General features: G+C 42.8%; 1 protein-coding gene and 1 pseudogene across 1 annotated transcript; one reads left to right on the forward strand and one right to left on the reverse strand.

Moving 5' to 3' along the window:
- Positions 1–118,096: 118,096 nt before the first annotated feature.
- Positions 118,097–239,532, forward strand: LOC126355256 (uncharacterized). Its single transcript, XM_050005544.1, has 32 exons — positions 118,097–118,135; positions 155,366–155,511; positions 163,997–164,225; positions 167,915–168,010; positions 169,917–170,104; positions 170,193–170,421; positions 175,172–175,267; positions 177,174–177,361; positions 177,450–177,678; positions 182,441–182,536; positions 184,443–184,630; positions 184,719–184,947; positions 189,716–189,811; positions 191,716–191,903; positions 191,992–192,220; positions 192,593–192,688; positions 198,785–198,972; positions 199,062–199,290; positions 199,625–199,720; positions 204,708–204,895; positions 204,985–205,213; positions 205,548–205,643; positions 210,645–210,832; positions 210,922–211,150; positions 211,485–211,580; positions 216,568–216,755; positions 216,845–217,073; positions 217,408–217,503; positions 221,992–222,179; positions 222,269–222,497; positions 222,874–222,969; positions 239,078–239,532. Exons 2-32 carry the CDS (start codon positions 155,392–155,394, stop codon positions 239,308–239,310), a joined length of 5,295 nt encoding a protein of 1,764 aa, XP_049861501.1. The 5' UTR covers positions 118,097–118,135; positions 155,366–155,391; the 3' UTR covers positions 239,311–239,532.
- On the reverse strand, positions 130,600–130,717 carry LOC126289863 (5S ribosomal RNA; annotated as a pseudogene).
- Positions 239,533–288,358: the final 48,826 nt, after the last annotated feature.

Raw genomic sequence — 288,358 nt, forward strand, 5'->3', positions numbered from 1 at the left:
TAGCGACGAAGCGTCATTCACCAACAGCGGTAACGTAAACCGGAATAGTATGCACTATTGGGCAACGGAAAATCGACGATGGCTGCAACAAGTGGAACATCAGCGACCTTGGCGGGTTAATGTATGGCGCGGCATTATGGGAAGAATGTAAATGGCTCCCATTTTATGGATGGCAATCTAAATGGTAATGTTCTACCGATGTTACTACAAGATGTTTCACTGCTTGACAGAATGGCGATGTACTTCCAACATGATGGATGTCCTTAAGGCGAACTACTCGCTGTTGAGAGGAATGTCGTTACACGTATTGCCAAATGCGTTGAGGTTGCCGGACATCATTTTGAGCATTTATTGCATTAATGTGGTATTTACAGGTAATCACCCTGAAACAGCATGCGTTCAGAAATGTTAAGTTCACAAAGATACATGTATCACATTGGAACAACCGAAATAAAATGTTCAAATGTACCTACGTTCTGTATTTTAATTTAAAAAACCTACCTGTTACCAACTGTTCGTCAAAAATTTTGAGCCATGTGTTTGTGACTATTACAGCGCCATCTATCACAAAGCGAAAAAAGTGGTCCAACTAAAACATTCATATTTCTTTACGTACTGCACGAATATGTAATAACAAATGGGGGTTCCTATTTTAAAAAACGCAGTTGATATCCGTTTGATCTATGGCAGCGCCATATAGCGGGCCAACCATAGCGCTATCTGGTTTCCTCCTTCAATCTAGACAAGTTTCGGTAGTTTTTTGGTTTGACATTTAATTCGTGAGATATTTGGCCCGGTCACGATCAATGGACCACTCTGTATAACATCCGTGGCGCTATATCCCTTTTTTCGCGATACTACAAAAAAACGAGTTACCCTTCTTTGACATTTTTCTGTCTCCTCCGTCATTCCTATCTGATACGCATTCTACATCGCACAACAATACCCCAGAAGAGAGCGGATAAGTGTGGTGTCAGCAGTCTCTTTAGTGGACTTGTTTCTAAGTGTTCTGTCAATAAATCGCAGTCTTTGGTTTGCTGTCTATGTGATGGTTCCAGTTTAAGTTATTAGTTATTGTAATTCCTAAGTATCTAATTGAATTTAGTCTTTACGTTTGTGGGATTTGTCGGGTAGCTAAAATTTAGCAGATTATTTTCAGTGCTGATGTGCTCTTGAGGATGACTTCACATTTATTATTATTTAGAGTCAGTTGGCACTTTCAGCACCACACAGATACCTTGTCTAAATCATTTTGCCATTTATTTTGATCATTTGATGATTATTTCGTAAGACGGTAAATTGCATCATCATCTGGAAACATTGTAAAAGGACTACTCAAATTGTCTCCTAAATTGGTTATATAGAACAGGAACAGGAGCGGACGTAAAGCATTTCCTTGGGAAACGCCAAATATTACTTCTGTTTTACTCGGTGACTTTCCGTTAGTTATTTATGACAGGAAATCACGAGTACAGTCACACAACTGAGGCGATATTCCATAGCACACAATTTAAGTAGAAGTCACTTACGAGGAACGGTGTTGAAATACTTCTGTAAATCGTATGAATATAATATTTGACCTGCCCCCATGAACCATGGACCTTGCCGTTGGTGGGGAGGCTTGCGTGCCTCATCGATACAGATAGCCGTACTGTAGGTGCAACCACAACGGAGGGGTATCTGTTGAGAGGCCAGACAAACGTGTGTTTCCTGAAGAGGGGCAGCAGCCTTTTCAGTAGTTGCAGGGGCAACAGTCTGGATGATTGACTGATCTGGCCTTGTAACAATAACCAAAACGGCCTTGCTGTGCTGGTACTGCAAACGGCTGAAAGCAAGGGGAAACTACGGCCGTAATTTTTCCTGAGGGCATGCAGCTTTACTGTATGATTAAATGATGATGGCGTCCTCTTGGGTAAAATATTCCGGAGGTAAAATAGTCCCCCATTCGGATCTCCGGGCGGGGACTACTCAAGAGGACATCGTTATCAGGAGAAAGAAAACTGGCCTTCTACGGATCGGAACGTGGAATGTCAGATCCCTTAATCGGGCAGGTAGGCTAGAAAATTTAAAAAGGGAAATGGATAGGTTAAAGTTAGATATAGTGGGAATTAGTAAAGTTCGGTGGCAGGAGGAACAAGACTTCTGGTCAGGTGACTATAGGACTATAAACACAAAATCAAATAGGGGTAATGCAGGAGTAGGTTTAATAATGAATAGGAAAATAGGAATGCGGGTAAGCTACTACAAACAGCATAGTGAACGCATTATTGTGGCCAAGATAGATACGAAGCCCACGCCTACTACAGTAGTACAACTACCTCTGCAGATGACGAAGAAATTGAAGAAATGTATGATGAAATAAGAGAAATTATTCAGATAGTGAAGGGTGACGAAAATTTAATAGTCATGGGTGACTGGAATTCGGTAGTAGGAAAAGGGAGAGAAGGAAACGTAGTAGGTGAATATGGGGCTAAGAAATGAAAGAGGAAGCCGCCTGGTAGAATTTTGCACAGAGCACAACTTAATCATATCTAATACTTGGTTCAAGAATCATAAAAGAAGGCTGTATACATGGAAGAAGCCTGGTGATACTGACAGGTTTCAGATAGATTTTCTAATGGTAAGACAGAGATTTAGGAACCAGGTTTTAAATTGTAAGACAATTCCAGGGGCAGATGTGGACTCTGACCACAATCTATTGGTTATGACCTTTAGATTAAAACTGCAGAAACTGCAAAAAGGTGGGAATTTAAGGAGATGGGACATGGATAAACTGAAAGAACCAGAGGTTGTACAGAGTTTCAGGGAGAGCATAAGGGAACAATTGACAGGAATGGAGGAAAGAAATACAGTAGAAGAAGAATGGGTAGCTTTGAGGGATGAAGTAGTGAAGGCAGCAGAGGATCAAGTAGGTAAAAAGACGAGGGCTAGTAGAAATCCTTGGGTAACAGAAGAAATATTGAATTTAATTGATGAAAGGGGAAAATATAAAAATGCAGTAAATGAAGCAGGCAAAAAGGAATACAAACGTCTCAAAAATTAGATCGACAGGAAGTGCAAAATGGCTAAGCAGGGATGGCTAGAGGACAAATGTAAGGATGTAGAGGCTTATCTCACTAGGTATAAGATAGATACTGCCTACAGGAAAATTAAAGAGACCTTTGGAGATAAGAGAACCAGTTGCATGAACATCAAGAGCTCAGATGGAAACCCAGTTCTAAGCAAAGAAGGGAAATCAGAGAGGCGGAAAGAGTATATAGAAGAACTATACAAGAGCGATGTACTTGAGGACAATATTATGGAAATGGAACAGGATGTAGATGAAGATGAAGATGAAATGGGAGATACGATACTGCGTGAACAGTTTGACAGAGCACTGAAAGACCTGAGTCGAAACAAGGCCCCCGGAGTAGACAACATTTCATTGGAACTACTGACGGCCTTGGGAGAGCCAGTCCTGACAAAACTCTACCATCTGGTGAGCAAGATGTATGAAACAGGCGAAATACCCTCAGACTTCAAGAAGAATATAATAATTCCAATCCCAAAGAAAGCAGGTGTTGACAGATGTGAAAATTACCGAACTATCAGTTTAATAAGTCACAGCTTCAAAATACTAACGCGAATTGTTTGCAGAAGAATGGAGAAACTGGTAGAAGCCGACCTCGGGAAAAATCAATTTGGATTCCGTAGAAATGTTGGAACACGTGAGGCAATACTGACTCTACGACTCATCTTAGAAGCTAGATTAAGGAAGGGCAAACCTACGTTTCTAGCATTTGTAGACTTAGAGAACGTTTTTGACAATGTTGACTGGAATAATCTCTTTCAAATTCTGAAAGTGGCAGGGGTAAAATACAGGGAGCGAAAGGCTATTTACAATTTGTACAGAAACCAGACGGCTGTTATAAGAGTCGAGCCGCATGAAAGGGAAGCAGTGGTTGGGAAGGGAGTGAGACAGGGTTGTAGTCTCTCTCAGATGTTATTCAATCTGTATATTGAGCAAGCAGTGAAGGAAACAAAAGAAAAATTCGGAGTAGGTATTAAAGTCCATGGAGAAGAAATAAAAACTTTGAGGTTCGCCGATGACATCGTAATTCTGTCAGAGACAGCAAAGGACTTGGAAGAGTAGTTGAACGGAATGGATAGTGTCTTGAAAGGAGGATATAAGATGAACATCAACAAAAGGAAAACGAGGATAATGGAATGTAGTCGAATAAAGTCGGGTGATGCTGAGGGAATTAGATTAGGAAATGAGACACTTAAAGTAGTAAAGGAGTTTTGCTATTTGGGGAGCAAAATAACTCATGATGGTCGAAGTAGAGAGGATATAAAATGTAGACTGGCAATGACAAGGAAAGCGTTTCTGAAGAAGAGAAATTTGTTAACATCGAGTAAAGATTTAAGTGTCAGGAAGTCATTTCTGAAAGTATTTGTACGGAGTGTAGCCATGTATGGAAGTGAAACATGGACGATAAATAATTTGGACGAGAAGAGCATAGAAGCTTTCGATATGTGGTGCTACAGAAGAATGCTGAAGATTAGATGGGTAGATCACATAACTAATGAGGAGGTATTGAATAGGATTGGGGAGAAGAGAAGTTTGTGGCACAACTTGACTAGAAGAAGGGATCGATTGGTAGGACATGTTCTGAGGCATCAAGGGATCACCAATTTAATATAGGAGGGCAGCGTGGAGGGTAAAAATCGTAGAGGGAGACCAAGAGATGAATACACTAAGCAGATTCAGAAGAATGTAGGTTGCGGTAGGTACTGGGAGATGAAGAGGCTTGTATAGGATAGAGTAGCATGGAGAGCTGCATCAAACCAGTCTCAGGACTGAAGCCGGCCGCGGTGGTCTCGCAGTTCTAGGCGCTCAGTCCGGAACCGCGCGACTGCTACGGTCGCAGGTTCGAATCCTACCTCGGGCATGGATGTCCTTAGGTCAGTTAGGTTTAAGTAGTTCTAAGTTCTAGGGGACTGAGGACCACAGATGTTAAGTCGCATAGTGCTCAGAGCCATTTCAGGACTGAAGACCACAACAACAACAACCTTTGAAATAATGAAGAGTTTACTATCTTTTTCGATTTGTCTCGTTTTAATTTTACTGCCCCATATATGTTACCCAATGAAGAAAGTAGAAAGGATTTTAAGTGTTTTATAGGGTTCTCTTAGTCCATGATATAATATTGTAAGTACCGTTCTCTAATTTTTGTATATCAGTTGCAATTCAGTTTGCAGCTATATGGCCCAACTTTGAGTAGTTTAACGCTTTGACTTCCTGTAGCAAATTGCTCTGCATGTTACACGTAACAGTATAACAATTTCCGCATTCGTGAGCATACTGACAAGATTCTCTCATTACGAGGACCACGTGAAAAGATATTGCATTGGCAGCGTGAGTCTGTATTTTTAGCTGAAAAACGCACTCCATTATCTAAAGGCCGTAAATTAAACAAAATACATAGAAATTACAATACGAACAACTTAAACTGAAAAGAACACACAGATAATATTGTGAGAAAGGTGAACCGAAGACTGCGTTTTATTGGCAGAACAGTTAGAAGATGCAACCGATTTAGTAAAGATACTGCCCACACTACGCTTCTCCATTCTCCTTTGGAGTACTGATGCGCGGTGAGGTATCTTTATCAGATATGATTGACGGAATCTATCGAGAAAGTTCAAAGACGAGCAGCACGTTTTGCATTATCGAGAAATAGGGGCGAGACTGTCACTGACATGATACAAGAATTGGGGCGGACATCATTCAAACAAAGACGTTTTTCGTCGAGACAGAATCTTCTCATGAAATTTCAATCACCAACTTTCTCCTTTGAGTGCGAAAATATTTTGTTGACGCCGATCTACGTAGGGAGAAACGATCATCATAATAAAGTAAAGGAAATCACAGCTTGCACGGAAAGATATAGGCGTTCGTTTTTCGGTGCGCTGATCGAGACTGGAATAACAGAGAATTATTGTACAGGTGGTTCGATGAACCCTCTTTCGGGCACTTGAATGTCATCTGCAGAGTATACATGTAGATATAACTGCCTGATGTAGATCTAATCACCTCTGGAGTTAAATGACATCATTCACAGTCACTTACGAAAAAAACTGATGCTCCATCAGTTTCATATTGCTATTCGAACAGCCAAAGAAAAGAAGAGGAGACATTTTGAAAGCCATACGTGAAATGGAGTTCCACTAATGTTTGGGGCGCATCTGATAACTCATGATGGACGAAGGGAGAACAACATAAGAAGCAGACCTGTATTATCAAACATAGGCCTTAGTTTGAGAAAGAAATTGCTGGTAAGATACATCTGGAGAACAGCTTTGGACGGGTGTGAATTATGGATAGTGACAAGACCAGAAAATAAGAGAACCAAGCATTGGAGATTTGGTGTCACAAAAGGAAAATTAGACGTGCGGATAAGAAATACGGACTTTCGGCGTAGAATTGGCGAGGAAAGGACCATGTCGAAAACACAAACCATAGTATGGGAGAGGCCGAACTATGGCAATAAATCGGATGGGTACTAGAGGAAGCCACAGAGCGCAAATATACGTAGAAGGCGAAGTCAGGGATTAGAACACATCGATCAAATGATTGAGGACATTGTGTCTATTGCTCCGATACGAAGTGATTGGTTCAACGGGGGAATTCGTAGTGGACCCCGATAACCTCGTCAGAATACAGTTGGAAAAAAAACATCTGCAGAGATGTGATAAGTCTGATTTAGAGGAGACCGACCCAGAACTACTACTAAACTACACTGCTTCATCAAAAGTATGCGAAAACGCCAACGTAATCCAGAATTGGCCACTAAACGCGGCCGGGGAATATTGTAGAGCCAGTGGCAGCAGTGTGGGTCGGTCAGGAGGCTTCAGTGGTTTCGGACGTCAACTAGTTATTGGATATCACCTGAGTAACAGATCCATCAGTGACATGTCAGCCCTTCCAGAGCTGCATTAGTCGACTATTGGTGATGCAATACTGAATTGGAAACGCGAAGGAAGAATCACAACTAAGCCAAATTCAGATAGACAGTGACCTCCGAGTATTGCTGAGGGTGGCTGCAAAACATCGCATGGAATCAGCGGAAGGAAGCACTCGTAATTTCCGAAGGGCTGCCAGCAGTCTAGACAGCACAATGAATGTGCGTAGGGAAGTAAAAAGGATGGGGTACAGTGGTCGAGCAGCTCTGCATGAGCCACACGTTTCTGTAGGCTGTGCCAAGCGACGCTTGAGGTGGCGTAAATAGCGACGCCACAGGACAGTGGAACACTGGAAGCAAATAATTTCAAATGACGAATGACACTGTACTTCGCGGCAATCCGATGGAAGTGTTTCGCGAATGACTGGGGAAGCTACCTGCCATCAAATCTAGTGCCATCAATGACGTACGGAAGATGTGGTGTTTGTTGTGGAAGTGTTTTCCGTGGTTAGGACGTGGTCTCTTATTACGCTTAAGAAGACAGTATATACGTAAGGGTATGAACACATTTTCTATCATTGTGTATTGCGTACATAGAGGAACAGCTTGAAGGCGATGATTGTTTTTATCAGCATGACAGCATCTGTGAAGCAATAATTTGTAGACAATACCATTCCAGAAAGGTCTGGCCTCCAGTAGCATTCACACTCGAGCAACATTTCTGGAACACGAACTGTGAGAAAATAATGAAATTTAGAGATTATTACGTAGGTTTTTCCTGTCACCTTTCGTATGAGCAGGTTTAACAGTTGCGCCAGCGATGGACTACAAATACAGCAAAGGACATTATTTATTAGGTTAGAATTACTTTTCAGAATTCTGTTTGAAATTCCATCAACGCCATATGAGATTTTCTTTAGTTTTAAATTTTTTAAAATTCTGTTGACTTTAGTGAAGGGTGTTGGCGTTATCTTTTGGTTGCTTACAGTTCTGCAAAATGACATGTTCTGTATTTTACTTTTCTTCTCAAATGAACCATTTAATCCTATTTTTGCTGCTACATTTACAAAGTGATTGTTAACAGTACTCGCAACTTGTGAATTAATAGTCACAACATTATCATTTAGCTTAAATGTCACGTTAACTCGTACACTCACAAGGATGTGGTGAAATCTGACATCGAGCAGAGAGTATCGAATAGAGAGAAAAGCTTAAGGACCGTAATTGGTGACAATTCTCGTTTGTCGACCCATCGAGTAAGATGGAACGACGTAGGATACTGGTGCTCTTTGAAAAACCACATCAACAATTGGCAAGAAAGGGAGTCAGTAAACAGGGCAGAATATTCCAAATTTTGGGTGTGCAATGTACATATTGGCGAGAACGTGAACTGGAGGCATATTACTGAAATTCTCAGAAAATTAAATTCAGCTACTTTCACTCTTCCTGTATGTAATGGCCTTGGAAAAAAACGAATATTCTGCTTTCATATTTTGCATATTTCCATTCAATAATGGTTCAAATGGTTCAAACGGCTCTGAGTACTATGGGACTTAGAATTACTTAAACCTAACTAACCTAAGGACATCACACGCATCCATGCCCGAGGCAGGATTCGAACCTGCGACCGTAGCGGTTCCAGACTGAAGCGCTCACTCGATAATGTCTCACGGAATAATTTTGTACAGTAACTCATCACTTAGAAAGAAAGGCATTGATTGCACAAAAGTGAGCAGTAAGAATAATATGTGGCGCTCATCCACATCATTTCAAGGAACATAAGTTCACTTATGAAATTAGTCATAAATAATCCACTGGAATTTGAGAAGAATAATGATGTCTATACCTACAACACTAGAGGAAAGAATTGGCCTTTATTGTCCATTAATATAGCTGTCAGTGACTCGAAGAGGAGTTGAATATGCAGCAAAAAACATTTTTGATCATTTGGCCAGTAATATAAAATGTCTGACAGTAAGCAAAGCAAAGTTTTAAATCCAACCTAAAATCATTTTTCATGGGCAAGTCCTTCTACCCCACTGACGAATTTATATTTAAAAACTGGTAGCCCGTAAGGGAAAAAACTAAAGTGCAGTTGCATAAGCAGGACTAAAAATTAATCTGTTAATTAATGTTAACACTAATCGTGTATTATTCTGTAAGCTGACTCGTTCCACATGATTTCGATAGAAGAATCGTTTATATGATCTACGGAACACGTAACTAACTAACTAAGCAGCTCCTCAGTTGTTCTCCTGAGGCCAAGTGCAGCCTCTTCCAGGCTTGTCGAACTACTAGGAACGGGACAGAGATCATCCATATGGCAGCCGAACTGCTCATTACTTAGCTTACAGAAAATTGTGAGAACGGTCTTCTGCGACTCTGAAGAGGTTTTTGTTTGATGTCCTCCTTCACGGCGCAACGATCAACTCGGAAGTGTGCTGTGCTGCCCTCAGGAAATTGAAGAAACAGCTTCAGGGTGCTTGGCGCCACAAAAATACGAACTAAATTCTTCTTCTTCGTGACAACACAAGATCTGACACAAGTGTGACCACCCGAGAGGAGCTCAGGAAACTTAATTGGAATGTTCTTCCTCATCCACCCTGCAGCCCGGATCTCACACCTGCCACCTTCCAACTGTCTGGCCTAATGAACGACGCACTCCACAGGGAGCAATACCTGGATGATGGGGGCGGCTACAGATGGAGCAAGACATTGGCTCCGACGTCGTCCGGTAGAGTGGTACCATGCGGCCATATAGGCACTCCCAGTAATGTGGTGAACTCTGCTACCTAGGCAGTAAAATAATCAGTGATGGCTGGAGCAAGGAGGACATCAAAAGTAGACTAACAATGGAAAAAAGGGCATTCCTGGCCAAGAGAAGGCTACTAATATCAAATGCCGGCCTTAATTTGAGAAAGAAATTTCTGAGAATGTACGTCTGGAGTACAGCATTGTAGGGTAATGGAACATGGACTGCGGGAAAACCGAAACAGAAGAGAATCGAAGTATTTGAGATGTGGCACTGCAGACGAATGTTGAAAATTAGGTGGACTGGTATGGTAAGGAATGAGGAGGTTCTGCACAGAATCGGTGAGGAAAGGAATATGTGGAAAACACTGATAAGGAGAAGAGACAGGATGATAGGACATCTGTTAAGACATGACGGAATGACTTTCATGGAACTAGAGGGAGCTGTAGAGGGCAAAAATTGTGGAGGAAGAGAGAGATTGGAATACATCCAGCAAATAATTGAGGACGTAGGTTACCGCATCAAGCCAGTCACCAGCACCACTTAGAAGACTGATGAAAAAAAAAAGGTTTAACGAAAGCTTTTACAGTTTTGAGAGGATTGCATTTTTTGAAATTCTGAACTTATCACGGATAAACACGGAGCAAAAGAATGTTTACATTTTGTGCCGAAACCAGACCTGATTTATAAGAATCGAAGGACATGAGAAGGGTGCAGTAGCTGAGAAGGGACTGAGACAAAGTTGTAGCCTATTTACAACGTTATTCAATACAGACACTGAGCAAGGAGTAAAGAAAACAAAGGAGAAATTTTGAAAATGAGTCAAATTTTAGTGGAAGGAATGCAAAGATTAATTTTTGTACTCACGTTATAATGCTATGAGAGAAAACAAAGAGCCTGGAAGATCAGTTGAATAGTGTGGATAGAGGTTGTAAAATGATCGTCAACAAAACTAAAACAAATCAGATGAAGCTGAGGGACTTAGATGAGGAAATGATACACGAAAAGTAGTACAAGAGCTCTTCAGTTTGTGCAGAAAAATAGCTGACGATATTGAAAATAAAGAAAATATATTATTAAATCATTTAGTAAAAGTATTTGTTTGAAATGTTGCTGTATATAGATATAAAATACGCAAGGTAAAGAGTGCAGACAAGAAGCGAATAAGTCTTTGAAAGGTCATATTACAGAAGAAATCTGAATATTAGATCAATGGATTGATTAACTAATGAAGAGAGAATTGAGGAGAAACAAACTGTATTGCACAGCTTGACTGAAAAAGTGATAAGTTGATAGGACACATTCTGAGTCATCAAGAAATAGTGAATTTGGTAACGGAGAGTAGTTCTGGGGAAAAATAGTAGAGAGAGAGAGAGAAAAACCAAGGCTGGAATACAATAAACAAGTTCTAGAATATGAATGAAAAGAGTTGCACAGGATAGTCAAGCGTGGAGGCTGCATCAAACTTGTCTTCGGGTTCCTCAAATCAAGAATAAAAGCAAAAAAATTCTTTTGGTTAGTCATTAGGTACTACAGCAACACACATTCTTATGTATATGCTTAGTATTCAATTGGTGCACAAGTTCAGTGCCTTTTTCCATAAGTTTAATAAACACAACAGATACACATGACTGAGGCTTTAGCCATCAATAATATATTTTCCTGAACTATTTACTACAGCCTGCCAACGCCAGGGTAACTTTTCGATTCCGGGGCTATAGAAATCACGTTTTTTGAGGTTCAAGAATTAGTCGAGCCTTGTTCGGAGCTCATTGTCATCCGGAAAGGAACTTCCTTGAAGGTTGTTCAGTAGAGAGCGGAAAAGGTGAAGGCGTAAGATCAAGCAGTCAGTCCGCACCCATCTTATGGTGGGTGCGGAGTGATTGCCGAACCCAATTCCTGTATAGAGTTTTTTGTCGGTCTAGCAGACTGCGAGCGGACGTTATCGTGGAATAGTATCAATACACGTATTCATCCTGATCATCGCTTTTTCGGTCGCGTCCACAAGACGTCTCAGTCAGTAGATGTCAGCAGTGACGGTTACAGCCCGGGGAAGCAATTGGTGGTACACCACACCGTCACTGTCCCACCACATGGACAACTTTGTCTTCTGTGGATGTACGCAGGTCTTTGTACGAGAAGTTGCTGCTTCGTTTGGCCTCAGCTATTCCTTTCTTTCCTTTACGTTAGCATCAGCTCACCGTTCCTCGTCGTCATTACCGATACAGGATAGGACTGATCGGTGTTGTTCACGAGCCAGTTGATTGAGAGCAAGCAGAGATGCACAGAAGTGGCCAGCCGCTGAGCTTTGTAATTTTGGCTTAGACCTTGCGGTACCTATACAGCCGATTTCTGAACCTCCCCATTGCATGCAAATGACGCACGATGGTGGAATTATCACAGTTCATCACGTCTGCAAGTTATCGAGTACAATGACGTGGATCGTTGTGAAATAATGCGTTTAAACGATCATCATCAAACCCCGAAAGTTTCCTGACGTGGAAAGTCACTAATGTAGAAACAATCCTCCTGGAAACGAAAGAACCATTTTTGACGTGGAGAGTCACTAATGTAGAAACAATCCTCCTTGAAACGAAAGAACCATTTTTGACGTGGAGAGTCACTAATGTAGAAACAATCCTCCTTGAAATGAAAGAACCATTTTTGACGTGGAGAGTCACTAATGTAGAAACAATCCTCCTTGAAACGAAAGCACCATTTTTGACGTGGAGAGTCACTAATGTAGAAACAATCCTCCTTAAACCGAAAAAAGCAATTTATTGCCGTGCTCTGTATCCAATACACGGGGAAAAAGTTTCCGGCTGCCTCTGATGCTGTCACCCCTCTAGTGAACTCAAACAGAATGATCAGATTTCTCCGCTCGTCACTCCATTTTCTAGCGTTTACAGCCCCACTCTCTATCTCCAATTAACAAAATGACAATATATAAACTCAAATAGCTTTAGTGATTACAAATAAAAAATAACAATCGATAAATAACCCTTAGCAACCAGAATACCTCGTGCAAAACAAAAAAGCCACGAAATTTTGCGCCAACCTAACAAATGTCCTTATCTGTGATTGTGGCTTACTTTTGTTGTTAAATACAGTGGTTGTGAATTAAAAACCTTCGTCTTTTCATCAGTCTGTTCGTATCACCGTTACTGACCGAATGCAACAGCCACATTGCAGATTATTTAGCTGACAACACTCGGGTAATGTTCCATTACATCGCTTTAAGTGCACAACAGCCACATTGCAGATTATTTAGCTGACAACACTCGCTTAATGTCCCATTACCTCGCTTTAAGTGCAGCGGTAGACCTTGATCAGACTTTTGCTTGTAGCTGTTCAACACTGTCACTGGTTTCAGCCTCAGAAGTACATGCTTTATTGCACTTGGAAATTAGACCATCTTTTTCTTATCCTCAGCTCTTCACAGTTGAAGTAAGCTGTCAATAAGTTCCGATCACATGCACTCAGATTAAATGAAACGTTAATGTCATTCTACGTCGTGCATACTTGAGTTCAGCTGTACTGAATAAGATGAAAGCGCCGTAATCACTGTTTTACGGTATGCTGAACCGTTCGAATTATCGAAACGTGCCACCCATTTGCCACCAGTAGCTTTACTAGCTGGAAAATGCAGAATCAAGCCAAAATACTATGTGGCCCTGCCTGTTTGTTTCATTTAATGTATACAAACAATAAAATGTCGATGATGATGTGGGAATGCTAACGCATGGTACGAGCCGATGTTAACTCATAAACCAAGTTAGCACTCGGCGAGGTGGTTGACGTGAGCAACCAACCAGGAGATCAGTGTTTAACGTCCCGACGACAACGAAGTGCCGCGCGCGATTAGCCGAGCGGTCTCAGGCGCTGCAGTCATGGACTGTGCGACTGGTCCTGGCGCAGGTTCGAGTCTTCCCTCGGGCTTTTGTGTGTGTGTTTATCCTTAGGATAATTTGGGTTAAGTAGTGTGTAAGCTTAGGGACTGATGACATTAGCAGTTAAGTCCCGTAAGGTTTCATACACATTTGAAAATTTTGACAACTGAGTCATTAGAGACGGATCGCAAGCTCGGGATAGGGAAGAATGACGAAGAAATTCGAGCGTGCACTTTCAAAGCAACCATCCTGGCATTTGCCTTAAGCGATTTAGGGAAATCACGGAAAACCTAAACCAGGATGGCAGGACGTGGGTCTGAATACTAGTCCAGCGTGGTAACAAGTGCGCTACGTCGCTCGGAGGCAACCGAGGCGTTTCCTGTTTGCACTCGCTCCCATAAGCCATCACGCCAAGTGTCAATAGGGATAGGAAAACCGACCGGTTAAAACCGACGCAAGTATTTTTGTTCTGAATAACCTATGTTTTTCGGTATTTGTTTGGTCTCGGTTAAAACTGTTTTATGTTTATTTTTTACTAATAACTGAGTAAAAAAACCAAAATATCAATTAGGCATAGAGTAGTGCTAAAATTTTTCGTTTATAAATAAATCTTTTTTTAAAAAAGGAAGTAATTTTTATTCGTAAAATTCGCACGGGTTTGAATGTTGAGTTGTTATAGAAAATGGGAGAAGCGATCAGTGCTGTTTTAACAACAGGGCCAACATAAACGAGCAATAAACACATATCATAAGAATTGCTACAGCAGTGCTAAGACAATAATGGCTCTATTGTCGTGTGTCGTGGCGTAAGGTACACATGGACGTGCAGTGTGCAAGAGTTGCCTCCACCTGGTCTATACAGTGGTTTCTCACGGCCGTCGCCGCACATTCATTATATTGCAAGAATATCACAATGCCTAGTCTGGAAACATCCTTACGAAGAGACGTGGCAATGGAGTACAAAGATTCATTAGCTTTAAAAGATTAAGGATTTGTCTGCTGTGTCTATGAAATAACGACAGAGAAAGGAAACTTTGGCAAAACAGTAATAAATTAAAAGTTTAACAGTAAGTCATAATGTGCTGCTGTAAGCTGGCGCCAGTACACCATGCGGCATAGAGGTTGCAAAAGTACCGATAGAGGGCGACGACAGACTCGCAGGAAACGCGCTGCCAACGCCCTCTCGGCCGCTAGTGTATAGGTTCGCCACCGCGGACCAGAGGGCCACTCTTTTCGAGTCTGTTCAGAGTCTGTCGCAGTCTGTCGTAACGAGGAAGTTCGAGTGTCACCAGTCCCAGCCCAGTGGAAATCGCAGTAGCAGTTAGCTCCGCCGCGGCACATAGCAACCATAAAAGTGTACACAGCGGACTTCACCAGCAGTGAGACTAACGTGGACAATACCGAAGAGCTGGTACCACAATAAATATCTTGAGTTAAGTAAACTTCTCATTCTTACGAATAAAGAACTCAGTTTATCTATGCACGCAGTTTGTACTGTAGAAAGAGGATATTGGCCACCAAACAACATCATCTCCTTGCTTACCATGGTACAGCTCTACAGAGACAACGAGACGACATAAAACATGGTAGACAATAAAAATAGAAACGAGCTTATCTGCTGCCTTTGTCTACATAGTATACCTTTATCTGCTTGTAGGCCTTGAAAACGGACAAATTGACAGGAAACATCGACTTCTTCATCCTCAGTTTTGATCCTTTAGCTGCTGACTATTCGTAGTGTCCAAATTACCCGATTACTACGTTATTTCTGAGCAGAATTTCAAAAAAATTAGAATCAATAGGCAAATAGTGGTGATTTTTTCTAGTATTCAACAACTTATCACTTTTCAAGAAACGCAACAAACGGTGGATAGACTAAGTTTTTAGCGGCAGGTGTTTTTGACCGTCGAATAAATGACTCATACTCTATGTGATAAAGACAAACAGACCGTATCTATATATTTCGTCCGTGACTGCTAAACATAAACTGTTTTAAAATCACAGGGCAGTATGAGCTTATAATATTCCTGCTGGGATCGTATTCACTGCTGCTCTTTAGCAGCTAAGCAAATTTCTGTGGCGTTCTGTCCGCTTTGAGTGATTGGAACTTATTTAGATAAACTGGTACTGTCTCAGTAGTAATTTTGATTTGGTTCGTCGTAGTGCAGTGATTTAAACCACGAGAAAAAGTTATTTGGTATGCGAGTACTATCAGTAGGCAAGACTATTTCTTGCTAACCGCTTTGCCTGCTAGTTACTACTATCAGTAGAAAAAATATCTTCCGTTAGCCCCTTTGCCTGATAATTATTTCTTCATTTTCCGCTATAATCATTTCCTCTGCGTAACAGTTAATAGTATCTGACTACAAAATAAGAAGAGCTAAACTTCATAATTTTTCGACAGTTATTTTAACCATTGGCTTAGGTTATCACTCTTCTTTTCTTTTATCGTATGCGGCGCGATCCTGAATACAATTAAATGAGAATGTACTTTTCAGCTTCCTCCATTTCTTAAAAACATTAACTGAAAGGAAAACGCGATTGAAAAATCGGTTCAAACACTACCATTTCGCATTTCAGGAAGGTAAAAAGTGCTAAGTCTTACGCTGTAGGTCAGTGGGCTTCTCTGTCAGGTGACAAAAGTCATGGGTTAGTGATATGCACATATACAGATGGCGGTAGTATCGCGTACGCAAGGTATAAAAGGGCAGCGCCCTGGCGAAGCTGTCATTTGAACTCTGGTGATTTACGTGATTATGGTGGTTATGGTCGCACAACGGGGATTAACAGACTTAGAACGCGGAATGGTAGTTGGAGCGAGATGTATGGCGCATTCCGTTTCGGAAATCGTTAGAGAATCCGTTATACTGTGACTACCAAATTTCAGGCCTTACCTCTCGCCACGTACAATGCAGTGGCTGATGGCCTTCACTTAACCCACAACGGCGTTTGGAGGGTAGTTGTCTGTGTTGACAGACAAGCAACATCGCGTGAAATTACAGCAGAAATCAATGTGGGACGTACGACGAACGTATCCATTAGAACAGCGCGGGGAAATTTGGCGTTAATGGGCTATAGCAGTAGACGACCGACGCGAGTGCCTTTGTTAACAGCACGACATCGGCTGCAGCGCCTCTCCTCGGCTCGCGACCTTATCGGTTGGACCAGCGCGGGGAAATGTGGCGTTAATGGGCTGTAGCAGTAGGCGACCGACGCGAGTGCCTTTGTTAACAGCACGACATCGGCTGCAGCGCCTCTCCTCGGCTCGCGACCTTATCGGTTGGACCAGCGCGGGGAAATTTGGCGTTAATGGGCTGTAGCAGTAGGCGACCGACGCGAGTGCCTTTGTTAACAGCACGACATCGGCTGCAGCGCCTCTCCTCGGCTCGCGGCCTTACCGGTTGGACCGTAGACGACTGGAAAACCGTGACCTGGTCAGAGGAGTCCCTGTTTCGGTTGATACCAACTGAAGGTAGGCTTCGAGCGTGGAGCACACCGCACGAACCCATCGAATCAAGTTGTAAACAAGGCACTGAGCAAGCGGTAGTGGTTCCACAATGTAGTGTGATGTGATTACACGGAATGGACTGGGTCAGCTGGTCCAACTGAAACCATCATTGACTGGAAATGGTTATGTTAGGCTACTTGGAGACCATTTGCATCCATTCATGGGCTTCATGTTCCCAAACAACGATTGTATTTTTTGGATGACAATGCGCCATATCACCAGGCCGCAGCTGTTTGTGACTAGTTTGAGGAACAATTCGGACAGTTCGAGCAGATGACTTAGCCACCCAGGTCGCCCGATATGAATCCCAACGAACATTTATGGTACATAATCGAGGGGTGAGTTCTTGCACAAAGTCCTGCGCCGGCAACACTTTGGCAATTGTGGCCGGCTGTAGAGACAACATGGCCCGTATTTCTACAGGGGACTTCCAGTGGTGGATGTGGGGAGACAGATGGCGGAGTTTTGAGAGCGTATGATCTGGACGTTTGTCCATCAGAGACAGTAAATTTGTAAGACTGGATGTCATGAACTGACTTTGGAACATTATTAAGATATATACATAGTTTGTTCTCTATCAAAATCTTTCATTTGCTAACTATGCCTGTCAGTAGTTAGTGCCTTCAGTAGTTTGAATCCTTTATTTAGCTGCAGTATTGGCGCTGGTTGTATTGCAGTAGTTCGAGTAACGAAGATTTTTGTGAGGTAAGTGATTAATAAAAGGTATAGGTTATTGTTAGTCAGGGCCATTCTTTTGTAGGGATTTTTCAAAGTCAGATTGCGTTGGGCTAAAAATATTGTGTGTCAGTTTAAGCACAGTCATTTATAATTTTTCTAAGGGGACGTTTCAGTCTCTGTACTGTATGCCTTATGCAGCAAAAGCACTTGAAGTCCAAACTAGCCAACTGCTCTGTTGACTTCTACCAGCATATTTGAAACTTCCTTATAAACGAAAGACTTCTCATTTCTTGTGTTGGCAGTATCCAAACGAAGTCCCACATATTCGGAAACAATCAGTTGTTCTTTAAATCCAGTTCCAGCCCATCCTACACAAGGCAGCTTCCAAACCTCTAAATCGAGTGAATCTTTCGATCACGACGGAGAAAACACTTAGTCTCCATCCCAAGGGGAGCCCACGAACATGTAAATTATTATTAATTGACAATGGTGTATTGTTAGCAGTCTCCCTTTCTTTCTCATAAGGGGCCTGTTAGATCTCAACTTGCCGCGTACCGCTCTCATCTCTGTGTTGAATTTCGTACCCATGGCGATTTGCTGCGTAGCTCACAGATGCCTCATACCATTAAACGCAAATGCCAACGACGCTACAGGCGATCTTCTGTGGTTACCTCTATTTTTTTCTGCGGTCGTAATTAAGATTCTTTTAAGTGCATATATAAATATTAAAAAATATTCTCTACAAGCGGGAGTTTTTCGTTGCAAGGATATCCGTAAAACTACCGCCACTCTGCGGTAGGCCTTCAAACAACTCCATGACGCTAAAAACCAGAAAATATCATAAAAGATCACCACAGTATTGTGGGTGAAACATTTCTGGTGGAAACTTTTCTTTTCTCTTTTTTCGTCAGACTACGACCAGGTTGCTTACATGTACAAACACGTCGAGGAGCCAGTTGTCTCTCTCTCTCTCTCTCTCCTACCGCACAGGCCATGAAGGCCCAAAGGTAGCGACTGGCCGCCGTGTCACCCTCAGCCCACAGGCGTCACTGGATGCAGGTATGGAGGGGCATGTGGTCAGCACACCGCTCTCCCGGCAGTATGTCAGTTTCCGAGACCGGAGCCGCTCCTTCTCAATCAAGTAGCCCCTCAGTTTGCCTCACAAGGGCTGAGTGCACTCCGTTTGTCAAGAGCTCGGCAGCCCGGATGGTCACCCATCCAAGTGGCAGCCCAGCCCGACAGTGCTTAACTTCGGTCATCTAACGGGAACCGGTGTTACCACTGCGACAAGGCCTTTGGCGGAGCAAGATTTGTAGTGTAAATAAATTATTGATGATACTCGCTGCCTGTAATTACCGATCCAATGCGTACGTGTTACTTGTCCGCAGTGATAGCACCGGTTCCCGTCAGGTCAACGACATTAAGCGTTGTCGGGCTTGGTTAGCACTTCGATGGGTCAGCGTCCGGTTCCGCCGAGTGTTGTTGGCAAGCGGGGTACACTTAGTCCTTGTGTGGCCAATTGAGGAGTTATTTGACCGAGGAGTAGAGACACCGGTCGTGAAAACCGACAACGGCCTGGAGACCGGTGTGCTGACCACATCTCCCTCCGTATCGGCATCCGGCGACGCCTCAGGTTTGAGGATCACAAGGTGACTCGTCGGTACCGTTGGGCCTTCAATGCGTGTTCGGACGGTGTTTATTTACATGTATTAAAATATGTTTTCGTTATATGACTATAGAAATTTGACAGAAATTAATTTTATCTGAAAGAGGTATTACAGATTTTTATCTACGCCAGAGCCTGGAGAGGAGTTTCTGAGTCGTGCGACAAAAGATTACTGAAGTATTCGCTGAGAATTGTAAGAGCGAAAAATCTGGTTTACTATTATTGAACAGTGTACAATGATGAGCCAAAATATTATGGCCATGGCCCACCGCGAGGTTGAATGCGCCCTGGTAGTGTTCCGGGCACTTGAGGCAGTAAGGAAAGAATGTAAATGGAAGAGGGACGAATGGGCAGTCATTACAGTGAAGGCAGGGACCGTAGTTGCGAAAATCCACTGATATAAGAGGTTTCGAAAAAGGGCACATTGTTGTGGTGCTGCTTCGAGAAACGAGAATCACTGAAAGGGCGAAACTGGTCGCCTGTTCGCATACTACCGTCGTGAGCACCTATGATAAGTGGTTGGACTAATAACGCGTATCCCGTACGGCACTGGACGTCGATTCTCATCACGAAACATCAAGGTCAGAGGATTCCCCACTGTGTAGTCCAGGACTGTGTAATCCACGACAGGCTATATGGCGGATCTGACGACAGAGCACGAGTACAGTGCTGGTGGGGGCATAAGTGCTCCGGAGCACACCGTCCAAAGGCCATCGTTAAACAAGGAGCTCCACATCACTCGACCCCTCCGCGTTCCTGCGTTGACTCAACGACATGACGAGTTACGATTGCAGTGGACACAACATCTCTTTCAAAGTGGATCAATAGAAACGTGTCGCATGTCGAATGAATCGCAATTCTGGTTACAGCAGGTGGATGGTTGGGTTCTTACATGCCGTCATCCAGGCGAATGGCTTTTTGAAACGTGCACTGCGCCACAGATGCAGGCCGGTGAGAGCAGAGTTATTCTACAGAGTACTTTGAGTTGGGCTTCTGTGTGACCTATGGTAGTATTTGAAGATACCACGACAGCAGTGAACTACGTGAACTTCAGCATGGACCACCTGCATCTCATCATGGTTGAAGTCTTCTCTGATGGCGATGACATCTTCCAGCAGGACAATTTTGCGTGACAAAAGAACGGAATCGTGCTGCAGTCGTCTGATGAGCATGATAGTGAACTCACATTGTAGTCTTAGCTAGCAAATGCCCCTGATCTGTACCCATGGAACATACATCGTGCGCCCGATGCATGCCCACAAGCCACCGTCCCGTTATTTGCGGGACTTCAGTGACCTGTGACTAAGCATCAGGCGCCAAATACTTCTGGAAACCCATCAAGCACTTGTAGAATTTATGCCAAGCAGAATCGCTGCTGTACTGTGTTTGAAAAGTGGATCAACACGCTATAAACAGTTGATCATAATGTTTTGGCTCATCGGTGTATAAAAGTTATGTGCCGTTTAGGGGCGATTTACTGATCACTTTAGGCGACAGTGAGACTCGATATTTATCACACTCGTCGTCCCTGCTCTAATTATATTTCGACGACGACGATGCAACGCCATACGCCGAAGTTGGGAAATATAGGTAACATAAATATAATGAGTGAATATATGCGCTGATTCAGGCAATTAAAATGTTTTTATCAGTGAAAAAAATTTATTGCATATTGAATTTTGTCATACTTCATCTCCTTTGATGGCTTCTTTGAGTCTAAAGGGTCGCCGCAGCTACTGTGCATCACCAAATCATGGCCTACCCCTTGTAGGCATGCTGCACCAATCGATTTTTGAAGGCTGGCCCGCTGAGGGTGATGTCGCTCGCAGCAACAGAGTGGCTCTGAGCACTATGGGACTTAACTTCTAAGGCCATGAGTCCCCTAGAACTTCGAACTACTTAATCCTAACTAACCTAAGGACATCACACACATCCATGCCCGAGGCAGGATTCGAACCTGCGACCGTAGCGGTAGCGCGGTTCCAGACTGTAGCGCCTAGAACCGCTCGGCCAATCTCGGCCGGCACAGTAACAGAGTCAATTGGCTAATAATAGTACTAATAAAATATACATAGTTTTGTTTTGTCTATTTACGTTCTAGAGTAAAAAATGCGTAATCGTCGTTGTAGTTGCGCGACCAAATTTAAAGTTACTTGATTTGTCTACGTATTGCCTAAAAGCAGTAAAGCTACGTTCTGTTAAATAATGTTCTAGAATTTAAGGGTGTAGGCTGATAACGTTTCATGCAGAATTTCTTGTGAGTTACTAGAGATCAGATGTAGATGTATTTCTACATCTTCAGTACTGGGCCGGCCGCTCTGACCGAGCGGTTCTAGGCGCTTCACTCCGGAACCGCGCGCCTGCTACGGTCGATTCCTGCCTCGGCCATGGATGTGTGTGATGTCCTTTGGCTAGTTAGTTTTAAGTAGTCTTAGCGTATGGGACTGATGACCTCAGATGTTAAGTCCCATTGTGCTTAGAGCCATTCGAATTTCAATACTGCCGGGAACACAATTACCTAGCGCCAAATATCTAAACGTCTTTAGCAAAGTGAGAAGAACACACGACAATCAAGAAATGATAGCGAGTAAAATCATAGTCACGTTTGTCTGGTGCCGCTTCCTTATCGTCATCTTCTTCGCTATTCCAGCTGCACCTGAGAATGTACAGGCCTCTGCACTAATACAAACACGTCGTACCCTTGGCACGGCAGATACTTTTATCACAGGCATGTTCAGGCTTCTTAACAGTCAATGGGCATCCGTTTGGTTGAGCAATGAGATGGTGCGCCCAAGAGAAAAATCACAAGAAATCCATCAAACGGCGTTCCTCAACCCAATATTATAGATCACACACCGCTAGAAAGAGAAGCATCATGTTGCTGCTGGAAGAATGGCAGAAGAACGGGACTAACGATACTCTACAAGTACCGAGCGCTGGTTGGCGTTCTCTCCAGAACAACTAAAGAGTTGAAGCTCATCGTACTCCAGGCCTGGGGTGCGGGCAATGTCTCTTTGACAAATGCACTCCATGAGACAGCGCTCAGCAAATCTACGTCGTACTCGCGAACAGCCATTACTCGCCTGTAATCAGAAGCTGCTTTCTTCGCTGAAGACTACCGCGCGCCGTTCCATCTTCCAAGTGATTCGATGGCGGCACCTGTCGAGCTCTGCAAGTCGATGCTGTGGTGTGAGTGGAAGACGGGTTCGCAAGTCCTCTTTACTGTGCTGTGGTAGCTGAACGGTCTGCCACTGCTGCCATTACAATACGTCGATCCCGCGGGGGCGTCTGTGCTGCATTTACGTCCACAACCTAGTGTACCGGTGTGAGAATGATCACTTACCTCTGATACCGACATCGTCGCACAACTGACAAAGCACCTCCAATTTGTCTGGAAATTCTCCGAAAGGACCACTCGGAAGGCCACAATTTGACCCCTTTGAAACTCGCCAGTTGGCTGCAGGAATCACTAGTGCATCTCCGTGGTTGGTTGGTTGCTTGCTTCACATGTTGGCACCAAACTGAGTCTTCTGGCTGTGATCATTCCGTATTAGAAGGTAGACACAGACGGCACTCTGGTAGTTATGCCACTAAGCTATCTCTTGGCGGACGACGTTGAAATCATTATCGGTACATCTGCTACCCTCCAGATGACATATGCCGTCATCGGATCGAAATCATCGTCTTTCCAGATGTGCTAATTTATTTTTCGCTGCAGTTATATACTGCTGATATCTCTCTGGCACCAACGGTTAATTTATTACAGTGTTTAAACGTTATAGCCTTTTAACCAATAGTCATGTACCTCCAGTATATCTGCCGAATACTAGATAGCGCTACTAAATCTGATCAAAAGTATCCGAACTAATCTCTCTGTAACACGGAATTGACCACTAGTTAAGAGGAGGGGAGGACCCGCCAGCTTAAGGAGGTTGGGGGTACTGAGTTGTCAGTAAAGAAGCAGTGATAATAGAATGAGTCGGTGCGAAGAGCTCAGCGACTTCGAACTAAGACTAATCATTGGATGCCATCTGAGTAACAAATCCATCAGGGACATTTCAACCGTTCTACAGCTGCCCAAGTCTACTGGTGGGACTGTAAAGCGGCAACGAGAGCAAACTGCCACAGTTAAATTATGACCAGGCAGACTTCATGTACTGAAGGACAGGAACGTTCGAGCACTGCGGAGGATCGTTGCACAAATCGCATGAAATCAGCAGAAGGAATCTCTAGTGAGTTACAAAGCGCTACCAACAGCCCAGGGTGGGGCGCAATGGTCGAGCAGCTCTTCATAAGGCACACATTTGTGAAGTCAGTGCTAAGCGACGCTTGAGGTGGTGTTAAGAGCGACGACACTGGACTTTTGATGACTGTAAAGAAGTGATTTGGAGTGATGAATGTCTGGAGGACGTTAACTGCCATCGTGTGTATGTCCAACAGTGGATTACAGAGTAGGCTGTAGTACGGTATGGGGCTGTTTTCCTCCTTAATTAGCAGGCTTATACTTTGCTGTCTCGTTGGTTTCCGCACACCTACCCTTATAACTTGTTGCATCTCCGCACCACCTATTCTCATGCAGCGTGATACGTGTCAGTTCCTGTTTGGATGAGTTCATTATTTTAAAGCTAGATCGATAGTATGATATTTCCAGGCGAATAGTAATTCACATGACAACTGACATTTTTGAGGACTCCCCTTAGTGAAAGTGGATTTGATGTTCTCGTTTGTTCCACCCTAATATTTGCCCACCTATTAATTGATGCAATTGTTATATAAAATACGCTTTCTAAATATTTTATTATTCCTCGCATGTTCTTGCTTACCGTCATTCATTTAATATTTTGTCGGCTGTCGGATTTTGCTTGTTGTTGCGTTTTTGATGTTGGGACAAGTAATTCTGATATACACTGGCCAGCCAGTAAGTACTGCCCAATTTAAAGTGACGAGCGACTGGAAAAAAGCGCCGATGCCGCCTGTGTATAAGAAAGGTAGAAGGACGGATCCTCAAAGTTACAGACCAATATCCTTAACATCGGTTTGTTGCAGGATTCTCGAACATATTCTCAGTTCGAATATAATGAATTTCCTTGAGACAGAGAAGTCCATGCATCAGCACGGCTTTAGAAAGCATCGCTCCTGCGAAACGCAACTCTCCCTTTTTTCACAGGATATCTTGCGAACCATGGATGAAGGGTATCAGACGCATGCCATATTCCTTGACTTCTGGAAAGCGTTTGACTCGCTGCCCCACTGCAGACTCCTAACTAAGGTACGAGCATACGGGATTGGTTCCCAAATATATGAGTGGCTCGAAGACTTATTAAGTAACAGAACCCAGTACGTTGTCCTCGATGGTGAGTGTTCATCGGAGGTGAGGGTATCATCTGGAGTGCCCCAGGGAAGTGTGGTAGGTCCGCTGTTGTTTTATACCTACATAAATGATCTTTCGGATAGGGTGGATAGCAATGTGCGGCTGTTTTGCTGATGGTGCTGTGGTGTACGGGAAGGTATCGTCGTTGAGTGACTGTAGGAGAATACAAGATGACTTGGACAGGATTTGTGATTGGTGTAAAGATTGGCAGCTAACTCTGAATATAGATAAATGTAAATTAATGCAGATGAAGAGGAAAAAGAATCCCGTAATGCTTGAATACTCCAGTAGTAGTGTAACGCTTGACACATTCACGTTGATTAAATATTTGGGCGTAACACTGCAGAGCGATATGAAGTGGGACAAGCAGTTGTGGGGAAGGCGGATAGTCGCATCCGGTTCATTAGTAGAATTTTGGGAAGCTGTGGTTCATCCGTAAAGGAGACCGCTTATAAAACACTAATACGACCTAGTCTTGAGAACAGCTCGAGCGTTTCGGATCACTATCAGGGCGGATTGAGGGAGGACACAGAAGCAATTCAGAGACGGGCTGCTAGATTTGTTACTGGTAGGTTTGATCATCAGGCGAGTGTTACGGAAATGCTTCAGGAACTCGGGTGGGAGTCTCTGGAGGAAAGGAGGCGTTCTTTTCGTGAATCGCTACTGAGGAAATTTAGAGAACCAGCATTTGAGGCTGAGTGCAGTACAATTTTACTGCCGCCAACTTATATTTCGCGGAAAGACCACAAAGATAAGATAGGAGAGATCAGGGCTCGTACAGAGGCATATCGGCAGTCATTTTTCCCTCGTTCTGTTTGGGAGTGAAACAGGAAGAGAAGACGCTAGTTGTGGTACGAGGTACCCTCCGCCACGTACCGTATGGTGGATTGCGGCGTACGTATGTAGATGTAGATGTAGATTATGACCTAATATGATATAAATCCGTCCAGACGATAGCAGCGTCACCTGGCTAGGAATGATTGCTAGTCAGACACAGGCACGAGCGTGCTGTCCGTGTCTAGAATGGAGAAGGCGTGGGTTTTCTCTGAGGTTGATCGAGGGCAGATCATGATGGCTCGGAAACTCGGCACGAGGAGTTCGCAAACTGCACGACTTGTCGGGTGTTCGAGGAAGTGCTGCGGTGAGTGTCTTCCATGCGTGGTGAAAACCACGCCCAGGTACAGTGGGTCGGGCGGGTACCCCTCGTTACAGACCTTAAACAGTAACACAGTAGACCAACCACTACTGAAAAACATTTGAACATTGTAAAATTAGTAATGACATTCAACTCCTTGTTTTCCAATGAAACAATCATATAAACAAAACAAATGGGTCAAATGGCTCTGAGCACTATGGGACTTAACATCTATGGTCATCAGTCCCCTATAACTTAGAACTACTTAAACCTAACTAACCTAAGGACACCACACACATCCATGCCCGAGGCAGGATTCGAACCTGCGACCGCAGCAGTCGCGCGGCTCCAGATTGAGCGCCTAGAACCGCTAGACCACCGCGGCCGGCCCAAACAAAACAGTAACATACGATAAACAGTTACTTAATGACAAAATAACCATTGGAAAAGAGACGCTACCTAACATAATGAAAGAAAACACAAGACTGGGGGAAACATTTCGCTTACTTTCCCATTCTTCGTGCCCTCTCGCTCTAATAAACGACCGACGCACGCGACGAGGCTGCTAACGTTGACGTGCACGCAGACGAGATGTCGAGCGTCGCAAAGAGTCAGCGCCATCGACACACTGGACGAGCTGGTTAACGTTATTTTGCGCTCTCAGCGCTCTCCAGCCGAGATGTCGGCTTCATTTGACTCGCAAACAGTACTGTTTGTTCACGAAACTGAAAGCGCGTAAAATTACTACGTTATCTCTAATAAACGCACGTTTCCTCCATTGTCCATACGCTAGTCGTGTTGTTCTGCGTGTGGTATACATAAGTAAAAACTTCAGTATCCGTGAATATGTAATAAGACGAAAAGAGAAGCTACATGTCCGGGCCAGTAAGGCAGTAAGGACATCAGGTTACAAAAGTTCGCCGGCCGGGGTCGCTGAGCGGTTCTAGGCGCTTCAGTCCGGAACCGCGCGACTGCTACGGTCGCAGGTTCGAATCCTGCCTCGGGCATGGATGTGTGTGGTGTCCTTAGGTTAGTTAGGTTTAAGTAGTTCTAAGTTATAGGGGACTGATGACCTCAGATGGTAAGTCCCATAGTGCTCGGAGCCATTTGAACCATTTTTTTTTTTTACAGAAGTTCACCAGATCGAACAAACTCACTCATAACAGAGAATGCACTTATATGTACATTAAATTAAGTATTAGAGAAATTATATTTTTAATTTCGTAAGGAAATCCCACAAGCAAACCAAACGCGAAGATCAAGGGGAAAAGGGACTCGAAACCTATAACGACCTTATCTCTATACTGTAACATCATTCCCCTACACGCTACGCTAGACTGTAGTTTCGTTATAAGAGACTTTGGATACAATCTTAGTCTTCTGTAGGCTTTAATTGGTGATATGTTATTAATTTACATTTAATTATAACAAGTACTAACGAGAAAGACACGTTTTCCATGAAACTTTAACGTGACGTTGCCTTAAAAAGTCTTGTTCTAATACACGCGATAATAACTGAATACGAAAATTCTTCAATCAACAGTATGACGTTCCTCGTAGTTTTATTACAATAAATCGTACCAATAACGATTCATTCTCGAGACATTCAATGTGTTGGTGCTTAGAAACAGCATGGGGGCGTGTGGTATCGTCTAAAACCTACCGAATATGGACTTCTACTGAACAAGATAAGTACAATATGGCGTCTTGCTTTCTAACGTCCTCAAGCTTTCTCCTTGTGACGTATGGAGCGTTCTTGCTTACTATTGGTTCTAATTTAAATGACACGTCGCCAAAATATCGTAGAACTTATTTTGAGTTTCACCTGAAGAAATGGCTCCTCAACTTGAAAGAGCAGGAAGCGACGACACAAAGGTTGTAGAGCGCCACGTCGCGTTCGCTACCTCGTTCCGTGTGCCGGCGGCTTAACGTCGAGCCCCCCCCCCCCCCCCCCCCCCCCCTGCTTCTCACCACCTTTCACCTTTCGTTCCTAATCCTCTTCCTTACTTTGCACTCACTGTTTACACTTCTTTGCCTTTCCCCTCCTCATTCCCCAACTACTTGACATTTAGATTCTCAACTACACTACTCCTCCTTCACTTCTGTTACACATTAAATAAATAAATAGTAACATATTTAAACGGAATAACACACATATGACGAACAGTAGAAAAAAATCAATTTAAGAACAAAGAAAAACTAATGATAACATTAATAACGTTATACAAAACGCACGATACATATTTTTCCAGAAAGATACTGGCGTTACATTGTGTTCCGATTACCACAGAAGAATCCATAAATGTGCCAAATGATATGGGATTAAGTGAGAATCAACAGTGACAAATGAAGCAATAACCGAAAAACGGGCAAGCACACTGCTTTTGCTGATGTGATCGAGAAACGAGCCATGAAATATCTTAAATAAAAATCAAAATATTTTGTTACGAACTGATATTAGGTCTAGAGAGCAAGTCAAATGGTAAATACCTTTCACTACAGATCACTGATGGTTTCAGTATAATTTTAGTAAAACGAAGCGATGAAAAAAAACACTTTTTCTTTTAGGTACAGAGTCGAAATTAAAATACCCCCAATTATTAAGATGTTAATATTTGGGTTCTGGCTTTTTATCAGACTACGTAATGGAACCACATCTTACGTATGCAATTGACAGTTCACTTTTTCCACGGATATCCTAGCTCTTCCTAAGAATATTTATTTTTTACTATGTCATTTTTAAATGAAATTGAAGAATGCACTGATTAGTAATAATGACACAAACTCACAGATCTTGAGCAACACACAAAATATCTCCAGACTATAAATCTGAACAGTTAAACTGCTGTAACATATTTTAACCGTATTCTAAACTTTTTAATAGTGTACACTTCGGAATGCTCTCAGTACCACCTAGAACCAATGCCAAACAACCGTATTGTGACACCACAGCCAAGCGGCGAGCGGGCTGTACAGCTGCCAACACCAAACTAATTGTGTAGCTCGTAAAATGAGCGATTTTTGGACGGATGATGAAACGTGCAGAGACACACCGGCAAATGTGTCATTAACTTTATTGTCTCGAGAATACAGACCCGGCCATTCACTGATCCCGGTGATGGCGCCAGACGCATGCGCGCTTGAGGCAGCTCCAATGTAGAATCCGGAATCTGCTGCGTGGAAGTCCGGTCGTCGAACCTTGCAGACTTAGGTCTCCTACTCACACCGCGTCTAAGTGGCAGCCGCGTGTGTTGGCTGCGCCGGTACCCCGTACACTCTGACTGATCCCTCAAAAAATAAAAAAGATAAAAAATAAAAGAAAAAATGGCTCTGAGCACTATGGGACTTAACTTCTGAGGTCATCAGTACCCTAGAACGTAGAACTACTTAAACCTACCTAAGGACATCACACGCATCGATGCCCGAGGCAGGACTTGAGCCTGCGACCGTAGCGGTCGCGCGGTTTCAGACTGAAGCGCCTAGAACCATTCGGCCACCCCGGCCAGCCTGATCCCTGAAGCGCGACTCTTGGACTCCATGTAGAACGCCGAAGGGAAGCAGCCGACCGCCGTCATTGTAGTGAGCCTAGCGGCTCCGGCCGTCAACCCAGGCAGGCTCGGACACCGACCGCAGACAGCCCTGCACCCGGGAGGCCGCGATTTCGCGTCCCAGCAACGCTCCTAAGGTCGGCAGCTTGCAGCAGTCCGCCGGACGATGTCACCCAGAGAGAGGAGGTTAGCAGCACTATCGCTACTCCCGCCGGTGTAGCTCCAAGGTGTGGTCTGCCCCGCCATGACAATGACGCCTCCGTGCAGCGGAGGTTGGAGGTAGTTTCAGAGGGCCGGTTGCCCGCCAATATCCATCACCAGAGGTCGTCGTTGCTAGCCTGCAACTTAAACAATTGTCATTCTCTCCGGCTCTAGATACTGACAGAATTGCGACACGACTGAGTCATTTGAGCCTCCGGGATCGCTTATTTATACCTCTTTTCCCTACGCCTCTGGCATAGTTCCACTGGATGGGGCCAGCGGAGGGCTCTTCAATAATAACATGAGCTTACCTCAGCACGCTTCGGCCCTTACACACAGGTCACCAAGCGCTGTTGTAAGTGCAACACATGCTTTCTTCACAGCACGTGAGTGCCCTGTGCTGTCCCGATTACTTCGCATTTGTATACGGTGGACGTCGGGCCGTACCTTCTATCCTGCGAGCTGTGTCGTCAAGCAGCTTCGCCGAATCGTTTCCTAAATATCATCACCCGTGCCTACCATCCGATGTGACAATCGGTCCTTAACTACTACCTTTCAGCCATAGCTGTGCGAAATTTATAAGAATTCCCCAAATTCACCACTGAACTTACTCGTGGTGCATCAACATTTTATAACAGAAATTAATAAATAATAAACCCGAAATTATGACTTAATCCCGACGCTCAGCAACGTTTTTCAGCTCATTCTCCAATATTTATTATTCCTAAGAGAAGTAAAATTAACGTACTAACGGTCGTGTTAGGTAGACTGAAGGTGGAGAGTGCACAAGGGGAATGAAAGGAACCGGCAACTGATGTCATTTGCATCGAGACTTCATGCAGAATCAGTATTGATGAGTGAAAAAGTGTACTCGACCGCGACTCAGACCCGGGATCTCGTGCTTACTATTTTTTTTCTAGAATGAGTTTCACTCTGCAGCGGAGTGTGCGCTGATATGAAACTTCCTGGCAGATTAAAACTGTGTGCCCGACCGAGACTCGAACTGGGGACCTTTGCCTTTCGCGGGCAAGTGTTCTACCAACTGAGCTACCAAAGCACGACTCACGCCCAGTACTCACAGCTTTACTTCTGCCAGAATCCGTCTCCTACCTTCCAAACTTTACAGAAGCTCTTCTGCGAAACATGCAGAACTAGCACTCCTGAAAGAAAGGATACTGTGGAGACATGGCTCAACCACAGCCTGGGGGATGTTTCCAGAATGAGATTTTCACTCTGCAGCGGAGTGTGCGCTGATATGAAACTTCCTGGCAGATTAAAACTGGAAACATCTGGAAACATCCCCCAGGCTGTGGTTGAGCCATGTCTCCACAGTATCCTTTCTTTCAGGAATGCTAGTTCTGCATGTTTCGCAGAAAAGCTTCTGTAAAGTTTGGAAGGTAGGAGACGGATACTGGCAGAAATAAAGCTGTGAGTACTGGGCGTGAGTCGTGCTTCGGTAGCTCAGATGGTAGAGCACTTGCCCGCGAAAGGCAAAGGTCCCGAGTTCGAGTCTCGGTCTGGCACACAGTTTTAATCTGCCAGGAAGTTTCGTATCAGCGCACACTCCACTGCAGAGTAAAAATCTCATTCTGGAAACATCCCCCAGGCTGTGGCTAAGCCATGTCTCCACAGTATCCTTTCTTTCAGGAGTGCTAGTTCTGCATGTTTCGCAGAAGAGCTTCTGTAAAGTTTGGAAGGTAGGAGACGGATACTGCCAGAAATAAAGCTGTGAGTACCGGGCGTGAGTCGTGCTTCGGTAGCTCAGTTGGTAGAGCACTTGCCCGCGAAAGGCAAAAGTTCCGAGTTCGAGTCTCGGTCGGGCACACAGTTTTAATCTGCCAGGAAGTTTCTTTTTTTTTTTATTTTCATTGGAAAGTAAGCCTTATCTATATGAAGATGTCCGAACGAAAAGGTACCATTGGCGATTTGCAGATATCTAGAAATGAAATTAGAATGAAATCCTGACATTTAGCTGCCTACAGGCGTTGAAAAATATCAACGGGGACTGTTGAAAATGTGTGCGCCGACCGGGACACGAGTCCAGGATCTCCTGCTTACATGGCAAACGCTCTATCCAAACGAGCCATTTCATTTTTTTTTTTAGTTGCCCTAACCTACGCTCAAGTTACCTGTGAAAACATAATTAAAATTCGTCCAACAATTTTGGAGATTAACGTGTTTTTTTACGTTACCCTTTTTTGTGACAAATCATATAAAGTCTCTGGTGTTCTAAAGTACGAGGTGCACCCAAGTTCTAAGGCCTCCAATTTTTTTTCTCCTGACTGGAAAGAGATAGAAACATGCGCATTGTTTTAAAATGAGGCCGCGTTCATTGTCAATACGTCCCAGAGATGGCAGCACTGTACGTTAGATGGAATTTTACCGCCAGCGGCGAGAATGAGAACTGTTTTAAATACTGAAAATGGCGACGTTTTCCTTACTTGAACAGCGTGCAATCATTCGATTTCTGAATTTGCGTGCTGTGAAACCAATTGAAATTCATCGACAGTTGAAGGAGACATGTGGTGATGGAGTTATGGATGTGTCGAAAGTGCGTTCGTGGGTGAGACAGTTTAATGAAGGCAGAACATCGTGTGACAACAAACTGAAACAACCTCGGGCTCGCACAAGCCGGTCTGACGACATGATCGAGAAAGTGGAGAGAATTGTTTTGGGGGATCGCCGAATGACTGTTGAACAGATCGCCTCCAGAGTTGGCATTTCCGTGGGTTCTGTGCACACAATCCTGCATGATGACCTGAAAATGCGAAAAGTGTCATCCAGGTGGGTGCCACGAATGCTGACAGGCGACCACATGGGTGCCTGTGTGGCATGTTGCCAAGCAATGTTGACGCGCAACGACAGCATGAATGGGACTTTCTTTTCGTCGGTTGTGACAATGGATGAGACGTGGACGCCATTTTTCAATCCAGAAACAAATCGCCAGTCAGCTCAATGAAATCACACAGATTCACCGCCACCAAAAAAATTTCGGGTAACCGCCAGTGCTGAAAAAATGATGGTGTCCATGTTCTGGGACAGCGAGGGCGTAATCCTTACCCATTGCGTTCCATGGGCGCTACGGTAACAGGTGCATCATACGAAAATTTTTTGAAGAACAAATTCCTTCCTGCACTGCAACAAAAACGTCCGGGAAGGGCTGCGCGTGTGCTGTTTCACCAAGACAACGCACCCGCACATCGAGCTAACGTTACGCAACAGTTTCTTCGTGATAACAACTTTGAAGTGATTCCTCATGCTCCTTACTCTCCTGACCTGGCTCCTAGTGACTTTTGGCTTTTTCCAACAATGAAGGACACTCTCCGTGGCCGCACATTCACCAGCCGTGCTGTTATTGCCTCAGCGATTTTCCAGTGGTCAAAACAGACTCCTAAAGAAGCCTTCGCCGCTGCCATGGAATCATGGCGTCAGCCTTGTGAAAAATGTGTACGTCTGCAGGGCGATTTCGGGTGAGTAGTTAATTAGAAAAAAATCAGAGACCTTAGAACTTGAATGTACCTCGTAAATGACGGTCTTCTTCATAAAATAAAATAAAAAATATTTCTTGAAACCGTAAATAAGTATCCTTTTCAACATGTCTTTTTTCACTTCACGTATCATACCTGGCTATTTTTTATTCTTTTTATATTTGTTGAGATCACATAGTCGTTACTGCCATGTTCTGGTCCTCTTCTGCATAGAACTGTTTGTAGTGATCCACAAAGGCGTTCACGATGTCATTTTGCGACGCCAACAGACGACCATCTGGCATGGCGAGGGCGTTGACCAGCTTTCTCCGACACCGCTGCTTCTCTCGGGTAATATGATCTCTCGGATAATATGATGCATGGATGGAGGTTTCCTAGCACACTATCGTGATATCTTGCGCGTACTATTGAGCCTTCAAGATGATGACGCGTAAGAGAAATTATCTTCGCCTTAATCCGCTGAATTTCAACCAGTCGTTGAAATCCGTTGAATTTCAACCTGTCGTTGAACAGAGGGGGCATGGTTTCAGAGTTCCCGGAGAATTGTGAAATAGTGATCCATAGTATGTCGTTGCCACAGCGTTTTTTCGCGACCGTAGTTCATCATCGAACGACGTAAAATAGGCTTGGTGCAGTAGAGCCACCACCGGAGTGTTGAAGGGTACGCTGGAAGGCGTCTCGCACAGTTGTTCCACGTCGCCTCTACGACCTGCCTGCATTCCGGATCCTTGAGATGGGCGACACTCAGCTTCCACAGGCCTCGACCGCGCCACACCTGTCTGGGAGCGAAACAGTGCAAATGTAGGCGATATGGTCGGAGAAGGCAGACACGGTCAAGACGACTCGCTGAATGGCTGGTGACATACGTATATCCAGGTCAATCACCATGCACGCGGTCCCAACTATCGGTGAGGTTCATTTCATACACGAGCAGCTTGAGTTCCTGGCACGTGGTGAAATGGGGATGTTGGTCCTTCTGCGATAACACACAATTGAAGTCGCCGCCCAAATAAAATGATCGTAGCGGCCTACGAACGAGGGAGCAATTTGTTCTGAGTAGAATCGCGACCGTTGCCGTCGCTTGGCCGTGCCCGTGGGAGCGTAAACATCGATGATTCGGACACCCTGGAAAGTCGCAGCGCCGGCCGGTGTGACTGAGCGGTTCTAGGCGCTTCAGTCTGGAACCGCGCGACCGCTACTGTCGGAGGTTCGAATCCTGCCTCGGGCATGGATGTGTGTGATATCCTTAGGTTAGTTAGGTTTAAGTAGTTCTAAGTTCTTGGGGACTGATGACCTCAGCTGTTAAGTCCCATAGTGCTCAGAGCCGTTTGAACCAAAGTTGCAGCAAAACCCCTAGCCGATGGTAGGTAAATCACGTCGTCTACCTCAGTGCCTTCCTTTAAAAGAACAGCTGTCCCACTGCCACCGTCAGCACTCGGCGTGAGGTAGGAAACATAGTCATAGATATTAGGAAACTTCCCAAGCGAACTTCTTGCAGAAGGGCAACATCGAGGTCCGACGCCCTCAACATTTCGTGGAGCAGATGCCGATGGTGTCGACATTAATGAGAAGCTGTAAGATTGTCGCGGAATTGGGACTACTGGGATGCTTATGGAGGCATGAAGAGCAGTAGAGAACAGGAACGCTGTCACAGAAGGCTTCACATCCCCATCCAGTAACCCTGTCGATTAACGGTCGTGAGTTGGAGCGGAAGCATTCGCTGCTGTCACAACGGTGGGTGTTTCGTCGTCTACATCGCCAGATCACGTAAAGGTGTGTGGGTGTTGTGTGTGTCCCGTGGAGTAACTACGGAGTCCGAAGGCGGCGTCACGTCGGCGGTGGAAGAGTGGTGCTGGCTCAGTTGCTGTTCAACGTCCATAGGTACAGCGCCTGGTGCATGAGAAGATGATTGTACCTCCGACGGGGGTCAAACTGGCGCTTCCACTATGGAATCGCCCATCGGGGGAACATCTTGATAGTTTTGATCCTCATCGTCTTGAGACTGCGTCCTGCAGGTGTCAGACGGGGTGATCCGCCGTTTCCGACGTCTCTTCGGCGACCGTTGCTTGCGCGTGTGATCTTCAGCGTCCCAAAACTCCTGGGGATCCGTACGGTCAGGCACAAAAGCATCGGTAGGCACAATCATGGACTCAAAGGCCATCCCCTGCACTAGAGATTGCTCACCACTGCACATGACAGGAGGAGGAGGCAATGGCGTCGGTCCGTCCGCAACAGCCTGAGGCATTACCGGACACGACGATGTGTCAGTAGGAAGAGCCACTGGTGATCGCGGTCGGGGGTCGTTAATGGAGAACTTCGACAAACGTCAGCTGTCGTCGTCGGATCGGTCGTGGCCTGCAGGTCCCCAGGCGGTAACCGTGTGATTCTGCGTTGCAGGCAGCTGGAACAGAGGTGTCCTTCTTTGCCACATCCCGAGCATGTTTTCGGCTGGCCATCAAAAATTATAACTGCATGGCAGCCAACAATTTATAAGTAGAACGCCACATGTTTGGTTATCTCTTTGCGGATCTGTCGTACTCCAATGAGAACCGGGTATGTCGCGATCTGTACCCACTTTTCAGCTGTGTGACTAATTACCTTTCCATTTGGGCGGAATACAGATACCACTACCTTTGAAGGCACCTCGAACGAGAGTTCAAATACACGGATCGTCTGCAGTCCAAGTCCCACATTTACGTCACCGATGTGTCCATCAGAGTGACGGAACTTAAGACCACTTCGAGCTGCTCTTAGAATTTTGTTCAAATGGCTCTGAGCATGAGGGGACTTAACTTCTGAGGTCATCAGTCCCCTAGACTTAGAACTACTTAAACCTAGCTAACCTAAGGGCATCACACATATCCATGACCGAGGCAGGATTCGAACCTGCGGCCGTAGCAGCAGCGCTATTCCGTACTCAAGCGCCTAGAACCGTTCGGCCACCCCGGCCGGCTATAATTTTGTCACATATGTCTTCGTTAACCAATTTCACGTACATGACACTGAACACAATAGACAGGTGGATGCCAACAACATCGTTGCAATCATTCTTGGCTTTATCACTGATAAAATGATCGATTTCAAGTGCTTTTGGTCGGGCATCTTCCGGTGGAAAGTTAATCTTCAGAGTCGATTTTCTGTGGGCATAAGCCATTCCCTTACGAAGGAAATATAGCACGCTCAGACGGCAGAGTCACGTAAACAAATCCGCGAGTGAGCTGCGCGGTGAGGACGTAAACAAGACGTCCGTGCCGCTACCGTGCCGAAAGACGACTATCGTATTCTCTGTGTGTGATGTTGTAAACCAGCCTCGCCGAATCGTTTGCTAAATATCATCACCCGTGCCTACCATCCGATGTGACAATCGGTCCCATAACTACTACCTTCCAGCCATAGCTGTGCGAAATTTATAGGAATTCCCCAAATTCACCACTGTGCTTATTCGTGGGGCACCATCATTTTATAAAAGAAATTAATGAATAATAAATTATGGATTAATCCCGACGCTCAGCAACCTTTTTCAGCTCATTCTCCAATCTTTATTATTCCTAAGAGAAGTGAAATTAACGTACTAATGGTTGTTGTAGGTAGACTGAAGGTGGAGGGTGCACAAGGGAAATGAAAGGAAACGGACAACTGATGTCATTGGATCGCGAATTCATGCAGAATCAGCAGTGATGAGCGAAAAAGTATGCTGGACCGGGACTCGAACCCGGGATCTCCTGCTTACATGGCAGTTGCATCAACCACTGCACCACCTTCTTTTTTTCAGTATCATTTGTTGCGTTTGGTCTAGGCGGACGTCACAGGACATCCGTACAAGTTGATCGTAGTTTTTTTTTACTCAGTTTTTTTTTTTATTACAGAGAGATAGCGCCTCTCTGACCGAACACGCTGAGCTACCGTGCGGGCACCAGGATATAGTGTCCATGTCAGTTGCGCCGACTATCTCGGCACGAATCTCAGCTGACCCACACTCGCAACTAGCGCCACCTGTCCGCAGCCCCTATCTATGACTTCCATTCTCGCTACTCCGAAATTCCTGCAGGAAATCGGAAAGAAAGTCCGAAATGGCAGACACCATGAATTCATTGGTCGTCATAGATGAACAGTTACACCAGTGACAGCTAGGTCATCTGACATGTCCCCCCTTGGGTTTACGAAATACATCCTCTGACACCACGGCGATTGGTGTCACCTTCTGCTGTTAGGAAGCAATTTCTTGAGTATTTGTAAGGTGTCAGGCAAATCCAACACCTTCCATGAACACCCCGCCGTGATAAGCAAATCCAGTAGTATGTCACATAGCCCCGAATAAATCGTGATATTAAATTAACCAAAGTAATACGAGTAACGAGTGAGCAAATGGAATACCACAAACACAAGAATGCTTAAATGCATGTCATACCTTCCCACCGTGAGACAGACGCAGTTCCGAGGGGAGAAACGAGAACAGAAGCCGAGAGCAGAACCGTGTTAAGCTGAAGGCACTACGATAAGGGACGGACACCCACGTCTCCAGCTAACCGCTAGGTCCACCCCCAGCCCATGTTAAAAAATAGAGCCCTCCAGAAAAACAGTATAGATCTTACGATAAAGCTTAAAGGACCACACCAGCTGCAAGTTTCAGCGTGAGACTTTTTCGCGTCTCTGTTACGTTGCAAACTTTAAAAACATTGCCCCACCACGAAAAGTATAATGTTGCTTATTGGATGGACAGAATTTTTGTAGGCGTAGCCTAATGTTAACTTTGAGACCCTGATTGGTCAGATGAAAACACAGCCAGATAGTTTTTTTAAAACCAACTTCGGTAAATTGTAGTAAGGAGAAGTTAGAAGAGTTGCTTCCGTGATGGCGAGGTGAGCGGAGCTGTGCTGCCCGCCGCTGCCCTGACGCTGCCTAAACATCGACAAGGTAATGAACGCACGCGATGCCGCATTTTTGAGCGCATAAACCTTCACTCAGAACTGCAGAAGTCTCATCTGTTACACCTCCTTTTTTGCGTAATACTAGTGTCGATCGTAAATTAAAGTTCATGGTGTTCACATTTGCCACTTGAAGTAAAAATCTGAAACGCGATGATTTCTCTGTTATATAATTATTGAGAAGCCACCTCAGCCACTGTAATTTATGACAAGTTAGATAAGTTATTAAAGATAATTGAGGGTCACTGTAGACCATTTTGATAGTTTTTCTCTTTCGTGAAACTTAATTTAAACCTAGATTATAGATGTGATATGGCATAGGTCATCCTTCGATCCATTGTAGAACTTGGAAACTCATTCAGGGAATATTCGTTCAAATTTTTGTTGAACGCAGTTGGTTTTTACCATCCTGTATTAAAACATTTCCTTTTATCAATAGTGCAATTTATAAACAATGTTTTGTGAGTAGAATAAAATTTCCAATGGTAAACTTAACTGCTTTTTCGACGTTATTTTACCAGCTAACTAAAAATAGGAAAACCTTGAACCCCTTCCACTAAATTTAATTAGTATTAAGATTCTTTTACAGGGAATGCAGTGGAGCTGACGCTGAGATCATTTAGTATTTGGTTATATCATCGCTAGTCTCACTGAACTCTTCTGAATTCTACATGTCATGTGTGGTCTGGCGTCTCCTTACCAGCAACAGGTCCCAGGTTCAAACTAGTCAATTCCCTAAAAGACAAGCCCAGTGCGTCGTTGCGCGAAAGAGGTAAGGAGACACGATATAGAACAATCAGACACCACCATGAATGTTTAGAATAGAATCAAAATATTAAATTAAGTAAGCAATTAAAGAAAACTTAATCCGTCCAGGATTAGCTGCTTTTCTCGAAAAGTAATCGAAAAGCACCAGTATTCTCCTACTGATTCAAATTTTTTTAAACTCTGCTAAAAATCAAGTTGTATTCGGGGATCACACCGTTTTGAAGGGCTGTAAGCAGATAAAGGCGTGTTATGTAGACACAGTCAGGAGATCAGTCGCTTTCTATTTGCATTGTATAATGCATGTTTGTTGTGGCTCCTGTCGTTTTAAATGTACTGAAGCAAATAGAATACTGTACCTCATTGAAACCACACTTCCAGACAAGGAATGGTGCCATTCTGAAAACACAACTGATGTCTGATGGTGACCGTCAGAAACTACCATACACACTAGTTGGGGCAATTCTTTCTCACTGCATGCAGACGCGTACCATAATAGGTAGCAGGTGCAGTGTTGTACAGGCTATGCCGTAGCGGTTCTTGTGCAATGTGCTAGCTGCTCGTCTGTGTCGGCATTGTTATTCAAGTAGCTGAATCAGAAGTTGCCACTGGAGTGTACTTTGGTGCCGCCTCTCCTTCCCTGTTTCTCGCTTGTAAACAGCACAGTGTTGCTGCTCTGACCAGGTCTTTAGTTTGTATTGCCAGGTGACAACAAAGACAATGTTTACTATACAATAACATACCCAAAAAAATTACATGGGGTGTAGTTAGCAGATACAAAAAATGTGAGATGTACAGGATGTTCCTTTCAAACGTCCGACATTTCAAAGGTCAAGGAAAAATAAATTGTAGTAAAACTGCGCCACATGCTAGAGCATCCTAAATAATTTATAACCCCAGGTCAGATATACTAACTATTGTCGCCAGAGTCAAAATACACTCCTGGAAATGGAAAAAAGAACACATTGACACCGGTGTGTCAGACCCACCATACTTGCTCCGGACACTGCGAGAGGGCTGTACAAGCAATGATCACACGCACGGCACAGCGGACACACCAGGAACCGCGGTGTTGGCCGTCGAATGGCGCTAGCTGCGCACCATTTGTGCACCGCCGCCGTCAGTGTCAGCCAGTTTGCCGTGGCATACGGAGCTCCATCGCAGTCTTTAACACTGGTAGCATGCCGCGACAGCGTGGACGTGAACCGTATGTGCAGTTGACGGGCTTTGAGCGAGGGCGTATAGTGGGCATACGGGAGGCCGGGTGGACGTACCGCCGAATTGCTCAACACGTGGGGCGTGAGGTCTCCACAGTACATCGATGTTATCGCCAGTGGTCGGCGGAAGGTGCACGTGCCCGTCGACCTGGGACCGGACCTCAGCGACGCACGGATGCACGCCAAGACTGTAGGATCCTACGCAGTGCCGTAGGGGACCGCACCGCCACTTCCCAGCAAATTAGGGACACTGTTGCTCCTGGGGTATCGGCGAGGACCATTCGCAACCGTCTCCATGAAGCTGGGCTACGGTCCCGCACACCGTTAGGCCGTCTTCCGCTCACGCCCCAACATCGTGCAGCCCGCCTCCAGTGGTGTCGCGACAGGCGTGAATGGAGGGACGAATGGAGACGTGTCGTCTTCAGCGACGAGAGTCGCTTCTGCCTTGGTGCCAATGATGGTCGTATGCGTGTTTGGCGCCGTGCAGGACTGCATACGACCGAGGCACACAGGGCCAACACCCGGCATCATGGTGTGGGGAGCGATCTCCTACACTGGCCGTACACCTCTGGTGATCGTCGAGGGGACACTGAATAGTGCATGGTACATCCAAACCGTCATCGAACCCATCGTTCTACCATTCCTAGACCGGCAAGGGAACTTGCTGTTACAACTGGACAATGCACGTCCGCATGTATCCCGTGCCACCCAACGTGCTCTAGAAGATGTACGTCAACTACCCTGGCCAGCAAGATCTCCGGATCTGTCCCCCATTGAGCATGTTTGGGACTTGATGAAGCGTCGTCTCACGCGGTCTGCACGTCCAGCACGAACGCTGGTCCAGCTGAGGCGCCAGGTGGAAATGGCATGGCAAGCCGTTCCACAGGACTACATCCAGCATCTCTATGATCGTCTCCATGGGAGAATAGCAGCCTGCATTTCTGCGAAAGGTGGATATACACCGTACTAGTGCCGACATTGTGCATGCTCTGTTGCCTGTGTCTATGTGCCTGTGGTTCTGTCAGTGTGATCATGTGATGTATCTGACCCCAGGAATGTGTCAATAAAGTTTCCCCTTCCTGGGACAATGAATTCACGGTGTTCTTATTTCAATTTCCAGGAGTGTAGTATCTACAGAGCAGTATCGTCAAGAAGTAGTGTGATTTGCAGAAACAAAATCGCCGATGAATAAGCAAATAACTATCGTAGATTGTATGGATGTGATTCACCTGATATCAAAATAATTAAAGAATAGTATCGTAAGTTTCAGGCAACTGAAGTTTCCTAAACATTCTGGCAGTGAACGTCTTAGTGTTCCGGAACAGACAATGGAGTACATCAGACAAGCACTTCTCGGCAGCCTACGCATGTAAGTTAGGCTAGCGTCTAGGCAATTTTATGTACCCCAGGCAACTTTGCATTGTGTAATCGTCTTCGTTTGTATGCTCCCAATGTGCAAAATCTGCAACATCTGATGCTAAACTTCAAACGTTGTCCACAACAATTTGACACGGATATACTGCAGCATATTGACATGACTGCCAGTTTCCTGGAAAAGATGTTTGCTCAGAGATGAGGCAAACTTTCTTGTATCAAGAACAATAAATCCACATAATGTTCGGGCTTGGGTCTCGGAACATCCGCACGCTGTCTTTCAACGTGGTCGTGATAACCAAAAATGTGTGTGAATTTCTAAGGGACCGAACTGCAGACGTCATCGATCCGTAGACTTACACACTTCTTAAACTAACTTGTGCTAAGAGCAACACTCACACCCATGCCCGAGGGAGGACTCGAGGCTCCGGCGGGAGTGGCCGCACGTTCAGTGAGATGGCGCCTCAAACCGCACGGCCACTCCTAAACTGAATCTCTGACGTGGACTAATGCATGCCCGATAGTAGGACCGTTCTTTTTCTCTTGTTTTATTTTTGCAGAAAACACCATCAGTAGATATGTTGGAGCAGTTTGTATACTCACCGGTTCAAGAGTTGCAACCCAACTTCATTTTTCAACAACATGGAGCTGCGCTGCATTGGTCAACGGCTATTCGGAAGTTCCTGTATACGAAATTCCCCATTCGCTGCATCGGGGACGGAGGATCCACTGCCTGGTCACCTCGTCCCCCATATATTACCCTCTGGATTTCTTGTTTTGAGGATTCGTGAAGCACCGAATGTATGCGACCAAAGTGGACGATTTGCCATGTTAAGACGTCTAATCAGTGATGCGTCTGCAACAGGGCCTAAGTCTCATTAGGAACCCAACATTATGTTTCAACAAGATGGAACTGCACCTCATTCGTCACTGGCTGTTCACACGTTTTTGGATACGATATTTTCCAGTCCCTGGATCGGACGCGGAGGATCCATTCTCTGACTACCAAGTTCCTCCGCTGGATTTCTTGTTTTGATGATTCATGAAGGACTGCATGTATGGGACCAAAGTGAAAGATGTTGCTATTTTAAGGGCGGTAGGACGTCAAACGGGCCGTCTTGGAGCAGGAGAGGCATCAGAGCACATTTTAATTTCCACTGACTATACTTTTACAAATAAATTCATAAAACTGTCAGCATGGCCAGGAAGGATTCAGAATTCACCCCCATAGCAGTGGAAGTTAGAAAACATAACGAAATAATTTTTTTACATGTGAAATTTCATCATTTTTTTCGCTTACTAATGGCTGCATTTGTTCCTATAGGTACACTTTTTTTCGTAAGTAAGTAAGATTCTTCGATGAATTTTGCACAGCATACAACCCATACTTAAAGGTGTATGAAACTCCAGAATTTTACAAATCTATTAAAAACTGTGGTAAAAATTGAGGTAATTAACTATAAAATTTGTGTTTTTCCTAATCATCAAGTTTAAAATATAACAGTTCATTCGTTTTTTCATAAATTAAATAAATTCTAGAGCTTCATACACTTTGAGTAAGGTATGTATGCTGTGCAAAATTCATTGAAGAATCTCTCTAACTTATGAAGAAAAGTGTACCTATAGCAACAAAGGCAGCCATTAGTAAGTGAAAAAAATGATGAAATTTCGCACGTAAAAAATATTTTGTTATGTTTTCGAACTTTCACTGCAATGAGTGTGAATCCCGAATCCTTCCTGAAGATGCTGACAAAATTTTATGAATTTATTTGTGAAAGTATAGACACTGGAAGTTAAAATGTCCTATGATGCCTCTTCTGCTCCAAGTCGACCCGTTTAACGTCCTACCCCTCTTAAGGCGTCGTATCAATCATGCGATTGCAACAGACACATACTTGTTACGAACAATACTGGAGACATATGTGGTTCACATGTAAATCCGTACTGATGATTATTAAATGAATTCTTTCATATGCTCTAACATCTGGTGCACTTTCATTATCATATCTACTGCATTTTTTTTTTTTTTTTTAGCCTTTGAAATGTGGGACGTTTGTTGGAAGGATCATGCTGTCTATTTCTGTGTAGTGTTGTTACATTCGTTGGATAACAGCTTCACACTTAGATTAAAAAATAATGCTTCCTAGTAATTTACACGTTCTTAATTGGAATAAACTTTATAAAGTTATGACTTAGAGCTTTACGACGGTAGAGCATAATCACCATATCTCTTCTGACTGGATATTTCCGCGAAACATCGTCAGCCTGGCCGATTCTCGGGGTCAAGGCCAAGAGATGGGCAGATTCTCACGGTCGACGCGTCGGGCTCGGCTGCACACTGCAATTACGCAAATGAGGCGACGGCGGAAGTGAAGTATGTAAAAGGGCGGTGGGGCCGCGCGATTAATTGGAGTCGGGCGTCCACGCCGGCGCCAATAAGGCTGAGAGCCTCGCACGAGCCGTCGCCGCGGCTCCTGTTGACGTTAATGGCTCGCTGCGCTGACGTCCGAGCAGAACAGCGCCGCGGCCGGGCCGGCTGCAGGCGCCACTGTGCCACTGGTCCAAGTGGCTGGCCTGTTTGCCGCTGCCGCGCTTGGGCCGCCGACAGAACAGCCACAACGGAGCGCCGAGTGGAGGATTATACTTTCAGTTGTCACCTAGATGTGTCAATCAAAAATTGATTACACTAGAGCACTCTGCGGATAGTTCCTGCTTTCGGGAGACTGATCACTCATGCGGGCAGCGACGCATGCCTGAAATTAAAATAAATAAAAAAAGGAAACATCAAGGATGAACTAGACCCTTTTATAAACGAACCGTTCAGAAACTTTAAAGGAGCTTTCAAACAATGACTGCATGTCCCATTTCTGCTTTCGACGTCATTATAAACTATACAGGGTGGTCCATTGATCGTGACCGGGCCAAATATCTCACGAAATAAGCGTCAAACGAAAGAAAACTACAAAGAACGCAACTTGTCTAGCTTGAAGAGGGAAACCATATGGCGCTGTGGTTGGCCCACTAGCTGCCATAGGTCAAACAGATATCAACTGCGTTTTTTAAAATAGGAACCGCCATTTTTTATTACATTTTCGTGTAGTACGTAAAGGAATATGAATGTTTTAGTTGGATCACTGTTTTCGCTTTGTGATATATGGCGCTGTAATAGTCACAAACACATGGCTCACAATTTTAGACGAACAATTGGTAACAGGTAGGTCTTTTAAATTAAAATACAGAACATAGATACGTTTGAACATTTTATTTCGGTTGTTCCAATGTGATAAATGGTTCAAATGGCTCTGAGCACTATGGGACTCAACTGCTGTGGTCATTAGTCCCCTAGAACTTAGAACTACTTAAACCTAACTAACCGAAGGACATCACACACATCCATGCCCGAGGCAGGATTCGAACCTGCGACCGTAGCAGTCGCACGGTTCCGGACTGCGCGCCTAGAACCGTCCAATGTGATACATGTACCTCTGTGAACATATCATTTCTGAGATCGCATGCTATTACAGCGTGACTATCTGTAAATACCACATTAATGCAATAAATGCTCAAAATGATGTCCGTCAACCACAACGCATTTGGCAGTACGTGTAACGACATTCCTCCCAACAACGAGTAGTCCGCCTTCCGTAATGTTCGCACATGCATTGCCAATGCGCTGACGCATGTTGTCAGGCGTTGTCGTTGGATCACGATAGCAAATAACCTTCAACTTTCCCCACAGAAAGAAATCCACGGACGTCAGATCCGGTGAACATGCGGACGGCCAATCCACCTGTCATTAAATATGCTATTCAATACCGCTTCAACCGCACGCGAGGTATGTGCCGGACATCCATGGTGATGGGAGTACATCGCCATTCTGTCATGCAGTGGAACATCTTGTAGTAACATCGGTAGAACATTACGTAGGAAATCAGCATACATTCCACCATATAGACTGCCATCGATAAAATGGGGGTCAATTATCCTTCCTCCCATAATGCCGCACCATACATTAACGCGCCAACGTCGCTGATGTTCCACTTGTCGCAGCCATCGTGGATTTTCCGTTGCCCAATAGTGTATATTATGCCGGTTTACGTTACCGCTGTTAGTTAATGACACTTCGTCGCTAAATAGAACGCATGCAAAAAAATCTCTCATGTCACGTAATTTTTCTTGTGCCCAGTGGCAGAACTGTACACGACGTTCAAAGTCGTCGCCATGCAATTCCTGGTGCATAGAAATATGGTGCGTGTGCAATCGATGTTGATGTAGCATTCTCTACACCGACGTTTTTGAGATTCCCGATTCTCGCGCAATTTGTCTGCTACTGATGTGCGGATTAGCCGCGACAGCAGCTAAAACATCTACTTGGGCATCATAATTTGTTGCAGGTTCTGCTGACGTTTCACATGTGGCTTAACATTTTCTGTTTCCTTAAATAATGTAACTATCCGGTGAACGGTCCAGACACTTGGATGATGCCGTCCAGGATACCGAGCAGCATACATAGCACACGGCCGTTGGGCATTTTGATCACAATATCCTTACATCAACACGATGTCGACCTTTTCCGCAATTGGTAAAGGGACCATTTTAGCACGGGTAATGTATCACGAAGCAAATGCCGTCCACACTGGAGGAATGTTACGTGATACCACGTACTTATACGTTTGTGACTATTACTATGACAAAGCGAAAAAAGTGGTCCAACTAAAACATTCATATTTCTTTATGTTCTACATGAATATGTAACAAAAATGACGGTTCCTATTAAAAAAAACGCAGTTGATATCCGTTTGACCTATGGCAGCGCCATCTAGCGGGCCAACCATAGCGCCATCTGGCTTTCCCCTTCAAACTAGACGAGTTTAGTTCTTTGTAGTTTTTTCGTTTGATGCTGATTTCGTGAGATATTTGGCCCGGTCAGGATCAATGGACCACCCTGTACATGCCTATCAATGGAGATAGGTAGAAGATATTGGCTAACAGCGTACTTGAATCGTTTGATGCTCGACGTTGTAATGTGTTCAAGTCGGGGCTGTTTCTTTTTTTTAGCGTGTTTGTGTCACTTCTCATAGTCTGGGGACAGGATCACAAAACTGTTGCATGTCGGGGAGTTCTCAGTATGATCGTTGGTGCCGAACATTCAGGTCTTTAAGGAGCTCCCTGGCAGGTCAAAACTGTGTGCCAGATCGGAGCTCGCACCTGCGACCTTGGTCTTTTGTCAGCAAGTGCTGTATCTGCCGAGCCGTTCAAGTAACTCATGGGCCGCCCTCGCTACTCAACTTGTGACAGTACGTTTCACAGAGGTTCTCCCACATACCTCCCTCCTAGCACTCCTGGAAGATAGGATATTGCGGAGAAACGGCTTATCCAGAGCTTCGGGGCTCGTTTACGGAATGAATTTCCACACGTCAGTAGAGTGTACGCTTATTTGAAACTTCCTGGCCGATTAAAACTGTATTCTCGACTGGGATTCCAACCTGTGACCTTTGAGCTTCGCGGAAGTAAAGGTGTGGCGGCGAGTCGCGACTTCTGTCTGGACTGCCCAGTCGCTGGAGCATGTGCTGGGGAAAGGCAAATATCCCAGGCTCGAGTTCGTGTCCGGCATACGGTTTTAATCTGCCAGGAATTTCCATGATTATCTTTAGGCGTAAATAGTGTTTCTTGAATGTTGCACACTGTACGAACGTTTTCCAATAACAATAAACAGTAGGTTATAAATTGTTGCACAATTTCTGAATATGGCTCTGAGCACTATGGGACTTAACATCTGAGGTCATCAGGCCCATAGAACTTAGAACTACTTAAACCTAAGTAACATAAGGACATCACACACATTCATGCCCGAGGCAGGATTAGAACCTGCGACCGTAGGACTCGCGCGGTTCCAGACTGAAGCGCCTAGAACCGCTCGGCCACACTGGCCGGCGGATAGAAATCAGCACATTATTTTTGAACAGAGTAGTAAGCGTTACTAGCTTAAATTTGTTGCAGAACTCAATTAGTCTTTCTCCTCTCTCATTGCCACAACCAAGCCCGTATTTCCACGTAACCCTTTCTTCTACTTCTTACCCTACAACCGCATTCCAATGCTCCATGAGTATTAGATTTTCATCTCCGTACTGATTACCTGTTCATCATCCTTATAGAATTTCTCTATCTCCGTATCACTTCATCTTCTGCTTGCGACGTCGGCTTGTATACCTGAACTATTGTAGCCGGTGTTGGTTTGCTGTCGATTCTGACGAGAACGATAGTATCACTGTGAAAGTTTACCGTCTTACCTCCTTGCCTAGCGACACCAGATGAAAGTTGATGCGATCAAGCCCTGAATCAAAATTACGGAACGGATAACTGGGGAGAGGAGCTTGAGAGCGCTAATTAGAGAGCGTGTCCTTTCTGTACGATACTAGCCAAGGGGCTGGAGGGCTCACACGCTGATGTGCTTTTATTTTAAATAAATTCCTTTAACTTGACTTCTTTGTGATTTTGAAGGTATGTTAAAGATCGATGACAGTTGATTATCTATTTATTTTAAACATTATCACTTGACTTTACAGCGATTTCAGCAATTGTTTCAGTTTACAGATATAATAATTTTACAACTTATAGCTCGGGTATATTATATACTAATCTGCACGCACATTTCTACGGGCAAGACGGAATTGTGTTGGCCAAATGTATACCACAAAAGTCTCCCAATATTTTACATAGGACAATGTGAGGAGGATAACGGGCAAACTGGGGACCAGACGCAACACAGGGGGTCAAATTTCCGAAATTAAACGAGAACATTCATTTCCTTACACAATCCGAAGCTGTAAATAAAAGCATTAGTACAAATATTCAGATACCTCTCTTCCATGCTTGAACATTGAGACAGACGCATTGAGGGCACGTCCGCTCACTTACCCGTCTTCTGTAACACTCCCAGAATATGGCGGGCACCCGGAGATCTTCCTGGGCTCCGGTGGAGGGGGTGGTCGAACCACTTGGCCGTGACCAACCTCTCCACCCCAAATCTTGTGACACTGGAAAGTCTTTGACTTTTACCTGCCTGTGCTCTCTCTCTCTGATCCCCTAGCCAGGAGTAAGGTTGGGACTACTATACTACAGAACTACTACCCAACAAAGATTTGGCCACGCTTTATGGAAATGTGTGAGGAGGATTAGGAAAGTTCATGTGCAGATTCACATTCACGTACAAGAAATGCATGATACACGACACATATAAATACGTATTATGAAGCCTGACACATTTCTTCCTATCCGTCCACATGGGTTCTGTTGCACTCGCGGCCGGCCGCGTCGTGCAATAAAATTGGCTGCGGAGCCGCCTCTGTTTCTGTTTCCCGGTGCGAGCGAACAGCGAAACCTGCTGCTTATAGAGCGGAAACTACTGTACCGTTTCAACTGAACTATTCACAATAATTCACTGCCCTACCTTCCTATTCATAACGCGTCCTAATCTCGTTATGCCATGTTCTGTTGCTATTGACATTATCCTAGACTCATCTGACCAGAAATCGCTGTCTCCTTTCCAATCTACTTCACAGACCCCTATTCTATCTAGACTGAGCCTTAGCATTCCCCCTTTTCAGATTTTCTAGTTTCCCTAAGACGTTAAAACTTTTGACATTCCACGCTCCGACTCGTAGACCGTTACCTTTTCGGTGGTTATTCAGTATTTTCTCATGGTCCTCTTCCCCTTGGCAGCGCTCTCCCGCAGATCGAAACTGGGGACTATTCCGGAATCTTTTGCCAATGAAGATATCATCACGATTCTCTTTCAGATGTAGGCCACATGTCCTGTGGCTACACATTATGTGTCTTTAATGCAGTGGTTTCAAATGCCTTCAGCATACTCATGCCGTTGATCACTTCTGATTCTTCCACCTTTAGGGGCATTTTCTCACCCTAAGGGTAAGAGAATGCTCCGAGCCTCTGTCAGCTCCTCCGCATTCTTTGACAGACTTCTTATGCCAGTCGTCTGCGGCGTAAGCGGTGGTGGGGTTCGACCGCGAGACCGAGAACATTTTGATCACAAGTCACAGACTCTAACTCTTTTTTTTAATCTCTTTTTTTCGGTACTATTCGTTCTGTCTGTTCTGGGCGCACGTCCCATGACGATTGTTCAAGTTCATCAGTGACCCATTAACTCTTTTTTTATTTTACTTATTTATTTATTTTATTACAGAGAGCACCGAACCCTCTGACCGAACACGCTGAGCTACCGTGCCGGCAACTCGACGACGAGTGCCCCACGTCAACTATTAGCAGTTGAAATCGGAACTTATCTCACAAGGCCGTGGCTTTTTTTCAATCATCTATGGTCCAACTGGTAAGATCACGAAACCAGGAGAGCTGCTGGATACGACGCCGTTTTGTTAGCAAAGGCACTCGCGCCGGTCGTCTGCTGCCATAGCCCACTAACTCAAATTTCGCCGCATTGTCCTAACGCATACACTAGTCGTACGTTTCACATCGATGTCTGCGGTAGTCAGTAATAAAAGACGTCACTTCTAGATCGCGGGTGAAGGGCTGACTGTTTGATCTGAATGACAAGTTATTTTCAAAATAATAGATATTCTTATTTGTAGTACACTATCATACCTAAAGTATCCAGAGTTGACCCCTAGATTTCACGACAGCATTGCCTGAAGTGGAAACTCGAAGAATCGATCGCAGCTGAAGCAAGACCAGGCAGAGCTCATGTACTGACGAACTGGGACCTTCGAGCACGGCGAAGACTGACTGTAAGAAATAGCAGGAAATCAGCGGAAGGAGTCAATAGTCCGTTACAAAGTGCTGCCACCAGTCCAGGTAGCACAATGACTGTGCGTCGGGAATTAAGAAGAACGAGATACAACGGTCGAGCAGCTACTCGTAAGACATACATTTCTGCAGTCAGAGCTAAGCCACGCTTCAAGTTGCGTAAAGAGAGACGCTACTGTACAGTGGATGACTACATAGAAACGAGTAAATGGAGTGATGGATCATGCTACATCCAGTGACAATCCTATGAAAGGGTTTTTGGGTTGACGATTGCCTGGAGACCGTTACCTGCATCTTGTGTTTCGCCAACAGTGGAGTACAGAGTACGTGAACTATTACTTGGGATCTCCCAGCAGGGGGTGCGGGGTAGTGATGGGGAGCTCGTGAATGAGTCGTTCAAACGAACGCTTCACTGTAGTGAAGTGTGAACTAACCACTCAATTTCAATGAACTGGTACTTCAAACTCTTCACAGATAGCACACTCCACACTTTTTTTCTAGTTCACTCACTCTCTTCCCCTCTCCCTCTCCCACAACATCAGCGCTACGCAGTGATCTCTACGTATATAGATCACTGGCGCTACGTCACTCATCCTCCCCTCACTTCAGTCCTCCCTCTACTGCCAGTCGCCGAATCGCGCGGTGTTTGTGGGGAACGATAGGTGTACGAGGGTTTGGGGAGGCGAGGGGCGAGGGGAATGCAGCGTCAGCTGCTTCCTGCAGTGCTGACATCGTTAACCGTGACTATTTGTGCAGTTAAACTTCGCGTCTACGGGTAGCCTACTGTTGGCAGCGCTTGCAGACAAATGAATATTAAAGAAACAATCCAAGAGACTGGCTGTATGAGCACGAACAGCCAACATGAAAATAAAAGGTTTGTTAAGAACACTGAAAGAGGGATTTTACCCGAAATCGTACCAATAACTACAGGTGACAGTTTACGTTTTGAATCTGGAGGGCTATTATTTTCAACAAAAATAAAATCTACAGGAAAACTTCTGAATAATTACTTAACGTAGGTATATAGACTTTGTGACAGTGGTAAACATACTCATTCTATTTTGGATTAAATTGTAAAAGGAACATGAAATTGGACTGCATTTCGTTGGTAGCCATAGTTTTGAGTCTTGGCAGATAAAGGCTTTTTTCGGGCGCTTCATGAGAAAATGTCGAGTAAGATTAAATGTAATACCTTCTTTATATGTGACAGGCTTCTCTGTTTATCTTTCCTTTGTCCCCTTCGACCATGCTCTATTAAGTTAACTCAGACGCTGTAAGAGCGTAAAACGTTGCGTGCAAGTTACTGCATAGGTCGGCCATCTGTTGGTAAAATTATGAAGTATTACGAGGCTTTATTGTACGAGCGAGGGGAAGCGAGCGTAGCCGCGTCTGAGCGGCGAACTGGGCAACTTCGCCAGGCTTCCGTACTTCATGAATGAACTACTTCATTTGAGCGCTTCACGGCAAAGAGCGAAATGAATGAAGTAGCTCACGGGAATGAACGAGTTCGACCCATCTCTAGTGCGGGGGTCAGAGGGCGAGCATTGGGCTGCTGAGGCGAGAGGCGGGGTGAGGAGGGGAACAAGCTCCGCCTCCATGTACTACAAGCGTGCAGTGAAGGCTACACAAACGTGTTTCTTAAACTTCCACAAAATGTATGTAGTACAAAGTTAATCGTCAGTTAAATACTTCGTGCTATCCAAATTGAGATCATTGTTTGTACTGACATATTAAATAATGACATTAACAGTGATTTTTGTGTGTTTTTTCTTTCCATCATCGCAGCACTTCACTTCCTCATTTTACGAGAAGCGCTCCTTATAACCGGATTATTTTTCCAAACTAGTGTCGACAGTAACTCCGAGCTGGGCTAGCAACTGGATCATCATTCATTTTCGAAACAGCGAAACCGCAGCCACTACACACTGTCAGCAACAGCGCAGCTAAGCGACCGACGTAGCAGGCAACAAAGCAGACGACAAATGCAGCGTACGCCGCACAGTTGGCAACATGCACAAGTCGCCACGCCACGAAATCCTCCGACTGCTGCCGATAGTTTCCGATTGGGAACTAGAGCGCCCGCATGCCAAGTTATAGTTCCCATACAATAGGTGGTGATACAGTATGGGGGTGTTTTTCGTGGTTAGGATGTGGTGTCTTCATTGCACAGAAGAAAACGTTAAATGCCTACACTAACATTCGTAAAATGGAGTGGCGTACCCAGAATCCCGATTTGAACCCAACGGAACACCTTTGGTATGAATTACAACGTTCAGCACTCCAGATCGCACCGTCCAACATCACTACTTTCTCTGCTCTCGGCCCTTGAACAATAGTGGGCTCCTATTTTTGCATGGAGGTTCGGACACCTCATTGAAAGTTTTGTTAGCAGAAATAAAGACGTTATAAAGGCGAAAGCTGGACACTCCCCAAATGAATATCCACTAAAAGGCGTCCGGATACTTTCGATCAGATAGTGTAAGTGAATTATCTGGAGGAGAAGGCGTACAAGGAAACGCACTTGCTAAGAGTAATCATATTGTCAATAAAGATAATCTGCTCCTGTTATGAGTGGGAGTGTGTACAGCGTACAGAGAAACGACGCCCGAAGATTTATCGCATTGTCAACAAATATAAGTACTCTCCTCGAAGAAAAACAAACTGATAACGCGAGAACATCTGTTGTGCAGCCTAGTGTCTTAATGCCAGTAAATACCGATGTCCCACTTATTTCACAAGTCAAGCAGCAGCGAAAATAGTACCAGGAATTGACGAACTACGCACGACTTCCTTGCGCCTTTGATTATGCTGAGCAACAGTCATACAATAAAGTTGACATGGCTGCTTGGTTCAGTGGCCGTTTCTAAATTAAAATTGAAACAAATGAGCTGTCGGTCACTATTATTTTTTGTGTTATTGACTAGGCGTCAACACTTCTAAGACTGCTTTCATCAGAATTAAAACAATTACATTGGCCTATAACATAGTTACAAATTTATAGGAAACGACTTTTTTATATAAAAAGTGTAAGTACTGACTAACAATGAAAGACAGAGGCAGCACTTACATGTCACATATAAAGTAATTAACAGGCCAGAAGGGCTTTAGTCACAAAATATATAAAAAGAAATCCGTAAAAGCGAGCCACTTATTCTGCTCGCACCTGCTCGTACCTGTACAGCCACACGTTGCATCGTATTGCATCTGCAGCAGCAATATGAACAGCAGTTGGTACCACAGTGACACAACGAACTGTTACAAATCGGTTACTTCAAATATTGCTGTGGGCCAGACACCTTCTGGTGAGCATTCCACCGACATCAAACCATCGTCATCTCCTACTTCAGTGGTGTCAAGCGAGAGCCCATTGGAAAGCAGGGTGGACACCTGTTGTGGTTTCTGACGAAAGCTAGTTTTGTCTCGGTGCGAGTAATGGCGGTGTGTTGGTTAGAAGGAGGTCGGTCGAGGGCCTGCAACCAACCTGTCTGTGTACAAGACACCCTGGACGTACAGATGGAGCTATGGTCAGGGGCACGATTTCCTATGAGCAGGAGCACTCTCATGCTTATCCCATCGGTGACCATGCAGCTGGTTAGAATGAAATTACAATGGAATGAACACCCTTTGCTGCTTACAGGCCTTGACATTCGTCAACGGGGACAGATGAAAATTTGTGCCCCGACCGGGACTCGAACCCGGAATCTCCTGCTTACATGGCAGACGCTCTATCCATCTGAGCCACAGAGGAGAGTGCGACTGCAGGGATTTATCTCTGGCACGACTCCCGCGAAACACACATTCTCAACGTATTGTCCCGCACTACATTCGTAGTGTCGCCGCCCATTTATACTCATTACTGGTGGCGCGTTGCCGATTCCCGTAAGAGTTCTGGCACTGTTTGTGCATTCGCACAGAAGAAGATGATGGTCAAGTGGCCGGTCAGCCTTAACTATATATATACTAAGATGGTATCGGTTCTTTCGGACATGTCGGGGCACACATTTTCATCTGTCCCAGTTGACGTATGTCAACGCCTGTAAGCAGCTAAGGGTGTTCATTCCATTGTACTCTCATGCTTAGCCCACACACCCTGACTGCAAATTTGTGCGTCTATCTGGTAATTTGACCTGTTGTGTTGCCATACACGAACAGCACAAAAAATGGCTCTGAGCACTATGGAACTCAACTGCTGAGGTCGTCAGTCCCCTAGAACGTAGAACTACTTAAACCTAACTAACCTAAGGACATCACACACATCCATGCCCGAGGCAGGATTCGAACCTGCGACCGAAGCGATCGCGCGGTTCCAGACCGTAGCGCCTAAAACCGCTCTGCCACCTGCCCACGAACAGCACACCTGGTGGTGTTTTCCAACAGGATAACGCTCGACCATATACCGCTGCTATAACCGAACATGCTCTACAGAGTGTCGACATGTTGCCTTGGTCTGCCCGATCACCAGATCTGTCTCCACGCGAGCGCATATGGCACATCATCGGACAATAGTTCCAGCGTTATTCATAAACAGCATTAACCGTCCCTGTATTGAACGACCGAGTGCAACAGACAAGGAACTTCATTCAACAAACTCACGACCGACAACTGAACAGCACAATTCACGTGCGTTTGCACGATTGCATCGAACATGCTGGTGGTTACACTGATTATTAATGTACCAGCATGTCGTTTTTTCAATGGCATATCTCGCTCTTACGTTAACCTGTGGTCTTGCAATGTTAATCTCTCGAAGATGTTACCTAGACAAATGTAGTCCAGAGTTTTTTTGCTATACATTAATTATTTCTTGAGTTGCGATTTTTTCCTGTTGGCGTATTTCTGATATTGTCGGTTCTATGAGGTCTTAAGGAGCTGTGACGTCCATACGCTTAGACTGCAATGGCTGTGATGCTACATCGAATGTTTCTGCCGGCCGGGATGGCCGAGCGGTTCTAGGCGCTACAGTCTGAAGCCGCGCGACCGCTACGGTGGCAGGTTCTAATCCTGCCTCGGACATGGATGTATGTGATGTCCTTAGGTTAGTTAGGTTTAAGTAGTTCTAAGTTCTAGGGGAGTGATGACCTCAGATGTTAAAGTCCCATAGTACTCAGAGCCATCTGAGCCATTTTTTTTGGAAACATATACTTAACTGGAATAGAGTCCATGTTCTGTGGTACAAGCTCATCAGTGATAGTCCCTTTATAGTCACTGGTCTGGGCGCTATGTACTGTCGTAGCCTGTGCTGAACTAAATCCGCTCTGCGAGTATAGTGACAGATGCCAGGCTCGATAAGTGAGTCAGTGAGTGAGGCCCTCCAGCCAGCGGCGGCGGCCTACATACGTGCTGTCGAGAGGGCGTTGGCGGCGTGTTGCTTGAGGCAGTGTCTTCGGTCTTGATCCTGCGCCTACTTCTCGCCCTTCGCGCTTCATCTTTGCCAACCAATGTGCTGGCGACAGCTTACGGCACCACATCATCACTTGATGGAAGTCCAGGTGTGCAAAATCCAGCCTTTGTCGTTAATGAGAAGCAGTCAGCATGGGTGCATGGATCAAGAGCCTGTTGCATTCACTGAACGGTCGTGCAGGAGACGCTGTTGGTAAGCCGCTTGGTTCATTTGGGTGGTCAGTTGGTCAATAACTGCACGTCTGTTCTCTCGGACACATCTCCACAGTGGTCGTTAATTACTTTCACCTGTGGCCAATTATGCACTACAGTTGGGTCGACAATCGCAAATCACCGGTTGTGTTTGCCTTCTTGAACAACTAAACAGACAGATGCATCTTATCATGACCTCATACACCGAAACCGGAGATAAAATAAGGGAGAAAAACTTTTGCGATCAAAGTTTCATCGTTTGGTCGATGTGTACTTCAATGTGATTATCTCACACTTTACCATTGAGGTTCTAGTTGATTACGGGACTCAAAGCGTTGAGGAGCTGGGTTGTGTTTCTGAACCTGGTTTTCGAATGGATTTTACGCTGTGAATTTGTATCTTTAGGAACAGGGAAAATGTACCAGATAAAGGGTGCATCATTATTAACAGCGGAAACTGACACAAGTGAAAACGTACGATAACAAAAGCAAATACGTTTCAATAACCGTGGCTCCGCAAAAGAGCAGTTTCCTAGATAATTCGGTTTTTTTCGGTTAAGAGCTACTCCTAGGTAGTACAAACGTATTTGAAATGTAAACCTTTCGATTAAGTGCCCATGTAATTGGCTCATATTTCACTTACAGCCTAAGCTAGCTAGGGATACATTACTACTTCAGCACGTTACATGTTACAATTCACTGTACGCTTGTACCTGTCGAAGGACGTGTTCCACGTGTCGCCTTCGCATTTGGATACGATACTGCACTCGTATCTGCGGTGACTTACGAATTCTTTCAAACACGTCCGGATCATTTGGCTAATATAGACAAAGCTGTGTAGTTCATTGATCCAGTTTTTCAATTTTATCAACGGATATACCATATACTTCAATTTTGAGATGACCGGAGAAAAAATTCCAATAGACTGACGTCACAGGATTTTGGAGAGGTACAGACGTTCTTACAAGTGAACCGCGAATGCTCGTCGCCACCGATTTCTTCCAAAATTTGTGATACATGTAAGGCGTCGCCAGAAATGAAAGTCACACAAGAGGGGGCTCCAGAGGGAAGACGAATAAAAAAAAAACGTCTTTGGCGCGGGGTCAGCAACGCATGAACCATTTATACTGAGGTGACAAAAGTCATGAGATACCTCCTAATATAGTGTCGAATCTCCTTTTTCCCGGCGGTGCAGTAACTCGACATGACATGGACCCAACAACTCATTGGAAGTCCCCTGCAGAAAAATTGAGCCACGTTGCCTTATTGCCACCCATAATTGAGGAACTATTGCCGGTGCAGGATTTTGTGCACTAACTGACCTCTCGATTCTGTTCAATAAATATTCGATAGGATCCATGTCGGGTGATCTGGATGACCAAATCATTTGCCTGAATTTTCCGGAATGTTCTTCAAACCAATCGCAAACAATTGTGGCCCTGTGCCAGGGCGCATTGCTATCTATAAAAAATCCGTCGTTGTTTGAGAACATGAAGTCCATAAACGGCTGCGAATGGGCTCCAAGTAGTCGAACATAACCACTTCCAGTCAGTGACCCAGACCATTCCATGTAAACACGGCACACACGGTTATGGAGCCACCACTAGCTTTCACAGCGCCCTGTCGCCTGTAGGGCTCAATGGCTTCGTGGGGTATGCGCCACTGTCGAACCCTACCATAACCTGTTTTTATTTTTATTTTATTTTTCAGTCATCAGCCTTCTGACTGGTTTCATGTGGTTCTCAAGAATTCCTTTCCTGTGCCAACGTCTCCATCTCAGACTAGCATTTTAAACCTACATCCTCAATTATTTGCTGGATGTATTCCAGTCTCTGTCTTCCTTTTACCCTCTACATTTCCCTCTAGTGCTACAGATGTTAGTCCCTCATCCCTTAACAGGTGTCCTATCTTCCTGTTCCTTCTTGTTGTCAATGTTTTTCAGATATGCCTTTCCTCTCCGATTCTGTATAGAATTCCCTAATTGCTTACCTTATCACCACCTGATTCTGTAAAACCACATCTCAAATTCTTCGATTATCTTCTGTTCCGGGTTTCCCGCAACCCATGTTTCACTACCTTACAATGCTGTGCTCCAAACATACATTCTCAGAAATTTCTTCCTCACGTTAAGGACTCCTGTTGGGCAGGAATGCCCTTTTTGCAAGTCTTAGTCTTCTTTAGATGTTGTCCTTGCACCGTCCGTCATTGGTTATTTTGCTGCCTGGGTAGTAATATTCCTTAACTTCATCCACTTCGTGTCCATTAATTCTAATGTTAAGTTTCTCGCTATTCCTGTTTCTGATACTTCTCATTAGTTTCCTCTTTCTTCGGTTCACTCTGAATCCATATTCTGTACTCATTAGACTGTTTATTCCATTCAGTAGGTCATGTAATTCTTCTTTATTTTCACTGAGGATAGCAATGTTATCAGCGAATCATATCATTGATATCCTCTCAGCCTTGAATTTTAATTTCGCTCCTGAACCTTTATTATATTTCAATAATTGCTTCTTCGATGTACAGATTGAACAGTAGTGGCGAAAAACTACATCGCTGTCTTACACCCTTTTCAATCCGGGCACTTCGCCGTTGGTCTTCCACTCTCGTTATTCCCTCTTGGTTCTTGTACATGTTGTATATTACCCGTCTCTTCCTATACCTTACCCCAATTGTTCTCTGAATTTCGCACATATTTCACCATTTTAAGTTGTTTAACGCTTTTTCCAGGTCAACAAATCCTATGAAAGTGTCTTGATTTTTCTTAACTTTTGCTTCCATTATCAACCGCAACTTCAGAATTGCCTCTCAGGTGCCTTCACCTTTACTAGAGCCAAACTGATGGCCACCTGACAAATCTTCAATTTTCTTTTTCATACTTCTGTATATTATTCTTGTGATCAACTTGGATGTATGAGCTGTTAAGCTGATTGTGCGATAACTCTCGCACTTGTTGGCTCTTGCAGTCTTCGGAATTGTTTGGATGGTATTCTACACACCAACGTGAAAAGGCGTTTTATTGCCACTTCCCCCAATTATTTTAGAAATTCGGATGGAATGTTATCCATTCCTTCTGCCTTGTTTGGTTTTAACTCCTCCAAAGCTCTCTTATTTTCAAACTCTAATACTGGATCCTCTGTCTCTTATAAATCGATTCCTGTTTCTTCTTCTATCACATACGACAGTTCTTCCCACTTATAGAAACCTTCAATATACCCTTTCCGCTGTCTTTTCTGAACTCTTAATGTTACCACCTTGCTTTTAATTTCACCGAAGGTTATTTTGACTCTTCCATATGCGACAATTATTTCTTTTACGGTTTCTTCACATTTTTCCTGCAGCCATTTCGTCTTAGCCTGCCTGCACTTCCCATGTATTTCATTCCTCAGCTACTTGTATTCCTGTATTCCTGAATTCCGTGAATATTTTTGTACTTCCTTCTTTCATTGATCAATTGATGTGTTTCTTCCTATATCCATGGTTTCTTGGCAGTTAGCTTCTTTGTACCTGTGTCAGCTATTAGTAGCTGAAATTTATTATAGAAGTCAATTAATCTTTCTCCTATTCTATTCGTAGTACCAAGCTGATATTCTCCTGAAACCGTTTCTTCTACTTCTTCCCTTACAACCGCATTTCAGAACCACATGTCTATTAGATCATCATCTCACTTTATGTACTGAATTACCATTTCAATATTCTCGTATACTTTCTCTCTCTCTTTGTCTTCAGCTTGTGACGTCGGCGTGTATACCTGAACTGTTGTCGGTGTTCGTTTTCTGTCGATCTAATGAGAAAACATGTTCAAACATCTGACATTGCTCGCCCGACTCGTAAAACGTAATCCTTGTTCAATCTTTTTCTCGAGGCCACCTCCCCCCCCTCCCCCCCCCCCCCCCCCCGGCAGTCCCCTCCCGCAGAATCGAATGGGGGACTGTTTGCCAATGGAGAGATCATCATGATACGTTTTTAATTACAGGCCACACGTCCTGTGGATACACATTTTTAATGGAGTGGTTTACATTGCGTTCTACATCCTCATTCCGTTGAGTATTGCTGATTCTTCCTCACTTAGGTGCAGTTTCCCACCACAAGGGCAATAAAATAAAAGTGATGTTGTTATAAGTGGAAGAGTTGGAATTTCAGATTTCGTTTACTGTTTTATCAAACACAATTGGCGTAAGAATCATGGATTGATCATTGTCATAAGATATCGCATTATGAAATGTGAATAGTCTTTATTTGCAGTTTCACGTGGCTTGAGGCAGTCACAGCTAGCGTGCCATTGATTAAGAAATTGCATTATCGTCTTTCTAATTACTTCATGGTCGTAGATACGATCATACCCGTTTGTGAAGTTATTGTTATGACAAAACAGTTTCCTAAGGGACCAGAAAGTTCTTAAGGGTGTAAAAACAACTGTAACATCACACAAAAGGGGAATTCAATATTAAAGCTGATGCAAGAAGTAGATGAAACAATTTTCTTTTTGGCAATGCAACACGCGCATTGGACTGCTGATCTTGGTGTCTGTAATCTTAGCAAAATGCATAATTAAAACGAAAATAATGCTGAGGAGATGATAGGAATGAGCACTGCTAAATGATTCATTATTTCCAGAACAAATATTTACTATAACTAAAACGTATATCGTATCTTAGTACAACAACGACGGTAGATTTTTATGTCCGTTTCATGTCCATTGAGCGCTCTTTTACTTAGCCATTGTCCTCTTGAGTCGCTCATGCGCCGTCAGGATAAGTTATAATTGTTCTTCTTTTTTACACTGCACTCAAACTTAGCCGGAACACGTTTTTATACATTCAGTAAAAATGAGATAAGACCGCCACAGACCTGCGTCCGTATTAAGAAAAACAGTACAAGTGTTTAGCGCTCGAGGCTTCATTTGCTCTCCAGCGAACAAAATAGTGAAGGGTCGCATATCGATCCGTATTCTTCTCAGTTTATATTGCCGCTCAAAGACGACGAATTACATTATTTAGGAAATTCCACCGTCGCTATGCGACGCCTTATTATACATTAATCATTCTTTATAAACAAGTATTCGCCTTCAGGCCGAAAGGGTTTGCTGTTTTAATGAAGCCAAAAATAGCGAGTATCACAAACCCTAGACGACGGGTGCCTCATATTAGCTATTATCAACTGAAATCGGGGCTTATGTGACATGGTCATGGTTTTATATTCTTCTATAGTCCAACCGATAGTATCAGGAAACCAGGAGACTGCATACGGCATCGTGCTGTTAGTAAAGGCACTCGCGCCCGGCTTCTGCTCCATACCCCATTAATGGAAAATTTCGGCGCACCGTCCGCTTGTTTAACTGGGTGGTAACGTGCTCGCTTCCCATGCAACCTGTCCCGGGTTCGATTACCGGCCGGGTTGGAGACATTCTTCGCTCGGGGACTGGGTGTTGTGTTGTCCTCCTCATCATTTCATCATCATCACCGGCGCATAAGTCGCCCAATGTGGCGTCGACTGGAATAAGATTTGATCTTGGCGGCCGAACGTCCCCGTATGGGGCCTCTCAGCCAACGATGCCACACGTTCATTTCCACTTTTTTTTTCGCCGCGCATTCGTAACGCAGACATTCGTCGTACGTCCCACTTTGATTTCGGCGACTATTTCACGCAATGTTGCTTGTCTGCTACCACTGACAACTCTACGCAAACGTGGCTACTCTCGGATGTTGGCCGGCCGCGGTGGTCGTTCGGTTCTAGGTGCTGCAGTCCGGAACCGCGGGACTGCTACGGTCGCAGGTTCGAATCCTGCCTCGGGCATGGATTTTTACGATGTCCTTAGGTTAGTTAGGTTTAAGTAGTTCTAAGTTCTAGGGGACTGAAGACCTAAGATGTTAAGACCCATAGTGCCATTTGAACCATTTCTCGGATGTTGAGTGGAGGTTGTCAGCCATTGGATTGTTCGTGGTGAGAGGTAGTGGCTAAAATCTGCTACACTCTGTACACTCTAGACACTGTGTATCTCGGAATACTGAGTTTTCCTAACGATTTACGAAATGGAATGTCCCATGCGTTTAGCTCCAACTACCATTCCGTGATCAAAGTCTTAATCTTCTTTTCACGTGAATCTCCTGAGTACAAATGACATCTCCGGCATTGCACTGCCCTTTTATACCTTGTGCGATACTACCGCCATATGTATATGTGGATTCCGCTATCCAATGACTTTCATCATCTCATTGTATGTCAGCGTAGTTTCCAGCCAGCGGTTGGCGCAGTGGAAAGAGTACAGAACAGTAATCTGAGGTTATGGGTGTCGAGTTCCGATGCGGAAAATTTTTCCTACTTATTATTTTCAATTTTTAGATTACATGTACAGCAAATAAACCGAAATAATGTTCACTATATTGTATTTATTAAGATTTTCATAAAAGGCACGAACAGGAAAGGCAAACGAAAATCTGCAACTAAGTTTCCAGGCACAGATTGTAAGGCGTACAAGAGAACTAAATAAAATTACATTCTTAATTATTTTTCAGTTGATAACTTACACGTGTTCTGTTGGTATTCATTAAAAGCGTGATGAAGCTTGTATTTGTGTGAGAGGAGGATATTTCGAGCGTCTTTTTTAATAGGCCTAAGACAAAGCAAGAACTTTGTCAACTATTAATGTAATTATTAAACGAATTGGATGAGCAAATTAAAATGAATAACATGAAAAATATATTAATAGAGACTGGCATTCAAACGAAAGAGAAACTTCCCGTTCTGGAATTATTTATGTAACTCAAAAACTACGACAAATATAGAAAAATTGTATAAACATTTTTGTTGAAAGCAGGTTGTCCTTCATCTCCTCTGGGATTGATCTTACCTTTGGATGCAAGTTGTATACATTAGGGGCAACAGAGGGCCTGTAACACTTCCTTGGACAACGCCAGACGTGAGTTTTGTTTTACTCAATGAGTATCCGTCAGTTACTACGAACTGTGACCTTTCTGACAGGAAATCACGAATCCGGACGAACAACTGAGACAGTACTCTACAGGTACGCAATTTGATTAGAAGCCGATTGTGAGGAACGGCATCAAAATCCATCTGAAAAGCTAGAAATAGGGCATTAATTTGAGACCCCCTGTCTATAACCCTAATTACTTAATAGAAACAAAGAGTAAGTTGTGTTGCACAAGAACGATATTTTTTGAATCGTGCCGCTATCTTTTCATGTCCTTCGCCTATTATAACAGCTATCTGTTTTTTCTACTAGCTGTGAATAATCTTTCCCTGCCTGTATTTCGCCCTGATACCTTCAGAATTTTACATACTCATTCCAGGCAACATTGTGAAAAGGATTCTGTAAGTCTATGAATGATATAAATGTAATTTTGCTTTTTTCAGTCAGTCTTATGAGTCGTGGGGTCAGTATTACTCCGATATTCTTACAGTTCTCCGGAATCCAAACTTATCTTCAGTGGTTCAAATGGCTCTGAGCACTATGGGACTTAACTTCTGAGGTCATCAGTCCCCTAGAACTTAGAACTACTTAAACGTAACTAACCTAAGGACATAACACACATCCATGCCCGAGGCAGGATTGGAACCTGCAACCGTAGCGGTCACGCCGTTCCAAACTGAAGCGCTTAGAACCGCACGGCCACACCGGCCGGCAAACTTATCTTCCCTGAGGTCTGCTTGTACCAGTCTTAGATAATTCTTGTCAGTATTTTGCAAACATGGCCTGTTTACTGACGGGTAGTTAATATAATCACACCTACCTTGTTTGTGCCGCACGCACACCTTTATCAAATGGTTCAAATGGCTCTGAGCACTATGGGATTTAACTGCTTAGGTCATCAGTCCCCTAGAACTTAGAACTACTTGAACCTAACTAAGCTAAGGACATCACACACATCCATGCCCGAGGCAGGATTCGAACCTGCAACCGTAGCAGTTCCAGACTGACGTTATTACTTTCTTCTTGAAGTGCGAGGTGATTGCTCCTGTCTCATACAATTTGTATGGCAGATGGAGTGGTTCTTTCATAGTTTTCGGACGTTATGTTGACTCTTTTACTGTGGGCGTTAGGAAGCACCGAGCAAGGTGGCGCAGTTTTTGCACTGTGGACTCGCATTTGGAACGAGTGGGGTTCAAATCTTCGTCCGACTGTCCAGATTTACATATTCCACTGTTCCCGTAAATCTATTAATGTCAATGCTGGGACGGTTACTTTTAAAAGGACGCGGCCAGTTTCCTTCTCTATCTTTCCGCTATCCGACTATGCGTCTGCCTCTAACGACCTCAACACTGACAGGACGTTAACTGTGGTCATCTTCCCATCTTCGTATTAGGACACTGTAAGCGTGTGTCCACGAACAATTCACTTCTGGCCATCTGTCTTTGTGCCATTCTCTGTTCAGAGTTTTTCGTACTGATACTGAAGAGACAAAGTTGCTGCAAGTTTGAGAGAAACTTCCAGCAACTGGCAACTTCGGCAATTACTTGCAGCAGGATGCAAGAAACTGTTACTTCTGCAAGTTGACGGAAGTTGCAAGCGACTTGCTAAAGTCTACTTGCTAGTGGACACTCGCATTAAGGTCAGGTGGTGGGTGTGTGTTGCGCCAGTCTTCGCCGTGTGTGGCAACGATATCGGCCCAAGTGCAACCGCCTGATTCATCCAACTGCCTGCCGCATCCAACTTCAGTCGAGATATCCTATCGTATTTCGTTTATTACCCCTCGACCAGGTGTAATTATCAGTGTTTTTCGGAAAACTGGAAATGCGCAACCTGATTGTGGGCACGTAGGAGGGCTTTCATAATCTTGTATGACGGGCGAAGGGATATGTATTGCGAGCCATGTGTTCCAGGAATGGTGGTTTTTAAATACGAGTTGTACTAGGAAAAGAATTTCATCGAGTAGAAAGCGTAGAGCGCGATCAAAATTGTAGGGATATTTAAATTTCACTTTTTGTAGTATTGACCTGACTGGCCACGTTCGATGTTCAGTTCCACTCTCATTTTATATTTGTATAGTGTGCTTTCATGTTCTCTCCGTGTTATCACTCGCTTTCTCCGATTATGTTTTTCCAACTTCGTTGCTTTGCCTTACTTGTAATCCTAAGTATAATATATTTTTTTTCGTGAATGTGTTCCTTCCTAATATTTCAGACTGCCTGATGCGTGGTCGGCATGAAGCAGGTACTACACAAAGGAACTGCAGTTCATCTGCATAAACGGCTGCTAACGTAACAGCAGCACGATGATTGTCAGAATTGTTCCTTTCGGCACTGGACGCGTAGTCCATATCCAAATATTAAGTACCTATTTCCTTCCATAAATCTGGGGATATGTGCATATACAGATGGTATTGCAACTGTGGCAACATATGTAAACACCCTTAAAGAATTGCACAAAATCAGGGAAGTAGAAGGAGAAAACAATGGATTGATTCAAATGGCTCTGAGCACTATGAGACTTAAATTTTGAAGTCATCAGTCCCCTAGAACTTAGAACAACTTAAACCTAACTAACCTAATGACATCGGTCACATCAGTGCCCGAGGCAGGATTTGAAACTACGACCGTAGCGGTCGCGCCTAGAACCACTCGGCCACTCCGACCGGGGAAAACAGTGGACTTAATGGTAATGTTGAATTCTAAGGATATAAGAACACCACTTGAGGATAAATACTGTATTTTAAAGATGTTAGCTGCTTCCATTATCTAGGCGTTCTTTTCATATGCGCCGGGCGCGATTAGCCGAGCGGTTTAAGGCGCTGCAGTCAAGGACTGTGCGGCTGGTCCCGGTTGAGGTTCGAGTCCGCCCTCGGGCATGGGTATATGTGTTTGTCCTTAGGATAAGTTAAGTAGTGGGTAAGCTTAGGGACTAATGAGCTTAGCAGTTAAAGTCCAATAAGATTTCACAGACATTTGAACATTCTTCACAGGCGATACTTTAGAAAAAGTATACAAGCAGGAAATAGGGCCTGTTAGGCAGGCTTACAGATATTTAAGAAAACAAAAACAACAAATTTAAACGCATGTTATTCCTTCGTGCGATCAGTTGCAAGCGGTTCAGAAATGAGGACGATGACAGACGAAGGTATAAACAATCTAAGTGCATTTGAAAGAAAAAAAAAAGTGTGAAGAATTTGCGAACTTGTGACAGAGGCAGAGCGTAGGAGAGTAGGGTAGAACCATGAAACACAACAAATTATACCAAGGGGCTTGAGAAAGCGAGTTGCACATGTAGTCCTACGCTAAGAACATTGCGCAGCTAGAGTGATGCATTGTCAGAAGAGTTCATGTTCCATGTTCTGCCGCTGTACAGACAGCAGATGCATCATAGTGTGGGAGCGAAATGGCGCGGCAACTAGAAATATATATCAAGGCTGAAGTACGTGGGACAATACGATTCTTGTTGACAAAAGGTCTAAATCACACAGAAATTCACAGTGAAATTCTGGTTTTATACGGACCAAACGCAGTGTGACGTCCAGTCGTACTAAAATGGTGCCAGCAATTCGACCAAGTTCGCATAGACGTGGGTGATACTGATCGAGAAGTCCAGACCTCGCACCTTGCGACTTCTGTTTTTTGGGCAAAACTGAAAGAATGTCTGGGGGCGGGGGTGGGGGGTGGAGGGGGAAAGAGATTTTTTAATAATGAGGACGTTCACACATCGCTTCTTGAAAGGCTTCGTGGCTGTGGAGCGGATTTGTATCGTCGAGGAACTGAATGATTGGTAGAACGTTGCGACCCTTCTTCACAGAGACTTGGTGAATATGTTGAAAAGAGTGTCATATTTATATGTCATTTTCATGTGTAGTACAGCATTCAACAAAAGTTACTTGTCCTGCCTTAGCAATGTGTAACTCACTTTTTGAAGTCTCTTCGTGCAAGGGAAATACAGGGTAGAATTTATTAAATCTCAGAGAATCCGTTCGTTATACGTGGAGACGATAGCAAATGACAGGGTGCCCCAACTAACAATGACGACAGATTGTATTCCACCGCAAGGAAGGGCCTACCAAGAGCAAGAAGGCAGGAAAATGTCTTGCGGCCCATATCAAGATGGAGACACAAAGACGGAAGAAAAAGCCACATAGGACCGAAAACTGTCAGCTTTTGCTGCGATGTCCGTCGCAAAACCGGATAGGGTGCAAGATTTACCGGCAGCAGGTCTATCACCCAATTAGGTGATGACAGAAGGTTGCAGAGGGTGAGGTATTGGCTAACCGCTGGTCCTCTTGCACCGGCGTGTGTGCGGGCTCATCATACGGATGAGTGGGAAAAGGAGGAGGTAGGTTCCAAGTTCATGGGCTCTACGTCGTGGGCAGCAAGAGCGATCGCCGCCACAGCCCAATACGCAGGCGAAACGAGGACGGGACAGGCCACGTTTGGGCTGGCAACGGGTGTGCACAGTGGTGCAGTTCGAAGCCTCCTACCGGGAAAATGCAGTGACTGACCTCATCGCCAAGCTGTTGAAGAAATGGTGGCTTCTCGGGGCCAACGGGTTATACACTCCTGGAAATGGAAAAAAGAACACATTGACACCGGTGTGTCAGACCCACCATACTTGCTCCGGACACTGCGAGAGGGCTGTACAAGCAATGATCACACGCACGGCACAGCGGACACACCAGGAACCGCGGTGTTGGCCGTCGAATGGCGCTAGCTGCGCAGCATTTGTGCACCGCCGCCGTCAGTGTCAGCCAGTTTTCCGTGGCATACGGAGCTCCATCGCAGTCTTTAACACTGGTAGCATGCCGCGACAGCGTGGACGTGAACCGTATGTGCAGTTGACGGACTTTGAGCGAGGGCGTATAGTGGGCATGCGGGAGGCCGGGTGGACGTACCGCCGAATTGCGCAACACGTGGGGCGTGAGGTATCCACAGTACATCGATGTTGTCGCCAGTGGTCGGCGGAAGGTGCACGTGCCCGTCGACCTGGGACCGGACCGCAGCAACGCACGCCAAGACCGTAGGATCCTACGCAGTGCCGTAGGGAACCGCACCGCCACTTCCCAGCAAATTAGGGACACTGTTGCTCCTGGGGTATCGGCGAGGACCATTCGCAACCGTCTCCATGAAGCTGGGCTACGGTCCCGCACACCGTTAGGCCGTCTTCCGCTCACGCCCTAACGTCGTGCAGCCCGCCTCCAGTGGTGTCGCGACAGGCGTGAATGGAGGGACGAATGGAGACGTGTCGTCTTCAGCGATGAGAGTCGCTTCTGCCTTGGTGCCAATGATGGTCGTATGCGTGTTTGGCGCCTTGCAGGTGAGCGCCACAATCAGGACTGCATACGACCGAGGCACACAGGGCCAACACCCGGCATCATGGTGTGGGGAGCGATCTCCTACACTGGCCGTACACCTCTGGTGATCGTCGAGGGGACACTGAATAGTGCACGGTACATCCAAACCGTCATCGAACCCATCGTTCTACCATTCCTAGACCGGCAAGGGAACTTGCTGTTCCAACAGGACAATACACGTCCACATGTATCCCACGCCACCCAACGTGCTCTAGAAGGTGTAAGTCAACTACCCTGGCCAGCAAGATCTCCGGATCTGTCCCCCATTGAGCATGTTTGGGACTGGATGAAGCGTCGTCTCACGCGGTCTGCACGTCCAGCACGAACGCTGGTCCAACTGAGGCGCCAGGTGGGTATGGCATGGCAAGCCTTTCCACAGGACTACATCCAGCATCTCTACTATCGTCTCCATGAGAGAATAGCAGACTGCATTGCTGCGAAAGGTGGATATACACTGTACTAGTGCCGACATTGTGCATGCTCTGTTGCCTGTGTCTATGTGCCTGTGGTTCTGTCAGTGTGATCATGTGATGTATCTGCCCCCAGGAATGTGTCAATAAAGTTTCCCCTTCCTGGGACAATGAACTCACGGTGTTCTTATTTCAATTTCCAGGAGTGTAGACCCAAGTGATTGGAATGATGGGCCAACTGTCACAGACCGAGATCGCCCACAAACAAATGGCGAACTTTGTGCCCCACCACGACACTCGGACGTCATTCCTGGTGCCGGCCGAAAGACTGGTCGCATGTGGCAGCCCTACGAGGAAAAGGCGGTGAGCTACATCGTTCTGGGCTGTGTTACTTGGGTTATAACAAAACCGTGAGGCCCTGTAGCAGGCATACATGGACTGCACCTATTAATCAGCGTCACGCTATACATGGCTAGAAATTTTGACAGGGCAACTGGGACTAGACAGACAAGGAATTCATCTTTTGGACCTTCAAAGTTTACATGAAGCTCTGAATTAGAACCCGGATGACGTGTCGCAGTTGTCAGATGATAGATACCGCTGGGAAACAAAATTCTTCACACTCCCGCAGCAGAAATTGTCAACCGTTATTGAAATGAAGGTCCAGGGAAGCCCTCAATAGCAGAAGTGCTGTCCACGTCATGGAGGATATCTTAGCGATATACTGGAAGTTGGACAATCCATCCACAACCAACAACCACATTATTCACGAAAAAGGGCCTGAGAAATCGACGAGCCAAGAGGAAAAACTGACGCAGCATTACATTGATCACCAGTCAGTAGACGTGTCACAAATTCAAAGTCTTCATACGGGACATACCCTAGTACAGCGCATGGAGCTTTCAGACGGACGGCCACTCAAAAGCATTGTTCCGCAGTAGCTACCTTGAGAATGTCCTAAAGAATAATGAGATAACATCGTAGCAAGACGAATATACGTCCTGCCAAATTCGCTCGCAAAGGAGTGCTCTTGCTCTCAGGCCATTCCATCTGGCTGCTGAGATGATTTTCCAGAGAGTGGGTTAGAGGATGTGGCGACTGGACCTTCTGCACCATCAAAGGAAAAACCAGCAATGTCTGTCGCAAGTTATAGTCCGATGTGAAAATCAGAGCCTCCTGCAGATCGAACTCTGGATCAGGTTCCACTACCAACTGCGACATCTCCATTAGCGCTCTGTGCAGCAGACTGGTAACGAGTGTTGTAGTGATAATTACTTAGAAAGAGACCCGTCTCTGCAATCGGTGGACAGTCCTGCCTGGTAGCTCGGAATGAGGGCCGAATATTAACACCTATGGCTTGTGATGGATGATGAGAATGTGCTTTTCAGCATGAAAATATGAGAGTTTTTAATGCTAAAGATGATAGGTAGCGTCTTCGTTTCCATTTGTAAATAGATACTTTACGTCGATATGAAAGCAACGGGTTGTTTGATGACAACTGGGTTCTGATGCAACAGTGCCATATTGGGATGCATCACAAGCCAAGGTTAACAGCTTACCCAGCGTAAAAGGAGGGCGCACAGCACAAACACTGCTTGAGAGAATGAAAGTCCACTGACTGTCCACAGAACATACAAATCTGACATATTTTTGGTGAAGCTGGTTAAGAGGATGGCAGATGTGCGTGGTCTTTGGAATACACTTAGAATAATAAGAAATCTTGCACAAATAGGGCCGAAGATCCTTCAGGTTCTTGGGGACTGGGAAGTTGATAATTCCTTATCCGTAGGGAAGAGACCATCTTTGCTAAGCACATGTCTTAAAAATACATCCTTTGAACAAACAACAAGTGTACTATTTGCAACGAAGGCTATTCCCCAGAAGGATATCGAAATGGTTCTCTCGCATGGACTCTGCGACCCAGGTGTCATTGAAGTAGTTGACATAATCAAATACTCTTGTAAAAATCTTTGATAAATTCCTGCGGCAGACGAAATTCCTAAAGGCAAACAATTAAAGTAGTAAAGTCCAAAGGTGGTGTTGATTGCTAATGAATGCTGAGACGTGGTATCCAACGGCAACTGCAAGTATGCGCCATGCGAGTCTATGAGAGAAAAATACTGCTCCCTGACAATTTCGCCTGCAACGCCTCCAGACGCAGAATTGGATACGAGTCGATGACACGCCAAGCGTTGACTGCCTGTTTCAAATCGTCACAATGGCGCATAGTATCTTCTGGCTTCTGAATCACCACAGAAGTTTGGCCCATTGATAGGATGAAACAGAAAAAAATGTAACTCCATCTTGGGCTCGGAGCGCGGGACAGCGGCTGGTCGTTGTTGATGCTGTGGTCTTCAGGCCTGAGACTGGTTTGATGCAGCTCTCCATGCTACTCTGTCCTGTGCAAGCATCTTCATCTCCCAGTACCTACTGCAACCTACATCCTTCTGTATCTACTTGGTGTATTCATCTCTTTGTCTCCCTCTACGATTTTTACCCTCCACGCTGCCCTCCAATACTAAATTGGTGATCCCTTGATGCCTCAGAAGATGTCCAACCAACCGACCCCTTCTTCTAGTCAAGTTGTGCCACAAACTTCTCTTCTCCCCAATCCTATTCAGCACCTCCTCATTAGTTATGTGATCTACCCATCTAATCTTCAGCATTCTTCTGTAGCACCACATATCGAAAGCTTCTATGCTCTTCTTGTCTAAACTATTTATCGTCCATGTTTCACTTCCATACATGGCTACACTCCATACAAATACTTTCAAAAATGACTTCCTAACACTTAAATCAATACTTGATGTTAACAAATTTCTCTTCTTCAGAAACGCTTTCCTTCCCATTGCCAGTCTACATTTTGTATCCTCTCTACTTCGGCCATCATCAGTTATTTTGCTCCCCAAATAGCAAAACTCCTTTACTAATTTAAGTGTCTCAATTCCTAATCTAATTCCCTCAGCATCACCCGACTTAATTCGACTACATTCCATTATCCTAGTTTTGCTTTTGTTGATGTTCATCTTATATCCTCCCTTCAAGACACCATCCATTCCGTTCAACTGCTCTTCCAAGTCCTTTGCCGTCTCTGACAGAATTACCATGTCATCGGCGTACCTCAAATTTTTTATTTCTTCTCCACGGACTTTAATGCCTACTCCTAATTTTTCTTTTGTTTCCTTCACTGCTTGCTCAATATACAGATTGAATAACATCTGGGAGAGACTACAACCCTGTCTCAGTCCCTTCCCAACCACTGCTTCCCTTTCATACCCCTCAACTCTTATAACTGCCATTTGGTTTCTATACAAATTGTAAATAGCTTTTCGCGGCTGGTCGATGAAATGTAATAATACTGTATCAACAGCCGTTACTTTGACATTATTTTATTACGCCAGCAGTTTCAGCGTTTCAATTACGTATTTTCAGGCCTTTCGCGTTAATGTTTCGGCGTTTCAATCACGTCATCATCAGGCCTGTCACATTAATGACACCAAGTACTACGCGTGCATTTATATAGGTTACTGGTTTCGTAGATATCCGAACTTTATCAGCAATGCTGAGACACTACAACATTCAATAAGACAAACTTTCCCATCTTTTCCTAATTGATTCATTATTACATGACGAACCCTCTTCAAGTAGGGGCGTGACCGTGCGATTCGAAATTCACCTGACTTCAAACGTAGTCAGGACACCTGGCACTATCGAGCGAAACGTGCGCGTCTTGGATCCAAGGCTAACCATCTCTGAGTTGTGGGCTCAGCGGTAGGGCGGTCATGGATGAAGATATCTCCTCAATGCTTTCAGTATATCACATGCCCACGCCACGACCATTAACTGCAGCCATTTGGGCGAATGGCGGCACTAGATAAGTGTCTAATTTAACTGCTTTTGAACGGTTGCTTATAAGATTATTTACTTTATCATATAATATAGAGCTGAGCATTAAATTGCAACACCATCAAGACGACAGGCAACAAATGTCAGCACAGCCTTACAAAGTACATATGAATAACTCCTTCTACGTTCTCTAAACAGGGTGTCTCTAGCATTTTGGGTCAAACTGAAACAGGTGACAGGGAACCAATAGCCGGAAATGCCTATTTATTGTGTTGTGGACGTACACCGAATAACAACAATGTAGCTGGTAGTAACTCTCCGAAGCGACGACCACCAGCGTCCATGCATGTATTGCAACGGCGCATGCAGTTTTACCGCACTCTCGCTTAGACCCCCGGCGTCTGTTGTACACTGGATGATAAATAGCGTACATCCCTGACCACCAAACATATATACTGCACAAAACGTACCCCGCAGCACGTGTGTCATGTGACGACCGAATTCGTCGTACCGGCGCATTAACTTGTGCCGCACGCACACCATTATCAAATGGTTCAAATGGCTCTGAGCACTATTGGACTTAACGTCTGAGGTCATCAGTCCCATAGAACTTAGAACTACTTGAACCAAACTAACCTAAGGACATCACACACATCCATGCCCGAGGCAGGATTCGAACCTGCGGCCGTAGTCACCATTATCCATGGAGTCAGTTGTCCATTGCATCAGATAGCTTGTGATGTTGTAGCCATGGTGAGGTGCGTTACTGTGTGCAGTGCTTGCCGCATAGTCAAACATGGGACGTTACTCGTTGCGAGAGTTGGAAGTCATGCATTTCACCTACGGTGTGGCAGAATGTAGTGCACGTAAAGCAACACGGATGTACAGAGAACTCTTCCCAAGAGGCGTAATTCTAACTGGAAGAAGTTTATCTACGTGGATACCAACTTAACAGGAGACGGCGTCGTTCACACCATTGAGATTCACGCCAAGGTCCCCACCAAAGAAATGTCGGAACACCAGACTTTGAGGAGATGGTGTCGGATCGTGTAGCCGACCACCCAGCAATAAGCACCCTTCACCTTGCCTGTAGAACGCATTCTTCGAAAGATACAGTATGGAGATTATTGGTGGTAAGGGTTTTACACCCATGTCACAAAGAACGTGTGCAAGCATTGGGACCAACGGATTTTGAGCTCCGCTTTCAATTCTGTCAATAGGTTATCCAGGGCAGTGCTATATTGCCAAACTTCGTACAATTTGTTCACGGATGAGGTTTCATTCGTCTGTGATGGTGTTTTCAACAGCTGCAGCAGCCACGTCTGGAGTGAGGACGATCACAACGCTACGCACATCGGTGGCCACCAGGAACGATTCTCTGTCTACGTATGGGAGGGCAGTCTTCAAGATCACCTAACATTACCTTATTGGATGTCTTCAACTTTGACTGGTCCACGTTACCAGGTGTTCCTACGAGACGTGCTGCTACAGTTCTTGGAGACTGTATCCCTTGTTTGCCAAATGGTGTGGTTTCAACACGACGGTGCACCAAATCACTTCGATGTCAGTGTACGCGAGCACCTGAAAAACACGTACCCTCATCGTTGGATTGGATAGGGAAGGTCCTGTCACATGGCCAGCTCGCTCATAGGATCTCTCACCTATCTACGTTTTTTTCTGGGGTTACGTCAAGACGTTTGAAGCCCCTCTAGTAAAAGGATGAAGAACTGATTGATACGGTTCAAGCTGCCTGTCTCTTAGTACAACAGACAACAGGGAACTTTCAGAGAGTGTGGGAGAACATCATGCGCCGTTGCCGTGAGTGGATTCATACTGGCGTTCGTCACTTTGAACCATTATCCGTTGTTATTGTGCGATGTACAATGTGTGTGTCCATAGCAAATAAATATACATTCCCTGTCTCAATATAAGCAATTGTGGACCCACTATCGTCTTTTTCAATTTGACTCAAAAAGTCTGGGCAGTTCATCGAACAACCTTCAAGCTATTTCTCTACCGTTCCACTGTCGAACAGCGCGCGGGAAAAACGAACACTTAAATCTTTCCTCGAGAACTCTGATTTCTCTTATATAATTTTGATGATTTCTCCCTATGTAGATGGACGTCAACGAAATATTTTCACACTCTGAGGAGAAATCTGGTGACTGAACTTTCATGAGAAGGTCCCACCGGAGCGGAAATCGACTTTGTTTTAATGACCATCACCAATTCGTTTATCATATCCTAGGCACTCTTTCCCTTATTTCGGTATAATACAAAACGAGTGCCCTTCTTTGAAGTTTTGCGATGTCCTCCGTCAATCGCATCTGAGGCGGATACCATACGGCACACCAGTACTCAACAGAGGTCTGCAAGCTTAATGTAAGTAGTCTTTTTAGTAGACCTATTACATGTTCTATGTGTTTTGCCAATAAATCGCAGTCTTTGGTTTGCTTTCACCACAACATTATCTATGTGATCGTTCCAATTTAATTTATTTGTAATTGTGATCCATAAGCAATTATTGAATTTACAACATTTAGATTTGTGTGATTTATCGTGTAACTGAAATTTAATGAATTGCTTTTAGTACACTTGTCATTTTTAGGGTTAATTGCCACTATTTGCACATTATAGATACGTTGTATAGATCATTTGGAATTCGTTTAGATCATCTGATGACGTTAAAAGACGGTAAATAACAGCATTATCTACAGACAATCTAAGAGGGCTGCTCAGATTGTTTCCAGAATCGTTTGTGTAGATTAGGAACAACAGAGAGTCTATAGCACTTCCTCATGGAACGCCAGATATTACTTCTATTTTTCTCGATGGCTTTCCGTCAGCTATTACAAATGGAGACCTTTCTGACAGTAAATCACGACCCTAATCAAACAACTGAGACGATACTCCACAGCAACACAATTAAATTAAAGTTTAAAGTCGGTGGCAAGCATAAAACGTCGTCCTAAATCGTACAGAATGTCTTCTCAGAAAATTAGTTTGAACATCTAGTCCAGGAGCCACCTCGAAGTGAGTTTGTCAAAACATACTTGACCTCTTAACAACATCTGATTCTGACCAAATAAGCTAGATCATCAAAGATACAGGGATTAGTGACCGCAAGGCTGTTGTAGCTAGACTGAATACCGTAACATCCAAAACTAACAATAATAAAAGTAAACTACATCTCTTGAAGAAAGGATATAAAAATTCGCTTGACACCTTCCTAAGAGACACTCTTCACTCCTTCCCATCCGACTATGAAAGTCTAGACCAGATGTGGGTGAGTTTCAAGGAAATAGTATCAACGGCAATTGAGAGATTTATACCAATTAAATTAACAAGAGATTGTACTGATCCATCATGTTACACAAAACAGGTCAGAACACTATCTTTGAATCTCAGCCATATCTGGTCTACGCTTTCAGTCAGATTGGAAGGAGTGGAGACCTTCTCTTAGGAATGTGTCAAGCGTATTTTATCTGTTTTTTGAATAGATGTATTTTTCATTTATTTTTGGTGGGACTGGATGTTATGGTATTCAGTCTAGCTACAGCAACCATGTGGTAACTAATCTCTGTATATCACGTGGAAATCTGTTCAAGAAAGTGGTTATTCGAACCACTGCTTCTCAGTATTTTTAATCCTTAATGAAATTTGTTGCAAATAATATGTCCCTATTTCCAACCAATAGCCAATTCATAACGTCCATACTGGGAACAAAATCAGTTTACGTGAAGACCTAAAATCAGTTACCTTGGTGCAAAAAGGGGTCCAATATTCAGGAACACACGTTTTAAATAAATTGCAAGCAACCATTAAAAACTTGGTTTCAGATAAAGCACAGTTTAAACGGAGTTTGAAATACCTTTTGGTAGGCATCTCCTTATACTCTTTAGATGAATATCTTAACAGACTGTTAGACCAGCTTAAGTGAAAATGTCTGTTAGGTATCAGTTTTGAGAGCACTTAGTCACGACTGTTAAGATTAGGTATTTTGTGTATGATAAATTTATTAAAAATGCATAACTATGTGTCATTCTGACATTGTATTAACTCTGTAAATATTAGCAGTTCCAGTTTACTGTAATGTATCCACATATTTTGACGATCTTCTGGCAAATGATCAGGGAAGTGAATATTATAGTCAAGTGTTCTGTGTTTTTCTAGAATTCCAAAACAGCTTGTAAGTGAATCAAATCCCCGTAACAGGGAAACATGGTGCCGTAGCAGAAAAACCCGGCATATGGAACAACGGAAGGTCATTTGGTCGGATGTGTCTTGTTTCACACTGTTTCCAACTTCTGGCCGAGTGTACGTCCCAAGAATGAACATGGCGGGGGTCGGATTTTGACTTGCTTAGCCACATCGTGGCCTCATAGTTACTGTGAAATTATTGCAAATACTGCCAAGTGCTATATAACAATTTAGGCTCATCAGGTACATCCCATGGGAGAAAATTTGTTCTGCAATGATGACGCTGTGGTCCGACATGACAGGTCCCCCGTTCACACAGCTCGTATCGTCCAGGACTGGTTTTCTGAGAACGAGGATGAAATGCCGAATCTCCCCTGGCAATCAACGATACCAGATCTCAATATTTCTCAGCATTTATAGACTACATTGGACTGCATGGTCGCTTCCACCTTTATCATCGTTATTTTATAAGAAGACTAGTATAAGATTACACTGAAAATCGTACAGGATCTGGAATCTAGTTTGAACGCTAACGGTTTTCTTGCACCGTATTAGGCATGGTAAGGTGTTGTGTTTCTGCTATTCCCCTATTTTTATCCACTCCTATACATCATTGGCGGCCGAAGACTTCCGGCATAAGAAGTCAACTTCATTGTGCCAACGGCCTTGTCAAAGAGGGCGGAGGAGCGAATAGAGGTTCAGGGCACTCTCTTGTCCTAGGGGTGGGAAATTGCCCCTAAAGGCGGAAGAATCAGCAATGATCAACGACATGAGGATGTAGAAGGCAATGGAAACCACTGCATTAAAGACACGTAAAGTGTATCCACAGGACATGTGGCCTGTAGTTGAAGAAGTGTCATGATGATCTCTCCATTGGCAAAAGATTCCGGAATAGTCCCCCATTCGGAACTCCGGGAGGGGACTGCCAAGGGGGAGGTTACCATGAGAAGAAGATTGAATAATCAACGAAAGGATAATGTTCTACGAGTCGGGGCGTGGAATGTCAGAAGCTTGAACGTGGTAGGGAAACTAGAACATCTGAAAAGGGAAATGCAAAGGCTCAATATAGATATAGTAGGGGTCAGTGAAGTGAAGTGGAAGGAAAACAAGGATTTCTGGTCAGATGAGTATCGGGTAATATCAACAGCAGCAGAAAATGGTATAACAGGTGTAGGATTCGTTATGAATAGGTAGGTAGGGCAGAGGGTGTGTTACTGTGAACAGTTCAGTGACCGGGTTGTTCTAATCAGAATCGACAGCATACCAACACCGACAACGATAGTTCAGGTATACATGCCGACATAGCAAGCTGAAGATGAACACATAGAGAAAGTGTATGAGGATATTGAAAGGGTAATGCAGTATGTAAAGGGGGACGAAAATCTAATAGTCATGGGCGACTGGAATGCAGTTGTAGTTGAAGGAGTAGAAGAAAACTTTACAGGAGAATATGGGCTTGGGACAAGGAATGAAAGAGGAGAAAGACTAATTGAGTTCTGTAACAAGTTTCAGCTAGTAATAGCGAATACCCTGTTCAAGAATCACAAGAGGAGGAGGTATATTTGGAAAAGGCCGGGAGATACGGGAAGATTTCAATTAGATTACATCATGGTCAGACAGAGATTGTAAGGAGTACCCAGGAGCAGATATAGACTCAAATCACAATATAGTAGTGATGAAGAGTAGGCTGAAGGAAGAATCAATACGCTAATAAGTGGGATACGGAAGTTCTAAGGAATGACGAGATACGTTTGTAGTTCTCTAACGCTATAGATACAGCAATAAGGAATAGCGCAATAGGCAACACAGTTGAAGAGGAATGGACGTCTCTAAAAAGGGCCAGCACAGAAGTTGGGAAGGAAAACATAGGTACAAAGAAGGTAGCTGCGAAGAAACCAGGGGTAACAGAAGAAATACTTCAGTTGATTGATGAAAGGAGGAAGTACAAACATGTTCCGGGAAAATCAGGAATACAGAAATACAAGTCGCTGAGGAATGAAATAAATAGGAAGTGCAGGGAAGCTAAGACGAAATAGCTGCAGGAAAAATGTGAAGACATCGAAAAAGATATGATTGTCGGAAGGACAGACTCAGCATACAGGAAAGTCAAAACAACCTTTGGTGACATTAAAAGCAACGGTGGTAACATTAAGAGTGCAACGGGAATTCCACTGTTAAATGCAGAGGAGAGAGCAGATAGGTGGAAAGAATACATTGAAAGCCTCTATGTGGGTGAAGATTTGTTTGATGTGAGAGAAGAAGAAACAGGAGTCGATTTAGAAGAGATAGGGGATCCAGTATTAGAATCGGAATTTAAAAGAGCTTTGGAGGACTTACGGTCAAATAAGGCAGAAGGGATAGATAACATTCCATCAGAATTTCTAAAATCATTAGGGGAAGTGGCAACAAAACGACTATTCACGTTGGTGTGTAGAGTATATGAGTCTGGCGACATACCATCTGACTTTCGGAAAAGCATCATCCACACAATGCCGAAGACGGCAAGAGCTGACAAGTGCGAGAATTATCGCACACTCAGCTTAACGGCTCATGCATCGAAGCTGCTTACAAGAATAATATACAGAAGAATGGTAAAGAAAATTGAGAATGCGCTAGGTGACGATCAGTTTGGCTTTAGGAAAAGTAAAGGCACGAGAGAGGCAATTCTGACGTTACGGCTAACAATGGAAGCAACGCTAAAGAAAAATCAAGACACGTTTATAGGATTTGTCGACCTGGAAAAAGCGTTCGACAATGTAAAATGGGGCAAGCTCTTCAAGATTCTGAAAAAAGTAGGGGTAAGCTATAGGGGGAGACGGGTCATATACAATATGTACAACAACCAAGAGGGAATAATAAGAGTGGACGATCAAGAACGAAGTGCCCGTATTAAGAAGGGAGTAAGACAAGGCTGCAGCCTTTCGCCCCTACTCTTCAATCTGTACATCGAGGAAGCAATGATGGAAATAAAAGAAAGGTTCAGGAGTGGAATTAAAATACAAGGTGAAAGGATATCAATGATACGATTCGCTGATGACATTGCTATCCTGAGTGAAAGTGAAGAAGAATTAAATGATCTGCTGAACGGAATGAACAATCTAATGAGTGCACAGTATGGGTTGAGAGTAAATCGGAGAAAGACGAAGGTAATGAGAAGTAGTAGAAATGAGAACAGCGAGAAACTTAACATCACGATTGATGGTCACGAAGTCAATGAAGTTAAGTAATTCTGCTACCTAGGCAGTAAAATAACCAATGACGGACGGAGCAAGGAGGACATCTAAAGCAGACTTGCTATTGCAAAAAAGGCATTTCTGGCCAAGAGAAGTCTATTAATATCAAATACCGGCCTTAATTTCAGGAAGAAATTTCTGAGGTTGTACGTCTGGAGTACAGCATTGTATGGTAGTGAAACATGGACTGTGGGAAAACCGGAACAGAAGAGAATCGAAGCATTTGAGATGTGGTGCTATAGACGAATGTTGAAAATTAGGTGGACTGATAAGGTAAGGAATGAGGAAGTTCTACGCAGAAAAAAAAAATCATATATCCAAAGCCTGACGTATGTAATCAATATACCTTGAGCGTTTGGTAGTATTGCACTGTAAGAGAGCACACCAGAGATTACTTCAGTCTCTATCCAAGATAATAGCATACTTCATGACAGGTGGATTGGTCGTCGAAGCACCATACCATGGCCCGCACGTTCACCGGATCTAACGTCCCCGGATTTCTTTCTGTGGGGAAAGTTGAAGGTTATTTGCTACCGTGATCCAACGACAACGCCTGACAACATGCGTCAGCGCATTGTCAATGCATGTGCGAACATTACGGAAGGCGGAATAGTCGCTGTTGAGAGGAATGTTGTTACACGTACTGCCAAATGCAATGAGGTTGACGGACATCATTTTGAGCATTTATTGCATTAATGTGGTATTTACAGGTAGTCACGCTGTAACAGCATGCGATCTCAGAATTGATAAGTTCACAAAGGTGCATGTATCACATTGGAACAACCGAAATAAAATGTTCAAATTTACCTACGTTTTGTATTTTAATTTAAAGGATCTACCTGTTACCAACTGTTCGTCTAAAACTATGAGCCATATGTTTGTGACTATAACAGCGCCATATATCACAAAGCGAAAACAGTGGTCCAACTAAAACATTCATATTTCTTTTCGTACTACACGAATATGTAATAAAAAATGGGGGTTCCTATTTTAAAAAACGCAGTTGATATCCGTTTGACCTACGGCAGCGCCATATAGCGGGTCAACCATAACGCCATCTGGTTTTCCCCTTCAAGCTAGACAAGTTTCGTTCTTTGTAGTTTTTTCGTTCGACGCTTATTTTATTGTTCTCTGCTAATTTCGGTTGAAAAATGCAGAATTTCAGGTGGGACATCGTGGATATTCCCCTTCAGATCCTACAGTTTCATGAAGTTCCGATAGATGGAGGCGCTATACGTAGCCTTCAAAATGGTGTCTGTAAGGGAGGCGCATTTCAAGCAGGGAACTATTTTTGAGTTAATTATTGGCAGCAAATCAGAACATCGCAGATATTCGTAGATGCTAGCACAATGTTTACTGAGACATGGCAGTAAACAAAAGTACGATGAGTCGTTGGCGGGGTTTCTGTCATCATCGCAACAAGGTCGGACAAACCCTCGTGCCGATCGGTCGTATACAGCTATGACTCCTGCGATATTGCAACGTGTGGACACTCTCATTCTGGGTGATGGACGGATCGCAGTCAAACAGCTCGCTGCACAACTGGGCGCCTCTGTTGATGGTGCTCATAAAACTTCATTGGTCTGTTCCTCCTCATCCAGCCTACAGCTCGGATCTCGCACCTTCCGAGTTCCATCTGTGTGAGCCAATGAAAGAGCGCTCCGCAGGAAGCAGTCCGTGGATGATGGGGAGGTTATTGATGGAGCAAGAAACTGCCTCTGACGTCCACCAGTATTGTGACATCATGCTGGCATATATGTCCTCCCGGTATATTTAACGGAGATTACGCTGAATGAGAATGTTTTATAGCGAAAAGAGTGAGGCATAATTTGGTGTATTGGAATCCTGAATAAAACAACCTACTTTCAGAAAAAATGTGTTGAATTACTTTTTGAACGCCGTTCGTATTTTGGACCAGTGTCGTAATCGGATGTCGGATTCCTCTTATCACAATTGTGGTTTAAAGGAACATCGGAAGCTGCCACTTTGTTGTTCTTGCCATCTTAGAGAATGCAAGTGAGAAGACTACGCAGTTAAATTGAGTGTGTGTAAAGGCTGTTGATTCAATTTTTATATACATAACTTGTGTACTATTACAACTAATTATTGTATGAATGTGTGTTGTTTTTGTTTGTTTCGTGTGGAGACCAATGGGCACGCAATACGCAGATGGTAGAGTCTTTGCAGCTGTGGCCAGAGAAGCTTGAGGGGTTGCCCATCTTTGAACTCGTGAAAAATAGGTGTTCTCAGTGACTTTTTTCAAGTCGAATTGAAAGACAAGTCTAGTGGGACTGTCTAAAAGATTGAGAATGTTGGCATAATTTTAGTGTTCTAACAACATTCATTTTCCCAAAACAGATCTAAATTATGCTTAACAAGTTATTGATTGAATACCGTAAACAACTAACAGGTGATTTAAGAGTACACCGGACAAGGATTCTGGGTGGCAGAGACAGTTTAACTGGTGGACCTAAAAATGTGGATAACGCAATCTGAATTGGTCTGACGCAGAGCAGATTTTGATTGTTCAAATCTACTGAAGTTTCTCTACATAGGTACAGCTGAGAGAAAGTGGCGATTAAGATCTATATGCCCTGACAATGCCGGAGCGGCAGTACGTTATCCTGTTTGCTTCATGCGGCGATGTAACCTGCAGCTGACGAGATGTGTGCGGCGGAGCTCTGAAATCACGGTAGATTTCAGTGTGTGACACAGCCGTCCGCTGGTCGTACCAAGGACCAATGTGGTTCATTCACACGACGGAGCGCACAAGGACACCAAACGTCATAACTGGTAAACAATAAACGAATAAGTGTGCCCTCGGCAAAGGGTTAGTCCGAAACGTTTGAAGTCACTCAGTCGGTACAGTAAGAACTTCACCTCAGGCACCCCAGTCTAAGCTAAAAGTAGGTGAAGTCTGTCTCAGGACAGGTCCCAAGTACCAACCACACATGGCAGAGCTTCGAGCAGAAGTGCTTCCAGACTAAAGTCTTGCACCCTACTGTTTTGCTCCTCTCCAGAAAAAAAATTCCGTTTTCCAGCAAAGTACAGGAACGACACCGCCTTCACGCTATCTTGAACCAATCACAGGGCTCTAGAGGCGCTCAATCTGCCCTCCAACACGACAGCACAAACTCATGTCGAACCAGGGCAAGAATTAAGAAACCTGCATCTCTGAAGAAAAAGGAAATCGCCAAGTGCTTGCTTTTTTAAGTTTTCGCAGAGGCGGAAGGGATGATTTTTTTCTGAAGTCATATCTCTTCCCATGGCAACAAAAGAACAGATACAATCTCAAAGATTTTTATCTAAATCGCCTGTGCGTTGCGGCTTGTGAGTCCCACTTATGAGTTGTAATAAAGGTTCTATCTCCAAACGTTTCTTGTTGTTGTTGTGGTCTTCAGTCCTGAGACCGGTTTGATGCAGCTCTCCATGCTACTCTATCCTGTGCAGGCTTCTTCATCTCCCAGTACGTACTGCAGCCTACATCCTTCTGAATCTGTTTAGTGTATTCATCTCTTGGTCTTCCTCTACGATTTTTACCCTCCACGCTGCCCTCCAATACTAAATTGGTGATCCCTTGATGCCTCAGAACATGTCCTACCAACCGATCCCTTCTTCTTGTCAAGATGTGTATTTTTCTTATACAACCGAGGCGGCCAGGGGAAGTGGTTCACTGGCCAATTTGCACTATCAGCAAAAACGAAAACTTGTGAATTTTTATTACGCGTTGCTCTGCACACAATGCGCGATTTACGACTCCACTGCGTAGACACTTTCCTTTGGGCCCTCTCCCAAGACCAGGCTTCCTCTGGCGCCATGGCAGGTAGTGCAGCATTCTTCTGCTGGAGTCCTGTCTCGATGAGTCACTGCCCTGTCTGCCCTGTACGGCAAGATTTACTAACGGATGGGCTCGCCGCCAATTGCTTTCAGCTCCCAACAAGCCATGTCTACGACCTAAGAATCATAAAAGTACCTCATGCTGTTAGCGCCCTACCAAGCTCCATCAACGTATGCTGAGGCTGTTAACTTTCTAGAATCTTGCTCATGGTGTGTCAGGTTTAAATGAATTCTTTAATAATTTTCTATATGCGAAAAATAGGTGAGAGAGTAACTTGCCCTCTCTCTAAAAATAAAAAGTAGTGCTAAATATGATGATGTAGTTTCATTTCTTGCACAATTATCTTTAAGAAATCATTCTTTTTTCGATCGCACAGGACGATCCCTGTAATCGGTGCACCAGATGGAAGGACCCCTTGCGCCGGAACGCTGGGCATCGGCGGGAATGCTCGAAGTCCTCCACTTAGACTTCCAACAAAATAATTTTGCGTAAGTCATTTTCGGTGAATCAGCGTACACAGGATAATTGAAAAATGTTAAGTTCCAACAAATTGGTGATGTGTTGAAACAAATGTCATTTTCTTCGTGTACAAAATCGAGAGAAAAGCGCCACCAAAACCAGACTTTTGAAGATGTGCGGTAATGGCTTCTTACGATGACAGAGAATTCAATTTAGAATTCCGATTAAAATTGTGTGTACCTTTCTCAATTTATGTTTCCTACCAATTTGAAAAACACGTTAATTTTTTTTTTTACATTTTTTGTACCTAAATTAAACGTATCTTGTCAGCGATCGCAGGACCATGAAATAATCATTTCAGATAAAAAACGAGTTCCGCCTCCACCTTCTTCATGATCGATGGTGGTCCTGTGGGCCTCTGTGCCAGTCTCTCTCATCTGTTGCTCTGCTCGCTGGGTCAGTACACTTTTCGCCCGTTTCTGTGCAGAAGTTGTAACAGGCTGGTCCGATCTCCAGTTCGAGCACGTTCGTAATTTCGATAAGGCCTGATAGGCCGTTATTGATATCACATGGCGATCATTTTTGTCCCGCTGTGGATAGTGTTCGGCGACATTTTTCACAAATCGCCTTGCAACTCGATAACGGGTTTTCTGGCGAACTTGGGATGAACACTACAATAAAATAGACATCCCATAGACTATTTTAAGCTAAAAAATCGATTTTTTTGAAATTTTCAATAAGTACTACTCCCTTAAAAGTCCATCGTCACAACTGAGACGGCGAGGAGAGGCAGCAATAAGATCCTGCAAGCGACCGTTGTGACTCCTGCCTTTACAGTAGGCATCAATCGACGCTAATGTAATTAGAAGAAATCAATAAAATCCAAGTGTAACTGTAAAGAAGTTGTAACGATGTAGTAGCGAGTCTGCGGTTGTCTGCTATTTGTAACATACGTCTATAATTAGAAGGCAATAAACTTGTGCAGAGCTGGAAGTTATTTTTACGCCATACTTACTTATGAAGTGAAGACGTTAATTTGCTTAACAAGGAAATGTTAAACAATAGTTTATGCGCCGTTTGTATATTCAAGTAGCAGAATTTTTTCAGGTGTACAAATAGGCTGAGATTACCACCGCAGTCTGAGATAATTAAATTTTGCTACGAACCTAACCAATATATACCATCTTTGCTTCGTTATCGATTGAAATGTAGTTTACAGATAATATGCTAAGGTTTTTTTCCTATGAAGTCTCATTCTGATACAAAGGATGAGCATGTTTAACAAATAAATATTTCATCTTTCTACTTTAAGAGTTTGATGCGACTTACTCCCTGGTTACATGATATCCGAGAATGGACGAACTGATTAATTAATAATCAACCAGTCTAATCTCAATTCTTCGGGACAGAAGCGTAACGCTGCCCTATCGATTGTAATTTGAGGTCTGTGCAGTTTCGGGTTGGTTGCTCCAAACCTTTGCCCAGCTGTACTCTCGTCACTTCGTCTTTGAAGACCATAATGCGTGGTTAGACCGCTCGCACCTGATGAATACATTACTGCACGAGACTCGAGTCACGAATGAAGCGAATGGAACTGCTGACGTGACCCCGACTGGGCACTCCTGGGTAGTGTTTTATAAACCCTCGTCGCCAGTTTTGTGGAGGCCGAGTTGCCACTGTTCTTACGGTAGGCCGAGTTTGTGAGTTCGTGAAATGGCTTTTGGTGCAGTACACCTCTAAGACAATTTCTCTCTGCCACTGTTTCATAGCTATCCCCCAGGGTTAAGTGAAAAGACAGGAAAACGAAGGTTCTACAGCACTCCAACAAACTAGTCACAAACTCACACAAATGAGTTAGAAAGGTTTACTTATCTTCGTGACTTGTTTAATGATTAAGTAACAATGGAAAATTGTACTGAAATGCAGGAAGATCTGCAGCGAATTGACGCATGGTGCAGGGAATGGCAATTCAATCTCAATGTACACAAGTGTAATGTGCTGCGAATACATAGAAACATAGATCCCTTATCATTTAGCTACAATATAGCAGGTCAGCAAGTGGAAGCCGCTAATTCCATAAATTATCTGGGAGTACGCATTAGGAGTGATTTAAAATGGAATGATCATATAAAGTTGATCGTCGGTAAAGCAGATGCCAGACTGAAAGTCATTGGAAGAATCCTAAGGAAATGCAATCCGAAAACAAAGGAAGTAGGTTACAGTACGCTTGTTCGCCCATTGCTTGACTACTGCTCAGCAGTGTGGGATCCATACCACATAGGGTTGATAGAAGAGATATAGAAGATCCAACGGAGAGCAGCGCGCTTCGTTACAGGATCATTTAGTAATCGCGAAAGCGTTACAGAGATGATAGATTAACTCCAGTGGAAGACTCTGCAGGAGAGAGGCTCAGTAGCTTGGTACGGGCTTTTGTTGAAGTTTCGAGAACATACCTTCACCAAGGAGTCAAGCAGTATATTGCGCCCTCCTACGTATATCTCGCGAAGAGACCATGAGGATAAAATCAGAGAGACTAGAGCCCACACAGAGGCATACCGACAATCCTTCTTTCCACGAACAGTACGGGACTGGAATAGAAGGGAGAACCGATAGAGGTACTAAAGGTACCCTCCGTCACACACCGTCAGGTGGCTTGCGGAGTATGGATGTAGATGTAGGTGTGGATGTAGATGCAACACTGCTTGTAATATAACACAAAAGGCCCTCAATTTTTAAGTGCATATAATCGTGGATAAATTTCACAGTACATTGCAAATGCATTTTACAACTGTCTGTTCACTTGTAAGAGGTCACTAAACGACGTTCCGTGTCAGCCCTAGACGTTGATCTATAACCACGTGGGCGAAACCTGCTCTTCTGTCATCCGAGTAGGCTTCTGTCCGTTGCCGTCCGGTGATTGGCGGATTGTACTCGGCCGGCAACTGACCGAGGCGAAGTCGATATCTTCATCCTCAGCGCCGCCAGTGGCGCTGGTGGAACTCGCGCAAACTCGCGCAAGTGGCATGTGTCTATGGCATTGCCACCAGCTCGCATCTTTGCGCCCGTGGTGCTTTTGCCCTGCGTCGCTGTTGGAGCCTTCCTGTTACACTGGCTACTCTCACAAGAAATGCCAGCCAAGAATGGACCACTTTACTCGTATGGTGCCAAGGAGGAAAAACTGTCTTTGTTTTAAAAATTTTTGTTTCTTTTTGTATTTCAAACTAATGCTATTTTCTCAGTTGCATAGGAACATATTTCATCTTTACCTTCTTGAATTTGGCCAGAACTCATTCACTGATATGCACGTGGTGGAAAATTTATTTTGAACAATTTTGAGTACAACATCCCAGATTAACGATATAAGAGAAACCAGAGGTTTTTATTTCTTGTAATGTGAGAGTGACATCTTACGTAACTGTGGCAGTTCATAGAGTCGCTGATCAGATACTAATGGAAAAGTTTTCATGTCTCAAGATAAAAATTTACGTAACACAGACGTCGAAACAACAGCGTGATCCCAGTCTTCCTTCGATGTAAAACGTCAGTTGACGGATTAGTCAGTCATTTCGTGGTAGTTCCGAAGTACTCTTAACGTTTCACAACGCTGTAATCTTATCGCTGCCGGGTAGCGCCAGACTGAATTAAGAATCCAGGTTGTAGCTTTCAGGGTGACGGCGACGTACAGAATACTTAAGGCGAAACAGTATTTGACGAATAACTGTCTCTAAGATAGACTATAGTGATGTAGCAAATTCATGAAATACCAATCGCAACTAGCTTACTTCCAACAAAGGTGTCTCTTGGGCAGCTTACTCTCAGGATGGGAAAATGCTTTTCCAAGAGCAGGGAGTTTTTGTTGTGAAGATTCGAGGAAGATCCGAGAACCAACTGTACAATTCTCTCGCACGCTGCTTCAGTGAAAGTGGCGTAGTGTAGTACGTTACTGCGTTGGTTGCTATTCAGTTCCATGTTTCGTAAAACGAATTTGCTATAAACGAAATTTTGTGTAACGTGTCAATCCATAAAATATTTCAGAGACAGTGAGAAAAACCAATTAATCTCTTAGCTACGTTCTGGTCATTTACAGGTTTGTAGCTGGCTACTTATTTCTCTTCAAGGGTTCATTTATATTATAGTAATGGTAATTAATGAGAAAATTTCAAATTACATTGAAAACCTTTTCTGTTGTCTGTCAGGTATTTATTCCCAAGGGCAAAATTGTCAAAGACGTTTACAGCTGAAACTGCCTGGCAGATTAAAACTGTGTGCCCGACCGAGACTCGAACTCGGGACCTTTGCCTTTCGCGGGCAAGTGCTCTACCAACTTTTTTTTTTTTGTTGATCTCATTTTGTTCGCTTTTCTTCGTTGTATCTGCTCGGAGCGGACGTCGTAAGACATCCGATGAAGTTCGTTGATGATCGATTAACTCAGTTTTTTTTATTACAGAGGGTACGTAATCCTCTGACCGAACACGCTGAGCTACCGTGCCGGCGTACCATCTGAGCTACCGAAGCACGACTCACGCCCGGTACTCACAGCTTTACTTCTGCCAGTACCTCGTCTCCTACCTTCCAAACTTTACAGAAGCTCTCCTGCGAACCTTGCAGAACTAGCACTCCTGAAAGAAAGGATACTGCGGAGATATGGCTTAGCCACAGCCTGGGGGATGTTTCCAGAATGAGATTCACACTCCGCTGCAGAGTGAAAATCTCATTCGGGAGACGTTTACAGCTGTTTATTTGATTCCTTCCTGTGACAAAGTTGGATTCACTAGAGGGAATGTCAGATCATAAAAATTCTTCCGTATTATTTCGACATCTCTGTTACTTACGGATTGGAGCGGATTATTGACAACACACCTTTTCTCAGATCTTTCATTCCCTACCCATGAGCGTTGGTTGAACTGTTGTCGACCTTTATTCGTTTTGCCCACATAAGACAGTAGGTTGGGAGTGGGGCGAAAGGGGCCCCGATTGGGGACATTAGGAATGGTGCTTCCAGTTCCGGCAGTCGCCTGGTCATCAAAGAAAACATCATGGAAACCTTGATCGGAGCTAGCGGAATGTACTTAATGTCAGTTCATTTCTAGGACAATGATGTGTACTGTCTAAGAAAAGAGACAAAAATCAGTCTGTCTGTCTGTCTCTCTCTCTCTCTCTCTCTCTCTCTCTATCTCTCTCTCTCTATGTGTGTGTGTGTGTGTGTGTGTGTGTGTGTGTGTGTGTGTGTGTGTGAGATTTCCACATATGTAATTTTGATTACAGCTTCTTGTGCAGTTATTACTTTTCCCCCTAAGCGAGCAGTTATCCCAGAATATTATCCCGTAGGGCTTCAGTGAATGCAAATAAGCAAAATACCTCAATTTACTGACTTACACGTTGTTGAAGTTCGTAATTACTCTTATGGCAAAAGTAGGTAAGCCTAAACGTTTTACTAGGTGTTATACGTCAAGCAGCGAGAATATTTCGTTCATTAACATGCTCGGAATGAGCGCGGAGTACCACTGCACATGGCGCTGCGATAAACACCTAGTGTCAACCTAAATGGCAAGCAGAGAGTCCGAAATCATGGTTAGGTACAAACACGGAAGTAAGAGACATTGCAGAGAACTAACAGCACAAGCGCTTATAGACCAAGTGGACAGGGATGAGGCTAGCGCTAACGCAGTATTGACTCTGTACTCTGCGTCGAGCTTACTCCTTGTCTGCCAAGTCTGTCTGGCGGCGAAACCAAATCCCTCCTCCCCTTAAGAGGCACATAGGGTCGAAAATACTCAGGCCTTTGCCGAAGTAGCAGTCAAGCGACGTCATGCGTTGGGGATTTCTACCAGGTTCTCTACTGGGCGACGCTATGGGTAGTGATGGGCTGATACACCACCTGAAGCTGCTGGTCGAAGACATGAGGACTGGGGGAGGGAAGGGGGGGCAGGACCTGCTGAGTATTTCAATCAGATACTTTCTGGGCAGGCCGGAGTGGCCGTGCCGTTCTAGGCGCTACAGTCTGGAACCACGTGACCGCTACGGTCGCAGGTTCGAATCCTGCCTCGGGCTTGGATGTGTGTGATGTCCTTAGGTTAGTTAGGTTTAAGTAGTTCTAAGTTTTAGGGGACTGATGACCTCAGATGTTAAGTCCCATAGTGCTCAGAGCCATTTGAACCATACTCTCTGGCAAAGAGTTCTCCAGGTGTCGGGTTTCTCTAGGCAAAGGCGTAAACTGTACAGCCAGAACTTCCCTGGTGATGGGATAGTCTGTGCGTGTTACTTGGTGTGCAGTGCGAGAGCTGGTTGGTCCACCATGCCGAAGATAATATCGTCTATCTGTTTGGGTTGTGGCGTCTGTCGCTCAGTTTGATGTAGGTGTGGCTGGTTAGGACGATGTGTCAGGCGCTGCTGCCCAAGTGCAACAATATAAAGTTGTTGCCCCTTATTTCCCACCAAAATGTTTTGCATGCACCCTGATGTTCACTCAAATGTGCTCCCCCAAATCTTCGTAACCTTCATCAAGCCGTGGGACAGCCATCGGGCGAGGGTCATACAGTGCTGTGGGCCAGGGTCATGCAGTGCTAGACGCAATATGTCGAAAAGTCTGCAACGCTGGTAGTTGCCCAGCACCTCAGGCTGCGCCAGTTGATTGAAATAGCTCAGCGAGACGCCAAAAAACTGTACAGAACAGTTTCTCTAGGGACCTCCGACTATTTCCTTCAGTTCCAATTTGAACATCTTGGCCTACTGCTCGACCTCTGCATTTGATGCCTGATGGGATCGTGCAATCTGTCCCTGAAATGGTAATAAGAAAAATAGCAGATAAAGTCCGGACTGTAGCGTTCTACATAGTAGAGGACAACCTAGTAACATAGGGAAAATTAGACATGGGTCTAGCACTATGAGCCACGTACAGGCAGGCAAAATCCGCATTCACTCTGTCCCGTCGGAGTGAGCATGGAGACAATTGTTGTGGCTTGGCTATCTGGTTGTCAGCATATGCTGAACAGGAATGCACCGCTTACCTGATGTCAATTAATTGCTGGACAACAGATGTGTCGCCCAGCCAGTGCTTTCAATCGTGACTTTCCCCAGTGAGATGCACGTAATATCTGCAAAATACGTTGTCACAATGATGGTGGAATAACGAAGTAGCATTTCTGATATTCTGCAGCTAGCAGTTGGACACTATCAACAACGCTGAGCCTGTTTCAAAGTTTGAAAGAAGTCTGAAGTGGTGGGTCCGACACCTCAGGAAAATGCTCCTGTTATCCCTACTGGGCCAGCGAAATGACTCTGCGCAGAAGCAGATCCTCGCTCATAGCTACTGCCACTTCGCTAAGAATATCCTGAAGGTTCTAGTACAGGCAAAACAGATTGTCTCCTGTTTGTAAAAGTCGATGCCATTGTCGAGACTCAACAGTTACCTTGACAAACCATCCACATTCGCATGCTGGGAGATGGGGCGGAAGTCAATACCTTAAGAATAATTACTCAGAAACGAGGCACAGTGTTGTGAACCTTGGTGTTCTGTCTGGGAGCTTGCACTGTTGACAGGTACATGGGTGGCTTATGGTTTTAATGCCATAAAAGAACACATGAAAATTTTTATTGTCATGTATGATCGTGACTGCTTGCGTCTCAGTCCGGACATAGCTTCTCAGCGCTGTCAACAAAATCTTTGAGACAAACTAAATAGGCTACTCTGAGCCAATGTCGTATTGGGATGCATCAGTGGCCAGAGTCAAAAGCTTACTGGGTGTGAATGTGGCCTGTTGGAATGTCAACTGACTTATCCCTGGCCACTCAGACTTCTTATGAAGCTGATTCAATAGATGACAAAGGTGAGCAGCCTATGGAGTGAATTTTGCATATTAATTCAGCTCACCAAAGAAGAGTGCAACTCTTTTATACTTTTAGGAACTGGCAGTTTGTCGACTGCTACAACATGCTTTACTGATAGTACTACAGCTTCCTCATTAACAAATGTTCTAATTAATGCACCGTAGGATGAGAAAGGCTATGTTTGTAAAGCTTGCAGTGCAGCCCATTTTCTAACAATCACTGAAAAACTGTCTGCTAATTTTGCAATTGCTTTTCCCTCAAGGTACGAATAACCCAAATGTCGACCAAATAGTTGATATAGCACGGAATATCTTCGATAAGTTGCTCGAGAAATTGCTGGAATATTCCTGGAGCTGAAGCTACTCCAAATGGCAACCAAGAAACGGGTACATCCCAAAAGGGGTATTTAATACTAAAGCCGCCAAGATGCACCGTCTAACAGCAATTGACAGCAGTCGTCTGTGAGGTCAATTTTGGAGAAATGGTTAGTGGTGGCTAATTAGCCAACAGTTCATCAGAATGTGGTATGGGATAATCATCTATTTCACTTTGCGCAATGATTGTGCGCTTAACATTGTCACAAAGTCTAAAATCGCCATTAGGTTTCTGTGTCACGAACGACAATGGATGTGTCCCACGGGCTCGATGAACTTAGCGACACAACCCCCTAGACTCTCTCATCTGTTGAGGTGAAACTTCACTTTATCAGATGGCACATGGTGAGCTTGACAGAATTTAGGAATCGCCAACGGTTTCAGTGTAATGTGGGCCCCAAAACTGGTGGCACTACCCAGATCCTTACCAAAAAGTTGGTTGAACTACTGCAACAGTGCCTCCAAGTTCTGAAATCGCACTACCTGAAAGATCAGGCCAGCTTTATCGACCACTTCAAACTAAAAAATAGTGAAAGCATTAGGACCGAAATCATTTTCTGCCAACTGTGAATTTACATCCAAAAGCATGAACTTGTGTTGCATATTTTTCTATTTGGACACGACTAGTAGATGTCTCCACAAGGAATTCTACTGGCCACTAAATCATACTATGTGGCGCTAAGAGTGCTGTAAGGGGGTGCATCTTAGCCAGTGATAAGTAACCAAATTAATTAAACTGGCTGAGGTCCCTGTGACTAATTGAAACATAGTGCAGTATCCAGCTTTCTCGAAGTACACCAAAAACAGTGTGGCTGTACGGCTTCAGACAGGCTTGCAGACTCAGTTGCAAACATGGGGACGTAGTCCTGCAGGGCAGTTTGCCGAAGTTTCCTGCACACAACTGCTATGTATTATTGCATATGGCAGGCTCAACATGTTGCAAAGAAATAGGAGCATTGTCTTCGCTCGTGTCATGACCAGCAATCGGGACAAGACAGCCGTGCCAGGGTGGGAGGGGGGGGGGGGGGGGGGGGCGAACCCAGTGCTGTGCGGGTACAGCGATCTGCACCTGCTGTGAACTCAGTAGAAGACAGGCGGCAGAGACCGAGAGTGGTCCGGTGCAGCGCGCATCTTTGTAACAGACCTGCACGAGGATGCCAGAGTGCCCATCCTGGCGCTACACGCCTCTGGTCTCCTTGACAACGAATAATTTCCGATGGAGACCGGTACAATTGGTGTGCGTCGTCAAGTTTTGCCACCTGCCATAGTCTGAAAACACCTTTTGTGTTGCAGCAATCGACACTTGAAACTCTGCGGCATGTGCTACCTCGCCTAACGTTGGATTCTCATATGCCAACATTTGAATCTGTACAGCCCAGTCTGGCGCCCATCGCGCCACTGTATTGTGGACTAGGGAGTCCAAGTAGGACGTGGCACAATGTTTACACCCAAATTTACACCTGTGCGGTAACTCGCTATGTTGGTTATCCATGCTGCATATGACTACTCAGAATGTTCACGATGTTGAATAAACTGTGCGATTGCTGCTGGGTAGTTGATCTTCTAAACAGCGGTCCATATACGCAAACGAGTTGCATGTTTACCTGCAGTTACTAGTACTTCACGTACGTGCGCTATGCCTGGCGCTGCATACAATAGTTTGACGTAGTCATGGGGTCGAGATGCAAACGTCTGCTTTGATACCCTGCAGCTAATTCGCTGCTGACAATAATTGTAGCTGTGATCCTGCAGTCAAGAAGCCTATGCACTGGCTAGAACTGCGAGTTTACAAAATGTACAGATATACAAAATAAAGTTAAATGAATGATTTAATAAAAAGGCTTCTATTCTAATGTCTGTAATTCATGTGGGCGATGGAGGCTTACGTTGAATAATGTTTATTCAAGAAAGGACATTCCAAATAAACGAGAAGTGGTTCTACGATATTCAGTTAATATACAGATAGAAAATTCCCTTATCAAATGTAGTAAAGTTGCGTTGAGAACATTATGAGAATGATAGAAAAAGCCCCAGTTCAAAACCCCAGTCTCAACAGTCACCTAAGATGCGTGAAAAGTAAGTCCATTTCGTAATCACAGCACAAGGAATATTCACTAGCTCAAAACGGTTCACAGTTCAACATGATGATTTACAAATTAACAACACGTGATACGGAGAATAGTAACTCACACTCTGCTGTCCTCATTTCCGTAATTATTCAAACGGAAAACATTAAAATGCTACTCTGGTGTACTCAGATCTCTTAGGAGTTAGAGTTACTTCAAAAGTTAGGAATTGTAGTGGCTGTTCACTGCAACTTCAGGTAGGCCTGTCTTCTTAAAGAGCTCATGAAGTTTGCAGTATCGCTCCTTTGAGCTCTTCAGTCGAAAAGTCCCAGTCTCCAGTTGGCTGCCGTATTGTTCTGCTACTGTGTGCGTCTCCACTAAAAGCACTTAGTTCTTAAGCTGTATACAGACATGGTTTAACTCAAGGTGACTACTTTCCCACACTAAACTAATAGACTACAACAACATTGAAATAGAAGTCATGTTATGAAAATTTGGTCACACTCAGAGTATGTGCAATGATTACAAATAAAGGGTTGTTCAGAAATAAATAAGTTTGTAATCTTGTGCAAGTGCGTTCACGTAAAAGTCGACGGATCATCGCAAAATTATGTATAGAAGATTATTTATGCCTTGTTGACAGACGCACCTTTCTAAATTAAGTTACTGCATCAAATAAATACACAAGTACGACAAAATGTGAGATATTCCTGTGTAACTGTGGCGGGTACCAGTACAATGTTTTGACAAACATTTGCATAATGAAAGAGCTATAGAAGATGTCGTAAATCAATCAATAAAAAAAGCTAGAGATAAGTGGCTTTATGGAACGACAGCTATCGTGCAATGGTATCATCTGAGACATCGTTTGTTGAAATGGCATGAAGCGTTTAAAAATTATTAACTTTGAAATATTGAGTTGGTTGGTTGGGTTGGTTGTATGGGGAAGGAGACCAGACAGCGAGGTCATCGGTCTCATCGGATTAAGGAAGGACGGGGGAGGAAATCGGCCGTGCCCTTTCACAGGAACCATCCCGGCATTTGCCTGGAGCGATTTAGGGAAATCACGGAAAACCTAAATCAGGATGGCCGGACGTGGGATTGAACCGTCGTCCTCCCGAATGCGAGTCCAGTGTGTTAACCACTGCGCCACCTCGTTCGATCAAATATTGAGTTCTATGGTTTTCAAATATGTGTGAATTCCTAGACTTACACACTACTTAAACTAACTTATGCTAAGAGCAACAACAACAACAACAACACACACACACACACACACACACACACACACACACACACACCCATGCCCGAGGGAGGACTCGAACCTCCGGCGGGAGGGCCCGTGCAATCCGTTCATGGCGCCTTTAACCGCGCGGTCACTCCGCGCGGCTCTATGGTTTTAAAGGTATTGAGATACTGTTGTCATTGGATGCACCTCATTTTTCTGAGATCGCAGATGTATTCAGATTTAATTTAATGTTTAACTGTAAATCATTATAGATGCTCGAAGACCTGTGAGAAGCGATCTTGAAGATTCTCTGACACTCCGCCGTATTCGGTGTCATTACTGCACAAAGGCCACCGAGTAGCCGACACAAAATTCCCATCTTTCGGGTTTAGCCAGTTCTGGCGATGCTGCTCGTCTTTGTACTCGGACTTGCATGTGCCGGTCACCTAGCCGGAACTGCTGCAGAGCCCCCTGAGCCCTGGACCCGTTAGCGCTCAGCCCTATAACAAATGGCTCTGAGCACTATGGAACTCAACTGCTGAGGTCATTAGTCCCCTAGAACTTACAACTACTTAAACCTAACTAACCTAAGGACATCACACACATCAATGCCCGAGGCAGGATTCGACCCCGCGACCGCAGCGGTCGCGCGGTTCCAGACTGTAGTGCCTAGAACCGCTCGGCCACTCCAGCCGGCGACCTTTAACAATTTCACCTTACCTAGTGCCAATACTGGGAGGGCGGTTAGCTCACCTACATGCATGTAACGTTACAACTACAAGTGGGCAGCTACAACGTGCGTTTACTGACCATGGTGGTTCATTGGAAACTGTTGTATCTCTTCTGGGTCCATAAGAGGCAGCAGTTTCTGTACTACCTCATTCAAAATACTACCACTCAACGAAAAGAAAGCGCTCCGCTGTACAGACTCGGTGATGTGTCATATATAGCAGTGCAGCACTGAAGTGAGTAAATAATTTTCCCACCTTTCTTATCAAAACCTGCAACTGGGGCCGACGGTGGCTGCGTCGCCTTCGCTCACGTGGCTGGCTGCGTGGTCAGCAAACAGATGAGCGCCTGCATATGTTGCTGTTGCTGTTGCAACTGCTGTTGTTGCACACTTTGTTGCTACTGGTGCAACTGGCGATGTTGTTGTTGCTGCTGATCAGCTGTACGTCCTGCAACTGCATTTGTTGCGCCTAACACTCGTGAAACGCTGCGTCCATTATGGGGAAGACGTACACGTTGACGAGACACGAACATACAAGTGAAAGCAAGTTTTCGTCACCAACTGTAACACTCTGCGAAGTGCGAAGTTAGCGTCTATTAACACGCTCGGAACGAGCGCGCCGTGGCACTGTGCGTACTTCCGCCATAAACATCGAGCGTCATCTTAACCGGCAGGCAAAGAGACCAAAAGCGCGGCTAGAGACAAAGATAGAACTAAGACACAGCGCGGAGGATTACCAAAGCAAATATAAGTCAGCGTAGACCGAGTAACAATAATAATGGCGTGTGACGAGGGCCTCCAGTCGCGTAGACTGCTCGCCTGATGCATATCTTTCATTTTGACGCCACTTCGGCGACTTGCGCGTCGATGAGGATGAAATGATGATGATGATTGGGACAACACAACACCCAGTCCCTGCGTGAAGAAAATCTCCGACTCAGCCAGGAATCGAACCCGGTCCCTTGGGATTGACAGTCTGTCGCGCTGACCATTTTTTTAATATTTTTTTTTTTGTAATCTCGTTTTGTTCGTTTTAGTTCGTTGCAATTGTTCATGGCGGACGTCCCCTGACGCCCATTGAAGTTCACTATTGATCCATTCACTCAGTTTTTTTTTATTACAGAGGACATCTAGCCCTCTGACCGAACACGCTGAGCTACCGTGCCGGCTATCCACTCAGTTACCGCGGGCGGACCGTAGACCGAGCAAATAAGAATGAAGTTAGCGCTAGCATGCGACTGACTCCGGACTTTTCGTGGCCGAACCTGAAAAGTTAATATTCCAGAGGCACTGCATAATGTATGCGACACTTATACGATGCTTACTATAGAGTCGCAGATTATTCTGACTCTCAACCTCGAATAATTCCTCGTCTACGTGCTAGAGTCTGATGGGGATACAAAAGCCAATCTACTAAGCCGGTCACTGTGAGCGAGCGGTTCTACGCGCTTCAGCCTGGAACTGCGCCGCTGCTACGGTCGCAGGTTCGAATCCTGCCTCGGGCATGAATGTGTGTGATGTCCTTAGGTTAGTTAGGTTTAAGCAGTTCTAAGTTATAGGGGACTGATGACTTAAGATGTTAAGTCCTATAGTCCTTAGACCCATTTTTCGATCTACTTAATCTATTTTCTACTTTATAGTTTCATCACTAGATGCAAATGGGAATTGGAACTTTTTGCCCTTTTGCTATATTTTTCAGCACAATATGTTGATAGGAGTTAAGATATTTTTGGTAGTGCAAAAGCAGATGAACTGTGTTTTTCCAAAGACAGAAGCGAGTTCATTTGTGCAAAACCAATAAATAACGAAGAAATAAATCATTTACAGTTTTTCAACAGCGAGACGTACCACTTAGTTTTCTGTTGTTTTAAGTTCGGCAACTATTTAATAAGGGAAAGAAATATTTTTAAGAGGGTTTTTCTTCTTAAGAAGAAAGTTATTGTAAATGAAAAGAACAAAACTGTGGATATTCCACTTATGTAGTTAACAGGTTTTCGGCTTAAAAGACCATTATCAGACAACTATCGCTTGTCACACATACACCATTGTGAACAACACTGCAAAAGATATTATACAAGGAGTGATAGATACAAAAACAGATTAATACGAAACACCATTAGCGAAATAAATTAATACTATGAACATGCACAACTTTGTGCTTTTCGTTTGTAATTATGAAGCAGTTGTACCAACAAGAGATGGAAGAATCAGTTAACAAAAACAAAACTGATTACAAGACCTGTTGTCATCGATTTGCTCATAAATTTCGCAACTCAGGAGTTCCGATAAAGTATTTCTTTTGAAGAGAGGTCCACAACAGATTTCGTTTGTGATAAACGGAGATGCCAGGGGAAATGGATAAATGGAAGAACAGCCTTGATGAGGTTAGTACACGATTGGACATTAGTCTGAAAAAAAAGAATTAAGATTTTCCTGAGATCGTCTATGAGAAAAGTTAAACTTTTCCGTCCGAGGGGATGCAAAACTACGTTTGCACAAGAAAACAGTGAGGTAGATTTCACTATGAGAACGTATTTTTATAGCTGTTTTCTCAGGCCTATGCGGAATAGTTACGCAGATCCGTTTATGACGGGCGAGGCGAGTTTTCCACTCGTTCGTGTTGACAATACACGTTTGATAAGCAGCAGGAAAAATGTGCCGCATTCGCCCAACGACATTCGCTGAGTAACGATGCCAGACACAGGCGGAAGAAAGTGTGGTGTTTCCAAATTTACGATTCTCCTTCGCCAACAAAACTTTCCGAGAATTGCGTGACCAATGTGCTTTGTTTAGACGAAACTGCTCCACGAAACCTTTAGAACGATCATTTTATGAAAAGAAAAAACACTATGAATTGTTAGTCTTATTCTTCCGATTTCTCATTTATGAGATACAGGAAGACAGCGATAGATCCTTTCATATTGCTTAGCGTGAAAAAAATGTTACAAAACTTCTCAATTCTTTCTTGATGGTCTCTGTACATTGTTTGATTGTCCGTAATGTGAGGAGCCTCTGTGTTCGCATGGAACATGTTTATATATATTTATTTCCTATTCATTTGTTTACTTATGTTTTCAAGTCATAATTCCTCATAACTAATCAATATCGACCTTCAAACCAGTGGAAAAAGAGATAAACGTCTCAGGATCACGACTGTAGATACATTGTTGCATTACTGAAGTTAGTTTTATTGTGTGTGTGTGTGTGTGTGTGTGTGTGTGTGTGTGTGCTCGTGTGTAAAGAGCGTCGTTCCTCGACATTCGAAGAGCATGGACTAATTATGTGTATTATTTGTTGATAATTTCAGTCAACGATTTTCTGAGGAACATCTTGATGAAAAATGTGTAAAGCTTAACGATGCGCGTAGAACATAAGGGAATGCATTTGTTTACCGAAGTTAAATACAAAGATTCTGTGTGAAAGTTCGGACAAAAATCGTAAACGTAGTAGACTGTTACTTGTGATGCGTTTAGTGTAACATATTTAATGATAATAATTATGACTCCGTAGGCCTCTGCGGCCAGAGTCGGTTGACACAGAAATGTTCTGCGTATGGTATCGCGTCATTTTGTAAAAAAAAAAAAAAAAAAAAAAAAAAAAAAAAAAAAAAAAAAAAAAAAAAAGAAACTGTTACTGTTAAAATCAATGTTTCGGCCACCAGTAGACCCAGAAGAAGGCCAGTGTAACCGTGGCCAAAACGTTAGTTTCACCAGTAATCGTTCTATACAGTATGATGCTGTACCACATCCAGAAAACTTTTATGTCAACTGATTCCGGCCGCGGAAGCCTATGCAATTACAGTTACAGTCAGATAATCGTAAGATATGTCAAGGATTTCACGCTTGTAGGAACCTTCTCGTTCGTAATTAACGATGTTCTCAAACCAGGTTGGGCCCAGCTATTAATTTCATCTTATTAACATAAAGACATTGTAACTTCTGACGCATTACTCCTGCATCTGCCTTTTGAACCTTGCCCATTGAATGAAGTTGTGTTACCGCACGGTGTTAATTGGGTTTATCGAAGCTATTTCAAGCGGAAAATCGAGGTACACAGGTCAAAATCACGCTCGCCAAAGTAAACTGAGAAACGAGCCCGTGGTGCGTCGTTTCGCCATCGCCCTGCACGGGCGCTGGCTGGCGTCAGGTGCGCAGCAGCCAGTGGCTAGTGGTTGGTGGCTGCCGAGTGCCAAGCAAACTCTTGAGCATAAATTGTCCTGATCTAGATGGGGCCATGAGCCCTTCGACTGAAATGTTCTGGAAGGATTCGCTATTACAGATGAAGTAAATTACTTTTGAGGTTGCATTGGAGCGATATTTTTTGCACACGAACCAGTTTAGGGAATTGCACTCGACTCGAACTCGTCGCGATGGGCTGCTGTGCGCTGAGTTTATCATTAGACCACAAGCATACGTAGCATTGCAACAGCTGGAGCGAAAGGCAACACTTGCTTCAGAAACTCTCACATACTACAATACTGTCAGACCTCACAGATGGATGGGTTTAACGAGTTCTGGGAGACGGCCAGTTTTATTACCGCCTTAAGTGACTCTGTCTGTTTGGCAAACGGTTGGCGGCCAGGTTTTATTTCAGAGTTTGAGTAAAATAAGCAAATAAGACGATGGTAGGTGAATATAATTCTTAAATTTTCCACTCATTCAGCTATGAATATAAAATAAAAAAATTGTGATATGGACAGTACCTGAAGTAGTGTCAGTTCTTTATAAAAGCACTCATATTGAAAGGTTTCTCTCTCTCTCTCTCTCTCTCTCTCTCTCTCTCTCTCTCCGATCACGACAATATCCGGTAGCTATATACACCAAGCTGTATATCGCGTCGGACCTCCTTTTTGCCCAGTTTAGTGTAGTTACTCGACGTGGCATGTGCTCAACAAGTCGTTGGAAGTACTCCTGCAAAAATATTGAGTCATGGTGCCCCTATAGCCGTCCACAATTGCGAAAATGTTGCCGACGTAGGATTTTATACGTGAACTGACCTCTCGATTACGTCCCATAAATGGGTGACCGAATTATTCACACGAACTATCCAGAATGTTCGTGAACAATTGCGGCCCAGTGACATGATGCTTTATCATGCATAAAAATTCCATCATTCCTTGCGAACATTAAGTCCATTAATAGCTTCAAATGGTCTCCGTGCAGCCGAACATAACCATTTCCAGTCAACGATCGGTTCAGTTGAACCAGAGGACACAATCCATTCCATGTACGCATATGAAGCCACAACCAGCTTCCACAGTGCCTTGTTGGTAACTTGAATCCATGGCTTCTTCTGAGGTTTGCGCCACACTCTAACCCTAGCATCAGCTTTCACCAACTGAATTCTGGAATCATCTGATATGGCCACGGTTTTTCAGGCGTCTAGGATCCAACCCAAACGGACACGAGCTCAGTAGAGGTGCTGCAGATGACGTCGTGCTGTTGGCAAAGGCACTCGCGTCAGTTGTTTGCTCCCATAGTTCATTAACGCCGCATTTCGATGCACTGACCTAGCGGATACTTCGTTGTACGTCCCACATTGATGTCTGAGGTTATTTCACGCAGTGTTGCTTGTCTGTTACCACTAACCATTCTACGGAAACGACGCTGCTCTTCGTCTTTGAGCGAAGGCCGTTGGCCACTGCGTTGTCCATGGTGAGAGGTAACTCCCGAAATCTGGTATTCTTGGCACTCTCTTGACACTGTGGAACCCGCGAAATTGCATTCCTTAAGGTTTTCCGAAATGGGGTGTCTTATGCGTGAAACTCCAATTACTGTTCAGTCCGTTAATTCCCATCGTGTCGCATTAATCACGTTATAAACCTTTTCACATGAATCACATGAAAAATGATAGCTCCACCAAAGAAAAGCCCTTTTGTACCTCGTGTACACAGTGCTATCTCCTTCTGTATATAGATGCTTATCGCTATGCCATGACTTTTGTCACATATATGCAGAGCAACATGTTCATATGTAAATCTGGGATCATCTATTAAACCCATCGGCATGTCTTACTTACTATCTTTGCAGTGCAGACTGTATGTCAGGGGTCAGAAACGGTTTTTCAGCCTCTGACTTGCGGTGGTGTAGAATCGACCTGCTACATCGACCTGCCCTGCATGGCAGCCCACAAATCATAGAAAAAAAAAGAAAAAGAATGATTTCCAAACCCCTGATATGTAGGCTGCGCTGTACAGCAAGCATATAGTGGGAGCAGATCAGCCTGCTTTATCGACTTGTTTTGCAGGTGTTACACTTGCTGCTGGGCATGGATGGGGAAAGAATAGAAGTGATGGAGAGAATGAGGGGGCATAAGGTGATGTGCAGAGAGTGAAGGGACAGGAGAGGATGAACAGAGACAGCAGGAGGAGGAGCTGGATAGTGAGATGGCTCAAGGAGATAGACTGAGAGAGGGGGAGAATGAGGTAGACAGGGAGAGAATGGGAAGAGGAGATGTGCAGAGGAAGATGAGGAAGGAGGAGACGAAGAGAAAGAGGGGGAGGAAGAAATAGGCACAGGGGAGAGGGGGGAGATGCAAGAGACAGGAGGAATATGTAGAGGGGTACTAGCAGGTGGAAAAGGAGGAGGGGGAGAGAGAAGATAGATACAGAGAGAGGAAGCAGAATATAAACAGAGCAAGATGGAAGAAAGATGCAGAAAGCCAAACAGCTGAAACGTATATTATAGGAAGCCTCTCAGCAAATTACCTGTCTTGGATGCTCTGTGGGCAATACAGAGGATGAAATCGCCAACAGCTATTTTCTTAGCGGCAGATAGCAAAAGCGTGTCACTAGCTCTGTCTATTAAACGATGGCAGAATAAAATGCCAAATTTAATCAATCTATAGACGTAATTTGAGAGTGAGCATGCAAAATAATCACTGCAGATTTAAGACTTCAGATAACTCATTTGGTGAAGGAAGCCTGTGTGTAATAGTGAATGGCGGTAATACGGAATAGGGCATTCCCAAAGCAGAACTTTCTAAACTCCCTAAACAAACTCGCTAATCACAAGAGCAGTGACATTATTATTAAGACCTGAGGAGGCTCAAAAATAGAAAAAAAAATTAGGTAAACTTTGAGTTATTATTCTCGCTGAACTCCGTATAAGCCACACAAAACACATGAATGCATCTACAGGAACAAGTACACTTCTTTCACCTCCTTTGGCAAGAGGAAGGGGGCCCATTTAATCCACAAAAACCTTTTCCGTGGGCTTCTCTTCACGATTTGCATGAAGAAAGCCATGATGGGTATTACGATCCAGCTTAGCGACCTTACAACCCTGACAGTCCTTGACTAGCATTGTTATATCTTTATTTAATGCACGCCAGATGAAGTGCTCCTTAGTTTTCATGATAGTTCTTCAGATATCCAGGATATTTTCAGTTTTCTATCGGAATGGGTGAGAAGACAAAGGCGCCATTTTGTAAGTTAGTAGTATGTAACTGTTTACCACCGAGACGCAGAGACGCCTCTGTTTAATAATGCCTTTTTTACCCTTATAGAACAGCAAGGGTATTTCGGCTAGTATCGTTGAAACGATGTCTCACGTTCGTTACTCTGAAACTCCTCCAGATCAGCTTCATCGAGCTCATATGACTCAAGGCATCCTTGATCTGATTATCTGATCCTCTTATACGCTTTACTGAAAAGCGAAAGCCTACATGAGTACAGCCCAACGACAATCCTACCAACGTTATGGAGTCTCGCAAGCACCTAGCTTAAGGCCTAGTTGTCAGTTTTCAACAAAAATTACTGATATTCTAGATGAAACACAATTTTCTCCAAAGCGAAAAGTCTGCTAGCACCTCTAGCTACACTCATACTCATAAATTAAGGATAATTGCAGAATGTGGTACCACACAAAGTGGCACTATGCAAAACTGGTGCTAATAGCATAGGAACATAGGGAACACACAGGACACAGATCTGTAAGTACACGGTATTGGTGATAAGTTGAGAAAACCGTCCCGAAACACACGTGCTACAAAACGCCACTGTTTCCTGCGCATGTACCCCGACATCAGTATGGGATTTGATCATCATGCACCCGTACACAGGCTGCACAACGGTTGGCATACTCTGGATCAGGTGGTCGAGCAGCTGCTGGGGTATAGCCTCCCATTCTTACACCAGTGCCTGTCGGAGCTCCTGAAGTGTATTACCGGTTTGAAGGCGTGCAGCGATACGTCGACCGAGAGCATCCCAGACGTGCTCGATGGGGTTTAGGTCTGAAGAACAGGCAGGCCATTCCTTTCGCCTGATATCTTCTGTTTCAAGGTACTCCTCCACGATGGCAGCTCGGTGGGGCCGTGCGTTGTCATCCATCAGGAGGAAAGTGGGGAACACTGTACCCCTGAGAAAGTGGACATACTCGTGCAAAATGACGTCCCGATACACCTGACCTGTTACAGTTCCTCTGTCAAGGACATGCAGGGGTGTACGTGCACCAATCATAATCCCACCTCACACCATCAAACCACGACCTCCATAAAGGTCCCTTTCAAGGACATTAAGGGGTTCTTATCTGGTTCCTGGCTCACGCCAGATGAAAACTTGGCGAGAATCACTGTTCAGACTATACCTGGACTCATCCGCGAACATAACCTGGCACCACTGTTCCAATGATCATGTACTGTGCTCTCCTTTGACCAGGGATCAGTGGAATGCACCTTGCAGGTCTCCGGGCGAGTAAACCATGTCTGTTCAGTCGTTTGTAGATTGTGTATCTGGAGACAACTGTTCCAATGGCTGCGGTAAGGTCCCGAGCAAGGCTACGTGCAGTACTCCGTGGCCGTCTGCGGGAACTGATGGTGAAATATCGGTCCTCTTGTGGTGCTGTACACTGTGGACGTCCCATACTGTAGCTCTTGGACACGTTTCCTGTCTGCTGAAATCATTGTCATAATCTTGAGACCACACTTTGTGGCACACGGAGGACCCTTGCTACGACCTGCAGTGTTTGAAAATGGTTCAAATGGCTCTGAGCACTATGGGACTTAACACCTCAGGTCATCAGTCCCCTAGAACTTAGAACTGCTTAAACCTAACTAACCTAAGGACATCACACATATCCATGTCTGAGGCAGGATTCGAACCTGCGACCGCAGCGGTCGCGCGGTTCCAGACTGAAGCGCCTAGAACCGCTCGGCCACCGGCCGCCGGCGCCATGCAGAGTTTGACTAGCCTCCACTCGCCCTAGTATTCTGCCCTTCATAATATCATCAATATGTGTTCTTTGAGCCATTTTCAACACACAGTCACCATTAGCACATCTGAAAACGTCTGCACACTTACTCGCTGCAACGTTCTCTGACGTGCACCAACACACCTCTGAGTATGTGGACTACTGCCAGCGCCACCGTGCGACGACGCAGGTCAAATGCACCGCATGGTCATATCCTGAGGTGATTTAAACTCGCAAACCGCCCACCAGAGCTTTGTTTCAGCATGTATCAGCATTATACTTAATTTATGAACATGAGTGTAGTAGATACAATATTTTAATTGAGCTACAGAAAACGCTCTACAGGAGTACGCATTCGGTCTTCTGTTACCGCCGTGCTTCTAGAGGAGTATAATTGCAATCCCACCATTGGAGACGTAGTTTTGTCGTATAAATGGACATTCAAAACTGGAGTAATCAAAACAGAAGCGCTATTCTGTGCAAGCTTAAATGCATCAAAGATTCATCCACTGAAAAACTTCCCCTTTACAGCGCAACTTATTCAAAGGAGTACATAACTGGGATGAATTTGGCATGAATTTTCTTATTTTTTAGGTGGAGGAAAATTCTGAATAGATTTGGTGCAATACTGTCAGAGGTTTTAAATTCCTTCACTAAGGATAATGGTAATCATAACTGGCATCCACTGACCTATAGCTCGCGCTATTCCGATTGGATATCAGAAAGTAGGGTGAAATACAGGACTTAATGACACCATCGGCCAGCTGCTTATCAGTAATATGGTGTAACTGTTTCATTGTAGGAGGGTATAAACGATATGGTGCTTGACGCAACGACAACTGAATCTGCATTGAATCTTATCCGTAACCCCCAGCCATGGCTCAATAGATCCTGAAAATGGATGAGAATCTTTAAAACTCGTTCGACCACCTCTTCTTTCAAATGAGCAAAATAAAATTTAACAGAATTACCTTGAACTTTGTTAATTTGCGTACAGTTACATTTACATAATCTATAAACGTTGTTAGTCAGAAAGTTAACTTAGAATTCCTTCCCAGCATGATCAGGGCCAAGATAATCCTCATAATTAAGTCACAACCTAGCGAAACACTGGTGGACAAACGTCTTGCCACAACAAAATTGAGTGGCCATGACAAACTCTGAATGCTCACGCCACTGCACACCTGGCGGGTCAATGAAAATGCTTGTCCGTGCACAGAGCGACGCTGTTAAGTGAATGATTGCAATAGAGAGAATTTCACATATACCAGTACTTAAGATACCTTTCATACTCCAGGATAGAAATAGTGCTGCTCGAGTCCAACAAGGCGCACATTGGTTCATGGTGAATAGCTGTGCACACAAAAACGGCAGAGTGGCAGCCTCCACTAACTCGGCCAGTGTTCCTGTGGCGTCAGCTTTACTGAAATCTCTCATGTCAAAGTGGACAATCTTGAACAAAATGTTCTGGTTTAATACTTGCACAATGATAAAAATTCCTATTAGGTCGCGTCTCAACTCCCTCTTGTTTATGAACTCAATGAGTCTTATAAGAGAGACTGGTAGACTTGATCCTTAGTATCGAGTTTTTCATTGCTACAGCGAAAGCTCTCTACACTTGCAACAACTCTGTCAAGGTCAGAAAAGGTACAAATTTTATCGGTAAACAATATCGTGAACAATTCACACATCATACTCCCTCCAAAATGTTATACAAAGCTTCTGCTTCAATAACGTTTCACAGTCGACAAGTGTTTCATCGCCGGCCTGTACACGGAATAAATTTCGATGGGCAAACTCTCTCCTAAGCCTGCTGTATACAATTCCTTGAACAACCTTAACTCGTCAGTCTTTCAGTGTACCCCCCCCCCCCCCCCCCCCCCGCCCAAATTACGCAAAACCACAGCACCCGCTCTACTCAAGCTACCCGAAGTTAAGTGGTATATTACTTGAAGAAACTGAAGAGGAAATTTGAACTTCACTGGCATAGTGTTCTAGTCAGATGGCTCCAAGCACTATGGGACTTAACATCTGAGGTCCTCAGTCCGCTAGACTTAGAACTACTTAAACCTAACTAACCTAAGAACATCACGCACATCCATGCCCGAAGTAGGATTCGAACCTGAGACCGTAGCAGCGGCGCGGTTCCGGACTGAAGCGCCTAGAACCACTCTGCCACAATGGCCGGCCATAGTGTTCTAATCAAATGGAAAACTACAAGAGCTTTATAATTTCTTGGGCTATATGAATGGTGAAACTACTAATGCCCTGAATCTGTAAATTAGACAGCTCTGTACCATCCTACCCGGCAATCCACCAGACGACATTGACTTAGACGTCACTGAGGAGCAAAATTCAGTCTTAACATTGAAAAATACCCCATGCCATTGTAATACATAAATTCTAATTTACAGTTACATTATCATATTTTTTGTAATTCATCAATTACCAGGACTTGTTCCTCATCAGTATTTCTCAGCTTTAAGTCGTGGACCCAGTTACACAGATACATAATCTGAACCTGCACTCGGTAAATATGAGTTTGAGACAGGCTACTACACTCTGAGAAATCGACATTTTCTTGCACACTGTCGTGCAAGACAGAACAAATACCCAGAGCCGCACTTTCATCACCAACGCTGGCAGTGGCAACTTGTAAAGGGCGTCGCTCTGTGATACTATCCTCCGCTGATTGACCACGGATCTCTAATTCATACTGTATTTGTTCCTTTTTTATAAATGATGTCCTCGGTATACCCCTCCGTTCCATAACTGGTGACAAGAGTACCTAGAACAATAAACTCAGAAGTAGACACTGTGTATAAGAAACATCAAAAGATACAAATGTTTTCTCCTACCAGACACAAAATCTAATTTATTATCAATGTGTTTGGCAGCACTCGGAGAACAAGTGCTCTGCTACCACTGAAAGTTCGACGATGAGTAGCTGAGAGTGGTAGCTGCGACGCCAAGAAAATATTTATTCCAAAGAAACAAATTATTTTATTTTATGAAGTGAGTACTGCACCAAGCCAATAAAAACTGCTACAAATTCGTCGGGCAATAGGCCGCGCCGCTAGAACTGTCAACACAACTGGCACTACTAAGGGTATCCTACGAGTTCCACATCGCTAGCAGCGGGTTATCAGAATGTTCAAATGTGTGTGAAATCTTATGGGACTTAACTGCGAAGGTCAGCAGTCCCTAAGCTTACACACTACTTAACCTAAATTATCCTAATGACAAACACACACACCCGTGCCCGAGGGAGGACTCGAACCTCCGCCGGGACCAGCCGCACAGTCCATGACTGTAGCGCCTGAGACCGCTCGGTTAATCCCGCGCGGCACAACGGGTTATCCACAATGCTGGTGACTAAAGGTCAGTAAAACTCTGAAACGCGTATCTGTTTTGTACGAGCTGTAAATAAATAGTTGCGACTATTAAAGTTCCAGTCTTCGTATTTTGAAAACGTCACACACCGATATATTTATAATTCCCGTGGTAGAACAGTTCATGCCCTAGTTATATAGATTATGACCAGTAACGTGACAATTAATCATCACAGGTTGTGCTCAAAATGACAACGGCAGTAGCATTGCGCACTTCCAGTGGGTATGGAACGACTACTACACACGTGCTAGCTTTTCTGCGGAGATGTCCGCGTAGGCTGCAGGTAATACGTCGATGCATTTATTGGATGTAGTTGGTATGTCCTTGTAGGCAAAGTTTTTTAGCTTACCTCACAGAAGAAAGTCTACAGGTGTCAAATGCGGGGAACGGGCCGGCTAAGATACAGGTTCATAAAATGTTCAAAAAATGGCTCTGAGCACTATGGGACTTAACAACTATGGTCATCAGTCCCCTAGAACTTAGAACTACTTAAACCTAACTAACCTAAGGACATCACACAATACCCAGCCATCACGAGTCAGAGGAAATCCCTGACCCCGCCGGGAATCGAACCCGGGAACCCGGGCGTGGGAAGCGAGAACGCTACTGCTCGACCACGAGATGCGAGCTCAAAAAATGTTCAAATGTGGGTGAATTCCTAAGGGACCAAACTGCTGAGCTCATCGGTCCCTAGACTTATCCACTACTTAGACTAACTTAAGCTAAGAACAACACACACACACACACACACACACACACACACACACACACACACATATATATATATATATATATATATATATATATATATATATATATGCCCGAGTGAGTTCTCGAACCACCGGCGGGACGGGCAGAGCAATCCATGACATGACGCCCCAAACCGCGCGGCCACTCCACGCGTCTAAGGTGCAGGTGCTCTGCGTCCAATCCAACGATTCGGAAACTATTCGTGAAGACATGCTGTAGTACTTCGTGCAGTATGGGCTGGATAGCCATCATGTTGGTACCAAAGGTCTCCTCCTAGGCTGCAGACGAACGTCTTCTAGCGCCCATGGAAGATGGTATGTTAGGAGGCTGCGGTAGTTGTGTGCGTTCAGTGTTCCTTCTATCAAAAACGGGCCTGTCAGCTGAAGGTTGACTATCCCAGTCCACACGTTTACACCCCATGAACGCTGACGTTTCACCTGACGAAGTCAGCTCGGCCGCGGTGGCCAAGAGGTTCTAGGAGCTTCAGTCCGGAACCGCGCGGCTGCTACGGTCGCAGGTTCGAATCCTGCCTCGGTCATGGATGTGTGTGATGTCCTTAGGTTAGTTAGGTTTAAGTAGTTCTAAGTTCTAGGGGATTGATGACCTCTGATGTTACGTCCCATAGTGGTCAGAGCCATTTGAACCATTCGACGAAGTCAACAGGGATTGTCGACAAACCAGTAAGGCATGTTTCGGCGGTTTATTTGGCCATGGTTGGTAAATGTGGCTTCATCACTGAACGAGGTATATGATACATCTGGAATGTTCTGTCTTAATGCCCACGTACAATACTTTTCATAATCGTTTCCGTCACGGTCTTGATAGAGAGAGATATAATGGGGATGGAACCCATGTCGATAGAGAATGTGTAGGGCACTTGCCCAAAGCATGCCACTCCTCGAGCGATTGCGCGGCAGCTAACGTTCGCATCAACTGCGACAGCTGCAAGAACATTAATTTCCCCCTCTTCGGTCACCACTTGTTTCCTTCTGTTACATTTTTGTTGGTGTTACATTACCACTTTCACGTAACTGGTTGAAGAGTTTGATAAATAATTGCCGAGATGGTTGACGTCTATTGGGACATCTTGTCGCATACACCGTACAATAACGGACCGCAGTCTTCCAATACTCTCCATACTCCACGAGTATGGCGGCTTTTTCTGCAATGGTAAGTCCCATAATCCATTCACGACCTGCTGTTTGCATTTTCGCACACTAACTGACTAGCAGGTCGCAATGCACTCAAGGAGCACACGAGGACACCGTAAGGAAACAAAATTTATTACTTAGCATCTACACAGGCCGAATGACACAAACAAGTGTCGGTGTGGAAACTTTGTAAATTATGATATCTCATAAACGACTCTCACAAAAATGCTGCAACAAACACTACTGACATTCTAATTTACACTACTTTTAGTATGTCAATGTCAGTAGGCATTGTTCGATTAAAAAGTGTATGTTCACACAAAAATACACTTAATAACTATTATTACAATCTGTTATTGGCTAACAATTGAGTACCGATCAATTCTGTGAAAACCACACATCCATAGCACTTTCCATATCCGCCATATTTGAGGGGTTAGTTTTAAGTGATTCACTGTGTGTACAGGCTGAACTACAGGGTGTCCGAAAAGACTTTCCCTGATTACATAAATTGATGGTTCAGGCTAGAAGTAAGATACGAACATGAAGCTTGTGTCGAATTTTTTTACAACTATCAAAGTTTTTTTCTGTTCTAGGTTCGCAGTACGTAAGCAGTGGATGAGGTGCAGCGCCCAAGAAGCCATGTTAATCAATCAGGAGAAGGTACAGTGCGTCCTGTGGTACCATGAGACACGACCACCAACCACAGTGCAGAGACACTTCCAGACAACATTTGGAAAGAATCCACCTGATGTCAAGAGCATTGAAGCTTGGCATGAGGAGTTCAAGAACACAGGATCGGTTGCTGATCTTCCGAGGTCTGGTCGACCAAGAACCGCAGCAGATAGGGTGGAAGCTGTAAGGCAGTCTTTTCTACGAAGTCCGAAGAAATCGGTGCGCAGGGCCTCACGTGAATTACAGATGCCAAAAAGCTCTCTCCATGATGTTATACACAAACGTTTATTGTTTCGTGCATACAAAGTGCATATCGTTCAGGCCTTCTTGCCCAATGACAGTACACGTCGATTTGACTTTGCGGTCGAAATGCTAACACGTATTGAGGACGATGATGGTTAACTCAGACGAATTGCCTTTTCCGACGAAGCGACCTTTTTTGTCAGTGGAGTAGTGAGCCGCCATAATGTGAGCATTTGGGGTTCACAACCCCCTGACGAGGTCATGGAGTGCACCAGAGGCAGTCCAAAGGTGAATGTTTGGTGCGCGCTATTGCACGATCGAATTACCGGGCCATTCTTCTTCGCTGAGGCTACCATCACATCTGTAGTGTGTGTGGACATGTTGCAACTGTATGCTGTTCCTCAGCTGCTTCAGTATCACCCCGATGTCTTGTTTCACCAAGCCGATGCACCGCCTCATTGGGGTTTGGACGTCCGTGCCTATCTCGATATGACCTTTCCTGGGCGATGGATTGGTCGTGATGGGCCAACGGTTTGGCCTCCACGCTCTCCTGACATAACACCATGAACTTCTTTTTATGGGGTTATGTCAAGAACGAGGTCTACCGAACACGTGTACCAGATCTTGAAACCCTGCGGCAACGGATAACCACAGACGTTGAATCGATCCCTCCAGTGATGTTGGCTTAATGTGTGGAGGGAAATTGAATATCGCCTAGATCTGCTACGTGCTACCAAGGGTGCTCATGTGGAAGTTCACTGATGTGTGAAAAACTTTGATAGTTTGTAAACAATTAGACACCAGTTATCAATTTATGTAATCAGGGAAAGACTCTTCGGACGCCCTGCAAAACACAAGCGAGAAACTTTAAAGGGTTGGTTGTTCACTGATACCTGCTGGGTATTTTCGTATAAGCGACCACGTCTACTGTGTCTCGTTACAGAGTAATAATATAATAATGATTTATTTAATTTGTTACCCTGGTCACCTATGTTTCTGCGAAAATACCTCCATATCAATGAAAATGACTATAATACGTGATTATACTAACACGGAAGGATTCGGGTTCTAGAATGCTCCTGTGTAGAGGTAGGAAGGTACTGTGATAAGGTTGCTGTAATTGTGCCGATCTTGCACTGCAATCACTGAACCCACAGACAAGACCTACTCGTCATCCCTAATTCTGTGTCTTTTGCCTCGTATCACAGTTAACGTTCGACTGACACTGCCGGAAAAAGAAACTGAGACATAGCCGAGCAATGATGAACGCAAGCTTGAGAGCGCAGCCTAAAGCGGGCATTACTGTTGTCAGCAGCAAACACCGTCTTTGAAGAAAGAGGAGTGTACAATGGTGCAAGAAAAATTTTTGATAGACAGCAAAGAAAAACTTTAAAATTGACAACTCCTTCTATTCCGTAGAAGAAAATCTATTACTGTAATATGTAGAACGTGGTGGATAGGAATTACTAACTCAGATCTATGTATCTTTTTTACTGTTTGTAACATAAAATAATTGTGGCCAAGATAGATACGAAGCCCACACCTACTACAGTAGTATAAGTTTATATGTCAACTAGCTCTGCAGATGATGAAGAAATTGAAGAAATGTACCATGAAATAAAAGAAATTGTTCAGATAGTGAAGGGAGACGAAAATTTAATAGTAATGGGTGACTGGAATTCGGCAGTAGGAAAAGGGAGAGAAGGAAACATTGTAGGTGAATATGGATTGGGGCTAAGAAATGAAAGAGGAAGCCGCCTTGTAGAATTTTGCACAGAGCACAACTTAATCATAGCTAACACTTGGTTTAAGAATCATGAAAGAAGGTTGTATACGTGGAAGAACCCTGGAGATACTAAAAGGTATCAAATAGATTATATAATGGTAAGACAGAGATTTAGGAACCAGGTTTCAAGTTGTAAGACATTTCCAGGGGCAGATGTGGACTCGGACCACAATCTATTGGTTATGACCTGTAGATTAAAACTGAAGAAACTGCAAAAATGTGGGAAATTAAGGAGATGGGACCTGGATAAACTGAAAGAACCAGAGGTTGTACAGAGTTTCAGGGAGAGCATAAGGGGACAATTGACAGGACTAGGGGAAAGAAATAGCGTAGAAGAAGAATGGGTAGCTCTGAGGGATGAAGTAGTGAAGGCAGCAGAGGATAAAATAGGTAAAAAGACGAGGGCTGCTAGAAATCCTTGGGTAACAGAAGAAATATTGAATTTAATTGATGAAAGGAGAAAATATAAAAATGCAGTAAATGAAGCAGGCAAAAAGGAATACAGACGTCTCAAAAATGAGATCGACAGGAAGTGCAAAATGGCTAAACAGGGATGGCTAGAGGACAAATGTAAGGATGTAGAAGCTTATCTCACTAGGGGAAAGATAGATACTGCCTACAGGAAAATTAAAGAGACCTTTGGAGAGAAGAGAACCACGTGTATGAATATCAAGAGCTCAGATGGCAACCCAGTTCTAAGCAAAGAAGGGAAGGCAGAAAGGTGGAAGGAGTATATAGAAGGTTTATACAAGGGTGATGTACTTGAGGACAATATTATGGAAATGGAAGAGGATGTAGATGAAGACGAAATGGGAGATACGATAATGCGTGAAGAGTTTGACAGAGCACTGAAAGACCTGAGTCGAAACATGCCCCCGGAGTAGACAACATTCCATTAGAACTACTGACGGCCTTGGGAGAGCCAGTCATGACAAAACTCTACCAGCTGGTGAGCAAGATGTATGAGACAGGCAAAATACCCTCAGACTTCAAGAAGAATATAATAATTCCAATCCCAAAGAAATCAGGTGCTGACAGATGTGAAAATTACCGAACTATCAGTTTAATAAGTCGCAGCTGCAAAATACTAACTCGAATTCTTTACAGACGAATGGAAAAACTGGTAGATGCGGACCTCGGGGAGGATCAGTTTGGATTCCGTCGAAATGTTGGAACACGTGAGGCAATACTGACCTTACGACTTATCTTAGAAGAAAGATTAAGAAAAGGCAAACCTACGTTTCTAGCATTTGTAGACTTAGAGAAAGCTTTTGACAATTTTGACTGGAATACTCTTTTTCAAATTCTAAAGGTGGCAGGGATAAAATACAGGGAGCGAAAGGCTATTTACAATTTGTACAGAAACCAGATGGCAGTCATAAAAGTCGAGGGGCATGAAAGGGAAGCTGTGGTTGGGAAGGGAGTGAGACAGGGTTGTAGCCTCTCCCCGATGTTATTCAATCTGTATATTGAGCAAGCAGTAAAGGGAACAAAAGAAAAATTCGGAGTAGGTATTAAAATCCATGGAGAAGAAATGAAAATGTTGAGGTTTGCCGATGACATTGTAATTCTGTCAGAGACGGCAAAGGACTTGGAAGAGCAGTTGAACGGAATGGACAGTGTCTTGAAAGGAGGATATAAGATGAACATCAACAAAAGCAAAACGAGGATAATGGAATGTAGTCAAATTAAATCGGGTGATGCTGAGGGAATTAGATTAGGAAATGAGACACTTCAAGTAGTAAAGGAGTTTTGCTATTTAGGAAGTAAAATAACTGATGATGGTCGAAGTAGAGAGGATATAAAATGTAGACTGGCAATGGCAAGGAAAGCGTTTCTGAAGAAGAGAAATTTGTTAACATCAAATATAGATTTATGTATCAGGAAGTCGTTTCTGAAAGTATTTGTTTGGAGTGTAGCTATGTATGGAAGTGAAACATGGACAATAACTAGTTTGGACAAGAAGAGCATAGAAGCTTTCGAAATGTGGTGCTACAGAAGAATACTGAAGATAAGGTGGATAGATCATGTAACTAATGAGGAGGTATTGAATAGGATTGGGGAGAAGAGAAGTTTGTGGCACAACTTGACTAGAAGAAGGGATCGGTTGGTAGGACATGTTTTGAGGCATCAAGGGATCACAAATTTAGCGTTGGAGGGCAGCGTAGAGGGTAGAAATCGTAGAGGGAGACCGAGAGATGAGTACACTAAGCAGATTCAGAAGGATGTAGGTTGCAGTAGGTACTGGGAGATGAAGCAGCTTGCACAGGATAGAGTAGCATGGAGAGCTGCATCAAACCAGTCTCAGGACTGAAGACAACAACAACAACAACAACAACAACAACAACAACAACATAAAATAACTTAGAAACGTTCAGAACGTAGCCCTATGTACAAATTAATTTGCGATGTGAATGTCAAATAACTCGTTCCACATCATTGCAACCTATCGTGTCAAATGATCCGCGGAACATCTAATTAACGGACTAGCCAACCGTGAGTGAATGGAAAAACTTGCATTTGCACTGTTGTGTACTGTTTTCAGGGAAATCAAACTCTGAAACGAGCCGCCGGAAAGCGTGAGTTCGCTATAATAAAATAGTGAAAATGGGTACCCGAACGACCTCTGAAAGTTTGTCGCTGGATTTCTGGTTCAACCCGCACACGGGGTGCCACAGGAGCAATGCTCGGTATTCAGGGATATGACGGGAATGACCGTTCGAAGCTAAAAAGTCCAGTAAATATGGGCTCTAAAATACATACCTTAAGGGCTATCTTGTTGAATAGAAAACATGTGCTTCTCAATAGCTCATAGCTTTGAAGGTATGCACCTCACAGACCACGTTATTGGAAATATTTTTCTTTTTTTGGTCCACAGTATTATCTCGCGAAATCTTGAAGCAGAAGATGGAGAAATGCTCGTAGCTCGGGGATATGCATTTTAGAACCCCTTTTACTAGATTCGTTTGCTTAGACACACAGTTCCTGTCGTATCCGTGAATACTGACCATTCCTCCTGGTACACCCTGTACATGAATATAGTTCCTTTCACACTGCACTCGCATTCGGAAGGACGACGGTCAAATTCGCGTCTGACCATCCAGATTTATGTTTTCCGCGATTTCCCTAAATCTGAGCAGGCAAATATCGGGATGGTTCCTTCGAAAGGGCACGGCCGGTTTCGTTCCCCATCCTTCAAACTTTCCGAGCTTGTGCTCCGTCTCCAATGAACCCGACGACGCGGGACGTTAAACCATAATCTCCTTTTGTTCGTTTTCATTGTTTTATAATTTATTCTTTACAAGATGCATATTGACTGAAGTTATATTTGGTTTCCCTATTCCTGATAGAAGATATGACGACTATTTGTTTATGCTCATTGACTGGAATTAATGGCATTTTAAAATCTTGATTTTATGCGATGTATTATTTGATAAATGTATCGTACTGCGGTGGATGGCTTCCGTCTGTATTTTACTATCCGTCTATGGAACAAGATACCAAGTCTGCTATTGCTGAACTTTGAATCTCCACCTGCCATTCAACGACATATGGTAAAACAACAGGTTTGGGACTCCTTTATTAAAGAATCCTTAGAAGTACACATGGCGGAAAATATGATGAACTGTAACAGCGGTTACTAGTTGAAAAATGCGTGATACGCATCAGCTCCACGATTTGCTCTAATCGAAGATGACAGACAGAGCAGGTCGATGGCCAGCAAGCAGCGCAGAGAACAGCTGAGTTCCGCAATTCCATCAGCGACTACCCTGTTCGCAGGGTAGTGTTGTCAGTCTTGTCACCGCGATCTTGACGCATGCGCAGAATACACGCAGCGCTCTAGTAAATTGCAGTACGTGTGAAGATCTCGGCAGTCTTCGATGGCTCACTTGAAGATGACTGGCAGATGCCTATTCGAGATATCCTGGAGTATAGTTAAGGGCTACGGCCTGCAAGCCCGAAATTTCTTTGCACAAGTTATTACTAAATAATCAGTATTACATCTGTCACTAGCGTGATCACTTAAGTACAGCTGTACACGAAAAAGTGCGCACAGTTTCGTACATGCATTACAGGAACTGTGAAACAGCGCTACGCCCGTAAGTACTAAGTAGTGAGACTACAACGTAAATAGCAGCTTCGTTTCGCTTAAGTAAATTACTTTTTGTGGTAGATAAAGCACTGCTTCGGGGGCAACTGGTTAATTTCCCGGTGTAGTAGGGCACATAATTTTGACTTCTTAAACCTTGACTTTCGCGCCTTGTGACATAGACATACGTCGGCACTTAATCTCATGTCTGTCTTCCGACGCTTTTCATAAAATGAGCCAGAAGTATGTGCAAAAGGTAGGCTCACTAATCGATGACTATCTGCTAGTGCAAGAGATGATTTCCGTCTGCACACACTTGTAGTGATGAGGAAATCTCGATGAGAGGGATATCGATTTCCTGTTATCTCTGGCGCGTTCCCTCTCATACACTCTCCAAGTGTGACCCATGCGTAACGATGACGCCATAAGGCGCCCACCTTATCTGTGATAATCTGCGCCTTCAAATAGCCGCCTGTAAACCGTATCCGCTATCACTGTCCGCGGATCGCCACCCACCTCCGTTTACAGGTAAGCTGTGTAACGCCTCGCTGCTCTGTCCATTACGTTTTTTGCCGACCTAGTCGACAACAGCCACTCTGAAATTTAAGTTTTTTTCCACTTACGTGTTCCAAAGTAGATGTGTACAAATTATATCCACTGGCAAATTCTCTTACACCACTTTGTGATGCGTTATTAACACGAGTCTTTTGTATTTTCTGCGTAGTCGCCATCATTTCCAAGGAGGCTGTATAACTGAACGGATTTTTTTAAAGCGTTATTGGCTGATTTCGGCTCTACAGCCATTTTCAAGTGAATTAAATGGTTCAAATGGCTCTGAGCACTATGGGACTTAACTTCTGAGGTCATCAGTCCCCTAGAACTTAGAACTACTTAAACCTAACTAACCTAACGACATCACACACATCAATACCCGAGGCAGGATTCGAACCTGCGACCGCAGCGGCAAAAAAAAAAATAAATAAATAAATAAATAAATCGTATTGAGCACAAACTAGGTTTCTTCTGTCTCTACAACCGTCAGGAATTTCAAAATTAGCTAGGTGCGAGTAGGATTAGAGCACTGACGTATCCGTACAAACTTTATTGTGTACACAGACAGTGCATCCGTTGCGGGAATAGAGAATTTCTACCATTTGTTCCTGTTACCGACATTGACACTTGAAAGATATCTGTCCTACGGAGTCCCAGATTTTCGAGCATGTTTTAATTTCAGTATCATAAATGTGACGTAAAGTTATGCAGGGGACAGAAGACCATTACTATTATAATCAGTAATTCTGCATTCATGCTGAATGGGCCGGACAAGGAATGACTTTATAGCTCATATGACGCGTTTAGGAATTTATCCATCATCAGACTCCCAGGATCCAGTATTGCACGTAGATATGACGTTAGTTACACATACAACTTGAAACGCGATATATACCTGCAGTAAGCATTCCTGGAAATCTGGTGATGAAGAAATTCTGAAGTGCGTCGTATGAGTGATAAAGTCATTCCTTGCCCGATGTTAGACTTTTACCATTGCGACCGAGTCAACCTCAATACAGAACTGCTGATTGTTTTAACTTCAAGTTCGACGTCGAATAGCAAACGCCAAACATTTTTTTCATGATCTGTAATTACAGATAACATTATTTTTCCTTTATTTCACTGTGAAACCTGACTTCTTGCCAAATTTCATGGTTCCAGGTCATCGGGAGGTACGCTACAGGTTGTGATGATTGAGTTTCCGAGTTTCAAAACATGTGACATAAATGGAAGTATCCTTTGGTTGTATTGACTTAGAAGCTTACATGTATTACACCGCCAAGGGCCTGTACACCTTACTACCCGTCCCTGTGAAAAATGGTTTTGAACAGTCGGACAGACAGACAGACAGACAAAGTGAGCCTTTGAGGGTTCGGTTTTTACCGACTGAGCTACGGAACACTGAAAATTAAAAAGTTACTTGATTTATAAGGCAATGTATACACCGTGAACCAGAATTTGCGTATTCTGACGCCACAGCGCTATTCCAGCCATACAAACAGTATAAAAAAGTATAATAATATTTCATTGCATGCACATTATCGGCATAAAAAGGTCATTAAAGGAAATCAATTTGGCAACAGTGTAATCACATACAGAATGAATTTTCACTCTGAAAAGGAGTGTGCGCTGATATGAATCTTCCAGGCAGATTAAAACTTGTGCCTGGCTGGGAAACGAACTCGGCACCTTTGCGTTTCGCGGGCAAGTGCTTTACCGACTTAAATATCACAAGAGGTCTCGTCGTTACAGGTATACTTCCGCCAGCACCTCATCTCCTTCCTTGCAACTTCACAGAAGATCCTTTGCATCCCGTAGAGGACTACGACTCCTCGAAGGTAGCTCAGTCATTGGTGGAGCAGTTATCCACAAAAGGCAAAAGTCTCAGGTTCGAATCCCGGTCTGGCACTCAGTTTTAATCTGCCAGAAAGTTTCAGATCAGTGCACACGGCGCTGTAGACTGAAAACTCATTCTGGAAACTGTCATTCAGGTCGTGGCTATATCATGTCCCCGCAACATGCTATCTTCCAAAAGTGCAAGATACGGACGAGAACTTCTGTGAAGTTTCGAGGTTACGAAATGAGGTGCTGTTGGAGGTGGAGCAGTGAGGGAGAACTTAAGAGATGGGGGTCGTGAGTCGTGCTTGGACAGCTCAGTCAGTAGACCACTTGTCCGCCAAAGACGAAGTTCTCAAATTCGAGTCGCAGTCTGTTATACAGTTTTAATTCGCCAGGAAGATCCAAAAGTGGAATCACGCGCACGGCTAGTATCTGGAGACAATTTTGTGTAGTTGTGCTGCCCTGTGCTGCAGTGAATGACACATAGAATTACAGTGGTCTAGTCCGTGGGTTCGGTACAAGCTCTAGGTGTAAGTTTTTTTCTACTTTTAGGATATGTGATATGGTAACTGGCTGCTTATTTGTTATACAAAAGTTACAGCAAGTATTATACAAAACACGTGAAATTATTTAAGAGAATCATAGAAATCACAGTACATTCATTTTTATTATTCCATTCTGAAAGTCGTATTTTGTCTTTAAACGTTTACTATGTTCTCTTCCATGCTTTTCACCCCACCAAGCATTTCTGTCAACTGGCATCTTTGCCTCTCTTTTTTCGGTCATAGCTCTTCCCCCAACATTACAAAAACGGCACTACCTCTATCAGTCCTGATCTGTCTCTATTCCTTTTTATCCTGGGTAGCTTTCCTGGAATCATGCAAATCATATCGTCATATCGCCTAGATGTAGTACTTTGCATAACTTCAACAAAAATGAATTCGAACCAAGTTTCTAGTATATCCTCCTGTACTATCGACTACTAGCCACTACCATGTTGATCTCTTTTATGTCCGTTACATTTCTTTACGACATTACATCGCCAGTAGTTTAAGCATCCCACTTCACTGATAATTACCAAACTCTCTTATTCCATTCGGCCGCTGAATGTGTGGAAGAAGCAGTAACGCGGTTCCATGCTGCTCTTGTAACTGCAATCTCTTATGTTGCGAAGCATCCAGAGGAACGTGATGCAGTGAGTAGCTGTTTGGACGTGCAAGGAGACCGCATTGAGAATACGTCCTGAAGACTGTATATTTTTGTAAAAGACATGCTGACACTGATTTAAAGTATTACAACTGGCTCACATTTCACTAATATAGTATTCATGTATAACGCCTTCACAATTATAAGTTTTGCAGGTACTTACTGTTTTTACAGCCTATGGTGGGTAATTTATTTTTTACTTATTATTATTCTTCATGAAATTTCCGATATGTAATCCCAGAAACTCTGTTACTTCCAAAACTGGCAAACTGTCGTCGTAGGATGTTTGTCGTTCAACAGAAATTGCACATTTCAGCAATATTGGATTAATCAAAATTAGAAAATAAAGAATTTACACCCAGACCCAAAACGCAAAACTTTATCCCATGCACTAGATACGCGGTACAGTTACACAACATTGACTCAAGATACTAGTCGCACGTGAAACTACATTGCTGCCAAATTTCGCTCCAGTTTCTAGTGAACAGAAGTTCAAGGAACGAAGTTCTGTTATGAGACACGTTTGTACTATTAGTATGCAAGGCGTCGCGGTGTGGTGTCCGAGAGCGCGAATTATTGTTCACACTGTGTATGAGACAGAAGTAAGCGTCGACGACTGTCCCGCGGAGAATTCATGTTTATTTCCCAGTACTGCCAGAGATTTTTGCTTGATGGGAAGGACTGCACCCGTCTCAAAGAACTTCAAAACCGATAACGGCCTGAAGCGCGGCTTGTTAATCTCATGTCTCTCTATTTCGCATCCACATGATTCTTTTGTCTCACATGGTGATCGATTCCAATCGTCTCGTCTGTGGGCAGAGAGGCGGAGTTTTTCTTTGCTTTTTTTATATACGTTACATGGCATCCAAGCACTACACAGGGCGTCTAATATAACGACGCATCTACATTGAAGCACACGACATAATCGTTGCAATGTGCCCAATACAGGACAAAGCCAAATTGCGCCGATCAAACATTGAATTTTGCTCAGAGATATTTTCCGAGCATTTTGATATAAGGGGTCCTTGATCTACTATGGCTCGTACAAGAGTAAAATTCTGACAAGGTTCCAGGCAGACTGCTTGGATGATTACAAGAACGGACACTGGAGAATGGGGTAGTCTCAAAGAAATCAAATTGGAATACATAAAAACGATAAACTGTAGCAGTGGAACCTCTATTTCAGCAACTACTTCGTCAGTTGCGGACACGCAAATAGAATTCTCCTTTGGATATAGTGGAGAAAATCATGAAACAGAGCAATGAAGTAATTTTGATTGATCCCGAATTTTTACCCCAGTTCCATTTCTTTCTGTGAAAAGGCCTCCGCAGGAGTGCAAAGCCTGAAATATACAGTCACCTAAATGGACAACACAAAACTCAGAGTATTGCAACATGCTCAGGCCATGCAGAAGTACTATAATGACGTGACAGAAAGTCATAGGCTAGCGATCTACACGTATACAGATGGCGGTAGTATCGCGTACACAAGAGCACTGCATTGACAGAGCCGTCGCTTGCACTCAGATGATTATGACCGTACGACAGGAATTAACTGGCTTTCGCGGAATAGTAGCTGGACCTAGACGCATGGGAGATTCCATTTCGGAAATAGTTAGGGAATTCAATATTCCGAAATCCACAGTGTGTCGAGATTACCAATTGTCAGGCATTACCTCTCACCACAGGAAACGCAGTTACTGGCTGCCTTCACTTAACGACCGAGAGCAGCGGCGTTTACGTAGGGTTGTCGGTGCTAACAGACGAGCAATAATGCGTGAAGTAATCCCAGAAATCAAGATGGGAGTACGACGAACGTATACGTTAAGACAGCACGGTGAAATTCGTCGTTAATGATCCACAGCAGCAGACGAGAGTGCCTCTGCTAACAGCACGACATCGCCTGCAGCGCCTCTGCTGGCCCGCTGACCATATCGGTTGGACTTGAAAACCGTTACTTGGTCAGATCCGTCTCGATTCCAGTTGGTAAGACCTGATGGTAATTTTCGAGTGTGGCGCAGACCCAACGACGTCATGCACCCAAGTTGGCAACAAGACACTCTGCAAGCTGGTGGTGGCTCCATAATGGTGTGAACTGAGTTACCTTGGAACGGATTGTGTCCTCGGTTGTGTTCGGTTATTTGGAGACCATTTTCAGCCATTCATGAACTTCATGTTTCCAAAAAATGTTCACATCAGTCCCTAAGCTTACACACTACTTAACCTAAATTGTCGAAAGGACAAACACACAAACCTATGCCCAAGGGAGGACTCGAACCTCCGCCCGACCAGCTGCACAGTCCGTGACTGCAGCTCCTGAGACCGCTCGGCTAATCCCGCCCTCTTGTTTCCAAACAACGACTGGATTTTTTATGGATGACAATGCTCCATGTCAGCTCGCCACACATTGGTTTGAAGAACAGTCTGGAGAATGCGAGCGAATGATTTCTACACACAGGTCGCCAGAGATGAATCCAATCAAACATTTATGGGGTATAATCGAGAGGTCAGTTCGTGCACAAAATACTGCACCAGCTACACATTCGCAATTATGAACGGCTATAGAGATAGCGAGGCTCAGCATTTCTGCATGGGACTTCCAACGACCTGTTGAATCCATGCCACGTGGAGTTGCAGCACCACGCCGATCAAAGCGAGGGCCGACACAATATTAGGTGGCATCCCATTGTCACCTCACTGTATGATGTGTTTGCCGTCGCTGCGGGAACAGATCAGCGTAGCGTCGTTGTTACGCTCACTTGTTGCAATTAGTGAACCCGTACACGAGCTGCATAACCGCCAACACGTCGTAAGTAATCCTGTCAGTACTACAATGTATCATTCGTGATGTACAACTAACACTCTCGGAAATGCCGAAAGGTACTGAACTCAGGCTTGAGGGCGAAGAATGAAGGGGACATCAGTGTTGTCAAACAGCAAGTACCATGGATGAACAGAACAAGTTCGCTTAGAAACGAGGTACCCAGCGCTCACTGACGACGTGTGTAACGTTTTGCAGACATTTTCAGTACAATGCGGGTACGAACTTGAGAGCCGTAGGTGCATTTCGATTGTGAGGAATGCTACCATCTGGAAGGACACGTCCATCACTGCCAAGACAAGTCTCACCCTTGTCCTAACTGTAATCTTCCCTACCGCGACTATGTAGCAGAAATTTGGACGATGAAGACAGCGGATCGTCGCAGGATTGATGATCTGGAAATGTCGTGCTACAGAAAGGTACTCCGAATGCGATGGGTAGCATATCGAACCAATGAATCGATTCTGAGGCAGCTTGGCATCAGAACAAAACTGTTGACTCTTATCAACCAAAATTAGTTAACCTACACTGACAAAAATAATTAATGTAAAGTAATTAAATTTTGGGTATCTACTTGTCTATGTAACGTATTGAAGACATTAATATTGCAAGATCACAGGTTAATGTAAGTGTGAGATAACCCACGGCAAACGTGAAATTATCGTGCATTAATTACCTCCAGAACGTTGAATGCAAGCAAACGTGCATACCTTGTACAGGTGCGGGATGTTAGATTGTAGGATGGAGTTAGATGCCGGTTGCACTTGGTCGGTCAATACAGGGACGATTAATACCAAGTTGTGGATGGCGTTGGAGTTGCGGGGCGATGATGTCCCATATGTGCTCGATAGGAGACATATCTGGTCGTCAAGCAGTCACGGAAACAGGTCAATACTCTGTAGAGCATGTTGGGTAGCAACAGCGGCTTTCAGGTGAGCGCACTGAGTACAAATTTGCAGTCATCGTTTTTGGGAAACCTACGCGACAGTGCTCCTGCTGTCATGCAAAATCTCACCCCGGACCAAACTCCAGATCCAGTGTGTCTAGCACGCAGACAGTCTGGTTGCATGCCCTCAATTGGTCTTCTTCTGACCAACACAAGGGCATCAGCGGTATCGACGCAGAACCAGCTTTCATCAGTAAACGCGACAAATCTCCAACCTGCCCTGCAATGAGCTCTCGCTTCACACCTATCGCAAATGGCAGTGATTTGGGGTCAGTGGAGAGCAGGCGACGGGGCCACTGGCTCGGAGGTGTCCTTGCACTAACCGATCTGGAACAATTCACTGCGTCATTATGGTGCCAACTGCTGCTCATATTGCTGCTGGAGAAGCAGTACGAAGCCCATTAGGCGTACGCCGAACACGAAAGTCTCTTTTGGTAGTTTCACATGGCCTTCCGGAACCCGGCCTTCTCATGACTGTACATCCTCGTGACCACCGGTGCCAGCAGTTATGTACAGTGTCTATACTCCAGCCCAGTCTTTCTGCAGTATCGCAGAAGGAACATGCAGTTGCTCTTAGCCGTATTACACGGCCTCGTTCGAACTCAGCGAAGTGTTGATAATGGCGTCTTTGTCGACTTAAAAGCAACTCACCACGTCCAATCTCAAAGGTGACTAACGCTCACTACGTTACATCGTGTATTTAAAGCAAACCTGATTTGCATCCTCATACTGGCACTAACAGCGCCACTCGTATGTGACTGGGCGAAATTCGAATAGACATCGTCTTTCGGATGTAGAAACACAACACGCCTTTAAACTTTCGTTTATGGCGCGTAACTCCCCCTTGGCGTTGTGATTTTCTTTCCATCAATGTATTTTGCTCACATTGCCAGAAAGCAAGAAGCAATGGAAAGAAGAATGATGGAGAAAAAAGTCGGCAGCCGAATACCTAGAGGACGTGCACAATTACGATGGATAGACGAAACTGAAATCTTGACCGGGACAGGTTTGTAGCAAGCAAGCCACCATGCTCAAGACAGAACTCCGAGGTGAGAGGTCGTCGAAGGACTTAGCACATGATGGTCACTACAACCTCGCGTAACGAAAATAACACAGGGTCAGTAATCAAGCGAAATGTAATTACTGCGCAACGAACCCAACGGACACCACGGGTTGGACGAGTACAATGTAGCTATTACGTCTTGTAGTTACATACAGATTTGTATTTCCGATTAGTTGTTCTCACCGCTGTTTGCACATCATATGATGGCGGCAGACCACATCTGCAGTAAGCCATTCATACGCTAAGGTATTTTGGACAACCAGGGCTAAGTAAAATCTGATCGACTCGACAGGGATCTGCATTCCAGTCTTTCACAAGGTGATGTCAATGGTTGTAACCACTTTTAACACTCGCGATTCTTGATTGCCGAAACTGTTTCTTCGGCGTAAGCAGTTAATATTAGTTTGTGACCATGCCTCGCGGATAAAGATAATGGGCTTAGCAATGGAAGTGTTAGACAGATGTTATGCGTGCATACTAGTATTTGAAATAATTTTAGGTTTCATAGTAGCTAAAGTCGTCGTTGAGTTTACGATATAGAGACAAATGTATTCGTCTTACTCAAAATAGGAGACATTCTCCCCTTCATCTTAATAATTATCCACGGTTAATCTCGACACAGGTCAAATAAATTCGTTGTTGTAACTTCCATTTGCATTTTGTTCACAGAAACCTCTTTTATATTCACCTTTAGCAGAAAATTTACTTTCTCACTAATTAATCTAATGCTGGCTCTTCGGTGAAGGTCCGGCCGTCGCGAGTGTGACATCGATCAACGCCGCTGACTTCCACACAGCGACTTCAATAACCGGGTAACGTCACTCACACAGCGCTCTCGACGTTCCGACCTCGATAATCGATATTTATATGCATCCGTCGCCTGTGTGAGTACGCAATTACTAACGCTGAGTAAGCAGTCGCGGGTCTCTTACACATTGCGTCACGTTCTTCGCCTACGGGACGTTCTTCTCAGACGAGTAATTCCAGTTTTTACTAGCACTTTTATACAGTAGATCTCTTAGGAGGTAGAACTCGTGGAACCGCCTACTGGTTGTAGGCTCACTGAAATCTTTCGTCAGTATGTTTTTATGGCGTTGTTTCATTGCATATAACGAGTGGCTGTATAACGGAAATAGCTCGTATACGTGTACATACTCCTTAAAATTAATTTCATTAACTATTCTTTTCTTGTTGTCCCCAGTTATGTGTAATATTGTGTTGATAATTATTAATTTATTTGCATCTAATCACAACTGAATGAAACAGTTTTCTCTTGCCATACGCGTATTGCCTTCATTATGTGCAGATCGTCTTCAGTGGCCTGCGATATATACAAATTTGTGTTTAAATTATTTTACTTTACGTCTTGGGCGGCATTACGCATATATATGTGGTTATAAACAGTTCTGGCAGTTTATGATTATCTATGGAGTAGTAATAGTATAAATTTCGTAGATGCTGGTCTACAAGTGTTCTATTTCCTGTTTTACTGTTGTTCTTCTTCTGCTTTCTACCACAAGAAATTTCGTTTTCACAGCAGTAGGACATGTTATGTTTTGAATGGTGTTGCCAAATGTTAAATAGTATTACCAGCTATTGAATGTGGCGTTGTGATGTCAGTGATCTACCCCAGGGTGTGTGTTTGTGTTTGTGTGTGTGTGTGTGTATGTGTGTGTGTGTGTGTGTGTGTCTGTGTGTGTGGTATTTTTTTCACTATGCTTAGGTTGGGGATTTTCTCTGCCCGGGGACTGGATGTCTGTGTTGTCCTCATCATTTCATCACCATCATCATCATTTGTGACAGTGACTACACTGGATCGTGTAAAGATAATTGGACTGATTAAAAATTGGGACTTTGTACGGGCGCTGATGACCATGCAGTTGAGCTCTCCAGAAACCGATCACCATAACATTCACTATGCTTAGGTGATATCTTTTGGATGATGGTTTCAGCAACTTAGAATGAACAAGATATGGAAATCACTAGGACAAGGAACCACAACAACCGCTAAAGATACATACGACGATGTCAAAACTCACAGACATGCATACACACACACACACACACACACACACACACACGCACACACACGGATGGAATACTAATATCACAAAGGCACATTCAACGGTTGGTAATAAAAATCAACATTTGGCAACACAATTCAAAACATAAAATCAAGTAAACAAACCTCCATTTTCTAGTAACCTGAAACCAAAATTTCATATGACAGAAAGCAGAAGAAAGACAGCTTTATAAGCGGAAATACGATACATGTAGATCAACATTTTAGGCATTTGAAAGTAGGAATTTATACTATTACTACATCACAAATACAAAATGCAAACCAAAATAGTTTAAACATAAATATGTATATATTCCAGGGCATTGAAGATCCCTTGCAAATACGAGTAGTAAAGACGAAACGCGTGTGGTACGAAAAATTTGTTTTATATGAGTTGTGATTAGACGTCTCTGAAGAAATAATTATCGTCATAATAATTTTTAAAATTACATGTGGCAAAGTCTTTTTCGATAAGGATAAAGAACGCAGCCTAGTTCTATGACAACAGACAAAGCGAGGTGTCCGTTCGTAAGACACAATCCGGCGGTCGTGTCACAATCAGCGACAGATGGCCCTCTTACGACTCGTATCTGTAGCGGAAGCCGAGCGGGAGGGGAGCTCCAAAGCTCAACCTGGAGCTATCCGTTTCGCAACCTTCTGGCAGACGACAGCTATTACCGACTGACTTTGACCTGCTAACGCACGGCGCTGAATCCAACGACGTGTCTTTAGAATCTCTACGTCTGTTCCCTTTCAGAGTTTATAAATTCACAATGAATCCGTTTTGGATTGCTTAGATCCCGTCCTGAGACACCTTCTAGAGATCCCCCTATAATCGGTTCCATGTACACAGGCCCAGGGGTGAACTGAAGTTTATAGGAGTCCAAAACAGTGATAACCAGCTACCAACAAACCAACCAGCAGTAGTCGCAATATTGCAACATCATTTGACTTGAGGTGTCGATTGACATTTTCCTTAAGGGTTTGATTATTGCCGACATCTAGATGGTGCCTGAGGATGGAATTTAATTACGCCAGATCCGATTCCATGTGACTTCATAAACTTTCAGAGAAAACAGCTGAATGAGCAATTGAACAGTGTAAGCAGAAGCCAAGTTATGCACATGTGGTGCACGTAGCGCTGAGTTAAATTCAGTTTGATTGCGACATCAGACACCCGACTGACAATGTGACAATATATTTTCAAAAATATCTGTGAATCTGAAACGAAAATTAAAACACATGGAGCCGCCTCTTTTGCATTTGATTTGTTTACCAAAGCTGGTTGCCTAAATACAGCAAATGCAAAAGAGATGGATGCAGGTCTTTTAACATTCATTTCGTTGTTGAACAGCCGACGTCCATATTTCCTTCTATTACAAGGATAGAAATACAAAGATTATCTATTAATCAGTTTTGAAGCAATCCATTTTATTGCATATTAACGGTTTTTGGTGAACAGAAGCTTTTATGCGAGAAAATATTTACAAAATCTACATTTACATCTACAGTGTAAAAACCATAGTGAACCGCTTGGCTGAGGGTACTTGCCGTTGCTCCAATTTTTAGGACCTTTTACCAATCCATTTGTGTATGGATTGATGTAAAAATTATGATTAAACGCCGGTGTGTGCAATCCCCACGGAATTTATATGCAGGGAGTTGTAGTATATTCCTAAAGTAGCTGACTTGACTACCTGGCGTTGCCTGCGTATGTCTTAATTCCCCTCTTCTATTAGTCCATCTCCTCCGTTCCCTTCTCTCCCCCACATCTGTGTCCATGTCCTTCTTCCCTCTCTATCTCTCCTCCCCCCCCCCCCTCCCCATTTCCCTCTCATAGTTACCATCTCCACTCATATAGGAGATCACTGATTCTTCCCCTACACTATTTCCAGGTAGTAAGTGGTATGCGTACAAAGTTTGGTTGAAATTGGGTTAATAGTTTAAGAGGACGTGTGGAACATATATACATACATGATGTAATGAGTTCAAGTGCAGATATTTATACATGTGGTGCCTTGGAATGTAAACACATCAGTGTGTTGGTTTTTTTTTCTGTGTGTTGAACAGGCTTCCCACAAACGTGTCGCATAATTTACTATCTGATTTTTTTCTGTACAGTCATAATTGCACTACTAAATGTACTGTGCCTGTCAGGATAGGCTAACCGTTTCGCGCCCACATGTCCCCACTTCTACACTTGACCTGCTGCCCAGCGGAAAATAAGCCTTAATGGATTTCTCTTGCTACATATACTCTGACGTACTAACCAACCTAAAAACATGCTACTTCTAAAACTAAAGTAAACTCCGTCCGAACAGACCTTGGAAAGCCCAATGGTGCCGACCGGTCGCCGTGTCATCGCGTCACGGGATGCGCATGTGGAGGGGGGCATGTCAGCACACCGCTCTCCCAGCCGTATGTCAGTTTACGAGAACGGAGCCGCTACTTCTCAGTCAAGTAGCTCGTCAGTTTGGCTCACAATGGCTGAGTGCGCCCCACTTGCCAACAGCACTCGGCAAACCGGATGGTAACCCATCCAAGTGCTAGCCCAGCCCGACAACGCTTAACTTCGGTGATCTGACGGGAACCGGTGATACCACTGCGGCAACACCGTTGTCATACTACTTCTAACAAGTATAATTTTTAGTCTGCAAATGAAGTAAAAGCTGATGCAATTATATTCAGAACGCAGTTTGCAGTCAATCAGCATTTATACCCGTTACGCCGTACACATACATCCCTTTTTGTAATATTTATGGACAGAAATCTTAAAAGCGGTTCTTGGAAGTAGGTTTTTAAGGGGTAGCTTGTGTCTGTCTTCGAGCGTCTGCCAGTTCAGCCCTTTCAGCACTTTCTACGGCTAACAAACCTTTTACCTTCTGTGTTGCCCTTCTTTGCGTATGTTCAATATCCCTTATTAGACCTATGTGGTTACAGGTCCCACATTTGAGCAATATTCTCGGGTAGCTCGCTAGAGTGTTTTGTAAGCCATCTTGTTACTAGACTGATGGCTTTTCCACAGTACTCTAGCGACGAAACGAAATCTGAATACTATGTGTCATTCCGTTTTATATCCCTACAAGTCGTTACACGCACGTACTGCTTCTAATTGTGATTTATAGAGAGTGTGGTCTTAGTATATTACGTTTTTTGTTTGCTGTGTGTAATTTTACATTTCTGAACATTTAAAGCATGTTACCAATCTTCGCACCTTTTGAAATGTGATCGACATCGGAATGAAAATGTGTGCAGCTTTTCTCATAGAGTACATCATAGATAACTGCATCATCTGTGATATGTCTGAGGTTACTATTAGCATTGTCTGCAAGGTAATTAATATTTATTATGTAAAAAAAGATTCCAAACACGCTTCACTGGGGCGCACCCGAAGTTAGTTCCACATTCGTCGATGACGTTCCGTCTAAGATAACACGTCGAGTCTCCATACCAAGCAATCATTAAACGAGTCTTAAATTTCGTTTACAGTCACTGTATGGTCGTGCTGTTGCTAATAAGCGTTGGTACTGCATTACAGTGGAAATTAACAAAAATTTGTTTTGTATCACTGGAATACAGAACACAGTGCTACCAGTTTCGATTTTGCAAAATTCATTTTCAGACGACTTACATGGTTTTACTTTCAGAACACATGGTAAGTTGCTTTACAGCTTTGTTATCCTACAATAAACATATATGTACTATTTTGTAATGTACGAAAATGACGGGAAAAATCGAGGTTGGTTTACAAAACTTATATTAGAATATAACGTATCTGAGACGTCCGACTGTATTCTAGTTTTCGACGTATTTCGCCAGCAATTAACGTACGCGTTATGCTTGACGTATAAAAGTCACACTCCGTTGTCCTTCCCATTAGCCACGTTTGTTGGGCAGAAACATTGGTTGTAAAAATCCACCAAATCTCTCAGTCCACGGTTCGTTCACGAGCAGTCGCCTTTATAGAATCTCTGTTTGCCTCTCTGTCTCTGTTGTATTGATTTGCCTTTAACTTGCTGTTAACTCTTCTATCGCATCGAGTACATGTTGTTGAGTTACACAGTGATACTCTCAATGCTATATGCTAATAATAATGTGATGTATTGCTTGTCATGTTTAGCAACCCACACGAAGTGATAAGTACTCGTCTGTACGATTACCTGTCGGATACTCAATTTCCTTATTGTTTCCACAGTTCATTTATCCGTCGTTTCTCCCACTTAACATAGCTTTTAAACTGTCGAAATATAATCTCAAGCGAATGGCGCTGATATCTGTGCAGCCCAGTTCATTAATGGTATAATGCATTACAGCGCACATCAGCTATTATAGAAGCAAGTGCCTCGATTTTTGTGGTTTTCGTGACATCGAACGAATGTTTATCTGGTGAGATGGGAAATCAGCCGCATACATCTGTCAGCATCATCATCTGGTCAGCATCTCCTTCAAGGCTCGTTACATATTACAAGGAAACATTATCAACTTGACCTTACATTTCAAGCAGTAAAAACCGCATTAATAAGATATCAGCCCCAGCAATCTGTCCTGCTGGAAAAGTTTGGCTATAATTCTGATAGCACACACTTAAGACCTTTTTTTTAAAGGCAGAGCTCTTAATCTTTCCCGTGCATTTTTTAAAATTAAATTTTTTTTTTTTTTTTTTTTTTTTTTTTTTTTTTTTTTTTTTTTTTTTTTACATTCGCTACGACCCACTGCAGCCGCTCAGTACTGTACAGTGGAGTGAGTAAGAGGGCTGTTGAAATACTTTTTTGCTAATTTGCTTTGTGTATTGTGTCACCTGTAGCTGCTGCCAAACATCTCTTTCTTTAGATTATCACGCTGTTGCGATTCACAAATACACTGTAAACGAAGGAAAGGAATGAGTGTGTCATTAAACTAACTGTGTAGCGCTATTTAATTATTTGCATCACCGTTGTGTATTTTCTTTATATGTTGAAGCTGGCACTGTTAAAGTGAAGTACATTTGCATGAGATACGGCATTGGTCAACGTCAACTGTATGAGTAAACTGCGAATAAAAAACCATTAACTTAACATTACAATAATTCTTCAAGTCCTTAGTTTTATTCATTTTGTTTGTGAGGTGTATTTGTAGCTCCAGAATATCAGTACGAGAGTATTGTTGAAATACACTTTTGAAGTACAATGATACAAAGGTTTTCCGTGATACATTTCATTCCATTGCTGTAATCTGTAACACCTGAGGATATAATTACATTAATTCTCAGGGGGGTACACGCCTACTTTGTGTACCATGTGTTTGGCAAGCACAAGGAGCCCTAGCTAATATGGTATTTGCTTATACAACTCTACACATTGGTACCATATTTCTCTAACACAGAATTACACAGCTATGTGATCATTTAAATGAGAGACAAACATTTTTTATTTACTACGTCAGTGACACATGTTTACGCAATTACACAGTTGGAGGTGAGCCGCCAGCAGTGGTGGACGTGGGTAGAGAGATGGCGGAGTTTTGAAATTTGTAAGAATTGGTATCTTGAAATGATATATATATTATGACTATAAAGGCAAATACATTGTTTGTTCCCTATTAAAATCTTTCATTTGCTAACTGTGCCTACCTGTAGTTAGTGACTTCCGTAGTTTGAATCTTTTAGTTAGCTGGCAGTAGTGGCGCTTGTTGTATTGCAGTAGTTCGAGTAACGAAGATTTTTGTGAGGTAAGTGATTTGTGAAACATCTAGGTTAATGTTAGTCAGGGCCATTCTCTTGTAGGGATTATTGAAAGTCAGATTGCGTTGCGCTAAAAACTATTGTGTGTCAGTTTAAGCACAGTCATGTATAATTTTTCTAAGGGGACGTTTCACACTGAACGAGTGTGTGCATGAAGTTGACACATGAAGTACTCGCTTTACTTACTATTTTTCGCCTAAAACAGCGTGTGTTATCGAACAAAATTTCAAAACACGTTGGGCAGATGTGTCCATCTCCCCCTTCTCTTCCCTAACTTTCAGCATCATGCCGAATAGAAAGACTCTGGTTATCTGTCCACTGCACAGTAACTCGCAACTGGGCTTTAGGCGGCTGCAGCGGGGCAGAACGAGTGGAAAACAATCGGTAGACGCCGAAGTTTAAAGGCTGTTTTAATTTTTTAAAATATTTTTACAATTTTCCTCTCTCTAACATCCACTCAGGTTCTATTCCATGTAAAAAAAACTGTGGAAAATTTGGCTTCAGTGGGACGTGGGGCCCCTAGTACTTAAAAACTGTTAAATTCATAAAAAGATAGTCAACTTCTGCGTGGCGAATTCATCTGTCCCCCAGGGCAGATAGTTGGTTTTACTTCAATCTCCTTAACTGATTGCGTTCTCATGTTACAGGTCGGATTGCCTGGGTGACACACCAATTTCATTGACAAAGGCAGGTAGAGAGAAGCCGGAGTAAGACGAGTCCTCCACTTTTGCGACCCAAGCCAGACCACGTTAATAGTTTCTCACTTTCAATAGTAGCGATGAGCTGAACTGTGATACCTCCATATCAATGGTTTATGTAAATGCTACTTTGGAGTACATACAATATTTGGTTTGCGATTTTTCTGTTTTAAATTGCAGTTCACTAATTCGCAACTCGTATACCTTTGCACTCTGCCGACGTTAAAACGCAACTGATACAAGTTTGGAAAGTTCTGCTAGTGTACGAGTTATCGCCGTAGAATCAGGGTTTTCCGAACCGTGATCTGCGGAACTCTTGCGTTCCGCGGAAAGTGAATAAGAGTTCCGCGAACAAATATTATTAATGTGACGCTTTTTTACATTTTGACGATACTAATTATTTTAAAAAAATCATTTTGATTTCTGTGTTATTAGTTATGACTTAAAATGGAATTAATCGCTGAATAAAACAAGTTTTTCTCAATTTAAAAAAAAATGTCTACCTTCAAAACAAGCAAGATGTTCCATCAAAGTACCAGGATTCACAATGTGCACCGTCAGAGGAAAAGTTTGTAAACCCTGTCCGTAGATGGTGCATTGTGATTAGTCTTAACTAGCAACTAAAAGGGCACTGGAAAGTGTATCTGCTAACTGGTATATATATAGGGTCAGGTGGACTGTGTCAGTGCAAAGGAAGTGATATGCTGTCGCCCGTAAAGTATGCAAACTGAGTTTTTGATTAGTATAAGTAAGTGTGAAATACATTTGAGTGAATAATGAGAATTCCATTCTCCCCCCTGCTAAAGCCGTCCCCCAAACTTTATGGTTACTGATAAAGACTTGGTTGTATGTTTTAAGGTTGGGTATATGCAAGTGAAAAGACTGGGAAGTACAGAACTTTCAGTGAAGAGTTGAAATCGACATTAATTTAAGTGCAGTACTGGAAGATAGGCACAAAAAGTCACCTGTGTATGGCAGTGTAGTAAAAAATACACATAAATTATTTAGCGGAGTGTTCCCTGCCCCTCCTCCTCCAATTTTTCGTAGTCTATGTACGATATACAGGGTGTTTAAAAAATGACCGGTATATTTGAAACGGCAATACAAACTAAACGAGCAGCGATAGAAATACACCGTTTGTTGCAATATGCTTGGGACAACAGTACATTTTCAGGCAGACAAACTTTCGAAATTACAGTAGTTACAATTGTCAACAACAGATGGCGCTGCGGTCTGGGAAACTCTATAGTACGATATTTTCCACATATCCACCATGTGTAGCAATAATATGGCGTAGTCTCTGAATGAAATTACCCGAAACCTTTGACAACGTGTCTGGCGGAATGGCTTCACATGCAGATGAGATGTACTGCTTCAGCTGTTCAATTGTTTCTGGATTCTGGTGGTACACCCGGTCTTTCAAGTGTCCCCACAGAAAGAAGTCACAGGAGTTCATGTCTGGCGAATAGGGAGGCCAATCCACGCCGCCTCCTGTATGTTTCGGATAGCCCAAAGCAATCACACGATCATCGAAATATTCATTCAGGAAATTAAAGACGTCGGCCGTGCGATGTGGCCGGGCACCATCTTGCATAAACCACGAGGTGTTCGCAGTGTCGTCTAAGACAGTTTGTACCGCCACAAATTCACGAAGAATGTCCAGATAGCGTGATGCAGTAATCGTTTCGGATCTGAAAAATGGGCCAATGATTCCTTTGGAAGAAATGGCGGCCCAGACCAGTACTTCTTGAGGATGCAGGGACGATGGGACTGCAACATGGGGCTTTTCGGTTCCCCATATGCGCCAGTTCTGTTTATTGACGAAGCCGTCCAGGTAAAAATAAGCTTCGTCAGTAAACTAAATGCTGCCCACATGCATATCGCCGTCATCAATCCTGTGCACTATATCGTTAGCGAATGTCTCTCGTGCAGCAATGGTAGCGGCGCTGAGGGGTTGCCGCGTTTGAATTTTGTATGGATAGAGGTGTAAACTCTGGCGCATGAGACGATATGTGGACGTTGGCGTCATTTGGACCGCAGCTGCAACACGGCGAACGGAAACCCGAGGCCGCTGTTGGATCATCTGCTGCTCTAGCTGCGCGTTGCCCTCTGTGGTTGTCGTACGCGGTCTTCCTACCTTTGCAGCACGTTCATCCGTCACGTTCCCAGTCCGTTAAAATTTTTCAAACAGATCCTTTATTGTATCGCTTTTCGGTCCTTTGGTTACATTAAACCTCCGTTGAAAACTTCGTCTTGTTGCAACAACACTGTGTTCTAGGCGGTGGAATTCCAACACCAGAAAAATCCTCTGTTCTAAGGAATAAACCATGTTGTCCACAGCACACTTGCACGTTGTGAACAGCACACGCTTGCAGCAGAAAGACTACGTACAGCATGGCGCACCCACAGACTGCGTTGTCTTCTATATCTATCACATCACTTGCAGCGCCATCTGTTGTAGAAAATTGTAACTACTGTAATTTCGAAAGTTTGTCCGCCTGAAAATGTACTGTTGTCCCAAGCATATTGCAACAAACGGTGTATTTCTATCGCTGCTCGTTTAGTTTTTATTGCCGTTTCAAATATACCGGTCATTTTTGAAACACCCTGTACATGTATAATACATATGAAAAATGAAAATACTTGTTGGTCCTTGTCTATTTCAAGCTCTGTTTTCTGGATTTATGTTGAAAAGTGTGTTAAGTATATTTCAGTATGGAGTGAACGTAAACAGTACATTACACTAAAGGTCACTTTCTTACCAAAACCTCTATTTTGCGTTTAAATTAGTTGGCTTCACCGATTCTCAACTCAAGTATCACCTTGGAACCAAACCTCGTCCATGGGCTACGCTACACAACAAAGATTTCATGGGGGAACGGACGGAGGGACAAGTATCACACTTAAGTCAAACATATCATAGCTGTTGCTCGGTAAAACAAGTGTACAATTTTTCTCAAAGAAAATTAATTGATTGGTTCATTTCTTCGACCACAGTTCGGTTATACTTCCACAGCGTGAGACACGAGTTTCGTAGTACGAACAGCGAATGTAGATCAACAGATGGAAAACAGTGTTGAATGTTAACTGCATTTTTAGTTACTATTTGGTACTTGTGACTTCTAGTTGTGGCTAAAACCGAAGCCAAATACTGCAGAGCTGTTATTGTAAAAACTGCGACTTCTCAATCTCTGTGATTTATAATACATGCGTAATTTCTTGTACACTCCTACTCGAGAGAAGCTACCAGTCGTAGCTAGAACAATTCTCTGTCAGTTCGCTTACGGAAGAAAATTCAAATACTCTGGAACTCCTCCGATGAAATAACTGGAAGTAAACGCTCTCTGCTAAATAAACGATAAAAGTACCGAATTCTTCTACAACTTTCGGGTGTGTATATTAAATGTGTGCCAACGTGCCAAGTAAATATGTAAGGAGTGATGATTTATTGGAAAAAAAAAACGAATTCCTCCACTGGAGCTGACGAACTGTGTACTAAAATTGAAAAAATCGTATCAACAATGATGACAACTATAAGAAGTTGCTGGAAGCTCGTCGGACGTTTAGGATTGAAAAGAAACAGATTTTCTAAAAAATGCGATACATATTTGAAATAACACAGGCAGCTGTGTTAAACATCAATGACACTGAAGAAGGAAACAGTTTTTGTTAAAATAATAGTTGAAAGGATAATCGTCGTCTATGGAACAAGTTACCAGCTACTTTGAAAAACGGAGAGGAGTATCTGAGCTAATAGAGGCAGCTGGGAAGAGGCGAGGATGTGACATTCAAGAATTCGGTAAACAACTTATTTATGCATTCATAACATAAAACTTAAACAAGAAGAAAATGTACTACTCATTCAATGCTGTTAATTTTCTTATACCTCGGTCGTTTACTTTGCTATCCTTCAGATGTTTCTTACTGTTTTTCTCACAACGATTTGCTGAACTGGGCATATCAAAATCGAGGAGCGTTAAATCAGAGTTGTTTTGAGCATCTACTGATGCTTATGACCATAGGAAAAATAAATCCCGTGCTCCATGGAATAATCATGTATTGCGAACGGCGAAAGTACTTTAATGCTTGGAAACTTTTGAGTTCCTTGATGAACATGAATTATCACGACAAGAAGAGAAGGCAGTTTATGATATCTGTATTTGCCTTGCGGGTATATATGTCAAACTGTGGCACTCCGATCCTTCTATAGGCGAAGCACCTAGTGTACAAGGACGGGAAAAAATCGCAACACAAGAAGGAGTTGTGGGACGTAAACGAAAGCTGGCAGGCATTTTTATACATCTGAAAGATAATGTTTATTCACATTTCGCGCCAGTCACAAAACAGTGGCGGTAGTAGCGCCACTATGAGGATCCAAATCAGGTTTGCTTTAAATACATTCTGTACCAGTCGTGAGTGTTACCAGTGTATTTGAGACTGGACGCAGTGAGCCGATGTCAGTCAGGAATGCCTTTAAGGCAACGAAGACGCCATTATCAACACCTCACTGAGTTTGAACAAGGTTGTACAATAGCGCTACGAGAAGCTGGGTGTTTCTTCTGTGACACTGCACAGACTTGGCAGGAATGTAACCACTGTACAAGACGGCTGGGAGCGGAGCTCACGGGAATGTACGGTGGCAAGAAGACCGGGCTCCGGACTGCCGCGTGCACTACCGAGAGCGAAGACCATCGTGTTTGGTGTATGTCTCTGGCGCATCGTACTGCCTCTGCAGCAGCAATCTGAGCGACAATAGGCACCATAGCGACACATAGAACTGTTACAAATCCGTTAATTTAGGAACAGCTCCGAGCCAGACGTCCCGTACAATGCATTTCAGTATCACCATCATTTGCCATATCAGTAATGCCAAGTGAGAGCTCATTGGAGCCGGCTGGTGTGGTCGAGCGTTTCTAGGCGCTTCAGTCTGGAACCGCGTGACCGCTACGGTCGCAGGTTCGAATCCTGCCTCGGGCATGGATGTGTGTGATGTCCTTAGGTTAGTTAGGTTTAAGTAGTTTTATGTTCTAGGGGACTGATGACCTCAGATGTTAAGTCCCATAGTGCTCAGAGCCATTTGAACCAGCTCATTGGAGGGCAGGGTGGAGGTTTGTTGTGTTTTCCGATGAAAGCTGGTTCCTCCTCGGTGACGGGGATGGCCGTGTGTTACTTAGAAGGAGGCTAGTTGAGAGCCAGTAACCAACCTTTCTGCGTTCTAGACACATTGGGCCTGGAGTTATGGTCTGCATTTGATTTTGTACGATAGCAGGAGCGCTCTAGAGGTTTTCCAACAAACACTGACTTCAAATTTGCACGCCAATCTGATGATTCGGTCTGTTGGTGTGCCATTCATGAACAGCATACCAGGGGTCTTTTCCAGCAGGATAACGCTCGCAAACATACTGCTGTTGAGACGCAACATGGTCAGCAGAGTATCAACATGTTGCCATGGCCTGTTCCATCACCAGATCTGTTGTCAATCGAACACATACGGGAGATCATCGGACGATAACTCCAGCATGATGCACGTTTCCATGCTTGCAGTCAACATTCTGGCAGTTATACTGGTTATTAATGTTCTAGCATTTCAAATTTGCAATGGGTTATCTTGCGCTTATATTAACCTATGATCTTGCAATGTTACGCAGTTAAATATGTTACCTAAACAGACATTTCATTACTCTACATTAATTTTTCTTTGGTGTTGCGAATTTTTCTCCGTCAGTGTAGAGTTCAGCATTATTTCGAAGTTTTATAAATATTAGGTTGTCGAATGTGATATTTCTCATTTTACCCAAAATGAAGAATCACTTATGGTACACATATCGTTTGAATTTTTTGATCCTCATATGTCTTCTGTTTCGAAAATGGAAATTCTCAGTGTACTTAATCATAAAGTGGAAGCAAGATATGCAAACATTAAACGGTTTCAAGCAGGTATGTATCAAATCCCAGCAATCCTCATTAATGGGGTTGAGTAGTTCGTTTCGAACTAAAGAAAACTATTTTTACCAGATCAAACTTGAGTGCCATATTCTTTCTACATCTGCATCTACATATATACTGCGCTAGCCGCCAAGAGGTGTGTGGCGGAGGGCAGAATTCGCGCCACAGTCATATTGCCCCCTCCCCTCTGTTCCACTAGCGGATCGCGCGAGGGAAAAACAACTTTCTGAACGCCTCAGTACGAGCTCTAATTTCCCTTATCTTTGAATGATGATCATTGCGCGATTTGAAAGTTGGTGGTAATAATAAATGCTCTCCATACTCGGCGAGGATCGGATTTCGGAATTTAGTGAGCAGCCCCTTCCGTTTAGCGCGCCGTCTATCTGCAGGTGTGTCCCACTTCAAACTTTCTATGAGATCTGTAACGCTCTCGCGATGGCTAAGTGTACCAGTCACGAATCTTGCCGCTCTTCTTTGGAACTTCTCAACTGGGTCCCACACAGATGAACAATATTCCAAGACTGGACGAACTAACGTATTGTAAGCTCTTGTTGAAGCACTGCATCGCTTCAGGATTCTACCAATAAACGGAAATCTAGACTTCGCCTTGCCTTGCTATGACCTGGGCATCCTTCCAGTCCTGTGGAACTTTCAGCTGCTCCAATGATCTCTGATTGATGATGGATAAGAATGGTGCCATATTTGTAGCATAGTCAACATATAATCTTACGGGGTACCATCTGGGCCAGATACCTTGCTGGCGTCTAAGGATCTTAACTGTTTTACCATCCGAGATACATTAAACATTATGTCAGCCTTCCTTGCGTTTGTTTGATAACGGAAAAGGGCAATTTTGCTGCAGTCCTCTACTGTAAACGAGTTGTTGAAAGCTAGGTTTAGAATTTCGGCCTTCTGTTTATCAGCATCAGTTACGTTACCCGTACGGTCAGCAAGAAAAGGTATTGAATTATTTGTAGCGTTCATATAATTTACGTATGACCAGAATTTTTTGGGGTTATTTTTAGAATCTGCAGATAAAACATTGCTTTCAAATTCGTTAAAAGACTCTCTCATTGTCTTTCTGACAGCTGCTTTAATTTCGCATAATTTCTGTTTGTCAGCGGGGCAGTGACTACGTCTAAAACGACGGTGCAAAGTTCTCTACTTTCTCAGCAATCAGATGCAAATTTTACATATTCACATACACCTTTACCTTTAATCCAAATAAATACAGATTCATTGGGATTGAGGTTTCTTTTGTTTCGTGTATACAATACAAGTGGAGAGGTAGAATCATAAGCGGATTTAGCAAAGTCTTTGTTAGCAAGTTCAAACACATGTTAGGTACGATAGGCAATTACATCTCTACCATTAAAACTTTCAAGTCCTGGTACACTAGACACTCCACTACCACCTCTCACTATAGCAACAGTGAACCATCCATTACCATGTGAGAATGTGTCGTTAATATCCAAACTAAAATTAAGAGAACATCCAAGAAATACACAAGGTCCATCGACGAGGGCGTGGGCTGCAACACTCTTTTTTTTATATTATTATCACGTCTGTTTGTCGCCAAGATATCTAATGTGTTCCCATCTCGAGTTGGTTTTCTAACAAAATGTTGAGAGCGCTCGTAGAATAACTTCATACGAATCTTTGCTTCTGCCCCCTGTGATAAACGTGTAATTTTGCCAGTCAATGGATGGCAGATTAATGTCTCCACCTGATGGATAATTTGGATATTTAATTCCTATTTACTCAAGCATTTCCCTGAAACCAGTGGATGCTGGTGGTCTGTAATAGCATCCTAATACAATGGTCAATCGTTGTCTTTAAGACAGTTCCTGCACAGCAGTATGAACAGAAAATTCCATCAACGGTCTAGAACTAGTGAATCAACTGAAAGTTGAAAATGGTGCTGCAGAAAGAGGTGTCAAGCTCACGGACGTAGTAACACAACCGTTCTGGCCAGAGACGTGCCATTCAGGTCGGCCAGAGCATGTGTCGTCCTCAGCCGACAAGACAGCCTCATCAAGAATTAGTATACAGGGCCGTGGCACCAGGACACCGCTGTACCGACCGTTGTGCCGGTGAAGAGTCTTCATCAGTTTCCTTTAACAGCCTGCCAGTTGTGGGCACTCATACACGAGCAGTTAAGGCTGGCTTTCAAAAATTATGTAGCCTGACGCTCCCTCGCGTCTTGTCGAGAATGCGCTCCGTGTGTTCAAAATTATTGTGTCGCAATGAATTTTACATTTCTCGTTTTTTTTTTTACGAAAGTTTCTTTTTTATGTTTCTCTATATGTTGATACGGGTGGTGAAAAAATCTTTACCCAAGCTAGTGTAAAAGGAAAATAGTAGTATTTTTTATTTTTCTACTTTATTTTGCCTTATAGGCATAACAAAAATTACAGAAACTCGAAACCAATGATTGTAAGGACACTGTGGTCGGACTATATGGGTTATCACAAGAGCTGAAACCTCAAAGACTGACTCATGAGGACTAATAAATACTTAACTATTCGTATCAGTAGAGTACACAGTCACTCGTATTGACAAGCGGGAGCGCACCTTACCGAATGAACACAACAGAAACCTTTGTGCCAGGAAGTGGCATCATTTTGAAAGTAGACTCAGAAATAAACTGACACCAATATTTGCAGTAATCTTCATTTGCTAGGGTCATAGTGTCCGAACTGGATGGTCACACATTACCACGTGAACTGCTCGTGTGCTGTATCCGACTCTCTAAAGCAAGCGCTGTAGTCTTTATGGTCCATGAAAGATAGGGAAATCAAAGATGATACCCACAAGCAGCCAGTACCATGCGACATTTTTCCTGATCAGCAAACCCAGGGGACAAAGTCTGATTATGACTATGAGTTCATCACTGGGGGAAATTCAAAATACCCCAGCAAACTTAACTGGAATGTTCATGTGCATTCTCTTCGCCGCCGTGGAGGGGTTAATCTGTGTGCTCCTACAGAAAGCACTGGCGGTTTAGTCACGTGATCAACTGCGTACCTGCCATTTTCAGAAAGTGTCACAGCGAATCAGCTGCATTTGACCTTACACATTGGAAAACTCGGCATTCAGGTAAAACGTACAGTAGCGACTAGGACATCCCCAGACATAAGCCACTAGGGTTAATGTCCTCAAAAGCTGTATATAATCACTTTCAACAGTTTCACATACCCTCATTCCATGAAATTGTATTGAAATGTTTCAGAGCTATTTTGGAGCATTAGCACATAGTCTGGCGTTTAGGAAATGTCCACAGCTACATCCCTTAACGGTATCGTGAATTTGCTGACGTACTTAAACGCATTCGGATGTATACTAAGGTCCAGGAAACTACGTCAGATCCGTGAAAACCAGAGGGAAAAGCTGCCATTGTCTTCGGCAGAGTATCTCATGCCAGGTGTTGATAAGTGGCACTCGTGGTTAATACGGCCATTTTACTATCCATCAGTCAACAAGGATTCGCTATCACACTTTTTCCGATAAGATCAAAACTTGAGACGTACGTCTCATCGCTGAGATTCGATCGTTCAGCGTGTTCGCGCTGATACCATCTCTTGTTACACAACACACATTGCGTAAACTACACACTTTCAACAGTTTCACATACCCTCATTTCACGAAATTCTACTGATGAGTTTCAGAGCTATTTTGGGGCATTAGCACATAGGACGAGACTTAAAAGTCAAGGACGCCGTAGACGCGATGGATAAAGCACCATAACGTGTTAACTACTCGGTGGAAATGAAGAGCCGTTGTATGCTGCCACACGTTTCCCAGTCGTGCAGAGAGAGTTGGACGCCACTCGGCGCGAAATGAGCGTGACTTTAGCGCCAATTGGGGACGGCCCTTCAACACGAGCAGCTGAAGGAACGGGACAGTACAGTGTGTGTCAATGAGCGAGCAGTTATGGTGTACTGTGGCGTGTCAATCATTAAAACACGGCCGGAGACAAAATATGAGTGACTTCACAACGGAAAGATTCGTCAGGACACCGCAAGGACGAGGTGTGACGACTGTAGCCCAGGAGTTTGGTATTACTCGCAGCATTGTTTTACGAGCATTGGCAGCGTTCCATAACACAGGCATTGCTGCCTGAAGGAGAGGATGCGGTCGACCACGGTCAACTGCAGTAGCAGATCACCGCCACATTGTGCAACAGGCAAGAAGGGTCCCCCGTCAAACAGCGAATGCAGTTGCAGCCACATATAACAGAACTGAACGCCAAGCGATCTCACCCTCCACAATGGCGCGGAGCACTGCTTGGGAGTGGTCTCTTCGTGTGAGGATCAGTATGTCGCTGTGTTCCTTTCGCACCGGGACATGGGGCAGAACTGTTTACGATGATGCCAAGAGGATAGGTTCAAATGATATTAGATTCAGTCTGAGTAGAGATTCAGGACGTGCTGTCGTATGACTAGAGGTGCGAACACATCATACACACAGGATCACTGTCGAACGTGATCGTTTTGGTGGCGCACATGTTGTGGTGTGAAGAGGCATAACGTTCCATGGGTGTACTGGCCTCTGAATCTTTGAATACGGTACAGTTACCTGTCAACGTTATTGTGACACTGTACTCCTCCCCCACAGACTTCTTTTCAGGGGTGCATTCAGCTCTGACTTTGTATATGACAATGCGCGACCGCACCGAGCAGCGCCAAGTGGAGGTGCCCTAGGAACGAGAAGATAATCGCCGAATCGGCTGGTCTGCCCGTTCCCCCCATTCAAATCCCATCGAGCACGTGTGGGGCGGGATGGGATGCCGTACTGCAGCACGCACAACGACAATCCAGCAGCTACCAACCGCACTGGAGGAGCGATCAAACGCCCCACCACAAACACTCCTTACCAACGTGGGTGCGCGTTTCAGAGCATGCATTGCCATTGGTGGTCATCACATAGCCTATTAAGAACCGTTTTCCGCCTTTTGTAATGTCCAGGGGAGCATGTACAGGGTGGTCCATTGATCGTCACCGGGCCAAATATCTCACGAAATAAGCGTCAAATGAAAAAACTACAAAGAACGAAACTTCTCTAACTTGAACGGGGAAACCAGATGGCACTATGGTTGTCCCACTAGATGGCACTGCTATACGTCAAAACGATATCAACTGCGTTAAAAAAAATAGGAACCCCCATTTTATATTACATACTCGTCTAGTACGTAAAGAAATACGAATGTTTTAGTTGGACCACTTTTTTCGCTTTGTGATAGATGGCAGTGTAATAGTCATATGGCTCACAATTTTAGGCGAACAGTTAATAACAGGTAGGTTTCTTAAATTAAAATACAGGACGTAGGTACGTTTGAACATTTTATTTCGGTTGTTCCAATGTCATACATGTACCTTTGTGAACTCTGAGAACGCATGCTGTTACAGTGTGATTACCTGTAACTCCCACATTAATGCAATAAATGCTCAGATGAGCATGTCAACCCCAATGCATTTGGCAATACGTGTAACGACATTCCTCTCAACAGCGAGCAATTCGCCTTCCGTAATGTTCGTACTTGCATTGACAATGCGTTGATGCATGTTAGACGTTGTCGGTGGATCACGATAGCAAATATCCTTCAACTTTCCCCACAGAAAGAAATCCGGGGACGTCAGATCCGGTGAACGTGCGGCCCATGGTATGGTGCTTCGACGACCAATCCACCTGTCATGAAATATACTATTCAATACCGCTTCAACCACACGCGAGCTATGTGCCGGACATCCATCGTGTTGGAAGAACATCGCCATTCTCTCATGCAGTGAAACATCTTGTAGTAACATCTGTAGAAAATTAAGTAGGAAATCAGCATACATCGCACCATTTAGATTACCATCGATAAAATGGGGGTCAATTATCCTTCTTCCCATAACATCTGTAGAACATTAAGTAGGAAATCAGCATACATCGCACCATTTAGATTACCATCGATAAAATGGGGGTCAATTATCCTTCTTCCCATAACATCTGTAGAACATTAAGTAGGAAATCAGCATACATCGCACCATTTAGATTACCATCGATAAAATGGGGGTCAATTATCCTTCTTCCCATAACGCCGCACCATACATTAACCCGCCACTTGTCGCAGCCATCGTGGATTTTCCGTTGCCCAAGAGAGCATATTATGCTCGTTACCCTGTTGGTGAATGACGCTTCGTCGTTAAATAGAACGCGTGCAAAAAGTCTGTCACCGTCTCGTACTTTTTCTTGTGCCCAGTGTCAGAACTGTACACGACGTTCAAAGTCGTCACCATGCAATTCTTGGTGCATAGAAATATGGTACGGGTGCAATCGACGTTGATGTAGCATTCTTGACACCGACGTTTTGGAGATTCCCGATTCTCGCGCAATTTGTCTGCTACTGATGTGCGGATTAGCCGCGACAGCAACTAAAACACCTAATTGGGCATCATCATTTGTTGCATGTCGTGGTTGACGTTTCACGTGTCGCTGAACACTTCCTGTTTCCTTAAACAACGTAACTATCCGGCGAACGACTCGGACACTTGGATGGTGTCGTCCAGGATACCGAGCAGTATACGTAGCACACGCCCGTTGGGCATTTTGATCACAATAGCCATACATCAACACGATATCGACTTTTTCCGCAATTGGTAAACGGTCCATTTTAACACGGGTAATGTGAAGTGTCATTTCTGTTCGCCCCATTGCGTAGTTCTGTCATTTCCCTTCTGTACTACACTGTAGCAATTGTTTCTAAGTACCATACCGTCCAAGTTTCATCGAGCTATGTTACTTGGCAGTGACATATCGTGCAAAAGTTACTTTCGTCCCTACGTTTTGCACACCAGAGTACCTTTGTGTCTATATTCAGTATGGTTCATGTAGCAAGGCCGGTAAAGCACACTGTTTTTGCGACTCTAGATTCGGGCGAGTTTTAATTTGAATTCTGGTAGTAGTAGAAAACCGTCTTGTAGCTTTCATACTGATTTAAAATATGGGAACATGCTAACATGAGCAGCTAACATTGTCATGGAGTAAACGTCTCCGTGTGCGCTGTAATATAGATTTGGCCCCGGGATCACTACTGAAGCAATACATACAGGGTTGTAGTATATAACAAGATTGCTCACTTAAAACTGGCTCTTGATTCATTGGCTGATTAGAGGAAGCGGACCAGACAGCCAGATCATGGGTCCCAGCAGCTTAGGGAAGTATGGGGAAGGAAGTCGGCCGTGCCCTTTCAAAGGAACCATCCCCGCATTTGCCTGAAGCGATTTAGGGAAAGCACGGAAAACCTTAATTAGGATGGCCGAATACGAGTGCAGTGTGCTAATCACTGCGCCATCTCGCTCGGTTCATTCTTGAAACCATATGAGTAACCTGTCTGTGGGACGTTTGCATCCATCAATCAATTTAAGCTCCAGTGGCAGACACTACGAGACAGGCGTTGTGCAGTTTAATGTTGACATTTAGAGAGCGTGCGTTCCAAGAAGAGTCGTGAACCATATTACTTTTCTCTAAGAACGCCTCACGAAATGACCGGTACGAGGAATTAGGCATCATACGGAGCCTTCCCGTGTGCCATTCGTGATTGGAACAGGGAAGGATACAGTTTAACATTCCTGAACGTCTAAAGCAAGTTACTATGTTCGCACCAGTTTGAAATTTTAGGAGACCTGGCTGAATGTTCGTGCAGTTTTCTTCAGGTAGTTCTTCATTATATCATTTGCGAAAGGCTGCGGTTACTGTTAACTGCTTAGTACCCGAAGCAATTTATTGTTAATTTTTTTACATGTATTGCCTTTTCCTCGTTTTTTACATTCAAAAGAAACATTTAAATCAAAAAGCAATTTTTACCTTTCCATTTTTAATATACCATACCACATATGTAACATTAAGCACTGTTGAGATAAAATCATAAATAAACATGGAAAGAGTACACCTTTTTGGAACGGAACACATTTTTGTACTGAATTTTGTACAAATTAAACATTAGTGGAAATTGCAAATCAAAAACGGAAACACCAAATTAATTAGTATGATAAATAGTTAATCATTCAACTCATAGCCGCACATAACATTTCTCGCGCTTGGTAATTGCTGATGTCTTAACAGTTTATTCAAGCACAACGTCTTCTTTTGAGTTCTGGCATTTCCACAGTTAGGTGCTTCATTCCATCAAACCGGAGTTCAACTGATACAATACTGGAATGCTGGTATATTGTTACTTTTACTGTATTTTATAGTTTTACAGACAAAATTAGGGTGTATTCTTGGTTTTCAAACGGTGTACTGAAATGTACATTGAAACTAAACTCGCCTTGTGTGCATGTGTTTTGTCGTGTGGTAATAAGTTGGTAAAGAGCTGCGACAGATTTCTTGCTGCGTGCTCTTGAGTCAGTTAAAAGCCGCAGTTATTCGCAGGTTCGTTCGCCAATCTCCACAGCATATCTTTAACTGCACGTCGACGTAGTGTAGCTGAAACCTTCTGTAGTAATTAGGCTGACTAGAAAGCGTAATACTTACGTTGTGTCGTGTAATTATATATCATAAATGATCACTCGTTTATTTCTTCTTTGAATACAACTTTTATTCTTACTATCGAGCTGTAATATGTAATATTCACAATTATAAGCTCCCTTCGTCTTTATCAAAGCAAAAAGGAAATCGGAGTCATCAACATTACATTCAACACCAGAGATAATAAAACTCAGAGATAATGCAATGATAATGTACGCTCTTCTCACGCTAGGACTAACATCTTTGGTTCATACACAAAGCACAATATGTGATATCGTTATTTCCGTAATAAAATGTGATATTACAGAGGGTTTGTCCAATTCCATTCGCTGGCGTCGCATTCCTCCTCAAGTACACCTGCACAGTTGCTCTTTGAAAATCAGCATGCGAGATTGTATTCCATTTTTTGCGTTAGTAAATGCAGGCACTGTGTGCAGTGACATCTTATGAACAACTGGACAGAGCGCAATACTATTTCCAGTTACGGAATTTTACCCTGTGTTGATTCACATGCTGATCCTTTCGATCAGTTCCACCCACGTACGGTTGTACACGGTTAGGATGGAGGGTCGATGACTTCAGTGTGTTACCTTGTCTGCTGAGAATATCTTTTAACACCAGCTACCGGATTCACACCAATTGTGTTTGATGCTGTAGAAACAACAGAGCTGGATGCCATTTCCACGGAAACAAACAGGTTTGTTTTTGTATGTCAAAATTCCTTCTTTCTCGGCAAAGAACAACTTTCGAGGATACACATTTCTACAAAATGTTATCTCTCAGAAAAATTAGCAAATTAAAACTTGTAAACAATTTGTCAAAATAGAAGTGAAATGGAAGCGATTTCATTTATGGACGGCATCTAAATCTACCTAAATACTCAGCAAGCGACCGTACGGTGCATGGCGGAGGGTCAGCTACACCGCTACTAATCGTTTCCTTTCTTGTTCCCGAGCGAGGGAAAAATAACTGCCTATATGCTTCCGTATGAGCCCTACTTTGTCGTATCTTCTCTTTGCGAAATTTATGTTGACGACAATACGGTCGTAGTGTGTTCAGCTTCAAATGCGGGGTCTCTGGATTTTCTCAACAGTATTCCTCGAAAAGAACGTCGCCTTCCCTTCAGGGATTCCCATTCGAGTTCGAGAAGCACCCCCGTATCACTTGCGTGTTGATCGAACCTACCGGTAATAAATCTAACAGCCCCTTCTGGGTTGCTTCGATGTCTTTCTTTAATTCGAGATGGTGCGGATCCAAACACTTGAGCAGAACTTAAACATAGGTCGATCACTATTGTTCTATTTACGGTCTCCTTTGCAGATGAACCACACTTTACTAAAATTCTCCCAATAAACTGAAGTCAACCATACGTCTTCCCTACCATATGTCCGTTCCATCTCGTATCGCTTCGCAACGTTACGTTCAGATATATAAGTGGTGTGACTGTGCCAAGCAGGACACTACTAATGGTGTATCCGAACGTTACGGGTTTGTTTTCCCTACTCATCCGCCTTAAGTTATATTTTTCTGCATTTAGAACCAGCTGCCATTCATCACACCGACATCCTACAGTCACTCAAGGACGACACCTTCCCGTATACCAAAGCATCGTCAGCAGACAACCGCAGACTGTTGCGCACCCTGTCCGCCAGATCATTTATATATACAGGGTGTTACAAAAAGGTACGACCAAACTTTCAGGAGACATTCCTCACACACAAATAAAGAAAAGATGTTTTGTGGACATGTGTCCGGAAACGCTTAATTTCCATGTTAGAGCTCATTTTAGTTTCGTCAGTATGTATTGTACTTCCTCGATTCACCGTCAGTTGGCCCAATTGAAGGAAGGTAATGTTGACTTCGGTGCTTGTGTAGACGTGCGACTCGTTGCTCTACAGTACTAGCATCAAGCACATCAGTACGTAGCATTAACAGCTTAGTATTCATCACGAACGTGGTTTTGCAGTCAGTGCAATGTTTACAAATGCGGAGTTGGCAGATGCCCATTTGATGTATGGATTAGCACGGGGCAATAGCCGTGGCGCGGTACGTTTGTATCGAGACAGATTTCCAGAACGAAGGTGTTCCGACAGGAAGTCGTTCGAAGCAATTGGTCGGCGCCTTAGGGAGCACGGAACATTCCAGCCTATGACTCGCAACTGGGGAGGACCTAGAACGACGATACATCTGCAAAGGACGAGGCAATTCTTCGTGCAGTTGACGATAACCCTAATGTCAGCGTCAGAGAAGTTGCTGCTTTACAAGGTACGTTGACCACGTCACTGTATGGAGAGTACTACGGCAGAACCAGGTGTTTCCGTATCATGTACAGCGTGTGCAGGCACTATCAGCAGCTGATTGGCCTCCACGGGTACACTTCTGCGAATGGTTCATCCAACAATGTGTCAATTCTCATTTCAGTGTAAATGTTCTCTTTACGGATGAGGTTTCATTGCAACGTGATCAAATTGTAAATTTTCACAGTCAAAATGTGTGGGCTGACGAGAATCCGCACGCAATTGTGTAATCAAATCTCAACACAGATTTTCTGTGAACGTTTGGGCAGGCATTGTTGGTGATGCTTTGATTGGGTCCCATGTTCTTCCACCTACGCTCAACGGAGCACGTTATCATGATTTCATACGGGATACTCTACCTGTGCTGCTAGAACATGTGCCTTTACAAGTACGACACAACATGTGGTTCATGCACGATGGAGCTCCTGCGCATTTCAGTCGAAGTGTTCGAACGCTTCTCAACAACAGATTCGGTGACCGATGGATTGGTAGAGGCGGACCAATTCCATGGCCTCCACGCTCTCCTGACCTCAATCCTCTTGACTTTCATTTATTGGGGCATTTGAAATCTCTTGTCTACGCAACCCCGGTACCAAATATAGAGACTCTTTGTGCTCGTATTGTGGACGGTTGTGATACAATACGCCATTCTCCAGGGCTGCATCAGCGCATCAGGGATTCCATGCGACGGAGGGTGGATGCATGTATTCTCGCTAACGGAGAACATTTTGAACATTTCCTGTAACAAAGTGTCTGAAGTCACGCTGGTGCTTTATGTTGCTGTGTGTTTCCATTCCATGATTAATGTGATTTGAAGAGAAGTAATAAAATGAGCTCTAACATAGAAATTAAGCGTTTCCGGACCCATGTCGACATAACATATTTTCTTTCTTTGTGTGTGAGGAATGTTTCCTGAAAGTTTGGCCGTACCTTTTTGTAACACCCTGCATAGAAAATAATAGCGGTCCTATCACACTTCTCTGGGACGGTCTTGACGATACCCTTGTTTCTGACGAGCAGTGGCAGTCGAGGACAACGTATCTGGGAAACTATTCCATATGCTCCTACCTTCGTTAACAGTCGCCATTCTAGAAATATTGGATCTGCCTGTTGCCTTTCGTCCACAGCAAGCAGTGTATCATGTGAGAAAAGGGAAAGCTGAGATTCAGATGAGCAATGCTTTATAAAGCCGTGCTGATTGGTGGTCATAAGCTTTTCGTCTCTAGGAACTTTGTTATATTCGGATTCAAAATATGTTCTAGAATCCTGCAGGTAACAGATGTTAAGGATACTGGTCTGTAATTTTGTGGGACCATTCTTTTGCCCTTCTTATATGCGGGGTTGAAATGCGCTTTTTTCCAGTCGTTGGGAACTTGCGCTGGCCGAGAGTTTCGCGATAAATGCTAGCTATGTAAGGGGGAAATGCCCTAGCACTCTTTGAAAAACCGAGTTGGGATTACATCCGAACTTGGCGACTTGTTTGTTTTCGACACTTTCAGTTCTTTCTCCACGCTAGGGGTACTTATTACTACGTTGTCTATACGGGACTCTGTGAGATGGTCAAACTACGGTAAGCTTGCACAGTTCTCCTGCGTGAACGATTTCTTAAACGCGAAATTTATCACTTCGGTTTTAAAGTTAGATCTTCAGTCAGTTTTATGAAAGGTACAGTTACTTTGAAGTAAACCTTCTCTGTCTTGGGACCCTGAACAATTTACTGGTCTTTCAAAGTCCTCTAGGTAACCTCTAGGTGCATTCAGTGATCAGACCTTTGAATCGGAAGCGGATTGGCTTACTCGAAAAATTGTTTCAGGCAATACCTCCCTGCTTTCATCGCAAGACAATTTTTTTCAGATGAAAATATTTTCAAAATTTCTGTTACGATAAAAAAGAACAGGGAGAATTTTCCATATTTTATCTCTATTACTAAATTATAGACCGAACGGGATGGCAATCTAAATAAGTTTATGTGGCGATCGAGACTGCTTTATTGAATTTTAACTGGTTTCAGGACATTTTATACCCACCACTTTTTAAGCTCCATTGATACAAGGCTTTCTAAAATTATAAATTCGTAAAACCTGGTTGGCTTTCCGCTTTAGAAATAAATAATTTTTACAACTGTAGCAGCTTTTGTCATTGGTGATGAATAATTGTTTGCATCGAAGTCATCATTACTGTAAAAATACTTAACCAAAGGATCATTAAAAGTCTAATTCTACTCATTGCATTATACACTAACTTATTATGCCTACACTCGATGTCCCCAATTCATTCTCTTTGTTAACAGTTAATTGTACCCACTAAGGACTAGAACTACTAACAAACATATGATTTCCTCAGACAAGGGGTAGGGTGATAGATAAAGTACATCCGTTGGTTTCCTTAGTAATGGCACCTATATCGCGAAAAATTGCTGAAATGACTCAGCTACACTTCTGGTATCTTGTCGCTGGAAAGGAGAAGCACCAAACTGTTAACAGTTTGTTTCGAAGTATCCATCAATTGCCTGTTTTCCCAGTAGCGCTTCCCACAACCAGTAACACAGCAATGAAAGACTATATGGTCAATAATGGTTAAATAAGCATTACAAGATCATAGTAGTTCATTCTTGCGCAAGAAGCAATAAAAGTCCAGTCCTGTCAAGTGCATCATTAAGGTAAAGCTGGACAATAATGTAAGAGAGTCCATACGATGGTTTGTAAGGGGGCGGGGGGAAGGGGAGAGGCATTATCAGAGGGTACGTAAAATTTTTAGTATTCTGAAAGACGAATGGCGACTTGTAAGTAGCCATAAAAAGCTCCATCCAGATCCTGTTACAATCCTACGTGTAACGATTTTTAAATCATTTCTTGAAAGAAAAGTGCCTGACTACGGTATATTTCCCTAAGAGCAAGGGGAAGAGTCCCTACTTGCACCCGGTTATAGGCGCTCTTGAACTAATGAGTTGCTTGTCAAGTCATAAAGAACACTTAGCTAATAGAGATGGTCAGCAGAATTCAGAATATTCGTTGTTTATTCTTGATGGACATTATTTTATGAACAGGGGGTGGGTTGCGGGCAGAGAAAATACCTCACAAAAAGGCAGGATACTATCACAGCATTTAGAATGATGACATAATGGCCTTGATTACAGACTGACAAGGTAATTTACAATATTAGAAAATAAAGTAAAGTTCGAATTTGATCATGATTCGTAACTCGAAAACAATCACTTCACGCTGGCAGGAGTAAGTACTTTGGTGTTGATGGACTAGCTTCCGTTAAGAATGTTGCTCCCATAAGACCACGGCATTATTGTAATTTCTGTAACACTTCTTGCATGTAACGTTGTAGGAAAATTACGAAATAAAAGGTGAAGCATTCAAAGGAGGTTTTCTCTGGTGTATTTGTCAAGGGACGTTTCCACTTGTCACAGAAATTTAATACAATCATTCTGGCAGCCAATACCAGGTACATTCCAACAGTGTAGGTTGATTCACGCTAGTCCAATAATTTAGTCGAATCGCGGCTGGCCGGCCGTGTTGGCTGTGCGGTTCTGCGGGCTACAGTCTGAAACCGAGCGACCACTACGGTCGCAGGTTCGAATCCTGCCTCGGGTATGGATGTGTGTGATGTCCTTAGGTTAGTTAGATTTAATTAGTTCTAGGCGACTGATGACGTCAGAAGTTAAGTCGCATAGTGCTCAGAGCCATTTGAACCAATTGCAGATGATTTGGTAATTTGTAGCTGAAAAGTTTCTAACAGGAGTTGATATTAAATGGGTGCTCTAACCCACTCGATAAACAATGGCGCCCCACAGAACAACGTCTAGCAAACCGTCTGTGTTGTGGATATCATGAGTATTTCACTGTCAAAATGCGATCTCTCTCTCTCTCTCTCTCTCTCACACACACACACACACACTCTTATCAGTCGGTTCTGATTCTCGTAGATTTGCACATTGCTCATTGGAGTGATGATACAACTGCCAAACTTGTTACTACTTGCAAGAGACGGGAGTGCATGTGAAATGTGTAACGAGAAGCCAACAAGAAAGATATAAACAAAGAGGCAGCTAGGAGGCTTTAGTGTAACGCATGACACGTACTGTTACAGGAACGACCGACCGGTTCATCGCCACGATGCGACTTTCAGGGCCGACGCTGCTGCTCCTAGCGGTGGCCGGCGTAGTCCTCTTGGTTGGTGACGGGGGCGCTGCTGGATGCGACAAACGAGCTGTGCAGCCTCTCAACGCTTCTGAGGTACATGTGTCGACCTTGGCTATTATTTTGTACGCATGTTACTTTTGCACAGTGTCCTACACAAACATGCAGTAATCAGGTATTAACAACAGTGGTGTAAGTTTAAAATAGGCTGTGAGCAACGAAATTAAACTGACAGTCATACTCTCAGGATCGACAACAATTAACTGTTCACATTTCTGAATTGAAAACAATAATAACAAATAAAAAATTGCAAAATTGGAGATGCCCTACGATATGAATTTATTTCGTTAGCTGGTTACCTGCTTACAACGCCATCATAAGATTACCCTAGCACGACTCCGACCATCTTACTGTTGCCATTCTTAACTCGTATCAATACTACAGGGGCTCTCTAACACTGAAAAATCACCTTGGCATTGAACGAAATAGGGATAATTCTATCTGTACCTTAAGAACAGGTGAGAAATTAATCACATGAAATTACATGTTCCAGATACATGTTGTTGTTGTGGTCTTCAGTCCTGAGACTGGTTTGATGCAGGTCTCCATGCTACTCTATCCTGTGATCGCTTGATGCCTCAGAACATGTCCTACCAACCGATCCCTTCTTCTGGTCAAGTTGTGCCACAAACTTTTCTTCTCCCCAATCCTATTCAATACTTCCTCATTAGTTATGTGATCTACCCATCTAATATTCAGCATTCTTCTGTAGCAACACATTTCAAAAGCTTCTATTCTCTTCTTGTCCAAACTATTTACCGTCCATGTTTCACTTCCATACATGGCTACACTCCATACAAATACTTTCAGATATGACTTCCTGACACTTAAATCTATACTCGATGTTAACAAATTTCTCTTCTTCGGGAACGCTTTCCTTGCCATTGCCAGTCTACATTTTGTATCCTCTCTACTTCGACCATCATCAGTTATTTTGCTCCCCAAATAGCAAAACTCCTTTACTACTTTAAGTGTCTCATTTCCTAATCTAATACCGTCAGCATCACCCGACTTAATTCGACTACATTCCATTCTCCTCGTTTTCCTTTTGTTGATGTTCATCTTATATCCTCCTTTCAAGACACTATCCACTCCGTTCAACTGCTCTTCCAAGTCTTTTGATGTCTCTGACAGAATTACAATGTAATCGGCGAACCTTAAAGTTTTTATTTCTTCTCCATGGATTTTAATACCTACTCCGAATTTTTTTTTGTTTCCTTCACTGCTTGCTCACTATACAGATTGAATAACATCAGGGAGAGACTACAACCCTGTCTCACTCCCTTCCCAACCACTGCTTCCCTTTCGTGTCCATCGACTCTTATAACTGCCATCTGGTTTCTGTGCAAATTGTAAAGAGCCTTTCGCTCCCTGTATTTTACCCCTGCCACCTTCAGAATTTGAGAGTCAACATTGTCAAAAGCTTTCTCTAAGTCTACAAATGCTAGAATCGAAGGTTTGCCCTTCCTTAATCTAGCTTCTAAGATAAGTCGTAGGTTCAGTATTGCCTCACGTGTTCCAACATTTCTACGGAATCCAAACTGATCTTCCCCGAGGTCGGCTTCTACAAGTTTTTCCATTCGTCTGTAAAGAATTCGCGTAAGTATTCTGCAGCTCTGTCTTATTAAACTGATAGTTTGGTAATTTTCACATCTGTCAACACCTGCTTTCTTTGGGATTGGAATTATTCTATTCTTCTTGAAGTCTGAGGATATTTCGCCTGTTTCATACAACTTGCTCACCAGATGGTAGAGTTTTCTCAGGACTGGACCTCCCAAAGCCGTCAGTAGTTCCAATGGAATGTTGTCTACTCCGTGTAGCCTTGTTTCGACTCAGGTCTTTCAGTGCTCTGTCGAACTCTTCCCGCAGTATCGTATCTCCCATTTCATCTTCATCTACATCCTCTTCCATTTCCATTATATTGTCCTCAAGTACATCGCCCTTGTATAGACCCTCTATATACTCCTTCCACCTTTCTGAATTCCCTTCTTTGCTTAGAACTAGGTTTCCATCTGAGCTCTTGATTTTCATACAAGTGGTTTTCTTATCTCCAAATGTCTCTTTAATTTTCCTGTAGGCAGCATCTATCTTACCCCTAGTGAGATAAGCCTCTACATCCTTACATTTATCCTCTAGCCATCCCTGCTTAGCCATTTTGCACTTCCTGTCGATCTCATTTTTGAGACGTTTGTATTCCTTTTTCCTGCTTCATTTACTGCATTTTTATATTTTCTCCTTTCATCAATTAAATTCAATATTTCTTCTGTTACCCAAGGATTTCTACTAGCCATCGTCGTTTTACCTACTTGATCCTCTGCTGCCTTCACAACTTCATCCCTCAAAGCTACCCATTCTTTTTCTACTGTATTTCTTTCCCCCATTCCTGTCAATTGTTCCCTTATGCTCTCCCTAAAACTCTGTACAACCTCTGATTCTTTTAGTTTATCCATGTCCTATCTCCTTAAATTCCCACCTTTTTGCAGTTTCTTCAGTTTTAATCTACAGGTCATAACCAATAGATTGTGGTCAGAGTCCACATCTGTCCCTGGAAATGTATAACAATTTAAAACATGGTTCCTAAATCTCTGTCTTACCATTATATAATCTATCTGAAACCTGTCAGTATCTCCAGGTTTCTTCCATGTATACAGCCTTGTTTTATGATTCTTGAACCAAGTGTTAGCTATGATTAAGTTGTGCTCTGTGCAAAATTCTACCAGGCGGCTTCCTCTTTCATTTCTTAGCCAAAATCCATACTCACCTACTACGTTTCCTTCTCTCCCTTTTCCTACTCTCGAATTCCACTCACCCATGATTGTTAAATTTTCGTCACCCTTCACTATCTGAATAATTTCTTTTATCTCATCATACATTTTTTCAATTTCTTCGTCATCTGCAGAGCTAGTTGGCATAGAAATGTGTACTACTGTAGTAGGTGTGGGCTCCGTATCTATCTTGGACACAATAATGCGCTCACTATGCTGTTTGTAGTAGCTTACCCGCACGCCTATTTTCCTATTCATTATTAAACCTACTCCTGCATTACCCCTATTTGATTTTGTATTTATAACCCTGTAGTCACCTGACCAGAAGTCTTGTTCCTCCTGCCACCAAACTTCACTATTTACCAATATATCTAACTTTAATCTATCCATTTCCCTTTTTAAATTTTCTAACATACCTGCCCGATTAAGGGGTCTAACATTCCACGCTCCGATCCGTAGAACACCAGTTTTCTTTCTTCTGATAACGAGGTCCTCTTGAGTAGTCCCCGCCCGGAGATCCGAATCGGGGACTATTTTACCTCCGAAATATTTTACCCAAGAGGACGCCCGTTCGCAGTACCAGCAAAGCCAGGCCGTTTTGGTTATTGTTACAAGGCCAGATCAGGTTGCTGCCCCTCTTCAGGAACCACACGTTTGTCTGGCCTCTCAACAGATACCCCTCCGTTGTGGTTGCACCTACGGCACGGCTATCTGTACCGCTGAGGCAGGCAAACCTCCCCACCAACGGCAAGGTCCATGGTTCATAGGGAGGGGGGGGGGGGGTTCCAGAGACATATTAAGTCTCAAATTTATCCATGATAATGAATATAGGCTGAAGCAATGAATAAAAATGTGTAGGAATGACAGGATTCGAACCTGCGTTTGCTGCCAAGTAGGCAGATGGGTTAACTCCTTAAAAAACAAAAAAAAAAAAAAAAAAAATAAAAAATGCTCATTATTTTTCGTTGCATTTGTTCGGGGCGGACGTCTCATGACGCCCATACTAGTTCATTGGTGATCCATTCACTCAGGGATTTTTTTTATTTTTTTAATTACGGAGGGCAGCTAACCCTCCGACCGTACACGCTGAGCTACCGTGCCGGCAACCACTGAACCACTCTGACACTGTGGCTAATTCACCTCTGTTGGCTTGTGGCAGTATGTAGCGTTAGATGTCAATGCACGACCGCTACTGTCGCAGATTCGAATCGTGCCTCGGGCGTGGATGTGTGTAATGTCCTTAGATTAGTTAGGTTTAAGTAGTTCTAAGTTGTAGGGGACTGATGACCTTAGAAGTTAAGTCCCATAGTGCTCACAGCCATTTGTCAATGCACAGTCATTTAATTTGCGTAAATAACGACTCGCTGATTTGTATACGCTGTGATGGCATCCGATAGTGTCCCAGATCGGTTCCACGGGATTTAGATCTGGAGAATTCGGTCACCAAGACATCGACGTGAGTTCGGTATAATGCTCCTCAAATTAGTGTAGCGCGGTTCTGGCTCCGAGACAGGGACAACTATACTGCTGAAAGACATCGCTATTGGATAAGACATCAAGCATGTAGGGACGCTGGTGGTTCACAGCTATCAGCGTATCTTCGATTACTACCACAGGTCCCATGCAAGCACAGAATTTCTTCCGTAGTATAATACTACTCTCACCTGCCTGCGTCCGTGTCGCGCTGCGCAGTTCGAGCGCCGTTCACCTCAGTGACAGCGTTTGTGGAGACGACCATTGACCTAGTGTACCAAAAATGTGTTTCACCGAAGAACCGAAACGTTTCCATTCATGGACGGTCGAATCCTGATGGTCCCCGTCCTCACTGCAATCGTAACTACCATGTCGTTGGGTGAACATGTGAACATGTAGGGGTGGTCTGCTGCGGAGCTCCATGTCCAGATATGTGTACTGAACGGTGTGCTCTGAAATACTTGGTCGTGCGCCAGCATTGTGCTCTTTCGGCATCTATCCTACTTTCCAGAGAAGACAAGCCTCTGAACCCTACATCCTGTAAAGAGTCGTGGACGTCCAACCATCTAACGGTGTTAGTTTCATTGTTCTTCCACCTCTTTCTGTAGATGCTCACGACAGTAGCACGTGAATATTCCTACTTTCCAGAGAAGACAAGCCTCTGAACCCTACATCCTGTAAAGAGTCGTGGACGTCCAACCATCTAACGGTGTTAGTTTCATTGTTCTTCCACCTCTTTCTGTAGATGCTCACGACAGTAGCACGTGAACATTCGAACAGCTTCGTGTTTTGGAGATACTCGTTCACAGGTTTTACGTAATAATAATCTGTCTTCTGACAAAGTTGCTTATCTCAATGGATTTCACCGCTGCGCTCACATACTCTTCATAGCGCGTCACCAGGTGGTATCCAACCTCGCGGTGGGCAGTGGTCATAATGTTTTCGGTTATCAGTGTATAATTATGTCGAATATAGTCTTGAAACATTCAAAACTACACACATTTCCATGTGATCTGTTATTTTCAGTGCTTTAAAAATACTGCGCGATAACGCGCACATAAACCTAAATAGTGTTATTATACTCAGTTTAAAGATATTAACAATTAATATTTAAAAAAACGAATAAATGCGTGGTGCGGATGCGTTGTCTCTGACAGCTAAGTACCTGTATAATGTGCTGTAGCGATGGATAAACAGCGGACAGCTATGTTATCGAGATACCCGAGTTAGATTAGGTACGGAGAGAAAATCACAGACTTGCTGGCACGACTACTGTGCCGGCCGTTGTGGCGATCGGTTCTAGGCGTTTCAGTGTGGAACAGCGCGACCGCTACGGTCGCAGGTTCGAATTCTGCCTCGGGCATGGATGTGTGTAGTGTCCTTGGGTTAGTTAGGTTTAAGTAGTTCTAGGGGACTGATGATCTTAGATATTAAGGCCCATAGCGTTCATAGCCATTTTTGAACAGCTGTCCGACTACCCCCTTCAGCGATACACCAGACAGCTTGGCTTTGTTTGCGCCCACTGTGTCGCCAGTTGTACTGTGCAAAATATTTTGCCAGTCATTTCGTAATAATGAAATATTTCCGGTCGCGGAAATTTTGCTTATTTCAAGAAAGAAAACGATTAAATTAAGATTAGTTTTCTGACACACTTAGAGACACTAGTGAGACGTATGTATATAACATGTGGATTTCATACATTTTACATGATTATTGTAGGATGTAGAGACTTTAAGCTTCATATTTTTCAAATGCTAGTTATTAAGAAAATTGTGAAAAAAGTTCTTTTTCGAAGTTTATACACTGCAAATCCAAAGTGTTCCACAACTTTGGAAAGATCAGTAATTGAGTGTCGTAGTTTGTTAATTAAAATAAAAGAAATTGTTTCAGTGAGTTCAGTTGTTTACGTGATAAGTTTGCGACCGAGAAAATTTCACCCGGATCAAAAAATTAACGTAACTCTCGCCCTATTTAAAACTAAGAACAAAATTTTAGCGTGCTTAGGTGGATACCACAAGTGAACTTCAAATTTTCTTTCATGCGATACTTGGAGGCGACTTTTCACCGCTGCAGAGAGCAGAACACTGGTGTGATTGCCTGTAGACAGTACTTGCCGCGACAGCGCGGCAACATTCGACCTCACACGTCAGATGCCAACTAATTAAAATATATCTATAAAACCCTATCACTCTATATTTAAGAGACGAATGTCCAAGACGAGTATCACAGTATCCATTCTGTGTACTGTGAAGGTGGGGAGGGTGCATCAGCCGGCAAAACAATATTCCGTGTCGCTCATAGTGCTGCAGCATCTGCCAATGACCAGGGCAGTTTAAAATGAATATAGCGATTACAAATGGCTGTAACTATTTAATGCGTAGTGGTACACCGATAAGAATAACAGAGAGTGTAAAACTTTTTATGTACTTTTCAGGAGTTCTGTATCACTCCGCTTAGTTACTACGGACGACGTCTCAGCAATAATCCATTCCAGACCATACAATCTGAAGCAGATATAGAGGCAAAGCGAGAGCTATCAAAAAGGCGCATTTTCAAATCTTGAATTGTTTTCGGCAAAAGAGGTAGTACATAATGTCTTTCACCTGACCTCATAAAAAGAAATCCACAGGATGTGGGTAGACAAAAGCACAAGACAATGTCGTTATGTTCACTATGACCGAGCCAACAGTTTGGAAGATCTTGATTTAAAAATGTACGAACGCCCATGCCTTATTGTACAGGAGACCCATATCGATGGGAGCTATAATCGGTATGCAGCTGAGGCATCAAGCATGACAACGCTTTGCTCAATCAAGAAAAATCCACTGTACAGTTTTTGTGTGAAATCGCACAGAACGCATTAACTGTCGACGAGTTTTGTTGATATGCAATTACTTACTAGGGTTTTTCTGTATCCTATGATCCTACGCTGTGCCGTATAAACTTTTCACTTATGTTGGAGGTTGGGTCATCGCGAAAAATGCGACGTGTAGTAAATGTTTCTTACTCTGTCGCTTCCATCACTGCAATAGCAGAAATGTGCTTCCGATACACTCAGCCTACGAAACGATTGAAATTTTGACTTTCTTTTATATTCTCTACAATACTTATCGATTGATCGCTACGGATTAAATACAGCATTTAAAATTCTTTATAATGTGGACCTGTGATGATGTTACGAACTTTCAGGGATGGTGGACAGGCGTAAGTGTATCAATTCGAGTTAAGCGACTCTGGTCCCGAAACGGCCAAGTCGAAAGTTATAAACGAAATTCGTGTATATGTATGTACCGGTACTGTTGTTGTTAAGACTAAGTTTCTTGAACGCATCCCAGTTGTTAATCGTCAACGGATGTGTTTCCAACGCGCTGGACCCCCACGTAACTTTAAACTGAGGGTTCGTGAATGTCTGGATAAGAGATTTCATGAGAAGTGGACAGACAGAGGAGGTTCTCTTTCGAGGCCATCAGATTAACATTATCTTATTCATCTTGATTACTTCTTGTAGGGATGTGTGAAAAATCTTGTGTACGAGACGCCTGTCGAGACTGAAGAGAACCTCCTGGCAAGAATTCCCGTGGCCTGCTACTCTGTTCAAACGACACTGGGGTTACTAGAAAGGATGCGACAGAACTTTGTGCTAGGGTGCCATATCTGCAGTTACGCCGGGGAATACTGTTTTGAACAACTGTTGCAGATGTAGGAGCTTGTGAATTTTGAACAAGGTAAATGGAATTCATTACTACTGTCCCATAGACTTAGTATTTTCGATCTGTATCATGTCAAGTTAAGTGCGCCGCTACTAGTCCGCCAACAGGGGAATTAGCGGAGGGTGTTGGAGAGTATTCAGTGGGAATTATATACGTCATGATAAGGTTTCGGAAGCAGGGGACCGTAGTCTGAGAGCTGCACGAGCCTAAAGGGGAACGTGAGAAGATTTTCGTTTATATCTTTCGACTCGGGTTCCTTACCTCAGAATGATACATTTATCAGTCTCAATTGCCAATGAAAGAACATCTCGGTATGTCCCTGTTTCATTTTGAATTGCCCTTTATTTACTAGACGAAAGCAATGCAGTTCAACGAAGGCTACATAACACAAAGACACACCGCACGAAAAAAAAAGAAAAAAACAGTGCGTTGTGGCAGTCCGCAAGTGCGAAGAGCCCATTATGACCTATTTTAAGCTTCTAGGTTAACTCTTGATGTAGTTAATGTAGTTTCAGCTGTAAGCTTGTGGCTGCCGAACTGCTACTGACCATCGTGTATCCTGTCTGTGTGCAGTACCTGGGCGTGTGGTACGAGATAGCCAGGTTCGGATTGGCTCCCTTCGAGGCAGGTGCCCAGTGCGTCACAGCAGAATACTCACTGGCTGGCGCCAACAACGTGACCGTACACAACAAGATGTACAACAGGTCTGCGGGGACCTTCAATGACATCATTGGCTGGGCAGCGCTTGATGACCCTAATTCCGGAGAGGCCAAACTTACGGTGCACTTTCCAGGTGTACGAGGTAAGTAATCCCACTATTGAAATTTTCTTTCGTTTCTCCTCGTTGCTTCTTCGTTATAGTGATTGAAGAGTAGAGGTAAAGACTACATCCATATATTATTCGTGCGACTGCTACGGTCGCAGGTTCGAATCCTGCCTCGGGCCTGGATGTGTGTGATGTCCTTAGGTTAGTTAGGTTTAAGTAGTTCTAAGTTCTAGGGGACTAATGACCACAGCAGTTGTGTCCCATAGTGCTCAGAGCCATTTTAACCATATCTTATTCCAGTTTTAATCCGAGCAAATTCTTCGTATCGTGCTCAGACTGTTGCATCTTGGTTCCTATATGTATTGTACATTTCCTCTCTTTTTCTAAAGCTTACACATACATTACAGGGCATTAAAATTTCTATACCACGAAGATGACGTGCACAGACGCAAAACTTAGCTGACAGGAAGAAGTTGCTGTGATATGCAAATGATTAGCATTTCAGAGCATTCACACAATGTTGGCACCGGTGGCAATACATACAACGTGCTGACATAAGGAGAGTTTCCAACTAATTTCTCACACATAAGCAGCAGTTGACCGGCGTTGCCTGGTGAAACGTTGTTGTGATGCCTCGTGTTAGGAGGACAAATGCGTATCATCACGTTTCCGACTTTGATAAAGGTCGGATTGTAGATTATCGCGATTGCGGTTTATCGTATAGCGACATTGCTGCTCGCGTTAGTCGAGATCCAATGACTGTTAGCAGAATATGGAATCGATGGGTTCAGGAGGGTAATACGGAGCGCCGTGTTAGATCCCAACGACCTCGGATCATTAGTAGTCGAGATAATAGACATCTTATCCGCATGGCTGTAACGGATCGAGCATCCACGTCTCGATCCCTGAGTCAACAGATGGGGACGTTTGCAAGACAGCAACCATCTGCACGAACAGTTCGACGACGTTTGCTGCAGCATGGACTATCAGCTCGGAGAACACGGCTGCGGTTACCCTTGACGCTGCATCACACACAGGAGCGCCTGCGATGGTGTACTCAACGACGATCCTGGGTGCACGAATGGCAAAACGTAATTTTTTCGGATGAATCCATGTTCTGTTTAAAGCACCATGCTGGTCGCATCCGTGTTTGGCGACATCGCGGTGAACGCACATTGGAAGCGTGTATTCGTCATCGCTATCGTGGCGTATCATCCGATGTGATGGTATGGGATGCCATTGATTACATGTCTCGGTCCCCTCTTGTTCGCATTGACGGCACTTTGAACTGTGTAAGTTACATTTCAGATGTGTTACGACCCTGCGAAACCCTACATTTCAGCAGGATAATGCACGACCGCATGTTGCAGGTCCTGTACGGGCCTTTCTGGACACAAAAAATGTTCAACTGCTGCCCTTGCGAGCACATTCTCCAGGTTTCTCACCAATTGAAGACGTCTGGTCAATGGTGGCCCAACAGCTGGATCGTTACAATAAGCCTGTCACTACTCTTGATGAACTGTGTTATAGTGTTGAAACTGCATGGGCTGATGTACCTGTACACGCCATACAAGCTCTGTTTGACTCAATGCCAAGGCGTATGAAGGCCGTTATTACGGCCAGAGGTGGTTGTTCTGGGTACTGATTTCTCAGGATGTATGCAGCAAAATTGCGTGAACATATAAACACATGTCAGTTGTAGTATAATATATTTGTCTAATGAATACACGTTTATCATCTGAATTTCCTCTTGGTGTAACAAATTTAATAGCCAGTAGTGTATTACCCTCAGAATTTCGAACACCTTACATAATTTTACATCGTCGGACGCTTTTTCCAGGTCGACAAATTTATGAATGTATCTTGATTTTTCTTGTAAATTGGTTGCACTTTCAACCGCAACGTTAGAACGTCCTCTCTGGTGTCTTTACCTTTTCTGCAGTCAAACGGAGCGCCATCTAACTCATCCTTAATTTTCTTCCCCATTTTTCTAAGTATTACTCTCGTCACCAATCTATATGCATGAGCTGTTAAGCTGACTGTGTGAGAACTCGCACAACTGTCCTCACTTGTGATCTAGGTAATTGTAGGGTTGATGCTTCTTCCGAAAGTCCGTTGGTATACCTCCACTCTCATGGCTCTTTTTTCCTATTGCAGACTTCCCTATCTCTTACGTGTCGACATCTTTTCGTTATTCCATGACGACATCAGGGAATTCCTCTTGTGATAGAGGCGTTCATTGTAGTGTTTCTAGCTATGTGCCATCTTCTTTGTGTTTAACAGTGGAATTCCCATTGCACTCTTAATTTACCACCCTTGCTTGGAATTCTGCTGAAGGTTGATTTGACTTTTCTGTATGCTGAGTCAGTCCTATTGAATATCATTTCGTTTTCAATTTCTTCATATTTGCGATGCAGGAATTTTCACATTAACTTCCCTATACTTCGTCTCTATTTTTTCGGAAGTGACTTGTCTCTCTATTTTCCAGAATTTTCGTGAACGGTGCATCAACTGAGGTATTTCTCTTGTTACTCATGAGCTCTTCGCCGTTACCTTCCTTGTACCTATGTTTTTCTCACCAACTTCAGTGATTGCCTTTTATAAAGATTCATTGCACTTCAGCTGAACTGCCTACTAACGCATTCATTATCAGAATATCTATAACCTCCATGACATGAAGTTTGTCACTTTACGCTTCAGTACCTCCGTGTCTCAATTCTTTGTGCATTGTTTGCTTCTGGACATTTTCTTAAACTTCAGTCTACTCTTGGACATTAGTAAATTATAATCTGATTCTGTATAAGCTGCTAGGAACACCTTATAATCCAATATCTGGTTTCAGGGTCTTTGCCTGAGGAAGAGGTAATCTAACTGGACTCTTCGTGTATCTTCCGGCCTTCTCCTAGTATACCTCCTCCTCTTGTGATTCTGGAACGGTGTGTTCACTATTATTAACTGAAATTCACTGAGTGTTTGTCCTTGTCATTCCTCCTACCAATCTCATATTCTCCTGTAACCATCTCCTTAACTGCATTCCTGCCCCCATGACTATGGCATTTCCATACCTCTTGACGTAATGAATTACTCATTCAACATCATAATATACTTTCTCTTTATCTTTTGCTTGCGTTGTTTGCACATGAACCTGAACTATTGTTGTCTGTGTTATTCTCCTATCGATTTTTATCAGAACAACTAAAGCGCTGCACTTATCACAGTGGCTTGATCTCTATCTTACCGTCCCATTCATTACGAATCATATCTCATTATACAATTTTCTGTTGCTGTTGATATTACCCCGTACTCGTATGACAATGAACTCTTGTCTGCCTTCCATGTCACCTCACTGGCTGCCAGTATATTTAGACTAATCCTTATCATTTTCATTTTCCGATTTCCCGGCTTTTCTAACACATTTTAAATTCTGAAATTTCCCGCCCGATACGTACAAAGTTGCACTTTCGTTGATTATTCAATATTTTTCTTTCGATCGCTGCTCCTTGGCAGTCTCTTCCTGGAGTTCTGAACGTTAGAATAATCGGCAATTTTCTGTCATTAGATAGATCACCATGACACTTTTAAGTCAAAAATAACTGCCAGACTATCAATAAGAAGCCAACAGTTTTCGTAGATACCAAAGAAATAACTTTTAAAACTGCAAGTAGCAGCTAATCTGCGTACATATCTCTAAAAGCTCATTCAGTTCTGTTCCTTTGTGTTGACAGTGGCAGCTCCGTACTGGGTCTTGGACACAGACTACAAGAGCTACTCAATTGTCTGGGCCTGCAGGGAACCTACAGATGAAACTTCCAACATTACCGGTATGTACGCTGCAACCGATAATATTGCAACACTAGCCAAGGTAGCAAACAAAGAAACTCCGTTATTGGTAATACACAGTATAGTAATAAGTGTATATGAAGGATGGTGGAAGGATGTAATTCACATGTGAAATCGACTTTTCTTTCAAGTAAATTTACTCTGTTGTCGACTTTGTTTGAATATTTATGAGATGAAATAGCCTGGTTATTTTGCGATTGAGGGTTAGTCCAATATTTTTTTGTGTGTTAGGTGAAATGATAGCATGTTTGTAGGATGGTAAGGTTATGAGTTTTTAGTTAATAGGTATCATAGGTTATAACATTAGTCGAAGAAATTGCAGTATATCCGAATATGTAATGGAGGAGCTTGGTGGGTAGTGGGAGCCCGTGGAAAGCAGTGTCATTGATATATTAGGGCTGGTGGGTCGGGCCAGGTGGCTGGGGCATGTACACTCAGCAGCCAGCACATTGTGACCTCCTACTTAACAGCCGGTATGTCCACCTTTTTCACGGATAACGGCGGCGACGCGTCCAGGCATGCAAGCAATGAGGCCTTGGTTGGTCGCTGGAGGGAGTTGGCACCACAAGTCTCGGACAGAAACTATTCTGTTTATCTGCAGTGGGTATGTACTGTTGTAAATGTTTGTGGATGTGTTGAGCTGGGCAGAATTCAAATACCTAGCCGAAATTAAATCTCTTGGCAGATTAGGTTTCGCTGAGTGGTTTTTAGAGGCTACAGTATTTCGTATGTCTCCCGTGAACAGGCATAGAAGCTAGTGCGTTAAAAGGAAAAAATAATCACAATTGTTGAGGACCATCGTTGCAACTTTGTTACTGTCTTAAAGCCACATAAGGAATATTATTAAAACATTGCTACAGAATTTCCGTGATTTACTGTTTCTACCTCCGGACTATAACTTACAAACAAATCATTTCTACTGATGTTGACTACTCCGACTGCCCCTCACTACTGCTTGCAATCTTCCTCAATACACCACAGATTCTCTCCCCTCCGACTTTTACACACACATTACACAATAACCATAGAAAGTTTGTACTCTTCCATCACCTAAGTCCATCCATTCCCAGTGCACGTAACATCACTTTCAGTGTATCTGATTGTAATCACTGAAGACATTAATTTCTTGAATCACTATTTCTACGCTAGATATGACTTAAATAACGGCGACAGAAACCAACAGTTATTATTTATCTTCAAGTCACTCGATTATATCGTATAAATGTTTCACCTTTTATGTTATTTTGTGCCGATTTATGTGTAATAAAAACTATTAAAGCGAAGACCGAAATATCTCTACTGCGAAGATACCCTTTGCCACGTATAGGAGCTAGGAGAGAGAAAACATTGTAAGGAAATGAAAAATTGAAAACCTTGTTAATTTCATTTTGAATCCGTGTCATAGCGCCGGACTATAATTTTTTAAAAAAACAAGGGATCACTGTAGCCCCGAAATCTTTTCAGTGTAATTTGTTTTAGTGGCTTCCATGTAATAGAAACTTATGTATGAGCCACTCAAACAGAAAACAGGGAATATGAAACTTGTTGTTAAGTGTCACACACTTGTCCTGTGATTAACCCCTATTAATTCATGACGAGACATGTGGAATGATACGAATAATCAGATTATATCTTACATGTATTTTATAGATGTGTTCTTGTTTGTTAAACTGCAACTTGAAGGGAGGAAACAAAGAGGTCGTATTTCGGCTAAGACCCATAGCCTGCAGCTGCAGCACTAGTTATCTCTGGAAGCAGAATTTTAGTTTTCAGTGAGATGATGTGATGGTGTAAATAAACATACGTGATTTGGCAATGCTCGAGAAGGTTAAAATAGAATCCAGGAGTAGGGATTCGCATTAACGAAGAGATATCGTATGTTCGCAGAGACGTCATGGATCCTGTCACGGAATTCCGAGCTGACAGCAGAGCAGGAGCAGCAGGTGAATGAGAAGCTGGAGGCCCTTGGCCTGCCGCGGAGCCGCTACACAGACACCCCACAAGACCCACAACAGTGCACTGTCAGAGTCAGCACGTGCGACAAGCCTGCAGTCTCCCAGTTTAACGCCTCTGAGGTATCACTCAACGTAGTTAACTCCATTTCAACCGGGAACTTGTGACTGTTGAGCAGGTGCTGACCATTGTGCTCGTGTCTGTGTGCAGTACCTGGGCGTGTGGTACGAGATCGCCAGGTTCGGACTGGCTCCCTTCGAGGCAGGCGCCCAGTGTGTCACGGCAGAGTACTCGCTGGCTGGAGACAACAACGTGACCGTACACAACAGGATGTACAACACGACTGCAGGGGCCTTCAACGACATCACGGGCTGGGCCGAGTTTGATGACCCTAATTCCGGAGAGGCCAAACTTACGGTGCACTTTCCAGGTGTACCAGGTGAGTATGGAGAATTCAGAAATGAGGAATTATTCCCTTATTTCGTAGTTAGTTAGTGTGCTGCAAGCCGACAACATCAAGTAAATGAGGTAGTAAACACTATGTAGTACTCCTTTTATGGAAGAGAGTTATTTTAAAATGTGGACTTGTTGGTAGTTGTTAGTGCTACAAGGGCTAAATTAAGTAGTGACCTTAAAAATGTTAATATTGATTTCTCGCTAAGTCTATTTGTAGTTGAGCTTCCAATGTATGACAAACAAGTATCATCCCTTTTTTTAAGTCATCAGTCTTCTGTTCGTGTTATGAGGTCCACCAAGAAGTCCTCACCTGTGCCAATCTTTGCATCTCAGAGTAGCAATTGCAGTCTATATTCTCAGTTATTTGTTGTATGTATATCTGTCTCTGTCTCCCTCTACAGTTCCTACACTCTATAGCTCCCCCTACTAAAATGCAAACTATTCCCTGATTGCTAAATAGATATCCTACGATCTTGTCTCTACAGCGTGATTCCGGTCTGTGCCGTGTACAAAGTACCTCTTCTCATTTCTTACCTTTTCAGGACACCTGTTCTTCAACAGTCCTCCATAGTACGACATCTCAAATGCCTCGATTCTTGCATGTTCCGGTTTTCCCTTAGGGAATCTTTCACTGCCAAACAATGCTCTGCCCTATACGTCCACTCTCAGAAATTTCTTCTTCAAATTTTGACCAATGTTTGATACGAGTAGACTTCTCGTGGCCAGGAATGCCCGTTTTGCAACTGATAGTCTGCTTTTCATGTCCTCCTTGATCCGTCCATTATAGGTTATTTTGCTACGTAGGTTGCCAAATTCTTTACCTTCGTCTACTTCCTGATCCCCGGTTTCAATGTCTTTTTAGTACTTCCCATTACTTCGGCTTTCCGCACTTTACTCTCAGTCCACATTTTGCAGTCTCTAACCTTGCTTTCCAATCAGCAGATGCATTAGATATGCTTCACTTTCTCTCAGCATAGCAATGACATGAGCGAATCATGACACGGATATTCTTTCACCTTTAAATTTAATCCCACTATTGACATTTTCTTTCGTTTCTCGTCGTTGCTTCTTCTTTATAGTGATTGAAGAGTAGAGGTAAAGACTACATCCATATATTATTCGTGCGACTGCTACGGTCGCAGGTTCGAATCCTGCCTCGGGCCTGGATGTGTGTTATGTCCTTAGGTTCGTTAGGTTTAAGTAGTTCTAAGTTCTAGGGGACTAATGACCACAGCAGTTGTGTCCCATAGTGCTCAGAGCCATTTGAACCATATCTTATTCCAGTTTTAATCCGAGCAAATTCTTCGTATCGTGCTCAGACTGTTGCATCTTGGTTCCTGTATGTATTGTACATTTCCTCTCTTTTTCTAAAGCTTACACATACATTACAGGGCATTAAAATTTCTATACCACGAAGATGACGTGCACAGGCGCAAAACTTAGCTGACAGGAAGAAGTTGCTGTGATATGCAAATGATTAGCATTTCAGAGCATTCACACAATGTTGGCACCGGTGGCAATACATACAACGTGCTGACATAAGGAGAGTTTCCAACTAATTTCTCACACATAAGCAGCAGTTGACCGGCGTTGCCTGGTGAAACGTTGTTGTGATGCCTCGTGTTAGGAGGACAAATGCGTATCATCACGTTTCCGACTTTGATAAAGGTCGGATTGTAGATTATCGCGATTGCGGTTTATCGTATAGCGACATTGCTGCTCGCGTTAGTCGAGATCCAATGACTGTTAGCAGAATATGGAATCGATGGGTTCAGGAGGGTAATACGGAACGCCGTGTTGGATCCCAACGACCTCGGATCATTAGTAGTCGAGATGATAGGCATCTTATCCGCATGGCTGTAACGGATCGAGCATCCACGTCTCGATCCCTGAGTTACAGATGGGGACGTTTGCAAGACAACAACCATCTGCACGAACAGTTCGACGACGTTTGCTGCAGCATGGACTATCAGCTCGGAGAACACGGCTGCGGTTACCCTTGACGCTGCATCACACACAGGAGCGCCTGCGATGGTGTACTCAACGACTATCCTGGGTGCACGAATGGCAAAACGTAATTTTTTCGGATGAATCCATGTTCTGTTTAAAGCACCATGCTGGTCGCATCCGTGTTTGGCGACATCGCGGTGAACGCACATTGGAAGCGTGTATTCGTCATCGCTATCGTGGCGTATCATCCGATGTGATGGTATGGGATGCCATTGATTACATGTCTCGGTCCCCTCTTGTTCGCATTGACGGCACTTTGAACTGTGTAAGTTACATTTCAGATGTGTTACGACCCGTGGCTCTACGCTTCATTCGATCCCTGCGAAACCCTACATTTCAGCAGGATAATGCACGACCGCATGTTGCAGGTCCTGTACGGGCCTTTCTGGACACAAAAAATGTTCAACTGCTGCCCTTGCGAGCACATTCTCCAGGTTTCTCACCAATTGAAGACGTCTGGTCAATGGTGGCCCAACAGCTGGATCGTTACAATAAGCCTGTCACTACTCTTGATGAACCGTGTTATAGTGTTGAAACTGCATGGGCTGATGTACCTGTACACGCCATACAAGCTCTGTTTGACTCAATGCCAAGGCGTATGAAGGCCGTTATTACGGCCAGAGGTGGTTGTTCTGGGTACTGATTTCTCAGGATGTATGCAGCAAAATTGCGTGAACATATAAACACATGTCAGTTGTAGTATAATATATTTGTCTAATGAATACACGTTTATCATCTGAATTTCCTCTTGGTGTAACAAATTTAATAGCCAGTAGTGTATTACCCTCAGAATTTCGAACACCTTACATAATTTTACGTCGTCGGACGCTTTTTCGAGGTCGACAAATTTATGAATGTATCTTGATTTTTCTTGTAAATTGGTTGCACTTTCAACCGCAACGTTAGAACGTCCTCTCTGGTGTCTTTACCTTTTCTGCAGTCAAACGGAGCGCCATCTAACTCATCCTTAATTTTCTTCCCCATTCTTCTAAGTATTACTCTCGTCACCAATCTGTATGCATGAGCTGTTAAGCTGACTGTGTGAGAACTCGCACGCTTGTCGGCACTTGTGATCTAGGGAATTGTAGGGTTGATGCTTCTTCCGAAAGTCCGTTGGTGTACCTCCCCTCTCATGTCTCTTTTTTCCTATTGCTGACTTCCCTATCTCTTACGTGTCGACATCTTTTCGTTATTCCATCACGACATCAGGGAATTCCTCTTGTGATAGAGGCGTTCATTGTAGTGTTTCTAGCTATGTACCATCTTCTTTGTGTTTAACAGTGGAATTCCCATTGCACTCTTAATTTACCACCCTTGCTTGGAATTCTGCTGAAGGTTGATTTGACTTTTCTGTATGCTGAGTCAGTCCTATTGAATATCATTTCGTTTTCAATTTCTTCATATTTGCGATGCAGGAATTTTCACATTAACTTCCCTATACTTCGTCTCTATTTTTTCGTAAGTGACTTGTCTCTCTATTTTCCAGAATTTTCGTGAACGGTGCATCAACTGAGGTATTTCTCTTGTTACTCATGAGCTCTTCGCCGTTACCTTCCTTGTACCTATGTTTTTCTCACCAACTTCAGTGATTGCTTTTTATAAAGATTCATTGCACTTCAGCTGAACTGCCTACTAACGCATTCATTATCAGAATATCTATAGCCTCCATGACATGAAGTTTGTCACTTTACGCTTCAGTACCTCCGTGTCTCAATTCTTTGTGCATTGATTGCTTCTGGACATTTTCTTAAACTTCAGTCTACTCTTGGACATTAGTAAATTATAATGTGATTCTGTATAAGCTGCTAGGAACACCTTATAATCCAATATCTGGTTTCAGGGTCTTTGCCTGAGGAAGAGGTAATCTAACTGGACTCTTCGTGTATCTTCCGGCCTTCTCCTAGTATACCTCCTCCTCTTGTGATTCTGGAACGGTGTGTTCACTATTATTAACTGAAATTCACTGAGTGTTTGTCCTTGTCATTCCTCCTACCAATCTCATATTCTCCTGTAACCATCTCCTTAACTGCATTCCTGCCCCCATGACTATGGCATTTCCATACCTCTTGACGTAATGAATTACTCATTCAACATCATAATATACTTTCTCTTTATCTTTTGCTTGCGTTGTTTGCACGTGAACCTGAACTATTGTTGTCGGTGTTATTCTCCTATCGATTTTTATCAGAAGGACTAAAGCGCTGCACTTATCACAGTGGCTCGATCTCTATCTTACCGTCCCATTCATTACGAATCATATCTCATTATACAATTTTCTGTTGCTGTTGATATTACCCCGTACTCGTATGACAATGAACTCTTGTCTGCCTTCCATGTCACCTCACTGGCTGCCAGTATATTTAGACTAATCCTTATCATTTTCATTTTCCGATTTCCCGGCTTTTCTAACACATTTTAAATTCTGAAATTTCCCGCCCGATACGTACAAAGTTGCACTTTCGTTGATTATTCAATATTTTTCTTTCGATCGCTGCTCCTTGGCAGTCTCTTCCTGGAGTTCTGAACGTTAGAATAATCGGCAATTTTCTGTCATTAGATAGATCACCATGACACTTTTAAGTCAAAAATAACTGCCAGACTATCAATAAGAAGCCAACAGTTTTCGTAGATACCAAAGAAATAACTTTTAAAACTGCAAGTAGCAGCTAATCTGCGTACATATCTCTAAAAGCTCATTCAGTTCTGTTCCTTTGTGTTGACAGTGGCAGCTCCGTACTGGGTCTTGGACACAGACTACAAGAGCTACTCAATTGTCTGGGCCTGCAGGGAACCTACAGATGAAACTTCCAACATTACCGGTATGTACGCTGCAACCGATAATATTGCAACACTAGCCAAGGTAGCAAACAAAGAAACTCCGTTATTGGTAATACACAGTATAGTAATAAGTGTATATGAAGGATGGTGGAAGGATGTAATTCACATGTGAAATCGACTTTTCTTTCAAGTAAATTTACTCTGTTGTCGACTTTGTTTGAATATTTATGAGATGAAATAGCCTGGTTATTTTGCGATTGAGGGTTAGTCCAATATTTTTTTGTGTGTTAGGTGAAATGATAGCATGTTTGTAGGATGGTAAGGTTATGAGTTTTTAGTTAATAGGTATCATAGGTTATAACATTAGTCGAAGAAATTGCAGTATATCCGAATATGTAATGGAGGAGCTTGGTGGGTAGTGGGAGCCCGTGGAAAGCAGTGTCATTGATATATTAGGGCTGGTGGGTCGGGCCAGGTGGCTGGGGCATGTACACTCAGCAGCCAGCACATTGTGACCTCCTACTTAACAGCCGGTATGTCCACCTTTTTCACGGATAACGGCGGCGACGCGTCCAGGCATGCAAGCAATGAGGCCTTGGTTGGTCGCTGGAGGGAGTTGGCACCACAAGTCTCGGACAGAAACTATTCTGTTTATCTGCAGTGGGTATGTACTGTTGTAAATGTTTGTGGATGTGTTGAGCTGGCCTGAATTCAAATACCTAGCCGAAATTAAATCTCTTGGCAGATTAGGTTTCGCTGAGTGGTTTTTAGAGGCTACAGTATTTCGTATGTCTCCCGTGAACAGGCATAGAAGCTAGTGCGTTAAAAGGAAAAAATAATCACAATTGTTGAGGACCATCGTTGCAACTTTGTTACTGTCTTAAAGCCACATAAGGAATATTATTAAAACATTGCTACAGAATTTCCGTGATTTACTGTTTCTACCTCCGGACTATAACTTACAAACAAATCATTTCTACTGATGTTGACTACTCCGACTCCCCCTCACTACTGCTTGCAATCTTCCTCAATACACCACAGATTCTCTCCCCTCCGACTTTTACACACACATTACACAATAACCATAGAAAGTTTGTACTCTTCCATCACCTAAGTCCATCCATTCCCAGTGCACGTAACATCACTTTCAGTGTATCTGATTGTAATCACTGAAGACATTAATTTCTTGAATCACTATTTCTACGCTAGATATGACTTAACTAACGGCGACAGAAACCAACAGTTATTATTTATCTTCAAGTCACTCGCTTATATCGTATAAATGTTTCACCTTTTATGTTATTTTGTGCCGATTTATGTGTAATAAAAGCTATTAAAGCGAAGACCGAAATATCTCTACTGCGAAGATCCCCTTTGCCACGTATAGGAGCTAGGAGAGTGAAAACATTGTAAGGAAATGAAAAATTGAAAATCTTGTTAATTTCATTTTGAATCCGTGTCATAGCGCCGGACTATAATTTTTTTACAAAACAAGGGATCACTGTAGCCCCGAAATCTTTTCAGTATAATTTGTTTTAGTGGCTTCCATGTAATAGAAACTTATGTATGAGCCACTCAAACAGAAAACAGGGAATATGAAACTTGTTGTTAAGTGTCACACACTTGTCCTGTGATTAATCCCTATTAATTCATGACGAGACATGTGGAATGAAACGAATAATCAGATTATATCTTACATGTATTTTATAGATGTGTTCTTGTTTGTTAAACTGCAACTTGAAGGGAGGAAACAAAGAGGTCGTATTTCGGCTAAGACCCATAGCCTGCAGCTGCAGCACTAGTTATCTCTGGAAGCAGAATTTTAGTTTTCAGTGAGATGATGTGATGGTGTAAATAAACATACGTGATTTGGCAATGCTCGAGAAGGTTAAAATAGAATCCAGGAGTAGGGATTCGCATTAACGAAGAGATATCGTATGTTCGCAGAGACGTCATGGATCCTGTCACGGAATTCCGAACTGACAGCAGAGCAGGAGCAGCAGGTGAATGAGAAGCTGGAGGCCCTTGGCCTGCCGCGGAGCCGCTACACAGACACCCCACAAGACCCACAACAGTGCACTGTCAGAGTCAGCACGTGCGACAAGCCTGCAGTCTCCCAGTTTAACGCCTCTGAGGTATCACTCAACGTAGTTAACTCCATTTCAACCGGGAACTTGTGACTGTTGAGCAGGTGCTGACCATTGTGCTCGTGTCTGTGTGCAGTACCTGGGCGTGTGGTACGAGATCGCCAGGTTCGGACTGGCTCCCTTCGAGGCAGGCGCCCAGTGTGTCACGGCAGAGTACTCGCTGGCTGGAGACAACAACGTGACCGTACACAACAGGATGTACAACACGACTGCAGGGGCCTTCAACGACATCACGGGCTGGGCCGAGTTTGATGACCCTAATTCCGGAGAGGCCAAACTTACGGTGCACTTTCCAGGTGTACCAGGTGAGTATGGAGAATTCAGAAATGAGGAATTATTCCCTTATTTCGTAGTTAGTTAGTGTGCTGCAAGCCGACAACATCAAGTAAATGAGGTAGTAAACACTATGTAGTACTCCTTTTATGGAAGAGAGTTATTTTAAAATGTGGACTTGTTGGTAGTTGTTAGTGCTACAAGGGCTAAATTAAGTAGTGACCTTAAAAATGTTAATATTGATTTCTCGCTAAGTCTATTTGTAGTTGAGCTTCCAATGTATGACAAACAAGTATCATCCCTTTTTTTAAGTCATCAGTCTTCTGTTCGTGTTATGAGGTCCACCAAGAAGTCCTCACCTGTGCCAATCTTTGCATCTCAGAGTAGCAATTGCAGTCTATATTCTCAGTTATTTGTTGTATGTATATCTGTCTCTGTCTCCCTCTACAGTTCCTACACTCTATAGCTCCCCCTACTAAAATGCAAACTATTCCCTGATTGCTAAATAGATATCCTACGATCTTGTCTCTACAGCGTGATTCCGGTCTGTGCCGTGTACAAAGTACCTCTTCTCATTTCTTACCTTTTCAGGACACCTGTTCTTCAACAGTCCTCCATAGTACGACATCTCAAATGCCTCGATTCTTGCATGTTCCGGTTTTCCCTTAGGGAATCTTTCACTGCCAAACAATGCTCTGCCCTATACGTCCACTCTCAGAAATTTCTTCTTCAAATTTTGACCAATGTTTGATACGAGTAGACTTCTCGTGGCCAGGAATGCCCGTTTTGCAACTGATAGTCTGCTTTTCATGTCCTCCTTGATCCGTCCATTATAGGTTATTTTGCTACGTAGGTTGCCAAATTCTTCACCTTCGTCTACTTCCTGTTCCCCGGTTTCAATGTCATATGAGTTCTCTTTTTAGTACTTCCCATTACTTCGGCTTTCCGCACTTTACTCTCAGTCCACATTTTGCAGTCTCTAACCATGCTTTCCAATCAGCAGATGCATTAGATATGCTTCACTTTCTCTCAGCATAGCAATGACATGAGCGAATCATGACACGGATATTCTTTCACCTTTAAATTTAATCCCACTATTGACATTTTCTTTCGTTTCTCGTCGTTGCTTCTTCGTTATAATGATTGAAGAGTAGAGGTAAAGACTACATCCATATATTATTCGTGCGACTGCTACGGTCGCAGGTTCGAATCCTGCCTCGGGCCTGGATGTGTGTGATGTCCTTAGGTTCGTTAGGTTTAAGTAGTTCTAAGTTCTAGGGGACTAATGACCACAGCAGTTGTGTCCCATAGTGCTCAGAGCCATTTGAACCATATCTTATTCCAGTTTTAATCCGAGCAAATTCTTCGTATCGTGCTCAGACTGTTGCATCTTGGTTCCTGTATGTATTGTACATTTCCTCTCTTTTTCTAAAGCTTACACATACATTACAGGGCATTAAAATTTCTATACCACGAAGATGACGTGCACAGGCGCAAAACTTAGCTGACAGGAAGAAGTTGCTGTGATATGCAAATGATTAGCATTTCAGAGCATTCACACAATGTTGGCACCGGTGGCAATACATACAACGTGCTGACATAAGGAGAGTTTCCAACTAATTTCTCACACATAAGCAGCAGTTGACCGGCGTTGCCTGGTGAAACGTTGTTGTGATGCCTCGTGTTAGGAGGACAAATGCGTATCATCACGTTTCCGACTTTGATAAAGGTCGGATTGTAGATTATCGCGATTGCGGTTTATCGTATAGCGACATTGCTGCTCGCGTTAGTCGAGATCCAATGACTGTTAGCAGAATATGGAATCGATGGGTTCAGGAGGGTAATACGGAACGCCGTGTTGGATCCCAACGACCTCGGATCATTAGTAGTCGAGATGATAGGCATCTTATCCGCATGGCTGTAACGGATCGAGCATCCACGTCTCGATCCCTGAGTTACAGATGGGGACGTTTGCAAGACAACAACCATCTGCACGAACAGTTCGACGACGTTTGCTGCAGCATGGACTATCAGCTCGGAGAACACGGCTGCGGTTACCCTTGACGCTGCATCACACACAGGAGCGCCTACGATGGTGTACTCAACGACTATCCTGGGTGCACGAATGGCAAAACGTAATTTTTTCGGATGAATCCATGTTCTGTTTAAAGCACCATGCTGGTCGCATCCATGTTTGGCGACATCGCGGTGAACGCACATTGGAAGCGTGTATTCGTCATCGCTATCGTGGCGTATCATCCGATGTGATGGTATGGGATGCCATTGATTACATGTCTCGGTCCCCTCTTGTTCGCATTGACGGCACTTTGAACTGTGTAAGTTACATTTCAGATGTGTTACGACCCGTGGCTCTACGCTTCATTCGATCCCTGCGAAACCCTACATTTCAGCAGGATAATGCACGACCGCATGTTGCAGGTCCTGTACGGGCCTTTCTGGACACAAAAAATGTTCAACTGCTGCCCTTGCGAGCACATTCTCCAGGTTTCTCACCAATTGAAGACGTCTGGTCAATGGTGGCCCAACAGCTGGATCGTTACAATAAGCCTGTCACTACTCTTGATGAACTGTGTTATAGTGTTGAAACTGCATGGGCTGATGTACCTGTACACGCCATACAAGCTCTGTTTGACTCAATGCCAAGGCGTATGAAGGCCGTTATTACGGCCAGAGGTGGTTGTTCTGGGTACTGATTTCTCAGGATGTATGCAGCAAAATTGCGTGAACATATAAACACATGTCAGTTGTAGTATAATATATTTGTCTAATGAATACACGTTTATCATCTGAATTTCCTCTTGGTGTAACAAATTTAATAGCCAGTAGTGTATTACCCTCAGAATTTCGAACACCTTACATAATTTTACATCGTCGGACGCTTTTTCCAGGTCGACAAATTTATGAATGTATCTTGATTTTTCTTGTAAATTGGTTGCACTTTCAACCGCAACGTTAGAACGTCCTCTCTGGTGTCTTTACCTTTTCTGCAGTCAAACGGAGCGCCATCTAACTCATCCTTAATTTTCTTCCCCATTTTTCTAAGTATTACTCTCGTCACCAATCTATATGCATGAGCTGTTAAGCTGACTGTGTGAGAACTCGCACAACTGTCGGCACTTGTGATCTAGGTAATTGTAGGGTTGATGCTTCTTCCGAAAGTCCGTTGGTATACCTCCACTCTCATGGCTCTTTTTTCCTATTGCAGACTTCCCTATCTCTTACGTGTCGACATCTTTTCGTTATTCCATGACGACATCAGGGAATTCCTCTTGTGATAGAGGCGTTCATTGTAGTGTTTCTAGCTATGTGCCATCTTCTTTGTGTTTAACAGTGGAATTCCCATTGCACTCTTAATTTACCACCCTTGCTTGGAATTCTGCTGAAGGTTGATTTGACTTTTCTGTATGCTGAGTCAGTCCTATTGAATATCATTTCGTTTTCAATTTCTTCATATTTGCGATGCAGGAATTTTCACATTAACTTCCCTACACTTCGTCTCTATTTTTTCGGAAGTGACTTGTCTCTCTATTTTCCAGAATTTTCGGGAACGGTGCATCAACTGAGGTATTTCTCTTGTTACTCATGAGCTCTTCGCCGTTACCTTCCTTGTACCTATGTTTTTCTCACCAACTTCAGTGATTGCCTTTTATAAAGATTCATTGCACTTCAGCTGAACTGCCTACTAACGCATTCATTATCAGAATATCTATAACCTCCATGACATGAAGTTTGTCACTTTACGCTTCAGTACCTCCGTGTCTCAATTCTTTGTGCATTGTTTGCTTCTGGACATTTTCTTAAACTTCAGTCTACTCTTGGACATTAGTAAATTATAATCTGATTCTGTATAAGCTGCTAGGAACACCTTATAATCCAATATCTGGTTTCAGGGTCTTTGCCTGAGGAAGAGGTAATCTAACTGGACTCTTCGTGTATCTTCCGGCCTTCTCCTAGTATACCTCCTCCTCTTGTGATTCTGGAACGGTGTGTTCACTATTATTAACTGAAATTCACTGAGTGTTTGTCCTTGTCATTCCTCCTACCAATCTCATATTCTCCTGTAACCATCTCCTTAACTGCATTCCTGCCCCCATGACTATGGCATTTCCATACCTCTTGACGTAATGAATTACTCATTCAACATCATAATATACTTTCTCTTTATCTTTTGCTTGCGTTGTTTGCACGTGAACCTGAACTATTGTTGTCGGTGTTATTCTCCTATCGATTTTTATCAGAAGGACTAAAGCGCTGCACTTATCACAGTGGCTCGATCTCTATCTTACCGTCCCATTCATTACGAATCATATCTCATTATACAATTTTCTGTTGCTGTTGATATTACCCCGTACTCGTATGACAATGAACTCTTGTCTGCCTTCCATGTCACCTCACTGGCTGCCAGTATATTTAGACTAATCCTTATCATTTTCATTTTCCGATTTCCCGGCTTTTCTAACACATTTTAAATTCTGAAATTTCGCGTTCGATACGTACAAAGTTGCACTTTCGTTGATTATTCAATATTTTTCTTTCGATCGCTGCTCCTTGGCAGTCTCTTCCTGGAGTTCTGAACGTTAGAATAATCGGCAATTTTCTGTCATTAGATAGATCACCATGACACTTTTAAGTCAAAAATAACTGCCAGACTAGCAATAAGAAGCCAACAGTTTTCGTAGATACCAAAGAAATAACTTTTAAAACTGCAAGTAGCAGCTAACCTGCGTACATATCTCTAAAAGCTCATTCAGTTCTGTTCCTTTGTGTTGACAGTGGCAGCTCCGTACTGGGTCTTGGACACAGACTACAAGAGCTACTCAATTGTCTGGGCCTGCAGGGAACCTACAGATGAAACTTCCAACATTACCGGTATGTACGCTGCAACCGATAATATTGCAACACTAGCCAAGGTAGCAAACAAAGAAACTCCGTTATTGGTAATACACAGTATAGTAATAAGTGTATATGAAGGATGGTGGAAGGATGTAATTCACATGTGAAATCGACTTTTCTTTCAAGTAAATTTACTCTGTTGTCGACTTTGTTTGAATATTTATGAGATGAAATAGCCTGGTTATTTTGCGATTGAGGGTTAGTCCAATATTTTTTTGTGTGTTAGGTGAAATGATAGCATGTTTGTAGGATGGTAAGGTTATGAGTTTTTAGTTAATAGGTATCATAGGTTATAACATTAGTCGAAGAAATTGCAGTATATCCGAATATGTAATGGAGGAGCTTGGTGGGTAGTGGGAGCCCGTGGAAAGCAGTGTCATTGATATATTAGGGCTGGTGGGTCGGGCCAGGTGGCTGGGGCATGTACACTCAGCAGCCAGCACATTGTGACCTCCTACTTAACAGCCGGTATGTCCACCTTTTTCACGGATAACGGCGGCGACGCGTCCAGGCATGCAAGCAATGAGGCCTTGGTTGGTCGCTGGAGGGAGTTGGCACCACAAGTCTCGGACAGAAACTATTCTGTTTATCTGCAGTGGGTATGTACTGTTGTAAATGTTTGTGGATGTGTTGAGCTGGGCAGAATTCAAATACCTAGCCGAAATTAAATCTCTTGGCAGATTAGGTTTCGCTGAGTGGTTTTTAGAGGCTACAGTATTTCGTATGTCTCCCGTGAACAGGCATAGAAGCTAGTGCGTTAAAAGGAAAAAATAATCACAATTGTTGAGGACCATCGTTGCAACTTTGTTACTGTCTTAAAGCCACATAAGGAATATTATTAAAACATTGCTACAGAATTTCCGTGATTTACTGTTTCTACCTCCGGACTATAACTTACAAACAAATCATTTCTACTGATGTTGACTACTCCGACTCCCCCTCACTACTGCTTGCAATCTTCCTCAATACACCACAGATTCTCTCCCCTCCGACTTTTACACACACATTACACAATAACCATAGAAAGTTTGTACTCTTCCATCACCTAAGTCCATCCATTCCCAGTGCACGTAACATCACTTTCAGTGTATCTGATTGTAATCACTGAAGACATTAATTTCTTGAATCACTATTTCTACGCTAGATATGACTTAACTAACAGCGACAGAAACCAACAGTTATTATTTATCTTCAAGTCACTCGCTTATATCGTATAAATGTTTCACCTTTTATGTTATTTTGTGCCGATTTATGTGTAATAAAAGCTATTAAAGCGAAGTCCGAAATATCTCTACTGCTAAGATCCCGTTTGCCACGTATAGGAGCTAGGAGAGTGAAAACATTGTAAGGAAGTGAAAAATTGAAAATCTTGTTAATTTCATTTTGAATCCGTGTCATAGCGCCGGACTATAATTTTTTTACAAAACAAGGGATCACTGTAGCCCCGAAATCTTTTCAGTATAATTTGTTTTAGTGGCTTCCATGTAATAGAAACTTATGTATGAGCCACTCAAACAGAAAACAGGGAATATGAAACTTGTTGTTAAGTGTCACACACTTGTCCTGTGATTAATCCCTATTAATTCATGACGAGACATGTGGAATGAAACGAATAATCAGATTATATCTTACATGTATTTTATAGATGTGTTCTTGTTTGTTAAACTGCAACTTGAAGGGAGGAAACAAAGAGGTCGTATTTCGGCTAAGACCCATAGCCTGCAGCTGCAGCACTAGTTATCTCTGGAAGCAGAATTTTAGTTTTCAGTGAGATGATGTGATGGTGTAAATAAACATACGTGATTTGGCAATGCTCGAGAAGGTTAAAATAGAATCCAGGAGTAGGGATTCGCATTAACGAAGAGATATCGTATGTTCGCAGAGACGTCATGGATCCTGTCACGGAATTCCGAACTGACAGCAGAGCAGGAGCAGCAGGTGAATGAGAAGCTGGAGGCCCTTGGCCTGCCGCGGAGCCGCTACACAGACACCCCACAAGACCCACAACAGTGCACTGTCAGAGTCAGCACGTGCGACAAGCCTGCAGTCTCCCAGTTTAACGCCTCTGAGGTATCACTCAACGTAGTTAACTCCATTTCAACCGGGAACTTGTGACTGTTGAGCAGGTGCTGACCATTGTGCTCGTGTCTGTGTGCAGTACCTGGGCGTGTGGTACGAGATCGCCAGGTTCGGACTGGCTCCCTTCGAGGCAGGCGCCCAGTGTGTCACGGCAGAGTACTCGCTGGCTGGAGACAACAACGTGACCGTACACAACAGGATGTACAACACGACTGCAGGGGCCTTCAACGACATCACGGGCTGGGCCGAGTTTGATGACCCTAATTCCGGAGAGGCCAAACTTACGGTGCACTTTCCAGGTGTACCAGGTGAGTATGGAGAATTCAGAAATGAGGAATTATTCCCTTATTTCGTAGTTAGTTAGTGTGCTGCAAGCCGACAACATCAAGTAAATGAGGTAGTAAACACTATGTAGTACTCCTTTTATGGAAGAGAGTTATTTTAAAATGTGGACTTGTTGGTAGTTGTTAGTGCTACAAGGGCTAAATTAAGTAGTGACCTTAAAAATGTTAATATTGATTTCTCGCTAAGTCTATTTGTAGTTGAGCTTCCAATGTATGACAAACAAGTATCATCCCTTTTTTTAAGTCATCAGTCTTCTGTTCGTGTTATGAGGTCCACCAAGAAGTCCTCACCTGTGCCAATCTTTGCATCTCAGAGTAGCAATTGCAGTCTATATTCTCAGTTATTTGTTGTATGTATATCTGTCTCTGTCTCCCTCTACAGTTCCTACACTCTATAGCTCCCCCTACTAAAATGCAAACTATTCCCTGATTGCTAAATAGATATCCTACGATCTTGTCTCTACAGCGTGATTCCGGTCTGTGCCGTGTACAAAGTACCTCTTCTCATTTCTTACCTTTTCAGGACACCTGTTCTTCAACAGTCCTCCATAGTACGACATCTCAAATGCCTCGATTCTTGCATGTTCCGGTTTTCCCTCAGGGAATCTTTCACTACCAAACAATGCTCTGCCCTATACGTCCACTCTCAGAAATTTCTTCTTCAAATTTTGACCAATGTTTGATACGAGTAGACTTCTCGTGGCCAGGAATGCCCGTTTTGCAACTGATAGTCTGCTTTTCATGTCCTCCTTGATCCGTCCATTATAGGTTATTTTGCTACGTAGGTTGCCAAATTCTTTACCTTCGTCTACTTCCTGATCCCCGGTTTCAATGTCAAATGAGTTCTCTTTTTAGTACTTCCCATTACTTCGGCTTTCCGCACTTTACTCTCAGTCCACATTTTGCAGTCTCTAACCTTGCTTTCCAATCAGCAGATGCATTAGATATGCTTCACTTTCTCTCAGCATAGCAATGACATGAGCGAATCATGACACGGATATTCTTTCACCTTTAAATTTAATCCCACTATTGACATTTTCTTTCGTTTCTCGTCGTTGCTTCTTCGTTATAATGATTGAAGAGTAGAGGTAAAGACTACATCCATATATTATTCGTGCGACTGCTACGGACGCAGGTTAGAATCCTGCCTCGGGCCTGGATGTGTGTGATGTCCTTAGGTTCGTTAGGTTTAAGTAGTTCTAAGTTCTAGGGGACTAATGACCACAGCAGTTGTGTCCCATAGTGCTCAGAGCCATTTGAACCATATCTTATTCCAGTTTTAATCCGAGCAAATTCTTCGTATCGTGCTCAGACTGTTGCATCTTGGTTCCTGTATGTATTGTACATTACCTCTCTTTTTCTGAAGCTTACACATACATTACAGGGCATTAAAATTTCTATACCACGAAGATGACGTGCACAGACGCAAAACTTAGCTGACAGGAGGAAGTTGCTGTGATAAGCAAATGATTAGCATTTCAGAGCATTCACGCAATGTTGGCACCGGTGGCAATACATACAACGTGCTGACATAAGGAGAGTTTCCAACTAATTTCTCACACATAAGCAGCAGTTGACCGGCGTTGCCTGGTGAAACGTTGTTGTGATGCCTCGTGTTAGGAGGACAAATGCGTATCATCACGTTTCCGACTTTTATAAAGGTCGGATTGTAGATTATCGCGATTGCGGTTTATCGTATAGCGACATTGCTGCTCGCGTTAGTCGAGATCCAATGACTGTTAGCAGAATATGGAATCGATGGGTTCAGGAGGGTAATACGGAACGCCGTGTTGGATCCCAACGACCTCGGATCATTAGTAGTCGAGATGATAGGCATCTTATCCGCATGGCTGTAACGGATCGAGCATCCACGTCTCGATCCCTGAGTTACAGATGGGGACGTTTGCAAGACAACAACCATCTGCACGAACAGTTCGACGACGTTTGCTGCAGCATGGACTATCAGCTCGGAGAACACGGCTGCGGTTACCCTTGACGCTGCATCACACACAGGAGCGCCTGCGATGGTGTACTCAACGACGATCCTGGGTGCACGAATGGCAAAACGTAATTTTTTCGGATGAATCCAGGTTCTGTTTAAAGCATCATGCTGGTCGCATCCGTGTTTGGCGACATCGCGGTGAACGCACATTGGAAGCGTGTATTCGTCATCGCTATCGTGGCGTATCATCCGATGTGATGGTATGGGATGCCATTGATTACATGTCTCGGTCCCCTCTTGTTCGCATTGACGGCACTTTGAACTGTGTAAGTTACATTTCAGATGTGTTACGACCCGTGGCTCTACGCTTCATTCGATCCCTGCGAAACCCTACATTTCAGCAGGATAATGCACGACCGCATGTTGCAGGTCCTGTACGGGCCTTTCTGGACACAAAAAATGTTCAACTGCTGCCCTTGCGAGCACATTCTCCAGGTCTCTCACCAATTGAAGACGTCTGTTCAATGGTGGCCCAACAGCTGGATCGTTACAATAAGCCTGTCACTACTCTTGATGAACTGTGTTATAGTGTTGAAACTGCATGGGCTGATGTACCTGTACACGCCATACAAGCTCTGTTTGACTCAATGCCAAGGCGTAAGAATGCCGTTATTACGGCCAGAGGTGGTTGTTCTGGGTACTGATTTCTCAGGATGTATGCAGCAAAATTGCGTGAACATATAAACACATGTGTTTTGTAGTATAATATATTTGTCTAATGAATACACGTTTATCATCTGAATTTCCTCTTGGTGTAATAAATTTAATAGCCAGTAGTGTATTACCCTCAGAATTTCGAACACCTTACATAATTTTACATCGTCGGACGCTTTTTCCAGGTCGACAAATTTATGAATGTATCTTGATTTTTCTTGTAAATTGGTTGCACTTTCAACCGCAACTTTAGAACGTCCTCTCTGGTGTCTTTACCTTTTCTGCAGTCAAACGGAGCGCCATCTAACTCATCCTTAATTTTCTTCCCCATTCTTCTAAGTATTACTCTCGTCACCAATCTGTATGCATGAGCTGTTAAGCTGACTGTGTGAGAACTCGCACGCTTGTCGGCACTTGTGATCTAGGGAATTGTAGGGTTGATGCTTCTTCCGAAAGTCCGTTGGTGTACCTCCCCTCTCATGTCTCTTTTTTCCTATTTCTGACTTCCCTATCTCTTACGTGTCGACATCTTTTCGTTATTCCATCACGACATCAGGGAATTCCTCTTGTGATAGAGGCGTTCATTGTCGTGTTTCTAGCTATGTGCCATCTTCTTTGTGTTTAACAGTGGAATTCCCATTGCACTCTTAATTTACCACTCTTGCTTGGAATTCTGCTGAAAGTTGATTTGACTTTTCTGTATGCTGAGTCAGTCCTATTGAATATCATTTCGTTTTCAATTTCTTCATATTTGCGATGCAGGAATTTTCACATTAACTTCCCTATACTTCGTCTCTATTTTTTCGGAAGTGACTTGTCTCTCTATTTTCCAGAATTTTCGTGAACGGTGCATCAACTGAGGTCTTTCTCTTGTTACTCATGAGCTTTTCGCCTTTACCTTGTTTGTACCTTGTACCTATGTTCTTCTCACCAACTTCAGTGATTGCCTTTTATAAACATTCATTGCGCTTCAGCTGAACTGCCTACTAACGCATTCATTATCAGAATATCTATAGCCTCCATGACATAAAGTTTATCACTTCACGCTTTAGTACCTCCGTGTCTCAATTCTTTGTGCATTGATTGTTCCTGAACATATTCTTAAACATCAGTGTACTCTTGGAAATTACTAAATTATAATCTGATTCTGTATTTGCTGCTAGGAACACCTTATAATCCAGTATCTGGTTTCAGGATCTTTGCCTGAGGAAGAGGTAATCTAACTGGACTCTTCGTGTATCTTCAGGCCTTCTCCTAGTATACCTCCTCCTCTTGTGATTCTGGAACGGAGTGTTCACTATTATTAACTGAAATTCACTGAGTGTTTGTCCTTGTCATTCCTCCTACCAATTTCATATTCTCCTGTAACCATCTCCTTAACTGCATTCCTGCCCCCATGACTATGGCATTTCCATACCTCTTGACGTAATGAATTACTCATTCAACATCATAATATACTTTCTCTTTATCTTTTGCTTGCGTTGTTTGCACGTGAACCTGAACTATTGTTGTCGGTGTTATTCTCCTATCGATTTTTATCAGAAGGACTAAAGCGCTGCACTTATCACAGTGGCTCGATCTCTATCTTACCGTCCCATTCATTACGAATCATATCTCATTATACAATTTTCTGTTGCTGTTGATATTACCCCGTACTCGTATGACAATGAACTCTTGTCTGCCTTCCATGTCACCTCACTGGCTGCCAGTATATTTAGACTAATCCTTATCATTTTCATTTTCCGATTTCCCGGCTTTTCTAACACATTTTAAATTCTGAAATTTCGCGTTCGATACGTACAAAGTTGCACTTTCGTTGGTTATTCAATATTTTTCTTTCGATCGCTGCTCCTTGGCAGTCTCTTCCTGGAGTTCTGAACGTTAGAATAATCGGCAATTTTCTGTCATTAGATAGATCACCATGACACTTTTAAGTCAAAAATAACTGCCAGACTAGCAATAAGAAGCCAACAGTTTTCGTAGATACCAAAGAAATAACTTTTAAACTGCAAGTAGCAGCTAACCTGCGTACATATCTCTAAAAGCTCATTCAGTTCTGTTCCTTTGTGTTGACAGTGGCAGCTCCGTACTGGGTCTTGGACACAGACTACAAGAGCTACTCAATTGTCTGGGCCTGCAGGGAACCTACAGATGAAACTTCCAACATTACCGGTATGTACGCTGCAACCGATAATATTGCAACACTAGCCAAGGTAGCAAACAAAGAAACTCCGTTATTGGTAATACACAGTATAGTAATAAGTGTATATGAAGGATGGTGGAAGGATGTAATTCACATGTGAAATCGACTTTTCTTTCAAGTAAATTTACTCTGTTGTCGACTTTGTTTGAGTATTTATGAGATGAAATCGCCTGGTTATTTTGCGATTGAGGGTTAGTTCAATAATTTTGTGTGTTAGGTGAAATGATAGCATGTTTGTAGGATGGTAAGGTTATGAGTTTTTAGTTAATAGGTATCATAGGTTATAACATTAGTCGAAGAAATTGCAGTATATCCGAATATGTAATGGAGGAGCTTGGTGGGTAGTGGGAGCCCGTGGAAAGCAGTGTCATTGATATATTAGGGCTGGTGGGTCGGGCCAGGTGGCTGGGGCATGTACACTCAGCAGCCAGCACATTGTGACCTCCTACTTAACAGCCGGTATGTCCACCTTTTTCACGGATAACGGCGGCGACGCGTCCAGGCATGCAAGCAATGAGGCCTTGGTTGGTCGCTGGAGGGAGTTGGCACCACAAGTCTCGGACAGAAACTATTCTGTTTATCTGCAGTGGATATGTACTGTTGTAAATGTTTGTGGATGTGTTGAGCTGGGCAGAATTCAAATACCTAGCCGAAATTAAATCTCTTGGCAGATTAGGTTTCGCTGAGTGGTTTTTAGAGGCTACAGTATTTCGTATGTCTCCCGTGAACAGGCATAGAAGCTAGTGCGTTAAAAGGAAAAAATAATCACAATTGTTGAGGACCATCGTTGCAACTTTGTTACTGTCTTAAAGCCACATAAGGAATATTATTAAAACATTGCTACAGAATTTCCGTGATTTACTGTTTCTACCTCCGGACTATAACTTACAAACAAATCATTTCTACTGATGTTGACTACTCCGACTCCCCCTCACTACTGCTTGCAATCTTCCTCAATACACCACAGATTCTCTCCCCTCCGACTTTTACACACACATTACACAATAACCATAGAAAGTTTGTACTCTTCCATCACCTAAGTCCATCCATTCCCAGTGCACGTAACATCACTTTCAGTGTATCTGATTGTAATCACTGAAGACATTAATTTCTTGAATCACTATTTCTACGCTAGATATGACTTAAATAACGGCGACAGAAACCAACAGTTATTATTTATCTTCAAGTCACTCGCTTATATCGTATAAATGTTTCACCTTTTATGTTATTTTGTGCCGATTTATGTGTAATAAAAGCTATTAAAGCGAAGACCGAAATATCTCTACTGCTAAGATCCCATTTGCCACGTATTGGAGCTAGGAGAGTGAAAACATTGTAAGGAAGTGAAAAATTGAACATCTTGTTAATTTCATTTTGAATCCGTGTCATAGCGCCGGACTATAATATTTTTTACAAAACAAGGGATCACTGTAGCCCCAAATCAGTTCAGTATAATTTGTTTTAGTGGCTTCCATGTAATAGAAACTTATGTATGAGCCACTCAAACAGAAAACAGGGAATATGAAACTTGTTGTTAAGTGTCACACACTTGTCCTGTGATTAACCCCTATTAATTCATGACGAGACACGTGGAATGATACGAATAATCAGATTATATCTTACATGTATTTTATAGATGTGTTCTTGTTTGTTAAACTGCAACTTGAAGGGAGGAAACAAAGAGGTCGTATTTCGGATAAGACCCATAGCCTGCAGCTGCAGCACTAGTTATCTCTGGAAGCAGAATTTTAGTTTTCAGTGAGATGATGTGATGGTGTAAATAAACATACGTGATTTGGCAATGCTCGAGAAGGTTAAAATAGAAACCAGGAGTAGGGATTCGCATTAACGAAGAGATATCGTATGTTCGCAGAGACGTCATGGATCCTGTCACGGAATTCCGAGCTGACAGCAGAGCAGGAGCAGCAGGTGAATGAGAAGCTGGAGGCCCTTGGCCTGCCGCGGAGCCGCTACACAGACACCCCACAAGACCCACAACAGTGCACTGTCAGAGTCAGCACGTGCGACAAGCCTGCAGTCTCCCAGTTTAACGCCTCCGAGGTATCACTCAACGTAGTTAACTCCATTTGAACCGGGAACTTGTGACTGTTGAGCAGGTTCTGACCATTGTGCTCGTGTCTGTGTGCAGTACCTGGGCGTGTGGTACGAGATCGCCAGGTTCGGACTGGCTCCCTTCGAGGCAGGCGCCCAGTGTGTCACGGCAGAGTACTCGCTGGCTGGCGACAACAACGTGACCGTACACAACAGGATGTACAACACGACTGCAGGGGCCTTCAACGACATCATCGGCTGGGCCGAGATTGATGACCCCAACTCTGGAGAGGCCAAACTTACAGTGCACTTCCCAGACGTACCAGGTCAGTATGGAGAATTTCATGCAATGTTTAATATTCGCTTCACTAGTATGGCAATTAGCCTGCTGCAGCTAGAGTATATGAAGTAATTAACCGGACGCAGTACTCCTTTTGTGAAAGACATTTCATTTTAGAATGTGACTGTGTTTAAACTTTTAGTGCAAACAATAGCCATGTTCGGTATTGACCTTAGGAATGTAATATTGATTCTAGTCTTGGACTACATGACCTTTACGTAGCCATATAAGACAAACCTGTAGCTCCAATAGGCAGTAAACAAGAAGCCAAAACTTTCTAATTTTAAAAATTAGTAGTAGTTGTAAAACTGCATGTGTGTTTCGGTGTTCACATAATTTTATTTCTTTGTGTTGACAGTGGCAGCACCCTACTGGGTCCTGGACACAGACTACGAGAGCTACTCAATCGTCTGGGCGTGCAGGGAGCCTACAGACGAAACCTCTAACATTACCGGTATGTACACTCCTCACCATAAACGTTGCAACACCAGCCAAGGAACAGAAGAACGGGAATTTTTGTTATTGGTCATATAGAATTTATTACTAGAAATAAACGATTAAATTTTAGGATTAATTTTTTGCCGGACGTTGTGGCCGAACGGTTCTAGGCGCTTTAGTCCGGAACCGAGCTGCTACTACGGCCGCACATTCGAATCCTGCCTTGGCGATGTTTGTGTTTGAAGTCTTTAGGTTAGTTAGGTTTAAGTAGTTCTAAGTCTAGGGGACTGATGACCTCAGATGTTAAGTCCCATAGTGCTTAGAGCCATTTGAAACATTTTTTTGAGGATTTTTTGGGTACAAAGGGGTGTGTAAAATTTAATATGTAGACTAAGATCACAACAAAGACTCCTGCCTGTGACAGAGATGAACTGGGATCTGATGATTTTATGTCATTAAATATTGCTTTAACTGTGTGTGAGAATTCATAAATCATTATCGCCTGTGAGCGGTTGCGTGCCTGTTGTTGGCAACATTTGATGAGATATTTGTAGTGGGTGAGAATTTTGGTGTACGTTCTGATCTCGGCAGCCCTCATACAGCTTTCATTTTATTTCAGAATTAGCGTCAATTGCTGTGTGCTGTACATACACGAAACTGTTGTACGTTCACTCATAGGGGCGCTGAAGTAATTACACCTAATACAGTTTAAACATTAGGGGAAATGAACCAGAATTCCAATGCTGAAGTTCTGTTTTATTCTACACAATGGCAATGAAATACCCGTTAAGGAAGCCTGACTGGAATCTGGCATGTTTCAATAACGCTAAAAAATAAATAAATTGTTACAGGCACTACTGAGGAATTTAAAAGAACTTGGCGCAGTTGGGCACAGTACTAATTTCTTATAAGGATCTTTACATAATCAATGGTCCATTACTTCAACACAAGACGCTATTATCAAAATTAAGAATGGTTACAGTCACCAAAAATTGAAAAAGGATTGGTGGGTTTTAATTAAGTAAGCCCATGAGGTTCATGTCTTCGTTGCTTTGTGTCTGTCACTCCACACGTTTCTGCTATTGTGTCAGCACCAACGTACAAAATTCCTTGTTCACCTTTCATTCAAAACGGTAATATTCCTCAAACTGTTTCGTCTGACTTATAATTTGGACCACTGCAATAAAATGCAACCTCTTTTTGATTTTGTAAGAAGTATATACACTGTGTGATCAAAAGTATCCTGACACCTGGCTAAAAACGACTTACAAGTTCGTGGCGATACCATCGGTAGTGCTGGAATTCAATATCGTGTTGGCCCACCCTTAGCCTTGATGACAGCTTCAACTCTCGCAGGCATACGTTCAGTCAGGTGCTGGAAGCTTTCTTTGGGAATTGCAACCCATTCTTCACGGGGTGCTTCACTGAGGGGAAGTATCGATGTCGGTCGGTGAGGTCTGGCATGAAGGCGTTTCAAAACATCCCAAAGGTTTTCTATAGAATTGAGGTCAGGCCTGAGCATGTTAATCCATTACAGGGGTGTTTTTGTCGTGTAACCACTCCGTCACTTGCCCCTCATTATTAACAAGTGATTGATCGTGTTGCAGGATGCAATCACCATCCCCGAATTTCTCTCCAACAGTGGGAAGCATGAAGCTGCTTAAAACATCAATGTGGGCCTGTGCTGTGATAGTGCCACGCACAAAAAGACAAGGGTTGCAAGCTCCCACATGATAAACACGACCACACCATAACACCACCGGCTATGAATTTTACTGTTGGCACTACACACGCTGACAGATGACATTCACCAGGCATTCGCTATAGCCACCTCCTGCCACGGGATTGCCACATTGTGTACCATGATTCGTCACTTCACACAACGTTTTTCCACTGTTCAATCGTCCAGTGGTTACGCTCCTTACACCAAGCGAGGTGACATTTGGTATTTACTGGCGTAATGTGTGGCTTATGAGCAGCCGCTTGACCATGAAATCCATGTTTTCTCACCTCCCGACTAACTGTCATAGTACTTGCAGTAGATCATGATGCAGTTTGGAATTCCTGTACGATGGTCTGGGTAGATGTCTGTCGATTACACATTACGACCCTCTTCAACTGTCAGTGGTCTCTGTCAGTCAACAGACCGACCTGTTTCCTTCTGTGTTGTACGTGTTCCTTCACGTTTCCACTTCACTATCACATCGGAAATAGTGGACCTAGGAGTGTTTAGGAGTGTGGAAATGTTGCTTTCAGACTATGTCTTAAGTGACACCGAATCACCTGCCAACGTTAGAAATCCGTGAGTTGCATTAAGTGCCCCATTCTCCTCTCTCATGATGTCTAATGACTACTGAGGTCGCTGATTTGGAATATCTGGCAGTAGGTGGCAGCACAATGCACCTAATATGAGAAACATATGTTTTTGGGGGTGGACGGATACTTTTGATCACATATTGTATATGCGTTCTATATAGAGTTAGCAGTTATTTGTTCAATTGTTGTTCATTACATATACCCAGGAATTACTGTAACAAATGGAGCAAATGGAGCAATTAATTGGAGTAACGTACGCTGAGTAGTCATGTTTGAGTTCATCATTAGTATATTGCATCAGGAACAGTAACATTTTGAGCATTTGAGTGGTGGAGCTATTGACTACTTAGACGTCATTTGCTTACCGAGTGCTGAGTGGTGTTAGTCACCTGTCTCTATCAGCTTACATAGCGTGTGCAGAAACCACTACTGTGCCAAATAAACACTGAATTGATCAGCTGATACAGCATGATACAGCATGATACTAATCCCTCTCGCTATTGAAACAATGGCGTTCTCGCTAAAGCATTCAGTAGATTGTTGGAAATTAAACGCAGATTTTTTCTTTGTTGTTCATTCAATTCCCTCACTTCCTAGCGATTGTAAACCTACAACAGTCATATTTACACTTTTAACCAAATGTTACAAAAGGATATTAACAGACACGCAGATTTGTGCTATTAAGAGATTAAAGTGCCTTACAAATCATTTGTCTAATGATGTCTATGAAAATACAGATGACATCTGTACGAGTAGCACTGTTGATGATGCCTTGTTATTTCTGTTCTCGTTATGCTTGAGTGTGTTGGCAGTGTAATTATTTAAGTCGAAGTGTGAGTATAAGTAGAAGCTGGACCAGGATAGATTGAGGGTAGTTCACGTTACTGAGAGAGACACTGCAGCTTTGATCTAAGGAAAAATGGCGGACGTTTAGGCTCTAGCTGATACGATAGGTATGGAGCAGGACATATTTTGGGTTCATGGTGCCTATTGCACGTTTCGTGAGATCAGATAGGTTCCTATAGTGTGGAAGATGAGCAAATGTGGGACATACCATGGCAGAGGATCGTTGGGTTAAAGGGAATTACATCATTGTGATTATGGGGTATACATGATTTGTAGATATGCCTAAGACTTTTAACTAAACGGCGCATTTTTTTATCTAGCATAGGACGTGCATATTGTGGTGTAGTGCGAGAAGAAAGGCAGGATGAAATTGTATGAAGATTCTAAAATAGTACCGAGTGGGAACTACTGGAGTGTGGACATCCGGCAGTGCTGGAAATGGCGTGTGGGTCACATTACGGTTGAGTTGGTGTGAAGGATGGTAAAGGATGTAGAACTAAGCCCAATTTTTATTTTGGAAATTTTTCATCTACTATGAATAATTTGTAAGTCCTTGTAATGAGGTTTTCACTCTGCACTGGAGTGTGATCTGATATGAAACTTCCTGGCAGATTAAAACTTGTTGCCGGACCGAGACTCGAACTTGTTACCTTTTCCTCTCGTGGACAAGTGCTCTACCATCTGAGCTACCTAAGTGGGACCCACGTCCCGCCCTCACAGCTTTACTTCTGCCAGTATCTCGTTTCCTACCTTCCAACTTCACAGAAGCTCACCAGCGAAACTTGCAGAACCAGCACTCTTGGAAGAAAGGATGTTGCGGAGAAATGGCTTATCCACAGCTTGAGGGATGTTTCCAGAATGAGATATTCACTCTGCAGCGGAGTGAGCGCTGATATGAAACTTCCTGACAGATTAAAACTTGTTGCCGGACCGAGACTCTAACTCGTGGGCATGTGCTCTGCCATAGGAGCTACCCGAGCACGACTCGTGCCCCGAGTTCGAGACTCGGCCTGGCAAACAGTTTTCATCTGCCAGGAAGTTTCATATCAGCGCACTATCCACTGCAGAGTGAAAATCTCATTCTGCAAACAGCCCCCAGGCTGTGGCTAAGCCAAGTCACCGCAATATCCTTTCTTCCAGGAGTGCTAGTTCTGAAAGGTTGGCAGGAGAGCTTCTGTGAAGTTTGGAAGGTAGGAGATGACGAACTTAAGTCCTTATTTTGTGTTCAAGGGACAAATCCACTGTCTTTTAATGAGTTATGTAAATACACATGAATCGAGGACGTACAGTACGTACTGACGAAACTAAAATGAGCTCTAACATGGAAATTAAGCGTTTCCGAACACATGTCCACATACCATCTTTTCTTTATTTGTGTGTGAGGAATATTTCCTGAAAGTATGGCCGTACCTTTTTGTAACACCCTGTGGATGTAATAACAGCAAAAGCCAATGATTATACTACGTAAAGAATTATAAGAAAAACGCGACCACAGATATTTAGCGGAACTGTTACATTTTAGTCACTGTACTGGAATCAAAGAAGGAATGTTTTAATCTTTGCTCCAGAGTTAGTTTTATTCAATTCTTCCGCAGTCTGACTGTTACACAGGAATGAATTAGATTCTGCTTTCACTTATTACTCTGGCTGCTTTTTCTTCACATCAGTCCTGGCAGCCTTTATCACTAAAAGCTAACCCTCCTCTATCATTCTTGCATGCATCTTATAACCCTATTAGGTTTCTACTGTTCGATTACCTAACGCCATCTTTTCCTACTGCTTTTAGTGCCAGATTTAGTGTATATGTGTATTCACTGACATTGAATGACCTACATTTCATGATCCACTCTTTCTACGACAGCTGTTCCTATCAAAGTAATAAAAGGAGCCAACATATTTAATTTCCTTAACGAAATATCTCCGAATAATTCGCTTAAATTACGTAATTTTTAAACATTTTACATTATTTTGTGTCGACTTACAAACATTAATAAAACGCAGAGGAAACGTTTTATTTGAAAGAGCCCCTCAGCACCACATGGGAACTAGGAGGATCAAAAGAAAAACAGAAAATGAATTTGTTTGCAAAATTTGTTTTCTGTTTAGTTTGAAACTAGTGTTATCGTGTCAGACAGTAAATTACTTGTAAACAGTGTATATCTATAATTTCTGTATCCCCTCAGACTGGTTGCTTTAGACGCTTCCAAATAATTGAAACTAAATTGTAAGCCATCGAGACCGAAAGTTCCGAAAGTGAAACCCACTGTTCAGTGCCATATGCAAGGTCTCAAATTTGACCATAGTTATTCTATGATAACAGGACTGAAACGATTTGAGCAACTGAATCTATCTTGCATGTATTGAGTCCTTGCGTTTTCCTTTATTGAACATCATTCTCGACAGAGAAAACGAAGAGTACGAATACCGGCAAAGGTCGTACGCTTGGAGGAGCTACACTTGTTATATACATGAGTAGAAATTTTACTCTAGGTGAGATGATGTGCGACAAGACGCTGATACTACCTCTTCTACATATTTCAGAGCAGAATAGTGTTTGGCAAGTGGTGCAGAGTGTAGAGTGGTACGATGGATTGGTGTAGAGACTCTTTCCTGAGGGGAAACTATTACATGTAGAGAAATGTGGTGAGCGAAATTATTGAGGTAGTAAATATACATTAAGAAAATACAGTATAGGTAACCAAAGATCCCAGTTGTGTACCACCATTACAGGTGTGCGAAAGAACAATACAAGCACGACACATAATTAACATTACATAGTTACAAAGTCGTCTAATCCTATTGTTCTGTACACTGATCATTCCATCATCTCATTAGTTGTAAGACATTCCTCCAGAAAGAGTAAATAATAGTGATTATTGAGAATTCTGTATTAGCTAATAGAAATGAGCATTAGGACTTGTACAAGCAGAGCCATATGGTGCTTTTTCAGAGACCTCATGGATCCTGTCACGGAATTCCGAGCTGACAGCAGAGCAGGAGCAGCAGGTGAATGAGAAGCTGGAGGCCCTTGGCCTGCCGCGGAGCCGCTACACAAACACCCCACAGGATCCGCAACAGTGCAGTGTTGCAGTCAACCAATGCGACAAGCCTGCAGTCTCCCAGTTTAACGCCTCTGAGGTAACACTCAACATAGTAAACTCCGTTTCAGCCATGAAGTTGTGACTGTTGACCAGCTGTTGACCATCGTGTCTCCTGTCTGTGTGCAGTACCTGGGCGTGTGGTACGAGATCGCCAGGTTCGGACTGGCTCCCTTCGAGGCAGGCGCCCAGTGTGTCACAGCAGAGTACTCGCTGGCTGGCGACAACAACGTGACCGTACACAACAGGATGTACAACACGACTGCAGGGGCCTTCAACGACATCATCGGCTGGGCCGAGTTTGATGACCCCAACTCCGGAGAGGCCAAACTTACAGTGCACTTCCCAGACGTACCAGGTCAGTAAGGAGAAGTTCATGCAACGATTATGATTTGCTTAAGTAGTAGGGCAGCTAGACTACATCAAGTAAATGAACTAATTCACAGGCCGCAGTACTTTTTGTGTGAAAAACATTTCATTTAAAAAAGTGACTGTATTGTTTCTTTTAGTGCAACAATTATTGCATGATCTTTAGCTAGCCCTTAAGGCAAACAGGTAGCGCCAATAATCAGTAAACAAGAAGCCCAAACTTTCTATAGACACCACAGAAATTAGTTTTAGAAATTAGTGTTAGCCGTAAAACAGCATATGTGTTTCGGTGTCCACAAAGTTTCGTTTGTTTGTGTTGGTAGTGGATGCACCCTACTGGGTCCTGGACACAGACTACGAAAGCTACTCAATCGTCTGGGCATGCAGGGAGCCTACAGACGAAACCTCTGACATTACAGGTATGTACACAAATATTACATGTTGTTTTTGTACATATATGGTTGCAAATACACATGGAGGCTGATGGAAGGATGTAACTCACATGTGGAAACGATTTATTAATTTTATGCATTTTATTCTACTGTGAGGTTTTGTTAAGTGCTTACTAGATGGAGACATCTGGCTATTTTGTGGTGGTGGGGTAGTCCAATGTTTTTTAGTGTGTTAGGTGGATGGACAGAGTGCTTACGAATAGTAGGGTGAAGAGGCTGAACCTACCGCTAATATGTCCCCTGATTCACCTCTCGGTTTTGGTGTAGATTGATGTTGAGGTAGCAAGCGTACTTCCAGAAGATCTAAATCTATATGCATGCGTCTGTCTGTTTGTACACGTTGCTCTCCAAAATTACTAGATGAATTCTCATGGGATTTTTAAAGGTAATTTGAGTGTAGCTTGGGGGAAAGTATAGGCTAGATTTCATCGAAATCGAATGACGGATGAATAAATTATCGTGATTTAAAATTTTATCTGAAGCCTTCAAGTCCATCTACTTATTTTAACATGCTAACCTCCAAGACTACTAGTAGAATTTTGTGTGATTTTCACATGGGACAGCGGAACACAAGAAAAAGATGTCGTGATTAAAATTGTATCTATAATCATTTATTTAGCGTAGTAGTTCAGATGCCTAATTACATCTACGAAGTACACTAAAGAACCAATAGATGGGGCTGTTAGATCTTTTTATTTATATATGAGTAACACATGTGCCAACCCTTCGTCTCAGAGTAGCAACTGTAATCTACGTCTTCAATTATTCACTTGATATATCCCAATCTCTGTCTTCCTCTATAATGTTTACGGTTTACAGTTCCCCTAGTATCAAGGAAACTAATCCCTGATGTCTTAACACATGTCCTATCATCCTGCCATGTCTTCTTGTTAGTGCTTTCTGTATATTCCTTTGCTCACCGTTTCTGCAGCGAACCTCCTAGTTTCTTACGTTATTACTCAACCTAATTTTCAACTTCCTTCTGCCGCACCACATCTCAAATGTTTCGATTCTCTTCTGATCCGGATTTCCCACAGTCCATGAGGGAAAACTATACAATGGTGTGCTCGAAACGTACATTCTAAGAAGTTCCTTCCTCGAATTAAGCCCTATACCAGGAGACTTCTATAGGCCAAGGTTACCCATTTTGCCAGTTCTAGATGGCACGCACGTTTCTCATCCAGTCCACTGAGTTCAGAAGAGTCTTTTAATTGAGTCTGGATGTTACGCAGCATATTACTTTCGTAATATGCGAAACTTTTACAGAATTATACGAATGAGCTGGATCCTCTTGATAATTTCTGTCACACTATTGTCTACACTCCTTATAGATCTTCAACTCATGATTTCGAAATGTTGAATAACGTGTTAAAGTGCCTCCAACATATGGAATGTGGATTGTTATAAGAATCCTAATACAAATTTTCAGAAGGAGTCTATGTTATTAATGGAATCAGCAAGCAATCAACGGTGTTGTGCTGTTGTCATAAATATGTGTTACTCATCTGCCAGGAAGTTTCATATCAGCGCACTATCCAGTGCAGAGTGAAAATCTCATTCTGGAAACATCCCCCAGGCTGTGGCTAAGCCAAGTCACCGCAATATCCTTTCTTCCAGGAGTACTAGTTCTGAAAGGTTGGCAGGAGAGCTTCTGTGAAGTTTGGAAGGTAGGAGATGAGGTACTTAAGTCCTTATTTTGTGTTCAAGGGACAAATCCACTGTCTTTTAATGAGTTATGTAAATACACATGAATCGAGGACGTACAGTACGTACTGACGAAACTAAAATGAGCTCTAACATGGAAATTAAGCGTTTCCGAACACATGTCCACATACCATCTTTTCTTTATTTGTGTGTGAGGAATATTTCCTGAATGTATGGCCGTACCTTTTTGTAACACCCTGTGGATGTAATAACAGCAAAAGCCAATGATTATACTACGTAAAGAATTATAAGAAAAACGCGACCACAGATATTTAGCAGAACTGTTACATTTTAATCACTGTACTGGAATCAAAGAAGGAATGTTCGACGTCAACGTGCAGTAATGATTTAGACAGAGAAGATGGTAGCGCTAGCAGTGTACGCTACATCAAACTGGTTGAGGGACACGGAAAACAGTGAAGTTATTGTTGTAAGGCAGGAATAGAGCGATTAAACTGATCTTCAAAAGGACATGGTCTCTAGCTTTTGGACCAGGGTGGAAGCATTTCCGAAACGCCAAGTTTCATGAACCGTTCACATGTTGCCATATTTACATATACCATGCATGGAAAATCCAAAAACCGGTACCGAGAAAATTGTGGTGCTGCACAGGCCATACACTACATGTGTGTCTGATCGCTGCAGAGAAGCGTTCGTGTGAAGAAAGTGCAATTATTGAGCGACTGACGACTCCAATGAACGAAAAGCTACTAATGGTGTCACCTCAACGACCGTTCAGCGAACACTGTATCTACAGGCCTCTGGAGCTGGTACTTGTTTCATGCAGCCAAGCTGACCGCAGTTCATTGGCGACGAAGGCTGGAATTTCCATGCCCATAGAGCAACTAGACATCCACTGAGATGCAACAGGTGGACGTTTCAAAGGACTCACGTTCTATGCTCTTGGACAGATGGGTGTCTGCGTGTACTCGGTGAAACTCCTGAAACAGTTCTCGGTGGAGTCCACGCCAGAGTTCATTCCCTGTGTGATTTCTTTCTTCCAGTAGGTACAATGGACCAACAGAACTATGTATCTAATCTCATGTACCACGTCCACCCCAAGTAGCTAGCCATAGTTAAATGTGGTGGAAGGATTAGATTTCCCTGCATGATTTGTGAGGGTGGGGAGTGGAAGTATGTTGGAAGCCTTCGATAGATAGTTCGTCACTAGTATGGGCGATGACAATAAACAGAGCTGCTAGGGATTTTAGAAAGGAGAAAAGTCTTTCACTAGGGTGGCGGCGGGTCTTGGTTTCACCACCGGGCGCTGTATTTAGTTTTCTGGGGAGTGTTATTGTAGTGTCTTCTGCAGCAGTTGGTGTATTCACTTTTACTGAAGTGTCAAAATCTAGCAGCCAGCATTTGGACAAAGATATTGGTAAGCTGGTTAACTTCGGAGGACAAGGGTGACTGATATTTGTATCACTGAGATTCGCGCTCTGTGCTTCATGGTTTGTTTCAAACAATGGCCACTTTTCTTAATGACAAGCTCTTTGTATGTATGCACGCGAATATAAAGTATTATGTCCGGTTCCGGCTGAGCAGTGGTTTCCAAATAATGGTTAAGGTTAAGAAATCATTGCTTTTGCAACAGGCACCAAGTTGATTACTTATATTGTGAAAAACGAAAAATGTTATACACAACTGCAATTGTCTGCATATTTTCAGACAGGAGGTAGCAGCAATAACTGGACAGCAGGCATATCGACCCAGAAAATGTCCTATAGATGTAATAACAGCAAAGCCCACTGATTATACTATGTAACGAATTATAAGAAAAACGCAACAACCACAGATATTTAGCAGAATTGTTACATTTTAGTCACTGTACTGGAATCAAAGAAGGAATGTTTTAATCTTTGCTCCAGAGTTAGTTTTATTCAATTCTTCCGCAGTCTGACTGTTACACAGGAATGAATTAGATTCTGCTTTCACTTATTACTCTGGCTGCTTTTTCTTCACATCAGTCCTGGCAGCCTTTATCACTAAAAGCTAACCCTCCTCTATCATTCTTGCATGCATCTTATAACCCTATTAGGTTTCTACTGTTCGATTACCTAACGCCATCTTTTCCTACTGCTTTTAGTGCAAGATTTAGTGTATATGTGTATTCACTGACATTGAATGACCTACATTTCATGATCCACTCTTTCTACGACAGCTGTTCCTATCAAAATAATAAAAGGAGCCAACATATTTAATTTCCTTAACGAAATATCTCCGAATAATTCGCTTAAATTACGTAATTTTTAAACATTTTACATTATTTTGTGTCGACTTACAAACATTAATAAAACGCAGAGGAAACGTTTTATTTGAAAGAGCCCCTCAGCACCACATGGGAACTAGGAGGATCAAAAGAAAAACAGAAAATGAATTTGTTTGCAAAATTTGTTTTCTGTTTAGTTTGAAACTAGTGTTATCGTGTCGGACAGTAAATTACTTGTAAACAGTGTATCTCTATAATTTCTGTATCCCCTCAGACTGGTTGCTTTAGACGCTTCCAAATAATTGAAACTAAATTGTAAGCCATCGAGACCGAAAGTACCGAAAGTGAAACCCACTGCTCAGTGCCATATGCAAGGTCTCAAATTTGACCATAGTTATTCTATGATAACAGGACTGAAACGATTTGAGCAACTGAATCTATCTTGCATGTATTGAGTCCTTGCGTTTTCCTTTATTGAACATCATTCTCGACTGAGAAAACGAAGAGTACGAATATCGGCAAAGGTCGTACGCTTGGAGGAGCTACACTTGTTATATACATGAGTAGAAATTTTACTCTAGGTGAGATGATGTGCGACAAGACGCTGATACTACCTCTTCTACATATTTCAGAGCAGAATAGTGTTTGGCAAGTGGTGCAGAGTGTAGAGTGGTCAGATGGATTGGTGTAGAAACTCTTTCCTGAGGGGAAACTATTACATGTAGAGAAATGTGGTGAGCGAAATTATTGAGGTAGTAAATATACATTAAGAAAATACAGTATAGGTAACCAAAGATCCCAGTTGTGTACCACCATTACAGGTGTGCGAAAGAACAATACAAGCACGACACATAATTAACATTACATAGTTACAAAGTCGTCTAATCCTATTGTTCTGTACACTGATCATTCCATCATCTCATTAGTTGTAAGACATTCCTCCAGAAAGAGTAAATAATAGTGATTATTGAGAATTCTGTATCAGCTAATAGAAATGAGCATTAGGACTTGTACAAGCAGAGCCATATGGTGCTTTTTCAGAGACCTCATGGATCCTGTCACGGAATTCCGAGCTGACAGCAGAGCAGGAGCAGCAGGTGAATGAGAAGCTGGAGGCCCTTGGCCTGCCGCGGAGCCGCTACACAAACACCCCACAGGATCCGCAACAGTGCAGTGTTGCAGTCAACCAATGCGACAAGCCTGCAGTCTCCCAGTTTAACGCCTCTGAGGTAACACTCAACATAGTAAACTCCGTTTCAGCCATGAAGTTGTGACTGTTGACCAGCTGTTGACCATCGTGTCTCCTGTCTGTGTGCAGTACCTGGGCATGTGGTACGAGATCGCCAGGTTCGGACTGGCTCCCTTCGAGGCAGGCGCCCAGTGTGTCACAGCAGAGTACTCGCTGGCTGGCGACAACAACGTGACCGTACACAACAGGATGTACAACACGACTGCAGGGGCCTTCAACGACATCATCGGCTGGGCCGAGTTTGATGACCCCAACTCCGGAGAGGCCAAACTTACAGTGCACTTCCCAGACGTACCAGGTCAGTAAGGAGAAGTTCATGCAACGATTATGATTTGCTTAAGTAGTAGGGCAGCTAGACTACATCAAGTAAATGAACTAATTCACAGGCCGCAGTACTTTTTGTGTGAAAAACATTTCATTTAAAAAAGTGACTGTATTGTTTCTTTTAGTACAACAATTATTGCATGATCTTTAGCTAGCCCTTAAGGCAAACAGGTAGCGCCTATAGCCAGTAAACAAGAAGCCCAAACTTTCTATAGACACCACAGAAATTAGTATTAGAAATTAGTGTTAGCCGTAAAACAGCATATGTGTTTCGGTGACCACAAAGTTTCGTTTCTTTGTGTTGGTAGTGGATGCACCCTACTGGGTCCTGGACACAGACTACGAAAGCTACTCAATCGTCTGGGCATGCAGGGAGCCTACAGACGAAACCTCTGACATTACAGGTATGTACACAAATATTACATGTTGTTCTTGTACATATATGGTTGTAAATACACATGGAGGCTGATGGAAGGATGTAACTCACATGTGGAAACGATTTATTAATTTTATGCATTTTATTCTACTGTGAGGTTTTGTTAAGTGCTTACTAGATGGAGACATCTGGCTATTTTGTGGTGGTGGGGTAGTCCAATGTTTTTTAGTGTGTTAGGTGGATGGACAGAGTGCTTACGAATAGTAGGGTGAAGAGGCTGAACCTACCGCTAATATGTCCCCTGATTCACCTCTCGGTTTTGGTGTAGATTGATGTTGAGGTAGCAAGCGTACTTCCAGAAGATCTAAATCTATATGCATGCGTCTGTCTGTTTGTACACGTTGCTCTCCAAAATTACTAGATGAATTCTCATGGGATTTTTAAAGGTAATTTGAGTGTAGCTTGGGGGAAAGTATAGGCTAGATTTCATCGAAATCGAATGACGGATGAATAAATTATCGTGATTTAAAATTTTATCTGAAGCCTTCAAGTCCATCTACTTATTTTAACATGCTAACCTCCAAGACTACTAGTAGAATTTTGTGTGATTTTCACATGGGACAGCGGAACACAAGAAAAAGATGTCGTGATTAAAATTGTATCTATAATCATTTATTTAGCGTAGTTGTTCAGATGCCTAATTACATCTACGAAGTACACTAAAGAACCAATAGATGGGGCTGTTAGATATTTTTATTTATATATGAGTAACACATGTGCCAACCCTTCGTCTCAGAGTAGCAACTGTAATCTACGTCTTCAATTATTCACTTGATATATCCCAATCTCTGTCTTCCTCTATAATGTTTACGGTTTACAGCTCCCCTAGTATCAAGGAAGCTAATCCCTGATGTCTTAACACATGTCCTATCATCCTGCCATGTCTTCTTGTTAGTGCTTTCTGTATATTCCTTTGCTCACCGTTTCTGCAGCGAACCTCCTAGTTTCTTACGTTATTACTCAACCTAATTTTCAACTTTCTTCTGCCGCACCACATCTCAAATGTTTCGATTCTCTTCTGATCCGGATTTCCCACAGTCCATGAGGGAAAACTATACAATGGTGTGCTCGAAACGTACATTCTAAGAAGTTCCTTCCTCGAATTAAGCCCTATACCAGGAGACTTCTCTAGGCCAAGGTTACCCATTTTGCCAGTTCTAGATGGCACGCACGTTTCTCATCCAGTCCACTGAGTTCAGAAGAGTCTTTTAATTGAGTCTGGATGTTACGCAGCATATTACTTTCGTAATATGCGATACTTTTACAGAATTATACGAATGAGCTGGATCCTCTTGATAATTTCTGTCACACTATTGTCTACACTCCTTATAGATCTTCAACTCATGATTTCGAAATGTTGAATAACGTGTTAAAGTGCCTCCAACATATGGAATGCGGATTCTTATAAGAATCCTAATACAAATTCTCAGAAGGATTCTATGTTATTAATGGAATCAGCAAGCAATCAACGGTGTTGTGCTGTTGTCATATATATGTGTTACTCATCTGCCAGGAAGTTTCATATCAGCGCACTATCCAGTGCAGAGTGAAAATCTCATTCTGGAAACATCCCCCAGGCTGTGGCTAAGCCAAGTCACCGCAGTATCCTTTCTTCCAGGAGTGCTAGTTCTGAAAGGTTGGCAGGAGATCTTCTGTGAAGTTTGGAAGGTAGGAGATGAGGTACTTAAGTCCTTATTTTGTGTTCAAGGGACAAATCCACTGTCTTTTAATGAGTTATGTAAATACACATGAATCGAGGACATACAGTACGTACTGACGAAACTAAAACGAGCTCTAACATGGAAATTAAGCGTTTCCGAATACATGTCCACACACCATCTTTTCTTTATTTGTGTGTGAGGAATATTTCCTGAAAGTTTGGCCGTACCTTTTTGTAACACCCTGTAGATGTAATAACAGCAAAAGCCAATGATTATACTACGTAAAGAATTATAAGAAAAACGCGACCACAGATATTTAGCAGAACTGTTACATTTTAATCACTTTACTGGAATCAAAGAAGGAATGTTCGACGTCAACGTGCAGTAATGATTTAGACAGAGAAGATGGTAGCGCTAGCAGTGTACGCTACATCAAACTGGTTGAGGGACACGGAAAACAGTGAAGTTATTGTTGTAAGGCAGGAATAGAGCGATTAAACTGATCTTCAAAAGGACATGGTCTCTAGCTTTTGGACCAGGGTGGAAACATTTCCGAAACGCCAAGTTTCATGAACCGTTCACATGTTGCCATATTTACATATACCATGCATGGAAAATCCAAAAACCGGTACCGAGAAAATTGTGGTGCTGCACAGGCCATACACTACATGTGTGTCTGATCGCTGCAGAGAAGCGTTCGTGTGAAGAAAGTGCAATTATTGAGCGACTGACGACTCCAATGAACGAAAAGCTACTAATGGTGTCACCTCAACGACCGTTCAGCGAACACTGTATCTACAGGCCTCTGGAGCTGGTACTTGTTTCATGCAGCCAAGCTGACCGCAGTTCATTGGCGACGAAGGCTGGAATTTCCATGCCCATAGAGCAACTAGACATCCACTGAGATGCAACAGGTGGACGTTTCAAAGGACTCACGTTCTATGCTCTTGGACAGATGGGTGCCTGCGTGTACTCGGTGAAACTCCTGAAACAAACACGCTGCAACAGTTCTCGGTGGAGTCCACGCCAGAGTTCATTCCCTGTGTGATTTCTTTCTTCCAGTAGGTACAATGGACCAACAGAACTATGTATCTAATCTCATGTACCACGTCCACCCCAAGTAGCTAGCCATAGTTAAATGTGGTGGAAGGATTAGATTTCCCTGCAGGATTTGTGAGGGTGGGGAGTGGAAGTATGTTGGAAGCCTTCGATAGATAGTTCGTCACTAGTATGGGCGATGACAATAAACAGAGCTGCTAGGGATTTTAGAAAGGAGAAAAGTCTTTCACTAGGGTGGCGGCGGGTCTTGGTTTCACCACCGGGCGCTGTATTTAGTTTTCTGGGGAGTGTTATTGTAGTGTCTTCTGCAGCAGTTGGTGTATTCATTTTTACTGAAGTGTCATAATCTAGCAGCCAGCATTTGGACAAAGATATTGGTAAGCAGGTTAACTTCGGACGACAAGGGTGACTGATATTTGTATCACTGAGATTCGCGCTCTGTGCTTCATGGTTTGTTTCAAACAATGGCCACTTTTCTTAATGACAAACTCTTTGTATGTATGCACGCGAATATAAAGTATTATGTCCGGTTCCGGCTGAGCAGTGGTTTCCAAATAATGGTTAAGGTTAAGAAATCATTGCTTTTGCAACAGGCACCAAGTTGATTACTTATATTGTGAAAAACGAAAAATGTTATACACAACTGCAATTGTCTGCATATTTTCAGACAGGAGGTAGCAGCAATAACTGGACAGCAGGCATATCGACCCAGAAAATGTCCTATGGATGTAATAACAGCAAAGCCCAATGATTATACTATGTAACGAATTATAAGAAAAACGCAACAACCACAGATATTTAGCAGAATTGTTGCATTTTAGTCACTGTACTGGAATCAAAGAAGGAATGTTTTAATCTTTGCTCCAGAGTTAGTTTTATTCAATTCTTCCGCAGTCTGACTGTTACACAGGAATGAATTAGATTCTGCTTTCACTTATTACTCTGGCTGCTTTTTCTTCACATCAGTCCTGGCAGCCTTTATCACTAAAAGCTAACCCTCCTCTATCATTCTTGCATGCATCTTATAACCCTATTAGGTTTCTACTGTTCGATTACCTAACGCCATCTTTTCCTACTGCTTTTAGTGCAAGATTTAGTGTATATGTGTATTCACTGACATTGAATGACCTACATTTCATGATCCACTCTTTCTACGACAGCTGTTCCTATCAAAATAATAAAAGGAGCCAACATATTTAATTTCCTTAACGAAATATCTCCGAATAATTCGCTTAAATTACGTAATTTTTAAACATTTTACATTATTTTGTGTCGACTTACAAACATTAATAAAACGCAGAGGAAACGTTTTATTTGAAAGAGCCCCTCAGCACCACATGGGAACTAGGAGGATCAAAAGAAAAACAGAAAATGAATTTTTTTGCAAAATTTGTTTTCTGTTTAGTTTGAAACTAGTGTTATCGTGTCGGACAGTAAATTACTTGTAAACAGTGTATCTCTATAATTTCTGTATCCCCTCAGACTGGTTGCTTTAGACGCTTCCAAATAATTGAAACTAAATTGTAAGCCATCGAGACCGAAAGTACCGAAAGTGAAACCCACTGTTCAGTGCCATATGCAAGGTCTCAAATTTGACCATAGTTATTCTATGATAACAGGACTGAAACGATTTGAGCAACTGAATCTACCTTGCATGTATTGAGTCCTTGCGTTTTCCTTTATTGAACATCATTCTCGACTGAGAAAACGAAGAGTACGAATATCGGCAAAGGTCGTACGCTTGGAGGAGCTACACTTGTTATATACATGAGTAGAAATTTTACTCTAGGTGAGATGATGTGCGACAAGACGCTGATACTACCTCTTCTACATATTTCAGAGCAGAATAGTGTTTGGCAAGTGGTGCAGAGTGTAGAGTGGTCAGATGGATTGGTGTAGAAACTCTTTCCTGAGGGGAAACTATTACATGTAGAGAAATGTGGTGAGCGAAATTATTGAGGTAGTAAATATACATTAAGAAAATACAGTATAGGTAACCAAAGATCCCAGTTGTGTACCACCATTACAGGTGTGCGAAAGAACAATACAAGCACGACACATAATTAACATTACATAGTTACAAAGTCGTCTAATCCTATTGTTCTGTACACTGATCATTCAATCATCTCATTAGTTGTAAGACATTCCTCCAGAAAGAGTAAATAATAGTGATTATTGAGAATTCTGTATTAGCTAATAGAAATGAGCATTAGGACTTGTACAAGCAGAGCCATATGGTGCTTTTTCAGAGACCTCATGGATCCTGTCACGGAATTCCGAGCTGACAGCAGAGCAGGAGCAGCAGGTGAATGAGAAGCTGGAGGCCCTTGGCCTGCCGCGGAGCCGCTACACAAACACCCCACAGGATCCGCAACAGTGCAGTGTTGCAGTCAACCAATGCGACAAGCCTGCAGTCTCCCAGTTTAACGCCTCTGAGGTAACACTCAACATAGTAAACTCCGTTTCAGCCATGAAGTTGTGACTGTTGACCAGCTGTTGACCATCGTGTCTCCTGTCTGTGTGCAGTACCTGGGCGTGTGGTACGAGATCGCCAGGTTCGGACTGGCTCCCTTCGAAGCAGGCGCCCAGTGTGTCACGGCAGAGTACTCGCTGGCTGGCGACAACAACGTGACCGTACACAACAGGATGTACAACACGACTGCAGGGGCCTTCAACGACATCATCGGCTGGGCCGAGTTTAATGACCCCAACTCCGGAGAGGCCAAACTTACAGTGCACTTCCCAGACGTACCAGGTCAGTAAGGAGAAGTTTATGCAACGATTATGACTTGCTTAAGTAGTAGGGCAGCTAGACTACATCAAGTAAATGAACTAATTCACAGGCCGCAGTACTTTTTGTGTGAAAAACATTTCATTTAAAAAAGTGACTGTATTGTTTCTTTTAGTGCAACAATTATTGCATGATCTTTAGCTAGCCCTTAAGGCAAACAGGTAGCGCCAATAGTCAGTAAACAAGAAGCCCAAACTTTCTATAGACACCACAGAAATTAGTTTTAGAAATTAGTGTTAGCCGTAAAACAGCATATGTGTTTCGGTGTCCACAAAGTTTCGTTTGTTTGTGTTGGTAGTGGATGCACCCTACTGGGTCCTGGACACAGACTACGAAAGCTACTCAATCGTCTGGGCATGCAGGGAGCCTACAGACGAAACCTCTGACATTACAGGTATGTACACAAATATTACATGTTGTTCTTGTACATATATGGTTGCAAATATACATGGAGGCTGATGGAAGGATGTAACTCACATGTGGAAACGATTTATTAATTTTATGCACTTTATTCTACTGTGAGGTTTTGTTAAGTGCTTACTAGATGGAGACATCTGGCTATTTTGTGGTGGTGGGGTAGTCCAATGTTTTTTAGTGTGTTAGGTGGATGGACTGAGTGCTTACGAATAGTAGGGTGAAGAGGCTGAACCTACCGCTAATATGTCCCCTGATTCACCTCTCGGTTTTGGTGTAGATTGATGTTGAGGTAGCAAGCGTACTTCCAGAAGATCTAAATCTATATGCATGCGTCTGTCTGTTTGTACACGTTGTTCTCCAAAATTAGTAGATGAATTCTCATGGCATTTTTAAAGGTAATTTGAGTGTAGCTTGGGGGAAAGTATAGGCTAGATTTGATCGAAATTGAATGACGGATGAATAAATTATCGTGATTTAAAATTTTATTTGAAGCCTTCAAGTCCATCTACTTATTTTAACATGCTAACCTCCAAGACTACTAGTAGAATTTTGTGTGATTTTCACATGGGACAGCGGAACACAAGAAAAAGATGTCGTGATTAAAATTGTATCTATAATCATTTATTTAGCGTAGTAGTTCAGATGCCTAATTACATCTACGAAGTACACTAAAGAACCAATAGATGGGGCTGTTAGATCTTTTTATTTATATATGAGTAACACATGTGCCAACCCTTCGTCTCAGAGTAGCAACTGTAATCTACGTCTTCAATTATTCACTTGATATATCCCAATCTCTGTCTTCCTCTATAATGTTTACGGTTTACAGCTCCCCTAGTACCAAGGAAACTAATCCCTGATGTCTTAACACATGTCCTATCATCCTGCCATGTCTTCTTGTTAGTGCTTTCTGTATATTCCTTTGCTCACCGTTTCTGCAGCGAACCTCCTAGTTTCTTACGTTATTACTCAACCTAATTTTCAACTTTCTTCTGCCGCACCACATCTCAAATGTTTCGATTCTCTTCTGATCCGGATTTCCCACAGTCCATGAGGGAAAACTATACAATGGTGTGCTCGAAACGTACATTCTAAGAAGTTCCTTCCTCGAATTAAGCCCTATACCAGGAGACTTCTCTAGGCCAAGGTTACCCATTTTGCCAGTTCTAGATGGCACGCACGTTTCTCATCCAGTCCACTGAGTTCAGAAGAGTCTTTTAATTGAGTCTGGATGTTACGCAGCATATTACTTTCGTAATATGCGATACTTTTACAGAATTATACGAATGAGCTGGATCCTCTTGATAATTTCTGTCACACTATTGTCTACACTCCTTATAGATCTTCAACTCATGATTTCGAAATGTTGAATAACGTGTTAAAGTGCCTCCAACATATGGAATGTGGATTCTTATAAGAATCCTAATACAAATTTTCAGAAGGATTCTATGTTATTAATGGAATCAGCAAGCAATTAACGGTGTTGTGCTGTTGTCATAAATATGTGTTACTCATCTGCCAGGAAGTTTCATATCAGCGCACTATCCAGTGCAGAGTGAAAATCTCATTCTGGAAACATCCCCCAGGCTGTGGCTAAGCCAAGTCACCGCAGTATCCTTTCTTCCAGGAGTGCTAGTTCTGAAAGGTTGGCAGGAGAGCTTCTGTGAAGTTTGGAAGGTAGGAGATGAGGTACTTAAGTCCTTATTTTGTGTTCAAGGGACAAATCCACTGTCTTTTAATGAGTTATGTAAATACACATGAATCGAGGACGTACAGTACGTACTGACGAAACTAAAATGAGCTCTAACATAGAAATTAAGCGTTTCCGAACACATGTCCACATACCATCTTTTCTTTATTTGTGTGTGAGGAATATTTCCTGAAAGTTTGGCCGTACCTTTTTGTAACACCCTGTAGATGTAATAACAGCAAAAGCCAATGATTATACTACGTAAAGAATTATAAGAAAAACGCGACCACAGATATTTAGCAGAACTGTTACATTTTAATCACTTTACTGGAATCAAAGAAGGAATGTTCGACGTCAACGTGCAGTAATGATTTAGACAGAGAAGATGGTAGCGCTAGCAGTGTACGCTACATCAAACTGGTTGAGGGACACGGAAAACAGTGAAGTTATTGTTGTAAGGCAGGAATAGAGCGATTAAACTGATCTTCAAAAGGACATGGTCTCTAGCTTTTGGACCAGGGTGGAAGCATTTCCGAAACGCCAAGTTTCATGAACCGTTCACATGTTGCCATATTTACATATACCATGCATGGAAAATCCAAAAACCGGTACCGAGAAAATTGTGGTGCTGCACAGGCCATACACTACATGTGTGTCTGATCGCTGCAGAGAAGCGTTCGTGTGAAGAAAGTGCAATTATTGAGCGACTGACGACTCCAATGAACGAAAAGCTACTAATGGTGTCACCTCAACGACCGTTCAGCGAACACTGTATCTACAGGCCTCTGGAGCTGGTACTTGTTTCATGCAGCCAAGCTGACCGCAGTTCATTGGCGACGAAGGCTGGAATTTCCATGCCCATAGAGCAACTAGACATCCACTGAGATGCAACAGGTGGACGTTTCAAAGGACTCACGTTCTATGCTCTTGGACAGATGGGTGTCTGCGTGTACTCGGTGAAACTCCTGAAACAGTTCTCGGTGGAGTCCACGCCAGAGTTCATTCCCTGTGTGATTTCTTTCTTCCAGTAGGTACAATGGACCAACAGAACTATGTATCTAATCTCATGTACCACGTCCACCCCAAGTAGCTAGCCATAGTTAAATGTGGTGGAAGGATTAGATTTCCCTGCATGATTTGTGAGGGTGGGGAGTGGAAGTATGTTGGAAGCCTTCGATAGATAGTTCGTCACTAGTATGGGCGATGACAATAAACAGAGCTGCTAGGGATTTTAGAAAGGAGAAAAGTCTTTCACTAGGGTGGCGGCGGGTCTTGGTTTCACCACCGGGCGCTGTATTTAGTTTTCTGGGGAGTGTTATTGTAGTGTCTTCTGCAGCAGTTGGTGTATTCACTTTTACTGAAGTGTCAAAATCTAGCAGCCAGCATTTGGACAAAGATATTGGTAAGCTGGTTAACTTCGGAGGACAAGGGTGACTGATATTTGTATCACTGAGATTCGCGCTCTGTGCTTCATGGTTTGTTTCAAACAATGGCCACTTTTCTTAATGACAAGCTCTTTGTATGTATGCACGCGAATATAAAGTATTATGTCCGGTTCCGGCTGAGCAGTGGTTTCCAAATAATGGTTAAGGTTAAGAAATCATTGCTTTTGCAACAGGCACCAAGTTGATTACTTATATTGTGAAAAACGAAAAATGTTATACACAACTGCAATTGTCTGCATATTTTCAGACAGGAGGTAGCAGCAATAACTGGACAGCAGGCATATCGACCCAGAAAATGTCCTATAGATGTAATAACAGCAAAGCCCACTGATTATACTATGTAACGAATTATAAGAAAAACGCAACAACCACAGATATTTAGCAGAATTGTTACATTTTAGTCACTGTACTGGAATCAAAGAAGGAATGTTTTAATCTTTGCTCCAGAGTTAGTTTTATTCAATTCTTCCGCAGTGTGACTGTTACACAGGAATGAATTAGATTCTGCTTTCACTTATTACTCTGGCTGCTTTTTCTTCACATCAGTCCTGGCAGCCTTTATCACTAAAAGCTAACCCTCCTCTATCATTCTTGCATGCATCTTATAACCCTATTAGGTTTCTACTGTTCGATTACCTAACGCCATCTTTTCCTACTGCTTTTAGTGCAAGATTTAGTGTATATGTGTATTCACTGACATTGAATGACCTACATTTCATGATCCACTCTTCCTACGACAGCTGTTCCTATCAAAGTAATAAAAGGAGCCAACATATTTAATTTCCTTAACGAAATATCTCCGAATAATTCGCTTAAATTACGTAATTTTTAAACATTTTACATTATTTTGTGTCGATTTACAAACATTAATAAAACGCAGAGGAAACGTTTTATTTGAAAGAGCCCCTCAGCACCACATGGGAACTAGGAGGATCAAAAGAAAAACAGAAAATGAATTTGTTTGCAAAATTTGTTTTCTGTTTAGTTTGAAACTAGTGTTATCGTGTCGGACAGTAAATTACTTGTAAACAGTGTATCTCTATAATTTCTGTATCCCCTCAGACTGGTTGCTTTAGACGCTTCCAAATAATTGAAACTAAATTGTAAGCCATCGAGACCGAAAGTACCGAAAGTGAAACCCACTGTTCAGTGCCATATGCAAGGTCTCAAATTTGACCATAGTTATTCTATGATAACAGGACTGAAACTATTTGAGCAACTGAATCTACCTTGCATGTATTGAGTCCTTGCGTTTTCCTTTATTGAACATCATTCTCGACAGAGAAAACGAAGAGTACGAATACCAGCAAAGGTCGTACGCTTGGAGGAGCTACACTTGTTATATACATGAGTAGAAATTTTACTCTAGGTGAGATGATGTGCGACAAGACGCTGATACTACCTCTTCTACATATTTCAGAGCAGAATAGTGTTTGGCAAGTGGTGCAGAGTGTAGAGTGGTACGATGGATTGGTGTAGAGACTCTTTCCTGAGGGGAAACTATTACATGTAGAGAAATGTGGTGAGCGAAATTATTGAGGTAGTAAATATACATTAAGAAAATACAGTATAGGTAACCAAAGATCCCAGTTGTGTACCACCATTACAGGTGTGCGAAAGAACAATACAAGCACGACACATAATTAACATTACATAGTTACAAAGTCGTCTAATCCTATTGTTCTGTACACTGATCATTCAATCATCTCATTAGTTGTAAGACATTCCTCCAGAAAGAGTAAATAATAGTGATTATTGAGAATTCTGTATTAGCTAATAGAAATGAGCATTAGGACTTGTACAAGCAGAGCCATATGGTGCTTTTTCAGAGACCTCATGGATCCTGTCACGGAATTCCGAGCTGACAGCAGAGCAGGAGCAGCAGGTGAATGAGAAGCTGGAGGCCCTTGGCCTGCCGCGGAGCCGCTACACAAACACCCCACAGGATCCGCAACAGTGCAGTGTTGCAGTCAACCAATGCGACAAGCCTGCAGTCTCCCAGTTTAACGCCTCTGAGGTAACACTCAACACAGTAAACTCCGTTTCAGCCATGAAGTTGTGACTGTTGACCAGCTGTTGACCATCGTGTCTCCTGTCTGTGTGCAGTACCTGGGCGTGTGGTACGAGATCGCCAGGTTCGGACTGGCTCCCTTCGAGGCAGGCGCCCAGTGTGTCACAGCAGAGTACTCGCTGGCTGGCGACAACAACGTGACCGTACACAACCGGATGTACAACATGACTGCAGGGGCCTTCAACGACATCATCGGCTGGGCCGAGTTTGATGACCCCAACTCCGGAGAGGCCAAACTTACAGTGCACTTCCCAGACGTACCAGGTCAGTAAGGAGAAGTTCATGCAACGATTATGATTTGCTTAAGTAGTAGGGCAGCTAGACTACATCAAGTAAATGAACTAATTCACAGGCCGCAGTACTTTTTGTGTGAAAAACATTTCATTTAAAAAAGTGACTGTATTGTTTCTTTTAGTGCAACAATTATTGCATGATCTTTAGCTAGCCCTTAAGGCAAACAGGTAGCGCCAATAGTCAGTAAACAAGAAGCCCGAACTTTCTATAGACACCACAGAAATTAGTTTTAGAAATTAGTGTTAGCCGTAAAACAGCATATGTGTTTCGATGTCCACAAAGTTTCGTTTGTTTGTGTTGGTAGTGGATGCACCCTACTGGGTCCTGGACACAGACTACGAAAGCTACTCAATCGTCTGGGCATGCAGGGAGCCTACAGACGAAACCTCTGACATTACCGGTATGTACACACATTTTACATGTTGTTCTTGTACATATGGTTGCAAATATACATGGAGGCTGATGGAAGGATGTAACTCACATGTGGAAACGATTTATTAATTTTATGCATTTTATTCTACTGTGAGGTTTTGTTAAGTGCTTGCTAGATGGAGACATTTGGGTATTTTTGTGGTGGTGGGGTAGTGCAATGTTTCTTGGTGTGCTAGGTGGATGGACAGAATGCTTACGAATAGCAAGGTGAAGAGGCTGAACCTACCGCTAATATGTCCCCTGATTCACCTCTCGGTTTTGGTGTAGATTGATGTTGAGGTAGCAAGCGTACTTCCAGAAGATCTAAATCTATATGCATGCGTCTGTCTGTTTGTACACGTTGCTCTCCAAAATTACTAGATGAATTTTCATGGGATTTTTAAAGGTAATTTGAGTGTAGCTTGGGGGAAAGTATAGGCTAGATTTGATCGAAATCGAATGACGGATGAATAAATTATCGTGATTTAAAATTTTATCTGAAGCCTTCAAGTCCATCTGCTTATTTTAACAAGCTAACCTCCAAGACTACTAGTAGAATTTTGTGTGATTTTCACATGGGACAGCGGAACACAAGAAAAAGATATCGTGATTAAAATTGTATCTATAATCATTTATTTAGCGTAGTAGTTCAGATGCCTAATTACATCTACGAAGTACACTAAAGAACCAATAGATGGGGCTGTTAGATCTTTTTATTTATGTATGAGTAACACATGTGCCAACCCTTCGTCTCAGAGTAGCGACTGCAATCTACGTCTTCAATTATTCACTTGATATATCCCAATCTCTGTCTTCCTCTATAATGTTTACGGTTTACAGCTCCCCTAGTACCAAGGAAGCTAATCCCTGATGTCTTAACACATGTCCTATCATCCTGCCATGTCTTCTTGTTAGTGCTTTCTGTATATTCCTTTGCTCACCGTTTCTGCAGCGAACCTCCTAGTTTCTTACGTTATTACTCAACCTAATTTTCAACTTTCTTCTGCAGCACCACATCTCAAATGTTTCGATTCTCTTCTGATCCGGATTTCCCACAGTCCATGAGGGAAAACTATACAATGGTGTGCTCGAAACGTACATTCTAAGAAGTTCCTTCCTCAAATTAAGCCCTATACCAGGAGACTTCTGTAGGCCAAGGTTACCCATTTTGCGAGTTCTAGATGGCACGCACGTTTCTCATCCAGTCCACTGAGTTCAGAAGAGTCTTTTAATTGAGTCTGGATGTTACGCAGCATATTACTTTCGTAATATGCGATACTTTTACAGGATTATACGAATGAGCTGGATCCTCTTGATAATTTCTGTCACACTATTGTCTACACTCCTTATAGATCTTCAACTCATGATTTCGAAATGTTGAATAACATGTTAAAGTGCCTCCAACATATGGAATGCGGATTCTTATAAGAATCCTAATACAAATTTTCAGAAGGATTCTATGTTATTAATGGAATCAGCAAGCAATCAACGGTGTTGTGCTGTTGTCATAAATATGTGTTACGCATAGGAAAAAAAGTGCAATTTACTGAGAGACAAATTTTTCTTAAAGTGACAGTGTTTATTGTTAGGTGCTGCGGTCGACTTTGATTCGGTAATGAATAATCGATTACGAAATTATGTCACACTCCTAATGAACGTAGTTTTCTGATTTTAAAATTGAGTTTGGACCGTCGCCACAGTTTGAAATTAACCCTGCAGCATGGAGTGCGAATCAGTGATACGAACATCAGTCACTCCTTGTCCTCTGAAGCCCACCTGCGTGCCACTATAGTTACCCATATGCTCGCCACTCGATCTTAATACTTCAGCAAAAATGAATACACCAACTGGACCAGAAGACGCTATAATAACACTCCCAAGGAAACTAAATACAGCGCCCAGTCTCTTGTCTGAACCCTCGCGAATTGAAAGTATTATGCTCGGTTCCGATTTTCAGTGGATTCTGAATAATAATTTAGGTTAAAAAGACATTGCTTTCCTTACAAATACCGAAATGATTACGTATAATTCGAAAAACGGATAAGCTTATACAAAATTAGGAGTTGTTTACATATTTTCTGACGGGAGGTAGCAGCAATAACTGGGCTTCAGGTACATCGACTAAGAAAATTTGTGACAGATGTAATAATAGCGCAGACCAAGGATACTACTATGTAACGAATTATGAGAATAAGTAACCTCAGACATTTAGCAAAATGTTACATTGTAGTCTCTGTACTCGAATCAGACAAGAAATGTTTCGACCATTGCACCAGAGTTTGTCTTATCCACTTCCTCCGCAGTCTGTCTGTTACATAGAAACTAATTAGATTCTCCTTTCACTTATTACTCTGAGTAACTGCTCTTTTCCCACACCAGTCCTGGCAACAGTTTTCACTAAAAGCAAACTTTCCTCTCCTCTCTGATATTTGAACGCACCTTATAACCTTATTAGGTTTCCTACTGCTTCTCGTGCCTATTTCAATGTATATACTTATTCACTGAAATCGGATGACCCTTATTACATAAACCACCCTTTCTACACCAGCTGTTCATTTCAAAAAATAAAAGAGATTAATGCTCGCACTTTTATTTCCATAGTGGTGTATCGTCGAATAAATCTCTTAAATCACATAAATGTTATACCGTGGTTATTATTTTGTGTCGATTTACAAACGATATTAAAATGTAGAGCCCGCAACGCATCTACTTGAAAGTGCCACTTAGCGCCAAGTGATTGGCCTGGCCGCCACGTCGCTAAATCTGAGCGTAGTTTCAGGAGTTGCAGCAGAGCGAGCGTTTTGCTGGTACTGTTTTAAGTGTTAGCCACGACCCAAGGGAACCCATATCCGGTGCACTCCCCTCCCTTCTAGCATTCAGAGAAAGGAAAGACTGTAGCGAAATCAGGTGTTCTTCTTTCAAAAAATGATTTAAAAGTCGTTATTGCGCAGGTTACTAACAGGGAAGGAAATGGAACTTTCTTATATCTACTTCAAAGTCACCTTTCAACCTCCAAAATACTAAAAACACTTCATACCCCACCCCCACCCGGTTTGGCCACCAACCCAGCCCCCCTCACCCCCTACAAACTATCGTATGGGCGCTCTTGCCGACATTTCGCTGCCGCCAAATCCCGAGCAGAAATCGCCCACCACCTCCAGGTCAGCTTCAGTTAATGAATCTCTAGAGAAGAGTTTTGTAGCTCCGAGATGGCAACAGATCACGCTGGAGCGTATTATATAGAATTCTTGTACTATACCACAAAGGAAGCCCATTGTATTAATTTTTTTAGTTATTCCTTTGTAGTGTATCATCGGTGCCGAGGCTGTGGGTAACTATATTCCAGATTAGTAATCTAAGTACTGTACCACAAGTGTAAGCGATATTTACAGTAAATCATAAATTTTTTTGGAAAGAAAATTTCATTTTACCATTGCATTTAGAAGTCTCAAAAAACCTAAAATTTGTAAGCAATTACTAATAACTTTAGTTTAACTGAAACAATAGTGAATTGAATCGCTTAAAAGGTAAAACTGAGAGACTAAGTCACAAGCTTAGGATTCTTATAAGAAAGAATGAGACATAAGAATTCTTATAAGAAATCCTAAGCAACTACTATTGAAATTAATTCTCCCCGTGAGCAATCACTTAGCTAAAGGAAACACCAAAAGAAGATAACCCAATTTTAAAATCTTTACACACCGGTTGATGCGATGGTATCGAAGTAATCGAAACTTGCTTTTAAGCCATCGATACCTGAAGTTTGGAAAATAAAACATTTATTAATAGTCTGACTTTACCATAGTTATTCAATGAGGGCCGGAGTGAAATAATACGAGTTACAGGTTCTATGTTGCTCGTATTGTATCCTTGTATTCTCCTTTGTTAAACCTCATTCCGAACTGAGAAAACGAAGCGTACAAATTTCAGCAAAGACTGTAAGTCTGGAGAAATTACACCTGTTAAGTACTGAGTAGATATTTTGCCCTGGATTGGATTATGTGCTACCGTTCATAAATTTTTGTGATGTGGCAGTGTAACACAAGGCCAAGTTCCGAGATGTATTCACATGCAGATGATCTACGATTTGTAGAAGTAACATTGGATGTAATCGTATTAAGGTTATTGAAGCACGATGGTATGGTATGGTAAGGTGCTGATATTTTCACTTCTACACTTTTCAGCAAAGAATAATGTATAGCATGTGGTGCAGTGTAAAGAGGTACTAAGGCTAGGTATTGTGCCTATTTATTACAGGCATGGGAAAGAACAATACGAGCACCACACTTACTGAACCATATCTTGTGACAGAGACATCTAATCCTATTGTTCTGTACCTTGATCATTTCAACATCTCATCACTTGTGAGAAGTTCTTCCAGAAGGAATAAATAATAGTAATTGTTGACAGTTCCGAATTCGCTAATAGAAATCAGGAGTAAGACTTGCACTAACAGAGACATATGGCGCTTTTTCAGAGACCTCGTGGATCCTGTCACGAAGTGCCCAGCTGAATCCAGAGCAGGAGCAGCAGGTTAATGACAAGTTGGAGGACCTGGGTCTGCCGCGGAGCCGCTACACAAACACCCCACAGGATCCGCAACAGTGCAGTGTTGCAGTCAACCAATGCGACAAGCCTGCAGTCTCCCAGTTTAACGCCTCTGAGGTAACACTCAACATAGTAAACTCCGTTTCAGCCATGAAGTTGTGACTGTTGACCAGCTGTTGACCATCGTGTCTCCTGTCTGTGTGCAGTACCTGGGCGTGTGGTACGAGATCGCCAGGTTCGGACTGGCTCCCTTCGAGGCAGGCGCCCAGTGTGTCACGGCAGAGTACTCGCTGGCTGGCAACAACAACGTGACCGTACACAACAGGATGTACAACACGACTGCAGGGGCCTTCAATGACATCATCGGTTGGGCCGAGTTTGATGACCCCAACTCCGGAGAGGCCAAACTTACAGTGCACTTCCCAGACGTTCCAGGTCAGTAAGGAGAAGTTCATGTAAGGATTATAATTTGCTTAAGTAGTAGGGCAGCTAGACTACATCAAGTAAATGACGTAATTCACAGGACATAGTACTTTTTGTGTGAAAGACATTCCATTTAAAAATGTGATAATATTGTTTCTTTTAGTGTAACAATAGGCAGTGTTGACCTTAGGAATGTAGTAATTAATCCACTTTTGGACTACGGGACCTTTAGCTAGCCCTGTAACAAACAGGTAGCGCCAATAGACAGTAATCAAGAAGCTCACACTTTCTGTAGACGCCAAAGAAATTAGTTTTAGAAATTAGTTTTAGCCGTAAAACAGCATATGTGTTTCGGTGTTCACAAAGTTTTGTTTGTTTGTCTTGGTAGTGGAAGCACCCTACTGGGTCCTGGACACAGACTACAAGAGCTACTCAATCGTCTGGGCATGCAGGGAGCCTACAGACGAAACCTCTAACATTACCGGTATGTACACACATTTTACATATTGTTCTTGTACTTATATGGTTGGAAATATACATGGAGGCTGATGGAAGGATGTAACTCACATGTGGAAACGATTTATTAATTTTATGCATTTTATTCTACTGTGAGGTTTTGTTAAGTGCTTGCTAGATGGAGACATTTGGGTATTTTGTGGTGGTGGGGTAGTCCAATGTTTCTTGGTGTGCTAGGTGGATGGACAGAATGCTTACGAATAGTAGGGTGAAGAGGCTGAACCTACCGCTAATATGTCCCCTGATTCACCTCTCGGTTTCGATGTAGATTGATGTTGGGGTAGCAAGCGTATTTCCATGAGATCTAAATCAATATGCATACTAATAACAAAACTGTAATATCGTTTTGCGTCTGTTCTCTTGTCTGTTTATACACGCTGTTCTCCAAAGCTACTAGATGAATTCTCATGGGATGTTTAAAGGTAACTTGAGTGTGGCTTAGGGAAAAATATAGGCTAGATTTCGTCGTAATCGGATGACGAAAGAATAAATTATCGAGATTAAAAATTTTATTTGAAGTCCATCTGCTTGTTTTAACATGCTAAACTCAAAGACTCTGGTAGAATTTTCGTGTGATTTTCGCATGGGACAGCGGAACACAAAAAAAGATATCGTGATTAAAATTGTATCTATAATCATTTGTTTAGCGTAGTAGTTCAGATGTCTAAATACAACTACGAAGTACACTAAAGAACCAATGGATGGGGCTGTTAGATCTTTTTATTTATATCTGAGTAACACATTTGCCAACGCTTCCGTCTCAGAGTAGCAACTGCAATCTACGTCTTCAATTATTCACTTATTATATCCCAATCTCTGTCTACCTCTATAATGTTTACGCTCTACAGCTCCTCTAGTACCAAGGAAGCTAATCCCTGATGTCTTAACACATGTCCTATCATCCTGCCATGTCTTCTTGTTAGTGCTTTCTGTATATTCCTTTGCTCACCGTTTCTGCAGCGAACCTCCTAGTTTCTTACATAATTACTCAACCTAATTTTCAACTTTCTTCTGTAGCACCACATCTGAAATGTTTCGATTCTCTTCTGTTCCGGATTTCACACAGTCCATGTGGGAAAACTATACAATGGCGTGCTCCAAACGTACATTCTCAGAAATTCCTTCCTCAAATTAAGCCCTATGTATGATACCAGGAGACTTCTCTAGGCAAAGGTTACCCATTTTGCCAGTTCTAGATGGCACGCACGTTTCTCATCCAGTCCACTGAGTTCAGAAGAGTCTTTTAATTCTGTCTGGATGTTACGCGATACTTTTACGGAATTATAGGAATGAGCTGGATCCTCATGAAAATTTCTGTCACACTATTGTCTACACTCCTTATAGATCTTCAACTCATGGTTTCGAATTGTTGAATAACGTGTTATAGTGCCTCCCATAAATGGAACGCGGATTTCTTATAAGAATCCTAATACAAATTTTCAGAAGGATTCTATGTTATTAATGGAATCAGCAAGCAATCAATGGTGTTGTGCTGTTGTCATAAATATGTGTTACGCATAGGAAAAAAAGTGCTGTTTACTGAGAGACAAATTTTTCTTAAAGTGACAGTGTTTAGTGTTAGGTGCTGCGATCGACTTTGATTCGGTAATGAATAATCGATTACGAAATTATGTCACACTCCTAATTAACATAGTTTTCTGATTTTAAAATCCAGGTTTCTTCTTTTGGTGTTTCCTTTAGCTCAGTGGTCGCTCAAGGGGAGAATTAATTTCAATAGTAGTTGCTTAGCTTGTGACTTATTCTCTCAATTTTACCTTTTAAGCGATTCAATTCACTATTGTTTCAATTAGACTAAAGTTATTAGTAAGTGCTTACAAATTTTAGGTTTTTTTAGACTTCTAAATACAATGGTAAAATGAAAATTTCTTTCCAACAAAATTTATGATTTACTGTAAATATCGCTTACTCTTGTGGTACAGTACTTCGATTTCAAATCAGGAATATAGTTTCCCACAGCCTTGGCGCCGATGATACACTACAAAAGAATAATTAAAAAAAATATTCCAGTAGGCTTCCTTTGTGGTATAGCACAAGAATTCTATATAATCCACTCCAGTGCGATATGGATACTCTGTTTCCATCTCGGAGATACAAAACTCTTCTCTAGAGATTCATTAACTAAAGTTGACCTGGAGGTGGTGGGCGATTTCTGCTCGGGATTTGGCGGCAGCGAAAGGTCAGCAAGAACGCCCATACGATAGTTTGTAAAGTGTGAGGGGCGGTGGGGGGGGGGGGGGGGGGGGTTGGTATTGGTGGCCAAACCGAGTGGGGTTGAGGCGGGGTATGAGGTATTTTTAATATTTTGGAAGTCGAAAGGCGACTTGTAAGTAGCCATAACATAGTTCCAGCTCCCACCCTGCTAGAAACCTGCACAATAATGACTTTTAAATCATTTTTTGAAAGACGAATACCTGATTTCGCTACATTTTTTCCTCTCCCAGAAAGCTATGAGGGTGAGGGGGTTCGAGGGGGGGGGGGGGGTGCCCCGGGTATGGGGTCCTTTGGGTCGTGGCTAGGATGCAACTCTTAAAACAGTACCAACAAGACGCTCACTTTACCGCAACTCATGAAGCTACACTCAGATTCAGCGACGTGGCTGCCATGCCATTCCCGTGTGCTGGTGTCGACCGGCATGGTTTGACGTGTGCATCCCAGAGCGCTGACGGTCGCAGTCGGTCAGTGGTGTGCCTTCCAGTTAGTCTGCGGTCACAGTGGCATCAGTATCGGTCGATTCCGCCAACTTCCGACAGCGGCCGATGGAGACCGACGTTTTGAAATCAGTAGGCCCCAAAGGACTGATTTCGGAAGACAATCGGTGAAATTCACATGAAGTTTTTTCGGTCATAATGGCCGACACGAAACAAACAAGCACTGTGAGAAACTGATGAGTGTAGTCAAAGGAGGAGTTTGTGGTACCATGAGGATGAAAATATCACAATCTGGATACACGAGGTGTGCCAAAAAGTAACGGTAATATTTTAATATCGCATGTTTTATACATACGATTTTAATTTTTTTTATCTTGTTTGTACAATCATTCCTGATGCATGTTTGCATTTACGGCTGTTTTGAATATGTAGCGTATTATTTACAATCGAAAAGGTCATACGTGTTTTCGAGTGCTCGGCGAATTTTCACTTTCGAAAAAGATAGATCAAAGAGTATGCATTATATTTTGTTCGAAAAAAATGGAATAAAATGCAGCATTGCATTGATTGTGTCCTTTAGTGAATCTATTATGAGTAAGACAAGAGTTTACGACTAGTATAAACGTTTAAAAAAGGCTCAAGAAAATGTTGACGAGGATGACCACCCTGGAACCCCTAGTACATCACTTACTGAGGACAGTGTGAAAGAAGGAAAGAAACTGGTTCTGGAACATCGCCGGATCACCATCAGAAAGGTTGCCGATTCTTTTCTGGGGAAGTATTGGGCATGAAACATGTAGCAGCAAAGTCTTTTCCGAAATTGTTGAACTTCACCCAAAGTCGATGTCGAGTATGAAATTGCTCACAAATTACTGAATGAGGCCGATAAAGAAAGTTATAGGAGGTGACGAAACACAAGTACACGGGTAAGACGTCGAAAATAAGGCCCAATCGCCCAATGAAAACTGCCTGAGGAGCCAAGACCATAAAAAGATCAAGTTCGAGCAAATATAAGGTTTCTTCTTACTACAATGAAATTTTCTCTCTACAGCGGAGTGTGCGCCGATATGAAACTTCCTGGCAGTTCTTCTTACTGTTTTCCTCGATTACTGTGGGATGGTGCATCATGAGTTGCGAAGTTATGCACCGTCAGCGCCGAGCAATCCCAAGAATACGACCAGAATTGTGGCAAAACTCCTCGTGCTTGTTCGTGATTGTTTGGCAAAAAACTAAACCATTATATTGCCTCAGCCACTTCTTCCATTCCTGAGGCTGAAGAGTACCATGAAAGGACGACGTTTTTACATCATTGATGATATAAAAACAGAATAGCTGGAGAAGATGACCTACATAACGAAAAGTGAGTTCGGAATCTATAGACTAAAATCCCATCTTTATTGGGAACCACAAGTAAGCGAAATCTCTATCAAGGTGTAGATTATAACCTCGAAAAATAGTATGTTCAAGTGACAAGGATGGCACATCTTATGCTTAAAGTTATTGTAGTGGATCGTTTGAGGTTGTGGTCTACAAATTATTATTAATGCTCACTGGTGTTTTTATGCCAGAAGGATGGCGTTTCTGTTACATGAAGTGGTTTGCAAGTATGGTGTACGTAGGTGTACCCACTTTTCATTGCTTTAGGTATTCAGAGTATCTTGTTCTAAACTTTAGGTTCGTCTTTCACACGTGTGTTCAATGACAGTCACTGAATGTTACTTAATGTATGTATGCACAACTTCAAATAAATTCAGTAAAACAGATTTCGAACACATGTAGAGATGTGATTCGATCTCCATTAAAAATCCGATACATTAAAGATGCAGTTATGGCTAAGTAAAACTGGAAGTGACGATTTGATATTGGACATCTGACAATTACATATTTCCCATAATTAGGCCTGTATCACTTTCTGAAAAGTAAAGTTTCAAAGTTTTTGTGATATATGTTGGATGCTATTAACGATGCCCTAAAAAATAAGTTAAAAGCGAATACTTTCACTCTTGCTTCCAAATACTACGAAATTTCTAATTTATTCTATACTGAATTGTGGTACTATGCTTCGTGCAAATGCTGTAAAAGCTGCACTCAATCTGAAATAATAATGCTGCCAGAAATCTTGTTAATTCCTTTCTGAAATCCATTGGGAAGTGTTTAAAGAGAAATAAAGTTTCCAGTAGTAGAACCTGATTATCCGAATATATTACCTGTATTTCATTAACTTTCAAAATTTGTAGAATAATGTGAGTTGCAAAAAATCTGACTTACATTAATAAAACACCTACTTTCACCGTGTAAATTAACCATAATGTACTCATAACTTCATTGGAAAACTTTTATGCTCGTCCTGCCATTACAGCATAATAATCCATGCCCTGAATAACGTGTTTTGGAGGTCTGTATAACTGAAACTACATATTTTCGTGATACACACTTATAAATAAGTAAACCATCAGTTAAAGCGTGTTGGTTTCAAAGGTGGCGTCGCCTTCTGACGCTAATCGGCGGAGAGAGAAGGAAAGTGGTGTCACAAAGTTAAAGCGTTTTTAACTTTTGAGGCATGGTTTTTTTTTTCATAAGATATTCCTAAAACTTGTCTCATAATTCCAGTAACTGAAGGCCGTGTGTGCAGTACTCGCCGCGTTCTTTTCTAGACAGACTGAAACATTCCCCCCCCTCCCCCAGTATCTAGATGAGAGCCAGATGAGGCCTTACTGAAAGAGGCCGAATTAATTTAATGGTTTACAAATGGAGCAGTTTAGAACAATAGTCGCGACATAGACGGAACCTTCATTGAGGGTGGGTAATTTTACTAAAGAGTGGATTGGTGCATCATACAAACCACTCCACCCTCTTGATTTTTATTTGCAGATATGATTGGTATTAGGCCATTGAGTAGGTTGGCAGACTTCATTGCTCGGAAACGAGAAGCGGTCAGACCCGCGCAGTTTTAATTGCAAATTACTGCGTACGACCGAGAACTGATCTAAATAAATATCTCAGGGGGATTCTGGCCCTTACTTGAAAAATTATTAACGAAAGGACACTAATTGTATCCGATCGTTCGTGTCCGGATAATCAACCGCCAACCTCGCCTGTTTTTGCCTGTAGCATGTGAAGAAAACAGCATAAATGATTAAAACACAAGTTAATGGCTTGAATTAATAACGGAGCCGCCGCAACAGATAGATTTAATCAAATCTTTATAGCACAAATGTTGTTACAACTATGACACTTAGATCCTGTCAGCTCAAGCTCCACACGAGAAAAGTTGACCTTAACAGAAGAAGATATAAGAACAGCGTTCTTTCACATATTTTCAGTGGCTTTGCATTCGCCAGTTTTACAACTTCTGGAAATTTCGGCATGTTAAATGCAATCTTTGAATATACAGTGTTACAAAAAGGTACGGCCAAACTTTCAGGAAACATTCCTCACACACAAAGAAAGAAAATATGTTATGTGGACATGTGTCCGGAACGCTTACTTTCCATGTTAGAGCTCATTTTATTACTTCAAATCACATTAATCATGGAATGGAAACACACAGCAACAGAACGTACCAGCGTGACTTCAAACACTTTGTTACAGGAAATGTTCAAAATGTCTTCCGTTAGCGAGGATACATGGATCCACTCTCCGTCGCATGCAATCCCTGATGCGCTGATGCAGCCCTGGAAAATGGCGTATTGTATCACAGCCGTCCACAATACGAGCACGAGGAGTCTCTACATTTGGTACAGGGGTTGCGTAGACAAGAGATTTCAAATGTCACCGAATCTGTTGTTGAGAAGCGTACGAACACTTCGACTGAATTGTGCAGGAGCTCCATCGTGCATGAACCACATGTTATGTCGTACTTGTAAAGGCACATGTTCCAGCAGCACAGGTAGAGTATCCCGTATGAAATCATGACAAACGTACTGCGTCACGGCTGTTGCCCCGTGCTAATCCAGACATCAAATGGGCATCTGACAACTCCGCATTTGTAAACATTGCACTGACTGGAAAACCACGTTCGCGATGAACACTAACCTGTTGATGCTACGTATTGATGTGCCTGATGCTAGTACTGTATAGCAATGAGTCGCATGTCAACACAAGCACCGAAGTCAACATTACCTTTCTTCAATTGGGCCAACTGGCGGTGAATCGAGGAAGTACAGTACATGCTGACGAAACTAAAATGAGCTCTGACATAGAAATTAAGCGTTTTAGGACACATGTCCACATAACATCTTTTCTTTATTTGTGTGTGAGGAATGTTTCCTGAAAGTTTGGCCGTACCTTTTTGTAACACCCTGTATATCGAAACCGTAGCTTCTTTGTCATGAAAACATAGTTTTCTCGTGTTTTGCACGTCGTTACATTACCAGTTATGAGAATACAAATTTGGTAAAAAAGAATTATGAAACCTTTTAAGACGCATCTCATTTACTTGTATTAGTCGTCTATTTAACAGCAAATGTACAAACTGCAGCGCTCATCTCCAAGCACAGAGGCGTCAGGGTACCCATACCACAAATGCAGGCTCAAATTTAGGCTACTTCGAAGATAGATTCTAAATTAACCTAACAAAACCTTCTCGACCCCTGCAAAAACTGACGAATGGAGTCGGACGCACCGCGACGAAGCTGTCAATCGATGTAATCCCGCGACCTCTGGCGAGACGTTTGACGAACACTTGGGGACACTGGGGGACAGTCTTAAACCTGCCTCTTCCGGAGTAAGTGTCGCTGCAAGCTTACTTGCCGGCTCCTGTGGCGGCTGCCTTGCGGTCTTTCTCTTCTGCTAGCCGCCTGCCCTCCAGGGAGATGTGCACGTTTCCCACGATACCTCCGGTGCTATTTTCCTTGTGAGGCCTGGTAAGGTACGATGAATGCCACCAGCGTTGAACAATCGAGAGTCCTGTTTGGCGTCTGCCGACACAGGCTACAAGGCGGGAACTCCCAGACGTCAGTTAATCCTCGAGACCAACGAGAACATCACGCGCCCGCCAGCCGGTCTGAGATCTTTCTCAAACGATTGTAATGAAACAATTCGATAAGATAAAATTAATTCTCACGCTTCTTACACTGACGAGCGATAATATTCTGACCACCTGCTTAACAGCTTGGCTGTTCGACTTTGGAACAAAATGCATCACTGATTCTTCCTATCAAGGATCAGACAGTTTGTTCGTAGGTTTGTGGAGGTATGAGTTTATAGAGCAGGGAATTGTCACATAGAAAAGTGTCTATAGTTTGCTTAAATACTCACATCACTCTTCACCGAGTAGTGTACCAGCCTTGTGAGAGCTTCAGGAGGGAACTTCTCTGTAGCAACTATAGGACGGAATTGCGATCATCCTGCATAAGTTGGTCGATGGGAAAGACCGTTTCTTCAGCAATATTCTACCATTGTGTCAGTAAGCTTGTTGAAGAAGATCAACAGTTCTGTTTCGGGGCTCAACTACAAAAATTTGGTAGATAGAACACTGTTCTCACTAATCAAAACGGGTGTTAACAGAGTACCTCTATCTACACAATTAGTCACTTATTTAAAATATAATATAGACATCAGAAATTACTTCACAATTGTACAATTTACGGTTTTGCTGATATTACGGTAACGTTTCTCAATAACAGCGTTTCATATTTCTGAAATTGAGTGGACAGCGTCCGAGTTATGAAGCACTGCCGCTATTTCTCGGTGATTTTTTGGAAACATGGCGGTACAGCACTGCAGAAATCACAGGCAGCCGGCGGAATAGGATGTTGGTATGCCGCTTGCAGCAATGGGTCTGTTTATGCATCGCAAGAAAGACCAGGCCGACACCGAGTCCTGCCAGCGCTGCGGTAGGCAAGGATTTAACAGAACTAGCAGCGGAAATGTCAGGAACAAGACTAAAAGCGTTGGCTCTCCATAAGAAATGGTCAATATCATTATACGTAGAAGGCAGAGTCTCGATTGAGTGACCGATTGAATCAATGACGCACCATTGCCCAGCCCAAACCACCAAGGAAAGAAACGTGAAATTTAATTTTTTTGAATGCCATCCATAAGGAGGTTAGATAGGAGATGAAAGGTTTTTTGAAAATATATCGCTATTAAGATAATTTTTAAGATAAATCTAGGAAAATTGGTGTTTGGATTATGTCATAAATAAAAAAAGTCCGTGTTTCAGCATTTTTGGAAATTCAACACTATGGGGGTAAGATAGTGGCTGAAATTATTTTGAAAATAAATCATTATTAAAGAGCAACTAAAGCATTTTTTAAACTACGTATATGAAAATTTTTCTCGGTTAAAAATAACAAAAAATATCTCTTTCAGTGTTTTTGGAAATTCAACCTCGTAAGGGAGAAATAACTGATTATCGTGTGCTCCGTGTTTACTTCCCAAGCCGAACTATTAACTGAGTTGCCACTGTAGCGGGAGCAGTGTTAATGCAGATAATTGAGGTAGTGAACAACAAGGAGAAAGGACGCCTCAAGATAACTTTCAGCAGCGCTAAGCTTTTGACCCCAAAGACCGATTGGATGTTTGAACAACGAGCCAGAATCTGAGTGAGAACGTAGTAGGTAAGTTACGACAAAGAAGATCGTGACAGGCAAGTTACAAATGCTGGAAAAACTCCGGTATGTTGCAAAGATAAACTATGAATCCAAGAACGCCAGGTCACAAAGACTACGTTGTGTGCACCGGAAACGGCGGCCTTCGGTAAGAGACGGTGAGGAGGAGGAAGCAAATATTTAGGGAGACATCAGGCACGATAAAACAAGGTGAAGTCTGGAGCAAGTTAGGAATTTTATAAGAGTATAGTACCAGTGTCAAATATGACACGGAGAAAAGAGTGAGATTTGTCTGGCACACCACGAGGGTGGACGACAACATATTGACAAAGAAAGTATGGAACACAACTTGCTTAACAGAAAACAACGGGCCTAAGGAAGTCAGGGATGATTTGAAAACAACTGGAATAAGGCAAAAAATTGAGTACTCAGCAGTGCAGGGTAGGACCAGTTATGTGGATATGTTGGAAGGTCATGACTAATTCCAGGATCTAAATTGAGATGACGGAAGTAGAGAGAACCACACCGAGCGATTGAATGAAAATATATTGGGAAGACGAAAGACATTTTGAACAACTCTCTAGTGGTTGTAAAGGGTCGAAACGAAACAAATAAATAATCAAGAAGAAACTTTAAAAAAATGGCTCTAAGCACTATGGGACTTAACATCTGAGGTCATCAGTCCCCTAGACTTAGAACTACTTAAACCTAACTAACCTAAGGACATCACACACATCCATGCCCGAGGCAGGATTCGAAACTGCGACCGTAGCAGCAGCGCGGTTCCAGACTGAAGATCCTAGAACCGCTCGACCACAGCGGCCGAATGAAGAAAATTTGCTCAGTTTCTTTTTACTGCAGTAGTCACTAATGCAGTCAATTCCTTTTGATGTACAGGGAAATACCGAAGGTAAGGTTACGTAAGTCCATGGTATTCCATGTCCCACAACCTTTAAGCTATAAACTCATACCGGCAAAAAAAAAACTACTCAACAAGTTAATGCCTTCAGATACTTGAGCTGTGCATACGATATCTTGGCGAAGTTGATATTGAAAAACAGACTGAAAGATTCAAAACGATATGTGGCACCATTAAAACAACGCCCTATGGAAACACACGTAAGGGCCCAATGATAAAATTTTATAAAGTTATGGCAGTTCCCTGCGAAATACATGGATGTGTAAATTAAACTATGAATTGCAGATCACATAATAAATTCCAAACAGCTGAGATGAGATTTTTGAGGACAGTTGAGGGAGTAACAAGAAGAGAGAGATAATAAAATGACAGTATGCGGAAGAACGTAGGCGCTTACAACATCAATGAAAAGATTATGGAATACAGAAAAGAGTGATTAGAACATACAGAAAGAATGGGCGATGAACATATTACGAAACAGCTGCTACAGAATATCCCTAAAGAAAAAGGGAATATTGGTGAACGGTTAAAAAAATCGCAATGCATCCTTGACGCAGAAGAAAACCAATGGTAAGATTCGCGAGCGACATAACCTTTCCGGTCTGGTGTAAAGAAGACTTGTTGAAAGGAATGGATAGTATACTTGGCACACAATACACCATAAAGATAACAGAAGGGGAATGAATGTGATGAAAAAAAGAGCAAAGAGCATACCGATTTACTTAACATCAAAATTGAGAATGGAACAATAATGGAGGGAGTGAAAGAACTGACAGGTTTAGGAAGCAGGATTACAAGGGATGATCGGCGAAGAAAATGTTCTTCAGTTAAAAAAAAAACTCTGCTGATGTCAAGTGAAGAAATACCTGGGTGTATATTTGGATCAGTGCATTGTATGGAAATTAAATGGAGATTAAGACTCTGGAAGCTTTTGAGATGCAAGGCTATCGAAGAACCTTGAACATTAAGTCGGCAGATAAGCTACAGTATGGAATGAGGAAGCAACGAACAGAATAGATCGTGAAATATAGTATGGAAGATCCTTACTAGTAAAAGGGATAGGTTAGTGGTCTACTTGGGTCGGCGTCTGGGAATAATTAATTTGGCTCTGAAGGTGCACTGGAAGGGAAAAACAGTAGAGGCGGCCAAAGGCCAGAATATGCAATACATCTTGCAGACGATGTTTGGTGTAACAGTTATGTAAAGACGGAATGATTAGATCACGACAGAAAAAGTTGCAGGACAGAATACAACCATCTGAAAGGCTGTTGACTTACAACAGTTTGGTAGATTGTCCAATATGAAATAGTAAACGTTGGAACCTAAAAACTCGTTCAGTACGACGTCAGATAAAGCACACTGCACTACGCTTTACGAGAAATCACTTTTCTCGGAGCTGACAATAGGCTACAACTGATGGATTACCTCTAGCTCCATAGCAGATCACTCTCTATAAATAATAAAAAGGGCGTCATACTCCTGTGGAGGAGCCTAGAAGCGCAGCGAACTGCTTAAGAGACCTTGCGAATTACTCTGTGATGTAGATAACGGCTTACGATAGAGATGCAGACCAAAAAATAACGTCAAAACGTAATATCAGGTGAGACGAAATGTAGTGACAAGCACGACTGGCGAGAGAAAATTGCACATGCTCAAGTAATAGCAGTGACAATCTTTCAGTCTCTAAGTAGTCACGCTAATGTGCCTTACCAAGTCTTGTAGATAGTACATACCACTCTAGGAATGAGGGTGCCCCATTTATTCATCCATGTGTCCTACTGAGTATGTGTACTGTGCATATTACTCTCAGTTTGTGGGCCCTGCTTCATCAACTGACATGCCTTAGTGATTTTTACAGAATGTACTGCCGCTCTCGGCACAGATGTCATCAGTTTCTCCATCTCGTTTGTCCTGCTGAGGTTTATAGACGGTATGTACTACTGTCACTATGGGCTCCCCCCTTGCATCATCTCATACGTATTTTTGAGCTTATACTGTGAGCTATGGATACCGCTCTCGGCATGGGGTACACTATTGGTGAGTCTTAATGAGGTTTTTAGTTTTTACATATCAGCCTTAGTTTGTGCTGCCATTCACCCCTCTCCCCACCCCTCTTTCTATTATTTGGTGTATCTTAATGACGTTTGTAGACTGTGCATACAACTCTCAGAATGGAGGTTCCCCATTGCTCCATCTAGTGTGCCTTAATGAGGTTTATGTTCTATACATTCCACTAACAGTATGTCATTCTACTTCATTACCTGGTGCACCCTTATGGGCCACTGGCTGTACTTACCACTTTTGTGGTGTGCCTGAGAGATATTTACAGATTGTTCATGCCACTGTCAGTGTGGGGCTCCCATTTTACTAACTGCCACGCCTTACACAGATTCATAGGCCACCCGTGGCAGAGGTCCTCTACTGCTCCATCTGGTGTGACTTAGTGAGCTTACCCTCAACATACTACTTTCATTATGTTTGAGGATCCTCACAGCTCTCTCTCTAATGTGCCTTACTGACCATATACACTGTACTTACCAATGTTTACATGCCGTGATTCACTGGGCTTTTTCATAGAGTACAAATATCTCTGGAGTGAGCATTCAGAAGGGCAGAATTGATTTTGTGTTGTCAAAATACGTTGCCACAATGATCACGTGATCTCGGGACGCCGTAGTTTTGTCCGACATCTGTCCTATAAATTTTGAATGTTGTCATATCGCTAGTGAAGACAGATTCCCTTCGTAAGTGCTATGGAATTAGTATAGTCGTTTTGCAGGCACTATAGCAGTTTACGTCTGATATTTGAAATAAATTGGGCTCTTAGCTTTGAAGAGAAAAATCAACGAGCATGACGTCACAGAAGCTTCACGTCAGCCTGTATTTACAATTTCTTTCATGTCACATCTCGTAAAGTCGCTTAACACAGTACTGAACGGCGAAATTGGGGTTTTGAGTCACCATCCCTAATATGCATAAAATGTTAGAGTATGTATCAGAACTGAGGAGCTAACAACGACAAAATTTATCAATGGCCGAAGCAAACCTATGTTCTTGATCAATTATGTTTGGTAAATTACTGAGAAGTGAGACAACGTTTCAAAACATCGACAGTTATTTGCTAGCGAAAATATGTACATTCATACACGTCAAAGAAAGCTTCAAACGAATTAATGAAGCCTGTTAAACTTATCCATTACGTTTTTCTTACGTAATTAATAACGTCATAAACAACTGTCTTTTACTCCTTCATTAAAGCTGACTTTTTTGCTTAAAATGTCATATGGTGGAATTTGCTTCGACTACTTATGTTCTTATACATATACATTGCCGTTGTGTTATCGTAAAACCTAAATAACTTTTCGCCTTCAGATATACAACCTCGGTTGTGTAAGGAAGTGGAAAAAATATCGCAGTCGTCATGTAACATCTCCAATTTGTCACTAAAACAAAGCGCTATTATAAAATAAACATTTATGAAGATACAACAGTACAAAATACACTATTATAAGGAGAATGAGCGCTGCGGAAATAGGTTAACTTAAGATGTTAACAGACTGGTACCGTTAAAATTTTCTACCCTAGAAACCTTAACGTACCGTGAAATGACGTGACATTCCGTTGACGACCTGTGCGAATGCCTCCAATCGAAAGGTATTGTAGAATGTTTTGGTGTCATGTGACGAGACGTGACGTTACCTGATGGCGGACATGAATTGGCGCTAAACAATCGACGTCATCCCTAGATCACGTGACAATTCCAGTTTAATGCGCAGGGCGCAATGCTCACTCCAGTGATATTTCTACTCTATGGGCTTTTTATATAGTACATACCACTCGTGCCATAAGGGTACCCCAATTCTCCATTGTTTGTTTGTCACGACAAGGAGACTGCACGACCGTGGGGTCAGGGATTTGTCCGAAATTGTGTGTGGTGAAAGAGGACCCCTAACACCTCACGTGGTGAAAATATTAGGACGCACTACCCGGAAAATCCCGGGAAAAATCGATCCAAAGTTTCTTAGGTGCCTTATGAGTATAAAATGTTAGTCCATTGCCGAGCCACCGTCTGACGTAGATGTTTAGGCCTCGGAGTCTTACGCCAGAGGTCTCGGGTTCGATTCCTCCTCTGGCACTTTTTTTCATCTCTTTCATTTTATTTTGTTATTCCACCAATAATTCAGAAAGTTTTGCATACCTACATTATCTTTGACAAATTAGTTACATTATTGAATAAAAATTATTTTCTTTTTGTCCAACAACACAATTCATGGCGGTGGATTTTCCATTTTTAATTGTAAATTATATGAGCAGAAACATTGGGATTTTAATCAGATTAACAAAGTCGATTGGGATCCATTCAGTTTTTATACATATAATAATTAAAAAAAGAACCGCAGTGGTAATTATCGAGGCGGATATTTTTCAATCACAGGGTGTTTGCAATAAATCTGTACAAAAACATGCCCCAATAACATTTACGAAAATGTTTTGAGTTTCTGATAATTTTGAGGCAAACCAGGCATATTGAATCATGTCTCGGAATATTAGTGACAATAATTGACGGTGAATTATAGAATAAATTTTTATACAGTCTTCCCGGGAATTAATTTCACGATTCTTCTGTAACAATGCGCTGTAATTTTGCAAGCAACAGAAGAAAAAAAGTGCTCATGAGGAATCGAACCCCAGACCCCTGGTGTAAGGGTCCGAGGGCTAACCATGAAGGCCAGACGACGGGTCGGAAATGCATTAACATTTTATACTCTTAAGGCACCTGAGAAACTTTGGATCGATTTTTCCCGGTATTTTCCAAGTAGTGCGTCCTAATATGTTAACCACTTGAGGTGATAGGGGTCCTTTCACCACACAAAATTTCGGACAAATCCCCGACCCCACGGTCGTGCAGTCTCCTTGTGAGATATACAGGGTGTTACAAAAAAGTACGGCCAAACTTTCAGGAAACATTCCTCACACACAAATAAAGAAAATATGTTATGTAGACATGGGTCTGGAAACGCTTAATTTCCATGTTAGAGCTCATTTTAGTTTCGTCAGCATGTTCTTCCACCCACGCTCAATGGAGCACGTTATCATGATTTCATACGGGATACTCTACCTGTGCTGCTAGAACATGTGTCTCTACAAGTACGACACAACATGTGGTTCATGCACGATGGAGCTCCTGCGCATTTCAGTCGAAGTGTTCGTACGCTTCTCAACAACAGATTCGGTGACCGATGGATTGGTAGAGGCGGACCAATTCCATGGCCTCCACGCTCTCCTGACCTCAACCCTCTTGACTTTCATTTATGGGGGCATTTGAAAGCTCTTTTCTACGCAACCCCGGTACCAAATGTAGAGACTGTTCGTGCTCGTATTGTGGACGGCTGTGATACAATACGCCATTTTCCAGGGCTGCATCAGCGCATCAGGGATTCCATGCGACGAAGGGTGGATGCATGTATCCTCGCTAACGGAAGACATTTTGAACATTTCCTGTAACAAAGTGTTTGAATTCACACTGGTACGTTCTGTTGCTGTGTGTTTCCATTCCATGATTAATGTGATTTGAAGTAATAAAATGAGCTCTAACATGGAAAGTAAGCGTTTCCGGACACATGTGCACATAACATATTTTCTTTCTTTGTGTGTGAGGAATGTTTCCTGAAAGTTTGGCCGTACCTTTTTGTAACACCCTGTATAGTACATACCACTCGCGCCATATGGGTACCCCAATTCTCCGTTGTGTGTTTGTCACTGAGATTTATTGACAGTACACACCATTCTCAGCACGGTTGGCATGGGGTAAGTACGCTTCTCTGTCCATAGGTAGTATAACTAAGTCATGACTCTACCACTGTCATTTATATACATCAGATGAGCTACAGTTTTAAACTGATTGTAATGGCACTGCCCTGTTCGCTTTTGCAGAGACCTCGTGGGTGCTCTCACGGGCAAGCGTGATGTCCGAGGAGCTGGTGCAGCAGGTGAACGCCAAGCTGGAGGAACTGGGCCTGCCTCGCAGCAGGTACACAGACACGCCTCAGGACCCTGCAGGATGCAAAGTCAACAATGGCAGCAACGACGACGGTGGCGCCGCTGCGATGGGGCCTGCGATCGCACTCCTGCTGGCCACCGCCATCGCCCTGCTCTTCTCCCTGTGATCAACACTGCTGGCGGACTGCCGCTCGCCAACACACTGTGCTCCCGGCGCAGAACTAGCCAACTTCTCGTTTATTAGAACGTTCCACACACCATGGATCAATGGTGGTTGGCAACGTTATCCTCATTTACTATTTATTTGAGATACAATGAAGATATTCCTTTAATTAACTTGTACAGATTTTTTGTATATATAAATTTTGAATAATATTTGTAAAGCTTTATTGGACCTGTTGCGCTCGTAAGTACGCAGACCAGTTCCACGTTACTCTTCACACTGTTTCTGTGTATGCTGAGTAAGTCTTTTCAAAGGTTCAAATGGCTCTGAGCACTATGGGACGTAACTTCTGAGGTCATCAGTCCCCTAGAACTTAGAACCACTTAAACCTAACTAACCTAAGGACATCACACACACCCATGCCCGAGGCAGGATTCGAACCTGCGGCCGTAGCGGTCGCGCGGTTCCAGGTTGTAGCGCCTAGAACCGCTCGGCTACCCCGGCCAGCGTAAGTCTTTCCGTATCTGTTATAATTACGGCACGTTGCAACTGTGTGACCTGCTTCCTGTACTCTGGTCTTGATTTCTTTCTACTACTACTTTATATTTCGGATGTGTCCTCTCAGATTGTCCCTATATTTAATCATGTTCTGCCATTAAAGTCTTATCTCCCCAATTCGATCCAGTTCATAAGCATAAATTACTCAGTCTACACATCTAATCTTCAACGTTCCTCTGTAATATCACATCTCGAGCGTTTCTTTTCAGCTGTACTCTGCGCCGTTTTTGGCTCATGTTTCATTTCCTTATGTTCAAATGTGTGTGAAATCTTATGGGACTAGCCGGCCGGGGTGGCCGAGTGGTTCTAGGCGCTACAGCCTGGAGCCACGGGACCGCTACGGTCGCAGGTGCGAATCATGCCTCGGGCATGGATATGTGTGATGTCCTTAAGTTAGTTAGGTTTAAGTAGTTCTAATTTCTCGGGGACTGATGACCTCAAAAGTTAAGTCCCATAGTGCTCAGAGCCATTTGAACCATCCTATGGGACTTAACTGCTAAGCTCATCAGTTACTAAGCTTACACGCTACTTAACCTAAATTATCCGAAGGCCAAACACACACACCCATGCCCGAGGGAGGACTCGAACCTCCGACGGGACCAGCTTCACATTCCACGACTGCAGCGCCTAAGACCGCTCGGCTAATCCTCATTTCCTTATAAGGTTACATACACTACATATGGGAACTTCCAGAAAGAGTAACCATCACTTATACGTATTCAGGGAGGAGAAAAACAGCCGTGTAATACGGTCAGATCGTGTTCAGGAACTCGCCATCGTGGAGCTATGGCCATGAAACTGCAGTCAATCAGGGACGAGTGTGTGAAAGTCAGTCCGCTCATCGATCGCGTTTGGATGCGTGTAGCAGTGCAGCTGTGTCCGTGTTCGAGAAAGTACACCAATAAACTCTTCGACGATCTCAACTTTGCAGTGATGTTGGTGCCAGGCATTTCGAGCATATAACATGGAAAATGTGATTCGACAAAAGAAAGTGTCTGAAATTTAATTTCTGTTTTACTTTTGCTCTTGTCTGAGTCGACTATGACATACTATACGTGTTACAATAATGTTTTTTCATGCGTTCTGCGTATTAGCATACATTGAAACTTATGTTTAGGATCTCACAGAGGTTCGGATTCCCAGCTCAGCTCAAGTACCCATATGAAGGAAAGATGAGAGTTACTTAGACCTCATACCTGCAGATTTCGCTATTCTCTGAAGCCTCAACACACGCCACTGATAGTAGAGTGACTGATCTTGGATCTGTTTCCTTTTTTCGATTCGGATCGCTCCCTGGACTGTTTGCGCACACTTACGTCGACTTTCGCTACAAGCTGGATTTTGCTTCTGGCGAGCCCTTCACTTTTTGAACTACGACATCATCGATAACAGGAACATCCTGTTTGTTCCACCAGTCTCCGTGACATCGTTAGACCGAATGAACATAAACTGTGTTCTATCTGCACCACACAAGGTAGAAAATGTGGCCTTTAGATTTTACTATTAATAACGTTGCACCTTTCTGTACCACATTTTGACTATATTACTACAGTTTTCTTCATGCAGTACAGCTTAACATCTTGCCAAATCAATGGCATTAAGGTACTTTTAGCATTGCTTGTTCAACAGTCAGCTCTTACCCAGTAAACATACAATTCTCGTCTAATGTAAGAAGCCTAGTCCTGACTCTTGAGCTGAACCATTATCTTCAGATAAAATGTTTAGTAACTGCGTTGTTTAGCGTAACAGTTACACACTGGGATCGGTTATTTTAAATGCACGTTCTCCTTCACATTCGTCTCTCATAGGCTTTTCACAACGGTGCATTCCCGACCTATGATTACCTGAAAAATTTTACTAGGTTTGTCATCCCACACCCTGTTCTGACCTCATTCTAAAGTTCCTTGCTCCATCTTGTACACGATGTTGACATATTTCCCTTTTTCGGAAAAACTGGACTTGTGATTCTTGATGCATTCCTGACAGTATGAGTATTCCATGAAGTTTAGGGATTGAAGCCGGATGTCGCCGACAATCATTCACCCGTCTTTATTTGAAAGATTTCACTTAAGACAGACAAGCTTCGGTCTACAAATCAGCACGGATGTAGAAAGCATTGCTGGTGCGAAACTCGGGTTGCCCTTTTTTCAAACTATATCCTGCAAACCACAGTGAAGAACAACAGGCAGAGTCCATACTCCTAGATTTCCAGAAAGCGTTTGACATAGTATCCCACTACAGACAGTGAAGGTCTGAGAACACGTATTAGGTTCCCAGATATATGAATGGCTCAAAGAGTTCTTAGGGAAGACCACCCAGTACGTTGTCCTCAACAATGAGTGTACATCGGAGATAAAGGTAGCTTCAAGTGTGCCCCAGGGAATGCTGTTATTTTCTACAGACATAAATGATCCGAAAGAACAGGTTGAATATCAGTCTACAGTCGTTTGCTGATAATGCTGCGGCGTACAGGAAGATGTCATCGTTGAGTGATTGTAGCAGAATACATGATTTAGACAAAATTTCTAGTAGGTGAGACGAGTGGCAGTTTCCCCTAAATGTAGAAAAATGTAAGTTAATGCAGATGTGTAGGAAAATAAATCCCATAATGTTAGAATACAGCACTTGTAGTGCACTCCTTGACAGAGTGACTCCAATTAAATATTTGGGAGTAGTGTTACTAAGCAGTTTGAAACGGAACTAGCACATAAGGGCACTGGTGGCGAAAGCGAATGTTCAGTTTCGTTTTATCTGGAGAATTTTAGGAAAGTGTAGCTCATCCATAAAGGAGTCCAGTTGTAGTATACCAGTGTGAGCTATTCTTGAGTACTGCTCGATTGTTTGGGGTCCCCAACACTTCGGGATAAATGAAGAAATCACAGCAATCTTGAGGCGGGCTGCTATATTTGTCGCAGTTAAGTTCGATCAACACATAAGTACAGTGGAGATAATACGTGAACTCATAAGGGAATTCCTGGCCAGAAGCGACATTTCTTTCACGAAACACTACCGAAAAACATTACGGAACCATAATTTGAAGCTGACTGCAAAAAGATTATAGTGCCTCCTACGTACATTTCGCAAAAGGCCTACGAAGGTAAAACAGAGGAATTAGGACTGATGCGGAGTCATATATACAGTGGTTTTTCCGTTGCCCCATTTGCGAATGCAACTGGAAAAGAAATGACTATAGCGGCTGTCACGAAAATAGGCGCCTTAAGGTCATCTCACTATCTTACAGCATTGACAGTTATTGAAAATTTCGAATATTAGTAAAAATTCAGCAAAAAATATTGGTAATCTGTATTTTTAGTTTAGAATTTGATGGCGTACTTTCCAAAAGAAAACTCTTGTCAGCTGTTATGAAAAAAATAACATAAGAAGAAATTTCGAAGCAAAACATTTTTTTTTACTTTGAACTGTGGAAAAAACAAAACCTCCGACATATTTGGACTAAAAAGAATATACGAACATTTTCAAGGTGTATTTTAGCATGTGATATAAATTTTGTTGTGGAAACATAAAAGTAATCCGAGATAAAAACACTATCGTAAGAGGTGTCAAACTATTCCGATTGGGTGACGAAAAATTTTTGGTCTGCTGGATATTGTAGAAACGTCAAGCAAGAAATTTGTTAAGAAAACTAGAAAATTAGTTTTGGTAACATGTGAGACATCATTACTGTATCGTGTCAGATTCGAATGCATTTTATTTAGGAAAGACTCCATGCACGACAAAGCGCGAGTACCTGCATGCCGCCACGACGGCTCCCCATAACACGAGCGATGATATTCCCTACTTCTCTAAAAATTTTATTAGCTGTGTTTGCTGACCTTTCGTCACTGTACTCACCACCAAAACCAGGCCAATATTTGCGCTGAAGTCGAGCAAAATGTATTTGTGCGTATGGTTTTGCGAAACCCAAGTTTTATATGAATATATTGCAATAATATTGTCCTCGGCAAGCAGTAAGTGCATTGCATACAGAACTTCGTTCTTGCTGTTGCAATGTCTCCGAATTCGTTAAAAATTTTCATCAGTCATTACACTTTCTGAATCAAGAAACAGTGCATGAAGAAGACAATGAAGGGAAGTCTGTGAGCCAGAATAATTAATTGGTTAACGGAGATCACCCTGCGTTTATCTAGCCATCAGATACTCTTCTCTGTCGCAGTAACTAAGTACAGTTCTATGCACTAACTTCTTGGCAAAATCGTCAAATTCCATAGGTTTCTGTTTGCATTCATATTGCTTTCTTGGAGAATCAAAATATGTGCTCACGTCTAGAGATTCTGGCGATGTTACTGCGCTGTTAATACGGAACACGGTCGATTCGGAAATAACGCAAGGCTTTCTTGTCGTTTTACGAACTTCCACAAAATTTGTATTGTTCGTGGCTTCTCCACTGTTGGCCAAAGCAGTAAAAAGCTTCAGCACATTCGGTAGGACAAATTTGGATTGTTTTCGACTGTCTTTTCGTCCTTCATGTACACCATCTGGAGTAGCAGTATATGTAGGCCCTCTTTTCTGCATTTCACTCACTACCAAACACACGTCAATGCACCGTTCCACGGAAGACTCAAAACACACGATGACAGACGGTATCACATAGAAACTCTGAACATTTAGCTGGCGTTGGCTTACTGCACTGTTAACAGTATGTATGTGGCAACAAAGCGTTGAGACGGGCAAATCACAGTACTTCGCGCATGAGAACGGAAGGCAGCTGGTGTACCCTACGTGACGACCACTCAGGTTGTGGTACAAGCTACCTTCCGCCATGTACCATTTGGTGTCTTGCGGAGTGTTTATATACACAGAGTATGCGAAGGAACTTGTCCCCCCCCCTTTCTTGCAGCGGTGTACCGTAGGTCTCTAGAAGAGCGTAGAGTTCCAAAAGGTTGGAAAAGGGCACAGGTTATCCCCGTTTTCAAGAAGATACATCGAACAGATGTGCAGAACTATAGGCCTATATCTGTAACGTAGATCAGTTGCAGAATTTTGGAACACGTATTATGTTCGAGTATAATGACGTTAGAAATCTAAATCTACTCTGTAGTAACCAGCATGGGTCTCGAAAAAGACGATGGTGTGAAACTCAGCTCAGCTATTCTTCCACGAGACTCAGAGGGCCATAGACACGGGTTCCCAGGTAGATGCCGTGTTTCTTGACTTCCGCAAGGCGTTCGATACAGTTCCCCACAGTCGTTTAATGAACAAAGTAAGAGCATATGGACTATCAGACCAATTGTGTGATTCGATTGAAGAGTTGCTAACGCAGCACGTCATTCTCAGTGGAGAGAAGTCTTCCGAAGTAAGAGCGCTTTCAGGTGTGTTGCAGGGGAGTGTCGTAGGACCGTTGCTATTCACAGCTATGATGCTGTAGTACATCGAGAGGTTGTAACAATGGAAAATAATACTGAAATGCAGGAGGATCTGCAACGAATTGACTCATGGTGCAGGGAATGGCAATTGAATCTCAATGTAGACAGGTGTAATGTGCTGTGAATACACAAAAAGAAAGATCCTTTATCATTTAGCTACGATATAGCAGGTTAGCAACTGGAAGCAGTTAATTCCATAAATTATCTGGGAGTAGGCATTACGAGTAATTTAAAATGGACTGACCATATAAAATTAATCGTCGGCAAAGCAGATGCCAGACTGAGATTCATTGGAATAATCCTAAGGAAATGGAGTCCGAAAACAAAGGAAGTGGGTTACAGTACACTTGTTCGCCCACTGCTTGAATACTGCTCACCAGTGTGGGATCCGTACCAGCTAGGGTTGATATAAGAGATAGAGAAGATCCAACGGAAGCAGCATGCTTCGTTACAGGATCATTTAGTAATCGCGAAAGCGTTACGGAGATGATAAACTCCAGTGGAAGATTCTGCAGGAGAGACGCTCAGTAGCTCGGTACGGGCTTTTGTTGAAGTTTCGAGAACATACCTTCACCGAGGAGTCAAGCAGTATAGTACTGCTTCCTACGTATATCTCGCGAAGAGACCATGAGGATAAAATCAGAGAGATTAGAGCCCACACAGAGGCATACCGAAAATCTTTCTTTCCTCGAACAAGACGAGACTGCAGTAGAAGGGAGAACCGACAAAGGTACTCAAAGTACCCTCTGCCACACACCGTCAGTTAGCTTGTGGAGTGTGGATGTAAATGTAGATGTAGAGGTAGGTGGACGCTGGGGTTTGCTGGTGGACATTGGTGAGGTTATACTAAAAATAGTCGCGTTGACACATGAGCTATAGGAACGCCCTATCGAGTTTAGCGCCATCTTTGAAAATGGCTCCATCTATGGCGCGCAGACGCTTGTGTAATCGTGATACTACATGTACTCTCTCTGGCGGAATTCCAGCCCTTGGAGTTAAAATTCATATCTCAAATTAATGAAGTTAATTCTCGTTAGACGCGCTATGAGGCATAAAACGTTATCTTTCTGAAAATACTAGTTGTACCCAAAGCTGCACTCACGTGTCTGTAGTTTCGTTATGATGACGGATGGGGAGTAAGTAAGCTATCGTATGTGCAATAAGATCAGTTGTGCTCAGGTGTGTGCCTGTTCGGATAAGCATAAGTGACGATGTGCGCCCCGCCCCCAACTGCCTCAATGTACGACAATATGGCATGCGCACCGTTATTGCTGAACAGTTCGTGCAGAGGGGAGTGGGCATTTATGTATTACATAACATATACATTTGGCAACAAATATAACGTGTTCAGAAAGAAATTCCGATCTCTTCTACATTCGGAAAGTGAAAGAATTCATTGACGGCAAATGAAAATTTGTACCAAGGCCAGCATTCAAACGGGAGTCTCCTGCTTACTAGACAGAGGCGTTAACCATCTACACTACCATGGCACAGTGGTCAGGCACAACTGGAAGGCCTAACCAGGCGTGCCACCCCCTCAGTCCAAATCCCCTTCTGCCGCACACAAACAAAGAAGCGTCCCCCAGCCTTATTCCTCTTTTGCTCGTCGCATCAAGCGAAGTCCCGCGCAAAGTCGGGCGAAAACTGCTCTGCAGTGAATGATCATATTATCCTTCACTCATAAAAATACAATAATTTTTGTCATGGTTTATGTTCGACGATGAAGGAAAAAAAAAGATGTTTCCTTTTCCTGAAGTGGACTGTGTTCTTCCTTACGATTGATTTTCATACCACACTTCATCATCTACATGGATACTGTGCAAATCACATTTAAGTGCCTGGCAGAGTGTTCATCGAACCACCTTCGGAATCGGTTCAGCGGTTCAGTCCTAAAATTGTAATCTACAAAGTTACTTTCGCATTCAGTGATATAGTATGGAAGTATGCATTAAACACCTTGAGGATTGTATAACCACTGTATGCTACCGTTACCCACAGCTTCCTTCACTGATCAGTAGCATGAAATGAAATGTGCCTATGGCTTTGTTGGCTAAGAGACGCTGTTTGGGATGTGCGGTCACTTGGTGCAAACTTGTTGTTTGACTCCACTTCGGCGACGTTAGTGGCGAAAATGATAAAATGATGATGAGACCAATACACAAGCCCAGGTCCAACCAAGCTGGGAATCAAACCCAGGCCCTGGTCATTGAGGGTCAGCATCGCTAATAACGTGACAGCGGGTTGTTGAAGCACATTGGTACTTTTCTTGTGATGAGTGATGGTGACGGTACTAAAATAAAATGTAGACTTTCTAAAATTATTTTAAAAACTCTAAACGAGCGATGAAAGTAAACAAATAATTTGTATTTCGATGCAGTGCAAATTTTATGATATTTGTACGTGCAACAAGGTCAGCTGCTACTTGCGACTGCACTCTCATATCATAATCAAATGCGGCCACACTAAAAGCCTCTCATGTTCTACATGAAAAGCACGACGGACAGAACCCCAGATTATAAGAAGCGCAAGGCCTGTGTTACGATAGCGAAAACAAATAATGACAGTAGCGCTCCTAGTGGCCTGGCAGTGAAATTCGAATACAGGAAAAATTTGGCGCGAAAATCCATACTCTTGTTTTGCTAATTAGAAGTATTAGAGGATAACATTTTTCCTTTGTAATTCATGGATGGGTTGCGCTGTCTGCAGGCAGATGTGCTCTTCAAAATGTTTTTGTGACCTTCAAAAATAATGTATTCGAGAAATGTTAATCAAAAACAGAGATTAACTTCTAGTACCTGGGGTTCACGGTCATGTGAAATTCTGTGAATGATATCGTGGTCACCTTTTGACTGTAAAATTATTTATTTGCAAAAACTAACATTGCAATTTCGATTGTGTGGTCATTATAAAGTGGACATATTGCCCCTTTGGACGTGTCAAAACATAAAAATCATCTAACAAGACATATCACGGAAGTACGATTCATCGAACTGTGTTCTTCATAATGGACAATTCCGCGGATGGTGTAGGCAGCTGGAAGCAATGCTTTTTTTTTCCATTGCCAGGATATACTCTTGATGTGTCTCTCACAAATAACGGCAGTGCCTCACAATGAACCGTTTCGCCAGACAACCGTAAATTGTGGCAGTAAATATACTAGAGAATATATACTTTGTCTCGATGTTTTGGTAGTCCCCTTCTGTTAGTTGAGGGTTTCAAAGATGTCCACGGCCACTCAGTATTCCGGGTGTTGACCGATGGGTCGTCGGAAGGCACAAATTCAATGGAATGCTTCAAAATTCGTGATGTTGCCTTCTTTTTTCAAAGTTTTATGAGACTCCAGACGTCTGTTATAATTTTCGTGCTTGGAAAAATGAAGTGCTTTATAAGAGGCACTAAGGTTTTCTTATCCCGAAAGTGCCCATTTCAGTGCTTCCAAAAAACGCATATATGTTCTGTTTCGTTTTTTAAAAGATGACCTCTCCCGTATTTGCGACTAGCGATATGAGTTTCACCAGCTTCTACAAGCTTGTTCACACCACCAACTGCGACACTTCTATTCGTGACGATAATGTAGCACATCTCACGATAGAAACCGTAGCAGCTTCAAATAGTATTCACCGATACGTGTAAGTTTCTGACACAGTTTCTTCTAACGTGTGTTCTTTTCCTCAGCACAACACTATAATGACAATCTTCTCGATTACCGGTTTGGAGATATCAAACCATGCGTTTTTCCTGATGGAAGTCCTTTGCTCGAATTTTGTGCAATACTATCTACTGACTTAGGGAACGTCACACATGTCTTCCGATAACAATTGAAGCAGTTCCTCATATCGTGGTTTAGCAAAAACCCATACTCCCAACTAACATGTAAGCAATTGTATACAACACAATCGCAGGATTAACTTCTGCCTCGTGAGACTATTTGAACTCGATACTACACCGGAGTGAGTTATCACTATAGACAACGTTATACGACGTTCCGTTACCGACGTAGGAAGCAATATCCAGATTTGCCGTCTGGACTGTCGCGCGTTCGATGTATGTCGGTTGGAGGCAGCCCGTGGCTCCGATATGTAATGCTTGCGGGAGCAAGTCCGCTGTCCGATTCCGCGCTTCTGCTTTAAACAATGACATACTCGTAAACAAACAAATGCAGCATACGACAAAGTTCTAGTCACAGTCCACAGGCACGAGCTATATCAAAAAGAACTGAAAGTAACGGAAACAAATAAGAACAGAAAAAGAGAAATGTACATGTCTGAAAGAAACTACTATCGTAATTTATGCGAATAAGAAAAGCGCAGGAAACTTTTAAATCTATTACAGCATAGCGCATGATGAAGTCATAATATTGCGAAATAGCGTTAATTTTTTATAACAATTATTGAATGTAAATGACCTACAACGGGAAAGCGGGGGATCAAACTATTCCATGGTTCATAATTTAGGTTGTTTTTGCAGCATGTATGTGCACTGAAATGTAATAGGACTGCTGCACTTCTTTGTTCTCTGAAATGTTGTGAAAAGTAATGAATATTGGAATCGGTAACTAGAACTAAATTATATACACCAGTCCTAGTTGTCGATTGCAGTATTTGCTACTTTTTGTGAATTTTTGTTATTTGTGCAGGACCTTTTTTTAGGATTTCTGTGCTTGGTTTTTCCATATTTCTTGTTACTATTTCATATGGGTTATTACTTATTTAATTTTTGCGTTATTGTGTTACATTTTAGTTTCTTCCCATCCCGACCCCACACATCCCTGCGGTAGTTCCCTTAAATTCAATAATAATTAGTATAGATTAACGCTTTTTTTATTATCTCTCTACCTCACCACACTCTATACTGTTTCGGAATTTAATGGTTGTCTGTGCTTTTTTACTCGCATAAATTACGACGATAATTTGTTTCAAAGGGGGATACTTCACCGTTATATTGTTCTTATTTATTTCAGTTATCCTCAATTTGTTTCGATATAATTCGTGACAAAGTAAATAATCACATGAATTGTGTTTCTAATTTTATCATATGCTACCTTCATTTGTTTAGGAATATCATCCACAGCTTTCAAAGACTGCCTTTATGAGCATCCTTGCCTTTGGTAAGTCGTCATTGCCCAAAACCGACAAGCGTAAACGGAGACTAGAATTTATCCCAACGCTTTTTGGAAATTAGCTGAGTTCCATGCCGTCGTAGTACAGCATTTAAATGACGCCGTTGCTGTGAGTCTTCAAGCGTTTCAGAAGCTATAACAGACGCGTAGCGCTCAGTGGCTAAAATGAGACGAGCCAATGACTGATACTAGTATGAAAGTATAGAGTAAACACACTGAGGATAGTATAAGCATTGTATCCATTACGCTGAATCGTATTATGTAGAGCATATCAAACAATAAAGTATTTTCTCAAATAAGTTTATGAGTCAAAGAGCAAACAGCTTTTTCAAAGATCAAGTTTTTTTCTTCAAATCAATAAATATGTTGTACTACACACTTTCTAAAGTAGCCTAAGGTCTTTTTCATCGTTCAGGCTCTCACCATACCAAATTTCATCAAAATCGGAACACCTATTTAGTCATGAAGGCCCAACAGAGAACAGACAGAGTCACTTTCGCATTTAAAATATTAGTATGAATTAAAGAAATCATCGACTCCCAAGCCTTATCCATTTCAAAAGCTGTCCTCGCGATGAAGAAGGTCATCCGCTTAATGTATGTCCACAGTTCCTTAATAGCTCAATCCAAGAAAGATCTCGTGGAGCCAAGATTTCCGTGACAGACTAGTCACAAGATGTCATGTGGAGATATAATGCTCGGTTATGGCTGACTTATGGGCTACGAAAGGTGAGTGTAGCAATCATGTTCAATGCACGTTTCACGTACTGTGCGTGTTGACTAACCAATGTAGACTCTGCCACACTGGCGAGATATTCTGGAGACTCCAGCCTTCCGCAATACCAGATCGTCCTTTACCGAACCGAAAAGAGCACAAGTCTTTCTAGATGGGCAGAAGATAACTATAAGATAATGTTTACTTGGGATTCTGCATAATTTGGACGAAATATTGCCGATGTATGGAAGGAACACATTGGACTTGAACAGCTCCTTCTCCTCTTGAACTTGTATGTGGTCACGTTCCTCACTCCTTAAAGTTATACTAATTTGACGTGGAGAACGTCCATTATCTTTGAGCACAGGCAGTAGGTGTTCCAGATCTTTTGCGAGGTGGTCTTTATCAGACTCAAGAAGAGACAGTGTGCCAGAGTTCGAAGTACGGCCATAGCTTATGAAGGGTGGTGACAGCAGAAAATCTGGGTCCATATGGGTGGGCTTATGGTAAACGTAATGCTTCAATGATCCATCCACTTTCCGACTGACCTGGACGTCGAGATACGACAGGCAGCCGCCCTTGTCGCAAATTAAATATTTTAACGGACTGAATTCAGATTCCGTAAAACATAATGACATTTTTTTTTCACAGTGCGGCCACACGACAAAAGTGTAATGTACATATCGCCAAAACACTTTTGGTTTAAGTTCTGCCTTGTCCTCAAAATCTCCCATGAAAAATTATGCTGATGGGAAAGAGGACTCGCATGCAACACCGTCAGTTTGCCCCGAATATTCACTGCTGAATAAAAAGCAGTTTGATTAACCATAACGAACACAGGTCCAGAAACTAATGGTTTCCCCAATAGGACGTACGCAAAAATGCAGTCATTCCAATGTTACAATATTCTTAAGGTACAAGGCGATGTTTATTCCCAAACACGAGGGATAATTTACAAAATGATACACTGTCTTCGTTTGATTTTATCGTCATTCCGAGTTCCTAAGCACTGGTAAACCGTATTTCGACAACAGGCGCATCGGTCGTGTCTCGCCAACACCGAAGAGTATGTGGTCCCCCGACTTGAAACCTTTGTTATTTTCTTGTGTAGCGATATTTAAAAGCTTTAGTGTGTTCCAACCCGGTTGATAGGTCGATGAACTCCTGGATGCGTTATGGGTGGTTGTCAATAATGGCTCTGAGCGCTATGGGACTTAACATCTATGGTCATCAGTCCCCTAGAACTTAGAACTACTTAAACCTAACTAACCTAAGGACAACACACAACACCCAGCCATCACGAGGCAGAGAAAATCCCTGACCCTGCCGAGAATTGAACCCGGGCGCGCGAACGCTACCACACGACCACGAGATGCGGGCGGGTGGTTGTCAATGCAGTTCAAACACGCCTGGGATTTTTGAACGAGTACACGCATCAATGAGGAGGCATACTGAAGCCTGCCTTTGCACGCCACGAGGAACTCTTGTTGTAATGTTTTTGTCCTCTAGTGCATACATACAGTTTGGATCCAAGATATTCATATTCCTAATCGTAATATGTATTGTCGGGGAAATCAGTGGTTCCCGCACCAAAGTTTATTAGGATGATTGTTTCATTGCCTTCTACTCGCCCCTTTCGTTTGTATCCACATTAGTCAAGCACACTGTATATTTGATACCAACATGGAAAGAAAGTGAGCTTCAACAAGACAATATGGAACACTTGCCAACTGGAAGGAGAATTGTTGTGCTTTGAGAGACATATATCCACATTACACACGAAGAGCCATGTGGGTCTCGAATATCTCGCTACGAGGAGGAACAGTCTGGTCATGTTTAGTTCTCAAGGATGATTACGATAATGAGAAAATGCCATCGATTGGGATCTCTCAGTGTACTACAAATTATCCTAGCCGTATAGCAGCCTTCATCTCATCTTCATCCACTTCCTCTTGTCTTTTCATTTATCGTGGCGTGCCATCTGAGCGCTTCTCTTTTCTCCGATGGTTCCTCTCATTTTCCTGTATGCAGTATCTTCTTTTCCTTCTCTACGGCTTTGCAGTTCATCTCCAGGCATAGTAGCTTTGCCATTTTGCGTCTTCAGACAAACTCTTTTCTTACGCGTTGAAATTTGTCTGTCCCTTCTTTTCTTTCTTCTTCTACTAGTAACCAGTTGATCATGTGGACGGTGCATGTATGTACTCAGATCTGAGCTCGCTATCATGTACAACGTGTATGTATGCACTCTATCGTGTATTCTGGTTCACTCACACCATTCTATATAATCAAAATCATTCGTACGAATAAAGGGTGAAAACCCATAGTAAACTGTAATAAATCAAATATGTATGCCTTAGGGATCAGTTGAGTCTAGCATCTCCCTTACAGCATGGACAACTTATATACAAACCAAACTAAAATGTTGGTTCTCTCCAATAGTCATCATCATCATTTAAGACTGATTTTGCCTTTCAGCGTTCAGTCTGGAGCACTGTCCCCTTATAAAATTCCTCCATGTTCCCCTATTCAGTGCTAACATTGGTGCCTCTTCTGATGTTAAACCTATCACTTCAAAATCATTCTTAACCGAATCCTGGTACCTTCTCCTTGGTCTGCCCCGACTCCTCCCACCCTCTACTGCTGAACCCATGACTCTTGGGTAGCCTTGCTTCTCCCATGCGTGTAACATGACCCCACCATGTAAGCCTGTTCGCCCTGACTGCTACACCTATAGAGTTCATTCCCAGTTTTTCTTTGATTTCCTCATTGTGGACACCCTCCTGCCATTGTTCCCATCTACTAGTGCCTGCAATCATCCTAGCTACTTTCATATCCGTAACCTCAACCTTGTTGATAAGGTAACCTGAATCCACCCAGCTTTCGCTCCCATACAACAAAGTTGGTCGAAAGATTGAACGGTGCACAGATAACTTAGTCTTGGTACTGACTTCCTTCTTACAGAAGAGAGTAGATCGTAGCTGAACGCTCACTGCATTGGCTTTGCTACACCTCGCTTTCAGTTCTTTCACTATGTTGCCATCCTGTGAGAATATGCATCCTAACTACTCGTTACCTGTTCTAACTTTATTCCTCCTATTTGGCACTCAATCCGTTTATATTTCTTTCCCACTGACATTCCTTTCGTTTTGGTGATGCTAATCTTCATGCCATAGTCCTTACATTTCTGATCTAGCTCTGAAATATTACTTTGCAAACTTTCAATCGAATCAGACATCACAACTAAGTCATCCGCATATGCAAGACTGGTTATTTTGTGTTCACATATCTTAATCTCACCGAGCCAGTCTATTGTTTTCAACATATGATCCATAAATAATATGAACAATAGTAGAGACATGTTGCAGCCTTGTCTTACCCCTGAAACTACTCTGAACCATGAACTCAATTTACCGTCAACTCTAACTGCTGCCTGACTATCCATGTAAAGACCTTTAATTGCTTGCAAAAGTTTGCTTCATATTCCATAATCTCCTAGAACAGACAATAACTTCCTCCTAGGAACCCGGTCATATGCCTTTTCTAGATCTATAAAGCATAGATACAATTCCCTGTTCCACTCATAACACTTCTCCATTATTTGCCGTAAGCTAGAGATCTGGTCCTGACAACCTCTAAGAGGCCTAAACTCGCGCTAATTTTCATCCAATTGGTCCTCAACTAATACTCGCACTTTCCTTTCAACAATACTTGAGAAGATTTTACCCACCACGCTGATTAAAGACATACCTCTGTAGTTGTTACAATCTTTTCTGTTTCCATGTTTAAAGATTGGTGTGATTACTGCTTTTGTCCAGTCTGATGGAACCTGTCCCGACTCCCAGGCCATTTCAGTTATCCTGTGTAGCCATTTAAGACCTGCCATTCCACTGTAAATTGATGAGTTCTGATTTAATTTCATCCACCCCAGCTGCTTTATTGCACTGCAATCTGTTGACCATTTTCTCCACTTACTCAAATGTGATCCTATTTCCATCATCATTCCTATCCCATTCTACCTCGAAATCTGAAACATTACTGATCGTATTTTCAGCTACATTGAGCATCCACAGGATTCACCAGCAGGTTCCTGACCTGTCCAAAATACTTGTCATTTTCTTCTTACCTCCCTTTCGAAGACTGCTAATTACACTCCAGAATGGTTTTCCAGCAGCTTGACCCATAGTCTCCAACCTGTTTCCAAAGTCTTCCCAAGATTTCTTCTTGGATGCTGCAATTATCTGTTTGGCTTTGTTTCTTTCTTCAACATAACTTTCCCTGTCTACCTGAGCTCTAGTATGTAGCCATTTTTGATACGCCTTCTTTTTCCTTTTACAGGCTTCCTTGACTGTGTTTGCTTCATCCTACTTTTACACACTACTGTTCCAAGACATTCTTTAGCCACTTCTAGTACTGTGTCCCTGTACGTTGTCCATTCCTTTTCCAATGACTGTAATTGACTACATTCAACTAACTCGTACCTTTCTGAGATCGCTGTCACGAACTTGTGCCTAATTTCCTTATCCTGAAGTTTCTCCACTCTTATCCTCCTACATATGGACCTGAACTCTTGCACTTTCGGTCTCACAATACCAATTTCACTGCAGATTAAATAATGATCAGTGTCATCAAAGAATGCCCTGAATACACGTGTGTCCCTCACAGCCTTCCTGAATTCCTGATCTGTTATTATATAGTCAATGACAGATCTGGTTCCCCTGCCTTCCCAAGTATACCGATGAATGTTCTTATGTTTAACAAAGGACTTTGTGATTACTAAGCCCATACTGGCACAGAAATCCAGGAGTTGTTTCCCGTTCATGTTGGCCTCCATATCCTCTCCAAATTTACCCATAACCTTTTCATACCTTTCTGTTCGATTTCCAATCCTGGCATTAAAATCCCCCATGAGCAGAACATTGTCCTTGTCCTTTGCTCTAACAACTACATCACTGAGTGCCTCATAAAAACTATCCATCTTATCTTGATCTGTCCCTTCACAATGCAAATATACTAACACAATCCTAATTTTCTTGCTAGACACTGTCAAATCTATCCACATCAGTCGTTCGTTTACATACCTTATTGCAACTACGCTGGGTTCCAATTCTTTCCTGATGTAAAGCCCTACACCCCATTGTGCTATTCCTGCTTTGACTCCTGACAGGTAGACCTTGTATTCTCCCACTTCCTCTTCTTTCTCACCCCTTAACGGAATGTCACTAACAGCTAAAACGTCCAGCCCCATCTTACTTGCAGCCTCTGCCAGCTCTACCTTCTTCCCTGAGTAGCCCCCATTGATATTAATAGCTCCCCATCTCATTACCATTTGTCTGCCAAGTCGTATCTTAGGAGTCCCTGGTTTGTCAGTTAGAGGTGGGACTCCGTCACCTCCTAGGGTCCGAGGCATTTTGCTCTGATTGTTGCCAGCATCATATTTAAAGTACCGGGGAAGCAGGTTGCTAGCCTTATTTGCCCCGAGTCCCATTGGGTTTTACCCCTAACGGCTGAGGGACTAACCGGTGGATTTGGTAGTCTTTGCCGTATGACCACAAAGGTGACCACGACTCAGAATATGTCCGAGATGCCCAGCCTTCTTCCAAAGTAACTGGTATCCCGACTGTCAGGACCACTTACTTGGCCACTCATACGTTGACCGTGGTTCATGAACTAGGACATGACTACAGGAACCCACACAATGAACTACAATAGTCTAATAGAAAAATTCTATTTATCCAATGAAACAACCAGATTATTATGACTGTTAAGTGGCTCGTAACAATAGGACTCTGAGCACTATGGGACTTAACTTCTGAGGTCATCAGTCCCCTAGAACTTAGAACTACTTAAACCTAACTAACCTAAAGACACAACACACATCCATGCCCGAGGCAGGATTCGAACCTGTGACCGTAGCAGTCGCGCGGTTCCAGACTGAAACGCCCAGAACCGCTCGGCCACCTCGGCCGGCTCGTAACAATAAACTTGTCGTTTCATCTGAGGGAAATTCATGTGAATGAGGTATTGTTTTGATTACATTAAATCAAATGGTTTCCCAACAAGTCTATCTTCGACTCTGTTCAGCGATAGCTGCATCACCCTGTTGTGATTTACCTACCTGATAACTGAATATACATCTTCAATGGAATAAAGGTGATGAAATAACAAAAATAGGGAAACAATAATATGTGGCTAACGCTGTAAACGCAAACGCATCAAAAGAAGTTTTACATCACCCAGCTTCCGACAGTTCCGCAACCTGTACAGAAAATTGGAACAGAGATCAACATAAACATCATTTCCGCCCTTTTTATTGCTCATGAAAACCGTACACTACATGTACAGCGAGACCTTCAGAAGTGGTGGCCCAGACTGCTGTACACACCGGCCCCTCTAATACCCAGTAGCACGTCCTCTTGCATTGGTGCACGCCTGTATTCGTCGTGGCATACTATCCACCAGTTCATCAAGGCACTGCTGGTCCAGATTGTCCCACTCCTCAACGGTGATTCTGCGTAGCTCCCTCAGAGTGGTTGGTGGGTGACGTTGTCCGTAAACAGCCCTTTTGCAATCTATCCCAGGCATGTCTGATAAGGTTCATGTTTGGAGAACATGCTGGCCACTCTACTCGATCGATATCGTTGTCCTGAAATAAGTCATTCACAAGATGTGCACGATGGAGGAGCAAATTGTCGTCAGTGAAGACGAATGCCTCGCCAATATGCTGCACATATGGTTGCACTATCGATCAGAGGATGGCATTCACGTATCGTACAGCCGTTACGGCGCCTTCCATGACCACCAGCGGCGTATGTCAGCACCACATAATGGCACCCCAGAACGGCAGGGAAACTCCACCTCGCTGCAACTCGCTGCATAGTGTCTCTAAGGCGTTCAGCCTGACCGGTGTGCCTCCAACCACGTCTCCGACAATTGTCTGGTTGAAGGGGTATGCGACACTTATCGGTGAAGAGAACTTGATGCCAGTCCTGAGCGGTCCACTGGGCATGTTGTTGGGTCCATATGTACTGCGCTGCATGGTGTCGTGGTTGGAAAGATGGACCTCGACATGGACGTCGGGAGCGAAGTTGAGCAACATGCAGCCTATTGCATTTGAGTCGTAACACGACGCTCTGTGGCTGCACGGAAAGTACCATTCAACTTGGTGGCGTTACTGTCAGGGTTTCTTCGAGCCATAATCAGTAGGTAGTGTTCATCCTCTGCAGTAGTAGCCCTTGGGCGGCCTGAGCGAGGCATGACATCGACAGTTCCTGTCTCTCTCTATCTCCTCCATATCCGAACAAGATTGCTCTGGTTCACTCCGAGACGCCTGGACACTTCCCTTGGTGAGATCCATTCCTGGCACAAAGTAACAATGCGGACGCGATCGAACCGCGGAATTGACCGCCTATGCATGGTTGAACTACAGACAACACCAGCCGTGTACCTCCTTCCTGGTGGAATGACTGGAACTGGTCGGCTGTTGGATTCCCTCCGTCTAATATGCCCTGCTCATGCATGGTGTTTACATCATTGGGTGGGTTTCGTGACATCTCTGAGGAGTCAAAGGGACTGTGTCTGCGATACAGTACCCACAGTCAACGTATAACTTCAAGAGTTCTGGGAACCGGCGTGACGCAAAACGTTTCTTGATGTGTGTATATTCAAAGAAAATTATGATCATACTGGGAAATCCAACTAAAATGTATATAACAAAATTCAAGTACATGCAGTAATTAACTGACGGATCAAATGAATCAAACACATTGGTGTTTGCTGTCCTTTTTCGACAACTGCATGAACTGAAGATTCATACTCAGTAGCGTATTAGAAGAAGCGAGTGAAATCACGCACGTTATCACGTGACGTGGGTTTAAAAATTGTAGATTGGAATAAAACTGCAGAAAATCGGCAAGTGAAATAAGTTCAGGTGCGAAATGAGTTGAACACTATTCAAAGATGGTTCAAATGGCTCTGAGCACTATGGGACTTAACATCTATGGTCATCAGTCCCCTAGAACTTAGAACTAGTTAAACCTAACTAACCTAAGGACTTCACACAACACACAGCCATCACGAGGCAGAGAAAATCCATGACCCCGCCGGGAATCGAACCCGGGAACCCGGACGTGGGAAGCGAGAACGCTACCGCACGACCACGAGATGCGGGCCACTTTTCAAAGAATTGCGTAGTGAATCTGAATGGCTAAGATTGTCAATCATTCGACATGCGTTGGTGACTGCATACACCCGTACCGTAAAAGCGTTTTCTACTCAACCATGTACCCAGTGTGGAAGTCCTCTGACATAACATCATGCGACGCGTACTGAACTTTTTGACAATCTCATCGATCCCATTGTTCCGACAAAGGATGCTTGAAGCCCCGTTTATGACCAGTTGTCGAAGATTTAAGATTACTCTTTAAGGATATTTTAAGACATGTAATTTAAGTACAGTGAAGCACGACGTAGTGATTGGAGAGCTGAACAATTATACAGAGAACATTTTCTCAGTAGGTATCATCCTAACAATAAGAAGTTTACCGCCATTGATTGGAAGTTTCAAGAAACAGGGTCATTCAAGCCACAGAGAGCACAGCCCAAGATTCTCGATGAAACAGTTCTCAGGGGGAAATTCGAGTACAAGCCAAGTGGGCGAAAACTCCTCAATGCGCACCCGTCAACTTCCTTATGTCAGCGCGGCGGATTCCTAACCAGAGGGGCCTGTGTTCGATTTGCGGCTAAGTCGGATATTTTCTCCTGACGGAGAATGTTTTTGGACTCTCCTTACATTCGTATCGTCGTAAGTGGCAAGTAAATCGCCTCAATACGCTGTCGTAATAGTATTTCCTTGAGGGATATAGCTGATAGCTAAATGGGTATAAAAAGAAAGAAAGAAAGAAACACGTCCCATTGTATGGACACTTCGGAAAATATACACTATCTCACCAAAACTGTCCAGACACGGTTTTGTATTGCGAAACTGCCCCAAGTTAAAGGAGGGGCTGGGAGTTTGGTGTTGTCTGTACAGAAGAAATAGCAGAGGAGCGAATAGAACGATCAGTAGAGCTGAGTTATCCCCAACGTGGAATAGTCTTTGGATGATACCAGAGTAACTAATACATCGGGAGAATTTCAGCCTTTCTAAGACTGCACAAGCCGCCCGTCGGTGATGTGACGTGGAAACGCGGAGGTACAACCACAGTTAAATCAAAACTAGACAGGGTCTGTCGAGCATAGCGGAGGGTGGTTGTAGAGAGTTACACGAAATCAGGGAGAGAAATCACTCGTGGTTCCAAAGTGCTACCAACAGACCAGCCAGTACAATGACGATGGTTAGCGAGTTCAAAAGAATGGGGCGAAATGGTGGCGCCGGTCCTCATAGGCCACACATTTCCGTAGTCATAGCTGAGCGACGCTTGAGGTGGTGTAAAGTGTAATTCCACTGGACGGTGGATGACTCGAAATGTGTGATTTGAAGTAATAGAGCGTCCTATATCATGTGGCAGTTCTATGGAAGGGCTTGTGTTTGGTGAATACGTGGATAAAATTACCTGCACTCATGTGTAATGGCGATCGTGAAGTACAGAAGAGATAGTGTTAAGGTATGCGGAGTTCTTCGTGATTAGGAAGAAACGCCAAATGCGAAAGGATATGGATACATTTGACAGCACTGTGTTCTATGCACACTAGAAGAACAATACGAAGACGATGACTGTATTAGCATGACAATGCACCGTGTCATAAAGCAGCGCATATGGACTGGTGTGCCCGGAATCCAAGGGAACTCTTTTCGGATGGGTTAGAACGTCGACTTCGCTCCAAATCCTAGCGTTCAACACTACTGCCTTCTGGTTTCGACTCGTAAGGAAGAATAGCTGCTACGCCATATTAATACCCACTTAATAAGTGTCCATTAATATTCACTAGAAACTGTCCGGAAACTTTTGATCATATAGCGTAATATGGAGATTACTGGCAGAGCTGTAGTAACACCCCTATCATAAACATCCTGTGCAAACAAAGGGGGCGAATGAGTATGAAGCCAGAATTTAGTTCTATCCATGAGTGATAACGTAACTTATGCACTGAGAGAGGCACTCATGAATTTGAATAGCTTCTATAAGCTAAAGTTGTTGATATAAGGTGCAACGTAACAGAGTCAATATAAGAAAACTAAACATCCATTTCCAACCATTAATTCCTCATTCTATAGTACTAAGTTTAGGATTCTAAACCACATGCATAACTTTGAGCCGAAAGGTTAGGGTTTTCAGTGTTAGCAGAAGTATTGCGAGACACAGTGTTTTAATAACAAGCGAACATTCTCAAGTTTCAGTAAACGTTCTTAATGGAATTTGGCGAGTGTATAGAGGTTGCAAAATAATGAAATACCTATGTATTTATTTGTTAGGGCCAAATTTCACTTTCAAGGGGTAAAACACACCCTGAAAGGTAATTTAGCATATTAGGTTTGGAGGGAATATCTTCCAAACGATGATATATAAAAAATGCTTCACGTATAAAAGTTGATATATAATTAAAGTTCTTGAAAACTGCGTAATACAATTTTGCAATAGCTTGAAATTTTGAGTCTCGTGATGCCAATTGAGGAGCTACTCGACAGCATAGTAGAGGCTCCTGTTAAAGAAACCCATCATAACGACCGGGAGAGTGGTGTGCCCACCACACGCCCCTCCTATCCCCATCCTCAACTGAGGATGATACGGCGGTCGGATGGTCCCGATGGGCCACTTGTGGCCTGAAGACGGAGTGCATTGAAATTTTGCAAAATACTCCATCACCTTCAACTAATTTTGAAATGGCAACTTTTGCTACAACATAAATTAGAAGAGAAGCTTTCAAGCTACATGAAACCATTTGTAATAAAGCGTGTTTCCGAAATACCATGTTCAGAAAATACTTTGTCAGAATATTTTCAACATACCTAACTAAAATTTCTAAACATTCATTGATAGGGTAGTTATTTATTTTACTTATATTTGTTTTAGGTTTAAAATTATTATTTTACTTTTTCAATTTTTTAGGTTTATCATTTTGCACACGTGTGTTTTGTTAGCTGAAAATGGTAAGTAACTCATTAGTATGACACTAAACTATTACAAGAATGATATATGGTTCTTTCACATTGAGAACCATAACAGCGTAGCAATAACACTGATTTTTCTCCACCACTGGGAAAGAAACCATCTTTCACATGTATTTTAACCTGGTCGGATATTTGTTTACCTGATTTCGATACCGTCACAAGGACATTTGGGTCTTCAAAATGAGATTCTTATATTCTCGGTTCACAACTACCATCAGTATATTCAAAATTACGAAAATGTGGATTATTAGTGTAAAAATATCGTTTTGGTCACCACACCTGGAGGCAGAAATTGTTGATCTGGTGATCCCAGAGGACTCAATGGCAAAGGTACAGACGTGGTATATATACGGCTTTCTATGTTGGAAAACTTTGTGAGAAGATTTTCAGATCTAGTTCTGTTGATGGCTGGTTCAAATGGCTCTGAGCACTATGGGACTTTTGATGTTATCAGTCCCCTAGAACTACTTAAACCTAATTAACGTAAGGCCATCACACACATCCATGCCCGAGGCAGGATTCGAACCTGCGACCGTAGCGGTCATGCGATTCGAGACTGTAGCTCCTAGAACCGCTCAGCCACCGGGGCCGGTCTTAGTTCTGTTGATCTTGACGTCAAACTCCTCTTGAGAAACAATACAATTAAGCATCTGTCATAAGTATATAATCAATTCTTTTCCTAATGGTATACCAATGTACTGAAATATGCCTGATACAAATCAAGACATTTCGATGACCATTCATGACAATCTAAAAGCCTTCTGAATTACGTTTCATATTGTGTTCTTTGTTGTGTACTGTGTACATTATGTGGAAAAAATTCGTTCATTTTATTGGCATGGTGTAAGAAAATGTTATGTTTTAATCATTTATTTACAGACTGTCATTTTTATAAAGATTTTGTATAATAATGATGAGTAATTTATTATTTTTAATTAACAAAATACATATATGTGAAACAGTAAATAATAAAATTCAATGCAAAAATTACACTGTTTTCAAGAACGTTAATTACGTATGAAATTTTATATGAGAAACTTTTTCATATATCATCGTTTCGAAGATATACCCTCCGTACCTAATATGCCAAATTACGTTTCGGGGCGTGTTTCACGCCTTGAAACTGAGATAAGGCACAAAAAAAAAAATAATTATTGCATTCTTTTTCTCCCTCTTCGCACCCGCCAAGTTTCATTAACATTGTTCGCTTCGTAAGGGGCTCTTCCCTTGTAAGTAAAAGTAGTTATAGCCTTAGCGTCTACATACTCGTTCTATCCACGTGTCCGCTTTTATGTAGGACAACGGCAGAGGTTTTTATCGGCACGTCTGTTGATTGAGTAGCTGTAGCAACAGCTTGTCAGCCTAGTTTCCTGAGCGGGCAACGTTTTTTCAATTAGCTGAGTGCTCCACTCACGCCGACGTGAGTTGACAGTTGTCGCTTGAACACCCTGCGAAGACGTAAGCCTCTAATTAAATTACGCTCGACAAGGCAGCAACTGAAGCATTACAGCGTAAATATTTTTCGCCAATAGCGGTAAGAATTGCAAAGCGTGTTTTTACGATATTGTTCCTTTGCGTCTGAAATTTTCCAGCGGGAAAGTCTCAGACAATGCAGCTCCTCGTGAAAAAATAAGTTTGTCACTTGGCGATATTCTGATTTGAGAGAAAGCGGTGAACAGAAAAAACCTTCTAGACTTTTGCGGAAAGTTTCTGATTAAGAAATTAGTGGGCGTTGGCTTACTATTCGTATATTTCCAAGATGCAAGAGAGAGGTTGTTTGTGTATATTCTACAATGCGTAAGTAGATTATATGATGGCTGCAAAAGTGTAACAAACAAATTTTAAAAAATGACGCCAGTAGCCTTTACGTTGGTAAGCTCATCTGTAACTCTATAAAAGATGCTCTCTAGATGGCATTTTAGTGCAGGTACAGAATTTGCATCATAAATCAAATGGACAGTAAATACTGACTTTATGTGGAAACCACTATCTGGATCAGCTGGATTTGGAGCTAGGAAATTGTTGAAGACTATTTTGTGAAAGTAACAAGTTTTGGCTTCTATTTCACTCTCGTGTTATTTTTTGTATAGACGATTAAGGTTGGTCTCTTCCGAGATCAACAAGAGCAACATTAACGTATTTTATTCCGTCACGTCGCAATATCCGTGCTTCATTGTGACACATTTCTCCTGGCGATGGATGACTTGGCAGAGACCGTGTTTGTAGAAACGTGAATAATGGCCGTTCATGAAATGTTCCACTACGGATATTACAACGTCGTGTTCTTTATCGAAGGAAAGAGGAGAAAGTCATCGGGTAAAATACCCAAGAATAGAAGCTGAGCTACAGTTGATAGCCGAAAAGATTATCATGTTTGACTGTGTAATGAGGACGATCAACTTAGGCATTGTCGTTGGGGGAAGCACCTCATTGTACAAATGGTTCAAATGGCCCTGAGCACTTTGGGAGTTAACATCTGAGGTCATCAGTCCCCTAGAACTTAGAACTACTTACACCTAACTAACCTAAGGACATCACACACAGCCATGCCCGAGGTAGGATTCGAACCTGCGACCGTAGCGTTCACGCGGTTCCAGACTGAAGCGCCTAGAATCGCTCGGCCACAGCGGCCGGCCCTCATTGAACAACTTTCCGCGACACTTCGTCGTATCATCAACACATAACCTCCTCACGAGACTTCTTAACTTATCAATCTACTTTACTTTCAGCATTCTTCTATAGTTCCACATCATAAGAGCTTCGGTTTCCTTCTGTTTCGGTTTTCCGATTTACACGATACACTTCCAAAAAATGCTTCGCTTCAAACGTACATTCTCAGAAATTTCTCCATCGATTTAAGAGCGATGTTTAATACTAATAAATAGCTTGTGGCCAGGAATGTCGTTTTATCTGTATTAGCTTTCTTTTCATGTTCTTATTACTTTATCCAGCATATCATATTTTGCTTTCAAAGTATCAGAATTCCCTCACTACGTCTACTTTGTCTTACCCAATTTTAATGTTAAGTTTATTAGTCATTTTTGATACTGGTATTGCTTTCATCTTTCTTCGGTTTACTCTCAGTCCACAGTCTGTTCTCATTAAACTGTTCATTCCATTCAACAGGTCCTGTAGTTCTTCGTCACTTTCAATGAGGATAGTAACATCATTAACGAATTTCATTATTGACATTCCTTCATCCTAAATTTTAATGTCTCTCCTGAACATTTCTTTCTATAATCAGAGTACCTCTTTCTTGGTGTCTCATTCTTATTTTCCCCCGAAGTTCTTGTGCATATCGTTTATTATCCTTCTTCTCTGTAGTTTACATTTACTTTCGAACATTTTGCATTATTTTAAATTGACGAACTTTTTTCTAGATCGACAAATCCTATGAACGCGTCTTGAATCTTCGTTAGCCTTGCTTCCATTATCAAGCCTACCTCTCTTGTCCCTTCACCTTTTCTGACGCCAAAATGATCGTAATCTGATAGATCCTCAACTTCCGTTTCCATTCTTTTGCATACGCTTATTGTCACCAGCTTGTATCTTCGGGATTGTACGGATAATATTTTTCTGAATGTCTCATAGTCTGTTTACAGTCTCATAGAGTCTACCCTCAGACTTCAAGAATAATACAATAATTGCATTCCCACAGAACGCAGGTGTCGATAGGTGTTAAAATTACCGAACGATTAGTTTAACAATCCATGACTCTAAAATACTGACACGAATTATTTACAGACGAATGGAAAAACTGGTAGAAGCCGAACTCGGGGAAGATCAGTTTGGATTTCGTAGAAATGTTGGAATACGCAAGGCAATACTGACCCTACGACTTATTTTAGAAGATAGAGGAAAGGCAAACCTACATCACACACATCCATGCCCGAGGCAGGATTCGAACCTGCGACCGTAGCATTTGAATGGTTCCCGACTGAAGCGCCTAGAACCGCTCGGCCACCGCGGCCGGCTAACTTGTTCACGCTCCGTGAGTGCAGCCGTTTAAGCTCAGAGTTCCGGCTTGCCTCACCACAGTGAGACTACTAAGAGGCGAATATTGCACCATACTTTTTTAAGCAGGATTTTCTCATTGGTGTTTTGTTTTCAACTTTTAATTTTTCTGCCAACAGAAATAGCTTTATATACAGGCATTTAACATTAAGTAAAATTTATACACATTTCAATTTTAGAATATGTAATATATCTGGACCTGCGGTTGGTGACACAGTCAGTCATTTGGAACTAGCGAGATTAAAATCTGTTAAACCGGAACGTTGGTGGGACATTATGGCTTTCATAACATAAAACGTAACATTATCACAAATGTGTTGAACCCTATATTGAAATAACTATAGCGGCTTGTCTGTATAGTCAAAACTATTGCTTTTGGGGTAACATTTTATAAATGTCTTGTAAATTCCTGGATTATACAAACTATAGATGAGCTGAGTGCTACGACGTATGCTAAATTGTACGTCTTTCAACTCAAGTTGAAAATAATGTTGTACATCAGTTGTACAATGTCTTGGTATCTCTTTGAGAACTCATGATTAAATGCTTCATTTACTGAAACGTAATCAGTCATGTTAGGTCCACAAATTACTGCTTTGAGTTCCAGGAGATGTTCCATGTCACTAACTTTAAAGCTGATGTCGACCATAAAAGATTTTTGTCTCCACTCTACTTACTCTTAACTAAATCTTTTTCTTAACTACCAACTTCAGTTCAGTCTGCATTCACTGTCGTTTTTTAGATAACAAGTGCATCATATCGTCTTTGTGTCTGGTATGTAATGACGTTCCTGTAAGTATATCTCCAGTTCCTAACAGTGTGATGATACAGGGTGTTTCAAAAATGACCGGTATATTTGAAACGGTAATAAAAACTAAACGAGCAGCGATAGAAATACACCGTTTGTTGCAATATGCTTGGAACAACAGTACATTTTCAGGCGGACAAACTTTCGAAATTACAGTAGTTACAATTTTCAACAACAGATGGCGCTGCAAGTGATGTGAAAGATATAGAAGACAACGCAGTCTGTGTGTGCGCCATTCTGTACGTAGTCTTTCTGCTGTAGGCGTGTGCTGTTCACAACGTGCAAGTGTGCTGTGGACAACATGGTTTATTCCTTAGACCAGAGGATTTTTCTGGTGTTGGAATTCCACCCCCTAGAACACAGTGTTGTTGCAACAAGACGAAGTTTTCAACGGAGGTTTAATGTAACCAAAGGACCGAAAAGCGATACAATAAAGGATCTGTTTGAAAAATTTTAACGGACTGGGAACGTGACGGATGAACGTGCTGGAAAGGTAGGGCGACCGCGTACGGCAACCACAGACGGCAACGCGCAGCTAGATCAGCAGGTGATCCAACAGCGGCCTCGGGTTTCCGATCGCCGTGTTGCAGCTGCGGTCCAAATGACGTCAACGTCCACGTATCGTCTCATGCGCCAGAGTTTACACCTCTATCCATACAAAATTCAAACGCGGCAACCCCTCAGCGCCGCTACCATTGCTTCACGAGAGACATTCGCTAACGATATAGTGCACGGGATTGATGACGGCGATATGCATGTGGGCAGCATTTGGTTTACTGATGAAGCTTATTTTTACCTGGACGGCTTCGTCAATAAACAGAACTGGCGCATATGGGGAACCGAAAAGTCCCATGTTGCAGTCCCATCGTCCCTGCATCCTCAAAAAGTACTGGTCTGGGCCGCCATTTCTTCCAGAGGAATCATTGGCCCATTTTTCAGATCCGAAACGATTACTGCATCACGCTATCTGGGCATTCTTCGTGAATTTGTGGCGGTACAAACTGCCTTAGACGACACTGCGAACACCTCGTGGTTTATGCAGGATGGTGCCCGGCCACATCGCACGGCCGACGTCTTTAATTGCCTGAATGAATATTTCGATGATCGTGTGATGGCTTTGGGCTATCCGAAACATACAGGAGACGGCGTGGATTGGCCTCCCTATTCGCCAGACATGAACCCCTGTGACTTCTTTCTGTGGGGACACTTGAAAGACCAGGTGTACCGCCAGAATCCAGAAACAATTGAACAGCTGAAGCAGTACATCTCATCTGCATGTGAAGCCATTCAGCCAGACACGTTGTCAAAGATTTCGGGTAATTTCATTCAGAGACTACGCCATATTATTGCTACGCATGGTGGATATGTGGAAAATATAGTACTATAGAGTTTCCCAGACCGCAGCGCCATCTGTTGTTGACAATTGTAACTACTGTAATTTCGAAAATTTGTCTGCCTGAAAATGTACTGTTGTCCCAAGCATATTGCAACAAACGGTGTATTTCTATCGGTGTTCGTTTAGTTTGTATTGCCTTTTCAAATATACCGGTCATTTTTGAAACACCCTGTATATTAAGGGAAGATTTTGTTCCACACCTATGAAAACATGTATTTTCGACATAATGTGTTTCTCTGAAGTATGTAAATTATGCCTGCAAAAGAATGTTTTGATTGTGAAAGTATTTTTCAAGCTACAGCGTGTTGAATGGAACTGCGTGCCGACCAAAATATAAGCATCTGTAGGAACTCGATGAATTAGTTCAAGAAAAGATTCGACCAGTATACGATTTTCTGTCCAACGAAGATTTGCTTAAAAGATGAATCGGATCAAAAGGCAAAATTATAACGAGGGCTTCAATGGGTACATTTGGAAAGGTATGCATTTTATAACAAAAACTGTTGAAATAGCAGCATATATAGCTGTAGGGATATTCAAGGAAGGTTAGTCATAAGTTCTCAAAACCGTGAACACGTTCTGAATCGTCGTAGGGAGAACAGGAAAAACTCCGAGGAGTTATCTAAGAGAAAGGCGTGGCCGCCGCATAGCAAGGAATATCTCAGTTTGTTCAAAGAGCCTGGACAGAAAAATACAGCACCTAATTCAAAACCACAGCATGTTTGAGAAAGAGGAAGGATGCCTTCATGATCCTGGGATCGCAGATTAACCGTTAGTTTTGAAACAACTTTTTTTTTTTTGCTCCATACTTCAAACGCTTTTTTCTCGAAACCTTTTTTAGTGCACGACCCTCTAGAGCCTCGACGGATTAACCGATTTGTTTAACTTCATTAAAGGAAAGATAATTAAATTTAGGGGGCCTTAGTAAAAGCCCCTTCATGCAAGCCAGGAAGCGCCTTGATGGCGATACTTTGCCAGGGACTGGAGCCGCCATTTTCATTCTAAAGAAAAATGAAGGTTAAATAAGATAAAAAATGTATTTACTAATCGTAATTTTTTAATTGCAAAAACTGTCAGAATATTTGTTCTAAAGGTCTAAGATACGTTTCGTAAGAGGAGGCGGGACCTCTCATCAGTAGTCTGAACTACGAGGAGAGTACCACGAAAACCTTTTCTAAAATCTGTCAACTTCAATGAAGTGCATTTACCACCACTAAACTTGTGCTGCGTGATGTGTTTGCATTGGGCACATGCTTATAATAGGCCAAGGCATGGACATTCGCTATCCAGATTCGATACTCTATTTGGTTACCATATCAATACCACAAACTGCGTTGAAGCCTCTGTAATAACGGTTCAAATGTGTCGATATCGAAGGCATCACAATATATTAACTGAGCGTGTTTTTTAAGTTGTTCCTGACGGAAAAAATCTGAAAATTCACCGAACATTAAAACTGCCTGCGGTGCCGAAACTCGAACACGAAACTTACGAGTTTTATTCTGAAAGACATAATTTATATGAAGTTTTTAGGGTAGGGGAGCGCTACTGGAGGAAATAAGGATATGAGAGTACCTCGTGTGTCAGGCCTGCATAATCAAGTACGACGGTAAGTCAATTATTATGACGCATGCTTTGTTTATTTGTTGTTCTATCTTTGCAATTTTCAAGCTCCTAGGTTAGTTTCGTTATCGCTGCCGTGCTGTTATCATGGCTGCTCCGCTGTCCATTTGTACCAAAGAAGAGCAACGTTCAGTATTCCGTTTTCTGTGGTCGGAAGGTGCATCAGGGTCCGAAATTCCTCGAAGACTTTCGGTACAGTAGGGGAACAGTGTTTTGGCACAACGGAGTGTCTACGAATGGATTGAAAAATTCCGAAATGGTCGCACAAGTGTTAAGCACGATGAAGGAGCCGGACGACCGTGTACCGCCAGAAATGAAGAAACCATTGAGCGTTCACGCGAAACGATTCTCTTAGACAGACGATTAACTATTGACGATGTGGCACATGGCGTCTGCAAATTAATCATGGTACTGAATACGAAATCATCCACAACAGACTTGTGTTTCATAAAGTTTGTGCAAGATGGGTCCCAAAACACACACAGTTGCATAAACAAACACGCTTGGACATCTGCAAAAAACATTTGGGTCGCTGTGGTAACGAAGCGGAAAACTTCTTAGACAGGATCATTACTGGTGACGAAACATGGATCCATCATAACGAGCCGGAGAGTAAACGGTAGAGTAGGGAATGGAAACATCCAAATTAATCGTGCAAGAAAAATTTCAAGACCCAACCGTCCGCAGGAAAACTGATACGGGTTTTTGGGACGCAGAAGGTCCAGTACTGGAACATTATGGGGAGAGGGCCACAACAATAAACAGTGCACATTACAGTGAGATGCTTACTGCCGGGCTAAAGCCTGCAATTCGAAGCAAACGCCGAGTATTGCTCTCAAAAGGTGTTGTGCTGTTGCACGATAATTCCCGTCCTCATACTGCTGCCCACACTGCTGAAACGCTCCAGAAACTCAAATCTGAAGTACTGGATTTCCATATGGTCCCGATATGGTCCCTTCTGACTATCACTTGTTTGGTCCACTCAAACAGGCATTTAGGGGCCGTCGATTTGCCTCGGACGAAGCAGTGAAAGAAGCGGTGCATTCCTGGCTCGCATCTCAACCGAGAACCTTCTTCTATGAGGGCAGCAGGATGCTTCTACAACGATGGACCAAGTGCACTGAAACGCAAGGAGACAATGTCGAAAAACGATGCTCTTGTAAGTTTCCTATTTGATTACAATAAAATTTTATTACTACTTTGCGGATAATAATTGACTTACCCTCGTAATTAAAGGAGGCAGACGTTCTGGGGTCCTTACCCTGCTCTGCCACAAAGTCTTAACCTGTCAGGAAGCAGCAAATCATCGTATATTCCGATGCAGAGTGAAAATTCATTCTGGATACAAAGGAATTTATTTAAAATACAACAAGACATATGGAAATTTTGCTATGTTTTCTGAAGCATCTTGAGTATACAATGAAACATGAACGTAATAATTAGAAGATAAAACATTTCAATAGCTAACAAAATATGGACATGGACACATGTTTTTACTACCAGTATGTGCTATTATTACAGTACATCGATAAGAGAAAGACGGTCATTTACAACAATCCCTTTTGAGGTGAAACCTATCTTTTGAATACTGGGCAGACTACGAGAACTGTGTAAGGTTTGCACGAAGCAACTTGGATATACTGACGATGACTGACATCTTCGTTGTAAATTTTGCACGAAATGGAATGAAAGATGAGGTCGCCTTGTAGAATTTTGAACAGAATGACTAAATCATCGCTAACACTTGGTTCAATAATCTTGAAAGAAGGTTGTATGATCGGAGAGACCTGGAGACACTGGAAGGTTTCAGATAGATTACATAATGGTAAGACAGATTTAGGAACCAGGTTTTAAATTGTAAGATATTTCCAGAGGCAGATGTGGATTCTGATCACAATTTATTGGTTATGAACTGTAGATTATAGCTGAAGAAACTGCGAATGGTAGGAATTTAAGGAGATGGGATCTGGATAAACTGAAAGAACTACAGGCTGCAGAGAGTTTCAGAGTGAGCATTAAGGGAAGATTGATAAGAACAGGGCAAAGGAATAAAGTAGAAGAAGATTGAGAGAGATGAAATAGTGAAGGTAGGAGAGAATCATGAAGGTGAAAAGTAGAGGGGTAGTAGAACTTCTTGGGTAACACAAGAGATATTGAACTTAATCGATGAAAGGAGAAAATATAAAAATGCAGTAAATGAAGCAGACGGAAAGGAATACAAACGTCTCTAAAATGAGATCGACAGGAAGAGCAAAATTGCTAAGCAGGATTGACTGGAGGACAAATGTAAGGATGTAGAAGCATATGTCACTAGAGGTAAGATAGATGCCACCTACAGAAGAATCAAAGAGACCTTTGGAGAAAAGAGAACCACCTGTACGAATATCGAATATCAAGAGCTCAGATGGCAAAAAATGGAAAGTCAAAAGGTGGAAGGACTATATTGAGGGTCTATACAAGGACGATGTACTTGACGCAATATTCTGGAAATGGAAGAGAACGTAAATAAAGATGAGACGGGAGATATGATACTGCGTAAAGAATTTGACAGAGCACTGAAAGACCTAAGTAGAAACAAGGCCCCGGGAGTAGACACATTCCATTAGAACTACTGATAGCCTTGGGAGAGCCAGCCATGACCAGACTCTTCCATCTGGAGGGCAATATGTATGAGACCGGCGAAATACCCTCTGACTTCAAGAAGAGTAGCCGGCCGCGGTGGCCTAGCGGTTCTAGGCGCTTCAGTTCGGAACCGCGCGACTACTACGGTTGCAGGTTCGAATCCTGCCTCGGGCATGGATGTGTGTGATGTCCTTAGGTTAGTTAGGTTTAAGTAGTTCTAAGTTCTAAGGGACTGATGACCTCAGATGTTAAAACCCATAGTGCCCAGAGCCATTTAAACCATTTTTTTTTTTTCAAGAAGAATATAATAATTTTCGTTCCAAATAAAGCAGGCGCTGACATGTGTGAAAATTACCAAACTATCAGTTTAATAAGACACGCTTGCAAAATGCCAACACAAATTGCTTACAGAGGAATGGAAAAACTGATGGAAGTAATCTCGGTGAAGATCAAATTGGATTTCGTAGAAAAGTTGGATCACGCAAGGCAGTACTGACCCTACGATTTATCTTAGAAGCTAGGTTAAGGAAAGGTAAATCTACGTTTGTAGCATTTGTAGACTTAAAGAATGTTTTGAGAATTATGACTGTAATACTCTCTTTCAAATTCTGAGGGAGGCAGGGGTAAAATACACGAAGCTAAAAGCTATTTACAATTTGTAGAGAAACCAGAAGGCAGTTATAAGAGCAGAGGGGCACGAAAGGGAAGCAATGGTTGAGAGGTGAGTGAGACAGGATTGTAGCCTATCTCCGATGTTATTCAGTTTGTACATTGAAACAGCATTAAAGGAAAGAAAAATTTGGAGTAGGAATTAAAATCCAGGGAGAAGAAAAAAGAACTTTGGGGTTTCCCGCTGACATTGTAACTCTATAATGATTCTGAGCACTAGGAGCACTATGGTACTTAACTTCTGCGGTCATCAGTCCCCTAGAACTTAGAACTACCTAAACCTAACTAACCTAAGGACATCACACACATCCATGCCCGAGGCAGGATTCGAACCTGCGACCGTAGCAGTCGCGCTGTTCCAGGCTGTAGTGCCGAGAACCGCTTGACCACTCCGGCCGGCCATTGTAATTCTGTCAGATACAGCAAAGGACTTGGAAGAACAGTTGAACCAAATGGACAGTGTCTTGAAAGGAGGCTATAAGATGAACATCAATAAAAGGAAAACGAGGATAATGGAATGTAGTCGAATTAAAACAGATGATGCTGAGGGAATTAGATTAGGAAATGAGACATTTAAAGTAGTAGATGAGTTTTGCTATATGGGAATCAAAATAATTGATGATGGTCGAAGTAGAGAGGATATGAAATGACGACTGGCTATGGCAAGCAAGGCGTTTCTGAAGAAGAGGAATTTGCTAACATCGAGTATAGATTTAAGTGTCAGGAAGCCTTTTCTGGAAGTATTTGTATGGAGTATAGCCACGTGTGAAACTGAAACATGGTCGATAAACAGATTAGACAAGAAGAGAAAAGAAGCTTTTGAAATGTGGTGCTAGAGAAGAATGCTGCTGATTAGATGGGTAGATCACATAACTAATGAGGAGCTACTGACAAGAATTGGGGGGAAGAGGAATTTGTGGCACAACTTGACTACAAGAAGGGACCGGTTGGTAGGACATGTTCTGAGGCATCAAGGGATCACAAATTTAGTACTGGAGGGAAGCATGGGGGTTTAAGTCGTAAAGGGATACCAAGAGATGAATACAGTAAGCAGATTCAGAGGGATATACGTTGCATTAGTTACTCAGGGATGAAGAGGATAGAGCAGCATGGAGAGCTGCATCAAACCAGTCTTTGAACTGAAGACCACAGCAACAACAACAACAGATTGTGCACAGTATGTAATTTTTACTACATGACTTGTATGTCCTGTATACTGCACTGACAACGCATACGTTATAATTATCTTAAAACTAGTGAAGGAAGTCAGTGAACGACATAAAATTATACTACGAGTCCACTATTATATAGGGGGCAGTCAAATTAAAACGAATGGTTAAAGTAAATACATTGTTTTTTATTTCAAAATTCAAAATTAGTAGCCATAACAGCTAATACATTTATTCCACTGTGAACAAATTAGTCGATTTAGTCGATGCCACCATGGAAAAATGTTTGAGGTTGCCTACGGAACCATGATTCTATTCAGGCGTGCACCTCTTCATCCGCAAATATCGATAGCCAAGAATCTCAGAGCACCGAAACACGAAAATTGCATGGGGAGGGATTGAGACTGCATGGAGAGTGTGTAAGGGCACCGTAGGGAAATTTCTGCAGTGTTGCCGAACCAACTTGACAACAAAACGCCCCCTCACATGTTGCCAAGGTTGTTTCTACTGCGCTGCAGAAGTTTCTCTGGGAAGCGCTTAGACATCCTCGATACGGCGCCGATCTCTCCCCATACGATTTCCATATTGCTGGAGACCTCAAGAAAGACCTTCGTGGTGGTCGATTTTCTTCGGACGAAGAGGATCACGCCCTGGTTGCAATCATGGTTCCGTAGGCAACCGCAGATTATATAGGGGCAGGGTTTCAAATTTTCGTCTCACATTGGGATAAATGTATTAAGAGTTCTGGCGATTATTGTTGATGTAATAAACAATTTACTACTCTTTTCTATCCGTCTCCTTCCATCATTTGTTATTTGGACAGTGTGTACAACTTTAATGCACCAGTTTATGGCCAATTCTCGACTCGATTACCACGCTGACACAAAAAGACGGAACGATACACTCTTCACGTGAGACGCGGACGTATTCAATTCGCCGCTGCTCCAGGAGCACCCATTCTCCCACACAGCAGGCGAGGAACCGTGCTACGAACTTTGCAAAGATATTTAGGTGTATGCGATTACGTTATTAAGTTTATGCGATGGATCTTAAAGGCAGTGAAAGACAGTTTGCATAGTTTCCCATCATCTCTACCTCGGCCAACAACTGGTAAGCGAGAAGAGCGGTACTGCAGATATACGTCAAGCACTCTCCGTCCAATATGTCTACGTGACATCCACCAGCTTCGATTCTTTCTCAAGTGTTTAGATCGCGGCATGCACTGTAGAGGAGTGAGCAATCGGACTTGATAGCCTCTTCTCGAGAAGGCTGGAATTTACGTGCAGCAAGGGCATCAGGCAGGCAAGAGGGCATTTTTGCTTTTTCGATCTGAAGGTACCTACATGACACCCTTTTATTGGAGATAAGCTATCGTCCGCTTCACAAGTGTACTGTTGAAAATGTAATGGATACTAGACCATAACGATGAGCGAATTACTTTCTTATTATAGTTGTTTACTATGGCTTAAGTTAAGTTAGAACACGTAATTGATCAGTCTCATATGCTCATATGCAGCACGCAAACTAAAACACCATTCCAGACTAATGCAACGTTCACGTTCGTTCCATCCATCACACCGCGTTTCTGTTTTTGCTGGCTGTCCGCGTTTTACCTAAATTTTCCTCTTCTACCTCACTTTTTTTTAAATGCAGAAATAATATGAAGCCGGACCTGAGACATCATTCTCACAAAATCCACGCCTGTCTTGTTTTGTTCAATGAAAGGAGGAAAACAATAACAGAAGTAAGTTGAAACTGGGGATTGTGGTGCCGGTACTCGAAAATGGAGTTCATCTGGGAAAATCTTGGAACATGGTAGTAAAAGTAATTAAACGGTATATCGGCTGTTCAGAGAACTTTCCACCCACCACTATGACTCACATGGTTACATCTACATCTACATGATTACTCTGCAATTCACATTTAAGTGCTTGGCAGAGGGTTCATCGAACCACAATCACACTATCTCCCTACTATTCCACTCCCGAACAGCGCGCGTGAAAAACGAACACCTAAACCTTTCTGTTCTAGCTCTGATTTCTCTTATTTTATTTTGATGATCATTCCTACCTATTTAGGATGGGCTCAACAAAATATTTTCGCATTCGGGAGAGAAAGTTGGTGACTGAAATTTCGTAAAAAGGTCTCGCCTCGACGAAAAACGTCTATGCTGTAATGACTTCCATCCCAACTCGTGTATCATATCTGCCACACTCTCTCCCCTATAACGTGATAATACAAAACGAGCTGCCCTTTTTTGCGCCCTTTCGATGTCCTCCGTCAATCCCACCTGGTAAAGGTCCCACACCGCGCAGCAATATTCTAACAGAGGACGAACGAGTGTAGTGTAAGTTGTCTCTTTAGTAGACTTGTTGCATCTTCTAAGTGTCCTGCCAATGAAACTCAACCTTTGGCTCGCCTTCCCCACAATATTATCTATGTGGTCTTTCCAACTCAACTTGTTCGTAATTTTAACACTCAGGTACTTAGTTGAATTGACAGCCTTGAGAATTGTACTATTTATCGAGTAATCGAATTCCAACGGATTTCTTTTTGAACTCATGTGGATCAGCTCAAACTTTTCATTATTTAGCGTCAACTGCCACCTGCCACACAATACAGCAATCTTTTCTAAATCGCTTTGCAACTGATACTGGTCTTCGGATGACCTTACTAGACGGTAAATTACAGCATCATCTGCGAACAACCTAAGAGAACAGCTCAGATTGTCACCCAGGTCATTTATATAGATCAGGAACAGCAAAGGTCCCAGGTCGCATTCCTGGGGAGCACCTGATATCACTTCAGTTTTACTCGATGATTTGCCGTCTATTACTTCGAACTGCGACCTTCCTGACAGGAAATCACGAATCCAGTCGCACAACTGAGACGATACCCCATGGTTAGTGCTTATTGTGGTCGGAAACCTCTTTCTCGGTACTCTATTGATCATAGGGAACCGATACGTAGAACCGTCTGTTTAATTAAGCCTCCATTCTAAGAGCAGTTTAGTTGAACACACTGTGTTTCCAGATCTGAATGAGACAATGCATCTGGTTTATGTTGCCTGCCGAATTGCCTCAAAGGACCATTTTAAGCTTCGAACGTTCGCACATTATCACTTTGTGGCCTGAAGAAATCTCAACAGGGGAAACTTGCACTCAGTTTTGCGTCCTCAAAATGAAAGTCATTCATACATTCAGTCTCCATCGTCACACACAATACGTCGAAGTTCTGTTCGTATTAGTCGTCCGCATTTAACACCAACTGATGACTGCTAATATGGCTTGTATACACATGCTCCATGGAGAATGCAACATAGCTCAGCTCTATTTCTTAGAGGCAACTAGCTGTGTCGGCCCATAAAGTATGCGAACGTCTCCACGCGAAAATTGTGCCCATATGCGTCGAGTACCAATAAGAGTATCAAGTGACTGACACCATCGTACGCGGATAACGCGACCAAGGGATGAACTAGAATGACAGTTGGATTAGTGGCGTAGTGTTCTGCTCATCGACGAGTGCCGGACTTTGCTGCCAGATGATCGTCGTAGAAGAATGAGATGACGAGGCACCAAGGCAAGTTTGACGCATGTCATTCCACTGTGAGCAGGGAGGTGGGGCAGTCGTGGTTAGGCCATGCAGTGTAAGGACAGCATTTTACAAATTGTGGTTCAGTCTTACAGTCAACACTTCGACAATGGGTTCATCTTTGAAGACGATCTCCCGGAGTGTCTTTAATTTGAGTTCGGACAAAAATCGTGGCACACAACAGACTACTGTGTGTGATGTGTTTAGCGTAATCTTTTTACATCAATTGTTTTTTTTAATTAGTGAAGAGAGCTTTTATGAACCAATATCCACTTAAGCCATGCCGATAAAAAGAAAGAAATCTCAATGATGAAAAGACAAAAATGATTGACAACTAAAGGTAAGGGTCAGTAATATAAATTTCAACATTAGTTAAAGGATATCTTATAAATTGATGTTACGGAAGAATATAATAATAGGACAACAGTACTTTATAATGAGGGTCGAAAAATCTCCGTGCATCATCCTAAAGGAAAGGTGTGGTTTTTGTTTGTTTGTTTGGAGCTGTAGGCTGTATTCTGTTTTCAAATGATGGACCAACATTTCAGGTAAAATACAACTTCTGTCATCAAGATACATATTATACATCTGACAGCTAATCCTGCGCCTGAGAAATTGCGAACATACATTAGTCATTACGTTCGTCACGTAACACTTAAAAAGTAATACACTTTTCTATGAGATAATACAGTGCATATTGCTTTGCATTTCGTGAACGCTAAACGTGAAATTTTTGATGGTCAGATAAACATTTTTGTGCCTATAAGGTCTCCTGGCCTTAGTTACTGCGAGTTTTTCTATGTGGAGATTTACTGGGTGAAGTTTACCAAAATAATTTATAGAAAAAAATGAAAGTTGAAATAAGAAAAGTAATTAATTTATATGCTAGTAATTTTTTTAGCTATAGAAAATATCGGAAAATTTGTTCAATCGATGTTTGATATGTCTGATAGAAGGGGCGGGATATTTTACGTAGTACTTTGAAGGGCAAGGGGAGTACCACGAAAATCGTTTCAAAAATCTATCGCGATCAACGAAACGCCTGTGCGGGCCCTGATCTTGTTCTGCGTGACGTTTTGGCCTTGGGGCCCACGCTTGTAAAAGGCCTGGCTAGCTGAGTTCCACAACCAAATTCGATATTCAGTATCGATTTTGGCATTGACATTAATATCTAAAGTTAGTCTGTCCCTCGGTAACATCGATGTAAATCTATCGTGTCGAAGGCATCACAGTTTATTAAACGATTGTGTTTTTAAGCTGCTCTTGACACAAAAGAATGTGAATCTTCACAGCAGGTGGAACCTGTGTGCTGGACTGGGACTCTAACACCAACCATCGCCTTTTATCATGAGTAAGAGAACGTACGTGATTTTTGGAGGGTGGAAGAGAGATACTGGAGAAGACGGGAGGGTGTGTCGTGAATCGCACTAGGATAGTTCAGTCGACAAAGCATTTGCCCATGAAGACGTAGGGTCCGGGATCGAGCCACATTCCCCCCTACAGTTTTAATGTGTCAGGAAATTGCGATCAATCTAGAGACAAAACGATTTATTTAAAATACAACATGCAAGATTTTTTATGAAGCAACTTGAGAATAAAATCATAATCTCACGTAATAAGTAAAGGATAAAACAATCAAATTGAAAACAAAATGTAGTCGTTTTGCTACCCATACGTGCAGTTGTTAAGAGCATAATCACAGACTTTTCTTTGAGGCAAATGAATTCACATAGAACAATCCATTTTTAAGATAGAAATACTTATTTTGATACTCGGCAGGACAGAGAATTGCCCTGTTACTAATGAAAACACACATAACAGTGCTGTAACACTCTACACAATTACATCAATGTTGTGTGTGTTTTCATTCGTAATGTATAAAATATTCTATCAAGAACCGATGGGAAACTCAATCAATAGGATTATGGTGTGTTTGCATGAAGCAACTTTGATATAAAATTAATATTCTAAATTACTGGCATTTGCTGATGCTCTTTGATACGTTGATTGTAGTATATGCAAGACAGATGCATTTTACTACATTAATTTTGCGTTCTATATAGTACACAGATACTGAATACATTATAATTGGCGTTACACTAACACCAGAAGTCAATAAATAGCCCAGTCAACGAAGACCGAAAAATGTCGACTGGGGGAAAAGTTCGTGCTGTCGAAAATTTGTGAACAATAATAAGGGAGAGTGTCGGAAAGAACACATTAAAAATCGTGGGTGGTGGGTTGTGAGCACTAATATAATAAAAAACTAATTTAAAAATTTAAAGGAAGGAATGAAAGAAATTGATTGGTTACTGTCCTTTCGCTTGCAATGAAGAGAGAATATTAGTACGATTGCATTATTACAAAATTTTCTGCGTGTACAAAATTGTGCTAATGTTCATTCACTTTACTTTATGTCGTTTGTTCTTCTGTGTCCATCACTATATACAGGGGGTCTCAGCTGTCTTGTCCACCCAAAATATCTCTGGAACAATAACAGCTATTAGAAAACGACTTTCACCGGTATCAGTGTAGGGATGGGGCCCATGAATGTACATATTTGGAAACATTCTAAAACAAGTAAGTGTCTCTCTTGATAAGTGTGGAGGTGTGATTACACATGTAAATCACATCGCGATTACGGGCAGCATGGGGTTCACACCTGAGCCTTAGGACGTGCGCTAGCAGCGCATGTCGGGTGTTTCAGCGTCAACTTCGCGCCTCAATATCTCGGGATGTAATGGGAATATTGCGATGCAATCAAAGCCATTGTGTATGTGCTTTGTCATGCTATGCATTGCTGAAGAAATAATATAGGAGGTCCACTTAAAAAACATAAGTTTGTGTTAAAAAACATATGCTTTCGTTTTAGAATGTTTCCAAATATGTACGTTCATGGGCCCCAGCCCTACACTGATATATATATATATATATATATATATATATATATATATATATATATATATATATATCGTCTTCTGAAAGCTTCTCCGTCTGTTAATTTACGAAAGTATGACCGTGGACTTCTATTGCAGATGAAGGTAGCTGACTCCAGGGAACACCAGTGGCTCCCAGGGTGTTGCAAAATATGAAGGAATTTTTCTTTACTTGGTTCTATTTCACTTTAATAAAAATGCTTAACACTGTCATTAAGTCTTCTCTTATTCGGAAAACACATGCGATACAACACTCTCGTAGCCCATCAACTCCGAGCAGTACAGCGTAACAAAACTTCTACATGCGAGAGAGCCTAATTGAGACTGTCCAAAAAACGAAATCATATACAAATAATTGAATGAAATTCCCTTCATTTGTGATCAACCCACCGCGCATTCACAATGAACGTCTTTGCCAATGTTTAAGATCGATCGGTGTTTCAATTTTTTTAAAAAAATAAGCATTAGCTTTCCGGTATCCTGGGGATCCTTCATCATGTACCTACACAGAGCGTGTGACTGGGGAGGAGGGGAAGGGGTGGGAGTAGTGGTAAAGACCTCCTTTTTAGCTTTTTCTTTAATATCTCCGAAACAGCGGCATTTTTTCCGATTCAGAATAAAACAACTTAAAATTTCCTACAAGGAACGCTTTATTCATTTTTTTTCTCTTTGCTTAATAGATTCTACGTTGCAGGGTATGGATGAATGGCAGATTATCAAAAATAATGTTTCAGTGTGATAATACTGATGTTTATTGTTAAATGAAGCGGGTTAAGAACAAACAGTAAATGTGTGTACCACATCTAAATGAAGTGGGGCCATATTAAGGGATGAAACAAGATGGAAAGACTTGGCTGGATGGTTGGAGCACGAGGGAAAGTAGCTCATCAGATTATGATTATGTACTTCTTCCCACAGGTCTGCAAAATGGAGAGCGAGCAGGCAATTCCCTATTGTCTCCGCCGTACAACGTCATATAAAGCAGCTAAAGGGTATTTCTCAAAATTATGTTGACACTCCCGCAGCTGGCTTTATGAATCACTGGCAACACAGTACACAGACACTTTTTCAAGGAGGGGGTGTTTATATACCACAAAGTGAGTTAACATTGGATTGAATGCAGATATGAATTGCTAATGGTACAATCGCAAGAAAAGCATACGGATCGATTCTACGTAAATCTCTGCACGGTGTTCTGTGCTAATACCAGGGAAATAGAGTTTTAGTTATACTGTACAGCACTTGTAGCGTTCTTATGGGGAAAGACAACTTCCTCCACCACGAGCGCTGCTCGCCTTTAGTTTACAGACAGATTGTCTCTCCCTAGTCTGCCCAGTGTTTCCTTACCAGATCTCTCATCTACGCAGACAAAACAGTTTCAGTGGGATCGGTTTATTAGTGGAGTTTTGCTCAGTTATTAAGTGAGTTGTGAAATGAGCTTTAATGTTAAACATGTTACTATAAACGGTGTTTGAGAAGTGCTTCATTTGTAAGTTTGACGCTGTCAGTAATATATATATATATAGTGTTGGTGAGAAATGAATTGAATTCACAAATGTGGCATCTTGATGCTGTCTGTCGATGACAGATTATTGTAAAGCCCTGTAATGGTTATGTAGTTACTTGGTGGTGAGTTAATGAATGACCAAAAAACTATTGCACCTCTGTCATCATTATTTGTGTTACTGGTGGTCTGCATAAATCTCTTTCATTATAATTGCTGGCACTTACATAGTGAGCCACACTGACTCAAGCCACTTACTACACATCCACAGTATATTTCGCAAGGCGCGGGCCAATTTTTTCATGCAATAGAACTGATTATTCGACATAAAAGTTTTCTGGGTTTTGTACCGCGTCATTATGTAAAAAACTGTGGGACCTAGAAGAAGACCGCTGCAATCGTGGCCGAAACGTTGGATTTTCTCCAGCAGCAGTAGTTTTTTACATTATGAGGCGGAATCAAACCCAGAAAACTTTTATGTCGACTGACTCTGGCCGCGGAAGCCTATGCAATTATATTAGAACTGATCGTGTTTAAATCTAGAACAGTAATCATGCTGTAATGGATTGCTTGACTTGTGTTGAAATACCTGAAGTTCTGTAGCACATAGGTTAGTTACTTCCATCACAGAAGTAGCCACTTTAAGCCTCTGGGCCTCTTGAGATGTTGGGAAAGTTGAGGCTGGAGAGACGATTTTTAAACCGTCAAGACACGAAAAGTATTCCTGCAATTGATAGTGGAGACAATGAAATCCACATTGTCGAATATACACTATCCAGTCACATTAATGTGACCATACCCACGTTCGAAATCGATATGAAAAAACAACTCACAGACTGCCAGACTGCCGACCAGGGTGACCGAGAGGTTCTAGGCGCTACAGTCTGGAACCGCGCGACCGCTACGGTCGCAGGTTCGAATCCTGCCTCGGGGATGGGTGTGTGTGATGTCCTTAGGTTAGTTAGGTTTAAGTAGTTCTAAGTTCTAGGGGATTGATGACCTTAGAAGTTTAGTCCGATAGTGTGCAGAGCCATTTTTGACTGCCAGACTGCAGAAGGCAGCACTGGCAGTGATGGTTATATTGAGTGTGACGGGAAGGGGGGGGGGGGGGCAAGTGAAGTACAGTCGTTGTTGGAATGCAGAAACGGAGCAATTTATCTGACATGCAAAAGGGCATGATTATTGGCTCGGAGGCCAATGGTGGAAGCATTTTCAAAGTGGCTAGGTTCTGTAAACTGTTAGCGGGGCCGTCATGGTTAAAGTATAGCGTGCATGGCAAAATGACGCTATTCAAAACCGGCGCTGAGGCAACTTTGGTGCAAAAAATGGCTCTGAGCACTATAGGACTTAACCTCTGAGGTCATCAGTCCTCTAGAACTTAGAACTACTTAAACCTAATTAACCTAAGGACATCACACACATCCATGCCCAAGGCAGAATTCGAACCTGCGACTGTAGCGGTCGCGCGGTTGCAGACTGTAGCGCCTAGAACTTTGGTGCACAATAGGCCGTAGATGACAGGTGTGAATAAAGGGGCAATAGAGGGGCAAACGTTATGCAAATGCCCGACCAGACGAACCAAAGAGCTATCAACAGAGTGTCCGCAACGACTGTTCAGCGATCATTGTTGCGTGTGGACCTGAGCAGCAGGCGCCTGGTTAATGCACCCCTGCGACCCATCTGTCGCCATTTAGTGGACGTCCACCAAATGGCGACAGATGGCCTTTTCAGATGAATCACGCTTTATGTTCTATCGGACAGATAGCCTTTGGTATACGAGGTGCCACAATAAACTAATGAGACTGATGTGAAAAAAATGTTGCTTACCGTTTTAGTCAAGTTTAGTGTCGTCTCTTTCAAAGTAGTTCCCTTCTGATTGCACACACTTTCCCTTATTATTGCACACACTTTTTCCAGCGCTTCTGCCATTGATGGTAACATTTATGGAACTCATCTTCTGTAATATCATCCAAGACCCTCGTCAAAGCTTTTTGGACATCTTGTGTTGTTTGAAAATGGTAACCTTTGACCGCTCTTTTTACTCTTGGAAATAGAAAAAGGTCGCACGGAGCGATATCTGCTGAATAAGGTGACTGTGGTAGTACTGAAATTTGTTTTGAGGTTAAAAATTGCTGTACTGACAGAGCAGTATGGGATGGCGCCTTATCGTGATGCAGAATTCAATTATCAGCAATGTTGGAAACGACACCAAGAACTCTTTTACGAATTCTTTGTAGTAATATTGGTTAACTGTTTGTCCAGGAGGCACCCACCCATTATGAACAATTCCCTTGGAATCAAAGAAGCACAGAAGCATGCAATTCACTTTTGACTTTTACATGCGAGCTTTTTTTGGTCTGGGTGATCCCTTTGAGCACCATTGCGAACTTTGGGGTTTTGTCTCTGGATTGTGCTGTAAACAACCAACTTTCATCACCAGTGATAACATGGCTCAATAATTCTGGATTGATTTCCGTTTGCTCTAACAGATCGGCTGCCACATTTTTCCGTGTTTCTCGCTGTTGTGGTGTGAGATTTTTGGGGACAATTTTTGCAAAAATCCTTCTCATACCAAGATCTTCAGTTACAATTAGACGAACCATTTCTCAGTTGATGTTCAGTTCTTCTGCAATCATTTTCACGGATAATCTTCGATCACATTGTAAGAGTTTACGTACCTTGGCCAAGTTGACATCCGTCCGTGAGGTTGATGGTCGTCCACTGCGGTCTTTATCTCCAACATTCGTTCTATCTTCACAAAAAAATTTAGGAGAACGAAAAACTTGAGCTCTTAACATAACCTCTTCTCCAGAAGGCTTCTGAAGCTTACCGTAAGTTGTCGTCGCGTTTTCACCCAATTTAACACAAAAAGAAATGGCACACCGTTGCGCAATATTATGCGGTTCCATTTCCGTGACGAGAGACACAAACATGTGTTAACTTATTACAGCACAACTCACGACTGAGCAATTTCATCGATGTGCCGCTTGGACTAGGAGCAGCTTATAGACCAAGGTCAAAGATATTGTGCCTACACAATCCTGCAGGGTTGCCACATCTTGCAAGGAAAACCAATCTTATTACTTTATTGTCACACCTCATATACTGCATTAAGCGTCTGAAAGTAAGCAACGTGCAACAATCATCAGACGGGTCCAGGTCGGAGGAGGGGGCATTGTGGACGGGGAAATGTTTTCATGGCATTCCTTTGGTGATATCGTCGTTCTGGAAGGCACAATGGATCAACACAAGCTTGTACCCATCCTTTGGGATCCCGTCCACCCCTTCATGGCACGGTGGCGTCTACCACAAGGACAAGACAAAGTGCTTCGCAGCTCGCAGTATGTGTGCGTGGCTCAAACACCACCAGGATGAGTTTAATTCCTGGCGACCAAACTCCCCACATTTAAAACCAATTGAGAATCTGTGCGACCACCTCGATAGTGCTGTTCGTGCGACGAATCCTCAACAAAGAACCCTACCGTAGCTGCCCACAGCACTGAAATCGGCATGGCTCCACATGTCTGTTTGAGCTTTCCAGAACCTCACCATGGCTCTTCCTATACGTCTCGTGGCAGCCCACAGTGCAAAACATGGTTATTCAGGCTTTTTGACAGATGGCCACATTAATGTGATTGGACAGTCTATGTTGACAGTATGTTACACTTGGGGCAGGTTCTATAGTACGGTGGATGGCGTCGGCATGGCTCCACATGTCTGTTCGTACCATCCAGAACACATCGTGTCTCTTCCTGTACCTCTCGTGCAAAACGAGGTTATTCAGTCTTTTTGACAGGTGGCCATATTAATGTGATTGGACAGTCTATGTTGACAGTATGTTATGCTTGGGGCAGGTTCTTTAATATGGTGGACAGTTGATAGCTCCAGTCGTTGAGCTTTTTTACACCATAGCTCACTTAGCAACTGCAAGTGACGGCTCACTTAATACACTCCAGTATATAAACACGATCTCAGTGCAATTACAGTCCTGGAAATTGAAATAAGAACACCGTGAATTCATTGTCCCAGGAAGGAGAAACTTTATTGACACATTCCTGGGGTCAGATACATCACATGATCACACTGACAGAACCACAGGCACATAGACACAGGCAACAGAGCATGCACAATGTCGGCACTAGTACAGTGTATATCAGCCTTTCGCAGCAAGGCAGGCTGCTACTCTCCATGGAGACGATCGTAGAGATGCTGGATGTAGTCCTGTGGAACGGCTTGCCATTCCATTTCCACCTGGCGCCTCAGCTGGACCAGCGTTCGTGCTGGACGTGCAGACCGCGTGAGACGACGCTTCATCCAGTCCCAAACATGCTCAATGGGGGACAGATCCGGAGATCTTGCTGGCCAGGGTAGTTGACTTACACCTTCTAGAACACGTTGGGTGGCACGGGATACATGCGGACGTGCATTGTCCTGTTGGAACAGCAAGTTCCCTTGCCGGTCTAGGAATGGTAGAACGATGGGTTCGATGACGGTTTGGATGTACCGTGCACTATTCAGTGTCCCCTCGACGATCACCAGAGGTGTACGGCCAGTGTAGGAGATCGCTCCCCACACCATGATGCCGGGTGTTGGCCCTGTGTGCCTCGGTCGTATGCAGTCCTGATTGTGGCGCTCACCTGCACGGCGCCAAACACGCATACGACCATCATTGGCACCAAGGCAGAAGCGACTCTCATCGCTGAAGACGACACGTCTCCATTCGTCCCTCCATTCACGCCTGTCGCGACACCACTGGAGGCGGGCTGCACGATGTTGGGGCGTGAGCGGAAGACGGCCTAACTGTGTGCGGGACCGTAGCCCAGCTTCATGGAGACGGTTGCGAATGGTCTTCGCCGATACCCCAGGAGCAACAATGTCCCTAATTTGCTGGGAAGTGGCGGTGCGGTCCCCTACGGCACTGCGTAGGATCCTACGGTCTATGCGTGCATCCGTGCGTCGCTGTGGTCCGGTTCCAGGTCGACGGGCACGTGCACCTTCCGCCGACCACTGGCGACAACATCGATGTACTGTGGAGACCTCACGCCCCACGTGTTGAGCAATTCGGCGGTACGTCCACCCAGCCTCCCGCATCCCCACTATACGCCCTCACTCAAAGTCCGTCAACTGCACATACGGTTCACGTCCTCGCTGTCGCGGCATGCTACCAATGTTAAAGACTGCGATGGAGCTCCGTATGCCACGGTTAACTGGCTGACACTGACGGCGGCGGTGCACAAATGGTGCGCAGCTAGCGCCATTCGACGGCCAACACCGCGGTTCCTGGTGTGTCCGCTGTGCCGTTTGTGTGATCACTGCTTGTACAGCCCTCTCGCAGTGTCTGGAGCAAGTATGCTGGGTCTGACACACCGGTGTCAATGTGTTCTTTTTTCCATTTCCAGGAGTGTATTTTGTCCACTCACATAACAGAACTGGTCAAGCTGGGAAGGTATAGTCTGTTGGCAAACTGAAAATCGAGCAGCATACGTGGTGGGGGAAGTTTCCTCTCACGGAAAAAAGCTACAGCTGTCGTACAGGACGATTAAGAATTATATTGTGTACTAATAATCAATTCAGCTGTATTTTGGTCCTTTTTTTACTTCTAAATACTTATGGCTGTGCTTGCCCCACCTACTTGATTGCAGACTAAGAATTAGTATTTCCTGTAGCATTGTAAACAGTGTACAATAATTTATATAGATTCTGTCCATGTGCGTTGCTTGCTTTATTATTGTTATTTTTAATTTATGTTTGCTTTCCATGTAGTATTAACGCACTTAGTGTAAAATAAACTTCCCTGGACATATCTGCACACTGCAACACCACTGATTCATCAGGTGA

This window comes from Schistocerca gregaria, chromosome 1 (assembly GCF_023897955.1).
Source record: "Schistocerca gregaria isolate iqSchGreg1 chromosome 1, iqSchGreg1.2, whole genome shotgun sequence".
NCBI classification, from domain to species: domain Eukaryota; kingdom Metazoa; phylum Arthropoda; class Insecta; order Orthoptera; family Acrididae; genus Schistocerca; species Schistocerca gregaria.

Bases quoted from the DNA above. Each gene is read 5' to 3' on its own strand.
- LOC126355256 (XM_050005544.1), top strand. From the start codon at position 155,392: ATGCGACTTTCAGGGCCGACGCTGCTGCTCCTAGCGGTGGCCGGCGTA. The intron at 184,948-189,715 runs GTGAGTATGGAG...TTGTGTTGACAG, and splicing joins GCACTTTCCAGGTGTACCAG to TGGCAGCTCCGTACTGGGTC. The intron at 222,180-222,268 runs GTAACACTCAAC...GTCTGTGTGCAG, and splicing joins CCCAGTTTAACGCCTCTGAG to TACCTGGGCGTGTGGTACGA.